General features: G+C 39.3%; 5 protein-coding genes across 14 annotated transcripts; 1 reads left to right on the top strand and 4 right to left on the bottom strand.

Annotated features, from left to right (window-relative positions):
- Positions 1 to 18819: 18819 nt before the first annotated feature.
- CCDC150 (coiled-coil domain containing 150) lies at positions 18820 to 30988 on the top strand. The gene is given in 12 exon segments (XM_032189954.1): positions 18820 to 18852; positions 19004 to 19087; positions 22288 to 22457; positions 22848 to 22941; positions 23591 to 23760; positions 24453 to 24522; positions 25156 to 25338; positions 25884 to 25952; positions 26040 to 26201; positions 26526 to 26609; positions 27616 to 27735; positions 30956 to 30988. Coding segments are annotated over 12 exon segments (1272 nt in total).
- A 1791-nt stretch (positions 30989 to 32779) lies between these two features.
- GTF3C3 (general transcription factor IIIC subunit 3) lies at positions 32780 to 52656 on the bottom strand. 2 transcript variants are annotated; one of them, XM_032190305.1, is made up of 19 exons: positions 52554 to 52656; positions 52002 to 52104; positions 49409 to 49602; positions 48875 to 48998; positions 48189 to 48380; positions 47545 to 47710; positions 46304 to 46451; positions 44470 to 44542; positions 43341 to 43433; positions 42421 to 42524; positions 41697 to 41868; positions 41040 to 41242; positions 40329 to 40430; positions 39479 to 39614; positions 38616 to 38853; positions 38091 to 38281; positions 36982 to 37106; positions 34361 to 34513; positions 32780 to 33452 (listed from the first exon to the last, which is right to left on the bottom strand). In XM_032190305.1, exons 1-19 carry the CDS (start codon positions 52650 to 52652, stop codon positions 33330 to 33332), a joined length of 2739 nt encoding a protein of 912 aa, XP_032046196.1. In that variant the 5' UTR covers positions 52653 to 52656; the 3' UTR covers positions 32780 to 33329. The 2 variants fall into 2 exon arrangements, with proteins under 2 accessions (XP_032046196.1, XP_032046197.1); XM_032190306.1 differs by having other exon boundaries at positions 43341 to 43430.
- A 434-nt stretch (positions 52657 to 53090) lies between these two features.
- On the bottom strand, positions 53091 to 59381 carry C6H2orf66 (chromosome 6 C2orf66 homolog). 4 transcript variants are annotated; one of them, XM_032189594.1, is made up of 5 exons: positions 58990 to 59381; positions 58613 to 58717; positions 55336 to 55480; positions 54271 to 54472; positions 53091 to 53208 (listed from the first exon to the last, which is right to left on the bottom strand). In XM_032189594.1, the coding sequence occupies exons 3-4, from the start codon at positions 55456 to 55458 to the stop codon at positions 54290 to 54292; spliced, it is 306 nt and encodes a 101-aa protein (XP_032045485.1). In that variant the 5' UTR covers positions 55459 to 55480; positions 58613 to 58717; positions 58990 to 59381; the 3' UTR covers positions 53091 to 53208; positions 54271 to 54289. The 4 variants fall into 4 exon arrangements, with proteins under 4 accessions (XP_032045485.1, XP_032045484.1, XP_032045486.1 ...); XM_032189593.1 differs by lacking the exon at positions 53091 to 53208 and having other exon boundaries at positions 54053 to 54472; XM_032189595.1 differs by lacking the exons at positions 53091 to 53208; positions 58990 to 59381 and having other exon boundaries at positions 54053 to 54472; positions 58613 to 58770.
- Positions 59382 to 65395: 6014 nt separating this feature from the next.
- On the bottom strand, positions 65396 to 99035 carry PGAP1 (post-GPI attachment to proteins inositol deacylase 1). The gene is made up of 27 exons (XM_032190298.1): positions 98949 to 99035; positions 95308 to 95461; positions 91437 to 91612; positions 90781 to 90952; positions 89495 to 89655; positions 87942 to 87994; positions 87706 to 87772; positions 86214 to 86319; positions 84504 to 84559; positions 84346 to 84429; positions 82518 to 82567; positions 81037 to 81088; positions 80753 to 80830; positions 80000 to 80075; positions 79605 to 79678; positions 79477 to 79528; positions 78576 to 78639; positions 77508 to 77616; positions 77073 to 77111; positions 75913 to 76006; positions 75103 to 75193; positions 74702 to 74899; positions 72679 to 72814; positions 71455 to 71505; positions 69963 to 70186; positions 69501 to 69605; positions 65396 to 68659 (listed from the first exon to the last, which is right to left on the bottom strand). Exons 1-27 carry the CDS (start codon positions 98979 to 98981, stop codon positions 68521 to 68523), a joined length of 2694 nt encoding a protein of 897 aa, XP_032046189.1. The 5' UTR covers positions 98982 to 99035; the 3' UTR covers positions 65396 to 68520.
- A 1155-nt stretch (positions 99036 to 100190) lies between these two features.
- ANKRD44 (ankyrin repeat domain 44) lies at positions 100191 to 242582 on the bottom strand. 6 transcript variants are annotated; one of them, XM_032190296.1, is made up of 28 exons: positions 242504 to 242580; positions 176410 to 176493; positions 168910 to 168988; positions 161027 to 161097; positions 157852 to 158052; positions 156552 to 156639; positions 155971 to 156113; positions 154363 to 154575; positions 153190 to 153268; positions 149448 to 149562; positions 145810 to 145892; positions 144374 to 144491; positions 141935 to 142003; positions 139278 to 139418; positions 136207 to 136287; positions 135067 to 135178; positions 122445 to 122516; positions 119593 to 119794; positions 115008 to 115086; positions 113871 to 113988; positions 113115 to 113331; positions 112266 to 112353; positions 111038 to 111121; positions 109638 to 109783; positions 108716 to 108798; positions 107596 to 107678; positions 106464 to 106555; positions 100191 to 102750 (listed from the first exon to the last, which is right to left on the bottom strand). In XM_032190296.1, the coding sequence occupies exons 1-28, from the start codon at positions 242537 to 242539 to the stop codon at positions 102692 to 102694; spliced, it is 3036 nt and encodes a 1011-aa protein (XP_032046187.1). In that variant the 5' UTR covers positions 242540 to 242580; the 3' UTR covers positions 100191 to 102691. The 6 variants fall into 6 exon arrangements, with proteins under 6 accessions (XP_032046187.1, XP_032046188.1, XP_032046183.1 ...); XM_032190297.1 differs by having other exon boundaries at positions 144374 to 144437; positions 242504 to 242579; XM_032190292.1 differs by having other exon boundaries at positions 102682 to 104221; positions 136207 to 136290; positions 242504 to 242582.
- Positions 242583 to 245294: the final 2712 nt, after the last annotated feature.

Genomic DNA, 245294 nt, shown 5'->3' with positions numbered 1-245294 from the left:
TGTACAGGTTAGTAGCGATTTGGGTGTTGTCAAATACATCTCTCTCTTTGGTGGTAGCTTCACTTGGTACGGATAACATAGTGCCTATTTTACTTCCTGAAACAAGATCAAAGGGGGAAAAAAGAATGTGTGATGCCAAGAATTTCATAACATTTATAGTTATTTGTGCTTTGTTTTTGGTTATCGTGACATTTTTATAATGAGGAGATGAGAAACTGAGAAGATGAAAGCCATTAGCTAATGAATTATTCTCAGTGGATTTGCAGGCTGTAAAAGCCCTTTGACGGTGTGACACAAGTGCAGGCTGTCTTTAAGTTAAGACTTCTCATCTGTCAAATGAAAAAAACCTGCATAAATCAGACACTGGATTTTCATGTTTCTCTCCCTCAAAAAGGATTTTGAGAATGTCCTTGCGCCTGTGCTTGAAAAAAAAAAAAAATAAATAAATCTTATTTCCACTGAGCAAAAGTGTTAATTTATATGAACCTATAAAATCCCCTCAACTTCCCCATACATAAAAGGCAGCAATCACAACAGTAGTAAAACACAAGGTATTTGTAGAAATTCAGCACTACTACTTTTCAGAAACTACAAAGCTGTCAATTTCTCTGCTTATATTTCTGCTAAATGTGTATTTCATGCTACACATACAGTTCTTTATGAACAGTTCCCATGTCTTTGGTATGGTTTGGGATTATTTTCAATTTTCCTAGACATGGCTGTTACTGAATGGAGTTGAGTGCACAGTAGAATAAAAAGCCACTTCATAAAGAAATTGCTATTTCTCTTGTCTCCATGGATGCTCATACATCTACAGGCGCTGTGCTGCTAAGGAAGAGGCTAACTTTTCAGAGCCATGTGCTGAGGAAATGAGTAGTTAACCTTCAATAGACTCAAAGATGGAGACAAACAGCCTGCTTTTCTGTAGCAAACATTTTTTCCCCTCTTTCTGACTCTAGGGCTCTTTTTTCCCTTGCCTGGACCCACATCCTCTCCTTTGCTGAGCATACAATACAAAATAAAACAGTGAGAGAAATATGAAATCAACTTTGCCGAAGTGGGGATTCCTACTGTGTCCCCTAAGGCTCTAAAAATGTTCTGTATCAGAGACCTGAAGTGTGCAATGCATGGGAGGACATTTCTGGGCTGAGGAATACCTGTTTAAAGTTACAAAGTGTCTTAGACAGAGCTTTTACTGGATGAAAGTTACAAACATTCTTCTACTCTCCTGTCAAAATAGCAGAAACTGTACTAGAAGATTAAAACTTTCAAAGAATGTTTGTGCTACTTGTTCTTGGAAATGATTTCACTGGAGAAAAAACAAGTTTCAGTCATCCCACAAAATGGTTTAGTAAGAAAACTGCAAAACTATGAATTCTAAAAATCTTTTACCATGAAAAATAAATTGGACATCCAAAACTTCCAGTTACTGCCCTTGCAGTTATGCCTACGACAAGAACCTACAACACACTGGCATAAGAATGCATCCTCTACAAAAGGGATTTTCAGCTGCTCTAACTTTGGACACTGGTGACTTAGTGTTAAAACGGCAAGAAATGCAGTTCTATGTTATATGAAATTTCTCACTTTCCCAGCAATTCAGTTATCTGAAAGACAACAGGCCAAGCTGAATACCCAAAATAAGAGTTTCTTTGTCATGACGATTTAAAAGCCAAACAAAAATGCTAAGAAGATCTACTGGAAGACCATTCACATGGGATGGAAATGCGATGTTTCACAGGACTTCTGGACAGATTACTGTGCAGCAGGTGGAAATATTAATTGAAAGAATCACCCTAGGTGCCAAAATCTGCAGGACACGTTCTCTGGGCTGTCCTGCCTCCTTTGTGCTGCACAAAAGGCTTAATGAGAGTGAAAACCATCTGCAGCCCCCAGCTGGGGATTTTTGTGCCGTAAAGGAGTCCCTAAGTGATTCCCTGCAACCTGCACAGCGAGGCAAGGCACGCCTGGGCTTCGCTGCCCCTTGGGCCCTCGGGAGCTGCCACCATCTGGTATTGCCTAATGCCAGGGCAGGCATGCATCCAGCCAGGGAGCCAAGGGGCTTCACAGAAGCTCCGCACCCTTTTAGTGTGCAGAGAAGAAACTCAGCACACTGGGCCACCTAGTTAGAGAGCTGATCTGCAGACCCTCATCAGGTAAAACTCTCAGAGACATACCTCTGAGCACCTATCTACACTGGCCTGCTGCCACTGGTCATACAGGAACGTTAGTTAGCACATGAAGCAAATGAAAACATGGCCAAGTTTGGCTTTAGAAAAAAATTAAACCGCCAGTGGGAAGTTGTATATTAATTACAAATACTAAAGCACTCATCTCCTACCAATAACATTTTATGAAATTATGGAAATAGTTCTTAGGTACAGAAATTAAATCTGCTGCAGTTCCTAATGCTTCCAGATAGTTGCTGAAATGTGCATAAAGATCACCGAATTGTGGTTAAAATTACGATGATAAAAGCAATTGTCAGCTTCTGTTGGTACTTGCAGAGATTTAATTTTAGAACTGTACCCTTAGGCAAGTAATATGGAATTAGATCCATACACACTGCATCCAAAGTCATACTGAAATGTCACTTGTAAAACACACCTTCACAATCTTGCTATCTGATGATCTGATGTATAAATGTGCCTGTCAAATCTGCAGAGAAAGCCATCAGTACTTGTAGGCTGTGGTGAGGTGGTATGGATACACCATCAATAGATCGTGCTTTTGTAAAAATCAGGAAGCTTCTACAACTGAAGAAAATGAACACGTTGTTCTTTTGGAATATTCCTGCTGAAGCAAGTGGAAGGAGTCTGTGGGGAAACAGTCTGACATCATGCTGAGAGGACGAATGGTGTGAAGATTGTGATGATACGGAGACATTAGCAAGGCTGAAAAGTGGATCACAGATCTGTATCAGAGCCCTAGAGAATTTGAAGATTCATGCTGACAGTAGTGGGACAATTCCTGATTTTCCACAGTGAAGGGAGAGGAAAAAGGCTGGAGCAGGTGGCACAGAACTGCCACATCACTGATACCATTAGGAATCACATCTCAGAAAATTAACCTGGTGCCCCTCTTCACGTTAGTTTATACCTCTCTGGACAGTAACAATGGTTATTTGAATTACACATTTGGCCAATAATTTGACTAAAATCCTCAAACGATCTCTTTTAGGAGTTTTACTCCTCTCCACAACAGCAACAAGTACCATGCAGATGCATTTAGTAAGCAAATAAATCAGGTATTAAGTGGGCAAGCTATACTAGCAATGAGTTTTCTTTAAATGATTTAGAGAAAGCAGGCTTTTCTTTGGCAACTAGGCAGCAGGTTACCCTAGTGACATTAATTCCTTTTGCATCCTACGCAGTCTCGAATGTGAAATTAGCAGAGCTGGAAAATGCCCCTGCAGCCGGGGCAGAAATAACGCACTTCTTACTGGAAGTGGAAGCTTCTCATCAGGAGACACTTGTGCTTCACTGCTCTTTGTCAAGCAGGGTAATGTGAATATACATTTCACTAACAGGCACGATCAGCAACAGAAACTCAGCAGATCACAGAGTGAGACAGAGCTGTCAAACACTTAAGCCACATCTATTCTGCACAGAATGTACAAACATTAATGCCAGAAAAATAAAGCCACTCTGAAAGCCCGAAGAATCAACAAAGAAGCTTTTTGCCCATGCCTAATCCAGCTAAGCCTTCTTAAAGTGCCATTGAAAACAGATACTTGAAATGACTTCCATCTAAAATAGCATTTTTTCCCCATTGTAGCCTCTTCCATTTAAGAAAGACTATAAGTTTACATTTAAGAATCCAGTTGTCCAAAACACAAATAGTGAGACTATTTCCACCAAGAATTTAATTCAGAATTGTGAAAATTACCAGAGCTTCCCTTTCCCCAATTCTTATGCCAGTTTGAGAGAGAGAGATTTCTTCAATGACTGCATAATGTATGAATAGTGGTAAACTTAAAGAAACCAGTGTTTAATCAGTACTCTGTCTAGAATTGTCATCATAACCACATCCAGCACCACTACAAAGATAACTGCAAAACCCTAACAAGCCCTAACACTCTAACAGCACAATCTCACTCCCTCTTGAGGCTCATGGCCAAAGGAAGGGCTTGTATTTTTTTTTTTTTAACCTTGTTGTTACTGCGAGATACTATACAACTTCCAGTTTAATATTTGGCATTTTTTCCTTGGCATCACTGGGAAAGACAGCAGTGACAAGGCATTAGAGCACAGCAATGGCAACATATGTTCCAGCAGAATATAAATCTAGCGTATTCTATTTTTTCAGTATACTGGAAGCTATCTGACCACCTCGAAATGTTGCAACCCATCGATTCCTAACATAAATTCGTTTAACAATAGTTCACTGTGCAGCTCTACTGTGTAAACTAACACTTTTGTTCAGAAATCAGAAGTCTGCAAAACAACCACAGGAATAGAGACATGTAGGTGTACCACTTTCTCACTATCTCTACATAAAATATTATACAAATAACTTCTTATAACACATTCCTCTGCTTTATAATAGAAAGTTTTACAAAACAAAAGAAATTATTACTCTGATTTCCAACAGTTGTCATATATATTATTAAAAAAAAATAGGTAAACAAAAAATGAGACTTTTAAGACGTGTAGATTCTGAACTCCTCCATCTGGTGATGTTGTGGGGCAGTGACCAACAGGGACCTCAGCTATGCAACACGTAAAAAGAAGTGCTCCAAACTGAAGCCACAATGAGGCGTACAACATAGCACAAAGTGCCTATGCATTAAGAACACACTTAACTCTGAAATCAAACATAACTGCTTAGCTGAAGGGAGACAAATTTAAACATGCACTGTGACTTACGGCAATTGCCGACATTGCAGCATACCTGGGAAAAACAATCCCACTGCAGTAAAAACCTCTTGGGGGAACAGAGTGATGACATGGATAGGAAATAATAGCATAATAAATAATAAATAATAGCAGCAAGGAACACTGACAGGAAGCAACAATATTAGAAATCCTCACACTAACGAAGAACAGCAAACAAATATTTGCAGAGTAAATAAAAATACAGTAGAGTGTAGGAAATAAGACCCAAATAAGAACTGCAGAGTGATCAACAGAACACCTAACTGCTGAGCCTTACCCCTGAATCCCCATCTGCCTGTGGTACCTGTAGAAAAGAAGAGGGGTGGTGTGTACTTCTTGATATGCAGCGCAGCAGTTTTTGCTTCTGTCATCTGCGCAACGATTTACGCTGGCAACTTGTGCTGGGGCCCTGCAGGTACTTTGGAAGAGAAGAGCCAAGAAGGAGTTCTCTTGAGACAAACATTTAAATATCAAAGTTAAGGAAAAAAATACTTAGAACATAAAACCACTCCAGAGTGTCTGCACAAACTGTGCAAAAATTGCAGCATGTGAATAATGGAGAAAATAAATCTCTGCAATTATTTATATATAAATATTCTGAAACACAAATGACAGCACTGCAAGGATATCTGGAGCACAGTTTGAACAGATCAAAGTCACTTTTATACTGGCATATTTGGATCACGAATACTTGTCAAGCTTCAGCCGAGCTCGCATCACTGTATTAGGCACCCATTTAAATCCCACGTAAAATTTGGGCTGGTATGGAATCTCAGAGCAGGAATCCAAACTACCGCCTGGCAAATATTCCAGGAGCACTGAAACCTCACAAAAGTTATTCTCTCACTGACAAATGTGATTTGTTTTTATAAGCAACACTATTAAGCTGAGGTAGGCAACATACTGTTCTGCATTTCTGGTTGGCCTTGCTACTTTGCTTCCCAGGAAAACTAAAATGCCTTAAATCTCTCTTGTTCTGCTGTAAAATTCATGGGACATGTCATTCTTGCCACATTAACACCCCTCTGTTGTCTTTTTTTGGTGTTTTTTTTTTGGTTGAACACAAGACTTAGCTTTGTGTTTTATTACAGCAGTTGTTTTAAAGGCAACTTTTGAGAAATTAAATGCTACCTCTCATTTTCTGGAAACTCTGAATGCGTTGGAGAGCTCCTAACTAGAGATTTTTAAAGCAAGATTGCATACAGCCCTATCATGAAGAATAATCCTGCCGTGGAAGAATCCAGCCTACATGTACAAAACTGTGTGTCTTATTTCATGGGCTCCATTCCTGCACACCAAGATGCTGTTACTTGGCCATAGTTATTGCAGATTTCTGAGCACATGAGTCTGGCCGTGCAAGTGATCTGGTTACTGCACGACCAACTGCTGCAAGGGGAGTGTTTGTGGCTGGGCTTTATCAGTAAGTAGGAAAAAGACTCTAAATCATATCCTGATCAGATGTGAATAGCAAACTTAATTCTAAGTCAGTGCATCTTAATTAAGGTTGAGCAAAATTCATTTCCTACTGGAAAAGCTGATCGCATCAGGAAAGAAGAGGATAAATATTACTAGTTGAGCCTTGATAGCTAACTCACGGTACTTTACCACACCATTATCAAATGTGTCTGCATAATGTGCAATAACAACATTACTGCAGAAAACATCATCTCCACATAATAATCCTATGAATAATAAATGCTATTTAGGCATCAAATTACTGCTTTCACATCACGTAATAATATTACTTCCACAAAGGCAGGTAGGCCCTCATATGACATTAAATAGAGAACAAAGTGGAAATTCTGAAAAGTGTATGTAAAAGTATATATTCCAGGTAATACAACCACTTAAAAATCTTTGTGATTCCAGCTTGGCATATTTTGGAGAATATCATTAGCAAATATTTGTGAAACCTCTTAATTTGCCTAAAATTACACAGGATTTGGAGAAGCTTGCTGAAGCTAGTACTTATTTTAAGTATTAAGTCCATTTGTTTCTGAGAAGTGCTAGGTTGAGACACAAACAAAAAGTGGCAGGAAAAAAAATATTGTTTCTCCCACGGTAAGCACACTAATGTAAGGCTTAAAAATGAAGCAGAAGCACATTTTTGCTTATACCTTTGAACTGTACCATCTGGTTGAGGCTCAATTAAGATTCATCAGTCCCTGATTGGAATGCATTCAGGACTCGCTATTTTGAACCAGAAAACTAGACAGCCAGAACATGTGATTTTGTGGATTACTAAAATATAGAATACAATTTCAAATCCCTGAATCAAATGAGGATATTTTCATATTTTCTTGGGTACGCATTTCTAAGTTTTAGAATGAAAATACACCAGTGCTATAAAAGCCACAGAAGGCCGTTTCACGTTACAGCCTTAGCCCAGTTAACCTCTCACCAGCATCAGAAAGATGAGGCCTTAATCCCTCCCAAATCTCCTCAAGCAGTCCCATCACTTACTCTGCATCTGCTTTGGCAATTGCCTAATTGCACAGCAAAGGCTGTTTGAATCACCAGAGAACTAGACCAGGAAAAGCGCACGTTTTCTTGCTGAGTTAGCACATTATATGGGATCCCTGTGCAATTCCATAGGCACAGGAGCTGATGTGACTGCCCATCTGATCATCCCGCTGGGGAGAGACAGCAAGGGAGAAGGGAAGGAGACACCTTCTGTTTGGAAGCACAGTGCTGTTACTCTGACTTGCAATCTAAAAATAACTGTTTTCTGCTCCCTTTGTGTCTGCTTTTAGCTCTATGCTTTGTAGGTTTATGTACATCACACCCAAGTGCTGCCGTAAATTCAAAAACAACAGGCAAGTGCATGAATTCAGTGCTCGGAGTGCAATAAGAAGTAATACCTTCAGGACAAATCGAGCGGGAGTTTTATCCAAGCAAATACTGGAGAAGAAATCCACATCTGGAATACAAAAAGTTGTGACTGCATAGGAGAAGAGGGAACTTTCATTCAAGATTGTGTATTTCCATTGTTTGACACTGGCCCCAAACTCAGATACAGTATTAGACTGAAGTAGGTCATGACTTTTTTTCTTCAGATAGAAATGTCACAAGAAAGTTGTTTACAATGAAAATCCTGAAACAGGATTAGGCAATAGTGAAGCCAGAGTTTCCCAATAATGTGAAATTGTAAAAGCTTCTTTTAAATTTGATTTAATACCCCGTGGTCAAATTCTGCTTTTATAGACAGATGGTAGGTTTTTTTTTTTTCTTTGTTTGTTTATTATAAATGCACTTGAGCACATCTATTCAGTTCGCTGAAAAAAAAAAAAAAAAAAAAAAAAAAAGAAAACATAATTTGCAATATTTTAATCCATAAAGCTTAATTCCTTTGCAGTCGTCATCTCAATGTAGCAACAGATTTCACTGTTGCTATTGTTACAAAGGGATTAGACTTTCTCCATTGATTTTGAATACTGGAAAAAATACTGTAACTGCAGGGTTTGATCAGGAGGTTGTTGGAAGGGTTTTGTTTATTCCTTTTTCCATTTCACAGGTTTCACCTTGTCATTGCAATTCATATTTTCATGTTAGACTACAGCTTCTTCTACTCCAATAAATCTATCAGACATTTCTGTTGTGCTGCTTCTCCATACGTTGAGTTTAGTGAACCTTACGGAACAGTAAATAATTTCTAACATAGCAAGTGTAACATGGGAATGAGGAGCAATACTTTAAGCCAACTTGAACTGTAAATTTGTAGCAGCGCTATACCAAAAAGTACATTTACAGCATTTAGGTGTTCACATAGTTTACAGAGCAATACTGGGGCATTGCAAACAATGGCCATTTCTCTTCCATCACCTCTCTCAATGTGCATTACACTCGGATAAGGGAAGATGCTATTTAAGGTTATTTAAGGTTATCATTTGACACACATCGTATAGCTCAGTAAAGAAGCTCCAATTCCTTCAACAAAAATACAGCTGTTCTACACCTGGTAAGATGCTGTCACAGGCTGCTAGACACCTTCTTAGCTAGCTGTATATCAAGGGACATGATTCAGTGATTTATTCACTGGAGTTATTCACAAAACAGCACCTTAGCTAGCATCCACAAATTCTGGTGTCGGACTCTAAAGCAGCACACACTGATATGAAATATTTGACGTTACACAAGCATCTGGCCACCAAGCCCTACTTTTCTGTTCTGCAGCACAACGATACATTCTTGCTATGGAATATTTCCCCTTCCAATGTTCAGAACTTTTCTACTTTTTTCAAATTTACTGGGAGGGATGGGAAGGAATATAGTGAGGTCATTTAGTCTACTGCTTCCAAACCTTTTTTAAAATCCAGAGTCCAGATACTACTTCAGGAGAAATAAAAATAAAAATAAAAAGTCTATGGAAAATGTATTATTTTTCGGTGGGAAAATAAGTGAAAAATAATTAGCATTCAGGCAAAACAAGGTCTTATATATTGAGATGTTACCATACATACTATTTCATTTTAAATATTCATTAGAAATATAATAATTCCTGACATTGCCCATCAAAAGTCAACAACACATAGCTGCATACTCACAAAAATATACTTGCATGAGGTTTTATTTTGCTTTTTGTAACTGCAATTATTTACAGATGATGAGGCCAGAATCACCTCCTGTTTAGGATACGAGCAGGGTCTGGTACCCTAATATTTAATTATCATTTACTAATAGATGCCTAGTCCATTCTTCTGCCCTAAAGTAGAATGAATTACAACTAAGCCATTTCTAGGAGATTTTATGTACTACATCAGAGCAAGTGACTACAATACTGTCTCTGACCACAAGTTCTACAAGGAATAGTGATTACCTTCAAATTGCACTGTGAGATTACAGCATTGTACACAGTTTTAGTGTACATAGCTATGAATTCCGATTGCAAAATATAACGGACGAAAAATCTGTCCTATCAAACAGCAAATGCTACTGACTTCAGTAAAAACCAAGATGTCATTCAGCTTATATTTGGCATGAATCAGTAACTTTGCCCATACAGGTATGAATCTGTGCTCATTGCATCCTGCAGCCTATTGCTTACTGAAAGATATTCCAGCTCTGTGCTACTTCTTGAATGTCCGACACTGCCCTGTTGACTGCAATTGTGCATTCTTCCCATAATCACACAAATCTAATTCCAAAGTGTCCCATGCACATAAAAAGAGGGTACAACTCCCAGATTGCCAGCATACCTACCTTTTATTATTATAAATATAATTTGACAACTTTTTTTTTTTTTTTTTTCAGTGAACAATAACTAAGTGAAATGGGAGTATCAATTTGCAAAGACTAGAATTTCTATGCCACTTCATGAATTACTAGAAACTGATTTAAGGCAGGGAATCCCAAACTTGAGCATAAAATTAACTGCAAGGAAGGCTTGCTTTCTGCTTTTCAGTTTGGCAAAATATTATTTAAATCTTCCTGCTATAAATCAACTCATTTAACAGCAGTGTTCTGCTTTCACCTGTACAAAAAGAAAGTCAGCACAGGGGTTTGTAGTACCACAGATTTTTCCATAAATATTCAGTGGGTTCAATTATAAGTCAGTATCTGAAAAAATTGTACAAGAGCTTTGGCTGGGGCAAGCACAACGCTGTACCCTCAACAACCACCTGCAGAAAGCAACTCCTACATATACAAAAATGGTAATTTCTCATTCCTTCATAAGACATTTTCTTATCCTTTCCAAGCACTAAAAATCTACTCATTCTAGTAATAAGAATGGAAGATGGATACAATTGCTGGGACCACATTCACAAAGAGCTCCCCTCTTCTTACCTCATGAATTCCACTCAAAACAAAACAAAAACCAAAGCAGTAGTACTTGAAGTACAGCATTGCAGAAAGGAAACACAAACGAAAGCAAAAGGCCTGTGTGAGAGCTGCCTACAGTAAAGATGGAGTTTTGCACAAATAACAGTGCATGCATTTTCCCAGCTGAGTGGTACCAAATGCAGCAATAGCCACTTAAAAAATCTCCAGTGCTAGACTATTTCTTTGTGTTCAGAATATCAGGAGAAGCACATCAATTCGATGGTGTGAGCAGGCTGTCCAAGGTCAATTTTAGAAGAAAAAAATCAGTGTTCTCTTTAAATAGTGTATATTCATCTATACCTTTTCTGAGCACTTACAAGGATGCTGGTTGCAGTTGGACAGAGAATTACAAATATAAAATCCATCAGCCATTAAGGAAACAAGGTTTAAAGGGAGAAATAGTATTTTATAAGCCAGTATACAGGGCAATTGCATTTTAACTTAATTAAATACCGCACCATCAGAAGTACAAAAAAACCTGCATTGTTTGTAAATGCACTTGAGCCTTTTAAACGAGACCAGCACTTTTTCATAAGTACATCAACAAAAATGACAGCCACTAGGGAAAAATCAATCAATTAATATTAGAATAAAGCTTAAATAAATTAATTAACATCGGGAGATTCATGATATTAAACAGTGATATATTTTGCTGAACATGTTAACTTTTTAGTATCAATTAAACTATGCTACTCTAGATAACTAAAAGCATTAACTGCATTAATAACTGCTACTGGTGCAAATTGTTTTAAGAGATAATAACCAGTCTCTGGTGTGTACAGGACTACAATAATTTTTAAGCAGATAAATGACACTTTTCCTCCCGTTGATGAATAAATTCTGTTCACAGTGGACACAAGAATTTTGAAGTAAAAGAAGGCAAACTGCGTTCTCCATTTGTGCGTGCATTTGGTTTACAGTATGTGTCAGTCTACAGCTCCCAGGATCTGGGCCACACTCTGTAAAGCTATGCAGCAGTCCCTGGCTATTTGCAGAAAAATAGCACAGCACTTCAAAGAGAGCATGGCACAAAGCCCCTTCCCAAAACATATGCTGACTTTTGATTATTTCAGAAAGAAAACATTCCCTGTAAGGACTGCACAAACAATTCCCAAACTCAAAAATCAAATGTTAAAATACAAAGTGTCCCTCCTAGAAAACACAACGTTTCCTTCGTTTTCTATGCATCCCTGTTATCTTATTGTCCAATGGATTTCTCCTGTGTTGTTGTTTACATGTTCTCCAGGGGAAGTCATTTTTCCAGTAAGAAACTGAAAACAACGTGCAGGTGATACCAGTCGTGTACCTCTGTCACATCAGCGCATTATCCTTAGAGACTCTTGCACTTCTCAAGTAAGCCAGCAGATCACCCAAACTGATGTGTCACTGGTATTAAGACAAGAGGCAGAGGCAAACCCTCACACAGAGTTTAACTGTATTTCATAAAAAACACATAAGTAGGATTTAAAGCTTTCAACTTCTGAATTTAAAAATAAGAAAAAAATATATTACTAAGAGCACTGTTATTGAGTTAACAATTGAAACTGATGATAATACAGATCATGCTTTGAGGTTTTCATCCACATAGCCAGAGGCCCCTTCCTTTCCCAAACATATGGAAAGTCATAACATGGAAAACAAACATTAAAAAACATTATAAATATTTTTGTTTTCATATGATGTTTTCCTTACATTTAGAAAAATCAACATTTACAGTGCCAAAAGCATGAGAAGAGACAGAATGATATCAAGAACAGATTTTTGTTTCATTTTCATAAATTTATGTAATTGTTTCACATTTTTTGAGTTACACAGATGTAAACAAGGAATGTTACTGTTCATAGGAGTGCTACTGACAATCTGTTTAAAATGGTTTCAAACACCTAGCTGAATTCACTGTACTGTGCTTACATGCAATATTGTTTCTCAGCAGGAGTGTAAGTCCCTGTTCTGTAAGCGTACCAAGTGTTCTGGTATGATTTTATTCGATTTCAGTGGAAGACATGCAAAGACTGGCAATTCAAATAATGAAAAACATTTCTGTCATTGCAGGACTATCATGTTTGAGTGTTTTAGGTGTCATTTGGATTTATCATATGCCTTTAAACCTATTGAAATTTATGCATTAATTTGTCATGTACAAGGCCACTGATTTCACTTGATTTCAGTATTTTAGTTTAGTGTCTGAAAATGGGGCATTTGTCTCAGAAAGGTGAAAATGCAAGAATATCTAATGCCACATTAGGATTTTACATGCTAAATCCATGAAGATATTGGGCTGGACTGATAAGCTGATATAAAGTAATTAAAACAGAAGCTGATTCTGTGCTCCCTTAGCTCAGTGGAACAGGAATGAGATCAAAATGTTATCACTGTTTCTCGTCCTCCTAATTTCTTAATACTGTACACAGAAGTTAAAAAAAAAAAAATTACATCACTGTACTTTGGCTAATAACTACTTGCTGAAGTAAATCTGAGTGCCATAAAAACATTACTTATTTAAAGTGATGGGATTTTTCACTTACTCCTAGAGGAGGAGATGTCAGCCCAAATTTTGCAGACTTCTCAGAGAGCAGTTGGGCAGCAAACTGACACATTTTCCAGATATTGATTGTCCCTTGGTCGAGTGCACTGTAGCCTGTTTCCCGATTTCCAAAAGTGAGAGTTCAGATTTGAAATCAATATACCACTTAAATTGTCATCTTACTGAATTCTCATTCAAGTGAATGAATAGAATTCAGATAAAATACCAATTATTTTAGAAGTGTTCCACACTTCTCACATACACATTTGCAGACAAGAAATACTAATATTCAGTATTGCAATACTCACTAAGACAAAGTTTGAGAATAATACTATTTGCTCCATCTGTAAAAGCAGTGGGGAAAAGGCTGACAAATAGTTTTGCTTTTTATCCTTTTTAGAAAATATTACAAACTTTCATAAGCAGATCATTGTACATGGTGTATCTAGCGTGTTTGTTTTTCAAATACTGATTGCATAAGCCATTGAAAGGAAAACCAAAAGAGAAGAAATATTGAAGTAATGTAATATATACTGATAACCTCAATTCTCACTAAGTTTTGCAGACTTAACAGCACAGAAGACTTTCAAGGATGGATCAGGAAACACTGCTTTCAACGTATTTATGTTGAGAGCCTTCTTAGTGTGCAAGGGATGATAATTTAAAAATAAATGTTTGCTTAAGATTTAAATTAAAATGTGATGGACTGCACTAGGACGGGCCAGGCAAACTCTGGATTTACTATCTCATTAATGATAAAACATGCTAGACAAGATGAAGAGACATGAATGGTTCTGAAGAGTTTCCTTCATTCAACTAACACTTTATACAGCTTGCAGCTTACAATGAAAAGGGTAGACTAAAAGAAGAGGACAAATTAATCAAAACAACACTAGTAGAAAGCAAACTCACAGCAATGATAGGAATAGACCACAGAGCTGAGGTTCTTACTCCTACAAAGCATCCTCCTTCACAGTATGCTAACCTGGATGCACAAACAGATCTGATTTAGCAGATTCGATTTATCCCACCTTCCAATTCAAGCTTGCAAGTTCCACCTACTGCTGCAGCATTTTCGCACACAACCCAAGGAATCCAAAAGAGAGGTCTTTGTGATTACAAGTATTACAGAAGTGCTGGCAGCTCAGGACTCCACCTTGAACAAAGACTTCAGTTCTACTGCAAAGCAGAATTCAAGAAAAAATGACGAAAATATGGTGGGGGAAGTATGTAACATGCTGGAATAAAACTCTGTTGATTAATGACAGTTGTAGCATGCAATTATCTTTAACTATATGGTAAATCAAAGTCGGAATTAAAATAAGTTATCAATTATCAGAATAGTAAAAAGGCTAAAACTAAAAGAAATGACATTTCAGGAAAGTAAAACATAACAGCACCTTTAAGCAGTGAACTCTGTTAGAATATGGAAAAACTCCCTATGGAAAACCCTATTCCCTGAAAAATGGGAAATAAGACTGAAAAGCCGATTGGAGCCATCAACAAGCTACAGCCATAAAAACTGCTAAAATAATGAAAATGTTCTATACATTATCAGATACTTATTTTTTTTTTGTATAATTTGCAAAAAAAAATCCTAATTATGTGTATAAATTAAAGTATTATTGAGATATGTGATCTGTTGTATGTCACACAAAGCACTGGTGTTTTGGTAAGAAACAAAGTACACCTGTGTTATTAACCACACATTAAAAAGACATGCTTACATCCCACTTCAGCTTGCAACTTTGTGCAGCACTGATAATTCCACCAGGCATATACGTAGGTGGCAAACTATGGAGGAGATGATACTGATTTGGAGAAAAAAGTAGGAGGTCTGTCATCATCATGGTGCCTGCCCCAAATCTTATTGCCATATAAACACTATTAAAAATAAAAGAAAACGGCATTTTGGGTTTATTTTTGAAGGCTACCATGAAACTGTCAGGGAGGATATTTGCAGCTGAAAAGGACACAAAATTGTTTAATTTCAGCACTCAACATTCACTTCTTTGATCACAGTGTTCTTTTTAAAAGTTTTCTGTGGAAAACACGATACAAACGGTTTGATGTATACTTCTTACTCCTACTTTTTTATGTGAAGTTACTCTTATTGAACTATACAGCCACTTCTGAAAGTAAAATAACGAATGTGAAGAAGCTCAGATCAATCAGTTCTTTTAGTACAAACAAATTAAGAATACCTTTTGATCTGTTTGTTGCAAAATTTATACAGTACCTTCAGAATTAACTACCTTTCTGTCAAATATTGTTACCTTACCTCAGCTCAGAAAGCATCTCTGAAATATAGTTTCAATCTGACCTACATAACAGTTGCTCTTTTATGTTCTCACTTCATATACACAGTATTCTACCGCATAAAGCCAGGCATTGCCATTGTATCAATGTGCTCCAATTAATGAACAGCTCAAGGACAACATCAATAGTTGCCTGAATACTATACAATAAAAACAACATTATTTTTAATATTCAATGCTATTTATGCATCTCTACTTTGGGTGAGAAACTTAAGAGTGACTTAATTAATCATTTTTAATCCCCCTTTTCCCTGGTGATCTTTAAATTCCCTCACATCCCACACTTCTTCACAATTCTCCTGGCAACATCCCCCAGGAAAAGTCTTCCCAGTGTGGATTCTCAAGCGGAGCAATGACAGCTTTACATCAGCTGAGAATCTCTTTTTTACACACACATTAGTGATCAAATGTAGTGCAGACCCATCTTCAGTGTCATCCTTTTTGCTCAGAAAAGCTGCAACTCTTCCTCCAAAAGAAAACAGCGCTGCCAAAAGATCTTGACATCAAAACAATTATATCCATCAACAGAATGCAAAATTTTCATAGAATCATTGAATGGTTTGGGTTGGAAGGGACTTCAAAGATAGTCTAATTACACACACACACACCATGGGCAGGGACACCTTCCAGTAGACGAGGTGCTGTCAGTATTAATGGACATCCACCAGCTGCAGTAGCACAAATCATAAAATGTGTAGCCACAGTTTAAGATGTTCTGACACTGCTGCTCTTTGCTGCCATCTACAGATAGACTTCAATTTTAAAAAATAAAATTGAATCTACTTTTAATTTCCAATAAAATCTCAACGTACTCTACAAGCCAGTTCACACGGGTGTGCTTTACCTCAACATATTTAAAGCTTCAGACAAAGACGAGCCCCAGTGAGAGGTCCTTGACAGGATGCTGCCCCTCGGCGTCCTGCAGCCGGTACATCTGTGCTGGCAGGCGGGTGCGCTTCGGCCCTGTTAAACACACAGGCTTCAAGCCCCTCGGAAGCCAGCTGGGCTGCCAAAACTGAAAGGAAAGTTTGACATCTCTAGTATGGAAATCTTAAATACTTTGACTCAAGTCCTCAGAGTATCTAATGCTTAATGTTTACAGCATTGTTTTAGTGTGTTTCAGGCAGCATGTTTCCCGTTTCACTGCTGTATGTTCTAACCACAAGGCTATGAAGTCAGGCCTGCTCCCGGCCTTAAAACGCAACTCGGCGGTGTGAGGGGCCAGGGGCAGCGTGAGGGGCCGCTGCGTGGGGAGCGGGAACACGGGAACTACAACTCCCGGTGGGACCCGCGCCTCTCAACAACGGGCATTGCAGCTGAAGTAACGGAGACTTAGTTCTTCCGTCTTCACAACTAAGGTAAAGGTTGATTCCAATTCCACCAAAAACACTTCAACTTTTAGATCTGTGTTTTAATCAGGGACCTGTTGTTATCTGTCAGTGCAGGGAAGCTTGTAAAGTCACATACTGAAGTTAAAGAAAAGTATCAAAGAACAATGCGTATTTTAGAAATCTTATATATTAGCGGCATATTCAAGAACTAAACTAAAACATTAAATCAAAATGTCACCATTTTAAATTACCAAACAGATAGCAAAATCTGTCCTGATATTCTTTTCAATCTTTAGATTCCAAAAACTGTATCACTCCCAGCTTGATGAAGAAGCAAAGGTAAGTTGTAAAAAAGCACTGCCGAGGAAAATAGCTAAATAGAAATGAGAATGGGAAGAACTTGAGGCCTTCCCAATGTACCACGCTTTAGAGGCATAATTATTCTGCGGACAAATGCAGCTGAGGCTACTAACAGCAGAATGTCTGATTTTATTAATTATTTTATCAGTTAAGGGTACATATTTATTGAAAGATTAACTCACTTACATGTATTCTGTTGAAATAGCAAAAAAATGACGAGTGCTTTCCCTGGACAACTAGAACTGACCACAAAACACAGTTGTGACAGCACAAGTATTGCATAGAAAAGAGAGAAATACTACTATTGGTACTACAGAAAGATCAGGACCTTGGTCAGCTGGGTACTAAATGGGGGAAGAGGTATGCTTACTGCCTCTGCATGGACCACGTGTGCTGCCAGTTGTCTCTGAAAGAGTAAGTTTCAGTGAAGATAAAGTAAAAGGTCAGCTCAGATGTGAAGTGTTGCAGGGCTGGGAATGGACTCCTTGTGTTGGGAATTATACCGCTTCTAGTAGGAAGACCTTTTTTAAGTTCAGAAGCATCGAGATTAATTATAGCAGAGGCAAAAAAAATGAGCTCAGAAGGATATGAAGTTACCCCCAACTTTAAAAGCAAAGTTAGAGCAGGTACTGTTCTGATTATTATTTTAAGATACATGTTGGCAAGAGACTTGCACTACAGGAGCCATGTCAGGTCCTTAGAAGTGTGCACAGTCATGTGTCAGTAACTTAAAGGAAATAGGGATGAGACAAAAACTTGATATGTTTGAAGTGCCTTGACATGACGTTATTTTTTATTTTTTATTATTATTTTATTTTTATTTTTTAATGTATGTTCTGTTTTAATTGCCCTTCAGAATACCCAGCTGCCTTCTAGCAAACAACACAAAGAGAACCGGCAACACTTAGTGCCCTCCGGTAACACGAGCTAATGAACAACTTCTAGTGAAGGAAATTGAGTCAGTAGATGACTGTTCACGGTTTCCCAAGCTGAAGGCTGGAAAGTCCAATACTTAATTGACTTGGCTTTTTTTGAAAGTGTCCTCTTCAAGAGACAGGATGTGAACAACTGCTTCTCTGTCAAGTAGGACATTGATATTCCTTTGCACCTTTAGAATCTGCATGATTATGTTTCTGTTTGTGTCTGTCAGAAAATGAAGATCTTTAAAAGCAGGTACAAAAAATTATTTTGAAGTTATTTTCTTGAAGGCTGCTTTAGGACCCTCCTAACTAAAATTCTTATTTACATACCAGCTTTGCTTTCAGAAAGATGATTTGTTGCTATTGTAGTGGCAAATGTGACATATTCTCCTATTTCCTACTAATTCTGTATTTTGACTTACAACGCCTCCTCTCTGGAGCATGAAGAGGGAATGAGGACAGGACAGCTCGGCAGATATTTTTGAACTTCAGAGTTGATTTGTGACCTTCTGATCAACGGTACGGAAGATGTGCAGTATTTACTTGAATCTAGGCTTTAGATAACAATGATGTAATATTTCTTTTGACAGATAAGGACAATAGGAAATGAAATAACACAAGGAAAGAACAAATTGGAAGTAGAAAAAAAAAAAAAAGAACAAGCGGCTAATGGAATATTTGGCTGCATGGGCATATGAGCAGGTAAGATGTGTAAGGGGTGAAAAATATCTACCTGAAGCAACAGGGAAAAGTTAAAATATTCAGGGAGAGACAGGACATTGAACACCCTTTTTTGTTGTTTTTTTACATTATTTTTCCTACAGAATGGTAATTTCTGCTCTTTTTTCCTCAGTATGCCCAGCAACAGGTACAACAGGTCTTGGCAGAGCTGACTGACAGCAGGAATAAACTGTCCTGTGACAAAGGAGAACTTCAGGTACCTGTCAGTGTCCTAATTGTCAGTTCACAGGGGAAACTCCATTTTATTTTATGTTTATGTATGACTGCTTAACCTGAGCTCTTCACTACTTAATTTGGAGGGAAGCTTTTATTTGTCTTTCTATGTTCTTGACTCTACACAAACACTTTATTTTGAGAATGGTGTAGAAAAAAGCATCTTTGATCTGGCTCATATCACTTACTGCCTTTGGGTGATAGATCAAGGCAAGATGATGTTGATGTAGCATCTCTAGGATTTGTGAAATATAAGTTGCTTAATGTACAAAAACAGTTGAATAGCTAAGAACCACAGGGAGGCATTAAAAAAAAATACAAGTAGAAAATTGGTTGAAAGATTAGAAACGTAGAACATTTTACGAAATATAGGAATTAATATGGAGGGAGGCAAACTGTGGTGATAAGCAAAAATAAGAAGTGTACATAAGCTTTCTTAAATATTATTTAGCTGGACAGTAAATGAGGTGCTGGAGGTAAAGCTTTTACTTCAGTGTGACCTATGTCAGAATTTGGGGCAGCAGTGCAGAAATTCCTGAGGTTCTTTTAAAAACAGCACAGAATATGTAGTGGTTATTAGAGAAAGCTACATTTATGCAATAGCCCTAGGTCTCATGGTAGTGATAGAAGAAAGTGATCCAAAACATACTTAAATTAGAACAAGGTGATTCATTCTAATCTGGAAGTAATTCTATGGAAAGATAAGTTAAAAGTGTTTCACTTGCTGCTCTTGCTACTATGGGACTTAAGAAAAATAAAACATTTGCTCTGGGCAAAGAAGAATTGCTATATCACTCCGCTTTTGTGTTGCGGTCAAGCTAATGCTTTTCCCTTTCTTCACTAAAAAGAAGCTGAGCTATTTTGTCACACTTCTTTTCTTAAAACTGGAGTGCAGAAGCTGGAGGAATAACTGTAATGTCTCTCAAGATACACGTTGAAACAATAGCGAGCTTTGCAAGTGCATTGTGGCTACAGAGACCAAATACACTAAGGAAAAACAACTTTGAGAACTTCTTACTCCTCAGAATTAGGGTCAGACTAACTAATACTAACATAGCCGTTAGAAATCAGATTCAACACACCTTTTCCTGGAGAACAGAGAACACATTTAATGTTAACCCTAGCATCCTAGTCTCCAGGTGAAAACAGAACTTTTTCATTAAAATATGAGAACTGTGGAAGCTCAGCTAAACTTCATGCATGAAAATCACAAAATTTGCAAGTTTATAATGTGTTTTCAGGCTAGAAAACACACAGGTTACAAGACGGTAACGATAGTCTTCTCGATTTATCATTTGTTCCAGTTAGAGAACAAATAGTGGCAGATAATACTTGTCTAGCGATGTTGCTGTGAGGAAGGTAGTTCCTCTGCTTCAGTCTGTTCACTCAGTCATAATAGACAGAAGCACAAAGAGTTGTGTTATCTTGGACAGTGAAACCAAGCTTGTACATATAAGACGGTGAAATGGAGTCTGCTGTCAGGAGCTTGCTCGGTAAATGAGAAGCAATAGGAGTCTGTAAAGAACAGTTACTATTATAGGTTCATTCTTCCTTGTGAACAGACATCTTGAGACAGTTATTTGAATTTATAGGTTAGAATAGTGATCAAAATATCATTTGTTGTTGGGAAAAAAATACATATGTTGTTGGAAAAACAAGGAAGGTGAAAGTGACGAACTGTTGATCGTATCCATAATCTACATGCCATACTCTAGAAATTACACAGAAGATATAACCACGTTTAGGACGTTTGCCTGGAAAACAGGAGGTCTAATTTTTGCTGTTTCCAGAAAGCAAAATGAATCAAATATTTATCTTCTACTTCAATTCTCCATCATCAGAAAATCAAAGGGAATTGGATATTATGTTAATAGTTGCAATCTATAACCCGAACACTTTCAGATTTTGGAAGAGTTCTGCTGCTTTTCAGTTACAGAGAACTAGCTGTAGAAAGCTCCCATAGCAGGTACAGCCCAGGCGGGCACTTGGAGCCAGGAGGCTGCCATGGCACTGCAGAGCTACAACGGCCGGTGACACCACAGTCAGGGAAGCACAGCCTTCTGGTGCAGTTCTATCAGCACTGTGTCTCGCTGCTGGCAAGAGGGAAATTGTGCAGGTTTGGATAATAAGCTATGGAAAGTATCACAGACGAGAGCTTCAACTGTTTAGTGTGCCTTAAGACATCCTACATGTGACAAAGTCTTCTCAAATTAACGTAAACTTGGGAATAAAATCATAGTATCTATTTGTTAAAGTAAATAGGTGGTTTAGAGAGTATTTCGTTAATTTCTCACTTTTTCTTGTGCTCTCATCTACATAGCCAATGAGAGCTGATGGATTTTGTGGTGGAAATGGCACCAAAAAGAAAAAAATCCCCAGCAAGTTCTTGGCAGTAGAAATCTTCCGACCATAATGCTAGGTCAGCTGCAGGCTCAAAAGAAGAAGTTATGGAATCCAATTTACGTGCTTGTACTCTCCCCTCTACTTCACACCAAGTTCATTTTGAATGATACAAACATTCAAGACATTCTGCTTCTGAATGTGGGGATAGTCCTATGGTCAGCCTGAAAATTCTGTTAAATGCTGTAAAGAACATGGGAGAAAAACTGGAGGATAAAATAAATGTTCTCTCACCAAGATTCTTGAAAACTTTATCGTCTACTGGGCTTAACAAAGGAAACTTTAATGTGGTGAGTGATAACCCTGACATCCAATTTATAAAGACAGTTAATTTCAATTAACTAGTTGATGGCAATGAAGAAATGGCTGAAAATTAACATGTGTTTTTTGTTTGAAAACAATGTAGGTGAAAACTTAGGCTAAACAAATTAGGAATTAACAACTGATTTTGTTGAGAAACCTAGCTTTGTGCCTTTGTGGCGTTTCCTAGGTGCCCAGAGTTCAGAAGTATTGGAACTGTCAATAAAAAAAATAATAATAATACAAAACCAACCCACTCATCTCCTACAAAAAAAAAAAAAAAAAAAAAAAAAAAAAAAAAAAACCAACAGTAACACACAGTTTGGACTTAAAACAGGGGTAGAACAAAGTTCATGTACTTGGAGAGAACACTTTCCATGATCAAGACCATTGCATACTCTTAGCACTAGTTAGTTATTAAAGAATCAAACTAATAAATGGTGATTTTCCTGTTAATTTGCCTGATGATTTCTTGTACTGCAGATGGCAAACTTGCAGCATCAGCTGGAGGCAGCAAAGGACAGTAACAGGAAGGTGATAATGATGCTGGAGCACGTGTTAGCTTCTCATAGCAAGATGCAGGCAGTTCTGGATGCAGTACAAACAGAGTTGGGACACAAGGACACTGAAATCAGCAACTGCAGAAAAGACAAGTGAATGAAGCTGATTCTGTTTCTCTGGTCTATCAGCAGTGTGGTGAAGACAGATTCAGTGGAAGATTGGCACCTTTCCCATGCTCTGGCTAATAAGGAAAAGTTAGCCTGAACAATTCCTATAGCCTTTCCTGCCAAACTGAAGCATACTTACTATAATGAGCAAAATACACTGAATGTTTGTGGCTATAGCTGCAAGAACTGCACTTGTAAAGATTTGGCTTGTCAGGTATCACACATCTTGTGAAAAGAATGTTAAAAAAAATAACTTCAGTGACAGGCAAAACTTACTATGGGTAAGCTAGAGCTCCAAACTTGAAGATAGTTACCACATCAGAGGAGATGTGCACAAGTTGACTTATACGTTATTTATCTGATTTCCATTTTCAGGAGCCAGAGTCAGCAGAAAATACAGATGTTAGAAACAGAATTGGAACATCACAAAGCCAAACTGGTTGCCATGGGAAGGCAGCACGGCAGCCAGGTAGAGAACATGTTTTTCAATGGTAACAACCAACATTGCATTTTTGGGGTCAAGACAGTTATCTCTCCTTTTTTGGTGAGGACATCATGGTGTGATACATTCACATGAACAGAGGCAAAAAAAAGCCCATCAGCCTTTGGCTGTGGAACAGGAAAATCATTATCCAAGTGCTGAAGGTGGCAAGCAACTCCTTGAAAAGAAAAATTCCTTAGCACAGGTGAAGGTTTTATAGTTCGCAGCTGCATACAGAAAATGGACAGAGATTTCTGAAATATACATGAAGCCTTTTATTTTTTCTTATTTGAAAGAAGAGGGAGCAGAAGGAATGGAAGTCCAGGAAGTTGCTTTCTTCCCCTCTCTCCTCCATAATACTTAGCTTAAAAATAATTACCTCACAACCCAAACACAAACCAAAGAACATTTTTTCCAGGGGAGTCATGGTTACATGACAAGTTCTGATTTTCTGACTAAGCTAGTAAGTGATTGGCTTCATAAGTATTCCCATCTAGGTGTCTGACATTTGTAATGAGACAGCTGGTAAACAGACTTACTTCCTGTAACCTGATACTGACTGGGAATGGAAGCAAATATTTCTGTGTAAACTTTTTAGTTTGGGTAAATATAAGTCTGATCTGTTGTTACTGCACAGTTGGAACCACTTTCTAAGGCACTAGAAGTTGCTAGAATGGACAAAAAGACACTTGCTCTTCGTTTGGAAGAAGTTCAGCAGGCCAATAACGTCCTGCAGAGCAAACTGATCCGCACTCAGTATGACCTGAAAAGTAAAGAAGCTGAGCATCAACAGCTGATGGGCTGCAGGTAAGACCAGATCCCAGATACTATACCTGAGGAAAAACATTACTTTTTACTAACAGAGCTTTTTACGGTGCTTATCTGTCAGCATTGAGTGTACGCTGAGCCAGCAGTATGATAGCCTCACACAGAGCTACAGAAATGGGCGCTTCCACCCATTCCTGTAATGACTCTAGAACCTGTTCTGCTGTACTGCTTGCTCAGGGTCATTATGGTATTTCTAAAAGCACCTCTTCCATTAAGATAGCAGATATTACTTCTACTTTAAAGCGGCCTGTAGTAGGTAGAGCAAAGAGACCAAAGGATAGCTGTTAAAATCCTCTAATCCAAACTTAACACCAGTAAGTACAACCTCAAAACAAGTAAGTGTTGGTGCAGTCTGAATATCCTTGTTATCCTTGTCTAAACAGGCTTAGCCATCTAATTTCCTGGAGTCGAAGTTGGTGGTTTTTTTTTTTTTGTTTTGTTTTTGTTTTGTTTTGTTTTTTTTTTAAAAAGTCTTGTACAGCTATTTTAAACCTCCTTGGAAACAAATGGAATATTTAAATATGTAAATCCACTCCAAACTTTAAACAAGCGTTGCAAAGCATATAGCTAAAAAACGTTTAGTGGAATTCTCTATCCTATTCACATATTTAAAAAGTAAAACATTACTAAATGTACGTGTGAGTAACTGAATTTACCTCTTCACTTTAAAGGGAGCAGTTAATTGAAAAAATCAAGATTGAGGAAAAGATGCACATAGAAAACAGAGATTTTGGAGAAGCAGTTCCATGCTGAACAAGAGGTTTCTAGGAAGGCTGCCCATCAAGAGTCTACTGAGGTGAAAAGGGATATAGTTAAAAGATTTCAGTGAGTGGCTTCCATAGAAAGAGGCCTTACAATGTCCAATTTTCACCAGAACAAAAGCAGCTCATAACAAATATCTCCTTTTCCATTCATGATGGAGTTATCCATCACCTGTTCACAATAAATTTTGGCATGTAGTAGACAGACATCTTGGTGGCCACGCACAGCAATGTCCATACTGTCTAATTTCTTCCATGTCCCACTGAATACCCTGCAACACCATATACCTTATTGAACATGATGTCAACATTTATATCAGTCATTCCAATGGCTTCAAAAGGATATTCTGAGGTTGTATAGAAATCACCAAGGATATGCTATAGGATGGATGCTTCCTTGTTTTTTGTGGACCAGCTCATAATACTCAGCATAACCTTAGTATTAACTCAGACCCCAGCATGCATTTTTGTTCCTTTGTTACAATGGTATTAAAACCACTGTGTGCTGTTGCTTTTTTCAGATATAGCCAATCAATTTGATGCTCTGCTTGTTGTTGTAGAGAATTAACTAGTTTTTACTGTTAACGTGAACTCACTTCTTCCTGTCCCCTAGCTAAAGAAGGCTCTTCAAGGATCATCCTCCATATTTGTTGCAGTTTCCCATGCTAACAGGGACCTGCGGCAGAAAGTGCTAGAGCTGGAAAAGACTTCATCCAGTTACAGGGAAAAGCTAAAAAGCCAAAGAGCTCAAGTCAAATGTTGCTTGGTCACTAAAGCTAACGCAGGGAGAATAAAGGTATGTACATGTTTTTCAATGGACACAGGTAATCTAGTTGAGAACTCCTTTTTCTCCTACTGAATAGGACTGCTGTTGTCCCTTTTTAGTGGGGTGAGACAGAAAATAAGACTAACTCTGCCCCAAAATTCTGACCAGATCAATAGCATAAAATTGCTATTATGCATAGAAATTACATAACCTTTCTAGTCATATCCCTCCCTGCTCCCTGTATCCAGTATGCTGCCATGGAGCCCTTTTGTGTCCCCCCACCATAGTTTTTTTTATAGTAGCATTTACATACTTTATCATTTTGTAGATGGTCTATTTAATGATTGACCAAACCAAAGATTGCTTTGTCTAGTGATTGGTCCCTTCCCATTCTTTGTAGGGCGTAAAACTTATGGTTTGACTAGTACCTGTTCCCAAGTGAGAATCTAAGCTCCTCAGCAACTTTGTCACCTGCTTGTTCCCATCTCCACAAGGGGCATGAGTCATCTTGACTTCAGTAATAGTAACATCCTGAGAAATTCCTGACGTTTTGTTTCTCTTTCGACAACTTCCAGGAGATTGAAACTGAACTGAGAGAAATAGAAGCAATAAAGGAGGAATATCAGAAGAAGAATTATGAACAGGTGAGCTTTCCTGACCAGTTCCCAGTCTGAGAGAGAGACCGATCTGACAAAATTATTGGAATGTAATTCTTGTGTTGTTGTCTTCAGTCACAGCACATCTAACAATTTGTGTCAGAGTTGAAGAGTTTGCGTAGTGAGATGCAAATATTGTTGGAAAACCAACAAAAAGTGCAAGTGCAGAACAGGCAGCTGGAGACCCAGCTAGAAGTGGAGAGAAGGCGAGTGCATCAGTTGGAAAACGAGCGTCAGGTAAAGTGGTAGCAGCACGCATATATGGTGAGACAGCTGTGGAAATATTTTTATGTAAAGCCTCTGGGGACATAGAAGAAGTGGTAGAAAGACTCTGAATCCCAGTTCAGAGATGTTCCTGTAAATCTCAGTGTATTTGCTCCAGTCTAGAAAGACCAAGTAACAACATAAATTCACTACATAGCTGACTTTAGAGAGATTCTTTTTAAAAAACAAATCTCTTAAGTTATTTACAGCAAAAATTGGAGAATCCTTCTACTATAGTGCAGATTTTTATTTGCACCATGAAAAAATTCCTAGAAAAACTTTACTTTTTCTACCTAGATACTAGAAAAAACAACCCAACATCTGAAGAAATGTAAAGAGGAAATAGAAAAACTGAAACAAGCCAGTATGGTGTCAGAACAGGCAAGACCAGTTAGCATTAGAATTATAATTCACTGGAAGTAATAAGTTGGTGTTTCAGTATTTGCATCAAGTAAAACTTCAAATCTCAAATATAGGTCTCTGGTGAAGAAGGAGGTACGTTCCTGACCTTGTCAACTCCAAAGGAACTAAGTGGTGTTTGTCTTATTTTTTATTTTTTACTTTTAAGATTACAGTTTCATCTCTTATGTGAGTAATTTAGTTTAGCAGAGCTTGGAAGAAGAGCTTCCCTCAGCCTTTTTTTTTTTTTTTTTTTAAAATTGGGCTCGGGGTATATCTGTCCTAATCAAATAAAGAAAAGTGGTGTGGCCAAGTAAATTGTGCCCTGAGCTGCTCTTGCATCACTTTGTACGTGACATCATTCCAAACCACATTCACCACCATCCCCTGAAAAGTCATTTGTCCATGCATTACCTTATCCTTGTACTACTTCACAGCAGCAGCCAAATTATTGTAACTTGTGTTAATAACTATAGTAGTTTGAGGTGGAAAATCTAGGGTTTTAGATGCTTTATAGGGTACTAACCAGTATAAATTAAAATTAAAAAGGAATAGAGGTGCCCCAGCTTGAGGTCTTACCAATTCAAATACTGTTCTGAGACTAGAAAGAGAACTTGATAGCAGGATAATGTTTCCACAGCACTTGTTAGTTCTCTTCACAGATATTTCTCAGGAGTTTGTGGTACTCAGCCTCCATTTTTTCCTCCCTCTTTCCCCAATGTCTCTGTATTTTACACTGTGTTGAAAACTGTACTGACTTCATTACTCTCCTAAAAGCGGAGCAGTTTTGTAGCAAGGACGTCTCTATCACACCCACTTCACCTCAATGAAAGAAAGCATTACGGTCAGCTCCCACCCCTAGGTACAGAAGAGAGATTTGAGCAAACATTTGTATGCCTTGCTGCCCTTCCTCACACAGCTCAAGAACTGGAACACAGCCTGCATTAACTGTTCTCTCTGCAGTTCTAATTACCACTGCCTTCCCTAGGTGACAAATAACCTGAAAGAAGCTCAGCACTGGTTCAAATCAGAGTTTGACAGCCTGCAGCTAGATTGTCTGAAAAATGACCAGCTGGTGAACTTTGAAGACAGCAGCTCCAAGGAGATAGTAAAGAATGCAAGCATGTTCTTTTCAGAGAGCAAAGAAAATAGGCTCAGGGAAGTATCTGATAGCTCATATTGGTCAGAACTTCAGTTGCCTAAACTTTTTATTGGCCCTTACACATGGATGGAAGGCAGACCCTTCCTCCTATTCTAGAATAGTTTGTTTCCTCCTCTTTTGCCAAAGTCAGCATCAAATATGCAAAACCATTACGTATGCAATTACATAAGCTTCAAGGTACTACTTCCATACTTTGAGAAGTTATATTGTACATGCTTCATATTTTGTTGCTGCTCATAAACTAAATACTTGTCTGAAAGTTAACAGCTAGCATATATTTTTTCCAGCATTCACTTGTTTCAGTGGTTCTCCTTCCCCTCCTCCAAATCCTTGCAGAAACCCTTTTGAAAGCTGTGCTTACCTTGGTTGTGTAGATTCATCAGCCTTCTCCATAACTGGCAGTTCTTAGATACTTTTACTGGCTTTGCCGAGGCTTACGTATTAATCTTTAACCTCTTCATTAATAATCATAAAGACTCCCCAAACAGTCATCAGCATCATAAAATATTGCATTTTCCCCAGCAGAAAAAGCAACCAGAGCTTCCCCCTTACACCTTCCCAGAGAGCAGGATGAGCACCCAACACCTCCAGCTCAGCAGCAGGAAGGCCTACGTGAGCTGGGCAGGAAATGAGCTCATTTCACTGGGTGATTCCCAGCCCAGGGAGAGCATCACCTGCCACCAGGAGACTCCTTGACAGCACCCAGGTACTAGAAGAATCAGCAACCTTACTTATCCAAGATAGTTTTGTATCACTGAGAAGGTACTGCAAATAAAACATGCTCCTAGGACACCCGTGTATAGGTGACCTAGGAATTCTTGTTTAAATTGTAAATTCTGGTTTGTTACCTCCTACCTTTCACCTACATTACAGGGATTGTTCTGTGTGTGTGTGTCTGTGTGTGTGCATGAGAGACGAGTTACCATGCTTGTCCTTTTGACTCAGGTGCTTTGCATCATGAGGCTGACCATAACAAAACCACTATTTATAGCAAAGCAATTATTCTGTATGTATCATTACTGTAAACTGTGTGCTGCTGATCTGCTACATCTTTGCTTTCATCGCTTTTATCAGCTTTACAATAAGGCCTGGCAGGTGCTTGCAAAACATCTTGCACTGGCTTGCAGAGCAATCTGGTGAATTGCTGAAAACAGTGTCATGCAGCTGTGGCTAGGTGATGACGTGGCCAGGACAGGGAAGAACTGGCAGGACTGGCTTCTGCTAATGACAGATGATGTCTGGGTCATGAGAGAACATAAGCCTTGGGCTATTTTAGGTGCATATACGGAATTCATTAGGTGTGTGATGTTATACCTTCTTAAGAATTCGTGGAATTTGTTTAACCCATCTTAATATGGAATAACAAACTTGGGAAAGAGTATCTGAAGCAGATAGATGACTTACATTGTAGTAAGTTGAAGATGATTATAACATGTTCAGTTTTTGTGCTTGGTTGACCAAGGATCAGTTCAGCTCTACCTTGGCTTATTCTTCTGTGTGGACCTGCCAATACAATGTAGCTTCAGTACAGGTGTTGTTGCACTCTGATCTGCTGCAACAGAACTGATTGCCAGCTTCTCTGCAATCAGTGGTATTATTTATCTCTAGGGAACCTATACATGTTATTTGCAATACTTGTTTAGTGTAGAGGGAAGACTTGAATGCAGATGGAGCCTGAGAGTAGCCCACGGACACGGCAGGATTAGGTCATCCTGCTTCTACAAAGATTTGGTCCTAAACTTTGACTCTACATGATAGTAGTCTGGACTAAGTCTGAGAGACCTGACCTCAGAGACCTCCTTGAAGCAAACAGATGTTCCAAGGAACAAGGGGTGGCTGAGAACACTGTTAAAACCAGTCTACATCTTTCATTTACCTGATCTTCATTAAATTGTGCTGCTGAAAAGAAGGCCTATCCAGCACGGGTTTAGCTTCGTCCTAGTCAAATAATTCCTTCAGAGATCAACCAGCATGTATGCTGCACCTGCTCCTTAGACCTGCTTAGATGGTTTAGCAAAATCTATGCGTCTCCACCTCCACAGTGCCCTCGGGCAAACAGCAATCAAAACTGTAATCTAGTTTTGCCTGGTGTTAACTCAAACTGTAATGACAGTTGAAAAAGTCTTCTGGAAGAGCACTTACACTTTAACACTCTTGTGTTTTAATGAATGAATTGTATTTGAATGCATTTTTATTGACTGATTAAGAAGGTTGCCTGATGAGGGACAAACGATTGTGACTCTGATGATTGTGACTTTGCCCTGTGCAAGAGGATGAAGCATGCTGCAACTGGCATGATGGCAGGACAATAAAGCTGACCACTCCCAGGTTTCCTCTGCAGGAGTTTTTACCAAGGTACCATATACCTCAAGGGTATGGTTCTTCTCACCTTCCTTGTTCCAGAATCCCCTGCATCCTTTAGGGCAATGCATATACAGTTACTTTGTATATCGAAATGCCAAGTCTGATTATATGCCTGTGGACATTAAACATGGTATTTATGTTTGTGTAGTAATGTTTTATTCAAGATTCAACACATCCTCCTGCTTCTTTTAAATTTGTTCAGCATTTATGGTGGAAAGCATTAAGATACAGTGTAATTGTAATGTATTACTGTATCACAGTCCCTCTTGCCTTTAGCACTAGCTTAAGGCTAGATTATATCTGCTTTAGCAAGTAACACAGCTCTGTGCCTTGAATGAAGAATGAAATATCTGGTCCAGATGTCCAGGACGAGTTTTGGGTTGAGTTTTACTTCAGATTTAGCACCACATTACAGAACTACAGGAGCAACAATTAAGAGAGAACTCCAGGGTGTTCATCCCTGACCTCACAGTAAGAAAACTTGGAGTTATCTTTGTGCTAAGGCAACCATAACCATGATACAAACAGTAATCATAGTGATTAAAACCAGGACTTTTTCTTGGAACAATATAAATTAGAAGCCTGTATCCCTTTGAAAGGCACAAAACAAGATATTTCTTTCCAAAAGCTTTGGAGACAACTACTGTATAAAACCCATTCAAACACCAAAAGTACATGATACATGAGATCTTGTAATTCTTTTCTTTAAACACAGTACTTGCTAAACAGTCGGATAGTGATCTAGATAAACATACGTATTTTCTGTACACATCTCATGTTCTGCATTTTGGTGTTTCCCTAGGCAAGACAATTAACATGGGCTATGCCTGTTTAAACTTATTTTCATTGGGGAGTTCACATTTATATGGTGTCTGTTTTGTCTCCCTTTGTGTGAAGTCCAGTCTTCTCTCATGTCTGTCACTGTTGCACAACAGCAATGTAACATATTTCTTAAATGGTGTAAAATCTAATTGTGTGAAATCCAAATTAAAGACTGCCTATCTTATAGCCATTAATGCAAGTTGGACATAGCAAAACAATATTTAAGTCCTTTCTTCATTTATAGTTTTTCTCCACAAACATTCCAGAAAGCTTTAGATAACTTACTTGTGACTTCCTCAAGACAAGCAGCATCTCTTCCTTCCAGACACTCAGAATTGTTTAGTGCAGCCGCTCTGAACACTGTTTGCTAGCAATGTGAATTTTCCGGTCCATATTGACTGGGTTTATTTAAATGCAACTTTCTGTTATTTAGTGCTTAAAGACAATTTAGAAAAAAGTTTAAAAAGCATCCTGAGTGTATTTTTCCTTTTTTTTTTTCCCCACAAATGTTAAAAAACATACCTCCTAGATTTACAAAACTAATTCAGAGTTCTAGCAGCAGTTATGGTCAAAAATAAAGTAATTTGTAGTAATACCCTAACACCGGTCAATTTCTAGGGCAATTCTTAAAAAATAAATTACAACAAAAACAACCTGTCAAGGCTATTTTATAAAATACACAAACAAGAGGATTCTGAGTATTTTATACAGTTTTGTAAACAGAGTAATGCAAAGGGAACCTGAATGCTGGACCTCTCTGGCTTCTGTTTTCTAAGCATTAGTTCAATGCTGAGGACTGTACTTGCTAGAACATGAGAAGCCTTTTTCATGTGAAGGGACAGAAGTCATTCACTGCAAGAAGAAAAAAAATCCAAGGGGTAAGATGTGCAGAGCCCAATAAACAATAGGGAAAACTTCAATGGAGAATTTTTGCCCCAAGGTGATGCAGCAATACTATGCTTGTACATAAGTCATAAGTCAGCTCTAGTTCACGCAGCAAACGATTTGCTATCATGCCACAAAAAGTGATGAGGTATCACAAAGAATAAGAAATGAAACAGAGGTAACAGAGTCACTCTCCTCCTGCCCTTTATGGTACTCCATACTGACGTATAAATTAAATAATTATTTTAGTTATTTCTGCAAATTTAGCATGAGTATTTATTATTATATTATTTAGTATTAGGGCAGTGTTGCCTAGTACTATTTCCTAATAAACATGCTGTGCTTTTCTGAATCAGTGGGACTTTGTTGGTGTTTGTCTCTTGCCTTTGTATCCTCAGTAGGGCCCAGCACTTATCTACTGAAGAGGACATGCACTATGTTATTATTAAATGTTTGAGCTGAGACAAAATTGTCTTGACTTTACTGCTATTCTAGATAATTCCACAACAGTCATTCCTTAAGCATTGATTGCAATTGTGCAAAATGATTACAATACACAAATACACATAAAAGTGGGCTGAAAGCAAACAGCAGTAGTTAGCTGTGATACTATAAGAAACAAGTGCTCAGAAGGCAACAGCATGGCTTGTTTTCTATTCACCATACTTTTTCAGCCCTATTTTGCTGTAGTACAGGAACCTTCCTACGTATACATATAGCTATATTATCTTTATTACTCTCCTGCTGGGCTGGAAGCAGCCTGCTTCAACTACTGTATGCTACTGTTCAACTTTCAGAACTACTTAAAAATCTAGAACATTTGTAATATGTTTTCAACAAGCTGTATGATTATTTTTTTTTTGGCTATAAGCTATTCAGTAGCATACATTTTTTACTGAGAATGAGTAAACAAACATCATTAACTTCAGAATTTTTATTAACAAATTCAAAAGAAGGACAACCGTCACATGGATTTTAACAAAACAGAAATCAATCTCCTTGAAATAGAACAGCTGCTAGGAATATGAACTCCTAGAAAATACTGAACATTTAAAAGAGCTTGAAATACTGAGTTCTCTAAGGATTTGTATGAACCTATTTCCTTCTTTTGTATTAGAGTACAACCTCACTTGTAACTAGCTGTAATATTGCACATTGTTTTTCCTAAAGATAACACTGGGCTTCAGTTCTCTCTGTTTGATTCTGTACACGAAACTGAATATCAGATTACATAGTAGTTCAGAGAAGACACACTCAAGTATGTCAGCATCGTACCTGGAACAGACTGTTCCCATCTATACATAATACAGTTCAAAAGTCAGCAGTAGAAAAAGTCTCCAACTTATATACAGCACAAGCCACATCTTTGCCCACCTACAGCAAAAGCTGTATATAAAACCAGTTTCCCCAGCACTGTATAATGCAAGAATTAATACAAAGACTACCACTTCTACCTGCCACAAACTTCATCATACAACTGCGTAAGTATACAACATCTTCTGAGCCATTCTGATATTTCCACTGCTCTGATAAATAAGTGACAAGTTAAAGGCAGTATCTCTTCTCAAGTCTGTCTGGTCAGTTTCTATTCCCTGTAAAAATAATAACAATAATAAATATAATATAATTAATAATTAAGTTACCTATATGCAAAGATAAGTATAAAATTGAAACTTGAGTAGCAGAGTGTAATCAAATCACATACTCGTAGTTTGCATACGCTTTCAGTTGTACAGAAGCAATAGTATTTCTTGTGCCCTCCCTCTTTGAGTTTCTGCCTGTTAATCGCCAAAGAGTTACGTAATTACATATTCAAAACATTAGCTGTAAATTTGATAGACAATTCATAAACCAGAAAAGTTCTACTGAACTTGTCTTTGTATGTAAAGTATTTGTTTCTATAATCAGAATACAAATACTGCCTATGTCTTTTACATGGTTGAAATATTGCTGCTTTGAACACCTGGTGTTCACTAACACTAATGTTTCTTACTTTACCAACCCTTCCCCTTTTCTAAATAAACTTGTTATTCTTCTACCCACGCATGTCAAAGCTAGGCATAAATTTTCTCTTATACTAAACTTGTAAATGTATTAGGATGATCTAATTCAGATCAGTTGCAGAGCAAACCCATGGCATTCTTAATCTGCTGGTTCATATCACTCCATCATGCTGGTTTATAAAACAAAAAACTTCCAGTTATAAAATACTGCATGCAATATATATTAAGTTCAGCTATTTATTCAGATCAAGTTTGGCAACCTTTTTTGCTGCAACTTCAAGCCTATTAGGAAATCCCTCAGAATACTTAAGTCTTTGAAATTCACACATGCAGAAGTGTGTATCAGGTTACAATCAGACCTGGGTTTCCAGTGACAGGGAATTACAATATAAATTGTTCTCAACTACAGAGATCTTACGTACTTAATTAAACTATGGCTGAGAAATTAACATTGACCTGACTCTACCCGCTACATAGAACTTACAAAGATACACTACCTCCAAGGTGGGAGGAGGAAGTTCAAGTACTTTTTGGTAATAGTGGATTGCCAGGTGCAGTAATCCCAGCTGGTGAAGACTACGGCCAAGGTTGTAGAAAGATTCTTGACAGGGTCCACGTAGATCCAAATATCGGAAAAGGAAGGAAAACCCCTGTACACATACCATGCACGTTGTGAATGTTCCCATTAAGAAGACAGACAAAATATACTAGAGAAAAGACATTTAAATGTGGGTATTTGAACTTCTGATCCATGCTTTCCCAACATTCCCCCAGAAATCACATTTGATTGTTGAGACTGTGTAAAATGTACTGTCAGTCTCAGTACCACTGCTGGCAACAGGTGTGTATATATATGCATAGATTTATATATTACGAATTGATCTCACAGTTATTTAGTATAGTGTTCTATAGCACTAACTTGCTAAATAGATATGCAATATATGCACACATACACAAACATAAAAGACCAGTTAATGTTCAGAAGAGCTAGCTGTCTTAAAAAACATGCAGCTAAAGGACAGGCTAGAGCAAGATCTTAAAAAAAATATGCATTAAAAGGTCACCCTCCTCCATCAGTTATTTTTTTGTTGTTCTTTGTGATTATTTTTTTAAACACAATAAACCTTCACTCCCTGTCCTCTCTTTGCCTTGGATAACAGAAAGAAATGGTTACACTCTACTTTTTGCTGAACTCCGTGAAGTTCTGGAATGTGAGTGTATTCTTGGTCTTGAGCTCTATGTATTTACTTCAATACCAATTACCAGGGCAATTACCAGCAGGTCATTTTATAAAGTGGCTAAGAATAAACATCACTGAATAAAGGCATGAAAAAATTCATATATCCTAAGCAGAAGGCAAGAGTTCATGTCACTTGAAGCCAGCAGATGTTTTACTGCTATGTCCCCAGCAGAATTTGAAAGGGTGCTCATACCCAGCAATGCCACTGCTATGCCTTAACAAAACAAAGTGCTCTGTAAGTGTTAAACTTTCTTGCTTTTAGTTTAGAATTAAAATATATAATGATGTATGTAAACTATGTGACCAGCAGAATCCGAAGTATAATCTCCTTGCCAACCCTAGCCTGAATACCTGCTCCTCCTGTGGATCAGACACACAAGCAGGATCCCACAGGGACTTCGTGCCTACTGGGGTGCTGATGGTCCAGAAGACACAAAAGAGGGTGATGCATAAAGTGACAGACTGGTGGAACAAACTGGTCTTGCTAATATGCTGACATGCTGTAATGCCAGAGAAGTCATTTGTTTCTCGTCTGAAGAATGTCACTGCCTACCAGCTTCAAGTATTGTTCATTGCTCAACGTTTGTATGATGCTATACAAACAAATGGCTGCCTCCCATATGGAACAAAAGGGAAAAATAAAGGCAAATACAGTATTATTTTATATTAAAATGCAGTGCTTTACTTTGCACTGAATAAGTCCTGAGGGAAACTTAGGGAGGATAGGTAGAAGAGAGGAATTCAAAAGGCAAAAAAAATGGAGCACACAACTATTTCATCCTCTCCTGTGCAGCAATTTACATTTCATTTTACTATCACTTCGGAATATGATGATTCCATTGCAAAGAGGCCTTTCTTACCAGGGACCACGTTGGTAATGAAAGAAGATAGCTTCTTCAGCTAATTCCTCATTTCTAATGAGGAATTAGTTCAGACATTAGCAGCTAGCAATTGTAATTTACGTCACCAGCAGGTCATTATGGCTGAACTATTAACTACAACAGGAGCAAGAGAGAATGCAAAAAAACAGTGTCATGAAAGTAAATAGAGTAAAGAGAGAAAAGCAGGGAACTGTATCACTGGAGGGTAACATAAATAGGACGTTGTTCAATTACATTAGAAAAGGAGAATGTAGCAGCCCAGGTAAGAAAGGCAAGTCATTTACAGATAGAAGTGTGTAAATATATTAAAATTAGGCCCAAATCTGCAAGCCTAAAATGCCTTAAGTTGGATATTAACGTAACTGGTCTCCTTTTAGAGTGGCAAAGGACCTACAGCTTTTGTCAAAATCCAATTAAAAGCTACAGTGTTGCAGCAATTTTACAAGTCATGAGTGCTCAAGATCCTCATCATACACTGCTGACTCTGAGCTCAGTAGCCACAGTAATTAAAAGGAATTCAAGTTAATGAAAAATACTGGTGGAGAGCACAGGAAATTGATTTCAAGATTCTGTTTGGGAATAATCAGCCTATGTTTTGTAACAATCTGACAGATGAAAGAAAAACCAAGAAAGCTGAAAAACTGAGGGTAGCCTAGACTGGAGCTCATGAAATCTTTATGTTAAGAGCTATACAGAATTGTCCAAAAGGGGAAAGAGAAAAAGACAACAGGAAAAAATAAACAAACAAACAAACAACACCTTCTAAGTCTGGAAAGTTTTTTTAAACTACGCAGTTTATGAAAGTATGAGAAGATGAGATTCAGATGGGTGTAACTTTAGCTCAAAAGCATACTCACCTGTATTTACGTTTCACTACTTCCCTCTTTTGAGATGAGTTACTAGTTATGAGAAGTTATTTAAACACAATATGTTGTTGCCATCATTGTCTGTAAGATACAAAGCCAGGAAACACTATAGGTAAAAATTACTAACGTACCTGTACTAGAAGAGCATGCCTTTTCAACACGTATTTCTGAGAAGCCATGTGGATGAAAGTTAATCCAATACAGAGGCTGTACAAAGGTTCATCGGGCTTTGCACGAAAGGCTTGCACATACTGTCCTAAAAGCAAATAGCTAAATCAGGATGTTTGTTGCAAAAAACATTCCTTGAGAGTTTAAGGATGAATAAGTAAATCTTCAAATTAGAAGTGCAAACTAAGAAAAGAAACAGTTTAATATACCTACTTAAAAATACACAGAAACCAAATACAGGAATTTATATACCGGATGTGTGGAGAATTACTGCTGTGTTCAACAGTTAGGTTTTTAAAGTTCAGTTTTGTTATTTTGATTAAACCGTCACTGTTTATACCAGCTAGTTCTAGCTATACCCTGGCTAGAATAATTATGCCCAAGTACATCAAATATTAGCACCTTACCGACTAAAAAACAAACAAACAAACAAACAAACAAAAAATTATTTAAAAGCATGCAAAGATAAATGAAGTAGTAAAAGATTACTGTCCCTTGCACAGTGTGGCCCTTGGTTCATGACTAAGGCTTTCATGAATTACAGTGAAAACAAGTAATTATTACTACTGGACAGCTATGGAACATGCATATGTAGATTTTATTTTAACAAAACCAATCATTAATTCATGAGGGAGACTGCATATTAACTACTTCTCATTTCTTCACAGTATAACTTCTTTTTGAGACAAAACAGGCGCATGCTCTATCTCCAACACATCTCAAGTGTGACATTTGGAGGGCTCATCTTAAAACAGTAGGTTTAGTTCCATGGCCTACTTAGTATGTCCAAACAACTTTATTTGCTGTTTAAGTTGGTCTGATTCTGTCTTTTTTGTTATTACCATAAGCCTTCAGTTACCTTTGCAAGTGGATTACTATTGCAACGTGTGCTAGACTTACCAGCTTAAGTTTTATTAGCCAAACTATTTAGTAATGCTTTGATTTGTGTACAAAATAATCAAACCATCAGGTTAACGCTATGAAGCCATGCATAATTTTCTGATGTATGAAGAAAGTCTGTAAAAGAAACACTGAACTGTATTTGTTAAAATTAGGACGGTGATGACATTACCAAGAGCATGCTTGAAACTGCCAGAGACAAATGCATTATGCCCGTTCAGGACGCACAATGCATGATTATCAGGATTTTTCAGCATTAAGCGGAGACAAAAGCGATGGTGACGGACGTCCTGAGATTGCATGGTAACTTGATTGAAGATGTTCCACAGCTGAGGTTTATTGACATTTTCCATTACCATTATTCTATAGAATGAAACCCATACAAGAAATTAGTAAATGTTATAAAGTAAATACTATATCTGCAATAAAAACAGCCTAAGGGAATCAACACCAGATCAATGACTGAGGGAAAGTTGACGATGAAAGACACAACGAAGGGTTTTGGCCAAATCAAACTACCTACTGGATTATTTTGGAATCTAAGGCTATCAGAAAGCTCCTTTTGTTTCAACAGGCTTATAGGTTTTAAGGAAGGCTGGAAAGCATTAGTCTGCCTCCTTCAGAAATCCAGCAGTATGACTACATCCTCAGTGGAAAGAATTAGAGACCAGACTGTTCAGCTTTGTCAATTCCCCACCTGATATAGTTGTATGCTTTTCTGAAGTTCTTGTCCAGAATTGCAGCAGAGAGCCCAAAGTATTCCAGCTCCTTGCGCTTTTGTCTATCATCATAAAATGAATAATACTCCAAAGAAGAATCTACTAGGAGCTCTGCCTCCTTGTACCGGGAGAGGTCACACAAGGAATATATAGCCTTCAGGAGGAGGTTCCACCAGTCATCCTTTGTCAGAACACTCGTGAGAACAGCAAAAATTGCTAAAAATATTAAAGTCAGTAAGTCCAGAAAATTGAGATACTCTTTTTTTAAGCAAACAAACAAACATGCATATAACAAACTGATCTTTTAGGCAAAATAAAGATATTTACTTTTTTTCCCCCATTTAAGTGCAATTCCTTTAAAAAAAAAAAGGGGGGGGGGGAAACAATCAAAACTTGTGAACAAATGACAAAAAATACATGCAGTTAAAGCTGTAAACATACCACAGGAATGCATTAAAGTTACCCCTCTTCATCTACCAAACAGTGCTTAAGAATGTGTAGTCTGGCTCAACCAAGTTCAAAAATCACACCAATTTTAAAACATGTATTTCTAATATTTTCTAGAGTTACAAGTATTATAGTTGGGCTGAAGGGAATGTTGGACCATACAAACTCTAGAGGTCCTTCTCAACCTAAATTGTTAAGTAATTTTATTATTTTTTTCTGAATGGGGATTGGTCCCTGATGTTACATTGTCTTCTTTTTTGCTGCTTTCCTTGGCCTACAAATAAAACAACGTTAACATTAACTGCATGGATTTAACATGCAAAATAGTAACTTTCATTTCATTTTTCAGAACAAAGGGGTTCATCTTCTTGATTTATTTTTAATAAAACGTTACCTTTCGCATCGCAATTTGCTGCCTCCTGGTCATCATTGTCAGAAATTTTATCCCTTGACACCTTAATAAGATAGAGGTGTCTCTCTCCAGATTTGGAACTAGATATCAAACACACCTGAGCTCTGCTCATTGCTACCTAGAAACAAATTTAAGGGCAGCATTTCAGATTACATTAACACATCCTACGTCAAAACCAGTTTCATTGCCAATTCATCTCGCTCACACTGTGTGCCGAAACAACCTACAGCTTAGAAGCACCACAACACAGTAAGCTAATGAGAGAGAACATGTCAGCTATTCAGACAGTGCAATAAAATAGTAATTACTCTAATGAAATGGATGAAATCAAGGCCTAAATATTCCCTTCCCTCACTTCCAAGTTAAAGAAAAATAAATAAATAAATAACACAAAACTACCACCACCGCTGTATTTGCTAGCTAAATAAATTCTTCTTTGCTCACTAAGTAACAAGAAAAGACAGATTAAGTAATTCAAAAGGAAGTTATTGAAATACAAACTAGTATCCGCGTGAAAGTAAATCTAAAGAAAGCATTATGTTGACTGCTAAATAGGTAAAAAGCAGCTTTAGCTTTTAGTATGTTCCACATATATTCAGAAACAGAGAGCTATTATGAGCTATACTCACAAACGATACTCTGTTCTGCACACAACAGGTAGCAAACAACAGTATTATGGGTCCCTAGAATTAACAGGCTCCCTGCAAGACTTTTATCTAACAAAACTATGAAAACATTTGCATAGTTTTCTTCCTGGGTTTGTTTGTCCCTTGTCTTAACCCAACTCATGGCTGACAAGTTTGTTAAAGCGAAACTGCATAAACTGGCTTACCTTCAACAGCATCGCCAGCATCGTAAGTAAAGTGTCTATGTAACCGTACATTTTGCCTTGGGAATACAACAACGTTGAACGATGGAGGAGCAGCTTTAATTCCTAGACGTTATTGAACATTATTATTCAACCACCCACAGAGAGAAGGAGTTTATAAAAACAATTTTGACTCAAAAAAGAACTAATAGGTTGTAAAAGCTTCTACCAGAGCTGTAATCCTAGCCACCACACATAAAAACTCTTTCAACTGCCCTGCAGTGAATACTGTTTCAAATTCCTAAATTTCAGAGAGACTGAGCATCTCTCTTACTCATGGTGATAATGCTGCTGGAGAATGGATATACATTTAGACCTTTGCTAAGACAGCACTTACAATCAGTAGAGGCCAAACCACCTATCTAGTCTGTATGTAGCATCTGTTAATCAACTTGATAGAAAGTCATTGGTGTCAAGACTGGTTCTCGGTGGCCAAAAGGTTGTATGCAACATAAATTAATCAGGTGGGGCATTATAGTGACAAAATGGTCAAGGAGAAAGAGCCATGAGGACTCATCCCTGATATCCTATAATGAATCATTCACTCTGCTGCAAAAGCTCACCATCCTATAGATAAGTATCAATCCCTGGCCCTATCTAGTTGGTGTCTTTGACCACTACCATAGTTCAGCAAATAACACATCGTAAACTGGAAGTACAGAGCACCTTACTCACCTGCTGAGCAGCATTAGCATCCTGAGCCAGTGTATCTGGATCATACATGGGTTCCAGAGCCTCCAGAGCTTTTTCAGGCCGACCCAGTTGCTGCTGAAGTGTTGAAAGTGAGATTCGTGCATCCAGATGCAATGGCGCAAGATCAACAACTTTGGCATAGCTCTCTGCAGCACGCTCCATGTGTCCCAAAGCCTTCAAGCATTCTAGATAGAGCATAAACACCACCACACACTTAAATGGCAGAAAAAGAAGATTCGTTGCAAGCAAAATAGTTAACATACTTTTCAGATGCTTTTCCAGTTAAAACCGCTCAAAATATGAATTATTAAAGTGAAAATATTCAGAAATACACACTGATGCATCTATAGTTTAACTTACAGCATCATCAGTTGATACAGGATTGAATGGAGAACAGATGCTGTTCACTTAGATGAAAATAAAGTATTTTTAGGTGAAGGAAATTTCAGTCTGTAAGAAGAACAAGAAAACCCTCCATGATAGGGCTCTCATAGTAAACTTCAATTATAGTTTTGCAAATACTAATTATTGTTCAACACGTGCATCTGAATTTCAGTGATCTTAAAGTTCTCTGGAAATGCTCAGCACTGTCCTATCACCTCTCAGAACCACACGTTCAGCAGCCCTGCTTCTTCTCACCTGCATGCCGAAGCCAGACAACAGCCAAGTTGTATCGTTCAGAACAGACAAGGGCACTCAGGAGAGGCAGCGCTGAGTTGTATTCGCCAACATCCAGAAATGCCTCTGCAACGTCCAAATACAAGTCACCCATTTCTTCTGGATTTTGTTCTACCAGAGTGGTCAAGAGTGGCTTTAAAAACAACAACAAATAGTAAAAACACAAATAAACAGCAACACCACCACTTTAAGATCTGTTTTTTGGAAGCTCACCTTTTTATGCTGTGATTTTTATTCTACTTACATTCTGAACTACACTGCCTTTTTCTAATGTTAGTTTAAAAGTGAAAAATAAAGATAAGAATTTCACAAATGCTGAATAAGCCCTATTTGTCTGTTCTAGACATTTCATATCTTACCCATCCATACCTTTCATAAGAACGGTCTTAGAATTTGGTAGGGCTTTAAAACAAAGTAAAGATATGTTCCTTAGTGTTCAAGAACTTTGCAATGTCTGTCACAGCACATAGGCAGTAATTTACTGTGCCTTAGTAACACTTCCAACTGAATGCAAAACGACAAAAAGAGCATTTCTGTTATTAGATGTTTGCTAGGTGTCTGTCTTGAGGTAGGAGGAAAGCAAAAAATCTCCACAGCCCTCTCGATTACCTCAGTCATATGAAGACAGCAAAAATCACCTACTTTGTTAATTTGACTTTGGATTTCTGAGTTGATTTCTACTTACATTGAGTGGCTCTAGGATGTTCAGGTGCACCAAACACACCATCAGCTTGACTGTGATATCTATGGGAACCCCCTCAGGTATGCAGCAGCTAACCTTCTCCACAGCTGTGAGAAGACAACAAATTTCTTTCTGAACCCGTATGTTTTAACAAGTATCTCCCATAGCCCCACATCCCCTCCAGGCTATGTTGAGCTACGATCAAGAAAGTATATTCTCAATGACTACCAAATGTTGGTGTACGCCTGCCCTCTTCCCTTCTTTTGTATCTTCCCTGATGGTTGGAACAACTGCTTTCTACTGACTGTGATCCTTATTATTTCATCTGAAATATCACGTGCTATCAGTTTGCATCAACTTCAACAGCAAGATCCTGTAGGATGTGTTTGGAGCCTTCCCCCTCTGTCTTAAGATGTATTTGTTATGTAAAGCTTTCCTTTAACAATGTAGGCACCTCTACTCTCTTCTTCTTGCTTTCTCAAGGAAATATCCTGTATTAAGTGGTAAGCCCTGTATGACCATTACAACCTAAGAAAACAGTGATTCCCAACTTAAGGCTTCCCTATGACTTTCTACATCCACATCCAATTACTGCATATTACTGCATGCAGTTTAATTCATCATTCTCTGAACATCTTAATGCCCAGCATGAGAGCAGCTATTCACCTGCTGCTATATTCATATAAAATAAAAAAATTCATTTTCAAAATGGGTAAGCCCTGGGAGAATGCTTTGACTTTGGTGGCTGGTTGGGTTAAAAGTAAATATTGAGTAAAGACAACAATACACAAGGAACCTTTTCTAGACAACCCTATTTTCCTACTGTTCGAAATCTTCCATGATTTTGCTATGACTGCAACCTGATTCCTGAGAATATGATCAGTTCACAGAATTGTACTAGATTCAACAACTGAATTACTTACCTGCAGTGCTCGATTCAGCAACTGGATGACTTTGGCCGTCAGTCACTGCCTCCTCCTGGCTTTCTTGAGTTTCTACCACTGATGCTGTATCTTCTTAAACAGAAACAGTTTACCCTAAGTAGCACTGGCTAAGCCAAAAGTTACTTAATTTTGAATCCACATTTGACTGGTAGCTTACTCTTTTTTAAAACTGAAAAGCGTACATTGTTTTGAAGGACAGCAGAGCAAGAAGCAATCAAAAAAAAAAGTTTTAAAGCAACAGGTGGTGGGGAACCAAGACCTTCTGTAGTTTAGCAGCTTTGTCTTAAGAAATGATATACTTAGATAACTTGCCAATACTGTGTTTTAATTCCCAGACTCATTACAGTTGTGCTCCTTGTAAGTTATCTGTTCCTATCAGGACAGCTGTTCTGAGCACCATGTTCTCTGATCATCTATATTTTCATCTACTCCATTGAAGTAAAAAGCCAACAGAAGTATCTTAAACCTGCATTAGGTTTGGCCTGTACTGCTGAAACAACTGACCAGCTGAATAGAACAGACTGCCTGCGTAAGAGTTGGCATGCTGTGATCATTCTAAAGCCCAAACAAAAATATGTTCAGACTTGAGCAATGGCTTTCATAAAGCTGATTTCTCAAAGACCATCTATTTTATTCAAGTCACAATTACAGGCTAATATCCCTAGGTATTGGTACAAACCACAACATTTAAATGTTTAACAACAGAAGTAGGATTTAAGAAGAATAGTTTCAGGTCAAAGGTTGATATTCTTAAGTATAGATGCCACTAGGTTTATCTGATTTTTTTCCGGAAGCTATTTAGCTAGCAGGAATAACTGGCCTGATGTGAACACTCAAAAGAATGTTTAGAACTTTAAGAGGCCTCCAATTGCCTGGAGAGCAGTCCTTGTCTCTAATGAGTCACTGGGGCTAATTGGACATCAGAGTAACTCCTTATAGAACTCCAAGGTCATGGTATGTAACTCATTAAAAACATGGAAGAGTTTGAAAAGAGAAAAGCCTGTCATCATGCATCAAAAACACTCTCAGGAACTGAAAAGGTAACGGAAAGAAAAATGTCACATTAGATGAACGGAAGGGTCATACTAACCGCTAGTTAACTACTTACCTTTTTTCTCCTCAGTAGGACACTTTTCAGACACTTTTTTTTCCAATACAATTCCTGCAAAATCAGTAATAACCTAAAACATAAAAGTAACTCATATCATTCTAAAGATTTAAAAGATATACGGAGTAACCAGTCTACATGACAGTTGCTTTAGACATCACAAAAGTTTTCTGAAGAAAAGTGGTATTCATTTCACTTGGGGTTAGGTCACTAGTACCGAGTTTCATCATTTGATGTCTTTTTTTCCACTCTTTTTGGACTACTTAGATGATCTAATCAGCATCTCTTTAGCAAATAAAAGTTACTTTCATCCTAGTTTGCTTTTTTGATAATAATAATAATAATAATAATAATAATAATAATAATAATAAAAAAACTTTTAACTTCTTTTATACCTTTCAAAAGATAGAAAAAGAAAGCAAAGCACCAGGTAAGTAGCTAAGCTCCCCACAGATCTTTCCAAAGTGCTCCAACGCTTGCTCAGCCTAACACACTGCAAGGAAACTGCAAAGGCTGTCTCATTTAATAAAAAAAAAAATAAAATAACACTCATATCTACATACAGAGTTGCTTTATAGCAACCCTGGTCATACATCATGACCTCAATAAAACTAGCACAACAGAACAACTAATTAAAAAAACTAAAATCAAAAACAGACTGGCCAAGACGTTCGCTTGCCCATAAGGAGGTATGAGAGGGGAAATGCACAAGTGTTAAGGATTGTTGCTCTAAGACCCAATGTGATTTGGTATTTTTGTTCACGAATTGTAAAATAAAATATTTAAGTCACTACTGTTGCCAAAACCAGAGCGATAAATAAACACAGAGTACATAGCCCTCAGGAGAACAAACATGACTGTATTAAGGTAATTACTTTTAAAAGGTCCAGTTAACCAGCTAAAATACATACTCAGCTACCTGTGAGCAAGAAGCATCACAGGAACAGACCTGGGAGAATAATCAAGAAGAAACATGGCACAGTTCTACAACTGAGCACTGTATTAATAAATCTGGTACTCAAATACTGTGTACACAGAATTGACTGATTTTTAAACTAGAAAGAGGTATAGAGAGAAGAGTCAGTGGAATTGCTTGCAGGCTAGTAATACTTTATACTGTCAGAGAGAGATCTAAATAAAATCTTAGGTAGGAAAGAAAAAAAAAGAGGCAATCAAATACGAAACTTTACAAGGAGAAAGTCCCAATTATTAGTGGTTCTTCACTCTACTTGGTTAAGTATAATAATGGCCAGATACTTAAGATGTTCCTCTGAAAGCCAGGTCAAATCAAGTAGGAAACATGCCTCAGAAGCGAGAGTGAATAACCACTAGAACAAATATGCGACCTTTGCCAATTCTTGATATCTTAGAGTGAAGTTCTAGGGTCCTTCTGGAATTCGTGCTTAATGTTTAAAGCAAAAATTATTAGTACACAGGTACGCCAGATAGAGCACAAGGGTCTGAATTTGAAGCATCAGACCATTCAGTGCCACTATTTTAACCTTCACCTTCAAGAATTCCTTTTGCTGGTAGTACAACAGATACCCAAATCAGGTTGCAGGTCTCTTTTGGCTACTAAGGTTATGGCAATTGTAGAGAAGGAGAGAAGGGACCCCAAAATGTTAAACCTAGAACATCCCCCTTCTGTTGCTTGCCCCCTTCTGTTAACTTCAATGTTGATTACTACAGAACTAATGGGAAGCAATCAGTATCTGATCACCTCTACCACTATAGAAATATGACCATATTTAAGCACTACAGGAATACAAACTACGCATTCTGACTGGCATAGGGTTGATGAATACAATACACAAATGCATTTAATTTTCCATACCGCCAGTGCTTTGTCATACTGTTTGGAGGAAATATATAATTCAGCTGCTATATTAACATCTTCCATAGAGACAAGACTCTGGTGTTTAGTAAAGGCTTCTTCTATTATCTCGATAGCAGAGGTGACATCATTGGCTTCATAATAACTCCTATAAAATGCAGATATGAGACATTAAGCATTTCAGATAACTGATAATATATACTTTGATCACTAGCAAGAGGCATTTCATATTTCTTTGCCTTTATATTTTCTTTGTCTTTTTGAAAATAATTAGGGAGAGTAAATTACAAAAGATGCTGAGAAAGAAGGTAGTTTTTCTTTCCTTATAACTTTTGGCAATTTTAATGCATTTCAAATAATTACCAATAATCCCCTATATATTCAAACAATCCCATATATGTTGGGATGTTACAGGAATTTTCATTCAGTATTCCTTGCCTAAAACCAGGTTATCAATGATGTGTTGCATTAACCTAGTTTTACAAAGAACTCCAATAATCATATTGTTACAATACACTTCTTGCATTTTTGGTGCATTTCACAACCAAAAAAATCAAAAGACTTAACTGTCTTTGAAACAGTCCAATGACAGGTTTCTACAGGTTATGCATGAGAAAGCAGAGGTATAAAGCAATTAAACAACTTACTGAAAACTAAGATTAGAGAGCTACACACTTGAACCCAAAGCCTCCTCTGTCTCAGGAAAACTTCTGTGACCTGATCTGCTCTCATCAGCAGAACAGCAGAAGGCGCAGAGATGATGACCAGATGATGGTAGAGGGGATGAAATTTACTCCAGAAACAACTCAAACTATATATAAACTACACTGCGTTGAAGACTGCATTTCAGATTTAATACCTTTTTTCACTCAGACTTGCTGGCAAGGAGATTCCAGGTCTCTAGCGATATTGTACAGATACAATTGTATACAAGTGCAGTATATTTTTGTGTGCTGTAGGTATGTTTCCAGTAACTAGTATTTGCATTTTATTCTCATACTCTAAGAGAGCCTTTCTGTGATGATGCAATGATCATGCACAGGATAATTCCCACATTTCAGTATTTGGAATCATCACAGCACATGTGATGCATGGGTGCATGCTTGTATGTGGTCATTCCCAGAAAAATCACCTGCATGATTTCAGCTACACAACCAGCTTGAATCACCCAAAGAATTTTTAATAACAGCTTTTGAGAAACTCTGGGAAACGAAATCACACTATTTTTAAGTCCAACTTACTTTGCCATGTCTCTAGCCAACTGCATAAAACGCTCTCCATCAGAGGGAGACAGGAGATTCAAAATACGCCTATAGCCATCCATAGCATTCTTATGTTCCCCCAGCTGTTCATACAGGCTTGATCTCTCCCATAGGTAACGCACGTTGGTTGGGTCATACTTCAGAGCTGCAACAAGAAAAAGCATATTAGTACCCAAGTTTAGAAACGGGCAGTAACAAATTTCATATTCATCTACTTGATTACTCTACTGCCAAAGCCCTGGGAAACACCAGCAATTTTTAAGTTGACAACAGATAACAGAAAAAGCTGTATCAATAAACATCCTGAGAAAAGCAAAGCACGCAGGTACATGCTACCAGAAATAAATTCAGCTAGGACTCTCTTTTTCTTCTCCAAAACCATTAGGGTAACATCCCTCGCCTACTGACAGAATATTAAGGGACACATCATTACATGCACGAGCTTTTTGTAAGAAAGGACATCCTATGATAAAGATTCGTGAATCTTTTACCAAAGTCTGGACAGAAGTACCAGAATCTTAGCAAACTGAAGAAACTAAATTGGAAAGCAGGAGAAAACAACACAACGATTGCCATTAGCACCTAACATTTACTTTAAAATATTAAAATCGCTGCTACATTACCTTTTGTGTAGCAAAAAACAGCCTGTTTAATATTATCCTGTTCTAGTGACATTTCTGCCAGTCTAACCCATTCCTCAGTGTCACTAGGATTTAAGTGAGCTGCAATCAGTTCAAACTGTAATGATTTCTCCATATCGCCCTGGTCTTCATAGATCATGGCAAGAGTGGAAAAGGGCTCATGAGCAAGAGGAGCTACAAAAAGAAAGAGAACAATTAAGAACTATTGTTTTAAAACCTACTTGAAATCAAGAAACTTGTCTTTCTTCAAACAGATACCAGAATTAAATGAAACATCAACATTATTGTTTCAATTCAGAAAAAAAAATGCAGATAAGCTTCCAATTCCTGTTTTATAAATCATTAAACAGCCTGACTAAACCTAACAGCAACGATTTACAGCATTTTTTCCACTCTAGAAGTTACGCCAATAGCTGTTTACACTTTGGTTGTCGTTTTACAAAGACAGAAGTAATCTGTGGAAAGCTGCAAAATTAGGGTAACAGTTTCTTCTCTAAAGCAAAATAACAACATAAATGCACTGCAGATTCTTAATTTCATGCTAATTACACAATGACATTCCTTGTACCGAGTATTTTCATCATCAGTGAAGCCACACTGAATTTCCTAATGCACAAGACCATTTCACCCCACTCTTAAAGCCAGAATTTTTTAGCATTCTAAAATACCTTGTCGAATAATTTCCATGCACATCAGAATAGCCTCCTCACGTTCTCCTCGTGCGAACCTGATATTGGCCTCTCCCATCAGACCTCTCAAGGCACGAGGAAGTTTGCTGCGAGGTCTTCTCTCCTAAATAGAAAAAGGGATATTGATATTTTTATCAATGATGCAGCTGTGCCCTAATACAGAAGACACCAATCACACTTGCACTTTACACAACCTAATAACGAATCATTTAAGTGCTAGCAATATCAAAATGACCGACCAAAATACTTGCTAATTTTCATAACTGACAGAATAATTCTGATATCTAAAATAAATAAAATCCAGACACTGGAAAAATTTACTTCATTATTTTTGAAAGTTTCCAAACAGTACTCTTCTAAAAAACAAAGACAGGATGCCAAGGCAAGCAGAAGTCTCCTACACAGAATTATTATTACAGGCAAGTCTCTCAGCATGTAGCTAAAATCATGCAAACTGGCCTTTACTACATTTTGCAAGATACAAAGAAGTTACACAAAAGTTTAAATACTTGCCTTCATCATTTTCTTGGTCTCTCGATTTAGGACCATCTCCAACACAAAAACATCTCCAGCTGTGGGCTGCTCAGGAGTTTCTTCTTCCTCTTCTTCTTCCTCTTCCTCTTCATCATCGTCCTCCTCTTCATTTTCCCCAATCATGGATGCAAAGACTCGATGAACAGATTTACTGACACCATCTGCAGTTTCTCCTGGTTGAGAAAGAAGCAGAAAAGGCTTATAACAATCAAAAGCACACACTGCTTTATTAGGACAAGTACAGAGAAAACAGAATTCTTCATAATTAGTAGCCCACTTTAAAGAGCTATTCTGTAAGAAAAAGACCTACAGAAATGCAGAAGAGCTTCTAACAACCTCCTTGGTTTTCAAACACTGGGTTATTCATCACCAATGCCTGGTATTCCCAGTCTCTAACATTTTTTGGATATTTGATATGAACAAACATAGGGATGAACACACAGAACGAAGCAATAGTTTATTCAACATTTTTCTCGATCCATACAAGAGGAGCATATTAAGTAATTTTCAAGCACTGAACAGGTCAGATGGAATAAAGCTTCTCAGTTGAAGAGGCTGAGTAGACAATTACACTAAACAATAATGCAGCAGACAATTTTTAGAAATAATTTAAAATAAGATCTTCTATCCACTCTATCCATGACAATGAGTACCTTTTCACTTGTATAAATGCAAAATCCACATTATTAACTTATCTCCAGAAAAAGAAATAACAAAATTCTTTAACATAAATAAACATATGATGCTATATGTCCAAAATAAATATGCTTAAAGCATATAATTTTACACACATTCACTTTTTTTAAAATTAAAACCTTTAATTACAATCTTAACCCAGGGTACAATCTTAACCCAGGGTTATAACTGCCCACAAGTTTATTTCAGTGCAAAAAGAGACTAAAAGCAATCATTTTTGCTTCATTTCTCTTCATCTGCTAGCCATCAAAATACATAGTGCTGGAAGATTTGAGTTGGAGGACTGGACATCTAAAGATTTGATAGAGACATACAGAAAAAAGTTGTGACTGAAAAATAAACCTACTACACCTTGCCTATGGACAAGAGTAACTTTGGCTACTACAGCTGGGTTTATACATTTGAAAATCTTCAGAACATATTTGGTTATTTTTATTCTGACTAAAAAAGATTAATGTAATTTCTCTTTTATTTCACTTTCTTTGGTTGTAGATAACAGAACACCAGCTCTGAACATCAGTGTATCAAAAATGATTTTAACAATGAACTTTTCTATCATTTTACTTCTGAAATCTACTAACAACTCTTTAAATAGTGATAAATATTATCAATGCATCCTTGATTCTACAGACTTCGTGAGACTTCTGTGTTCTCCATAATAAGAGAAAAATTAGCGCTATATTATTGGGATATATTTTCTCTTTGATAAAGACTATGTATATGAAAAAATCATGGACAGAATACAGAGCAGAATACCACAGCTTGGAAATACTTCAGAGGCATCAGTAAAAGGCATCACCAAGGCATATGTAAGGTGAGACAATTTAATCCTATTTTGATATTTAAAAGAAAAGGAAAAAGGAAAAAAAAAAAAAGAGGAAGAATTGAGAATTTGCAGTGAAAGTAACAAAAGGAGTCCAAGAACCAACACAAAGAGATCAGAAGTCACACTTTGCTGTCTCACAGTATTGGCAATGCCACAAGATACGCCCTGGCCAGTGCGGGGAGTACATATTCACCTCCTAAAGTCCTGGTGTCTGAAACAGACTGCAGTGCTATAAGGCCCAGGCTCAAATCCAGAACCTGAAGCACGGGATCACCAAGCAGTCATACAAACTAAACAAAGTGCTACTCCTGCTACTTCCTGCAAGTCCTTTCATTATGGAGGAATACCAAAGAAATTAAGGTTATTTCATTAAGGGATCTAAGGAGACATTACCATCACAGTAACCTCACACAGAAAGCCATCCAAGGAATCCATCGCCAGGAATATCTGGCAGAAAAATAAGGGAAGAAATAGACCCAGGCCCTCTAATCAGTACAGGAGATAACTGAGCAGGAAGGGAAAAAAATAAAAAATAAAACATAAAAGCAAACAAACCCTCTTTTTAGCTACTTTATTTTACTTTTTGGATGACAGTGCAAGTAGGCAACACTCTCATACAGTAAAATCAAATATTCTGAAACACTCAAGTCTCAGCCAAGAAGGCTAGCAAAGAGATAACCACAGAAAACCAAAACAAAACACAGCGAGAAGACTTTCTGAGGTGCATTAAAAACTTAAAATGTATTTGTAAGTTTAGATAAAGAAAATAATAGGGACCAGATGGTTAGCAAACCAGGAGGGGAACAAACGGAGGTATTCCCAGAAAAAAATGACCGCTTGGTCATATCCAGTCCTTTAAAAACACTTAAAGTTAAAGCCTAGAAATGAATGGGAACATCCTACAGAGACATACACTGTAACAACGTGCTTCAGTACCCACAGGTCTGAAAGAGCTGACAGATATTCATAGAAAGCCAGCTATTAAAGAGCAAATGGATTCAACCACCTTTAAAATATATTTTTCACGGAAATGATCATGTTGACATTTACCCTCTGTTTCATCCTGACTGTGGGATTTCCCGGATGCCTTTCTGGATGAAGATGGAGCATCGATGTCTTCACTGTTTTCCTCAGCAGACGCATTTTCACCGTCCTATGCGCACCAACAATATTATTTATCAGCTCCGCAGTGCGACTCATCCCCGATTCCCCCTAACCTTTACAATTAGCATTTAGACTACGGGATTCCAGCTTTTGCCCTGCAAGGGGACACAGGTGTGGTACGCGCTGTATTTTTAAACGAATAAACCCGGCACCGTTTGCTTGAAGATATTTCTATTCTCATCTGGGCGGTGACCACTGACTACTGCCAGGAGAGCCTGTTACTAGCTGAGCGTTACGCTGAGGGAACACGAGGCGGGCAACTGTACAAGGAAGCCATAAACGCGTGCGGACACAGGAGGAAAGCTCCAAACCCAGGCGAGGAGAGGAGAGGAGAGGAGGAGAGCAGAGCAGAGCAGAGCAGGGCAGGGCAGGGCAGGGCAGGGCAGGGCAGGGCAGAGCCGCCTCCCTCACGGCTCGGCTCCCCCCCCCACCCCCCACCTTCTCGCGGCTCTTGCGCTCCTCCCGGCGCCGCTCGAACTCCTCGAAGGAGATCTTCCCCTCCAGGTAATCGATCAGCTCCGGGCTGAAGCCCGACATGGCGGCGGGGCCGGCCGGGGGAGCGAGTTGCAGGAGGGACGCGGGTGCCGCCGCTGCGGCGCCCGGCCCGCCCCGCGCCCTCGCGTACGAGTTCCGCGCAGCGTCCCCCCCGCGGCAGGTCCCAAATCCCCGCTTCTGCACCCCAAAAAGCGGACAGGGGGCGCCCTGCGCCCTTCTCACTCCAGGAGGGGGCTTCGGCTGTGGAGCCCGGCCCCCTCCCAGCACCGCGGCGGGGCGGCAGCACCCCAGGGGTACCCCGGCCAGGGGCTCCCCACATCTCCAAAGGGGCAGAACCGGGCTACCCCCCGCGAACACAGACACGGGGCAGCAGGGAGAAGCCCCCCTTTGCACTCCCCATTTATTCACGTTTTAACACAAGGCTGTGAGCCCAGCAGCACGCGTTTGTCAACAGACACCGAAGAGCCAGCTAGAGGGAGAAGGCAGCTTGCACGGGGAGAACCGTGACACAGAGAGGTTCCTGGCGTGTCGTGTAACAGGTAAAGCAGGAGTGGCTTGCTGTGAGTTACCACTTGGCGTGAAGTTGAGAAGTTAACACCTGAAAGAGAGGGGAAAAAAGGGCATTAGACAAAGCCCTTCTGATCCATTTCCAAATTGACATGCGTAGTACTCCTTGTGGGGAGCTTTTTTTTTTTTTTTTTTTTGCTTATTTCTTTACTGACAAACACTTGGCAAAAAAATAATTTAGTATTAAAATCTAAGTGCAGCCTTCACTGTTATTCACGCTAAGGATAGTGGAGCTGTGCTTATGATTACAAAAATACATGTTATGCAACCCTAAAAATCCTTAGCTGAACATTGATCACAAGTGAATCTCTTTAAAGTATTGGGCACATCACCTAAATGCTTAGATTCAAATCGTATTGAAATTTTCACCTATTTTTAAAATGGGAGTAAAGAGTTGTTCACCTTTCCTCAGAAATGGCACTATTCAATGACTTTCAAAATGAGCTATAAAATGATTTATGTGTTACAGTGTGTACTAATACATATATAAGATAGCTGAGAAATACCTGCTATAATGTGAGGCTGTATTTATTCATAATGCAACCTTGGCCCCTGTCAATTTTATTTCACATTTACAGAAAGGTATGAATGAGTTCACAATCATTTTATTCAACCTCCAATTGTAGTAGTAGAAATACGGAAAACAACAGAAGTGGACAAAGATGTAAACAATGTATGCTTTGATAGTGCAGTATTGTACATGTAAATTCATTTTCTTAATATCCATGCATCACATGAAATAAATAGTCTACAATTTTATTAATAGTTTAAGTTACTTAAATAAAATCTGCCTTCTCTATTACTTGTACATTTGTAGCATTCCTCTCCCCATGAAAAAAAAAAAAAAAAAGCATGGTCTATATAGATCTGCACAAGTACCACGTGTTATTTTACAGAAGTAGTAAACACCTCATAAATCTCTACCTCAAACAATTTCCAAAGAACTTCAGGCATGAGTTAAGGTGTCACATTTTTCATTTCTTCTGAAGAACAAGTTGTTTTTATACTTTAGACAAAAGTGAGAATCACTTGAATTCAAGTCTTTCACTGGTTTACATGTAACAACATTAGAGGAAAAGGCATCCTCTTTTACCTTGGTTCAGCACCATCTTTTAGCCTTTGAAATGATTTGGAAAAGAATTTTTCCTTTCTTCATAATCTGCAAATGCAGAAGCAATAGGATCTGAGTAGAACATGACAGGCCTCGGTCCTTCATTGTTCATAGTGAAAGTAGCTGGGAATTTTCTGAGATCAAGACCCCTGCCCGAAAAATAAGCCTGGAGTGTTCTGAAAAACTGAACATATTTCATATGTGAAAACAAAGCACGCCCAACAGACATTAATTATTCATACTGAAACACAGTAGATTAAACATTTCCTCCTATAATGGATGAAATGCTCTATTTTGATCATAAACTGATGCAATAGAGTTCAGACTCATTCAATCTGCCCATGGCTGATAGCATTTAAGGACCACCAGCATTTTACTGGTGATCCACGCTCCCAATTGAACCACAGAAGATGCAAATGTTAATCCTTTTAAAACAGACACAGCAAAACCCTTGCTGAGGGCAAATAGTGCAGTTCTGTTAAACATTTCTCTAAAGACATGTTCTCCAAGAGTTAGCAGCAGTGGACAATAGATTTGAATTGGCCCCTTAGATTGCTTACAAGTAGAAATATTTAATCAATGCTTCTTTAAACAGTGGGGAAAACTGTAGGAAACTCTCCCCCCCCCCCCCCCCCCCCCCCCAAATTACTTATAAGATCTTGCAAGTGGTTAACTTTCAGATCTTTTGCTACAAACAACATGCCAGATGGAAACTTACCTGCACATCTAGAAGATGAAACATGTAATCAGCAGACTACAAATTTGAAAGAAACATAATAATCATTCCTGTTCTGGACCATAAAATGAGCATCCATATGATCAAAACATTTTTAAAAGTAAACCTGCTGGATGAAGATCACACTAAGAATGTCTCTTCAGTTAAGGGGTACATCTAGACTGAATAATGCTTATCCAGTTGTTGTTATTGGCTATACGAAGTGCATAGTTACTAAACCATCTCACCTGTATATTAGTAGACAAAAAATCTTGTGATAGAAAACACAAACACACAAAACTTAGACTATCCTTCTTGCAGTATTTCCTTACCAGATCTCTGTTTCTAGGGTTACCTAGAGGTTTCCATTTTTCTTCTGGTTGGAAAGGAGCACCCTTTGTCAATCCTCTTACAGCCAATACTGTATATAGACCCAGGAGCACCACTTTCCACATGTTGAAAAGATGAACAGACTACCTGTTAGAAGGACAAAGAACCAGGCTCCTTAAGTCCTACAGAACTGTCACTGCTAACAAGTTAAGCTAACAATCCAAAGGAGCGCTGCAAATTATCCATGACAAGGAAAATCTGCCTACTACAGATCACATCTGTGTGCTATCAGCTTTTTTGGTTCTACACTGAAGTACTAAGAAGAACAAATTATTCTAAAGAAGTGTTTCCCTTAACAAAGCTTTTCTAGACACCAAGTTCCTTCCTTATGAAAGAGACCAGTTTGGCGCTTAACACAAGAAACTGACATTTGTAAATTTACATTTTTTATTACATTACAGCCATTTTCATTGGCTGATTAGTTAAAGTATCCAGTTTTTGTATGCTTCCAAGGATAATGCAAAACTATGGCTTAAGATCACATTGCTCTTTTTTTTTTTTTTTTTAATTTCATGAAATGAAAGTGCACTACATATATTAATAAGTGCAATGACAACACAGTCTAGTATAATACACTAGAGACTTGTTTCAAAACTTGATTCAAGAAAAAAAAAAAAAAAATCAGATTCTACCTTTCACTCTCTTTAAAATAAAGCTTACCAGTGAATTTGGCTCTGGCTTGCCCCTTCTTGGTTCTTCTGCTTGTAATCTGTGAACGAACTGATCTCTGTACTTATATTTCTAGTGGACTGTAGGTGGGTGTCAATGACGTTAGCAGTTCAAAAATACAGTAATGATTCCATTTCCATCCATGACATAAAGACCCTTGAGAATTTCATCCTTAATACTCTTAAGACCTGTTGCTATTGAACAGTGCAGTGCAAATTCCTCCTCCCTAAGCTGCATTACAGAAAATTGGTGGTAAGCATATAATAAGTTTAATACAACTCCCAGCAGAGATAGCAGAGCTCTATCAAAATATTACTTTTAATTAAAAATTATTAACCACATCTACCAAACAGTGACTAACAGATAATTACAGCTGGTAGAATGGTTTTCAAGCAAGATGAGATATGGATCTTTTTCTTTATGCTGGAGAAAGAGAGAAAAGTAATGTCTGTTTCTAAAACCATAACATTTTAATGAAAGTGTTGCTTTCCTTCTCTGATCTTATTGACAGTCGATATGCTCCTGTCATACTACAAACTAAGACAAAGAGTGCAAGAAGGACTATGCTAATTTACCTTGGCTTTATTTTGTAGTGTCCTTCATCTCAAAACTGCTCAATATTTTTTGCTTGCACATTCACTACACTCTTGTCTCTACTATTTAGGTGATTTTTGATTAGCATCGCATAAAACGCATCTCTAAAGAGACATTTTAAAACTAATTTTTGATAAATCTTTATCTTAACCCTAATGATGACTGTGTTTTTCTGGAGTAGAAGGCTTTACATCTTTCTTGGGTTTCAATACTGAAAACTAAAACAAAAGCCTAACAATGCTCTTCCATGCAGACAAAATTGTGGACATCTTAACATCATTACTGATAGAGTAACCAAAATTCTATCAGTATTGATGTCATCACTGCAGTAAGTGTTGGCTTATTGACAGCTTGACAAGCTGACAGCTTACTGGCAGCTTGACACCCAGAAGTTGACTTATCCAACTTGTATATTATTCTATATGGTTGAAATAAAAAACATTATTGAAAAAAATTGCTTAAGAACAGAAAGATCAGCAGCTTGCTTAATTTTCCAATATCAAAGCACCCTTAATTCTGAAATTCCTGTAAAATTAGGGCAAAGTATAATATATTACTTTGTTTGAAAAAGCAAACATAAAAAAACACCTTTGGTTGTCATATCTGTTTTAGGAATAATTTCTAGCATAGCAGAGTCTATGTATGTAGCCATGGTCACATCACGATTGTCTGCATCTCGATTACCAGTCTATAAAATGAGGATTTCCCTGTTTTGGAATAATGCCTATAGGTAGGCTTCATCCTTCTTACTAGAGATCTGCATCATATGTAGCTCAGAATTTACACTTACAACCCACAGCAATTTCATAATTTCCTCATCACTTTGTGTAGGAGACACAATAAGCTGCTGCTACAGCTGTTTAAACCAAGCTGCTGTTACTGTTGGTGGGTTTTGTTAGTTTTTTGAATGATATGGTATTTTACTGTATATTTAGGGGTGCCAAATCAAATACCTGTAGTCTTCTGCAGAGCCAAGGTAAAACATCTAATGGAAATTACAGAAGGTTTCAAAAACGAAGTAGCCTCATTTTCCAATCCACCTGCCTCTAAAATCAATTCTAAAGAAACTTACAAACAAGGTACCTCTCCATTTCTGAAGGAACTATATTTATGTCATTTAAAAAAAATAGAAAAAAAGATAAACAGAAAAAATTCATCATCAGACACAAGGAGAATTAGCCCTTTCATTTAATTATGAAGGGAAACTGTAGTCCTGGATTTCCTTAGGGTGATAGACTTGTCACTTTAAGATGGTTTAAGGAACAGTTTAAACTATGCATGGAAGTACCCTTATTTATTTCCAAAACATTGTCCTATGTTACTAAGCAGCCAGTTTACAGCTACCACCTTAAGATATTTAAATTTACCTTAAAATATTTAAGGCAAATACCTCTAATGGCTTATATTCAACAAAACTTAAAATATTTTGGGTGGGTTTTGTTTTCTTTCTCTCCCCTAGATGGGAACATGGACAGAGAATCATTCACTCAACTTGCTTCTGTTGAGGAAGATTTCTTAATCTTCAACATGACTTCTGAGATTTCCTATCAGACTTTGGTTTCTTTTGCCAGAGACACCAGGCTCTGTAGCCAGAAACATGGTTTGGAATTTTATTTCTGGCACTGACTAAATAAATGTAAACAGAAGAGATATTGAAACAGCTGTTGGTAAAAGTTTACCTTAGTGATGCTAACTTGCATATGAGAATCTTTGGTCTTGATTCCTCCTCCAGTCAATATATAATCAATTAGTTAATGCACATTTATGCTGTGTACATACACAATCAGTATCTTTAAAGCCAAGAGCTGGTTTATTTCCTTTTAAGACAGGAGACACATAGCTATCTGAAAATTCACCTATATTTAATCACAAGCAGGACATTTTCTGCTTGCACTCTGATGGTACTCACTGTTGAGGTCAACAGGTCTCTGATCAGCTTGGTTTTCATTTACTTACCTTCACATAAGCACAGGTGTATACACGGCTTTGCTTTCCTCCACTCCCCCTTTGTAAATGCATGTCCAGTGCCACGTCTTCATTAGTCAGAGCACAAGAGCACTTCTGGTGGCAGGCCGTCAGCACACAGCAGTGATAAAGAAAGCAGGAATGATTCAGTTCTGTTGCCTAAATAACAGGTTTTCTAACCTGAATCCCATCCCATCCCACCAAATTGATCTTACACCTATTTAGCTTAGACCTGTTTCTTCTCTACAACACTTAATACTACTTGGTTATCCACATTATTTTATTCACTAATCATTTATCAAGTCTGAATATCTTGTGCAGCTAACGTATTGTTTTAGCAAAACAGTGTTTTGATCCCAGTTATTCACCTTGTAGGTATTTCTCCATTGCCTTCATTATAAATATTATCATCTTCCCCCTGGGACTTCCTGTTCCAGTTCTGTCTGACATCTTTACTTTATACCATGATCACTGCAGTAGCAAACACATTTCCCACCAGTGCTGGAGTGAAGTCTGAGCAGGCTTCTACAACTTGGTGTCTGAGTCAGAGCAGGCATAAAACAGATTGGTCAGAGCCATTGGTTCAAACCTTTCCAAACCTCTGTGATGGCAAGGTGACCACATTTCCTCACAGTTCTTCTTTTCCTTCCTAGAGGTGTCCAAAAGTCATTTGTTAGCTTCTGTATAAGTTACCTTCTAAATTAACCAGAAGTTCCTCTAAAGGTAATGACCAGAAGGAAAAAAAAATCTTGATTTACAGTTTGGGCTTACACTTCAGATTTAACTTTAAAAAATTATAATAATAATGAGAAAAAAAAAAGAGCAGGCAGGTTTATTTCAGCCACCCTTTCATTTTTCCCCTCTATTCTATCATTTGATTTATTCAGAAAAAAATATGGGGGGGGATATGCAGTATATTTAGATAATAAAACATAGCAAGGTCTTTTGTAAATTTGAAACAAGCATTGTTGCTGTTGGACTATTACAGGTATCCCCTAAGAGAATTCAGACATTTTGGTTGACTGATGAATCATGTGGGCAAGCAAGAGATCCAATTAGTATATGTTTTCCTGTAAGTGGTCTTTAAAAAAAAAATCTCTACAAAGTTGTGTTTTTCTTTTTAAGGTAAAAGAATTTAAGCTAATTGTCAGAGAGAAAAGTCTGTTTAGACTTACTGTTCATTTTAATGTATTTTATGCCAAAACTTTTTTTTTTTTTTTTTTTAAAAAAAAAGATAATTTAATTACAGTTCTTTCCTTCAAAGTCAAATATAAGTAGTATACATTGATACTAAAGTACTATTAGTATAGTTAGACTGATTGAACAAAATTGTATCCTCCTTTGAGGACAGTAGCTAGTTTAACAAATGCTTTCAAGCCAGATGTCCAAATTCTGCATTTTAAATGTGGCCAAATTTAAGCACTAGGTTTTTCTCATCAGACTGCCTACATAGAGACACAGCTTTAGTAATTCAAATCTTCTGAAAGAAGCTATACCAATGACATAGGCAATGTGACACAGTAATATTCATATACTTTTAAAATTCCACGGAAGCTGAAGATGTTCATTGCATTGCTTCTTCAGTTTCATGCAAGTTACTTCAAAATAAAAATTCTTTAAAATCCTGTTCTGGAATTAGAAGCAAAATCAAAACTATTAGGTTATTTACAGAACAAATTTTATGCATCTGATGCTATATATAAAAAGCATTATTCAATAAACCTTTTTCCACTGTTTTACATTTCCCATTCATGATAGCAAGACACATATAAAGGCCTAAGATGCATGATATTGAGGCATGATATTGAGACAGGCTTCGTTAAGCATCTTTACTGTATGCTACGTAATATGTGAAAAAAGTGTCTGTTATGTAAAGTAATGCTCCAACCACAATGCTTTTGTTCATTGTTTTTATTCTCTGCTTAGAATCCCAAGTATTACAAGTTGGAAGGAAAAGCACCAAACTGCTCCACATCAGTACCTGAGCAAAGACTAAAGGCAAATATTCACCACAACACTCATTAGCGTGTCTGTGCAATGAAAGTACAGGTAACATTCACAAACCTCTACAGAGTATGATTCTTAAGTGGCACTTTCTGTGAATTACAACTGTTTATACTAATGCAACCATGTTAGAACACCGTACAAAAATATACAGAAGTGTTTATCTAACAGAACATATGCTATACAGTGTACTTTAAGTCATGTACACTTTAGTAAAAAAAAAAAAAAAAAAAAAAAAAAGACAAAAAAGACATGTTTTGTACACACTACAGACAGGGAAACCATCAAACAAAACATTAAAGTACCAGCACAGCTCCCATTCAAGTTGTCTTCAACTTCAACAACAACAAAAAAGGAATGGTATCTAAAAAGCAGTTTTGAACAACTGAGATTTCAACTTTCAGTAATTTAAACATTAGCCGAAGATACGTATTCTCCAACGTATTCTCAGCATCTCAAGACAAATACTTGCTGAAGCTTATTACATTGTGAGAACTGTAGAGAACCAAGAATTCAGTTATAACTGTTTTAAAAAGCACAATAATTTATTATAGCATTATTCAACCACTTATTGATAAGAATCTGCCAACATCTCCAGAAACCTTTAGCAGTTAGAGTTAGCTCCACCTAAAACACCAGGTTTACACTAGTTATATAAGAACTCTAAATAGAGGAAGAGTTAAAAGTGAGGTTGTTCGTTAACCAATAGATTTCTCCAAAAGCTATGTATGTGTCTTTCAGTGATATAAAGCCCTCCTAGCAAAAAGAAATAGACAACTGCAATACCCATCAGCTAAATAGGGTGTTTTACCCAATATTATGCTGTCTTTTGCTTTGGATTACTAGGCCTGCACAATTTTTCTAGATTCACCATCGTAAATAAAGTCTTAAAAGTAGTTCTGCCCTCTCCATGATTTTCATACTAGTATTCCTGTAGCCAGGATGTCAACAATGACTAGGGTTATTGAAATATCATCAGCACAGAACAAAGAAGATCAAGTTAGGCAATTGGATCAAGAGTTTTAAAAGTCCTAAACTCACATACGGAAGGAAGTAGCAAAGAAGACACAAAAATTGCATGGTTTCTGTTGTTCCACACTAAAATCAGGATTACAACAGCCAGATTCAGATGTCCACAAAAGAAAGTTAGTAACTTCTACTTGTATTGCTGCAAACAGTGATTGTGATCACCTGACATGAAGTCATTGTGTGTGCATTTTGAAATATCCACAGTCCAATGACAGTCTTTGAGATACAGCATCTCTAATCAAGAATCAGTCTTTCTTAGTACTACTGAAAAACAATAGACTCAGAATTTGGGGGGCTTTGTTCAAAACAATTCTACAGAGAGAACAAAGAAAAAAACAGAGGTTGAGAAGTGGCTTTCCTAAGGTCTTCATATTAAAAATATATACTATATATTTATATTTATACATCTGTATCTACTACATCAAAGCAGGATTTTAGGATCTTGAATATTTCTGTTTCTGAGAAGAACAGAATGCAGACACCTATTTTTGTTTTTCAATCTTTTCAGGCTTTTATATATGAATATTCTCCCTAAAACTTGAAATCATGTACTCAAACTGCTGGAGCTTAAAAGCAAACAACCCCCACACTACACCCAAACAACTTTTTCCTCTCACACTGGTGTAGATACTGATATTCAATGTCTTAAATACTTTGCTTGAGCTACAGTTTTGAAGAAACTAAACAAAAAATTAGAATACTTAGACATACAGAAGACAAGCCACATCTGAGACTATTTTTTCTTCCCTATTTTCCTTTTTGTCATAATAGGCATATTTGAGAAGTAAGTCACTAAAGCTTTCTGACTTCAAGTGATGATTCCAAACCACAAGTACTTCACATAATCTCTGCAAATGCAGTAAAAAGGGAGGAGGGGTCAAAAAATATTCTCCCCAAATCAAGTTTCAGTATGATCCACACAAATATTTTTGGTTGTTTTCAAAAATGAAAAATAAGGCTACAGAAGTCTACAGGCTAACGTGTATTAATTTGCTGCTTTAAGGCACAGGGTTTGTTTGTTTGTTTTGCTTTAGAAAGCTACAAGTTTCGAGTCACAGTGAGAAATTTCACATTTCAATTTTGATCTGGCACTCTAATTATACATGTCATGTCTACTTTTGTAGACTTCTGTAAAATATTTCAGTTGTTATGTACTGAAGTCTCTAATACTGTGTTCACACTCAGAGCGACACAAATGGAAAATACGGAAGCCTGAGATGATCCCAGAATAGTGCATTTAGCATTTAAAAAAGCTAAACATCAAAACACTTGCATGCTTGACATATGCCTCGAAAGCATTTATGCAGTTGGAGGAAAAATAAGTCTTTGCTGGTATTTCAACAAACACGCACAACTTAATAAAACAACAGGACAGACGCTCTGTATCTTCACTATGTCATTTGCAGTGCCTTCTGTTACTGTGAAGCCTAAGTTTTGTGCTACAGCAGAAGGATACTGCACACCAAGCATAGCCGTGTGTGGAAGCAAGAACTGGAATGATGTGCTGCAAAATAACAGGTCTGTGTGCCATTCCTGGATTTTATAGACACAAGATTAGCTCTGATACTATACGCTTCCTACAGAATTCAGACCAAAACCCATCATTAACTGCAGAGAGTATATGTTTACAAGATTTATTCATGAATATATGAGTTGCAAAAACTGCAACTTGCATGTAAGAATACAGAATGAGACCCTAAATATTAAACCAAATTAAGGTCAAAATATCACAAGTGTGACTGGTTTCCGTACTCAACACAGTAAGCACATATTTGAGACAGTTATATGCTGAGATACCTGAAGAATTAAAGTGGTGGGCAGATTTACTTCAGTAAAAGCTATAGAATTTTCTCCCTAAATTCTTATATTTATTTTAAAAAGCAGTAATGGTTAGTAACAAGATGAAATGTATACATTTTAGTCTTTTAGATAAAGATAACTGACCTGATTAGAAGTTTTGAATACATTCTTCCGTAAATATGAAAATGCATCAAAATACAGGTTTTTCATATAAGCTTTTTAAACACTTAAGGGATTGTACTATGAATACTAGCTGGAAGTTCTAGATCTAAGAAAAGGTAGGAAAAGTATTTTACTTTAACATAAATACTTTCTTTTTTCTTCAATTGTCATTCCATGGCAAACATTTCCAGAGGTATATAAGAGCAGCACACAGCTTTAGGGACAGAAGTATGTTTCTGCTAAAGGAATGGCGATGAAAGTTTTAAAACAATTCACAAGACAGTGCTAAGTGCTTATAAAAGCCAGTTTGATTATCTTCCAAAAAAAGAGATGTAAAAAGTCAAACCTGAAAACTAAGTGACTAACATTCACAATGAGATATAAAAGAAACAGTAAGAATTCAGTCTGTTCTACAGCTAACAATTTTGTAGTGGCTTAGTGACTTAAAACAGCAGCACAGTTAATGAACAGACACCGTAACCACCTCCAAAAATATTTTCAGTAGCTCTAAGTATTGACAGCCTTTAAACAGCTGCTCTATTTCTGCAGTATAAACAAGACTTTTGTCTTGTCTTCTGTACCATTACTGACATTCAGTACTCTAGGTTCTTGTCCTTTGTTTGTTGCTTTTTTTTTTTTTTTTAATTCCCCTTCTGATAGCTCATAAAAACACACGAGACACGTAAATCTTACTTTGAATGCATCCTGAGATACAAACCAGAAAATGTTTGTTTTACGTTTTTGTATGTTTAATGTTTTTGTATGTTTATCACAGTGCTCATTACTGGATTGAACTAAACTTTATCAGCTTGATCAAAAAGGCTTCTTAAGTGTTTAAATTTATGCACGGGCACATAATTAACTTTATTTTTTAACTTTAATTTTCTGTTCTGTCAAGCACAGAAATAGATATATCAGATTTCAGGAAAAAAAGCCAGGTGACAAGTTTATAAACTTGTTACTGGAAAACAGATGGAGAATTCAACTTCGTATCAAATACCAACCAACACAATCCTTTTTGCTTGTTTTAAGTATCAATGCATTGTTTTGTTTACTTGCTAAAGCATAACTCTTTAAAGGTAGCCCATTAGGGTGACTTTCAACATAGTTGAAAAACTCACTCACAGGCAGTCTCCATTCCCTCTGCAATATGTTACAATTACACTGTTCAGGTTTGTTTGTTTTTGTGTATGTGTGTGTTGTTTTTTTTTTAAATCTTTGCAAATGAATACTTAGCAATAAATTGCTATATGTATCGTCGCACTCAAAAGATATCAGAGCAGGACTCCAAGTTTTACAAATAAAATTAAATGGAATTCCAGTTACTAAACAAAAAAGAACTATCAGACATTTCATATGATGCAAAAATATGACATACTGCAACTACCGTTTAAATGAAACTGAAAATATCACCTTTGGTAATTCCAGTTAAGTGGTAACACTTTTTCTATACCATACAAATATAGACCTTTTATGATCTAATAGCTACAGGTGTAGCTACTATTATTGCAGTCACAAGACAGTGAAGAAAATCCACGTTTGATTACATCAACCAAAAAAGATTAGACTTCATGAGGAATTCAAGTTATGGGGATCTCACTAAAAGATTCTCATTAAGTCTCTCCCCTACCCCCACCCCAAAAAAAAAAAAAAAAAAAAAAAAAAAGACTTTGCTATACAATTAGTGACATTTGGTAGCCTAGGTTCATCTCCTGTGGTGGTGGTGGTGTTTTTTGTTGTTTTTCTGTGTGTTTGTAGCTGTTGTGTTGTTTTTTTTTTTTGTTGTTTTGTTTTAACTCCTGCTCTGATAGCTTATAAAAACATACAAGCCACAAAAATTTTTCTTTTGAATGCATCCTGAGGTACAAGCCAAAAATTGCTTGTTTTACACACCATAATCTCCATCTCAACATGCTGAACATCCACATGGATAAAGTACAGTGGTTTTGTGAAATTAATACCTCAATTTCTGAAAAGGAACAGAACAACAAATTTGGAGTCTGCATGTCAGCAGGAATCTTCCCTTACAGAGCAGAGTTCTAATCTATCACAGACCAGTTTGTGCCTTCTCCCATAGTCTAGATAAAGTTTGAAGAATAAACAGAAATTTTGATTTAAATGTATTAAGAGACATTCCAATATGTTTTCCAAAAATTGTTTTATAACCACAGCCTCCTCAGATAAAGGGTATTTCGGTAATACCTACACTTCCTCGTGCAGTCAATTAAAAATCCTTTCAGTGGGTTAGTCTACATTTCTGCTCAGATTGTAAAGGTGGATGTGGCAGAACTAGAAATTTGCAGAACAGAAGCCTTCTCTCCGAAAGGAAGATCATAGTATTTACCTTAAAAACAATTTTAGATGTTTATAAAATCTTTTCATCCATCCTCTCTTAGAATGGGATGAATTGTCCTCTGAACTTGTCCTAGTACCTTCAATGACTATACATGGAATCTAACTGTGATTAGAAACCTAATCTCTTGAACAGCTAGTTAGACAGTCCACAATCACTGCAAAATCCAGATGCACATCTCTGAGAGCACAGTTTTTATCAAGCAAGTGACAGACAAAGAACACAAAATCCAAACTAGCAGTAAGACTTCCCCTACTTCCCCCTCTGAAGATAAGTAGCCTCTGGAAAAAGGAGCATTAACAGAGAAGTGATAAAGTCTGGAATCTCAGACTAAGGATTACATTTTTCTTTTCCTGCCTCCACCTTGAAAATCACTACCCAAAATTCTGTAACTCATTTCATGAGGAGTCTTAAAAACATCAACAAAATTCACAGCTTAAAAAATACCATTAAATGAAAAATTTGGTGCTATTCTATGCTGCTGTAATTCAGTATGTTTCTCTGTTGGATTTTGTAAGCTATCAAAGTTGCTACATGCTGAGACTGTTTCCTCTCCTTATTCTATTATTTTATTCCACCAACAGCTCCAAAAAAGGAGCTTGTGCATGAAGATCTGATTAAGATGGAAAACTAAAATCAGAAGTCAAATACAGTAAATACAGTAGTAAGCCAAACTGATCACGAAGATCAAGGAAATGATCTTCCACTGAAATCCATCTTGCACATTTCACAGACAGCCTTTTACCAGCCCCAGTGCAGTCCTGTCATTGTCTTTCACCCACAGCCACTTGAAAGTACAAAAACTACTCTATTCTTCTATGTCTGAAGAGTAATTTTTAGGTTAAATCAAGCTACAAGTATATACCAACAAATTATCCTTTATACATATACTGTAGCATATATTTGGTTAGATAGTATCAGGATATAATATATTGAGTTAACTTTTCTGATTTACAAACACTATGCATAATCTAACCTTTTGATTAAAATGTTAAGACTGGAAGACCAGCACAGCAATTACTGACACCAGTGACAGTGGTTTGATTAGCTACTAATAACCTTTTCAGTTAAAGCAGTTTTAATGACTTTATAAGGTGACAAAACAAGTTCATTGTGGAAAGTCTGTGTGAATTAGTAAGTCTTTCCAGCCGGCTCAAATGAACTGACCCTAAGAACAAGCTAGAAGTAACTGAGGCACTTTAGGCAAGAATAACAAGATACAATAAAATCAATGTGTCAGGATGTACGGCTATATTAAGAATACACTCAATTGACAGTAGGTAGCAGATTTCCTGGTATTATCCATATAAAGTAATTAAGCTGGTATAATATTTCCATATGAAGATGACAGATATCTCAGATAGTGGAGACAGCTGACACAGAAGCAAGTGCTCATCTCTACACTTAATCAATACCCCATTTTAACCTAATGGTTAGTGTGATTTCTTCTGTAGGCAAAACACGTACCCAGGAGATGGAATTTCTTACACACAGCTATTTTAGGCGTTGTTATAAATGGCAGTCACTGTAGCATCTAGGCACAAAGATAATACTTTACGCAGAGCTAATAATTATGGTCAGTATTCGCCACTATTACCAAGAGTCCACATGAGGAAGTTAGCACAGCATGGCAAGGCACGAATTTACGTTGTTGTAACTTAACTATTCCATATTAATTTACTGTATGGACATTTACTAGAACATGACTGATTCTCCATTTATGATAGGATTAAAAAAATGCCTTGCCTACCTGTAAACAGTGCAATATAGCAACTGTGTTGTAAACTCACACCATACCTCACTGTTTGCTAGCTTCTACGTATGGACAAAAAATTGGCAATGTTTTAAAACAACATTAGAGCAAATTGTTTATGAATCTGCTGACATCCTTCCTGAATAGAAAGCTACACAGAGTATTGTTGTTTTTTCACTCTCACAAAAAGTAAAATGTGTAAGACTTTCAATAATCTCACAAATGTTCAACAGCGACTGAACAAATACTTTGATAGAAATAGCAGTTCTATAAAAGCAGTACATTCCAGTTTGTCTAGACACAACTGTGACAGCTTTTAAATTAGCATAAAATGATTAAAACTATACTTGGCTGTGTAGTTTTTGTGATAGTCACAGTGTGCTTGAAATTTATTCAGTTTTAACCAGCATACTTTAGACCTGCAAGATACGCAAGTTTAGAACATATGCATTGCACAGCATACTGAGTAAAAAAAAGTCTGTTTAAACAAAGAAGTATAGTGAAATATCAAAGTGTCTGCAAGGCAAACAGTATTGATGTTATACTAATAAGATTTATGTGCTTACACACACACACATTGTTAATTCACTTAATTTTCACAGTCAGGAAATAAACACCATGAGAAGCTTTCTAAGCAACACAAACAGAACTATAAACTTTTTATAAAGTATTCATGGTTCTGTCATCTTTCCCAAATAATCCAAATTACCATGTTAATCAAGGCATTTCTTTGTTGAGATTTACCCCCTTTCCAGAATTACTTCTAGGCTGCAATATTCTTCTTATGTATAACCAATGTTACACAAGACAACATAGTACATGTAGAAGAAGAGAAAAAGTTACAAAGTGGGGTACTTTGTATAAATGCATTCGTCCAAAAGCCAACATTGCAACAGACAAAGGGAGTGGAACTTTGGCTGCAATCTTCAAGAGTTTACTGTAAGAATATAAAGAAAAAATTGGTATTTTTGTAGTCACACATGCAGAAGGAGGAAAAAAAAAAAAGCATATTAGCATATTTAATTTTCTTCTGAAAATTAGAATTCAAAGATTTGCTCTTTTTAAACAGAATATCTAAGTTCAGTGGAAAATAGTGATTTATAAGCAAGAGAAATTATGCCAGAAGACTATTAAAATGTCAATTAACATTATCCTTATATTAATTTAAAAATAAATCAACTGTAACGCAAAGGTGTAATGTTTTAAATTATTCGAGTTACCAGGTACTGGTCAAGAGAATAAACTACATTATTTATTAGCAGTAATCTTTCATAGGACACTGACTAACTTTTATGTCTGAGGAAGAAATTCTCTATCTGTCAGCAAAAACAAGTGCTCAAAACTTCTTAACTCAGCAGAAACCACATTACAGGCATATTTTTCAAGTGTGCCCATAAGGGAGCGTTATAAGAACATATCTACAGTGGTTTCAGATCCACTTTTCCTTGTAACTTCCAGATAAAAATTTTTAAGATGTATTAGGATTCTGTAACATTTAAAAACATTAAATGAGTTGTGAATGAAAAATTCCTAAAAGGAGTCTTTGTACAACTAATTGGTTAGATAGTAATATTTCATTTAAGTCTATATGGTAAACACTGCTGTTTTCCTTCGCTTACCTGAACTACAAGTCATTCGTATACATTTTACATTTTATCTAGTCCTTAAGATTTAACTATATGAGTTTATGAATTTCTGTGTAGGCTGAGCAATTACATATATGTGCAGCACAAATTCAGAAAGAAGCGGTAAAACAACTGAGAACTGGGCTACAGTACCTTGATTTCACTTCAGAAGTAGTTGAATTCATGAGAATTTCTAAAATGCATACAAGGATAATAGCTGTAGATCTACAAGGATCGGGATCAAGCCTAACATTGTACCTGCCAAAAAAAGTGAGTTAGTTTTAAGAGCACGTTACTTTTAAACTAGGCTACCAAATAAAATCCAAGGTGGGAGCAATGACGTGCTAATAACAACATACATGTCATGTATATGTCATCATAAACTGAATATAAATCACTTCTGTTTCATTACTTCCTTCAACATACCATTTGGTATTACCTCTTAACATCTACTTATATTGTTCTTTCCATGCAATCTAGCTTTAGTTACAGTTGTAGTTATCTGAAGTCTTTCATGCTATAAGGTAGGTAGAAAAATTAAGCATTTGCAATTGTGACTATCTTCCAAGGTTCAGATTCTTTTCCTCCACCCTTACTGGCAATTTAAGAAATTACCTGAGATTTTTAAACCAGTAAACTAAAGATGGCAGGTTCAGCAGCACAATCCATGTGAATAAATAGAGAATTGTAAGATGGATCTTAAGACTGTTAACAGTTTCAGCAATTGTCGTACTATTGGAGAGAGATTGTGTTGGTTCTGAAGTTAAGTCTATCAAACTTCGGCTTTTGACCGTGTGTCTACTTGAGTTCTGTGAAGTTTCTTTTGAGCAGTCTGAATCCTGAAGATAAAAGACAGTAGTCATAAGAACACGTGCTGGCTTCTAAGAACCCTAAGAAGGGAGCAGGAGGGAAAAATTGTCCCTACAGTCGCATATGAACTCTGATTCAGGAAGAAAATTTGCAATTTATCCCTCAAAAAAGCCATCAAAAGCAGAGTTCAATAGTTCAATTTTAAGGCACCTAGATTTAACCAGCAATTTCTCTTACACTAATAGTTTGTGTGTCTTTGGGAAAAAAAAAAAAAAAAAAAAAAAAAGAATGGATGATGGAGATACCCTGACACCACTGCAGTGAGAAAAATATGGAGTTCCTGGAAGGAGGAAGAACAGAATAAAAGAAATAATAATACATGTGGGTGAAAATCACATATAATCATTCATGGAAGAAATATACAGAAGGTAATGTAACTGGGAGTAAAACATTAACTGTAGGAATGAATAACAAAGATAAATGAGTTGGCAGATGATAACTTCCAATGACAGAAAAAAATACAAATGAAACAAGGAAAGATGATACGAATATGAAAGAAGAGAGATGGGTTAAATTTAAAATTAAACATAAATAACACCCCAAAGTCCCAAAGAAAATTATCAACAACGTGTTCTGACTGACTACTTTTTAAACCGTATTTTATGAAAGAAGAATGAGTAGTCATTATATGAATGTATCCACGCACTTACACTTCAGATTCTATATGTTAAAGTAACTGAAAAAAAGAAACAAAATTCACATTGCATGAAACCCAGCAACATTTTGCTTCTTCACTCCTTTTCAAATAGTTCCCAATTTACTGGAATCTCAATCCATATCCATCTAATGAGTAATATTTGTCACCTCCTGATTAAAACAAACAAAGAAAGAAAGAACTCGGAACTCCACAAGCTACCTATCTGGAATAGAGAGTATACGTTATTATAAACATAATTTATATCTAGAAAAAAGGTTTTTTTCTTTAGATAAGGCAGGTACCAAAACTCAGACAAAAAACTGTCATTCTGCTATATCTTTAGAGACTAAATATTTCTCCTAAAATGTTTTCAGTCAAGTTTGCACTGCAGTGATCTTCAGCAGTGAATGCAGTGACCATATAGGATACTTGTGTCCTGGCTTTTCTTTGACATCATGCATACAGTAAGTAAACTCCACAGCTACCTGGTCATCATGACACAACTCAATACTGTAATGGCAAGACGATAATTTATAATGAATGGGGCTTGCCAAATGATTTTTGGTCACTTAATTTTGAGGAGAAACAGGAAATACTCACCCCATTTAGCATGTTTTTTTCTGCTCCTACATTCACATGTAGTTTTATTACCTGTAAGACAGACCATTTGGCTTTTTAACAAATGTTGCTTCACACGATAGCTACAGTATACAAGAATCTCAGGCTAATTATTTTTTGTCCCTTTGTATAGATAGATAATTCTAGGGTCCCAATGGAGCTGTGATTCTAGAACTCCCTCTTCCTTCTGATCAGCAACATCCAAAGTGCTCTCTTAAGGAAGGGTTTCCAAGCACAGAGGGAGAAGTTGAGCTGGTCTGCTTCCACTGTGATAGAAAAGGAATACCAGCGGAAAATGTGCATATTCCTTACTTCCTCTTCCTCCTGATAACTCAGTTTTACTTCCCTTCTGTAAAAACACACATCAGGCCACAAAGGAGAAGTCCCATATCAGAAATTTACTGCAGAAGTGGAAGCAGGGTCAGCATGGAAATGTCCTTCACAGGGTAACTTTATGTCACAGGGATTTGAAAGAGAGCCCTGTTCTTCAGGCTGTGCTTTCTTCTGCTACATACCTTCTTCAGACCACCTGCAGGCTGCTCCACTTTGTACCCTTAACTCCCAGATGCATGCTCCCAAAGGCTTCCCTAGTAACTAAGTACAGTAGCTGTTTTAGCAGCTATATAACCATGGGGTGAATCAGATATCTAACTTAGATGAGTTAGATGCTCTGATGCAAAAAAGACCATGGAAACTGAATAGCAGAGACTAAATATGGAGCCTTGATCCCTTGGCCAGTGCCACAAATTAGCCATACAATAAAGACTGTCCTAATTCTACAATTTGTCCATTTTCCTTCCTTCTACTTCATAAGGATTTGTGAAGTCTTTAAAATAAAAAGTATTCTACAGAACATTCAAGGATCTTCTTTCACTGCAGCATCTGTTCAAGGGAGCCATTAGTCTTTGATTTTATAACATGACATTAGTAAGAAAAAATTTAAACTATACGAATTATTGTAGCAGGCATATAGGACCATACATTCCTTTGAAAAAAGTACAATCAAAACAACAAAATAATTCTAAACAGTGTGAGATTGAAAGTCTGAAGAGTTCAAAAAAGACCTATTTCAAGTATGCGAATAACCACATTTCCTTAAAGTATGAAAAATGGTAACCTCTATTTTTGCTTTTAACACTGGGTTAATTCAAAGCAGATGAAATGTTGACATTATGTACATATCTGGAATGCTTAGCTTTTCAGTACCTTAAACAAGTATTGAAGATAGATAATGAATACAGCCAGTGCACCACAAGTGGTCCAGCTAACCAAAGCAAGAGACCCCATCACACAGAGTCTTCTGTATGTAAACAACTTGTTATCTTTCTGAAGCACGGTAGGTCTTAAAAAGCAAACAAACAAAAAAGCCCTAATGTTATACTTGGTAGTTTTCACGTTATTACCAGATATCAAAGAATAATTGTTTCATGAATGACACATGAATAATACATTCCTCCTGAATATTGATTAAACACCAGAAAAATAAAGTTCAACAAATTTTAATATATACAGTAACTGCTACATAAGCTACTTTGCAAATAACTTTATCAAACTAACAAAACCATCTCACACCTTCCTGTATGTCTGTAACCAATACATTGTTAGTTATTATTAGTCTCTAACTAAGACATTATTTTTACTTCATTTGGGGAACATAACAGATACATTGGTGAACATTAAGCATTAGGTTATCCTAACTCCAGATATGCAGTCACTAAGCTCTTTTGTGGAGCCCAAGAGAACTAGAACCGTATTCTTACTACTGCATAGTTGTACCATCAGAGTGATTCCTACTACAAACATTACTACACTGCAGTGATAGCACAGCAGCATACAACAGTAAGTCTGCAAGACTCGTTTTGTGACATTCTTCCCAAACAAGGGTTTCTGCTTACTCACAGTTTCAGAGAGACAGAAAATTTTATTTTAAGTCTCTGGATTCCAGCTGAAATGACTAAGAGACAAGTATGAATCTGAAATGACAAAGATGAGCTGAGAAGAAATGAAAACCAAGGGAAGAAGGTGGTAAGGAAATGCAATGGAAAGGTGAAAAAGTCTGTAACCTCTCAGAATTTCACTGAACATTCCAATGTTAAGACAGTGAAAATGGGAAGAAGCATTATTTGGAAAATTTAAAAAACCTTCACAACAAATTTTGAAAATAACCACAAGAAGGGTACTTGGTAGGAACACGGAACTCCACAGGCAGCTAGTGACAAGTTCTTTGCTGCTGGCTATATCAGATCTTTTCAGAAGACTGAGCAAAACCCAACTGAATCCCATATACTTTAGAGAGATTTATATGTTTTTATTTTTTCTTCAAGAAATTCAGGACTGGATCAGAACCTGCGTAAGGTAATAACTGTGTGAAGTATTAAAATTCATTGCAAAGAACGATCTGACTTACAGGCAAATAACACAAAATCTAATTTTCCTGCCTCTGCTCAATACATTCTCAAGGGCTAAATTGAGCTAAAAATCTTAAATTTAGTAAGAGTAATTTCAAAACTTAGAAGCTGCTCACTTCATCGCTTATAACTAAATGTCTTCACATTCACTATTATTGATGAATAAGATGGCTGAGAAAAAATAGCTCACACCACGTGTATTATTTGATAGAATAAGACCAGAAGTACTAGTGATAAAGAAAAAGTTCATTTAGTAGGTATTTTCTAAGCAAAGAGCATCCCAACTAACTTTCTGGACAGACCAAATTAGTTTTCTATTGGCTGAAATCTAGGTGAGGACTTTATCAGTGTGAGAACAGTGAAATCATCAAATTAGCTAAGTATATCATCCAATTTCTAATTTTCTCTTTCAAAAACTTTATTTTCCATTCCCCCCTTTTCTTAACCCCCCTTTCCTATTTCAGCACTCATCTGTACATACAAAAACATTCCAGCATTCTTAGACATCATCTGTAAAATTCATCAGCTGCTGAGAAGGAAATAGTTCAGCTGTGTTCTTTCCTCCAACAAGCATTCCTCAAAAAGTAAAACTGAAAACTTTTATTGCAGCTGATGAAGGAAAGAAAGCCATTTAAGTTCCCTTTTGGAGATGTTAAACAAGGAATATAATGCTATTCTGATATTTCATTAATATTTAACACTGACAAACCCAGATATCTAAAATCAAGTATGAACTGTACTGCAGAATTTCATTTACCCAACAAAAATGAATGTTACAGTCATCAAAAAAAGCATAATTATAGAGCATAATGTTGTTTTACCTAATCAGAATCAACCATAATGTAGAGAAGACTCTCAGAGATGCAGAGAAAAATACTGCACTCCAGTAGGCAATGCCTGCCCCCAAAAGAAACAGAATCAGGGAAACGAGGGGGAACCATACGTCCTGACTACTCAGTACAGCAGCATCCACCTCTGGCAGCGAGAGTGAATCCCATATCTCTCTAAACCAGTTAAACCTGCCAAAAACATGAAAGCGGTGTTACTTATGACTTTGACTTGCCATTACGGTAAGACATATATCAACTACACCCTTTCAAAAAAAAAATGTCAGGTGTTCACAACAAAATCAGAGTAATAATCCTCCCACCAAACCAAGTTTCAGAATTTTGAAACTTCTGTTTTACAAACCACTTTAAATAAATAAATTATGCAAACTTACCCCTTCAGAAACACAACAATGCTTATAATAGGTTCTACTTTGTAGGGTTTAGCTGTTCTAATTAGTTCAAGGGAAAATTCTGAACACTGGCCTAGAATCAAGAACAGAAAGTATCTATAACTATTATTTTGTCATGAACTTTAACAAAGATTATCCACAACAAAAAGTAAATTCAGACAATTTTTTGAAAGTTCACTTTAAAACAAGATACCACGTCTTATGACAACACTAAGTCAGCACACAGTCATGGTTGGACTTGATAATCTTGAGGGTCTTTTTCAGCCTAAATTAACCCGGTAATTCTATGATCCTCAAAGGCCTTATTCAGTGGACCATTCACATTCAGGTAATTTGACACAAGAACTTCTAGAGCAATTACAGAGTTTGCTACAAGTACAAACCTGAATTTAAATGAAAATGCTATTTGTCTTAAGTCACGTATAACAGTCAAATCTCATCTTTATGCAAGATCGAGGTGTTCTGTGCATAATAACAGTATGTTTTAAACTTTCACAAGTGTTTTTAAGTATTTTCTATTAATATTAAAATACCATGCAACACACCAACCACAAGGAAGAGACTACAGGGTAAAAAAGAAGGAAATATTCTGCCAGCATACAGCCTTGGAGAACTACTAACAAATAAAAACTGAAGCTGAGGAGCCTAGATCTGGAAAATTCACTCAAGTTCAATGATACTTAGCTTAAAAAAAAAAAAAAAAATATCACACCAACTAGCTAGCCTTTCAACAGTAAATTGGATAAGTAATTTCTTTAAAAACACTGGAAAAATATTTTTCTAGAAATCTACCTGTTGATATCAGTGTGCTCAGTTGTCCTCCATAGGTAAGGAGGATATTAGAAACAACATAGACAGGAAGAGCACCAGCATGGAACCTTATTATCTGAAAGACAAGGTTATAAGAATAACTTGCAAACATATACAAAAGATTATCACAAAACCAGCATGATAATGTGACTAGAAAATCTTTCCTAGAAGATGAAAATACTTTCTCATTTTCATGGATGAGTATCTGATAACCAGTATGAGCAATTAATATTACATACGGAAAATATTTGGATATCTCATAAATGGCAACTCAAGTGTGTTCTGATAAATGAAAGCTTTTTTTTTTTCAGTCAAGACAGAAGTGAAAAGAATACAATAGCATGTTAATGGTGTTTCAGTAAAATATATAAACAAACCCTAAAAGCAAAAGGCCACATTTGAAGCAAAACTTATACATAGTTAGGTACCCTTTTGGCACAGATTTTTCAGACTTAATTTCTTGTATATTTCACTTGGCTTCCACTGTGCCAAGTCATGAGTTGATATCCACCTCTATACAGATATTACACAATCTCTTTTCAAATGGTAACAAGATGAGAAATCCTTGATAGAAATGCACATATTCAAATAAAGGAACTTGCCAGTAATATTCCAGCACTATATATCCATGCTTGGGAATTACATTACTTTTTAGAATCAGAAAATTGCAGATGGCTAGTCTATTTTTATACCATTGTAGAAAAGTATTCTTCATTGATAAAGAAAGAAAAAATATTTAAAATGGACATATAGATTTTTTTTTATTTTTTTCCCCCTGAAAAACTTGCAGTTGATGCCAAATGTTCTTTTAAAGTTTTAACAGTATTGACTCACCAGGCAAGAAAGTGAAAATGACCTACAGCGTCATACCTCTATAGATACTGGGCTAACTGCAAAGCCAAATGCTCAACATTTACACCAGCTCTTTAAAGCTAGAATGCTTTTCTATTCTGAAAATGGATGCCTGGCAAGGCATGGGATGGGGTGCCTTACCAAGTAACAAGGTTTTAACCAGTCATTGAATAATGCTTCTCTTGGCATCAAGAAGGGATTTGATATGCCATAGTAAGGGGTGGCAGGAAGGAATAACTTGTATAGGGACTGATATAAAAAACAAAATCTAGTATTAGAAGATTTCTTACTTGCCCAAGAATTTGTAAAAACGATGTCTTCAGAATTACCTGCATAAAAATTAAGATTTTATTGAATGCTATTTTACACAATAGCAAGCAAATACAAAATACTCTCAAGAAGCCAATTTAAAACACAGCAATCCTGTAATTAAAATGCACAACAGCTTACATCCAACTACTTTTCTTAAAAACATATACTTTAAAGTATTGCTTAAATGTAAGTCCAACTTCCACTTGTTCTCTAAACTTTTAAAAACACTTGTAACGTGCTATATTTATGAAAAGGCCAAACAGCTCAATTTCAGATTTGCTTAGTATTTATTTTGCTACATGATTTCAAAGATTGAATTAAGCAAAAAAAAAAAAAAAATATATATATATATATATATATACACACACACACAGCAATGCAAACTAAGTATAAAATAAATGTTTGTTACTCACTTCATACTGACAGTCTGAGGAAGAGTAAATGTTTAATACTGGAACCCTGCTGTCATTTCCAGGCTGAGCAACATGCAGTTTTGCAGAAATCTCACTAGAAGATGGAACTCTGAAAGAGCAACTTAATTGGTAATTGTTTTCCTCATAATCAAAAAAAAAAAAAAAAAAAAAAAAAAAGGTGATCTACATGCTTTAGTCTTCAGCAAGTATGCATAAACCATAACTAATACATCAAGTATCACCCACAAGCTGTGAGCCAAATAGTATAATGAACTTTTTTTATTCTATCACAAAGAATTATAGATTGGGTTGGGTTGAAAGGGACCTTCATATCATCTAGTTGCGACCCCCAACATGCACAGGGACACCTTGCACTAAGCCAGCTTGCTCAAAGCCCCATTCAGCCATCCAAGAGCTACTTAACATTCTGAATCCACTGTACTCTAGACTATCTCAGGGGCATTTGAAGTAATGAAAACAGACAAGTTTAACATTAGCATATGCACTCCCTCTTAAAACACATAAATATGCTCTGTGAAGAGAATGGATATGATGGATTCTGAAGAATAAAATTCAGCCTCCTGCAAGCATTAAGTTGTTGGAGTAGAAAATACAGGAAAAAAACTAAAGTTCAATCAGGTTGTTCAACTCTGAGTCACGAATGACACACATTTCAAGGCACAGCATTTGCTTTTGTCAAGCAGCTTAGGGCTGCTGTGCGATCAAGACCCTGGATCACAGGAAGAAACCAGTACCCCAGGCAAGCTCTATTTCCCAGTCATGAGGGGATCAAAGATTATGCTGAGAATTTCAGACCAAGAAATCTTATTTCCATTTCCAAAATATTTGCAAGAACTATCAAACAAGCAACTAGTAGATCTATTAGTAGATATACTTATTTAAAAGAAAAAACAAAACAACTTTGTCAATGAGGACAGAAAGGTAAATGAAGGAAAGATGCAAAAGAGACTGGATAATTTGTTTCATATCAGAAATATACCCACAACAGCATGCAAACTCTCTTCAAGAACATATCAAGAAATAAATTATAACTGTTAAAGTCCTTACTTAGCTACAGTTACTGAGTCTTCATGTGACCAGGGTATATGAAGTCTGTAAACACTAGTTTTTTCTGAAAAGGAAGATAATTAAAAATACAAAATTCATTAAGAACAAGACATGGCAACTGTCTGCAAAAAATAAATGAAGCAAATTCAATAGTCTCACTATATATCGGCAAAACATATGCTATGTGCCATTTCTTCAAAACCACACGTGTACATACTGCTTACTGTCTATAACATTTGACCTGCTATAATTTCACCATAAGACACTTAAAAACACAAACAAAACAAAAGGTGGCCTAGAGATCATTGTACAGAAGCACTGTGCTTGCAGTTACATTGCAATTAAGATTTCAGTGCAGTTAACACTGAACAAAAATGACTTTTAACACATGCTGTTACAGACCAAGACAGAAAGACACCAACATTAAAGGCAGTACAGTTACGAGAAAATTTCGGGTTTTCAATTGCAAGTTGTTACCTCAAGCTAGTAAATCTCTCTTTTTTTTTTTTTTCTTGAAACCAAGCCCTTTAGCATCCTCTTCTGTTTGAGTTCATGCAGCTCAACACTCAGATTTGAGTGCCAAAATTAGCAAATAAAAATCCTAGTCAAACATACTATTCTTGAGAAACACTTCCAATGTAATGCAGAATCCTGTGTAAAATTCAACCTTCCTTTCTGAGAAGCAATAAAACAAGCATATGAGACTAGTTCCTCATTTTCTTTGAGCTTCTTAAAGTAGAAAATGAGAAATATTAGCACAGACATTTGAACAGATTATAATAATACTGTATAAACCCCACTGCCTGAAAGGACTTCTTGTTCCACAAGTTTTAGTCTTGAGAATTTTCAAGGAGGTTTAAAACAAGGTTATAAATATATACTTTAGAACACGCATATTTACCATTGGGTGACTGGCAGTGGCTCTCTATATATATTCTGAAAGCTTGATATACCTAAAACATATAAAAAAAATTACTTAGACTCCAAATAGTTGTTACATTAGCTTAAAAAATTAAGTAATATTCTTACTTGGTTAAAGTGCTGGAGCTGAACATTGTAAAGTAAGCCAGTGGAATTTAATAGAATTTTGCTTGAAGAAAGGCCTGCAAAGGATGCGTTATTTTAAAATATTATATAAAATGATCTGAGAACTCAGTACATCTTCAGATTTGATTTTTTTTTTCCCCAGGAGATTTATATCCACTATATCTGTTAGTCAGAAAAAAAAAAAAAAAAAAATCACATTTCTTATTTGTTACTAGCAAGAGTAGTGTTAACTTTAGTAAAAACAACCCCACCTCCAAAAAAAAAAAACCAAACCTGAACATTGGAAGTTTTAAGCACATTTATTATCTTAGGTGTTAGTTAATATTAGTTTCCCTTTTTTTATTTCCCCCCCCCCAATATTAATGTGATGTACTTACCAAAGGAAAAAAGATTCGTTACAGGAAGCTGTACTGTTCTGGAATCCTCTTTGAAGAATTCACAGTCCAAAGCAAACTGCAATTCAGAATATTAAGTACAGATCTAAACTGAACACAAGACTGTAGCCAAGCCCTATTCACAGGCACCAGCAGAATACAGGACACAAATACTGAACTGTCACTTCTGCCCCCTCCACCCTGACTGTCAGGGACTGGCAGTTAGTTTATTCTTGTAAACAGCAGTAGAAATCTGGGTACCTTACGCATAACTTGTAGGTTACTCATGTTTGCAGCCATTTGCCTTCAAAAGCCTGAGAATGACTAGAATCCAGTTCACATCCCTCCACCTGAGGTGCATCTCAGTGTTCCTGTTGTTGCTGTTTTTTTGTTTGTTTGTTTTGGTCAGGGGTGGGGTGGGGTGGGAGGTGTGATGTTGCAAAGGAGCATGATTTGTCCAAATTCTGGATACAGTTTTCTAAGCAGCAAGAAGCTCTGTTTTGTCCCCTGAAGATTAATTATGAAGAGCAAAGAGACGTATGCAGCAAATACGAGTTCCACCATCTCTAATATATATTTAGTTCACTTGAAAATTACTTTCCATCCCATTCCAAGTCTATCATTTGTTCTCTCTTTTTAAACCGAGAGTTTGACAATTTGTCTAAGTAACTTAGCACATAACCCTTTAACTTCCATCATAGCATCTGAAAGCTATGAACACTCTGAACAAGCAATGTCCATGTTTCATCTTTTTACCTTATTGCCAACCGTGGGTGGTACAAGAATGACAATGTGGGACAAAGAAGGATAATCCTGAAGTTTCAGTATTACAACCTTAAAAAAAATAGAAAAAAAAAAAAAAAAGAGGAAAAGCCATTAACAAAACACACCCCTTAGCTTGCCAGTTCCCAGATGTCCACCTCTTGTACCCCTTCCTCTGCAATACAATTGCATGTTCCATGTTGCAAACAGAACAGATCCTTCTCCCACGACACAACCCCACCAAGCAACTCTCCCTGCTATGAGGTAGGTACACTTACCTTGATGGTCGGAAGTAACTCAGCTCTCCAGGATAAATCAGTAGCTTCCAGACTGTAAAAATACATGCACATTAAAAGGACAAACATTTCATTATCCAGGCACTAGATTATGACAGTGGACCAGCTTTTATCCCTCTCTACCTAAACATGCATAATTATGAATTGCGAACAAGTTTGGGTCTACTGCAGTCAGCTACTACAGTCATTTAGCAAATTATAATAATTTCAGATACTGCAAATCTTGTTTTTGCATAAAGAAATTAAATGAAGCTCTAATTTTGTAATACACAACAATCATCAGTTACTAGACACACATCTTCCAAAAGAATTAAAACTCTTAATGAGCCAAGGCAGCACTGGCATTGAATTAACACACAGTTTTATTAACATCTGTTAAATATCAAATGTGTCCATTGTTCCTATGGGCACATGCAAAACATACCACATAAAACAAGAATTGCAGACCTTGCAGCAGCTCAAAACTGGTGTATTAATTTTCAAATTGAACAGCAAGACATTCATTCACTTACTATAAAATATGATTTTTACAATACCAGGATACATTTTGTTCTCTAAATAGTGTTATAGGACCTCAGGATAATAGTGTTTTTGCTATGGATTTTATTAGGCTAAGTTTTAGCTAGCAGTCCTGCACTAGACTAACCTCCATTTGATGCCAATCAAAGGTTACAAAGAACAGTAACAGCCAGCTGCTCCTTGGATCAGGAAAGAATAATTGTAACATCTGACTGGATGCAAGACACTGTGGCTATATGCCTCAGCACAGATCCCCAAAAAATAAACACTACACTAGCTCAAATCCACCCGGGAATTTTCCCTAATCTAAAGGGTAGACTGAATTTATGTTGAGCTGACTCTGAGGAGGTAAATTAAGCCAGTGTTAAAAACAATTACTTTTCATCTTTTTAGTAATGATTGTAATGACCTGATTCAAATAATCACTTGATCACCCACACTTCTAAATATTCTCATATGGTAACAGCAATTCTGGAATGCAAAAAAAAATAATAAAAAGATGCTTCAATTCACTTTCTGAGGGCTTCAAGTAATGTTTTATGTCTTTGTCAAAGGATTCTAAAATGATGCTACAAACCATACAATTTAGGGTTCCAATGCAGAATGCAGTGTCCAAAAGAGAGCAAAAGGAGCAATTTTTTTTTTATTTTTATTTTTTTTTTTTACTGATATGAAGGTCAAAAATACAGCTTAAATTAAAAAAAAAAATCACAAAATTTATTCTGCATTCATATGATAGCAATTTTGGTCAGTATATTTTTTCCTGTTTATTGATGATACAGAAAGCATGAATTATGCACAGCAGGAATAAGAATTCTATTTTTTCTTCCCAACCCGTTCCTAAGAAAGATATTTTATATGCTTGAAAACTCAAATACAGTCATACAAGATCTACTTAAATAAATAATAATAAAAAAAAAAAAACAGGAACTATGTATACTCACCATGTTGAAGAATTGCTGTCCATGCAGCCATAAATCCAGCTACTTGTGTCCTGTAACGTTAATACCATAAAAAGTACATTACTGATGTGCGAATTTATAAATACATTACTATTAATTCTTTACAGCAAACAATGCATGAGTTGATACTGATAATCTCCAAAATTTCTACATGCTAACAGTTTCAGTTCACTAAATATGAGCAATTGTTCTAGAATACTTTAATAGCAGAGCCTGGTGCAAATAACTTCCTAATGAGAGGCACAGATTTTCATCTTCATCTCATTTTCCATTATGTCTGCAGCCACTATCGCTATAATAACCAAACTCTCTTAAGAATATTATTTGCTGAAGTGTAAAAGCAAGGATGATGACAAGAACAGTCTCTCTCAAATTCCTTCTGTAGTTTATAATGAAACTATTAACTTTTTCTTTTTTTTTTTTTAAACGTTTCACTGCAAAATCAAACTTCCGTGTTAATGGAATTTGACATTATATCCTCCATTAAAGAGTCTGATATCATAATCTTGCAATTAGAATTACAAGGAAAGATAAAACACAAACATTAAAGGTGTGGTGCTTTTTTTTCCAGAATCATTTTAAATACGTTTGTCATCTTTTCTATATATGAATTGGCACGTTTTTCTAAAAAAGAAATACAAGGTTTGGCAAGCAAACTTTCATTATTTCTCTTCAAAAAAGAGAAGTATCTGCCTTAACACGATATAAAGTTCAATTTTATTCAAGTTTATTCTTTTCCATCTAAAATTAATGTCTCAAGCTCCTATCCTGAGTAGTCAAGAAATACTTCAGATTTTGACTGTCCTACTGGGTTCCCCTTAACTCTCACTACTAGAGAATATAAGTATTCTGTACCTCCTCCTCCTCAAACAGTACCAGTCCTGTCATTAATACATAATGAAGGCAAAAATTGCCCCATTCAAGGGCAACTAAGTTCACAACAAATTTAAAAATTTTGAAGCTGCTTCTAGGAAACACAGGATATATTCTTTTTTTCCCCGCAATGGTAGTCTGAACCTCTCCTTTTGAGGTAAGAGGGATACATACAATCATATAAGAAAGCATCTCAGAATGAATCGCAGAATGGTTTGGGTGGGAAGGGAACTTAAAGATCATCTAGTTCCAACCCCCCTGCCATGGGCAGGGACATCTTCCACTACTCATTTAATACTGAGAAGTATATTTATCCATTTCCAGTTTGCCAAGAGACTACATTTCTTCCTTTCAAAAAGTATTTTAAAAACGATTTCAAAAACATTTTAGCTGTGGAACTAAAAATACAGGGCATACTATCACCTCTCTTCACAACAAAGGAGACAGCTGAGAAGGTGCTGTTTTCTCAGCTGGCTCCCATTCACGTCCACTGCTTAGCTGAAGATCTCTGTAGACTTTCTGGCTGACTTAAATTTTATTATGGCAAAGCAAACCTATAAGCAGTGTTTCTGAATTCTAAGTACAGCTAAACCCTGGCAGCACTGAAAATAACTTCTTCATTCAATGCCATCAGTACAGCTGCACTAAATTAAATGAGAAAGCAATCTGTGGCTAACTGTGAGAGAGCCGAAAATAAAACATTCACATTTCAGAAATTCAGGTGACATTGAAGGTTTCAGACCTTGAACACTAAGCACAACATGCTTCAACAAGAAGTACATCTGACACAACGTATTAGGATGTGAATGTAAGTGGATGTCATTAATTTCTACTACATGTATTATTCATTAAATTTTCTTAAAATCACAACATATCCAAAATTAAAACCAAACAAGTTTATAAACAAACTCGAGACATGAAAGAAGTATTTTCTCACCAACATACTGTTTTCACAGTAAACATGACTGTATGATTTTCTGTGGCTTGCAAGAGGAAACACGAAATATTTTCCATCTGAATCCTTCAAAGGGAAAAAAATGTTCATTACTAAAAAAAATAAACATAATACACACAATAGAGAAAAACATCACTTACGTTGTAAACAGAGTAAGTCCATTTTGAGGTTTTGACTTCAATCCACATGAAATCTCCTAAAAAACAAACATGTTTTTATATGTGACACTGGAGGAAATAATCTACAAAATCTCATACTTTCTTATTGCCTATATGTTATCTCTTATATGTAAATGTCTCAAAACCTTACAAACTTTAGTCAATACACAAGCTTGCTGCTGCTTAGAATGACATGCAACAGTCATTATCAGTAACACAGGAAGTAGCAAAACACTGGGATTCAATTACTACATATTAATTACAAAAAGAGAAAGCCTATGGATTTTAGAACAAAGCTCTCAAGGAAACAAAAAAAAAAAAAAGAAACTTAACAACACAAGATGTAATTACAGGGCGGCATTAAATCTAATGAAATATTAGAAACATCCCCAGTCTTTGTTTCTCTCGGCCTTTTAAGAAAACTAATACAGAAACTTGTGTAAAAGCAAGTCAAGTGATGAGCTGAGTGCCACATACAAGAAAACAGTAGGAGTTTAAAGATATGTCTGGAGAAAGAAAATAAGACAGAATAATGAACAGATTGGATATGTAAATACTGCAAATTATTATGCAAGGTTAATATTTTTCTTTTGTGTAACTAGAATAAACTAAATTTCTCTCATGAATTTTTAAGTGTCAAGAGTGTGCGAGAAATAGCAAGATGCAAACACTTTGCACTTCCAAGAATAGTCTGATCTTTCACTAGGTAGATGAAGATAACAATAAATCCCCCCCTTAACATTCTTTTTAGAGGGAACAAACACCGTTCACTTAGCCTCCCTCTCCCTGTGTCTTACACCCCAGAAGCTAAACATTTCGGTGGTCCTCTACTGGGTTCATTCTAGCATGTCAATGCCTAAATGTCCCCTTATACTAGGGTGGCCAAAACTGGACACCAAAGTTAAAGCTATCTTAAAAGTTCTGCAATAGTTTACGTTACGAAAATTTCTGAAATAAAATGGTTTTCCTCAGTTCAGTCCACTCAGCAGAACTACCAATACAGCTGTGCCTTATGAAACATCTGTTTAGTTCCCAAGAATCCTTGTGCTCAAGATTTGTTACCTTTTATCTATGCATTCTTTGCAGTGACAAGGAAACAATTAGTAGGTGGTCCAATTTACCCTGTCACATCACTAAATTGATGAAGCAGCCCTGAATATTCAGGATTTCCTTACATAGCACAAAACTAACATAGTGGCTCTACAATACCCAGAATCACAGAATCTTTAAGGTTGGAAAAGACACACAAGATCATGCGGTGCAACTTTTCCTTAAACACCCGCAGGGACAGTGACTCCACCACCTCCCTGGGCAACCCTTTCCAATGCCTAATCACTCAACCTTAACCCTCTAGCAAAAATGGGATGCAAGTGTAGACTAGACAGCATTTTTGGCGTTCAGCTATCCCTAATTTCTGAGATTGTCTACTGGACACCTTGGTGTAAATACGATTCTTACTTGTGCCTCAGAATCAAAGGCATATAAAAACGACATAGCCATTTTTGCTCCTACCCCTTTTAAACTATTAAGTGCTGAAACCACATGGAAGTCAATAGTGTAGGTCTAAAAAGCCACATATTGTTTCAGCAATGTCAGAAGGACAAATTTTATTTCAGAAGCTTGCTAGTAAGAAGATCAACTCTTAAACAAGGAGTATCTCTGAATCTTGTTCAAAAGAAAACTGCTACACACCTGTAAGTTCTGTAAAAGCTTCAGGATTTTCCTCAAATATCTTTCCAGGGTGTCTCACAAAGTGGTGATTCAGTACAGACATTCTCTTCTTGGGATCCTCAGTTATCTTAACAAAACAAACAAAACAGATGGTCAATTTTTATTTTACCAACAAAACAGATTGCCAATTTTTATTTTACCAATTTGTATGATTTACAATCATGACATGATCAGTAGAAATGCAGTTTTGGGAATGAGAGGAAATAAATTATTAGAAGACATGATACACTGTTTCTATTCTAAATACAATAATCTGAATAAATAAAGTACCATTAATAGTCAATCACAGCAAAACAGAGAAAGTCAACATTTGCTATTATGCATAAATAAAACTTTTGGGAGTTTTGTATCCTCATCTATTCTTAACAAAAGGAAATTATATTCTACATATATATTTTTAAAAAATACATATTTTATATAGACACCCACACATTCTTCCCAAAACAACATACTCATAGCAGAGTTTAAAAATATTTATATGTACTTGTCTTTATTCATCAATCTAGCATATTGCACCTATCTTAATATTTCAAGAAAACAAATAGCTGTAAGAGTACACTGAGCTTTGCTTTCATTTTTTCCTTCTTCTCTCCTCTTCAGCTTTTCAACATTGTGGACAATACAACTGATTTCTGCAAAGTGTTACCCTCCAGTGCACTGTCAGTCAACTTCAGAAAAACTGTACCTCCTTTTTGTCCCTATAAATTCCATATTAAAGTGAGCATGCCTTAAGAAACCAGTGCAGCGTGGCACTACAGAAACTGAAAAAGAACACCTGTAAGCCTTCCTCTTCTATGTCTGTGACTCTGCTCTTGCATATTTCTAACCTCTGGACCTTGATCCCAATTCAAGTGTACTGCTGCCAAACATTTCAGAAGGATATTTATTTAGAAAAGCAATAAATGATGGTAACCAGAGGTAAACAAATCAGCTTTTTCCCTGCCCTTATATTGCATTTACAGTCTATTTTTGTGTTATTCACAAAAGAACACTGTAAATACTTGCTGGCCCCTATGACGACACTACATGGGGAAATTTAAGAAGTATTATGTCTGAGATAAACCATCATAGTTTTTCACCCTTTGTATACTATTTATGCAAGGTGAATCCAACACACACTAAGAGATTCCATTCAAAGCTACACAGCTAGAAAAAAATAGCATGGTGCAAGGTCAACTAAACCTAATGCATCATGTAATAATAATACAATCCACAAACCAACTATAAAGCACCAAGCAATAATAACATTATTAATAAATAATAAAAATTGGCTTAACTTCTAATTATTTCTGACATGTCAAATAACACAAAGCCATGAGACTTTTTCAGTGACCAATACCAAAAAGGCAATAATTTTCTCAGTGTGACTCAGAAAAATCAAAAGTGAGCTTGTCCTGATTAAGCATTCTGTGAGGGAAGAAGAAATTATACACAGTGGGTCATATATACAAACCTGCCTTGTGTTTTCATCTATGAGATCAAAAAAAGCTCTAATGGTAGCCAGGATCAATTCTTTGCACCTAGAAGACAGAATAAGTAAAATTAAATCTAGAACGGAAATATCCAGGGGAATAAAAGTGGCAGGAAGAGACCATATTATGCTGAAATTACATTATTGTATAATGTAAGAACAATAGAAAACAAAAGGAATGTTTGGTCAGCCAATTAACCTTTGTTCAAATAGCTTACCACACTATTGAGAGATGGTCTGTTGAGGCCCAAGCTCTAGGCACAGCCGAGCTCTGTTTGGAGAAGAAAAACAACTAAGATATTTTTTTTAGCGTTCAGCATTTAAAAATTCTAAGTTGCGTCCCGTCCACCTCCCCCGTCCCCCCAATTTAAATCTGCTTTGGTAATTAGTAATAGAGTTTCATGGACAGGGGTATAATAGAATGGCTTCTTCAGTCAAAAACATTATTTGCTGCAGCAAAGACAAGGACTTGTAAAATGACTACAGAAGTATGTGTGTTAGATAGATCAGATAGCAGTGTCTAATAGTCAAAGAGCAAATAATGGTATAGAAGAAACTTACTAAGAAGTTCTTCAAAGACTGCTTCTCTTACTAATCTTATTAATTTAATAAGTGATCCTGGCACATAAGAATAGAAGCATGCCAGTGAAGGCAGTTGCTGAAAAATCAAGAACACCCTCAACAGAAAGAAGCATGAAAGAACTAGACAGTCCAAAGTTATTCATTTGTACATGTACTGCATTTACAGACTGCCACCAAAAATCTCCCTTCCATAAACAGAGCTCATTACCTTATCATACAACCTGATTCAAGTAAAGTATAAACAATTAATGAGCTACAGCCATGAAGAAAAAATAAAGAAATAAACATCATCCTACAGTATGACTTGGTAGATCCAGATGACAAGGTTATAAAAAAAATTATACCACTCTACACTGGATCTCATGCAAAATCTTGGTCACCAACAGTCATGAGAAATTAAAGTGCAGCAGATGCAGAGAAGGGTTGCTAGGACAAAGGGATTGCAGAGTTAATCTTCTCAGCCTAGCAGAATCAGAGTGGAGACTATTTATAGACGGCCTTCTGTACAATGGACAGGGAGATAAACACCAAGGGAATGAAAACTGTTTCAGATAACATTTCAAGCTGATGTCAGAAAAAAACTGTTCAAAAGCTGGCTTACACAATAAATGGAAGTCAGAAACTACAAATTTTCTGTCAAGCCCTACTGAGGAGTATTTGCCAGTTTCTTCCATGCAGAGAACAGTTACATGGCAGAAAACATGGAATAACAAACCTAACTAGTTCTATGATGCTGCTTGATTAATTTTGGGAGGAAACAGATGCCTGCACAAGCAGAAGACAAATAAAACCTGATTTCTGCAACAGAAAAGGTGCAAGAAGGTGGTGAAAAGCAATAGTACCAAGCAGTACTTGGGATGATTCAAATCCACCCCAACGCGTACTCTTTCAATGGACACTCATTTCTGCTACATCAAATATTTATGGTGTTATATATACATATATATATATATATATTCATTATCTTCATTTATTTTCATATTCTTTTTATATTTTATTTATATTATTTCATAATTTATATTTATATTTCATATTTATATATTATTTTCATATTTAGTTACACTATGCTATGCATATAAACTACAATCAGACATTGATACACATATTACAGACAGCTATCTAGCAAACCTCCATGCAAAACAAAAACAACAACAAAAATACATTTTTTGTTTGTTTGTTTGTTTTTTACCACAACAGATAAGGCACTGTCTTGTTGACTCAATCTTGGTAGAAAAGCCAGTCCTGAACGAACTTGGTAATCTCTGAATCCTCCCGCCACAGAAAGGGTAGTTAAATTTCTTAACTCTTGGGCGTTTAGAATCCAATGATTGCTTACAGCTGTATAAAAATCTATAAAATACATTAAAATCAATCAATTTCCCATAAATCTATTTTATATATTTAAAAAAAGCTACAGAATGATTCAACTAAAAGTTTCTGTAAGTCCTCTTAGAGGCATTCAAGCTCTGATTACCACTTTTGATTCATATAAGGAACAAAAATTATTGTTTTAATGCCAAGGAGGTAGTAGTTGGGAGAGACAGATACACTCACACTTCCTTTATTAGCTGAGCACTTATTTTCCTTAGGTAGCAAATCACCGTTCTATTTTAAGGATGGCAATAATCCAGAAACAGTCAGTCAGCAAGAAAGAAGCATTGTATTAATTTTTCTTCCTACAACTGATTGCAATGCAAACACAGTAAATCAAATTTAGCAACTAGAGATAATCCCTTCCTCTTGGGTGCCACAGAGAATAAAGAAAATAAATGTCTATTCTTTTCCTTCATCAATTCCTTCTATATCTACATTGAACAGCAAAGTAGCCACAAAGCACATACATGTATTTCATCAGCGTAATTTAGTCACATCAATCTTTCCAATAAGTTAACAGTGCATACATACTGATTATACTTTCCTTTTCATTTTAGTTAAGTAAGCAGAAAATACTTTGCATCTTCTATACATATAAATATATTATGTAAAATATATATTATACCTATATTCAATAGGTATATTCAATACACAATAGGTATATTCAATAACACACTTTGGGAGTAACAAACATTAACAACTGCAACAAAAGTAACTCCATTTAGGCAATTCATTTGACAAAGAAAGCCATTACAGAGTTCAAGTTTTACAGAAAAAGAAAGAAAAAAAAATGTCACTCTCTGGAGAGCTTATGAAATTTGTTCCATACTCTGCAGTCTATTGCACTTAGAAATTATTTGGACTTCTGCCCCTTCACAGAAGCATAGGCCCACATAGTCAACTTTACAATGACATTTCACTTGAAGTAGTACAGTGCGCAGAGATAATCACTACGGTAATAAAGGAATAGATTAATTACAGTAAACAGAACATTCTGCACACACGAACTGCTTCAAGCCTCAGCAATTTGCAAGAATCTCACCAGCTAATGCATGAGGGAATCAGTAAAGAAATAGAATGTAGTTGGGTTAGTTTACTTACCAGTAATATATTTATCCAAAGGCATTACAGGTGCAACATGAGGTGTAGCTTGTGTAATGAGCAGATTTATAAGTTCAGGCTTAAAATTCTTCAGGGTAAGCAATGCTCTTGCAACAAGACCACCCATGGAATGGCCTACTATTGCAACACTGCTTGGTGCAAATTCTCGATCCTTAAGGAAAGAGCAAAGGATAATTAGTTCAATTTCAAATCTGGTTCTGACATGGGCCTCCTCTGATTAGCAGCTGTTCATTTTTCCCCACAGATCAATTTGTATCCCTTCAAGTATAATATTTACTAGCATCAACATAGGCTAACAGAAAACTTTTCTAGGAAAACAGGATGGAAGGTGATGCTATATTATTATTTTAATAAGCTAGAGAAAGTTTAAAGCTGTACTACAAAAAAAGCATGCGTTGCGCAAGGAAGTGTTTGTTTATAAACAATAAAGAACCTAATCAGGGCTCCAAGATTGTCACAAACATTACAAATCTATTAAAGAGCAGCAGTTCTCTCTTGAGAGCCATGATCAATTACCTACACACAGTACAAAGTCTCCCTCCCTTATTCATTGTTCTTCAGTTATCCGTCAAAAAAGCTGACCAGATTTCCATTCCAAAACACAAGTACATGATCTAGCATACATCAGTACTTACCCTGTACAACTTAAGAATTACTTTTATGCATTCATGCACAAATTTGGTCTGTCGTTGGAGAGTACCACCATACAGTGCAACCAACTCCTCATTGAAGTTGACGGTGAAGAAATTAAAATGATACTTGAAGTCAAGATCTTCTGCTTTTCTAAGTGCAATAGATCCAAGAGAACGCACTAGGAAAAATCACAAATTAAGCAGGGACTATTAGACTGTCCTAGCATCATCATTAGTAGACAAACACAAATACATAACCTCTCAAGAAACAAATGCTATTTTAAATTCATTATTCATGTCATTTATAAAAGGTTAAAAAAAAAAAAAAAAAGATGGAAGGCAAATTTTTTCTAAACTGCAATCCCACTTGTTTTACAAAATCAGGTTTGAATATATAAATAATGACAACAAAAATATCAGCCAGCCACTGACAGTATTGAATTGCAAAATGAGAAATGTAACAATTTTCCTGTTTTTATAAGAATCCTTCTGACAGAAAGAAGTATGAGTAAATACATCCTAATAAAAGTTTACAGAAGCATGTGGAAAAGATGTCGGAGGAGATAAAAGAAAAGGTTGGAGTGAGGTACAGAGAACTAAGTATTATGGCATGGCAGCCGACTTCATGGACACAATGTCTAAACCAAACTGATAAAAGATAACAGCTTATGCTCCTTCACCTGAGCATTGCTATTCTCATCTCGTTCGCACCTTCTCATCACCACCAGGACAAGAATGCAAAATCCTCATTCTTGCCTTCAACTGGAGAGGCAATGCTATTGCTGCGGTTTTCTAAAATTCCTTTGAAGACTACCAATCTAGAACAACATTCCCAAATACCACCCCAAGATGGACAGAGGAGAAGGAAACCAAAGCCCAAAGAACACTTCCACCAGAAGTCCTGAGGGAGAAAATGTCCTGTTTATGAGGCCTTGCTTCTGACCTGTGCTCATCTAACCCTGGCTGCTATCTAATACAGCCTTCTGAGTGCAGCATTGCTGCTGAGGGGACACAGCAGGAGAGGAACAGCACCAGCTGCAAAGAGCATGGCGGAGGAAGAAGGAAAGAAAAGAGTCCCCCAAACAAGTATACACTTCTACAAATAAACTAATGATCTGCCCAAGTCTGGAATTTAGAAGCAGGATTTATCTTAGAGTAGAACAGCTTCAGAGGTCTGCAGCTTGCAGAATTCTCCTCTGAAAACTTCACTGGAGAGGTGAACAAAACCAACTAAACTTCAGCAAAGCTTATCATGTTAGAAAATAACATTTCTGAAATATTTTATACATTCAGCCACCTAAACAAATATTATCAGAAAGATGCAAATTATAAGTAGAATTTGTAGTCAATCCTTTCACCAATTCTATCTAAAATTGATAAGTAATAAGAACACCTTCAAAATGGTATGAAAAGACCTAAAAAGTATTTAAAAGATCAAGTATCCTGTCACAACTTTATACTTTGAAATTCATGGTAGAAGGAATACAAATATTGCCAATGATCACAAGGCAAGTTGGTAAGAGGTTCCTGATTAGAACTCAGGAACCCTCAATTCTCCCAATTCCAGGTTTGTTCCCACTAATTAAACCAGACGATCTTCTTTTGCGCAAAGTCTGAATTTTGTAAATTTTACAAATTTCACTTCAGTGCCCGTGAAAGATAATGGATTCACATCCTTCAAAAGTGTCGGTAACAAATCAAAATAAGCCCAGGAAACACAGCAGCGATGCTTGCTTTCATTTTTCAACCATGAACATATTTTAAACAAGCGTGCAAAGAACAACAGCAGCAAGAACTGTTCATCTAGGTATCAGACCTAAAATATATTATTCCACAATAAATTCTAAATGAAATGTGAATTTTCATAATAAACCATATTAAAAATATTATGAGCCATAGAATAAATCAGTTTTGCCTTAATCAAACAAAGATTTTGGAAAATGAATGTGACTTACTGCCAGTCTCCCTAAATCAATTTACCAAAACAAGGAATAAATATTTAAAGGCACTCATCTAAAGTAGCAGAATATTTGCAGCATGTAGTACTCCTTCTACTCAACTAGGTTTTTCTTTATATATTTCATTTTGATTCCTAACATACACTGAAAGTACCATTCTATTTTCTGTATAATGATGCACTGCCCTGATTTTAGAGACAGCATTATGATATTGTATAAACTCACTTTAGGATAGAATAAATCTTGTGGTTAAAAATTAATGAGAACAAAATAGATGACATCTTGTTATCGGTCGACCTTCTGTTATGTTGAAGCATCTTGTTAACTGAAGCATCCCGTTATCTGTCGACCCTCAGTCAGGCTGACTTGCGACAACTTGAGTCAACCTTCTGTTATGCCTTGTTAACTGAAACATCCTGTTAAGGAAACATCCTGCCGACCCTCAGTTAGGCTTGAGCCAACTCAGCATTTCTGCAGCTTGGAAAACAACTGATTCATCCAACCTGGCATTTTTTAAGCAAAAGGTGAAAAGTACATCACGAGACCACTCCCAAAGACCACTGCCCACGTCCCGAAGACCCCAGACCACAATTCTTGGAAGGCTTTGTGCAAGCGCAAGGACTGATAAGCTAATTAGCATACAAAGCGAGAGTAGGCGGGTTTAGGTAATGAATATGTATAGACGTTAATAGAATATTCATTGTTTTGCTGTATAAATATGAGATAGTTTGTCACTTCGAACATGCACGGTAGGTGGAGAGATCCCCTGTGCATCCAGCGCTGCAATAAAGAATATACCACTTCAGGAAATTTCGGCTTTGATCTTTGAATCAATTATCTCACAGAAGATTTCCAGTACTTTAGAGACGATTATGGAAATCCATACGGTACCTCCCATAATCGTTATGTTCATCATGTTCTTTGGATACTACTGTCTCTGCAAAGCTATGTGAGTTTTCTGACAGCATGAGTTTGCAAAATATTCTACTTTTTCATAAGCTAAGCAAGTACGTTGTCTGAGAAAATAACCTTGTAAAGGTTTTCTGAAATTAGATAATTTAATCACCAAGTCTGGTGCAAATATAAGGAAAAAATACCATGGTAAAACAGCAAGTTTTAGACTGAAGTGTTTTTCCCCATACATACACACAAGTTTTGCTAATGTCTGAAGGGTGTTACTAACTGTTTCAAAGTACATTTCAGAAAACAAAAATAACAGTAACAAGCCCAGCTTGGAAGGAATTCTGGATACCTGAATGAACACTTCACATGTACTTCACAGTACTTCACACGCAAATTATTAAGCTTGGTATTTACATTGAAAAATACAGAATGCTTTAAAAACTACTCCTTCTTTTCATCTGGAGCCTAGAAGTGTAACAGGGAGTAACACAGAAAACCAAGGGGGAATATGATACTAAGGAAAAACTACCACTACATAAAGAATTAGGAAATATCGAAGCTACAAGTTAAACCGTAAGATGATGCTTATTTCTATAGTATGTACCTAATACAACTTCTGATAACAGATGGCAGCTGGTTTAGCTTCTTCTGATCAAATTCAGGTATTGCTTTACTTGGCACAGCTGCTCTGAACACTGTTCAAATCAAAAGCAAATACGTTTTTAATTGGAAACACATAGCAACGGTGCAGTGCTGCCACAGTACAGCATAAATTGTACTGTTTCTGCCCTTCAGAAGATAACGCCTCACTCCAGAAATACATTATAGCTCAACTGCTTAACTGATTTCAAATACAAATCAAGTCTTTTGCCTTCTTGAAAGTGACCACGGACTGATAAGGATTAACTGCACCATTGCTGATATCATTTCAAACAGAAAAAAGTCTTGCCGTTAACTAATGCATAACAGTGAGAACTCTTTGCAAAATACCTATGAATTAGGTAAATGCTTACCTTGTTTGTAACTGCCAGCATTCCCAGGAAGAAAGAGAACTGGAATTCCTGTCAATACTAGATTTTTGTTTTCTTCAGCATAATTCCCCTCCCCGTAGAGATAGAGCTCGTACGCTGGATATCGCCTGGCTGTTTTCTTCGGTAATTTTATTTTCTGTTGCAAAAGAAAACATGGCACAGAATCAAAATACTGTCCTCTAGCACCCAAGAACTCAAACGATTTTTGAAATGCAAACAGGCTACTACAAAGAAGGCAGCTCAGATCTATTGAACAAGGTGAAGAGACTCTATCCTTACTAAAAGGCTGAACTGATGCAGTTTGGAACGTCAGGATGCTCTCATTTGAATCTATTACGCATGGAAAACATAGCACATTGTTCTTGAACATGAAGAGCCTAGTTTTCCAGTGCCTAGAAAAATAAATAACATTCGTTTCTGAATGTGGATTTAAGCTTAAAGAAACCAAATATAACGTCTATACTGTTGCAAACAAGAAAATACAGTGGCTATCCAGCCATTTAAATATTTTGGTTTCTGTTTTATGTAGTGTTTTCAAGGACAGTCTGAAGAACACAGGAGGAAAAACTTCAATGGGTTTTGCTCTAAAAAGTTCAAGAAACATAAAATGTTGAGTACTTATTTTAAGTAGGCATTACTGCCCATGAGTGGCTGCAGCTCCTTGAAACAGTTATGAACTTGAACCAGCTTTAAACAAACTGGGAATGACTGCAATTGTGTATATGTTAAAGTTGCACATCCTTAAAGTAACATACTACAGAAAAATTAAAAAAAAAGAAAAAAATAAAAAGGAAGTCACTTCTCCCAGGACATGCGATTTGAGGCCAGAAACCAGGACACCTGAGTGATACTAATTATACACTAGTTATAGCATTTGGTTATGTACCATGATAATTCACAGATAAATGAAGTAATGAACAAACTGTATTAAAATGCCTTTTTTTTTTTTTTTTTTTTTTAATCTTAAGGTAACATTTTATCTTACATCACAGCAAAGTGAAAATTAAACCCAGTTTTGCATCAGGAAACTTCTCTGAAGTCTCTCTCAGGTGCTTTGCTTAAGTAGAACTAAGTAGAAGCATCTCTATTCCAGTTGGTTCTCCCACCTCTCACTACAGTAAAGACGATTTAGCTCTAATTCCCACCACACACACACATACTCATCCCTTCCCCTTTTCATCTGTCTGTCCCTCCTTGACTACAGACTATTTCCTTTCCCTTAGTCTTCAACTTGTTTGCAACCTGTCCTTAGTGTCTTTGATATGTATACATACACATATATAGAATAAAAGATTGGTGTATATATAACAACTTCTTATATACATAAGAAGTTATGTATATGTATATGTTATGTATATGTATACAAGCAAACAGTTATAATTCCTTCACTTTGAGCAAAAACGTTAAGCTTTGTTCAGGGCTTACCATTTTCTAATCTTTCTTACAATTTCCTTTCCATCACCTCACCTCATCAGCTGCGCTAACCTCACTGTCCCGTTCTTATTCCTTTCTATTGCTCCTTTTTCAAAGGTGTTCAAATGTCAGGGGACACACACACGAAATCTATTTAATTACAGTCAGTTTTCATTAGTAAATTAAGCATACTGCCTGATTAATCAAATAAAAAGTATTAAACTATTATTCCACAATATCATTCTGGTTCACCGTCTTTTCAAAATCTTTTACAGACAATAAAAATCAATGAGCTGCCCTTTTTTTTTTTTTTTTTTTTTTTTTTCCTGTCTGCAAAGTATGGTACTCCTATACTACAACAAAATGGTAACACAGATCTCCCAAGGGAAACAGAAGTCCCTGTTCCGTGACAGAGGTTTTAAATTTTGATTTCCCAAGACCCTGGTTACATAATTGGCTGTAATGAGCTATAGCAAGTTTTTACACTGTCAACATAGGCTTCAGTTTTCACTGTGCTTCTACGAAAATTAGGCTTGTGTGAAAAAGCCCTTATTAATAACTTCTGAACCTTGTAACAAGTTTAGCCAGAACAAGAATTGGCAACGTTCAAATCAAATACTGTAATTCTGCAACTCAAGGAAAAAAAAAAAAGTTAACTACAAAATAAATAAATAAATAAAATAAATCAGTTCCAATTCCTTTCTTGGTATTAGCTCAACTGTGAGCTATACCACACTGGTAGACACACCAAAAAACAGACTCCAGGAAATCAACCTTTTTATGTTTCCCTGCTCAAAGAACTATTTGTTTCGTAATGCAATACACAGTCTGGCAGGGAGAACAGGTCCCATTCATCTGAAATCCCTACCTTGTCCGTTCACACCAACACCAGCATTATAAATACATTAAACATGAAAGAGCCAACCTCTTTGGCAAAAAAAAAAAGGTAGTTGGAAAGTACAATGCTTTAACAAGCTCAAACATGGACATATTTTTCCCCCAAAGCACTGTTCTGCACACAGTAAAAGTGACTGTTTAGGGATTAGGAGTTTGGAGAGACAGCGCAGCGAGACACAACTTGCATCCCTGCTGCGTGGAAGCCCTGCCCTTAGCCCTGTCCCTGTGCCCGTCCTGAAGCAGAGCATCTCTTACAGCACAGAACTCAGAACTGAAGCACTGGCACGGTGAGTAAACACCAAAGTTGTGCTGGCAAATGACAATGTCAAGGAACCTCCAATAACATCAAACAGGTTATGCCGGTAATGTTCAGTTGGTTGGCTTTGAACTGAAACTGAAGTAGGTTTCGACTACATGGAGAGCTTAAAATTTGCGGCGTACTGTGTTAGTATTTATAGTTTTTTACTCTACATTTAGAGTAAGTCTACATCTGCTCTACAGCACTGACAGAACAACCCCTGCAGCTATCCCAAGGCTCCCTTTTGCACACTAGCGTGCGCAGAACTGGCTGTGTTGAGACAATCACGTGCAGTTAACGGATCCTAAAATTAACTCGCTGTTTCATTATGAATTTAGGAACCAAGTTTTTGCTGCAAGATCTTCCTTACTATGCAGGCCCAGCTTGAAACCTACATGAGAACAGCAGATTATGATGCAGACTATTTCATTACATTTTTTCCAAAAGAGACGATGCTAAACGGCCGTTTAAGAACTGACAGAACATGCTTTGTGATGCTTTTAACAGCAACGAAATCCTGCAGTAAGAACTATGTTAAAAAAATTGTTTTTAAACAAGCGAACGCGGTCATAGCAGCAACGCTGCCTCAGTTCACGCGTTGGCATCCCCACAGCGTAACGCAACATGTACCACAACGCGCTGTCTGGAGAGCAATTCCCCCAGCAGCTGTCTCCCTCAAACCGACTCAGGATTTCCAGGGAGGTTTTTCAGCAGGTCTCGAAGAGATTTTGTCAGCAAAACGGGGAGCTGCGGGCAGCTCTGGGCGGGCGCCCACCGCCTGGGGAAGAAGGCTCGCAGCGGGACACCAGCCACCGCCTCCCTCAGCAGGTCGGGCGCCTGAGGAGCCGCGGCGGCCCCGCCTCGCCCGTCGCGCCCCGCAGCGCTTCCTCCCCTCACGGCTCCCGGCGAGGCCGCCGCCCCTCCGCCCACCGGCGGCGCTGGGTGCCGCCGGGCTCCCTCCCACCTGTTGCGGCGGCCCCGCCGCGCCCCTGCGGGCTGCCTCCCCCCGGCTCACCAGGTACTCGGGGTACTCGAACATGTAGGTCATGCTGCAGCGGTTCTCCTCGTAGAGGAAGAGCACGTCGCGCACCCCCAGCAGCGCCAGCGCCGCCAGCGCCCCGTAGAAGAGCGGCGCCGCCGCGGGCAGCCGCCCGCTCGCCCGCCCCATCGCGCTGAGGTGCGGAGCGGCCTCGCCCCGCGGCCGCGGGCACGGGCACGGCGGGGAGGGACCGGGCGGGGAGGGACGGGGCGGGCGCCACAACCTGGCCGCCAACGGCAGCGGGAGAGGTGCGGCCGCCATGTTGGGGAGGTTGGCGCGCCGCCTGCCCGCCATGTTGAGGAGGGCAGAGACGCGCCCGCCGGCCGCCCGCCCGCCATGACGGGGAGGGCAGGGCGCGCTGAGGGGGCTCCTCGCACAGCACCTGAGGGAGGGAGGGAGTAAAAATACGCCTTCAGCACCTTCGCTGGGCTCGGTACTGCAACGTTCTCCCGTCATTTAAAATAAATAAAATTTACTCGGTTTTCCAACAGTATTTGTACCATTTTTATTTGTAAAAATAACCATCTGAATGCATCTCAATAGTAGTTTAGGTTAGGGTTTTTCATTACATGAACACAGCATTCAGTAGTTGAAAAAAAGTTACTAGACTGTGCTTGAGAAGATTCAGGCTGAATTCCAAGTCATTCACCGAAGTAAGTCTTTTTCCTCATTTTATACGTGACATTTACCAAGTCTTTAAACTTCAATTTACAAAAGAAAACACCACCGACAAAACCCCACTGAAACCATCAAACAATATTTCATGTTGTTTATTACAAATGGTATGCAAAATATAACACTGGCACCAGATTCGTATCACCATGGTTTGTAAAGATATATTGCACATGCTAAAGCATAAAATATAAGACAAAACCTACAAAACGTAAGATATTGGCTTTAATATGTAGATCACTGCATAAGAAACGCATAAAATTACATTTTATACACACACTCAGATTGTCACTAGTTTAAAACGCCCTTTCCTATAACACTGATCTAAGGTTTACTTTTTGTGTAATAAGAAAGCATTTTCAGCACTGCAAAAGTTATACGTTATTCCTATAGAAATTTAGCATATTAATTTTCATTTCAATACAGGTAGAACATATGAAAAGAAGAAACACTTTATACATTCAAAGAAGAGTTGAAATGAAAATTTACTGGTAATATATTGCTTTTATAACACTCAAATTAAAAAAAAAAAAAAAGAGAGACAACTTTCACAAAACATTTCCATAATACACAAATATAAAAAGGCACTCTAATATTTCTTACATGACTAAGAATAAAAATCACAATTTTTTTTTAAAGTCATCCTCAAGATACATAACCAGGTTTCTCAACAGTACAATGGATAAACAATTCATTTCATGTGTTTGTTCTAATTTAATAATCTGGCAGTTGTTTACTGCATAAAAGTACCAAACACATTATGGTGCCCTTTTAGTAGCAATGAACAGAAATCCCCTGAGCTATTTCACAGCAATTTCAGGCAGTCCGGAGGTTTTTACTCAGTATTTATGAGAATGGGACCCAATCCTGCTATGGATTCCACCTGCAACTGTGGTTAAAATACAGGATGAAAACTACCCTGCTAATAAAACTGGGCAGACTGCTGCCCCTCACAAAATACCCACTGTTTGGTGCAAATACAGAAGTAGTCCATGTACTGTAAATTGCAGGATCCAGGGTTAAGTGCAACAATTCTGTATGATTAAATCTACCCTTGTAAAAAGTCCACAAAAAGGCATGGTGATTATTTACATGAGTAAGATTATTCCCATACTTAAATACCTGTCCTAAATAACAAATTTATTTCTACAAGTGACAAATTATATTACAAGTTAATGTACTAGCATACAGGAAAAGGGATTGTGGTGAGATCTGGGGACAGGCTGATACTGAGTACTTCCAAATGTCTTGCTTGTGACGGTTTTCCTAAGAACACCATACTCAAACCATGGCTTTCCAAATGCCCATAAGATGCTAACAAATCGTATTTTTCTAGGATTTCTGGAATACTGCAAACTTACATCATTGCTAGTTTATAGAGAAGTTTAATCCGTAAAGTTTAAGTTTGATTCCCAGAAGGAGCAAAGTTATTTGATAATCACCTACGCTTCTATAACGTTGTATGCATCATAAAAGGCAGCAGTTGTACTACACAGTTACCAGAGTTACAGGGTATTGCAAATTTACAAAATATTTTCAGTAACTCTGTACGGTACCAAGTAAAACACTGATTTGTATAAAATGGCTGCTTGAAATAATACAATATTCTCCTTGTAAAGATCACTTGTTTTCTCCTAATGAAACAACTTCATGTAGGATAGCGTAACTTTATTTCAGGGTTAGACACATTTAATCTCTAGTTTAAATAAAATTAAAATGCTGTTCCTGCTGTTAGAGCAGGTGGCAGCTATTTCTCATTTGTTTGTTTGTTTTAAATGCTGTCATTCTACACAGAAACAAACAAACAAACTAAAACTTGGGATTTCCATTTATTTCTAAACACATGACTGAAAACTAACAACTGGTCTCTCCTCTTATTTTCAGTGCTTACAATAAGGTGGTTATTGCTATTCTGCAGGTTTTACATGAAAAACTTCGAGAAAAGTCAATCATAAAAAAGTTTCCTGTGCTACTTCTGAGGAGAAAACCAGGGTTTCAGGTGCTCTGTCAGTTCTGCTGCTGAAAAGATAGGATTGAGGAAAAACATACCTTTACCTTCATAGACACTATCCCTTAGGAAGTTCGTTGCAAATTTTGGAAATTTGTTAATGTTCAAGGAAACAATGTGTAATTTTAGCAGGGCAAAATAAACAATGCGTGCTTTTTCCAGTTGAAGAACTGGAAATCTGCTGCTGATTATTATTATTTTTAAACAATTCAGTGGAACATGGCTAAAAACTACAACTAAAATAGAAATCCTTATTTTTATTTACCCTGACGAAAGCATGCACTCAGGAAGAAGCTCTTCTCATTCTCCCAGCACGGATTTAGGCCTGCAGATATCCTGAGTGTGAATCACTGGAACTTGTAACACCTTAACTCCATGCTACATTACCTTTTCTATAACTTTACTGTAGTTGTACAGTGTTCTCTCACCTGTCTAGCAAGGTGTCGGATCCCTTTCTTACACTTTCAAATGATGATGAAAGGTGTTTGCTCTCTGCTTTTTACCAGTATAGCCTGTGGACTTCCATCTTTACATTCCACAGATTAAGATGGGCACACTTCTGAAGTGCATCAGTCCTTCCTTTCTCCACTCAGGCCATCAGTCTTGCCTAGATTCACATTTTATTTTGCATTACACAAAATAATATGCACAACTACTAACAAGGAGAAAAAGCCATAGTTATTTTTCCTGGGTATTTGTTTCATTTCAAATAAATATAAACACATTTACATTAAAAGCATATGAACATTTTCCTTAGTCTGGAAAAAAACAAACTGTGGTCAACACATAATTAGTTACAAATGTCAACTTGAAACCTGCATCATAAAATGTAAAATTCACTCAAGACTACTCATTACCTCAAAAGTTTATAGTTTTATGCTTTAGAAAACTACTTCATTATGTCACTCACATTTGAAGAAAAAAAATAAAAGTAATAACGTCTTCCATTTAATCACTGAAGCATTTTGGTCCTCTTGGTACGGCTGGTTAGTTCATGATAGGCTTTTGTTTGTTTTGTTTTGTTTTTGCTTATAAAGTCTCATTCTTCCTTTTGTACTTCTGTTGCAGATGAGGGTCGGGGTCCGTTTGACCTAGAAACTTTGGCAGAAGGAGTAAACATATTCACAAGCTGACATTGCTTTCAAAGCTGGTGACAATAGGCTCTTTTAGCATGCATCTCCGATCCCATGCATGGTGCATGGTACATTTTTGTTTTCTTGTGTTTGGTATTTCAACTTTTGGTGTTATGCTTTCATTGTTTTACCTCTACTCTGTTAATCCAAACACTGGCAGAATTATGTTAAAAAACGATATCGTTTACAGCAAAAATTGGTTATTTAAGCATAGAAAATATTTTTTTAAATCTATTTAAGTTGGCATGTCATCATAAATGTTTACATACACCTTTGTCTACACCTGATTTCTTTTTCTGATACTAGATTCATGGTTAACGGCTCAGGTGACAGAAACTTCTAATGACCCTAATTCTGTAGTGCAAATAAACTGTACACGCTTGTGCTGAATTGGGAAAAAAAAGCGGGGGGGGCGGGGGAGGGTGGCGGAAGGGGAAGGGGGGGGGCAAGTGATTTTAATTTTTCACAAGTGGTTCCACTAATGTCAGTGGGGAAACATGGTGAGACAAGTAGAATTTGGCCTTAAGAGTTTATAACTACATTTTTCTAATTGCATGCTGCAACTAATAACTGTAAAAAGTGCTTTCTGTACGTTTAAGTGCTTAATACGTGCAGAATGTAATTTTTTCTTCCTGTAGAGAAGTAATACAGGCAATTTTAGGATTTACAACTTGACCTTTGGTTTGTGTAAAAGAAGTTATCTAATTATCAGAGCCCCTGGAATTAGTAAACAGACAAACAGAGGAAAGGAGCAATGCTTGAAATCTATGAAGGCTACATTGAAAATATGTTTGTGTACTAACGTTACAGCTAAAATATGTAAGTACTTTTTACAAACAGTTCCCTGTTTATTTGTGCTGTCAAAAAGGAAAAAGGCATTTTCTCTTTTTTACTTAAAATAAGAGGTAGAGACTTTCCACAGGGGCACTTAGGGCCTAAGGAAAACATGAGGAAGCTGAAAAGCTGCAGAACATTAATGAGAATAATATTCCAGTAAGTTCCCCTTTGTTATTTAAAGGCTTAATTCTCATCAACACTACATATCTTTCAATACCTACTTGTCAAGAGTAATAGTTAAGAATATAGCAGTGGGATCTGAGCTGTTTAAAAAGACCAAAACAACAAGCTGAAAGGAACCAATAAGGAAAGAAAAAGTTTTGAATACCAAAGTCAAAATGTTTCAGAATCAGAATCATTTTCATTGTACCCATCCTCTGTTCCTATGTTATTACTCAAGGGCTTATTACAAGAGTTAATGCTACCCATACTGGAGCCATCGCAGAGATGTGTCCTGCCCAAACTGTCTTTTTTAAAACAAGCGAAGTTGAAAGCCGTCATTGAACTGGAAGGAGAAAAAGGCATCATGGTAGCCAAAATGAGTGCCAGGCAGTCAGCCACGTCTTTGTTAGGAGCGCAAGCCAGGGCTGGCGTATGACCTGGGCACAAATGCAGACAAGGCAATGGTTAGTACTACGGGTACTGAGAATGGCACTGAGCATTCCTCATATACATCTCTAGGCGACTTCGTAAGCAGGAGATGTATGTTCAGTTACAATCATGCCAGGCAACAGGGGGGTGTTACTTATTTTAAATTAGACATGCTGGGAAAATACACACTTTATGGAGCATTTAAATCACTGTGACCACAACAAGCACTATTTTTGTTTTAAATCAGGCAGCAAACAGACTTCACAATATGAATAAAAGCACTTGCTAAACACAGTTCTACAGCACAAGCAATATGATGAATACAGAACATAGGGTGTACAGCAACAGGGACAGAAACTGGCTTCAGTTTCTGTACATATGAACAAGTCTCATTCTGAGAACAACGACTTTCATGAGCACATAAAAGATATTAGTTTTAACATATTTTGGAGTAGTAAGCAAAATTTCCGAGACTGATTGGTTGAGCATATACTCAACTCAGAAAGCAGTTCATTTAGGAATGAAATTGCCAGAGAAAAGAATTAGACCGGCGCATGTGGTGCATGTATAGCAAGTGTGACTATGTGGATGTTCAGTTAGCCAAAATTTGCATTATGTCAGAGGAATAATAACTGTATTCAGAAAGCATGGCATAGGTTTTAAATATAAAGTCATATTATAATATGGATGTCTGTAAAACAAAGAACTGGGGAGCTATCAGAAATTTGTCTTCACAGCAGTGAGAGACAAAACGTGGCTCCTGTTCAAGGACTGCCACAAAGTAGCTTCTCATGTAAACAAATCTTTGAAATGAGTATGCTAATAACACTTGCTATCTATCAGTTTTGCAGGCTGCTGTGCAGTACTGTGAAGGTGCATTGTGCTCTGCACTTTCCAAGAACTCCTCCTTTATGCTAAGAGCATACTAATTCTTTTGCAGATGGCTAAATCTTAAATGCTGCAGCAAAAGTAATCTCAGGCTTTACTTCTATCTTACTGCCTCAAATAAGCTTGAAACACCTGCAGTATGGAGAGTTTGCAGTATGGAGATTATGCAGAGTTTGGTGGACAAATGTGAGTAGTTTTATAGCAAACTACCGATACTTAAGGACCAATTGCAGTGAATGGATCCCCTAAATAGAATTCCTTCTTCTTCTGAGTTCCAACTTAAAGTATTCTTTAGAATTGTACTTATTGTACTTAAATTTCTCTCCTTTAAACTGTGTGCACAGTTGCTCCTATAGCAATTAAACATGTATCAAATTTGAACTTAATTTTCCACTCCTGACATACATGTAAATTAGCTAGATCTGCATGTACAATTTTAACAACCAAAACAAAATAGTGGTTAGAAGCTAATCTGGTTCATTTTTCTGTCCTCTATCTCTAAATTGAGATTAGGGCCAGATGACTTCAGTGGGACTCATTCATGCAAGCTTACCTAATAGCAATTGGTTAATAATAAATACTCACCACTCAGTTCTTTGCATCCATAGATATCAAATCTCTTGTAATGATGGCTAAGTTTTATTATTGTTACTTTACAGATATGGGGAGACGGAGGTACCAAATTATTATATTAATGCCACAAAGTCATTATTGTAAGAGAAACCTGCTTATTTCAGGAAGACATTTTTGAAAATATTAATTATAGAAGCACAGCTCCCTGTGGGCTTTATAATGTTTAGGGAAGGATTTCACTGAGATCTGAAACAAAATTATCACATTTATTAACTAATCATATATTTTATGAGGTAATATATCAGTAATTTACTTGCATCTTGGGTTAGGTCAGACAATTGGAAAGCACAAGTTTTGATCTCAGAATGAACTAGGACACAATCAAACATATGGTGATGGTTTTCTTCCTACCCATTAAAACATGCGCTGATTGAATGCATAATCCTTAATTCTTCTGCAAGGCGTCAGAATTATCCGGTGCCACTTGCATGTTTAGGAAATTCAAGTTACCACTGCACTCAAGCATTAAAAAAGACTAGCTGTTGACAGTACATGCAAAATGAACAGTAAAAGGGACCACTGTGATGTTCAGAATACATTTCTATATTAAAAAAAAAAAAAGAAGAAGAGCGTCCTTTTTAATATAGATACTCACACAGCTCATTGTCTGTTCTTGGAAGAATATAAGCATCAATGATGTCTACCAGCTTTTAAGTCTATTGCGTCAGTCTGTTGTAAAATTACCTCCTAGGTACTACTGAAGTTTACCAAAGTTTGTTATTTACTTACCATTTTCATCTACTGCTAGGACACATGCCCCTTTGGCTAGCAACTCTTCAACCACCATCTTCAAGCCATTACGTGCAGCAATATGGAGAGGTCTACAAAACAAAACATCAAAATTAAAGTTTAGTTTAAAATAACTCCTTCTAAAAAAAGTTAGGCAGTACTTAAAGCATATCCAGCATCAGAATTTTTCCTTCTGAGGAACATAACAATTAAAATCTAGACATTAAATTACATTACAAGCTTTAAAATAATTCTGGTGTACCATATCTATAAAAGATGTGGAAAATAAATATATGCAATTACCTTTATACGTGCAAAGATTGATTAACACTTGCCAATCTCAAGGATTTCTTTAAAAACCTGTCAGTTTTCCACTGTTTGCAGCACACAATGTAAAAGGAAAATGTATCTAAGACTGAAGAAACGTCTTTGTTCTATCCTTAATTCTGGCTACTACAGGCTGTTCAAAATCATTGTATCTTTTTTTTTTCTCTTGAATACTCCATTGATAATTTCTGTTCCTGCAGTTTTGCCCCCTTCCTAGTACACCACCCTCCTGTTTACTAATGGAACAGGAGAAACAATTTCACACTGAAGAGGGGAAAAAGGGCTTAGGTGGAATGGATTCATCTGCAAGCTCTAGATCTACAGCCTGAACCTGTGGTTCAATCTTTTGCAGCTGGAGTAAGAATATCAATGGTTACAATCCTGCGGATAATGAGCGCTATGGAAGGGAGTTGTACATAAACTTTGAGCTCCAAAAACTTTAAAATTAAATGTAGTACCTTAATCTAAATAAATTATTTATATTTAAAGTAAAGCTTGAAAAGGTAGGAAATGCCGGTATACATTCACATGATTGAAAGACATTTTGATATAGTCTTCAAATAAATGACCTCATATTATTTTTCCAACAAACCACACATAGAATTAGCATCAAAGAAGTCAAAATTAAAAGTGAAAATGCAATATAAATCTATTGTTTTCAAGGGCAAGCGCTTCAAAAAAAAAAAAAACAACTCAGAAATGTAACTTCCTTTTTCTGTGAAAAAATCCAAGATGTGAACTTGATGAGCTAAATCAGAATCTCTGGGTAAATCAACTGAATTTGAGAAGATCAGGTTATACTTACGTCTGCAATGCATTATTTTTTGCATTAATAAGGCTCTGTTCTTGTATCTTGTCAAGTATTAACAAGGCACATTTTTCATGACCCTGTAGTTGAAAACAAAAAACTGTATTAATTTGCTAAGGAATATAAAACTGAGGCAAAAGAAATGTTACATATAAAAGCAAAATGTAAAAAATCAATTTAAAATATGGAATATGCTACTCGGTTTCTAAGGAACTGTCATGAGTGAATTGTAAAAACCTTAAAACACCATTTACAAACTGTCAATACTAGAATGCTTTAGCACATTTACAAGTTTAGACATTCACCTGTGTTTCAGCCCTCCATTCATATATGAATTCACCTTCTCAGCTTTCAGGGAAGACTGACATTTCTTTTGAGAGTGCATTCAACTGATGACTTACAAGGACTACACAATAACAGAGAATGAGAGGGCTTAATCTTAAAAACTAATACTGTATTTCCTAGGTCTTTAAATGCCTTCTGTATTATTAATAAACTACTACAAAAGCCCTTCAACATCAGAGATATGTGAAAATGAAACTTTGGAAATAATACAGATCAGAGCCTTATTTCTCATACTGTTTCAACAAAGTGAGTCTACAGCCCTGTCAGGTGAACAGCTGCCTGAAGGACCTTGAGAATTCAGTGAGGCTCTTGTGTCTACGGAAACTGGAGTTTCTATCTGGAATCCTATCTGGGAACAGGAGTAAAAGAAAAGTCCCAGAAGAGGGAATCCCATGGACTTTTTATTTTTTTTTATTTTTTTTTATTTTTCAAAAACAGGCAACAACAATTGGAATTAATGGGGAAAAAAGTTGGGAAACCCACCACCACCAATCTAATCAATACCCCTGTTTTTACTGCTATAGAGTGCAAGATAAAATTTTGTGTTCCTTCCACATAATTTGGAGAATAATAAATATTATTTCAGCTGTCATCCTTATTTCTCAATTTACTAAACCTTGAAATAGACATGAAAAAAAACTTGGTACACTGTTCTCACTACATGTCTGACCATCACATCTCTGTTGCAGAAATATTTGTTGGAGCTTTAACAAACACAAACATACACACAGACAGTGAAGATTATAGAAGCACACAGTTATCTTCAACTTACTTTACTGCTAGCCAAGTGCAAAGATGTATTCAAGTCCTTATCTTTTAATGTCAGGTCTGCGTTAGCAATGTTCACCAAGAAGTCTGAAGTTTAGTAGAAATCAATGGACAAATCCGACGGGCAGACAAATATGTAAAAACAGAGGGGAAAAAAAAATCTATTTCAATATGTGTGCATATATGCTAACCAATTAAGCCTTGATGCAACGTAAACTTTACAAGCATGAAGTGAAAATAATGAGAACAGACTAATCTTGTATAGTTAATCAGCAGCCAAACAGAGAGCTAATACCTCATTCATTTTGCCTCAAACTGTTGAACATACATTAATCTATGTATCAACTTCTCCATTTGCAGTTTAGCAAATTCTGCCTAAATCACCTCCTGAGAACAACTCTGATTCCTGCTCTGAGAGGACTAAGTGGATATAATGAATTCAGGGTGCAGTCTGTGCTGTCAAAACTAAAGAAAAGAGAGTTTTGTTAAGTCAATATATCTGTAATCTGTATGTCTGTATCATGTAGTCTAGCCTGGAACAAAACAACTGTGGATAGCTGCCATTTCAAGAGTAGTATTTCCTATAATGTAACACAAAAAGAGGTTAGCCTTAAAACTTTTTTACACATGCAGTTTTACTGCCCCATAAAAACAGGAAGTAATAGAGAAAATAAATACTATTCCCATCATGCTCTTTACAATGCATTCTTTGGAGGAAATAAGACTCATGTTTGTTATTCCAAGGAGTCACACAGACTGCTAAGAAACAATGACTGAGAAGGAAACAAAAATTAAAGATGTAAAGATAGCTTCTTACAGGCATGCACAAAATTTATTTGTCTTCCTTTGTTTTCCCAGGAAAACATGATCACTTATTTGGGATCAGCAACTGCAGTTGCACTCAAAAGTGGCAAGGATTTACTCACCTACAGCACCTACGTGACCGTTTTGAGCTGCCATCATGAGAGGTGTTTTCCCTGCATGATCCGCAGCATTCACTTGGGCGCTGTGACTCAGGAGGAGCTGGAGGCATTCCACATGATCCGCAAAGGCTGCTGCGTGAAGGGGCGTTCTGTGGGGAAAATTAACACGACCACAGCTGTTGCTGAATAATTACAATATTCCTATTTACTTGCCTTCTCAAGAACCTGAAAGCACAAGATGATTTGGATGTTTTTTCCATGAAAGTTAAAAGTTATCACAAGAGGAAAGTCATAGTAGCAACATCCAAAATTAATCAAACAATATTTACAGTCTCTGTCCTGGTGCAACATAAACTTTAAAAAAAGAGCATCAGAGGGTGGATATGGTGTTGTGTAGAATCTTGTACTAGCAGCATATTTATTTTAATGGAATCTATTCTGTAAAATGGAAAGCAGTACAATGCTTGTTCATGTGATTTTTATTTTTCTTAAACAAACTTGAAATGGGAAAACTATGAGAAAAGAACAGATTCATTACTTAAATAAACTGAAGTATTTCAAGCAATACTCAAAGATACTACATCAACTGGCTATAACAACAGCATTACTATGAAAGGCAGAAAGAATTCTGTTCACTTTGAAAATTACCGGTTTCCACAAGACTGAAAGACACTAGAAGTTGTCCTGTCTCGCTGTGGCCTTTTGGGTCTGAAGTACAACTAACTGAGATGAAGGACAGTTGGTATGTAACCCATGTTGTATGTAATTGTGTTACTTCAGTTTTTGCTTATTATTAAGGATGAGGTGCTCTCACCCTTACAGGAGTAAGTAATCACAATTACTGAAGGTTTTGTATTTGTTTTAATTAAGAGAAACAATGAGTATTATATTTTTAGAATTTTAGCAATCTTAAGTACGTATATACATGCAGTGAGATTATCAATGTGACCGAAGATTTGACTGAATGAATATCTCTTGCTGTACCAGTATGAATTACTTTGCTGTACAGAAGTTTTCAATCATTTGCTCTGAGAATGCTAACATAACTTTTATTGAAATACTTTCCTATTTGTACACAGTATCACACCATTTAGCAAATAAATGTGTTTATATGTTTAACAGAAAGAAAACAGATTCAGAGAAACAGCCTGAATCAGTACGTTTTTTAAACAAACAAAACACTACTTTTTTTTGACAGCCAAATTGAATACTTTATAGTATTCTTACTTCAAAGTCAGCCACCACTTAAGTTTGTTGCAGTGTAAGCTGCTATCTGACAGAGTCAGCATGACAAGTTTTGGCTCAGCTACATATGATAGAGATTAGTTACAGAGGTTCAGACAGAATTATGAAAAACATGAGATGGATTCACAATGATGAAAGGCACTTTAAGAAGCTATTACCTTCCTTTGTCATCCTTGCAATTGACAATGTTGGCATCAATGGCTCCAATAAGCAGTGATGCACAGTTTTCATGATCATTGATTCTGCCAAAAGACAAGACATTTTTTAAAAAGGTAAAAAGATTGCATCTGCTACTATGTATTTCAGCACCTAAAGCACAGCTGATCCTGCAATTCACTATGCACAAGGTTAACTGAAAGTACAATACCAACCTAGGATTAAAACTTTAATACCTTAAAATCCTTTAATCTAAGTGTCAAACACTGGAAAGTACTCGGTCATACACACTTACAAAGAGAAAGCTAATGTTTAAGGTATCAAAATGTTTAAGGTATCAAAACTCAGATCTTCCAGCTCACACTTCTAATACTTTTCCTTCATGGAGGTACTCTTCCTGGTAATTTGTCTTATGCCATTATGAACAGTGTTTAGTAACAGTATTAGCCATATATTATATCTCTAATATAGCTAGAAGACCATGTTGTCTTAGCAACAGTTCTTTTATTTTAAAGTTGCACGCATTTTTAACATTTTTATGTTAACATTTTTAACATCTAAGCAGAGTAAAAAAATGTCTTTATAAATATTCTTATTTCTCTAATATATTGTTTTTGATAATTACAAGGTTTGATATATAATAAATTACTTCTCTACTTTCCAATGACATCAAGTGTAGAAAGAAAGCCTACAGAATAGTAACTCCTATCATTAATTCTGGAATACATCAATTCTTCCAATAGAAGACAGAATTCATAATTCTGCCATTCTGATTGTTGGTAAGAATGAGAAAGGTTTGCATTTGTTTTTACAGTGCTTAATTCCTTACTCTTCTGATGGTTTATATGTTCTGATAAGCATGTTAGGTTGTACGTATCAAAGTAATCTTGCATTTTTTGTAAAAATACATTTGCAATTATGTAATGAAAAGTTATGACTTTTGCCATATTAAAATCCTTCTTGTATGAAAATGCACTGCTTTATTTGAATAAAGAATGTGTCTAAGATACGTGCATGGAAGAAGATTAGAAACTCATAATAGCCACCAACTTTTTGTTGTTCATAAGGAATAAGAGAACTTAAGATAAGCACAGTTCTATGACCAGCTTTAAAATTATTTGCTTGTGCAAATAATCTCAAATAAAAATTGTTTTCTTCTCATGCTGCTACTTTTTCCAGATATGTCCTAAAGCAACATATCTGCATTTGTTACTGGACATTTCTACTTACACGGCACAGTGCAACGGAGAGAAGCTATTACCATGGAATTTGCGGAAAAGTTTTTGTTCCAATAGTACCTCTATGCAGTTTTCATGACCTATAAGAAATCAGACAGTTTGCAGTGTTACACAAAGCAAGTAATTCACTCATTGAATACTAGGTTTATAAGGATTATAATTTAACACTTTAGATTTAAGATTGAACACATTGTGTACACAAACTTTTATGTGATAAAATAATAGACAAAAATTGTTTTACTTTATATATATACGCATATATATATATATCAGCAACATAGTAGATCCAGGCTGATATTAACCCTTCTCAAAATAAAAGGAAAGGAAAAATAGTCTCCTTTTTAAGTGATATTACATACATGGCCTCACACATCTCCAAAGATGGTCTTGAACGACGGTACTAGGAGGTTTTATCCTTTTATTAAGCAAGAAACATAATCAGTTCAGGCCATCCATCTAATCATGTCACTTCTTGCTTTAATAAATAAGAAGGTGACACCTCAGAGAAGCATTTCTGGCCCCATATTAATCAATGCAAATTTCATCATTTACTTCAGGAAATCCAGAATTTCACCCTGGCCTTCTGTGATGGGAGCAAATGAATGTGATGACTGAGATATTTCTCTATAAGTTGCAAAGCCATTGAGAGCTATTGCTGGAATTTCCCTGGATTTTGAACTGAAGTGTAAACACAGAAAATGCAAACTACAGACAATACGCAAGAGGGGAAATAATTTGACTCTTCATTTTAAGTTTCTCAAAGGGTTAAACTTTGTCACCATGCTTTCCTAAAACTGAGGCCGCATTTGAATTTGGTAAAAATCCACAGGGACAAACTTACCATTGTAACAAGCCCAGTGCAGCGGTGTATAACCTTGATTATCTTTTAAACTGCAGTCTTCTTCTGAAAGTGCTACCTGCAGTAATTCACTCAGCCAAGTGGCATGACCCCGAGCTGCTGCAAAATGCAGAGGTGTTCTGCCTCTGGCATCTTTACATAAAATAGATACGTCTTTCTCTAACAGCATCTGAACACACTCTTCATGCCCAGTCATAATCTGATGACAAAGAAATGAGTAAAGAGGTTGATGTAAACATAGACTCATGCCCAGGAAACATGTGCTATGATTGATGCCTGTGAACATGAAACAGCCTGAATGGGATTCAGATGACAGAGATGAAAGCTCCTTCGATCCCATGGGTCAAAGCCCAGTACTTACATACTCAATATTCATGAACCCAATACTTAAGGCTTACTTACTTACAACATCCTCCCCAAGAAAAAGGATAGCAACTGCTGGGAAGTTCTTTTAAATAAATTATTTTCAAAATTCATAAAGTACTTATAACAATAATGATTGCTATAGTAGAGTGTCTAGAGCCAAGAGAAAAATCAATCCAATCAATACTTTGTCTAATTAAATGGAATGTGAAATAAAGTCAAAAGCAGAGCAGATTTGTCCTGATTTTTACCTCATTGACTGTTTTTAGTCATGTTTTCACTCACTAACTATATCCCCTACATATTCAATATCCCTGTATTTATAAATGAATTGTATTCACAGTAAAACAAATAATTAGAATAAAACTAAGTCACCCCTCGATGTAAAGCTGTGCATCCCACGAGATCAGCTGCATCTACAGATGCTTCTTTTTCAAGTAATAAGGAAACAGCATCAATGTGCCCATATGCCACTGCAAGCATTAGGGGGGTTCTAGAAGAAAAACAAACAAAACAGTCACAGCTATAAAATGACATGCTACTTGGCATTGCTAACTTACTGGACTAGGGAAGTCAGGAAGCCCTGCATTTCTCTCCATTCCTACTCAGAAATTTATTCCTTTCACTGTACTCTTCTATATAATATCCAGGTGAAAATATTTTGTATGAAATTATTCTTAAAATATTATCAGCCAACTAGTATGATTCATTTGCAAGCAGTTTACAAAGCATCATTCGGGACAATCTGTTCTCTTAACAACCTACAATTATTGTCACCTCCAGCAACACGTGAACTTTAGAGTACCCAACTGTTGTGAATGAATGCCCAATAGTTACCAAGATGACAACAACTCAAAGCATTTGTTTTGAAAATGCTGCACAATTGTTTAAAGTGGAGTCATGAACATGAGGAAACTCTATTAAAGCCAACATTTGGACTAACATATCTTTTTTTTTTTTTTTTTCCTGAAAGCAATCTGTTCTTCTATTCTTAGATAAGACTAATACCATTCAAAGTTGTATGTATAGCCAGATATCTTCCAGGTACCCCATATATTTTTTTTAAGCATTCATGCTTTCAGCTTCTAAAGCATACTTTATACTGCCTCTATAGCTACCATTTAATAAGACATAAAACTTCTGTAGAAACATCTCAGATTTAGGGCTCACCTCAAATTATCAGTCTCACTTCGCCAGCTTAGTATACCAAGTAAGCCCTGAAATATCAGCATTTTAGAAAGTAAAAGTCTATAGAAACATCTCAGAAGCTCATTAGTTTATGTTGAATCTGGCTTTAAGCATCTATGAAGAATTGTTTGAAGTATGAAGCAGGGGCTAAGATTAATGAATAATCTTTTCCACATGGCTTAGAATGTGTACTTTATAGTTTCTGCCAAATTCTAAAAGTAGTACAGGAAGTACAGTATTGCAAATAAATGCTTTTTCTGTATGAAATCTGAGATGTTATTTGAATCACAGAACTGAAAGAAAACCATCACAAAGAAAACTTACTGTCCTTTGGCGTCTGTCACATCAGGGTTGTCTGCAACTTCTAGCAACAACCGTAAACAGGGTGTATGACCATTAATAACTATGAAGAAAAAAAAAGTGTGTTAAGTTAAAATAGGCTTAATTTCAGATACTTTTCCATTGTAATATTCATGGATAAGAAATTTCTTGATAAACAATTAAAATACTTCGCAGTATAATAAATTCGTATTCCTAAAATTTTCAATTTGCTTCTGACAATGAAATATGAGCTCTTTTTTCCCTGACTTCAGTAAAACAAGGATTATTTTTCTTTCATTCAAAAATCCCAAATGAGTAAAACAGAAATTGTGATTTTCACTACTGAAAAGATCTTTGCTAAACAGGTCAGCATTTCAAAATCCCTCAGAGCAAGCAGGCAGACAAGGTTTTCTATGATCACTGTTGGAATGCATTAAGCAGTACAGCAGCAAAGCTTGTTAATATTACATGGGCTGTACAAGCAAATTCTTCAGTGCTGTTATGAAAAAAGAAACATCTGCAAAGAAAGACCAATATTACACATTTTGTATTCCAGGAAGCACCACGTTACTTTGACATTTTGCACTCCAGTGACCTCCAGGCTGACTCAGCTGTGCTGAGCCCCACAGCAGGCAGTGGGGAAGCCACGAGGAGAGCGCCATCACAGCCTCTACAACGCAGCCAGCAGGTACTGCATCTCCGCTTCTTCCCTCAGACTCAAACTACTCAGGAAATGCTTGTTCCTACTCAAGCCCATCAGTCATGTCCTCCCAGTCCCCTGGGCATTGACCAAGATCTCTCTAGTCTCCAAGTCAATCCTGGCAGCTCCACACCAGCCTTGTTTGCTGCTGAGAGCTGAACTTTGGCATTGGGCATGCTCAAGGTGACTGAGTCCAGGTTGAAGTACACAAAGTCACCACTACTGCTGACATTCTTTAACTGAAAGACTGTTTTGTCTCAATCTGCTTACTTGTCCCCCTCAAAACCTTGACTGGGATCTTCCTTAGTTAAGAGAGCTGTGATGAGACATTCTTCAATTCAGTCAGTGCAGAGGTGACAGCACACCATCATCTTAGCTCCTTACACAGCTATGCAGATGCCCAAACAGAGACAAAAATTCTTTCGGGGTTATTCCAGTTTTTCCTAGTTTAACATTAGAAGCCATGTGTACTTCTCAAAAACAGGGTTTGCTCTTTAAAATGTAACCCACTGCTGTTGGAAAAGTACTCTATTTTGCAGGGCCAGATGCTGGAAACCAATCTGTGTGTCAGCTGGCTTAAAGGCTTCACTCACAGGAGGAACAGAAATTTCGTACTTAAAAAAATAAATAAAAAACAAATCCCTATACTCAGTAGATAGAGATTGTGTTTTTATTACAGCAAGTCATGCATTCACACTGCCCACACCCTGTGGGCTGAGGCAGAAACCTCGGGCACCACCTGTGTCACATCATCCTGGCAGAGAAATGGGTGCACATCATCACGTTTAAATCACTCATCCAAGAATAATCTCAGTTGCTCTACCCAGAAAAAATAAAAGATGCTTTTAGTTATTTGCCACTAAATAATGACATATATATAACACGTAAACACTTCTGCAGGGCTGATGAGTCAATGACTTGTGGGGAAAAAAGAAAAAAAAAATAGTTCTTTCTGCCAGCAGAAGGAAGAGAAATCCTAGCTTGTTCACACTGATGTCTGAAGAGGATTCTGGTAAATCAGTTTTAGAATAGATGCTCCCAGAAAGTATTCAGAGCGGACCCAGTGATTGCTAAACATTACAGACCCTGCAGGGAATATGAGCTTTGCCAACAGAGCTACAATGCTACCCTAGGAAAACATTTCCAATGGATTCCCCAAGCCAGACAGAGGAAAGATTGGTGGTAATAAAATTATATAGGGAACATACAATTTAGGCTAAGGAAACTCTCTATGTTATGAGGTAAAGAAAGCCTGTTCCCTGAGGGGAACAGACAAAATAAATAAATAAATAAATAAATAAATAAATAAGAATACTTCGTTAGGTGAATTATTTCGCTACTAAAGTTACAAATCCCTTTACTGAACAGAGCTCTGCAGAATCCTGTAATCCAATCCACCAGTTCAAGTCTCCTTAACTGCTCTGCTCAGCAATTCTGCTTGTGCAATCAGAAGGAATGAAGGCACACACGTTTAAGGGGATGGGCACACATGCCTTCTTGTTTGTTCCACTGCACAGTAAACGCATGCAAGTATTCACTTTTATGCATTCAAATGCATCCTGTCACTCAAAGGATTAATTCAGCAAGAATTCTGTTAGATTTCTCAAAATATGCCAGATTTCCTCTTACGCTTGCATTGCAAATATAAAATGTTGAATAGTGCAGTGGAACCATGCAGGGTTTCCAATAGGTGGCATCATTCTTTGCTAAAACACCCCTAAACAAAATGTTACGAAACAGCATAACAAAAATCATCAGACTTCAAGTAGCTTTTTGTAATAGCTGGAGATGGAAGCTTTACTACTTCAGGATTTCCACAGAATTCTGCACAGCTGTTGAGTGCAAGGTCGTAAACAGTATCTGATTAGATATTTACCCAAAATTTTCATTATTTTGCATTCTTACTTTGCATTCAAAAGCCTCCAAATTCATGACAGTGATAAACGTTATTTTCTAAGACTTCAAATACTCATTTTTTCTGTGTAGTATTTTCCTTTCTGCTTAGGGTACATGTTCTCCATTTCTTTATTATTGCTATGGGTAGGGTTTTCCTGCTTCTTGCCTTTTCTCTCTCTCTCTCTCTCTCTTTTTTTTTTTTACATATAAATTTAGCTTATTTGTTTTACTGAAGATTTAAAGAAAATTCTGCTCGAATCCCTGAAATTTTTATTATTTTTTTTAATTTTGTGAAACAACAACAACAAAGTCACAGACTAGAGAAGTCTACAATTGATCTTCCTGCTGGTTCTACATGGAAGGCACTCACACTTCAGTGATGAGGGCAATTTAAAAAATGAACTAAAATAGAAATAAAAACACAATCTGAATTTGTATGAAGGTAAGAAATGTGTCTACTTAAAATAATCCTTCTATTCAACAAACCTACTCAACTCTATTTAACAAATCTGGTCAACAAATCCATATTTTGAGTGGGAGCTGCTAACAAGAATATGGCTTTGTAAGCATTTAGCTTTTTCAGTAATGCAGAATACTCGAAGTTCAGCTGGGACAAGAAATCTATGCAACTATAACCAAGATTTTAAATAAATGCAAAATCATTGCTAGCAGCGATGACATGCCAGACAAAGTCACAGCTTGTTCATGAAATCCCCAGCTAGGTTTGAAGTGGCTATAGAAAAGTTCTTGACCAACTCAACTGCACTTCTGTGGCAGCACTGATCTTGACTTAAATTAATTAAACCAACAGTTTTAATAGGGTGGGATCATCTGGATTTAATATTTTGTGGTTTCATTGCAAACAAATGAACTCCCCCCCCCCGAATTCTGGTCTCAAACTTCTGATTTGTGCACTGTGGCACAACATTTCTATATTATTACTTTATTGTGGGTAGCAATGCACTTGGTTTTATGCAAAGTCTATGGTGGCAGAAGACATTTTTTAGTATGCTATGAAGACTTATTGCAGAAATCTCTTCAATACTGCAGGCAAAATCAATATAGGTCAATTTGACTTTATGCTTCCAGGCTGCACAAACGTGATCACAGAAAGAGATGGTATATATATGTGCATGCATTTTATTCTAAGCAAGATGAAAAAATACACAGAAAGACAATTAACATTGTTAACTAAAAAAAAAAAAAAAAGTCCAATAAATTATTAATTTTACTTCCCACTAGAGGTCACTACTATGTTGTACAGAGTTCCTCAACAGTCAGAGGAGCAATATTCCCTTTGGTGCTGCTGTGTATTTAACCAACAGGTACATATTAAATAATAACCTTTAAATAAATGGCAAATTCTACATTTTCAGTTTCCAGTTAATTATGCAATGTGTAGTACTCAACACATGGTGAATGGAGCAACTCCTAGCAACAGCAAATTCACAAGCTGGTTTAGGAGAATAACATCTGAAAGAGGGTGAATTTCTGCAGAGCTGCCACTGCGAAAGGCTGAAGGTTTTGAAAACACAACAATTTAGTTGCCACCAGAAGCCTACCTGTATTTTCAACCTTTCTTCCTTAGGAGAAGCAGTAAAACAATCATTATCTCTTCCCCTGCTTTTTTTTGGCTGAAGAACCATTAAGGGAAGATGTTGTAGAGGAAACATCATACATCATAAAGAGTAGGTGGTAATAGAGAGGTATGGAAAAGCAGAGGTAAGTAGGTAAGGACTGAGCAGTAGTGGTATAGAAAAATATGGTATTCTGTGAAGGAGGACTGATCCATGGGGACAGAGGAGAAAAAACAAGGAAAAGACAGATGAAGAGTTAACTGCTGGGCCTCGGCAAACAAGAAGCAGTCCTCAATATACGTCAAAATCTCATTCTTCTTAGAAGAAATATGCATTGGAAATCGTAGGTGAGTAAAGTTAACAACATATGTGCTACAGGGTTCGTACCACAAGCGTAGCATAAGTCCACACTCACCTGAAGCGTGCAGTGGGGTCCTTTTGGTGACGTTGTCTTTTACAGTGACCGAAGCACCCTGGCTGATGAGAGCTTCCACGCACTCTGCATGCCCTTTAAATGCAGCCAGGTCCAAAGCAGTGCGTCCCTTCTCATCCTTGATATCCAGATCTACCAGGGACTGGAGGAGTACCTCCAAGGCTTGGTGATGACCATTATAGGCCTAGAAATACGAAATGAGTCATGTAAAGAACACAACTCTCGCCTCTCAAAGACTTTCACATAAAACACGAATAAGATATGCCATTGTTGGTCTCCCAAACACAGTAGAAATGATAGTTTTCTTGACTCCTTATGACTCTTCAGCTTGAAAGGGCTTTTCCAAATTACATTGTGGATGATACAAGTAGCTACGACACTCAAAAGTTCCTGGTTTTCATGGAGCGAAATTATGCTTATTGATTTGCTCTGACCTTCTAATACAACCCAAGGTGAGGAATAATTCAATAATTCATCAATTCAGTACAGACTAAATTTCATTTAACCTTGTAGGGACTGCTCTCCTCTACTGGCTGTTAGACTCACACAGAAGATCCTTTTTATTTACACATGAACACAGAACTAGTGTTACTAGAGTTGAAGCACTTCATGACAACAGAAGAGAAATACTAACACAAAATTAACAACCAGCCACCAAACTTCCAGGTTAAGTAGTGGTGGTAGTAGCTTGCTTCTAGTGACCATTCTCTAAAGTTTAAAAGAACAGAACAGAGTAGGAACCAAACAGTGGTTTCCCTGTTAGACCAAGAAAGCTACTTCATAAAAGTAAAAAGGCAAAGGCAGAAAAAGCAGAGGAAGTTGAGGGCACAGAGAACTCATATCCCAGAAAACACCCTGATGCAGTTGTTAGATTTTCTTCTCTATTACAGTTTTACTTAGAAAACAACCAGCTATAACCTGAACTTTGACACAATATGAGTGCCTATCTTGAAGGTGCCAAGCAGACAGTAAACCCCCATCATCTCCTTGAAAGGATAAAGTTGATTTCTTTGTTTGTTTCTTTTTGGTTTGCCTGACAGTCACTTACTTAGCCATGACCCTAACCAGGCACTATAGCCTCAGAGAATGGCAGATCAGTATTTCATTAGCTGCTAGTTCACCCCTTTGTTTCTAATTCTTAACTATTTCTATTCTATTGTCAAATATCTGGAAGCAGAGGCCATGGCCACTGCTCCATATCAGCTGTTTAACAGGTCTCTGTGTTTTGGTGTAAGTTCACAGCTTTCTGGACCACTGGGTAGAGACATTCAGAGACACTGATATATTTGTGGAAGGATAGCCACAGGCACCCCAATAAATGAGAGGCCTTGAAACAAATGTCAAAGATACTTCTGGATACCTGCAGTTAAAGTGTGAGAAATTGTAATGTTTTATGTAAGCTTTTCTTTTTTCTTTTTTTTTTTTTAATTTATTGTGTTTTTGGGGCATCTTGGGTAAATGGACTACTGTTAAACAGCAACCAATACAACAGGGAGAGACACTGGCAGTTTCCCTGCAAGGATTCTTTCCAAGAAAGACTGGAGAGGAAATGAGCTTGCTGTCTGGCCAGCTGCAGATCAAGTCCTTTCCCTGCACAGGAATTTGTGTTGATGACAGTACAGGTTGTAACCCCTATTTTATCTTGGGACAATCTTCTTCCCAAAGTAGTCAAATTGCAGAGGAAAAGAACTGAGGGTGAGAATTGCTCAGTGGCAAACTTGGTCCTTTTAACCAAGCTGTTCCAGCTCTAGTTCCCTAAGATTATGTGTGGATAATTCAAATGCCAGGTTGGAGCTGTTATGACTGACTGGGAAACAGAGATATGATCACTATAGAACTAAAATTTGATCCTGTTTTCTACACAGCAGCTTCATGGTGAGGTTGGATATTCAGTGAAGTGCCAGTTTGTGTAAGACATGTGAGGACAGGCTGAGAGAGGTGGGACTGTTCAGCTTCAAAAAGAAAAGGTTCAGAAAGGTTCAAAAAGACAGAAACAAATTCTTCTCAGTGGTGCCCAGTGACAGGACAACAGGCAATGGGCACAAATTTAAACACTGAAAATACCATTTAAATGCAAGAAAAAACGTTTTTGTCAAAGGGATGGTCAAGCACTGAAACAGATTGCCAGCAGAAGCCATGAACTGTTTGTGCTTGGAGATTTTCAAAACATAATGGGGCACAGCCCTTGAGAAAACCACCTCTAACTGAACCTGCTCTGATCACGGAGTAGATGATTTCCAGAGGTCCCAGCTGACCTACACTATTCTGTGATTCTGTGCAAGAAGACTCTGGGAAGAGGGCTGATGAATCTTGAATCTCAGGCTCTTGGGAAAAGGAAGCTATTGAGATCTCTGAGCCACAGGTGCTGGATCCCCTTTTGTCAGCACAGTGACTACTGCATACTCCCAGGGCACTTCTGGGGTTTAAGCATGTGTTATCACACCTGGCTGTGCACCAGTTTTTACACTCTGCATCTCTCCAAGAGATTATCAAGAGCAACCCATTCCATTGTCAAAGCCATGGGCTCAAGCTCCAGTTTCAAATTTATGAACTAGTTATAAAGAGAAGTTGTGACTTGCCATTTAATTTCTTTACAGTTTGTTTCTTCTTCTACAGTCTACCTGAGTATTACAGTCAATAAAAGCAAAGAGCTTCAACTGCCAGAAACTTAATTAACAATTCCAGCCCAGAACCTGATTTTGTTACATGTAGACCTACACATCTCTTTACAGCTGTTTCAATATCAAGTCTATGATTAAACCTGCTTCAAAGACAGAGGTTAAGGAGTTATTCTAGGAGATGATCATCAAACATGTTACACGTCTCATACTTACAGCTAAATGCAAAGGACTTTTCGTAGCTGCAGAATCTGATTCCTCAAACATATTGTTGGTTTTTTCCAGAAGCTGAAAATGGAGGGAAAAAAAGTCTTAAAACATCTTTGCAAAACTTAGGATAAGGTCTTATGAACTATAAATCAGTAGACAAAGAAACTTGTTTTTCCACAGATGTCTACATTGAATATTGAAGGACAGTGAGAAATAAATACCTCACAGCATTTCCTTTATGTATTCTCAAGTCTGTTTTCCCTGTGGGATCAAGTTATAAAACTAATTTGAAAGCTTGTCATGAACATCCTCATCCTGATTAATGAGTTTCCCTGAAATCATAGAGACTGCTTGCGTGAGAACTGAACAGGCAAAAGGAAGAATTTGTGGAGTAGAGCCCTGTGGTGGTGGTACCGTGCTGGGCAGCTGAACACCACAACCGCTCTCACTCCCCCCTCCCTAGATGAGGAGGAGGAGAAGTAAAGTAAAGAACAACTCACGGGTTGAGATAAGGATAATTTAATTAAAGGGAAAAATTAGTTTAATAATGATCTTTCCTCAATAAACAATTTAACTAAAGGAAAAGGGAAACGGGAGGGGGAAAGGGAAAGAAACAAAACAAGTAAAGGCTGTGTGGAAGTGCAGAGGAAAGAAATTCCTCTCTACTTCCCACAAATGAGCGATGCCTGACCACGTCCTTGCAGCAGGGCCTCAACACACGTAGCCGGTGTTCGGGAGGAGGCCCAACGTTTTCACGAGAGCCCCCCCTTCCCCTCTTCTTCCTTTTCCCACCTTTTATTGCTGAGTGTGACACCACATGGTACGGAACATCCCTTTGGTTGGTTTAGGTCAGCTGCCCTGGGGATGTTTCTCTTCCCACTTTCTTGCCCACCCCCTAGGAGGGTTGGAGAGAGTCCCGATGCTGTGCCAGCACTGCTCAGCAGCAGACACAACACTGGGGTGATCCCACTGCTGTTCTGGCTCCAAGTGCAGAGCACAGCACTGTGTGGGCTGCTGCAGGGAACGTTAACATCCCAGCCAGACCCAGTACAGTAAGTCAATTTGCACTGGAAAAAGGGATGTTGCATGAATACACAGGTAATGCACATGCAAGCCATTTCTGATAGATGGTGGTCTGGATAATTCTGACATATATTATATGGGAACAATTATAACTGTGCTGCTAGTCATTTCACAGTCATTTTTTATAATTTATCAAAGTAGAACCTGCTTCTACAATCGCAGACTTCCAAAACGCAACACATTTGAACACCTTGAACTCCTAAAATGGTTAACATCTAATAAAATGCAACATGTTTTTACGATTCTCTTCATGGAAAGGGATCCCAAAGCATCTTAAGGCTTACAAATAGAACACTTCTGCCCAATCATAAGGAGGAACTATGGATTTACTCTGACCAACACCGCATGCCACAACAGCATACGGACCCTGGCAACTTACCTAGCTGAGGTTGCAAAGCAAACGATACACAATATTGACAAAATATTGGGAATTCAACACCTTTTAGTAGCACTGCTGGTGTGCAAGACATTTTACTTGATAAGTACTCAAACAGCTAGTCTCCAAAATCCTTTGTAACTGAAAATTAATGTTTAAAAAAAAAAATAAAAAAAAATAAAAAAAAAAAGTAGCCAGAAACTGTAAAAAGCAAAGAAAAGCATGACAGGTAACTAGAAGTGACTTGTAATGTTTCCAAGGTTACAAGTCAGGTTTTCACAGTGTTTTTTATAATAGGGTAAACAATTAACTAAAAGCCTGAAAAGGGAACTGGGAGTTTTGGTGCCAATCTGGACTATTCTACAGTATGCCAACATGGAAAACTCTGAAGAGACCAATGAAAGCCTACAGTTGGCACAGAAATTATCAACCCCACACTGCAAGATGATTGTATGTAATGAATTCATATATACCTAAACTTTTGGTGTAACAAGTCAGTCCTTACCAGACCTAAATCAAAAATAAATTGATCCAAAGTATCACAAATCTCACATTAAACAAGGACATTAATCAGCATCGGGGAGGGGGGTTGGGAAGGAGGGGAGGGAAGGTGGAGGGACAAAATGGAAATTTAAGCAGTAATTTTGTTTATTTGTATATTTTGAGCCTAGTGTCAGGAGTAGGAAAGAAAAGTGTGTTAATGCAAATACTGCTCATAAGCAACTGGGTGCATTTTTTAACAGGTAATACTAATTTTAACACAATTTTACAGCTAAGGAAGAAAAAAAAAAAAAAGAGTCCCACACCATTTTTGCAGTAGATTTGGGGCAAGGTTAGGGAAACACATTTGGTATTTTGGTATTTTCACATGGAACCACATCCAGTTTAAAACGCTGTTCTTCTCTCATATTTTAGATGGACATGGGATGAAGCAGTAACTCTGAACACATGGTCATGAATTCTCAGTTATCACAAACATGCGCTAAAGAGGTAGTAATTTTAAGTCTTACAAGATTTTTCTCCAGTAGGTAAACAAACTTTAAAAAAATCCAACCAAACCCAAGCACTAAGCCTGTTTCCCTGTCGGTTCCATACTGGCCTTTATTCTGAGTCTGTAAGGTCACCACAGAAGACTAATTTAATCACTTGTAATTACATTGATCATCATCTGTTGAAATTCCAAGATCAAAAACTTAATAATTCTCTCTCTGGAACAAGACAGATAACTGCCTTTCGAGTAAATGAAAAAAGGAAAAAGAAAAAAAAAAAAGAAAATTGACAAAATTAAGGCTGTAGAGGAACAAATTGCAGGATTGGAGAGCCCCTCACAAAAGGCATATCGATGGCTTAGAGTTAAAGCAGCTTAGACTGATGCAGACTAAGCTTAATGAGCTTATTACTCACAAGGCTGAGTGTCTCCATCATAAAGTCAAGCACAAACAGGAGCTTGATAGCAAACTTCGTAGCTCCCACATACACAGCCTGACAGAGTGAGAAAAGATCACAGAATCATCTAGGTTGGAAGAGACCTCCAAGATCACCTAGTCCAACCTCTGACCTAACACTAACAAGTCCTCCACTAAACCATATCCCTAAGCTCTACATCTAAACGTCTTTTAAAGACCTCCAGGGATGGTGACTCCACCACTTCCCTGGGCAGCCTATTATAAGGGAGAGCAAACACATGATTATTATGGACACATAACTAATAATTTTCAAGATGTCTTGTCAGGCACAGCTCACAATTAAAACTAAGTCATCTGATGGATACACATCACATCACATGCAGGTTACCTGGCAAATCCTCCAGCTTCACCAGTGTTTCCAAGAACACGTTCACAATAAATTTCCTATACTTGTTATAAGAGCACATAAAGTGATCCTTACAGCTCATAATGCTTCCAACTTAGGGCACGCTTGTAAGAAACTACCCACAGTTACACCTGTTATTAAAGAAAGTGAATTTAACACTCAAAACCATTTTCACTGATGGTCCTGGCATTTTAAATCCCCAGACCCTGCAGAACAACTCCAATGAGCCTGCTGCCGTGCAATACCTGCCTGCTGCAAGTTGGCCGATGCACTTCTCTCAAGACCGACAAGTACGGGTGCTTTACTATCAGGTCATTGTTGTGGCTGACTGGAGAAAGTCCAGCACATCTCATGTCTCATTTCTTGTGCCATTGAGATTATGCCTTTCAGCTGATTACATTTCTACGTCTTAATTGTCTGTAGATTTTAAGCAGATGTCAGCACTGGCAGAATTGTTCAGATGCTGCAATCCGAAGTGGTGGGCACTGTCCTCTCTGGTTAGGTTCTAACTTTTTAAAAGGTAAGGATACCCTTACTCTTTTTTTGCCCTTTGGAAATTCCCAGTACTACCCCGGCACTTCCCATAACAGCACTATTTAATGCTGCATGTAATTATATTGGGAAGTCTTCTTCACATTCAGGAACTTGATGCTTTGGGAGTAAGATGCAGGCAAAGCAAGATAAAACATGTCAATTACTCAGTTCTATTGTTACAAGCTAAGAGCACTACAAGACTGCTATTATCAACTGTCTTCTCTCCCCCAGCTCCATGTGAAGATTAATGACATTTAGTTCTCACAAATTTATTTTATTTGTACAGTAAGGACATTTACAGACATAAGAGGATTTACTGCTTGATTTTACTTTGTGGTTATAATACAGGATTATAGGGGAGAATATGGTATAGGGTTTTTTGCTTCCTTTATTTTTATTTTATTTTTTTTTTTACTTAAACTTGCCAGTTACTGACGCAGGATAGTTTACATAATTGTCCTTATAGACTATAATATATTCTGAAGTTTATCTCCGTTTGGAAAAAATAGCTTCATGGAACACCTCTGTAATTTCGAATTGGAATTAGACAGAAAAGGAGATAATACTTTCATCATGCATAAAAAGTTTAAGCTACATTTTTAAAAGGAAGATGTCAGAAACTACTTCAAACTGTAATGATGGGTGCTATTTTAAACCCTAAAAAGAAAGAGAATGTGATTCTGCACAAAGCACCATGCACCTTTACCTCCAGGCACAACTATCTATGTGCACCACTGGTAGTTATGTCAAAGGTTTGATCTGACCATCACTGACATTAAAGTGACTTTGCACAGAGGGTTTTACCATTTTAGTATGGCTACTTCTACATTCCAGCACATATAACTCCAGCACTGCTAACTAACTTCTTCAGAGCACCATATTTAGGTGCTACTGATATTAACCGTAAAATGGCAAAACATCAATTAGTAACAGCTTTTAATGTCACTTCCCAAACTGAATAAAAATATATTCTCTAGGATGTCATTTTGAATCTTATCTTTCCTGATCAATTGCAATAGATAAGTGTCTGTACCCAGGGAAAACAGCAGCAGCTTCTTTTGAATGAAGATTTTTTTCCAGCAAGTACCAAGCTCAAGATCAAAGACTGTCATCAATTGTTTCCAATTAAATAGAAAACAGTATTAAAATTAACCTCTATACCATTTTATACCGGGGAAGCACATTTTTAAATCTCAGATTTTTTTTGATTGTTTAATTCAAAGGTGAAATGGTACAACCATATCCTCATGGGAGACAAGCAACTCTAAAAGCTCTCTCCATATTTGTAAAGATAAATGGTCCAATTATTTTAACTTGATCAGATTAAAGCCAATATATTTCTTTAACATAGCCTGATACGTTTTTCCAGAAATCAGACATTAAAAATCTGACCAACCAGTGTTTACATCAATTTTGCTCATGTGCACAGATTATGGGTGAAGTTAACATAAGTACATAGAAGTTTGGCAAGTGTTTAACTAGACTGAGTCTGAAGAAATTTATTAGTCATTGCATGCCCCTTTTTCAGCACAACGCTTACATAACCAGTACCTTACCAGAACAATCACCACCACGCAGACAGAACTTACCTGGCATTTAGGGAAACAAAGTTCAAGCCTTGAAGTATATTTAAACCACAAAATTAAAGCAGACCTCCAGAGCCTAATCTTTCATTGCAGCTCTTCCACTTAATACTAAATCACCTCATATTAAGTCATGTGAGTGCTGTGTCAATGCCATACAGTAGATTCTCACCCAGCAAATATTTGTATGAAGCAGGACAGCTCCAAGCAAGAGTGAGAGATGCTATCCAGTACCAGCCAACACGTCGCTTACCGAGATGTAGAAATTCAAATTCTTTGTTAATCAGAGCAGAGATCTGAGCCTTCATCTTCCACACTTGAATCACGTATGTCGTGTTTTTTTCTGAACAGAAATTGATTTTACCTCAGAGGTTCTATAAAACCTCATAGTTTGGTTTAGGACCCCCTTCCCCAGTGAAAGTTTTGCAAAATTATATACATTTCTGTAAAATGTATAAGGAAAGCTTTTGTTCAGACAAGTTATTTCTTAAAAAAAAATATAAAAAAGTCCTCTGTAGCTGAAAAATTTGAGCTTTGGTTAAATGTATTAGCAGTCAATTTTGAAAACGTGCTTTTCAAATGTATGTTTTGCTATTTTCTTCTCATTTATGTCTCTATTGTGAAATACACACAAGTATGTTTTAAAGTCAGACTCACATAAAGATGTTTACTTCAAGTTCCTTCTTTAAATCACTTTGAAAGTGGTCACACAGTTCCAGAAAACAGACAACGTTGGTTCCATTTCACATTACCAAAAGCAAAGCTACTTTAACATCCAGAAAAGTGTCATGCCACTCAGTACGTGCACTTGACTCATAGCTACTAAGACTGTGGAAAAGCAACAGACTTCTAGCAAAGCTTGAGCCTGTAAGCAACAACAGTGAGGTAATCTACTTAAACCAAAGCAGCATACATGCAGTTGCTTGAAGTATGTGGCATGCCAGTTAGGAATAGTGATTCTTTCTTCTTCAGGCTTTATAAGAGTGAATACAAGCACTTGCAAAATAGTAAGAAGTTTAAATAAAAACCAAATATACAACATGCAATTGTTTTTCAATTACTCACTATATCCAATGGAGTTTTGCTTCCAATCTGATTAAAAACGTCAATTAGAACAGTTAAAGACATACTCAACTATGATGGCAGTCTGCAAGTGTTTGTGGGGTCTGTTTGCTTGTTTTCCTCTTTCTTTGGAATAAATTGCGTTGCAAGCATTGCACAAACAGAATACTTAACCAGGACCTGATCCTATATGCACCCATCTCTACTCTGTCCACTTATGGTTGAAACGCTCCTGAAGCCACGAGACAACTGCCGCTGTGAATAGCTACCAGTTGCATTACTTCATATGGGAAAAAGGGAAAGAGGAAAATATTCAACAGGAATGTTTACAACCAATCTATTCAATTGACAAAACAGAGATCCAAAATACACACTGTGGGAGCCTTTGCCTAATGAAGTGAGTTTGCTTTTAAGCCTACAGATACCAATAAACGAGTGCCAGTTTCTTCTTGAAAGTCTGCTCATGCAGGCAAACATCTTCTACTGAATAAAAGAGACTGATTACACTCCCAAAACCCCAGCACACACAGCTCTTCCTGAGCTACAGTCTAATGCAATGCCATATGCCCTTTTCATTGGATTCAGTAAATCAGAAAGAGTCACATTCTGCACACGTTTACATGTAAACACCACACACACATACACACTCACAGACAGGTACTTGAGGAACAGCACAAGTCCACAACTCCTTTCCAAACTGAAGGGAAACTGTCCCCTGCAGTTCTGCAATGGCCTTGTTACTCTCTGTCAGAAGACAGCAGATGTTAGTGCTTTGCTTCTCCCCGCCAGGAAAAAAAATAAAAACAACAACAACAACAACAAAATGACCAAATCTGTCAGAGACAGAAAAGCCCTCAGACATGCTAGGCAATACTCTTTTCCTACAAGCCAAAGTGCCAGCAGGGTGCCGAAGCAAATGGTGAATTCCTGTACTCCCACAGAGTTCACAAGCAGCATTAGCATCCTTGAATCCCTTTTTAGGATCAAAATTATATAGTTTTGAAAAAAAAAAAAAAAAAAGCCAATAAGCTAACATATATCAGCATACCTAGCATATATTTACTCCTATTGATAGTTTAATTTGTGGGTACATCTTGAAAAAATACTGAAATCAAATCTTAAGTAACTAAATCAATCTACCATGATCTGGGGATTCTAGGACTAAGAGAGAAATTCGAAGGTTTGTTAAGGTTATTTTCAAAGGATTATGTTCTTAAGTTCTTTTCTTCTTTTGCATTCTGCTTTTAGATCCACTAGAGTTAATGATTTCGAGCTTCCTCTGCTCAGAAAAAAAACATAAGGATGGGTGTTTACAGCCAATGAGTTTGATAGAAAGGGTCTCTGGTTCTGGCGCACTGAGAGCTGCATGCACAACCACCAAGCCTCAAATGCCAGCGGCTCCAGTCAGCTCCAACTGGTGCTTGATAAAGGCTCATTCCTTAAAGGAGTATCCAAATATGTGTATGGTTTTCAGAATTCTGCACCTGTGGAGTCTATTTATTTAGATAATTGTTCTGTGTATTTTTGGAGTTTTATTGGTGCTTTCTTTATGAAAATAAGCATCTGAATTCCTAACTGTAGCAACTAACTTGAGAAAAAAAAATAAAACTTCTGTGCTGCACATGAAATAACAGCTCAGATATTCAGAGCTGACACACACGAAAAGCCATCACAGAGTTCGTTATGCAGTCATTCACCACACGAAATCACTGCTGCTTTCAGACAAAATGCTGCCCTTTCAGAAGGATGGAGCCAAGGAGACTGTGAGATATTCACAAAGGAGAAAATCCAGAACATAGCCCCTAAATGAATAGATTCAGGCCATGAAGTGGCCCAGGGGCTGCAGCTGCACAAGTGTCTGAGCCAGATCCTCATGTGGCAAAAGGCTATTTAATGCCTATCCCAACCACACTTGTGATTCACTCACCACTCATTACCAGCGTCCTGCTCTCAGATGGATAAATGAACAAATTCTTGTTGATAAGAGATGCATGTGGTCAGTAGTAGCTACATGAAATACCTAAGGGGTCTGAGATTTCTACTTCACAGGTTAAGGAGCAAGCATTTGAAGGCACAGATTGCTTTTTTTCCCCACTGGTAACAGCTGATCTAATAAAAGTTTGCTCTTCAAACTTCACAGCATAGTTGTGAGGGCCTGATACCAAGAAATCTTCCTGGTGCACGCAGATCTTCAGGTTACCTGCTTCAGTAAGACACACAGACCGAGATTTCCCTTTCAGACATGATTTTCCATTAAACCATGCTCTCCTCCCATTCTCAAGTGAATTAGCCCCTGTGGCAATTCAATTTCTGTTAGGCAAAAAGTGAATTTCATTTGCTAATGTAGCTTTGCTAAAAAGAAGAGCAGATTAAAAGAAAAATAACCATCAATTCTTACAGTCAGAGAAGAGATTTCACTACAGAAGAAAGACACTTAATTCTGTTTGCCCTGACATAGCACAGGAATATATTTTTTACCAGCGCAAAGTGCCTGACTGGCCCTCCAGACTGCAGTTTAATGTGAAATTACAATTTAAATTTCACTCTTTCCACACCAACAGGGATTTTGTGATAAGAGATTGTTTCAGTGAAACATACACTCCCCCCCCAAACTACTGCAGTCTGGTGATGTGATCAACTCTAACTCTAACATACCAACTAGCAACCTTGACCAATATCCCTGACTACCGAGCACCCAAGAAGTCAGTCCCAATGTAAAGAAACATGAGGTTATATTTTAGAAGCACGAAAGCAGATGAGAGAGACTGAGTTTTACTTGCTCACAAGCACACATGCCCAGCACTCAGCCTTTAGGAATGGCTTGTTACAGATGGAGAAAGAATTCAAGAATCTACTTCCATTCTTCTCTTTTTAGCAACATCAGGTCATTCATTGCAGAGCATCTGCCCCACTAACATCCCAGACAATCCAAAGCTCCTCAAGAAAACCACTTCTGGCACCAGACTCTGTGGTTGAACACACAAACACAAACCTTTTCCAAAGGATATGGCCTTTTCACTCTTGATCCTTATTTCTCCTAACACCTCTGCTCTCCCCACAAAGAAATTTACCTAAATTCCTCCCAAAATATCGGTATCACAGAAACCACAATTTTCTGTAGGTAAACCAGAATTTCCCAAACTGTACTCAAAGGTGTAAATATTTTGTCATGCTAGGAAGTTATGGTGCTTAAAGCACAGATCAGACTCTTAGCTAAGGAAACTCCACTAGAGACTTCTTCAGATATTTTTTTTATGTGATCATTTATTTAAGTTAATTTAGGTACCTGTTATAAAAACCAGAAGGTCAGGAGAAAGAAAAAAATTAGTCTTACCAGCTCTTTGATACATTTGACATGTCCTAGAACACTGAAAAATTCATTAACATTTTGCTGTAGTTCAATATCGTGCATATACAGAAGTACTAGGTACCATTACTCATAAAAATCAAACTCAGTGTTGCATCCACTTTGCCTTAGTTTTGATCAGAATTAAAGCTCCATATTTTAAATGCTCTTCTTCCTGTAACAGTTTTATGCCCACAAAGAACCCTCTTGTGGAACAAGGTAAGATAATTCTTAGATATTTTTGACTACAAGTTGCCAATCATAAATTAAAAAACATTTATCCAAGTGATAAAACAGTAAAATAAGTTCATTTGACAGTGAAAAACATGTTTTTATTTCAGTAATCCTGCATGAAAAATCTCTTCTTCAGGGTAGAAGAGATTGGAAATATTTCAAAAGGCTATTCCATATGACAGAGTTCCTGTGATACAGATTAGTGGTTCAAAGTTAGCACTTGGACACCAATTTATCTGTTACTGAATCTGTGAAGTCAAAACAAAAAATCTGCCGATCTATAGACATATTTACACTGGAATTAGTGTTGCTGGGCTACCACTGTTCCTTGAGCAAGAACATCTGAAAATATGCTCAAAGCAAAATTACCTTTTGAGGCTGGTCCCAGCTTTTTTGCCATTGTGGATAAAAGCAATGAGGGGAAGAAAAAAAATCAATGTAAATGCGATGCCTGTATCAATTAGTTAGTCACTGTTACCAAATATAAATAAATACTAAACCTGGGACTTGGTAACTCCCTAGATCTAAGGGACAAATGCTCATTGCACAAAACCAGAGTCAGCTACTCGGACAGTGGGTGCAAAGATGAGTCTTGGTCCTGCTGCTGATCAAACACAAATACTTTTTGATACATCTAGCTCTTGTATTCCAGAGAGACAATGAGCTGCCTATCAAACCCTAAATACCAATGGCAAAATCATAATCCCGATGGACCCCATGGTCCTCAGGTATACAAGCTAGTACACAAAGTGGTCCTTTGCAGACAAAAAGCTAAAATCCCTAGCAATGTTCTTTCACACAGAAACACAAAACAGCTGTATGGCTCTAGCTCTGTAAATGATGCTTTCATTTTTAATACTGCAGCTATAGTCTCAACTATGGGAGGATTAACATGGAAAAACACTGAATTTCTCTGTCCAAATACAGAGCACTTGCTGCATTGCTGCCTCTCACCCACAGTTTGCACATCACCCTTCAAAATTAAAGAAAAACCCAACACCTCTGATACATCCTGCACTCCTAGTTCTTCCTTTTGTCTAGCATGCCTAAGTAACACTGGAACTTGATAGCAGGTTATTGCCTATAACAGACACGTTGTGAGAAAACATGCCCAGGAGCAAGCATAAGAAAAGAGAGGAGACCTTGCTCTGTGCCTGCTCTGCACCCAGCAGCACACAGGGACTATGATCTGAAGGCTGAAAGACGCTGTTAGAGAGAGCTCTGCTCACACAAGTCATGCAAGAATCTGGTGATAAGACACGGGTAAGGCTGTGATACACATTGCTGTGGGCATACAAGCATAGGCTTGCACACTGCACAGAGAAGACTATATATACGCCCTTCAAATGCCAGGAGCATTTGCTTTTGTTCCAAATCCACAGCAGGCACAGCAGAGTATTGCTCCATCCCCACGGGCAGAATCACGTAAGAGGAGATGGCTCTAAACAAGGAAAGGCCAAATGGCTGCCACAAGTGAAAAAGCAGCAGTGATACCCTAAGCGCCCTAAATATATTTGTGCACACAGGTGGGAGCTAAAAAGGCTTAGCACAACACCTGCAATTGTGACCCAGGGCTGCCCTGGTGTAACTGCAGGTCAGCCGTTCCTTGCTCTGGTGACCCTGGGGTAGGACAGCTGCAGGATTTCCCCAAGGGTGGCAGAAACTGACAGCACTGATGCACGTGGTATGAAAGCAGCATGTGTCGTACAATAGTCCTTCTCAATAATTAAGTACTTTGGCTCTTTAACAAAGAACGAACCAAGCAACATAAAACAATAAACAGCACACAGTGGTCTTACTAAGGCCTGGATCTCTATATGATTTTCTAATTATAGTGTTGTGGGGTTTTTTTGTTTTTGTTTTTTTTTTTTTAAAAAGCAATTAGAGTTGGATCTCCCTGTATATCAGACAGTTCAGTTAAGATCCATTTTCATGACACTTCTATTTATTTATTTATTTACAGCCATCGAACTCCTATAAGTCCACACAATAAATCTCCCAAATTTTTGGCTTCTTATGAGATGCAATTTCTGACTGATGCAACAACAATGAAAATACAACAACTAAAAAGCAGACACATGGCATACAAGGTTGATGATGGTTACTTTAACAATGCTGCTATTATTTCTTTACAGGTTAAAAGGCATTGCAGGTATGAAGCTAACAAAAGCTATTTACTCTCTCAGTCTGCAAGTCTGATAATGTGGCAGCTACAGAGGACACACAGCATCATGCAGTGGGAACTATCCCATATTAATGGCACATACACCAGGAACATTTTGACCACAGTTAAAAGTAATTTGAGCTCCACTCAAAGACAACATTTAAGCACCAGCTTGTTGAACAAGGACTGGATTATCAAGATGATCATGTTTTTAAGATGCACCTGGTTGCATATATTTGAGTTTATTGCACCTTCCTGAGTTTATTGCAGGTTTTCACAGCATTGTAAATATCTAAGAAACTCAAATTGTAACCTTTGGGGCTGTTCACAATACTAGCATATAGAACCCCCACACACACATGTATATATATATATATATATATATATATGTATGTATCAGCAGATAGAGATCTCTGAACTGTGTGAGCACTCACCAGTTCCAAACACTGCCGGTGCCCATATGCAGCAGCGTAATGCACAGTGTTGTACCCCTCTTTGTCTTGGATGGATGGATTGGCATCATTCTGTAGAAGGAACTCCAGACACCTGTGAACAATTCATGAGTTTAACTCACTCTGTTTAACAGACTTAGCCCTCACTACAACTAGGAGTGGCACTGCAGACAGGCAGTCAGGCAGTTAATTCTGTGTTTTGAACCGCACCTCAAATCATTTGCAGGTTGCCTTCCTCTTCACCACATTCACCAGTTTTTTAACCAGAAAATCCCCACTCATCTTTGAGTGGGGATTTAAAACAATCATAAAAACAATTCATTAAAAACCATCTTAAACCCAACCTTTGCTGCTATTCTAGGTTCCAAATTGGTCTTCTATTACAAAGCCTGAAAGTCACAATCCTGTACCATAATGTAAACAACTAAGTTGGAAGAGCTAGAACTGCTGCTATTTTATGCAAAATCTCACAGACCACAGCATTGGCCTGCAGCTATACACTATGGCAAGCTGAAAAATCGGACTTTACTGAATTACTTTCCTGGTATGTATGTATATTAATGTATTTTCCTCTTTGTTAGCATTTTTAAATTGTGTTTTTCAAAGGATCCTGTACATTCTTCATAGCTCTTAACATTCTTTCTTATTCCATCAAGATATTATCATTTTGTTGCTATTACTTTCTTGTAATTCGTATTGAATATATGGCTGCCATATGAAAAAGGGTATTTTTAAAACAAAAAATAATAATCAATATGCAGCTAGGTGAAAATGTTAATCCAAGCAAATAAATTGAAGAAGCCATTGATTGACTTCTCTTTGCAACATACACTCTCAGTGCAAAGCATTAAAATAAGGCAATGCATGGTGCTAAAAAGTTATTAAATTACTGAAACAGTGCATTTTCAATTAAAAAAGAGCAACAAGCACAGAAGCAGAAATATTAGGGAATATGCACACAGAGGAAAGCATAGAGCTTTTTTCTTTAGGTTAGCCCTCATTAAAGCCAAGCATTTTGTTTAGCAGAGCAATGAAAGAGCAAAAGCAGAGTGTAAACTGCAGTGCAAAGCAGTGGCTTTCTCCAGAAGCAAAGTTTAACTTCTTTATTGACACCAAACTTACAACGCAGCTTCTTTTTCCTTCATCTCACTGGCTCTTTCAAGTTCTTCAGCATTTTCATGGGAGTTACCTAAAATATTCTTTCTTCTTAGCATAAACAACAGAAAAATGCAGCTTATTTTCAAAATATGAATGATTTTGATGCAGTCTGCCACCCATCCCCCATCTCCTCTGCAAGGAGTTGACCTTCTCCAGCCAACAGTAAAAAATAAATAAATAAATAAATAAATAAGTTTATGTAAATTTAATGAGCATGCTACATGGGTCTGCAGCAAGCAATGGAGACAACTACAACATGGCAGTTTATCATCCTGCCAATCAATGCAAAAAAAAAAAAAAAAAAAAGAAAAAGAAAGAAAATTCTGGTTTCTATCAGAAACAGTTTGCTCATTACTGTCCAGAATCCTTCCATATCTCCTACAGCAATGTTGTGTGTTCTGTTCTGTTGCCATTGCAGAGAGGAATTCAGGATTACTACAGCTTGCTGCTTCCTACAATGACTTGCTAGTAACATCAAAGATTCAGAGCCCTTTAGGTACTAATACTGAAGTAGTCTATCTTGAATATGCTTTAGCTGCATTGCTGACTCTCCTCACTTTCTGTGAAATATCTTGGCAACACCATGAGATGTTGCCTCAGATTCTCAAATGCCTGGTCAGATTCTTTAGATGCTTCTAAGAGCTCAGCATGTCTTCACACTCCTTCACACCAGGATCATTTGTGGCATCTCTGCTGCCCGGTCAAATGGATGAAGATTGTGATTCGTGACCTTACAGTCAGATTGTGATTATGAATTTGCTTGGCCACCAAGACCAACACATGCTTCCAAACTTCAGTGAACAGGGCAGATCAGTACCTTGAAAGGCCTGTAAGGAGGACTGTTTGCTAACTTCAATCCCTATGTAACACACATGTTCCAAATTGGATTCTGCACAACGCAAAACAGTACATTCTCTCCTTATCATGCTATTTTCCATTCCTATTATTGAGATTTTATATTCTTCCTGTGGGTGCCAACAGTAATGGATTGTTCCACAAATGCAGGGTCTGTCTGATGGGCACTGACTCAAGAAAACTTATTTATCAATTAAAAAAAACCTCCTCTGAATGTTAACACTGTAAGCTCATGGATAGTCCTCGTGTGTTATGTTGAATAAAGACAGTTGGTCAAAGCTCAGAAAAGCCCTAGGAGACACCTGTGTACTGACCAGTATTTCAAACATCTCATATAACAAATGAAAGCCCTGTATGCATCTGCTTTCTGTCACTAAAAATCAGTGAGATCCTGATATAGGATTCCCTGGACGGAATAAGCCATGATCTGGAAAAAACAAGACATAATCAGAAACTTGAATAATCTGTTTAAGGAAAATGCTTTTGTGATTTCCACTGCAGGAGTAATTTTTTGAAGTCCATGAGTAAAAAGAGTTACCAGAATAGCTGAAACCGTACAACTACCTTGCTGCACCAAGACTTCTATCTGCTCATTAACTGCCCATGCCCAAAGTTAAATGATGTTGAATATTCTTTGGTCTAACACTGTCTGACTTAAGGAGATCTTTGTCATTTAGAAGAAAAAAAACCCTGTCCTATAAAATGATGGACTGCAAACAACATTTCGTCTATGTAACAAGACTTCCACAACATCTCAAACTGGAAAATTTAATAAGACAACATCACCACATCAGAATCAATTTATGTTTGGATTATGAGGGCAAATAAAGGTCACATATTCTGGCCAATGTTCAGATTGTGGTTAAATTACGTTTTTATTTTATTTTTTCTGTTACCAATAGAAGTAGCTACATCCTTAAGTTAACCAAGAGCTTGTTTACATGCAGGAGCATCACCTATAAAAAGTCAGAATCTGAAAAACATACACTGAATTGCAATTCTCAACGTCCTGAGTAAGACCTCACCCTGGCAAGACAGATTTAGAAACAATTGGTGCTGAAAGCTTTCATGTAAGACTACTCTGCTTGTAATGCCAAGAACGGTCCTTTGAAGAGCCTGCTGCCTTCTTCCCAGCACTGTTCAGGTTTCAGGTTGATAGGGAAGACATTTTCAATATCAGTATTGTCATGGCAAATGAAGCAAATGACAAGGAAGCTATTGATGCTCCTATATGGTATCCAAACCTCTACCACAAGGTTAAGGAGAAGTCTGAAGTGGCTCTGAGGTGGTATTCTATTGTGAATGTACCACACTTTTTTTTTTCCCCTTTAACTCAGACCTCTGCATATTAGCAACCAAAAAATTGTTCCTTAGTGTCTGAAGGAAAGAGGTAGATAAGCATGGGATAATCTAAAATAAATACAGGTCACCAACAATTTTAAGAGAGCGCTAACAGGATAATTGGCCTTGTTTTATACGGTATATTATTGGGAAGAGATTATGAGAACATACAGCTAACTGGGAATCAGAAACTGCATTCAGTAACCATAGGATTTTTAAGTTTTGCAGCTGTTTTCCCCCTTCCAAACTTTTCTCAAAAGAACAGCTTCGCATTCTGCCAAAGGATGTTCCCCAGGCCTCTCTCCTCTTAGTCTCTAAAGAGCAGCCTATTTGGAGAGGGTGAATGTTTTTAGCAACTCTGACAGTGGAGAGACTGACGGGTAGGATCTATCCCATCTTTGCCAAGAAGTCTGTCAGAATGGCCAGATGTATGTCACTGCAGTATATCTGGGAAAACCTCTCCTACTGCTGCCCCTTCTCCCACCCCTTCTGATGGTCTTGCAAAGCAGATATGGAAAACTCTCTGAGCTTCCTTTAGTGAGGAAACTACACAGAGGAAAACAGAAGACAGACTGTTTGTAGAATAGTTCATTAGGACAGAGAGGCTGCAAAACTGTGTGTTACATGAAAGGTAAACTGTAGAGCTGAGATTCCGCATCATCTACGGATCTGGCATACAGTCAGAGCAATTCCATGTGAAGTTACGCATATATCTGAGAGAAATTCCTTTGCTAACAAAATCCTTTTTTTGGTTCAAATGGCTTAGCATCACAAAGAGAGCAGAAGGACGCTGATTTGGCAAAACACTTTAAATAAAGAATACAAACAGGTTCTCTTACTTTCGGTCCATGTCAGAAGCAGCAGCATAGTGCAAAGGGGTGCGCCCCCAGTCATCTGTTTCGTTAATATTGGCTCCGGTTGTCACCAGTGTCTCAATACAGTGGAAATGACAATTTGCAGCTGCATAGTGCAAAGGTGTCCTGAAACACAAGTGACAATTTGTTACCTCATATTCCAGCATGCACTGCCAGGGATAACAATAAATCTTAACTGCTGTATTCCTACAGATTTCCAGCAAGTCAATACCAGCACCTTATGTTCCTCTGATGAAATGCAAAGTTATGCAAATTGAACAAATTACTGTGTTATTAGGAAGTTTTGGTGCTCCTACCAAGCCTAGTGGCAAAGAGATCCAAAATCTGCATCTTGCAAACAACCTATTCCCAGTGAGATCTGCTGCTGCTGCTCTGCATACACCACTATGTGCCTCCAGCTGGGAGGCAGAGAAGAGGAGGACATCCCTTGCAGCATCTTATTTAGTAGGGATGACTGCCCATGAGAAGAGAAATATATATAAGTATACATAAGTATATATAAGTATATTTATATATATATATATATCTCTCACATATGTAAAACACAGCTATAGTTCTCACCACTTTATAACTCCAAAGTAAATCCCTCTCCCAATATCCCCAAAAAAGAAAACAAAACCTATGGTCTGGAGACACACAGTGTGTTTCTCCTGTCTCAAAAATATTCCCACATGGGAGCAGACTAAGATTTTTCAATCTCAAAGTACTTAAAGTAGACTTTTTAGGAAAAAACAATTGGAAATGAATCTGCCACACACTTTACAACAGGCAGGGCTGTACCAACTGAACAGAGCAACTGACCCAGGCTTTATTATCACCTCCCTTACAGCTGCCTTCTTTTTTTTTTTTCTGTTTATATAATAATAAACATATGAACTCTCTTTTAAGGCTGACTTTGCACAGCATTACTATGCTTTTATATTTTTTATTATGCACAGACAATGCTTTAAAAGCTTCTTTGTCCATCAGACGGAATTCAGTTTGGTTTCTCTGCAGTCTGATAATCCACCTGCTATGCAGCACTGCTCAACATGACTGGGGACATGTGTCTCAGTAGTTAAACACGCCTCTGCCAAGGCTCAGCTCCAGTTGTTCACTTTGACTAGCTTCAGCTGCTCAGAATTACCCCATGGAGGCAACCCCGTTCCAGACAATGAAACTACAGTCTGTACACAGCTCCAAAATCATCTTGGCATAGGCAGGCTGAGCAGCACCAGAGGTGGACTGCGACACAGACAGAGATGTGGGGGGATCCCATCACACTGACAAATTCCAAAGCCCAAGAAAAGATTCATTGTGCAGGAAAATTCAGCATGCCACATGCTCAGCACACCCACTTCAAAGCCTGAATGTCATTCAGAGAGAGCTCACATTGTCAGAACAACTTCCAGCAGGGCTGAAACTCACAAAGGCTCCCTCTGCTACAAAAAATCTAACTGACTAATTTAAATTCATTTGTCCCCTAAAATCATCTACTTTCAATTTGGTGGAAGTTGTTTAAAAAAACAAAACAAAACAGAACAGAAGCAGAGTATAGTTCATTTTTGAACCTGGCTCCTATAAATGGGACAGAAGAATATCTTAATTTTATTTATTTTTATTTTTTTTTTACATATCTGACACTTCTACTGGGTATATATTGAAAGGATCTGAATAATAATGACTGCTGTCTCTCTACCAGGAAGTACCATGCTGGAACCTTTCGGCTGTAATTCATTTATGTTAGTATAATGACAAGGCCTGAAAAACAGGTACCCCAGCAGTATTTACAGAGAATTTCTGCGGTGTCTTAAGTTCAAACACAGTTACTGTCATCAAACAGTTAACTTGAATTCACCTTCCTCTCTGATCTAAACAACTGCAAATGCATGCATATCTATCATGATTTACAGCTTCAAAGAAGCAGGAAACCCAGGTTCAGTGCTTAGGCACCTCACTGCCACAGCTGAGGGTGGATGATAATGTACCCATTACAGGGCTGTATGGCCACTGCAGTGCTGTATAAATATGTAATGGCACAATCTGCTATCACACAAAACACAATGTACCAAACCAAATGGTGCTATTAGGTTGGCTACAGCTCTTCCCCTGCTCTAATGCCACCCCTATGTTTTAGGGAACCTGCTTTGGAAAACATCTGCCTTGTCGAAAAATCACATGACAAAATGCTTGAGAGATTCTGCAGCAATCAAGGAGTGAAATCTCTGCATCCATTCCTGGCATAGCAACACTCATAGCAACACTTCATATGGAAGGGAAAAAAATTTAGGAAGCATGTCAAATAGCAGCAATCCTTCCCATCATAACAAGGGCGCTGTCTTGGGCACATCAGCACAAGAATTCAGGCAATAAGAAAAGCAATAAGGGAAAAAAATAATACACCTGTGATATTTTTAAAACATAAAACTTGAGAGGGTGGGATGGCTTTTATGTATATAATGAAGTCTGCACCTGTATGGCATATAACTGTAGCAGCAGTTCTGTAGGGAAAGCCAAACTCCTACTTTATTTTACTGTCATTTTTCCTGGAACACACAATTTCCAGATGGAGGTGGTCTTTCTTCCTTGACTGCTAGATTCTTCTTTTATTTTTTTTTAAATTAACCTCATAATTTACTTACCTCCCACATTTGTCCTTCTTATTAAAATCTGCTCCACTGCTTTGCAAGAGTTTTATACATTCAACATTACTGAAAAGAGAAGTAAAAAATAATAATAAAGCATAAACAAAGCAGAAGCTTACATCTTGATTGCCTCCCCACCCCCAAACGGGAAAAAGTTACTCTACTATCGTACTATTTGCATTGCAATATCAGGGTACAGCCAACTACAACCTGAAATTCAATCACAGCAAACAGAAAGTGACTGTTTAAAAGTCAATTTCCTTTGTTTCTAGAAAACCTCAGACTTCTCTTCTGCAGAAGAAAAATAGATATTTTTTTCCAAAGAAAAAGCAGTAAATATGATCTGAATTCAGTGTGTTTGTAGATTTTCAAAGGGAGTTGTACTCTAATGCTTCCCACACTGAAATGCTATTTTATGAGAGAGCTTTTAAAGTTGTTGATTGCTTATAAAATGTCAGTCTAATAATGAAGAGGTGACATTTAACAAAATCCACCCCCTTCTAGAAAAGCATTCAACAGTAAGCACTGTGCTAAAATCTTGCCTACTTTAGTGAGATTCAATTACAAGAGTTACTTTTAGGTTCATTTTCATATAATTTGTTGACGATAGATTTAAGCACGTCTTTAAGTGCATTGCTGAATAAGAGGCATAAGTATTTAAAATGATTGTCATATTTAAATTGAATTTATATAAGTGGATGAGTTGGGCTCCATTGTGTGTTTTTTTTTGTTTGTTTGTTTTTTACCTGTTCAAATAATTCAATACAGCTTCTTCATGTCATTTAAAGCCAGGTGATTTTTAATAGAAAACATAGCAGCTAAATTTTGATACATTTTGTAATTTAGGAGAATAAATGTACGACCCCAAGCCAGAAAGTGACGTAAAGAAGCATAGCACTTTCCAAGACTTCTTTATCATTAACAGGGGCAATAAATCATTTCTGTTCACAACCAGATGAGCAGACCTTTGAAGTATGTTGTTTTCTACATACCCATACAACTCCCATTAGTGTAATGGGAGAAACAGGCATGTGTCAGGGGCAAAAAAAAAAAATATGCTTTTTGCATAGCTCCAGCTCCAGGGAAAAAATGGCGGGATGCGGTATGTTGGCATATGTTCAGCCCTACTCTAAACTGCTAACTTCAAAACACTCACCACAACATACTAAAAATAAAAATACTTGTTAGTGATGACAACTGTAGTAAACCACTGGAAAAATATGACTATTTTCATAAACTACTTTTGCTTCTTATGAAGCCTCTCTTTCGTTCTCTTTTGGACTTCCAGGTTGTTTTTATTATTCTTTTGGAGTGCAGCCTTATTGAAGAGGTAGCATCTGAAGCGTACTATAATAATTTCAATCCAAGCAACAATCATACGTCCCCTATTAATAACAGGAGGCAAGTATCAACAAGAAAAATACTGTAAGAATTATAAAAACGGCATTCAGATCAATTTCATTAGGTGTCTGTAATTATGGGAATTTTGTGATATATCTATTTTGATCCACCAAGAAGAAAAGCAACTTCCTGAAAGATCACCCAGTATTCACCATGGATGACCATTTCTGCTTGCTAAAATCATAGAGAATGCAGACTGGGTTCTAGCCAAGGCTCCATTTCAGCTGTTTTCTGAGCCATAGTCCTCCAAAGAAGAGTCAAAACTCAATGCTTGCCAAATGTTTTATCCTTTTGCTAGGTTAACTTCACAGAGCTCCACTGACAATTATTTGGAAGCATTTAAACTAACTGGATGCTACATTTACAACATAAATTGAGGTATTTCAGTTTTAATTTGTTTTCATGTCATGCTCCCAGCACTCATCAGGAATACATCATTCTGAAAGACTTTGGCTTTCTGATTTGGTGATTTTTGTGTTGTTGTTTTAGGAACTTCTGAACTTGTACCTGAAAATTGGAAGGGAGAGCTGCATTTGGACTCCAGGGTTGCTGCCTCAAGGACACTGTTGTGTTTTGAGGCAAGAATACAGTCCAGCGGAGGAGGCTGGGAATAACTGCCCTGCCAGTAGCATCCCAGGAGCCACAGCTCCTTCTCCTTCTTCTGCTTTGCTTTAGGAACTGACACTTTTCTGCTCACTACTGGCCCTCAGCAACTCTTATGGCAATAAACCGATCTGGGTGAGTACACAGCACTCCAACCCAAAGCTCAAGCAGTCTTCACAGGGGCACAAAAAGGAAGGTTTACCCTACATCTGAAACTTGTGCTTCAGTCACAACCCAGCTGTCTGTTTTAGAGGAGTCCTTTCAGACCACCTCCTTTGCTTTGCAAGCAATGCGTGCATGAGAGCAGTGGCAAAATACAACCTCAAGTGACCAGAATTTGACATCTGTGGATTGCACAGACAAACTGGCTTGCACCAAATCTGCGATGAAAGCACAAAATAACTTGTAACAGCTACAGTCACAACTACTCACCCTCCTGCAGCGGCAGCGTGGAGGCATGTTCTTCCAAAACTATCAGGGGTGTCTATTTCAAAGCCTGCAGACAGCACGTGCTCATTACTAAACAAGGACACTATGCTATACTTTTGTCCTAGTTAAACCACAAGAAACATTGCAGAGACAGAAAAATCAGTTAGTTAGAAAAAACAGAACGCAAGCAACTACAGTCAGAAAGAGGTTGTCACGGAAACAGTGAGCCGCTGCTCCATTTTGGCAGCTCTATAAAAAGAGCTGTGAAGTCAACAAGAATTTAGTTCTGCATCCAGCTCTGCACCACATCCCTATTTAAAACCACATGACAGGCATTCAGGAGTTAGATACTTATTGAGATAACTATGACAGCAGGACATGGAGACGGAAAACATGAAGAGATGAGAAAAGCTACAGAGTCAGCCTGAGCATGAAATAGGGTAATTTCTATTGTGTGTGGGTTTAGGTTTAGTTTTTTGAAAGAGGCTTCCAGGAGCATGCAGGGATTGTCATGAAGATGCAGAAGGCCAAACTACAAACCTGTCAGTGGTCACCCAGAGCTTTCTTTCCCTTCCTGATCTGATGGTCAAGACCAACAGATACCTAGGTTTACGGTAATGTGGTAGAGAATTATCATTTTTCACACTTTTTTATACTTTAGGTGATTCAAGCTTATGGAAAAAAGTAGCTATAGGAGATTTTGTGTGTTGAGTAATGAAACACTTTTCTAGGAAAAAGAAATGATCCTTGTTAGTTTTTTTGTGTGTTTCTTGGTTGGTTTTTGTTTCTTTCTTTTTTTTTTTAATTGGGTTTTTGTTTGTTTCTTTGTTTGTTTTTTAAACTCACAAAAACTCTTGCCTAGAAAAAAAATATTTAGGATTTTGCTTATTACTGCCTCTTTTGAAAAGGTTGTGTCAGCAGACTCCTGCTGCTTTTGCTTTGGGCTCTGGTAAGGATGCTGGGACTGCTCTCTATAAACTACACCTTCACTAATTTCCCCTCCTGCATGTGCAGAACTTTGGCCAGCCTTTGGCCAAATTCAGAAACATACTTTAGCTGTAACTAAGATACAGAAACAAATACCTGTGCAAGTGTGGGCTTAATAAGGAGATAATTTTGTCTATTACTTCTTTGAGGAGAGGGGAAAAAATGGTGTCTTGCATGCCTATAATTTGGAAAAGCATCCTAAATTTTCTCCCTCTTCCAAGTGAATTAATATAAACTCTCTTTGCCTACCAGGAGAAAAGGGCTTTGGGCATGAACAATACAGGATGCAAGGAATTACCAGCATGCTGTTAGGAAAGCCATACACCACACTAGACAGCAGCACAGGAAGTATTTCATTTGAACAATTCACAACAATGGGTATAAAGGGGCTGTAAGCAGTACAGACGCACACTACTGAGCTCCACAGATGCCGCTTGCCTTGGTTTACTTACCCGATGACAACAATTTCCTGCAGCAGTCTGAGTGAGCATTCAGGGCTGCTAGGTGTAGAGGGAACATGTTGTGGATCCCACACCTGAAAGGCACAACAGCCTCATTAGATGAGGTCATGTAACAATACAGGTGGCGTACAAACACAGCACATGAAAAGGTCCTTCCATGAAGGCAGCATGTTTGATCCTTTTTAAGGAAAATTCTTCCTGCCTTGATAATTTTATCTGTATTTCCTTACCATCCTTTTCAGGAGTTAAAAATATTCTGATACAGAAAAATCTTGGCATTATGCTTTGAACAGAATGTGGTAGGAAGGTTTCTAAAAACGGGAGATGAAAGCTAAGGTAAAGGAGAAAGCAAGGGAGGAGACACTGCTAAGAATCAATCTCCCAGCATGGGATGCACGTATTTCTGCATCAGCTAAACATACCACAGTGGCCATTCTGAGGGGTAAAAGTAAACACCAAAAGCTTTTTAGTATTATTTCTGAAATCCATTTTTACTGCAGTAAACGTCCCTTAGATAACTCTTGCTTGGGTTTTCAAAGCCTCCCATTCTTCCCTCTCCCCTGGGGATAGTATAACCAATGATTCTTTTTCACATTTTCCTTTAGGGTGCCATGACACTTAGGGTTTTCCTCCCACATTCTAATAACTAATCATCTAATCCTGTTTGCTCCAGCTACTGTCATCACATGCTCTTTCACTCCCCCCCCCCAATACATAACCCTCCTTTTCAACTACACTATAAACTCCTCTGAGCAGACATACTGGGTTACAAAAACAAAACAAAAAAAGTAGACACCTATCTTTATGCTAAATCTGTATCAGGCAACCACATAGTTCTTAAACAAGCCGAACACTCAGCAGCTTTTATTAACATCAGCAAATCGTCCCAGTTCAGACCCTAACCATGCCACATGCTTTAGAAGACTTCTGGGTTTGGATATCTTGGCTTCTGTCATTGAGCACTGATTTGCGATTACCATCTTGTTATTCTAGAAATACCATTAAGCAGTCCTCCAAGTGCATATAAACACAGAGCCCGTGTAACCAACTATCTCAACAAGATTATTATCTCCTGACTGCTCCAGCCAATATGTTTTTGAAAAATGACAAACTCTTGAACAACAGCAGATGGATTCTTCTCTGTAAAACAACTGACAGATGAATGAGAGTGATCACCTCATGGAAGAGGATTCTAGATCCAGAACAAAGGCAAAGGAACTTTTTTTTTCCTGCAAGATTCACCATAAATCATAATTGTTTATCATGCTTTAGACAAATAAGTGTTTGGATATTTATAAGCATATCTTATTCTCTTCAAAATTTTATACATGTGCATTTAACAAATTTGGGGTTGCATTAAACAACCTCATTCCTTCCAGAATCCACAGGCCCATCCTTCCTCTTTCTTCACATTACATTTGTCTTCCTTGCTGCTTCACTACATTAAAGAGTGACCTGAGGTGCTGCACAAATATTCTTTTGCCAGCACCATTTTCTACATGATGGATTAAATCTCTTAAAAGACGATCTGTCAGTCTGTTCTTTAAAAGAAAGCAGCACAAGCTTCATCAAGCTGCTGCATCTGTATAAGCAGGTTGCATTGTTTTAGCTGTGGACTCATTTATTTAAGCAAACATTGGATATTCCATATTGACATTGCTTCTACACCCATTTCCCTCCATCTCCTCCTCCATCTAGCTATCTCAAGCAATATTTTTCTTCTTTTAGGTCCAGATTTCCACCCAGCACATGTTTTGGCTAGTTTCCATCAAAATACACTCTGCACATCTGCTAGCCAGTCACACTTCTACAACACTGTTCACACGGGTTCCTCCCATCACTTACACACTCTCTCCTTAAAATGCAGTTGCCTCAAAGACTGACTGAGCTGTTTGCAGTTGTTGCTAACACGTTGAATTCTCTCTTTCAAAACCAGTTTGGGGAGCTCAGCCAGAGCTATTCACACGCAATACATATAAAAGCCCATTTCCAGTGTTTCAACGCTCCTCACTCCTCTCGTTGAGCACAACAGCATCACTTGGGTCTGCCTGGTATCTCTGGTTATTGAACTTCACTTATTTCTGGTGCTGGTAGATGTAATTTATTTGATCAATATTCAAGTCACCCAAGTGCAAAATAGAAATTTCTAACTGGATGACCTTGAGTCCAAGAGGGGCTATCCCGTAGCACCTCATTTTACCCTGAAGCTTCAAAAAAAGAGGCAGACTGAGACATACTGTACTGTCAAAAGAGCTAGCAAAAATGCGCATCTATTTAGACACCAAGATCTTCACATTGGCTATGTTAACAGAATCCAGTAACATTAGCTGAAGCCTGTGGAAATTCATTACCCATGACAACTGAAGATCTGTTCCACCTTCTGCGATTGCATGGTGACAGTCATATTTGATATATGAACGTAGGCAAAAGTGTCACTTCCTTTAACATGCTCAAGCAAGCAAACAGAAAGAGCTGCAAGTATTTTCAAAACTAAAACCAGCACAATTACATCTGCAATCAGATTTTTCTAAGAAGGTAAGTCAAGAGGAGTCATTCATTTCTACAGTGCATTCTAGGTGGAAGACTCTTAAATTTTATTTTGGAGATGTGCAGCTAATAGCTGAAAACATATTTATGCAATCAGAATCTGCTAAAAACACACAGTATAGGTATCTCTTATGGCATGATATTACTCTGTTTTTAAACCCCTTTGTTTACCTTCAGGTTTGCTGTTTTCTTTTTGATGGACTACAAGAACCTGAACATAAATTATGAATACTCAACTCTTAAAAATCAAGCACCTCCCAATGTTTGGGACTATAATAACTGTCTGTTGTGGGTGCAGTCTTGACACAAGTACAAGAGAGAAAAAAAAAAAAAGAAGAAAAAAAGAAGAGAGAAAGGAAAAAAAATAGCTGAACTGAAGCAGAAAACACTAACAACATTTAGAAATTTGTGTCCAATTTCAAGTCATTACCCCTCTATTCAAAAAAGCCCCAAGAATCAAATAAAATCAGTTCTATTATTTCAGCCATCTGGCTATCAGAAACCACGCAAAATCAAGGCAAGCTCTACAGTTATACTGAGATCAGGCTTAGTAACATCTGCTTTGCAATACTGCAATTCTATTGATTATCCTATGGCATATCAAAAGTTATGAAATAACAGAATAGTCATGGTGTAGGCTAAATTAGATTAACTTAAATTCTAGGGAATATGCTTACAGTTCCCTTTGGAAAAAAATCTCAAGTGCCTTCAATGATGTTTCCTATACAAACTCTTTGCTACATTCCTGCTGGAATACCTGTGATCAAGATACACTTTATACACTTTATACATACATACTTCATGTACGTTTTATGTCCATGTGCCACATCAGAGCTTCAGGAAAAAGCAGTACTGGCACTACCTGAAACCACATAACTGTGCACAATAAGAGCTTAGCAGGGCTTCCTTCCCTTCCACCTGCACCACCATTCATACTTCAGTCCCTTGTCACCCATTGAAGTGTAGTACAAATACGTTTATCCATTTTAGCCTCCATACTTCAGGAACTCAGGAGTAACTGTGGTTCCTGGCACTGGACTTAACACTCAACCTTTGGAAGCAGCTCCATCTCAGCCACCTACTTGGCAGTATCAGCTCCACTGGTTATGAGGGTGTTAATCAAAAGCTCATGTCCATATCTTGCAGCCACGTGCAGAGGAGTGTTACCGTCCTTATCAACACAGTCGATTTCCCCTCCTGCAAAAGACATTTTCATACAGTTTAACACCAAAAGATTAAGTGTGGACTAGAGACCACAAACGATATTTCTCCCTAGTGAATGAAGCATAACCAGGCGACTGAACTTCATAGACCAAGAACTGGCACATGTGGCCCAGGCAGCCACTGGCACTGCACATGGTCTGCCTGAAGTGCTTTCACCTCCCTAACTTCAGTGGCGGGGAACAGACAGGTGCATGGGATGACATACAATGGGCAAAGAACATGATTCAGACTTGCTGCTCACCTAAAGGTACAAACGCATGCCTCCTATTAAAGTAAAAGAATAAACTGCTGAAATTGCATCATGATTTGTTAACACATTGCCACTGAACCTTACCTATAAGGCGTCAATGTTAAACAGATCATTTAAAAAGACCAAAAGGAACACATTGCAAACTACAATTGTTTTGTGTGCCTTTTCCGTGTCTTACAACAAAAATAGACTGCTCTGTGTTTAACAGGGGCTGAGAGCAGCTGACAGGGAACAGCACAATCACCTTTTCCTTGGTACATCTGCTCAGCTCTACCTAGCAGAACATCAGCCCCCATCCTGAGGTGGAGGCTGCATTTGTCCTGTTGTGTTTAAGAACTCATGGATTTCTCCATGGGATACAAAAGGGTAAGAAGGGACTTCAGGAGGTCTAGTCAGCAGTTCAGGTTATTCTTTGTGATCTTGCTGACCAACATCTGCCTAACCAACCTGTGAGACCTCAGTAGACTGACACTCCACAGAACTCCACACAACCTGTTTCAACATTTTCTTGCCCTATATTTAATCATCAGAAATTACTACAACACAGGGCTTAAACAGCACATTTCCTGTTGCAGTTTAAGCCTGTCATCTCGTGTTTTATCTCTTCTCTACTGCAGCTTTTGGCCCATGCAAAGATTCCTATCAAGTCCTTGTTTTCCTTTTTGGACCAAGCAACCCTCATTTTTTCAGTCTCTCCTTGCAGATCAGGTTTGCTGCACTCCAACCATTCTCATCCTTCCTCCAGTTTTCTACAGCTGGCCCACATCCTTCTGGAAGGAAAATGTCAAAAGCCAAAAACCGTACTACAGCTGATGCCTACCAATTCTGAGCTGAGCAAAGGATTAATCACTTTATGCCTTCTGGCTGTGCTATATACCTATATACTCCTGTATGTTGCACACTTTTTGTTGTTGGTGGTGGTGGTTTTTTTTATACTCTCTCTCTCTTTTTTTTTTTTTTTTTTTTTAAGCTGGCAACACCAAGACATTGTTGACTTGACTTGTGTTCAGCTTCTGATCCGCTATAAACCCCAGATCAGTTCTTGAGGAAATGCCACTCACCTGGCTGCTGCCATTCTGTATTTGTGTAACTGATACTGTATAGAGTATCTATACATCTAGTATCTGTATAGAGTATATACTGAGATAGCCTGTATGTGCTATCTCTCCTTTGCTTCACTTGCATTATAACTTCTTCCTCCAGCTGTACAGGATCATTTTCAATTCTCACTCCACCTTCTGCCAAACTAAAAGTCTCTCCCAACTTCATGCTTTCTCCAAACACTAAAAGCACATTTTCTATTCCACCATTCAAGCTGATAATGAAAATACCAAATAGTACTAGACACTGGAGAGAAACTCAAAATTCTCTTCATTACACTTTACATTTATTATTAATGTCTTAGTTTTTCAACCAGTTACACACCCACACAGTAATATTTTCATCTAGACTATACTCCACTTGTTTGCTGTGATAATACTTCAGGAAAGTATTTAAAAGTCTTGCTAAAATGAGGATACGGTAATATTTACTGCATTTCCACCACACACAGGAGATAACAGGCCATAGAAAAAAAAGAAAAAAAGTCCTACTAAAGAACTATACAAAATTTTCTAATTTTAAATAAAGTTCAGTGAAATGCCATAACAGATTCCTTCCCTGGGGTGGAGTCTCCATCCATAGAGGGAGGTCTCCATGATCATTACCTGCCCACAGAAAAGTCAGAGGACTGTGCTATATTCACAAAGCCCATTGCCCTCCTGTAGAAGAGAACTATGTTTCAGCATACTTCACTCTTGTGGAAGCTATAGCAGATATTGCCTACGCCCTCCTTAAGTACTCAAAAAGTCTGTTTATTCATTCCTTTCAGAATTTTTGGCTGACATATATAAAGTTTTCCAGCTTCCCTTTTTGCCCATTTTTAAGGATGGGTATCATGCTTGCAATTTTATAATTTTAAGGTAAGCCAACTTCCTCCAAAACTCCTCAGAAACAGCAGCCAGAAATTGAGATGTTTTTACCCAGTTCACTAAGTACTATAGGATAAAGTTGCATTTGTTTAAATCATTGACATTTCTCTCTTCCACAATATCCCATGGCAACAAGGCATAGATTCACTCGCAATCAGACATGTGTACAAAACTAAAATTAGAGGGGCGACGAACAAAGGAAGAAAATCAAAAACAAAGTAACTTGAAGAAGAGTAGAGCGGCTGAAGGACAGATGAAGAACTGCCAATCTTTTCACACACAGATCCAACACAAAGCAAACAACCATTAAGTCAGAGAGCATCTTTCACTAAACAACACTAAACTGCATTTTCTTTCAGCTTGCCCAAACTCATTTTTTTATTACTATTTTATTTATCCAGGAATAGATATGGCAGGAAGTTGTATGACAACCTGAAGGAAGCATGACCTACTGAAGGCTTCTGTTTAAAACACAGTCTTCTGTACACGTAAGCACCCTTGCATTTACAGCCTAACTTTTCAGACTTCTTAAACATCTCACACAGAGTATCTCTATCAAGGGATACAGCAGTTAGATTAGGTTCCAAGTTTGGAATTGTAGTGAAGAGAAGAGAGAACAGAGAAGAGAGAAGAAACAGAAAACCCAGACTGTCCTGTCTAGTATAACAGCCAAAGCTAGGAAGCATAAGTAAACAATCAGTACTAGCCACCTCTGTCAGTCAGAAACAGGTCTCTGCCAGATCTCCAACAATAATATGTTATATGCTTGGACAAAAGAGATACTTAATGAATTTGACAGGTAATCCAGAATCCTGAAATCTGTTCCTGGCTATGCTAGAAAAGACAGGGTGGCGCTGGTCCACCCTCCAGAATATTTATTCATCGCTTAGTGAATAAATAAGTGTTCACACAGTGAAGACAGGAGCAAGATACAGAACTAAAGGAGGTGAGGGAAGTACAGCTGCTGAGTGATAGGACAGAGAAAATGGTGTGAACTCTATGAACACCACAGCTCCCAGGGGAGGACAGTTAGAAACTTTTATTTTTCTTATTCTTTAAAGCATTTTGGAAAGTTTGTTATGCCTTTCTGTCATCAGATAGAATGCTACAACTTTGAACTCTTGTTTTCAGGTTAAGAATCACAACAGATCAGCTGGACTACTGTCAGCTGGAGGAACACGGGATTTTGTTAAGAAGCAAAATCTTCACTTGTTATGACACTGTGGAATGAGAGATGTCGATACAGCTCCAAGTCAGAATTTGACGGAGAGTTGAACACCTCTCAGAACAGTCCTTTGGCATTCTGGGTCAGAACTGAAAACTGCAACCTCTAAAATGCCTACACTTTTGGAGAGGTATTGAACAGGCACCAAAACTCACCATTCTGAATGAGGGTCTGTGACCGCGTGAACCTCCCATGGACAGCTGTCATGTGCAGCGGGCTCTTCCCATCTTTACTCTAACAGACAAAATGTAAAAACAACCATTCAGCATGTAAAGTAGGGGTAACAACTTGAAGTTTCTCAGCTCAACATCATACAGCTTTTCTTCAGATAAAACCTCCACTGACTTCTGAAGACTATAGGACTGAATCTGTATGTGATGAAAAAGTATAAGCATATAAGTAAAACAGTTCTGCAGCAATAAGCAGAAATGGGCTGAGGTACAATTAGAAAACAGGGAAGACACATGCAAGGAAAGGTACAATGAGTTGAGATAAATGTTTTGGAATCTAGAGAAAACAAAATGAGCTTGGGAAAGCTGAGGAGCTGAGAAAATAACAGGGGAAGGTACCTGCGTCACTACTCACATTTATTGGCATAGGAGTTTCGCATTTATTGCTGAGCACAATTCCTAATTTCATTTCAATAATTCTGAGTTTAAATAGTGCACTGACTGTCCGCTCATCTCAAGGGACCTGACAGAGGTGTTAAATGCTAGAAGACCAGTTTTACAGATGAGAAACTAGAATATACACAGTTTAAAGTAGCCATAGTCTTATAGGAACTCAGAGATTTTAGTTTTCTAGCAAGTCCCTTTGAGGTTCACCAAGATGTATCACTTGCTCTTTTATCAAGAGAATTCAGATAACCTAAGCAGAATCATGCTTTTTAAACTCAGGCCTCTAAAATATGTAACAAATATTCTCAAGGTCTTACTTCCCCGGGAAAGTCAAAAGAAACTTGTTAGAAACAGGTTTAATGAAACCCATATTGCAGGTGGAGGGAAAGCACCAGAAAGGAATAGTTCCTGGACATACCACCATTGCCTCTGTCAACAGTTTCACAGAGCTTCAGGGACTAAATTCTAGTAGTGGTTTATGAGGAGTGGCTGGCCCAGAGTTTAAGGCTGCCATTACATTTATCAAGGCACTGAGAGCTCCTCTGCTGGAAGTTAACCTCATTCAAACAGCTTAATGATCAGCATTCTAAGCATCACTCTACTTCTATCAAGGATTTAAAGCCTTGCTGTACTTGTTACTACAGTTCACAGCCTCCTAACGTAAGGAAAACAGGATAAAGCAAAATCAAAGAGCTGAAATGCAAGTTTTACCTGAATGTTAACATCTGCCCCATTATTCACTAGCAGTTCAAGACACAGTGCTCCATGAGTGGAGGCAGCAGCAAAATGCAAGGGAGTGAATCCGTTATTATTAGGCTGATTTACATTAGCACCATAGTCAATCAGCTCATTAACAACAGAATCCTGACCATTGTAACAGGCAATGTGAAGTGCAGTATTTCCATAAATGTTCATTTCATCAATCTACGACAAAAAGACACAGAAATACAGACATCAGCTTATTGTTTTACATAACGCATCACACTCTGCAAATGGAAATAGCTGGAGGCTTAAACTACCATCGGGCATATTTCTCACCAACAAATTTCATTGATAAAAATACGCTCCCAGAGAGCTTAATTTAAAATGCTTTACCTTCACTATCATTAATGTCTTATCCTACTGGCAATTTCTAAAAGCCAGCCTGAAGCTTAAAGCTGATAGCAGGACTATGTAATGATGATGATGATAAAAGTCCTAATGACTGGAAAGCTTTTATATGTAAGTGAGAAAGTAGGATAAAGAAAAAGCTCAGAAACTTAAAAAAAAAAATACACAAAAACACCTTCTATTGAGTTTTTGTGAGTAGAATCAGGTTTAAGATCTCTTTCCAGAGATTCCTTTTGGGAAGGGAGTGAAAGTGTCATAGTGAAGGGAAGGAGAAATTGCACAGCCATTTACACTTCAATAAGAAACTGCTTTCAGCAGCTCAGTATTACGAAGATGTAATTAAGATTACATTACTTCTTGATGACTGGCTTGGAATTCAAGCACTGTTCTGTAAAATATGGCAAGACAGGTTGCACAAAAGACTCATGGATGCTGTGAATACCCTTCCACAAAATACAGGCATCTCAAAGCTCATATCTCCAGTGACAAAAAATATGGAAGTTGAAGGTAATTATTTGCATGGTATTGCTGATAACAGAAACACCTATTCCCCTTCAACTTCACAGTCAACAGCCTGTAAAAACAGAGTTCTGACACCTTTTTGGTAGGTCAAGTCAGCTGGCTATAAAGCTGATAAATGCAATGTCTTTATTTGTTATCTTTAATCAACCAGCACAGACTCTTCTGGTCATTTCACTGTTGCTTTAGACCACTGAGTTGGCAATATTAGACTAAGAGAAGTCTGTGCCCTGAAATAAAGACCTTTTCTGGAATGAAAGTGATCTTTTTCCTTCCCTCCATCAGCTAGACAGGAAATGCATATCCTAAACTTACACAGCCTAAACTGCTGTTTTGGAAAGTACTCCATGTATGTGTTGTGAACAACTTCATCATATCAAAGGGAATGCCAAGCCAAGGGAGACTTAATTACTCCATCTTTCTCTACAGGAACAACATATACTTCCTGATTATTTTTTTTTTTCCTTCAGCAAGGTAGCCTGGAGTTTACTGTCCATACCACACGTTTTATCTTCCAGAATGTTTTCTGGTTCCTACACCAATAAACTATACATAGCACCAGGTGCTTTTCATGGTCCAAAAAACAGGAACAATTTTCTTTAGAAATTTTGCTGATGCAGCAGCATCTATAAGAAAGAGGAAAAGGGTATCTCCAAATATGGAAGTCATAAGGAGCACATTACCACATACCTCTACCCCCAGGTTAAGGAGGTGTTTCACAACATTAATCTGCCCATTGGATGCAGCTGCATGAAGTGGGGTGTAACCCTTCTTGTCTTTACAAGTCACCTCTGCACCATGATTAATCAGTAAGGCAACAACTTCCAGGTGACCTTCAAAAAAATGAAAAAGAGTTTTAACAGGTATACCAGCCTCACTATCCACAAATTACTTCTTTTTTGCCAATGCACTGGCCCTTTCACTGATGTTTCACACTGTTCCCAGAGTTTTACAAAGAAAAAAAAAAAAAAAAAACACTTCCATAATATTCTTAATTATAGCTCCAGACCTGGTCAAGAAATGCATGCAACCCACATTCCCCTTCGTCAGATGGGTCAAAGTTCACTTTACTGAATTAGTTTTCCAGTCATTAAAAGAACAAAAACCACAACTAAGTGAGCACTGTGTATTTAAATCAGTCAACCCACTCTCTGAACAGGGTGAATACATCTCCCACCTTCCACAGACAGGTCTGTGTCTTGTCCATTGTAAAACACGCTGACAGTTTGTCAACAGGAAATTAGAACAAGAAACAACAACCTGAGCCTTACCCATATACGCTGCCCAGTGAAGAGCTCTTCTGTCCTTTTTATCGAAAGCATTGATGTTTGCCCCCTTGGCTAACAGCAAGTTCACCATCTAGTAGTAATGAGAGCAAGTAAACAAACCCTGTGGATCAGACACTCAATAGCTTATAACAAAGCATTCTAGTGATAAAGTTGGGATCATAAAATCAAGCTGTTTTGTATGAGATACTGAAATTCTAGGCAGTATGGCTAAGAAGTGAAAAGCTTTTTTCCCTATTATCAATCATCCAATGTTTAGAAATAAAAAAAAATCAGGTTAAAAAAAAAAAAAAAGAAAACCGAATGTCATTCAACTAGTTTCTTCTCCAGCAAAACATTCTGAAATCATAAATTACAGAGCTGCATACTTGCTTTTCTCTTGTACAGTGCTTTTCCATCAGTACAGAGATCATCTAATAACAGCATAATTTCGATTATAATTTCTGATATACTCTACTCAAAATATCAGGAACTTTATATTATGACTGTTAGATTCAAGCATTACTATCTTTTTCCATTAATAGTTGGAAAAAGGCCAAAGCAGTAGTTTAAAGGCCAAACACTATCATTATTTTACAGGAACTACTTTTCCCTTTCCTTCTTTTAATTACAGTGTCAACTGATCAACTTTTGTTGACGGATTTCTACTGTTCCAGTTGAAGACATTTTATTCTAGATGAACTTCAGGTGCGGAAAGAATCCTTCCACACAGATTTAAAGACTATCAAAACCATTTATGAAGAGTCATTATTTACAAAACTATGTGTTTTTTGTATAGAAACTGTAATAATAAATAGAAGGAGGGTTTACTTGCATAAGGTAAGGAGAAGCAGCACGGATGATCTCAAAAAAAAAAAAAAAAAAAAAGCACATTTTCTAGAAGACTAATTAGAAAATCAGACTGGATCCACACAGCTGAACTTTTCTTCAGTATGAAATGAATCTAGCAGTTTTTCCTTCTTTCCATTCTTCTCTTATTTTCTCAAGCAGTTAAGCACAAAATAGCCCAGGACACACTTGAATTGCCAGGGCTGGTGGCACAGCCAGCTCCTCAAGTTTGCATGCACAGTTCACTTGCATGCCAGCTCTGCAGACATGCTTTCCTGCCACTCTTACTTCTGTAGATAGGTAACTTGGCACACAGTTTGGGAAGCAGCTGAATGACAGCAATCACAGGTGTCAGGGATATGAGACTCAGTCCAGACCCAGCCATAGTGGACAAACATTTGAAAGAGGAAAAAATGAATAAGTAATCAAAGATCAATTTTGCTATTAACCAACTCACCTCAATGTGGCCATTCAGAGCTGCATGGTGCAATGCTGTCCGCCCACCTCGGTCGGAGACGTTGACGCTGCTCAGCATGGGAATGATGACTTCTGCGCACTTCACTGCCTTGTTTGCAGCAGCCACGTGCAACGGGGTCTGCCAGTTCTTGTCCCGAGCATTGACATCGGCTGAGTGCTTAATCAGTACTTGCACTGCTTCCTGCAACGGGAGCACTTAAGAGCTATAAACAAGCAGTTTGAATAAATACAGAGCACATATTCTTGACAGCTCAGGGCTGTTATGTATGCATTTTACTTACGCATCCCAGGCATGGCCAGGAGGAGGGAAAGAGAACAACATTCACCTAAACGACCTCTCAGGTTACTGAAACGGTACGGCTCATTCAAATGTCAGACTGTGCATCACCTTTGCTGTCATGCAGAGCAGTGTGCTTGCAATCAAAATTCCCAAATTAGATTTTATGATATACAAAGCTGCCTATGCAGACAGCCCAACTTGTTTGGTTGATTAACCTTCAATACCTCAGTTGTCCTAACTGTGCTATTGTACCTTAAGAAATGAATGGACTTATCTGAGCACCCTCTCACACGTTATTTACAAAATGAAGAGCATGTCATTTTGGACAATGAAATCACAGCAAATTGCTCTACATTTTATTTATAAACAGGAAAAATGAAAAAAATATATATGTCTAAAAACAAAATTTTAGCTTTGCAAAAACATGAGAATCACAGGCAAGGGTTGACACTGGTGTGTGTCCCCGGTTGCCATTAGCATTCCTTCCCTCCCCAAGGGCTGAGCACAGGCCAAGGGTCTTCACTGCAACATCCATTCTGTCAGCCTGAGACCAAACAACATCTTTTAAGGTTAATTTTGTTGGTTAAAAGTGAATATTTCCCAGTGAGAAAACGTATTCTTCTCTCTTGAGGGCCTGTCTCACTTGAGAATTTACCATCAGCTCTTTTCTGCTCCCACTCATGGAACTTCCATTAAGCAAGCCAGATTTAAAAAGTCTCTCTCTAAATTACATTGCTTCTTCTCTTCTTTTTTTTCCCCCCACAAACCAACAAAATACAAAGGAACCTCAGGGACACAATAGCATTCAAGTAGCCTCGCCTGCTAATTACAGCTCACAGCTGGGCAGTGGCAGAGCTGTAGCCCTACATACTACCTTATTCTTTTTCCATAAACTGAAAAGTTTTCTGGTAAGTCCAGCCAACATTTTATTAATAAATAACAAATACATCATGTGTACATTTAAAAAGCACTTTTGTATCTAGAAAGGCCGCAGAGAGTGCCTGCAGTCTGTATCAACAATACATCCCATTACTAGGAGTTTTAGTTTTTTGTTCTCAATTGTTCTCAATCAATTTCTACGTTTTCTACAGCCACTCCATGAACTGTCACCTAACAGATTTGTTCAGTTAGCTCAGTTTGCATCTCTTCAAACACCAAGAATTGTTCACGTCACAACAGGATTTTCTTTTTTTAAGCTACAGGCCCACTATTTTCAAAGTCATTTAAATATAATTCACTGGGGATATATCCAGCTGTGAAATGAAGTCATCAGGAAAAATCATGCAATTTGACTATTAATGAAGGAAGGAAAAAGTTAAGGGAGAATTTTTAAAACTAACCAATAAGGACTGAAAATCAAAGCTAATAATAGTTACATATTTATTTTTTTTTTTAAGTGTGTATGCATTTTTGCTTACATCTGCAGATCTGCTGCTCTATCAGACTAACAAAGAGAGTATTAAAATCTTTATGGGGAAATTTAAATTTTATTGGTTTTGAGAGCATGAGCTAGACCTTTTTCTTAGCATAATTTCTATACGTGCATCCAGTCCGCAGCTATAGCGTAAGCCTCTGTTTTCAGTCTTTACAGCTAACCCATGTTATCGGAGTGAAATCTCTTAACTCTTTCACACCACACACCTTTCCCTGCTGCCTCACTGGGGTACCAGAACTGCCAGCACAAGAGAAGAGCTTCTCATCTTAAACCTGGCTGTCAGCAGCCAAAGAGTAAAAGACAAACCCATAAGAAGACGTGCATTTTCAGTTAGAACTGTGATTAAAAATAAAAATCATGTACTCTGACACATCCAAAAAAAGGAACCGAATACTGCAATTCCCGAATCAGAAAGAGTGTAGTTGTTTTTTAAGGCTGAAGTCTGACCTTTGTTTTCCAACATGGCTTTTTGTATTTTGTCTCATTACAGCATTCATATCCTATCAGATATTCCTTTCAGCGGGTTTCGGTAGCTGCCAGCAGCTGGGAAGCTCAGCCAGTAGCCAAACAATGCCTGAGTTGAGAAGCGAGCCCAGGATTCCTGCCTCCAGGCTTGGCAGGCACTGGGACTGTTACAGAGGTGATTCAAGTCCATCAGTCTCTGGAAAACAGCCACCCTCTGTCTCTCCTACATCCCCTCCCCTTGCCCCCAGCAGCCAAATCAGCCTGCAGTTGGGCTTGCTGTTAACGAGGTATTAAGAGGACAGAAGTATAGAAGAAGGTCCCAAGTGGACAGCCAAAATAGTGGTACAGTTGAAAACACAGTCATGCCTGAGCTGCATTCCAGTTAGTTACTGTTGCTGCTTCTTGAAATAGCAATGGAGAAAGCACAACGTGATGCCAGAAGATTTCTAGCTGTCAAGTACAAAAATATGGGCATACCTCCTTTATGCATGAATCGAGTGAATTAACAGAAAAGCTAACGGATGCCTTGAAATGCAATTAACCAAAATGAACTGTGCAGTAATACATGTAGGATCACACAAACACACATCCACTCCCCTCCTGGCACATACATGTACACAGCATGAACACATCCGTATGGGTTTATTCCTCCTTATTTTACCACTTGATGATGATGACCCTGAAGACCACAGTGACTCCACTCCACTTCAGCCAGGGTCACTCAGTCCAGCTGATGGTTGCTCAGGACAACTTGCTACAGTAACGTAAAGCATCCCACAGGGGGAAAATCAAAGGCTCAAAAGCAACTATAATTAACTGGTAAAAGCTGGACTCTGCCTGCAATGCTGAAGGCCCTCCACACAACAAATGTTCTCCCCGTTTGTCACTGTGCTGCCTACTGTGGCTTTCAATTATTTGCTTTTTTTCCAAAACGAGAGTTTATGTGCAAAAGCAGAGTACTCAAATCTTACTCACTTCACTCCGTGAAGCAACTGCTCGGTGGAGAGGAGTCAGCCACATGTTGTCCTTGGCATTAACGCGAGCGCCTGCAAGTAAACAAGCAGAGGTTACATCCATGCCTTGGGTGCGACACAAAGAGCATTGCCCAACTGGTTTCCTAGTAACAGCAGCCGAAGCGGATTTACGGCTCTCCGCGTGGCTCTGCTGACTCTTCTGGCACTTCGTTACCCTTAGAAATGCAGTTCCATCTCCTGGGCGGACAGGCACAGGCGCACAATTCAGAAAGAAGGGAACTTATCGAATCTCAGTATTAGCAGGAGCAGCCTCGTCCAGCAGAAGCAGGATTTGTAGTAGGGACTTATGTATGTACGCATGTACTTGTGCGCCTATGGGTGTGTATTTATAGGATTAACAGATACAGGATGTCTGTTAAAATGCTGCTTCCCTGTTGAGCAGATCTTGATGTGACCAAGAAAACACGATGGGGAAGCGTGCCAGCTGCAGGGGAAACAAGTGCCTCCCTCCCCACCTCTGCACCTGCAGGTGCTCCTCAGCAGGCACCAGAAGGGAGATGAAGGGCACTCCCCATTTGCCTCATCCACTGTTCAGTGCTAATGGGCACTCTGGCAAAAGACAGCTGCGCAAGAGGATGGTTTCAGGGTAGCTTGCCAGAATAATGCATAAAGGAAGAACATTTAACAACTACTGCAGTGTTGGGTGACTACAAAAAAGAAATGGACCCTGTACATTTCTGTAATGAGACAGATTTGTTTGAAAGAAATATTAAACTATCCACTGAAGTGATACCCCAAAACAGGACATCTAGTGGAAGGAGCTGGAGAAACTCTTGAATTTTAAAAGGGCTTAACCTGAAAACATTGTACCTCTTAGGCCTACAGCCAGCAGTGCTAGTTTGAGAAGCCTGGCACATGAAAAAAAAATTTAAAGAAGCACAAACATTATGGACGTAGCCTGGACATGCCTTTGAACTTTATGAACAAAGGGATTCTTAAGCTCCATTGTGCACCACAACTTAAGTGCATATAAAATCTTTTAATTAATAAATCACACTCTGGATCAGAAGCTCTTTCTGAAAGCTGTTTCTCAGGAATATTAAGGTACTCACCTCTGAATCACCGTGGTTATTGGGAATTGTGCTAGATAATCAGAGAAGAAACAAGTTCTTTCAGATTACCACAAGCTGGGATATCATTTTTTGGGTCCAAGAAAAAGAAAGCCACTTTCATAGCTATTGCAACAATCAGAGGCAACACCTCACCTCAGAACTTTGTACCCAGTGGCATAACCTGCCCTCTAGAGAAGCACCCCGTAGTACAGACGGCAATAGTTTCAATGTGTTTTCTACTTAATCTATATATAAAGCAAGGAAGTTGCTACCTCCTTTTACCTACTTGAGAAGGCCATTATGATTGAAATATATTGGTACTCACTCTGAGGCTAAGCTACCTGAGACGCCTCCAGATTTGCATAAGGCAACCGCCCCCTCCACCCAGGATGACTCCAAGGTACCTTATGTTACACTGATGTGATCCTATAGGGATTTTAGGGATACAAAATGCCTGGATGAATTCCTAATGATTGCCACTAAATGCCTCTTTTTTACATTTACAAATTTATTTTGCATTTGTCTTGCCTTTTTTTTTTTTAATCCTTGTTTTCTTAACTAAGTTTTCTTTAGTTTTCTTTTGGCTTATTTCTGGACATTCACCAAATCCCACAAGCACGTGGTAGGAAATCAGAAAGGCTTATGCACAGAGTAGCAAAGTGTGACCAAAGTCACGTCATTCCTCAGTATTCACCAACTCCAGGAGCATAAGAGAATACAAAGATGATTAGAAAACCTAGGGAAGTGTCTCCTTCAGAAGTTATTCATGCCTTTCACTGATCCACTCACCCTTCAAGAAGCTGAAGAAGGTAGCTGCCAAGAACAGAGCTAAGGAAAACAACAAAAGCAAAACACTACCAGTATAAATAAAATAATCCACAGCGTGTTATCAGCCTTTTCTTCTTCAGCAGTTTTCTGTATTCCCTTACCTCTTTGTGGTTTGGGGCTCTTTATATGACAAAGTAAAATTGCTCTTACATACCTAATTCAACGTGACAGCTGAATAAATTTGTGATTTATGTTTTTAAAGAGCTGCACAATTCAGCTGCTGCCTATTACAGAAGCCACTGTTCCCTGTGTACCAAGGCACACATTTTCTGAAGAGATGCTTCAAAATATTTCCCTCTTTACTGCCTATTTGCTTCACCAACATTCAGCTTTTAGTTTTCCAGCGGCATCTTGCAGGCAACAGCTGAAGGATGATCAAAGAGCTTCACCAGCACCAAGGCACACCTTCGGGGCCTGAAAATACCTGCCATTTTAAAGGAGAGAACAGGAGGCACCCACCAGGGAGCAATGCTCACATTTTCAAAGGTGTCCTCTACACTTCACAGACTTGAATGCCCTGCAACACCCTGGGGGACAGCTCTTTGAAAGCCCTGAGCAACACAGAAACCCAACTCTGAAAACTCAGGGCTTGGATTGTTAACGTACCTAAAATCACCTGTGTCCAAGAATCAAAACCTTAAATTTTCAAGTCTATCCCATAACACTTCCTCAGTGTCACCCAGAAATTCTTTACCCTGGATCATGCACTTTAACATGTTTCAATGCACTCCTACAGCAGCCTAAAATGTTAGGATAATTAATACCCTTTTATACACGTGAGAGGCCTACAGCTGGTAACACTGAAACCAGTGAGTATGGTGGCCTTCACAGTACCAGTCCTCCTTGGGAAGACAAGCTCCTTTAAAGTTTTCCCTTAACACCTTCCAAGTAGCCACAGACCTCACAAAATCCCCTCTTAAAACATTGCCCAGATAAGAAACTTTTCCCAGCCCTAGCCCCAGACCTCTGCCCGTAGGGCCTGGGCCTGACAGGAAGGCCTGGCTGCTGGAGTCGTTCTGTGAAGCTGAAGTAGATGTGCTAACGCACAACATCACAGATAAAATCAACAGAGAGGAAACTTTCTGTAATCCACTCTTCTTTAATATGGCTGTGCTGTAATCTTCGAGATCTTTCACTCTCAAATTTTTCTGCCAAAAGAGGAAATAAATCTGAAATTGCCCCTGTTCTTTTGAGATCAGAAATAAACAACCTGATGTTGGCTTTCAGGAAGGAAGTTAACATCTCTTTATCCTTGCTGTTATAATTCTCCATACAGCACATTTGCCAAACCCACAGGTCTCCAATAAATCTAGATTCTGCTGTCTAAATCTTTGAAATTAGGAAGGATCAACAGATAAAGAAGACTGTTCCCTATCCTATTAGAAACATCAATAATGTGCACCTTTCCAGCCCCTGCTATGAAACACAGCAACAGGCACATGAAAATAAAAGGAATGACCCACCACCACATGCAGAGAGATATACAATATAAGCCAAAAATCAACACACACACACACAAATATATGTAACAGAGTAGATGAAATTGGGACTCAAAACAGTAGAGCTAGATGTCAGCAAGTGAACCTAAAAGCCGGGGAACACCTATGTGACAGAAACAGGAGGTTTGACAAGATCTCCTCAGAGCTAAGTCGAAGTCACTTGGAATCTGCCATTCCAACTCTCTCACTCTTTAGCCTGCCATAAAAGAAAAAGCCCTGAATGCAAGTTCAAATCAGGCAGTGCCTTCCCCCTGCTGCCTATGTACTAAGGATGGCCCAGAACCTGCCACGTGTGTGACAGTCTCGCTTCCAAATCTGCATGCCAGGGCTTACCAGGAACCTTTCCAAAGCATGCTGGGGTTTGTCCTTCTCCTCATCTACCATGCAATTTATAGGAGATGGCTGTCAACATTGCATGCACATCCCTAGTGCATAAACATCTTGCCAAGAAGCTCAGAGCCTCTTGACAAAGTGAGGCATGATAACATTGCCCAGATCACAAGTTCGTGTGGGAGGGGGGGAACAAGTGGTAGGGAACTGAGCTCAAACATTATGCCCTCAGCACCAGCTCAAAGCCCAAGAGGGGGAGAGGTACAGGCACGCATGATAATGGAGCTTGGATTTATCCGAACAGTTCTGACACATCCGTGAATGTGTCATCATAAGGAGCTTCATGTACGTGAGGCAGTTACTCTGCTCCTTCTCCTTCTTGACAGGGAGGAAGTGAAAGATCTCAAAGCTCCATGTAGCCAGCTTTCATATAGCCTAGAAAAACCTCACAGCACATGTCTCCAGTTTGAACCACATGGCTATGGATCAGACCTTTGAGCTGATGTAAACCCACCTAACCCTGACATTTAATGGGCTGGGATGATTTATACTAGTTGAGGGACCTGGCACTGCGTCTTCTGTATCAATTCCAAACAGATTCCATTTCAGTGGCTAGAAAGCCATTTCTGGTATGAGTCCAAACACCTGGGTAGAAGCTTTATTCATTAGACACCACATTTATTTGCGCTGCCACTGGTTCATGGGCCACAAATCTTAGATGTGCATGTTTCATTTAATTTCTCTCCTGAGCCCTATACAAAATGCAATGGGTTGCTAGCTCTCTCAGCTTCTACTCAGGCTGCGAATATTATTGTTTGAGCCTTACAGCAAGCATTTTTGTGCTTCCCCTCCATGAAAACACCTTCTTATTTTTTGTCCAACAACAAAGCTTTTCTTCTTATGTAACTTAATTTTATGAACAGATTAATCTTTTATGAAACACTGTTTTCCAAATGAAGAGGTGAAACAAAGGGGAGATGCTGCTGTTCTCTTCGGAGCCTAGTTCACTGCCAGATTCCAGTAACAACAAGGTGTTTATAATAATTCACAAACCTGCTCCTCCAAACCTCCAAACCTTCTCTTGGATGCAAGTACTGCTGTGTACCACGAGTAATGATAGTTCAGATATTACAGGACAATCAGTAAGTAGAACATACAACACAAGATTAATTTTGACTCATGCTGAGTTAGTTGGGAATGACCCCCACACAGTTCCTTCAGATTGAACTCCAGCGCTGCCCCACTGACGCAAAATAGAATTATTAAAAGCCCACATTATGAGTTTTTCTCCATTCACTTAATCATAAAAAGGCAAGATATATCACCTACATTTGTGTTGTGACCAGAGAAACCCTACAGCCTGTGTATAACATTTTGGCAGAGAGGTGCTGGAACAAAGTGGCTAAAAGAACATGATGAAGTCCCTTTTCCTCATTAGGAACACAATGGAAAACAAGATGCAGAATGTACCCTGCCTTCATCAGGATGTTGTGTAATGCTATTGGGATTCAAAGGAGAAATGGGCAGAACTGCTTCGCTTTTCTCTTTAGGTGGCTATTATTGCCTGTGCTGCTACTTGAAAAACTTGAAAAAAAGGCAGGCAGCAATGGAATACCAGTATGTTACAAACAACATACACTGCAAGAACACACACACAGATTAAGTTTATTAACTCTTATCTCCTAGTGAATAAAAATCTGTTTGCATCGAACACGTTGAAAAAACATCCAAGCACAACCCATCAGCAGAAGAATGTTCATCTAAATCATTTTGCTGCCGTCAGGGTTAGAGCGGAAGGATCTGATGCACGATGTCAAACTATACTCATTAAACAATTAGAACACTTGAAACAGTCCAAAAAACGTTCAGAGAAAACACACAGGTATAGTAAACCGAATTCTCCTTTTTTTTTTTTCTGCCTTCTCCTTTTGAAGTTAGGCTGGTAATCCAGAAGAACATATTTGTACTGTCTGCATGCACCCATTAGAATATCTGTTCCTCCATCATTCTCCTTTAAGCACCATTGCATTTTTCACCAAGGAGACAAGAAGGTCTATACAAAAGAAAAGCAATACAGGCAGAGAGAGGAGGTAAGGTGAGCAGCAAAGCTGAAGACCAGGAAGCAGCAGAACCTGCAGATGGAGTGGGACTGCGGGCACAAGGCACTGCCACGTATACAGCTGCATTGTCTATGATGTTACTGCCGAGAAAAAAAGTTTGGTCTTTTCAGTCTTAGGCCCTTGGACATACACACAGCTAGTGTTAATCTACTATATGTACCATGAGCACTTTAGAGAAAAGACTGAATCAGTAGTGCAACCCATGCTAGACACCAGAGCACCTAGGAAAGTCAAAGGCTTTGAATACCTCAACCACGGGAAAAGCTTCAGTTGGCATTTTTACCCTGCTGGACAACAGAAAATGTAGGGTACAAATCTGCAGAAAGCTTGTTTTCTTCAAGTTCATGGATAACAGAACTATTTGTTCTGGGCTACAAACCTCATTTTACAAGCTATATCAACTAACCTTCAGAAATCCCTTCCACCCAGAGTTACTCTCGGATTCAAGGAAATTAGGTGGTATCTAAAAATCACAGGATTGGTATTTCTTAAATAACTTTCTAAAAAGAATATGCAAGTCATTTGAAGAGGCAGTCTAATAATTTGTAAAACCACAAATTACAGCATCACACAGCAAGAATCATACAGTAAGGTTGCTTGCAAGGAGTTAGACATGTGTACCATAAGGTTCTTTTCAATCCAACACCCTTAAACCAACATAAACTTTATCCTTACAGTTCCCCAGTTTAGGAAAGCATTGCCTTTGAAATATGCAAGCAAGTTTACCATGAATTAAGGGTACTTCTTGAGAGAAATCAAGAGAAATCTCCTTTATATTTTGTTTTGACTTGTGTGTGTGTGTGCATGCGCACGTGTGTGTCACTGAAAGTGTTTGGAAATATTTATGATTATTTTTCACAGTGCTCCTGGAAAGGTAGGTTAGCATTACATTCCTATAACAAGCTGGAAAAAAAAAAATCTAGAGCAAATTAAATTAGCAGTGTCAGCATGAGATTAAAATAGGGGTATTCTTGACTTTTAGTGCACTGTTAAGATTGTATTTCAGTCTTTATGCCACACACACACACACAAAATAAGAAAATAAATAAAAAAGAGGTATTTTGAGCACCTATAGCCAAACATCTATCAGACTCCACACACAGAGATATGAATAGATTACTTTTGTTCATGATTTGTCATTCCAAAACATTAGATGACAACATACAAGCCGAGTTTTTTGGCAATACCCTAACAAGGGGATGCTTTTTAAGGGAGGACCTAAGCAGTTAGAGATAACGTTTAATATACTTTGGTTTTGAGCAAAGCATCTTAAGAGAATATACAAATACAAAATATCCTGTGCATATATATATTATATATATACACAAATGTATACACACACACATACCTGTCTCTCCTAAGAACATATTGTTGCTTAGAGAAGCTTCTTTTTGACAAGTTTCTCTTTTCTTCAGGGACTACACACAAAATATTCATGCCTTTCAAAAACCTACCCATTAGTATCAATCTGTTGGAAAAGATAACTGTTCTCTCACTGATTTCCAAGTTGTTGTGTAGATACATCCTGCTGCAAAGTTTCTGTTCTCCAAATCAACTTCCTGACTTTTAGAAGCATGTTTCTAATGTAAATACCACTTACTATTTATTCAAACTCATTCAGAACTTTCTACTATTATTCTATAATCATTTTTGCCTAACAAAAATTCTTGACTTGTGCTCCAGGACTTGAGCCCACATTTCAAACACGTACTTCAGCATGTTTCTGAATACACAAATATTATCAGTTTGAATGCTTTCAGAGTTTTTAAAAACTAATTGCTTTGTTTGTTAATTTCACTTAGTTGCTACACCTTTTATAGTTGTACCACCACATTAAAATACATTTTGTAAGTTTGTAAACAACTGCAACCATCTCTATGGCACTCAGCAAGATGTACTACACAAAGCTCACTCCCACATGCTTTATTGGCTATTTCTTGTCGCATTAAAATTAGCTAATTTACCCAGTAACGACAGTAAGGGAGGCTAACTTACCCGACAAAATGAGAAGCTCAATGATGTCTGCATCCCCAAGGAACGATGCAACATGAAGAGGAGTTCGCTTCTCAGCATCCTGCAAAACCACAGATGGTCCAGTTAGAAAACATGGCTGATAATTGCAAGCATTAGTATTAAGCATTACTATTAATGAGTAATGCTTTTTTTTTTTTTTTTCCCAGTATTTCCATTTATCATTAGAAATACAGTCTCAACTAGCGAAAGAACAAAATTCAAGGTCTTGCTAACACACTTTCTCCCAATAATCCTCACCTTTCTTATCACTGGGTTCCACCACACCTTGCAAAGAAATATTTAGTCTGATATCCTTCCTACAGGTAGATAAAATCAAATCAAATCTAAATCAAATCTCTATCACATCACAGTGCTCCTCCTGCAAAGCCAGAACACATCTGTAGATGAGGAAAAACATAACCCTTGTGTCTCTTTTGGAAAGATTTGCCGCTAAAAATTGCAGTAACATATTTCAGAAAGGTTACTGCACACCTAGTCTGGTTGGTTAGAACAGCCCAAAATGGATTTGTACACATAGATCAACCTTTAAACACAAGTAAAGAAAAGATTAACAACCAGGTCTGCATCCTTAAACCTCTAAGAACTATACCTTATCATGCATACAATTTCCGAAACACAGATATTTCTTATTTGATTTCTGTCATTTTCAGGGTTAGGGAGTCACATTTTCAAGATTGACTTTCCTAATTTCACATGATATAAATACAGTGTTTATTAAAAAAATTTAAAAAATACTGATTTATTCAGATGACTCCAGAACATAGGGCTTTAAAAAAATAAAATAAAAATAAAAATAAAATAAACATGACAATATAGGAAACAAATCACAAGCATGGCTAATACCATGCATCACACTATAGCCATGTTTTTTAACCACCAATACATAAAGTTCTAAGAGACTTACCAATCAAACTTATTAAATTACAACCTACCATAATTTGATACTGTAAACCGGTAACAAATTCAACAACTGTGAGTGATACCAGCAGAAAAATCCTACTGGTATTTACGCTTTCTCCCTGAAACATCTCTCTGAGCCTGTCAAGTAAAATATCTCTTTTAACATGCCCAAGAGGTCATCAGCTGCAAGCTAGTTTGGACCATCTTCAAAGTATGCTATAAATGTGAACAAATCAGTGTGGCAGAGTCATTTGTCATGTGAATGCTGAAAATTGTTTTCCATCAAGTGCAGGGCACAGAGCCATTGTTGTTTATTACTATGTTTGCTTCTTGTATTTGTATGTTTGGTGTCTTGTTTTGTTGTTTTGTTTTCAAATACACATGATGTACACAGTCCTCAAATTCTGTTGCAGTACATTTTGATCTTACATGTTAGGCATGCACATGACATGCTGCAGACCAATTACGTGGATGCCCTGGTTGTCACAGGTCAGGGAAAAGATCTCTCTCAGAACTTCACCTCCCCATGTGGCAGGTAAATTAAAACAATATGAAGCAACTCTCCCTTTTCTCTTTCACAATCAGAAGCAGTGGATGCTCTACAGGACCAAACTCCCAAAAGAGCTCCACATCCAATGAGTGACCTCCCAGAAACTGAAATAACAAATTGGATTTTCTTGTATGTCCACATTATGACAACAAGAACTACAGCCTCACCTTGACCAATCTGGCTGCGCACTGCTTGCTCGCTGACCTCTGCTGTGCTGCGATTCACCAAGGACTAGCTCTTAAGGACTGCGTGAGTACACACTGAGATAACTTTAATAAACTCTCATAAATACTGCTTCTTATCACCTATCCTAAGGCTATCCACTACACAAAACATGCTAAAACTAACCAAACACTTGTACAAGTATAGAATTGGTTTTATTTATTTTTAGCTTGTTCATTTTAACGCACAGATCTCTCATAGCACAGTGTAGCGTTTGTAATAGCTATTGTACCTGTCAGTGAAAAAATTTACAGCAGCTTCTTGCAACCCAGCCAGGGTTTGCAACAGAGCTGAACAGCTTGAAGTTGAATGTTAGCAGCACAAAACCAACAATTTTCTATATCAAAAAAGCTAGGCTATGCAGTGCTTTATTGATAATATTGATAATATTGATAATAATTTTATACTAAATTGTAAATCTAACAGATATTTGATAATCCAGAGAGGAAAGGACGTGAAACAGAAATGCTTTCATGTAGCATTGTAAACTTAGGGGGATACTAATGGGACTGAAAGACCTGCAAAAAAACAACAAAAGAACGAATTTTTCCACTACCAAAGCAGTATCTACCTGTAAATAATCTCAGCTTTCACTTTTTAAAATCAATGCAAAATTATGTCAAAGAAAATGAGAATCAAGTCTTCAGAGAAAGAGAGGTTTTCATCATGCAACTGCATTTAAGCTTAATTTCTCCAAGTTTTAGGCATAAAGCTAAAATTTCTCCGATTATCAGAGCCAGGCACAAAGCAGAATTCATCCTCATGTGAACTATCAGAAGACAAAAAAAAAAAAAAAAAAAAGAAACAATGCATGGTGTGGAAAAATGAGCAACAAACATGAGGGCCCCCCAGGCAGCGTTTTCTGGACTTTAGCAGGGAGAAGTGCCAACACGACGCCTGCAGCTGAGCCTTGAGCAACTCAGCAGAGGAAAACTCTTGAGTTCCTGTTTATGTTCTGCACAAGGCTGAAAGAAACACAGAGGAACCAGGGCACCTGCCTGCCCGTCAAACCACGCTCCTGGCATCCTCCTGAGAGCCACCAACCACTTCAGCACGGTCTAAAGAGCTCACCGGTGCTGCATCTGCTCCAGGCGCTATGGGATGTCCAACCACAGCTGCCATTCTGACGTGACAGCAGTAAAAGGAGCACCAGAAATAAGTAGCTAATACTGATGTAAAGACTGACGGTTACAAACAGAGAAGGGAATAAAAAGGAAGTTTGATGTTTCAGCGAGGGGTCTGCCGGTACCCCCCAAAGCTGACAATCCATCATAAGGCAAGGAAAGGGGTGAGGGGGAAAGAATAAAATGGTTACAAATAGCACTAAGACAAACAATCAGACCTGCTTCAAGTGCAGTTCTTAAGGAACAAAAGGTCCGTAAGAGACAGCAGATAAGCTAAACAATAGCTAAAATAAATTATTCTAAGTTGAGATACATACTCTCTTCCCAAAACTGTATTAGGGGCTTCACTAGTTCACAGAGAAGATGATGCTGCATGATAACGTTAGCTGTACTTCTTTATTTTTTAAACTACAAAGAAAGGAAATTAAGAATTTAACAAATAGGCAATCAAGGACAGAAGGCCTCAACAAGAAAAGCACTCAACACATGCTTCAACTGTTGAAGCAATCACAGTGACACTGATAAGGCTCAACATTAGGCAACCCCTTAAGTGCTTTATTGGATCAGAGCCCCAGCACACATGAAGATTAGCAGAACAGTGGCTCACATCAATCATACCAGCATACACAAAACATTCGGGCACATTAAGAAACAGGCCAAGTTTGTCCTCAGCACAGCCTGTATCTCAAAGCAGGTAATGGATCAAAATCCAGCAGAGTCTTCTTTGCAATTCTAATGTTATTTTGTAAAATACCACGAATTCTAGCTATATTTTTTTAAAGAAGAGTATTTATTGTAAATAAAAATCATGCTGATTCTCTTGCATCACAAATGCCAATACAGATTCAGTATTCAATGTCCTTAAATTCCTGAAAGTTGTTCAAAATTTCCTGCTGTAGAAAACAAGAAAATTCTCCAGTGTTTCCCACTTAATTTAAGAGCTTGTACTGAACTGTCACACCGTGTCAACGCAGAGGCTTTCCGAAGTTCTGGAATACATTCACTCCTTCAGAAGGCTTTCTAACATGGCAGAAGCACTTCCAGAAGAAGATCACTTACTTCCAAAATAGCTTTATCTCCTGGGAGACTCCACAGTGCCAAAAGAAAATCAGCATTCCTTGGTCGTGAGCAGAGATGAGCATCTGGTTCCCAAGATGACTGAAATACCACATGGCTTTCTCCCTTTGTCCCAAGTCAAGCATGTCACTCCAAACCAACCGACAAGCTGTTTTCCACATCAGCTATCCAAAGCACGCGAGGCCTTTCAGGCTCAGAATCTGAAACGTGTGCACACTTGCACCCTCAAGCACTCTCACCATCCCAAAAAGCATGCTTAGCAAAATTGCAAAAGTAGGATGAGAAAAAGAAGTAATAAACTGCAGCCATCCAGACCTCTTCGTAAGGGCCTCTTTCTTGCCTTCCTTATCAGTAACAAAGCTCCCTCTAAATGCGTGCCCCTGTAGCCTCTGCTGGTGCCCCCTGCAGCCCTGCTCTGCAGCTGGAAGCGGGCAGGCGATGCCAAGCACCTTTACACCTCGACATGGCTCCAGCCTGGCCCAGCACCAGTCACTTCAGCCCGCCTGCATCTGCTGGCTCTGCAGCTCTGATGAATGAAAACGAGCCAAATTCAGCTAACCCGTTACATCCTCCTAACCTATCTCGTTTTGACCCAAGCGGGTGAGGGAGCATTTGTCTGAGAAGCTCTTGACATGGACAAACAGCTTCTCCAGCTGGCAGGGCAGCGAGCATGGAGCAAGCCCAGGAGGCGGTACCAGCACCCATGCCCATGACCAGAAACAAGCAATTAAACAAAGGGAAAGTGGACGTGGCCTGCAACAGCCTCAGCGTGGGGGCAGGGAGGTATTATTTACTTTCCCAGAAATGTGAATGCAACAGGAATCATTCTGGGGAAACCAAAATTGTGCATAAACTTTGTTTGTTAGGGTTTTATCCCAGAAGAAAAACAGGCTTAGGTGATAAAGAGGAAAAACAGAGAGAAAGAAGCGTCTGGTTTGGCTTGCAAACATCTCATCAGTTATGGGTAAAAACATGGGAAAGATTTTTTGCCTTTTTTGTTTGACTTTGTTTTTGAGGGGAAATTGATAGATTGAGATGAAAATTAACATCTTACAGAAAGGGAAAAGTTTAGTAGGAAATCAGAACTCTGCACATGAAGGGTGCTGCACAGCTACAGGCACTATCAATCTTACCAGTAGACACAGAATAATCCCTAGATGAACTCAAGGCTCTGCATCGTTCCCTCCTCCTCCTCCCACAGTGAAAAAAAAGCACCCCCCAAAATTCTCCCTGGTATTTCCCTGGAGCCAGGGGGTCACTGCCAGCCAAGCTTAAGGCTGCCCACGCGGTGCTCTGCACAAGTAGCATCACGCTCCCCCAGGCAGAGCAGGGAACCAGGAAGGTCAAAGCGACTGCTGCAGTGGCAGAATGAACTGGAAACAGCTTCTGAGCCAAACCGTTGCGACTTGCACTTTGTGGCAAGACAGAAGTCACAATTATAGCAGCATCCAGAAAGCAGCCGTTTTCATAAACATACACTTCCGGACTTGGAAAGATTTGATTTATTTGGCCAGACAAAAAAAAAGGGTAATCTTCTAAAAAAAAAAAAAAAAAAAAAAAAAAAAAAAAAAGGGTAATCTTCTAAACCCCCGATTTGCTCTAAAGTCTTTCCTCTGAGGTTAATTGTCTCTTAGGACAGATGTGCACATCTCACCAACGTTCAACAGTTTCTCCATGGCCTTTTACTTCTGCCTGCCTCATACCTCTCTCACCGTAGATTCCAAAATACCATCTATAAAACTTCAGAAATCCTCAAAGCTTGCTGCAAAAAAAGGAGGTTATTTTATTTCCCTCTCCTACTTGCATTCGAACTATTTCAATACCAACACGGCTAACCAAAACGATCAGCAAGAACTAATCACTGCCAAACAGTGTCAGAGTTTCCTCTCACATGAACACCCAAGCACTAGAGAAACACTAACATGGAAGTAATTAAAAACACCCTGAAAATAGAAATGTAAGCACGCAGTGCAAATTGCCAGCTGACAGCACAGGAGGAAGGAACAAGCTATCATTTGATCTTTCTTTAATGACAGTTCCAGCATTTCACACTTTTCTGCAAACGCTATTAAAAACCCAATCTTCAGAATCTGTGTTGCCCAGTATTTTCCTAATTACTCCAAAGAACGGTTTGCTTTTTTGCTTCTGACAAAATAGCTGTTCAGCCAAAGCATTCTTGGGTGGACTTTTATTAACTTAAACGTGATTCTGAGCAAAACTGTTCAAGTTCAGTTATTTTTTCTGTTACGTACTATGCTACTCAGCTATAAAATACATATTCCTCATTTAACATTGCACCCTGACAGATGAGAGCATCTCCCAGGCAACGATCACTAGCACACTTGCAGCCAAAGGATAGAAAAACGTTTAAGAAGCCTACAATAGCCCTGTACAGGAAATGCTATTTTGAAAACCTAACACAAAACGCAGAGGAAAAAGTAGGACTGTCATGTTCATCTAGATTTTTTTTTATACTTCTATTTTATATTATTTGTAAGACCATCAGGGAAAAGAAATACAGGGGAAAATCAAGGTAGGTGATGCTTTAAGCAAGCAGTTCTGAGAAGTTATTTCAAGAAAACAACCAGGAAATGAATCACAGGGAACAGGTAATGTCAAGGTCTTCTTTCTCTGAACAGATTCCCCGTGAAAACCAGCAGCAAATCATTCCTTCCACTTGACAGAGACCTGAGTGGGCTCACTTCTGTACCCTTCCACATCTCTGAACCAGATGTCTGGACACCACTGCCTGCACAAGCTGCAGTGCGAAGGCTACACGAGGCTAAACTGCTGGAATTAGCTATGAATAAACCAACAGCTTTATGGCAGAGAAAGACCTGAAGAAAAGGAAGGTTGATTCGAAACACCAGGAAGCACCTGGAAACCACCATTCTGGTTCTGCTTGATATTCTCACCACTTCCAAAAGCTGCAGTCAAGACTAACAGGGTTCATTTCTAACAGTACAGATTTAAGCTAAAATCAAACAAAAAACAAAAAACAAAAAGGAAAAAGAAAAAAAAATCTGCAAAAAGACCAAGTTCAAGCGGAGAGTTTTTTCACTGTTAAAACAATTAGCTACTACATGTTTGCAGCTGCTTACCATCATTCTGTCTAGAACAAGCCAATTTGAAGAATGACAATTCCTCTGTGGGCAAATCATGGCCAAAATGCTTACTCTCACTGCAGAGACCTATAGTGAAACTTTATTTCAAGCACAGTCAGATGCTGAATAAAAGCTCCTGTTCTGTAAAGGCTCTTCAAAAAAGGAAACTCTACAGAGAGTAAAAATATGCAGCTTTCAGCTGTTCTCATTCATTTTCTCAGTACACAAGAAAACAGTGTCCCTGAGTAACCTGCACATTTGGAATAATTACCATATATTTAGAAAATTTAAAATCACCTGCTGGAGATAATTATATTTCAGACTAATAATTAGGATTACATTCAAGCCCTGAATCTCCATCTTCCAAATATTTTCTATTCTGTTATGTGTTAATTGCTAAGGACATGATTAATATTATCATTGCAGGAGTTCATAGGCCTGGCGCTTGCATGTCCCAGGCACAAACATATGCCAAGCTACATACCAAGGCGTTGACATCCTCGGTCTTGTAGATCAACATCCGAATCTCTTCTGGATCACCACTGAAAATCGCTTGGACCAGTGGAGGCTGGTAAAACAAAGGAGAAGAAACAGTATTACCAGTTTGTTTGTTTTCTGTTTGAAAGGAGAATATATTATTTCTCCTAATACTTACTAAAGCTGCCCACAGACACTGTGAGCATGACCCCCGTAACACGCCAACAAGAGCATCTCATCAGGAGGAGCTATCAGCTTGCTTGAGGATAATCCGAAATCACGAGTATGTGCACACACGCTCATTATATGTGCAAACAAACAGGGACCCCCATCAGAATAGCAACTTTTGTCAACAACACACAATTAGCCCAGATGTTCTCTCTGGCATGTACAAGAAAAACTAATTACATCAGATATTGCTGCGTGCTTGCTGTTGGCACAGATTAATGGTCATGCAATACACATTTAGAAACAGAACATTATCCAGATAATGAATTTCTAGGCAATTACTAAACATCTTGTGTCTTTTTACAGAATAAATATGCAATGAGCACAGTTAATTTTAACCACCCAAGAAGTGAAATAATTATCGCATTGTTTCAAGTGTGTTATTATGCTATTATGGATCGGAATGCATAAATAAATAAGCAGGCGTACAGGGCTTAGGACGTGCCACGCTCACTCCACTCCTTCAGCAGCATCAGTGCCATCAGAGGGAGGGAGCGCGGTGCACAGAGCTGGCAGCTCTGTCCTTGCCTGGCTTTGCACCGGGCCCCCAGCAGCAAGTATCCGAGATACTAACCAAACTGTCAGAGCACAATCTACTCCATTTAAAACCAAACCAAACATGCTGGAGACTCAGAAAAATAAAGGGACAAATTGCAAAGATGCTTGTCCCCTGAAGATGTCAGAAACAGGATGTGGCCCTGGCTCCAGCTGCCCCTCCTGAAGGCAGTGTCCTACCCGGGGCAGCTGCTGCCAGCCTGGGGGCTCGCTGCGCGCCTCCAGGTTGCCTCCTGCAACCAGCAAAGACGTTTGTGATGCCATGAAACCACCAGAACTTAAAATAACCCTGCAAAATGGAAGCATGCATGGCTACTTGAGCACATAAGACCACAGCAGCTCTCCAGACTCTGCAAGATGTAACTGTCTTGTGAACAGGTTATCTCAAAATTCAGAAACAAGCTGGAAAAGAAAAACACCATTATTTGCAATCTTTCCACTGCAATATTCATCATACTCAAACCTGGAAAATCTATTTCTAAGTTAATGTTGTCTACTTTAAAGCATATTAATCCTTTATGTCCTTGAGAAAGATTCGCATTGGAATTTTACTCTTGCCACTCCTCCAACACAAAAAGGACTAAAGCAGCATCTTTTACCACAGCTGCCTGATGTGTTTCATCACAGTGTGGTCTTATGTATTGCAGCAGATGCTTAAAAAAGGAAAAAAAATTGCATTTCATTTGAACCATTTGCCATGCTTCCTTCCCAGCCCGTGCCAGCTCAGCCACAGAACATTTCCCACAGGGGGATGCAGAAACCAAAGCTCCGAGTCTGCTCCATCCTCCCTCATCTGCCAAACTCAAACACGTCAGAACTGAACTAAGAGTGAGATATTGCCATTCCTGCTTGTGTTTGTACCAAAAGAAATTGTTTCAAGTGATTTCTGGTCTTACGCCCACTGGCATGCCAATAGAAATTAGTATTTCCTAGATTTACTGTAAACCTTGCACTAGCTGCTAGGAAGAACCAATGAATAAGAACTGTCACAGCAAAACAATTCCCTTTCATGTGCATTTATTGTAATATTTAAATAACAAAATAATCAGGAAAGCAGAGAACTCCTCAGCTGCAAGCCAAAGGGCCGCACAGCCCGGTGGTCAAGCACCAGCCACCCCTGGCACCTTGGACCAGCCGCTGCCACCACTCGCAGGGGCAGCCCACAGCCTGGACCCGACACCAGCAGAACACCCAGCCAACCTACAGTCTGTGGCATTGTCAGAAGCGATCAAATACTGTCGCAGGTATTGTTTTTCTTTCAATCAGGGAAGCTAAAATGCTGTGTATTGCTCTATTAAAAAAAAAAAAAAAAGTCTAAAGCAAGGCAGTTTGACCCATTTTTGGCCAAAAACGTGAATCAGACTCTCGGTTTTACAGGAAAGGCTTGAATTAGCATCAGCGACTTGACACAGAAGGCAGACTGCGCATAACGCCGCATTCTGTGGACCTGTGATACATAAGACCCCCACCTAAATTTTCATCCAACACACTGCATTCAGCTTGCTGTATCAAGCCCCAGTATTCAGTCTACCTCTGAAGCAGGCTGTAAGTCTCACATTGCTGACACACACGAGCTAGCTGCCATGCACCCGTCCACAAAGACCTTAGTCCTTCAGCCTTTTCTCCATGAGCAGCTCTTTCTGCAAGCTACTCACAACAGAATCTATCACTGCTAATTGCAAAAGAGAGATCAGGGCCTGGGATGGGAAAGAAGAGAGAACACCAGCAGAGGTTAATATTCATCTTGAGTCACTGCTGAGCGGCTTTCTCAAATTGGCCATCTTTCCACTTTACTAGTTCATGAGTTTGCTTCACCTTTAAAGGCACTAGTATTGAAGCGAGAAACACTTCACTGTTAAGGAATTTTTCCTAGCAATTGCATTAAGACCTGCCGGCATGTGTGAGATGCTCAGTCACCTATAATGACCTGTTTAGGAAAAATATGTCAGAAGAAAATTGCAGCACTGTTGCTACAATTAGGGGTGAGAGCCAAGAATGTGCATCTGCTAATCAGCACAGGGGGAAAGGTGCTGTTCTGCTCAGCAGCTGCCAGCAAACGCCGGAGCCTGTGCAGTTACACACGTGTTGGTGACGGATACCCAGCGACCTGAACGGATCATTTATTGATCTGCTATGGTAGCCATGCCTATGCACTAATGACTTCATGACTTTTTTTTACTTATTTATTTATTGCTGAAGGGCAGGTGACAAAGCTTTCTAGTCATCAGAGCATGGTATATTTGTGCAAATAGTATCTAAAGCCTGTGACAGCGTAATTAGTGAGCTATTTCATTAGCATAAATATCTTGCTTCAATATCCTTCAAGTTCAGAAGTTGGTAAATACTCAGAGTGAGGAGAAAACAAAAAGCAAGCATAGCACAGCTTATGTGTAACTATTACTAGAAATAAAGAGAGGTACGGACGCTGGAATGACGAACAACTGTTTCATCAGCTCAGTTCTCCAGAGTGTTCAAATTCCTAAAGAGAGTTTCAGCTGGGAGCCTTCGCATTTTTTTCTGAAAATACACACCAGCAGCTACCAAAAAAACTTGCCATGTTACTTTTCATTATCCTCCATAGATCCAACAGACAGCACAAAGGAAAGCAGAGGCTATCACCACGCTGCATTCCTGGGGCTCCAAGCCCCAGATCAGAAGCAGCATTTGAGTGGACTGTCTCAACTATCATTTTAATTACCACCAGAAGTGGCTGCTGAAGCACTCAGCAGAACAGTTAGCACTTGGTCAAGTACCTGTGACATATATTAAATATTTTATCCTGATTCTACGTATCCCGTCTCACTAACAAGGACTTCTTGTTTTAGACAACCTTTCATTCTGACAGGAGCTGGTGGCAGATAGGTGAAGGATGATCGATTTCCACACCTGTTTGATACTATTCTTTGGTCTTGTGAGTGAAAAGTGAAAATATTGATCATTTACTTGTTCCAACTGCATTACAGCATCTTACTGGACTAAACGCATCAATGTGTCCATGAAACCATTTATCTTCAGCTGGCAAGACCACATAGCAAGACAAAGCAACCGATTTTGTCAGGGTTCTGCCTAACACCTCCCTTGTTCCCCGCATGTACTCCCATTACTCAAGATTACAAAGCTGTCTGCAGTGTCACATTATGCACATCTATTTCCTTCCCCTGGTCACAGTACAGAGCCCATGCCTCTTCCGAATTCGCATTTACAACTTTCTCCTGTGCATACAGCATGGAAATGTCCGAAATGCTGCTTTAACTTCTAAGTCCTACAAACGGGAAGCTGTAAACTGGATTTCTCTAAATTCTTGGAGTACATTCCCCTGTCACTTAGTATGTACACAATTTATGGAGAATCCATTCTGTGTACAGAAATTACCCAACACCCGTCATTTTTAATAGACCCTATAGCCTGTTTCACTTGCATGACTAGTCAGCCTGCTAGCACATTTTGGGGACTAATCACTAGGTAAAACCAAAGAAAAGTTCACTTTGAATTTGTTATGATTTTAAAGACAGTATTTTTGTTACTGGAATTTCTATATACAGTGCCTTCTGACATGAAAGTCCTTTCACTGAGCTGGTATTTGGAGAATAAAGCGATTGGATGATTGCTAAGGGGTGTTTCAGAGCAATTACAGGTTTTTCCTGAGCAACTCCAAAGAAGTATTTGTCCAAGGTATGGGAAGACTGGTGGAGAGGATCAAATCTGTAAATATGGTATATTGGTAATCTGAGAGCACTGTGACAAACTGACAACATTGTTCCATGATCAAATAGACTCACCCAGGAGATTTATACTTACCAGATCAATAAATACCCTGGACACTGCAATATTTCAAATATGTCTGGGAAAATAATTCAATTAATTTACTTTTATGTTTTCAAGTGTATTTGTTCTGGTTTTGGAACTCAGATTATTCGTCAACTATTTGTCAGGGTTGCGCATAATCCACAAAGTATATGCCTATACATTGCTGCTTAGCTCACTTTGCTCCCCTGTGCTCATGCACCAACAAAGTGAGGTGACACAAAACAGAAGTATTCAACAAAACATAAATTAACAGTCTGAAAAGTAAGAGAAACACAAGGTAGGTGAAATGTCCAAGCTTCAAAAGGCCTTTGCATTGCTTTTAAACTATTTTTTAAAGTATGCAAAAGAGCTGGGCTCTGGTGTTTTCCCCAGAGCAGCTGTTTGATAGCTGGCTGCCACACTGTACTGTAAGCTGCTCAGAGAAACATGCTGACATTTATGTTTCTTTGTAAAAAGCGTCAGCTTTTCTCTTGGTAGATCTCCAGTAATTTCTCTCCATGTCACTACAGCATCCTCTTTTTACTTAGCGTCTCCAAAAGCTCAGGCTGTGCTCACCCTTCAGAACGCAGAGAGGTCTGGGATGTTTACTGGGACAGGGCACCACTGGAAACGTGCTTAGGGAGTGGTGGGGAGCCCGGCACTGTTCAATTTGCTGCTATGCAGAGGGTAGGAAAAATATATACAGAAACCGTAACGAGAGCACGTTCAGTGTCAAGAGCAACTTCATACCTAAACTTTAGAGAAGGATGAGGTGGGGGGGAAGACAACACAGCATCTCCTCGCCATGGATGTGGATTCCCCTCCACATTCCCCTGTGGAGGGGAATCCAGGGAAAGCTGCTGGCAGTGGCCCTGAATCTCTCTCTCAGAGAAAGTTTGTCTTTGCTGATTGTAGGAAGAGACGAGCAGGACTCATCCTCCCCTTCCCCCAGGGGAGGCGGCTTTTCAGGAGACACCACGTGTCAGTGGAATAATTTGGTAGCTGGGCAAGCAAAGGAAGAGAAAGCAAGAAGGGTGACTGGTGCCTGAGGGTCCGTCCCTTCGATCTGTTGATGCAAATGGTGAATGGCAACTTCATCAAAACGTGAAGAAATGCTCAGTGACCAAATGCTGCAATACTACAGCACGCACCTGCAGCCACCAGTGTGGTCTAAGCCAGAAGGAAGGGCACGGAGGATTAATGCTACCAGCAGAGGATGTCTGCAAAGGCACTCAGTGTGTTACAAACAATGCTGGGTTTGTTTCCAGGGCCTTCTCCCCCTTCCTGATGATCAGTTAAATGCTCCGTAATGCCTAAGTGGTACTGGATTTTAAGTAATTGTTCACAAACGTCTGAATAATTCACATTATGCTGGCATAGTCTGTAGGCAGTTCCTACTGGGGCATGAGCTCAGCCTTTCCCATAGCAGCCTCATGAACAGAGACTTGACTATTTCCAGAAATACTTATCAATAGTTAGAATACAGGGATTTATAAATGATCATCAGGTACTGTCATTGCTGGTGGCTTTTCCAAAAACAGAGTTTAATCACTGGTGCGCGTTTTTAAAGGGATGACAATTAACCACAAGCTATCAGACAGAAATAGAGCAGCTCCAGCTTGGCTGCTTGCACAGGCCGTGAAGCCACCGGTCTTCTGGGAGCACTCCCATCCCTCGTGTAGAATCTGATCAGGTTTAGAGGCTTGAAATACAGGCCTAAGAAAACATGAGAAAACACCATTATGCATCTTGAGAACAGAAAAAAAAACAGGTTTTAGCTTTATCCGCACAAGTGTTTTTTCTAAAACTACAAGTTCTCTCTCATTACAGCTATTGTATATCATTAAGGGAAGGGCCGAAGAAAAAAGGCGGATGAAGGAGTTGCAGCAAAGATGCTTGAAACCAGACTATCAGGTGACAAGCTGAAACACACCCTCCACTAAGGCGTTTGCTTCTCAAAACGGCAACCCGAAGTGCTTGGAGCACAGCCCCATCCTGCACCACCCCACGTGCTGCATGGGGCCAGGATCTGGCACTGCGGCTGTGCTCCCACAGCTTTTGGTGCTCTGCCGCCGGCCAGCCAGACCCAGGCACTCTCCTGCGCACCCCCCGCAAACAGCTCGGCGTCTCCAGCCAGCCAGAGATGATGACAGATCTGATTCTATAATTAAACATGACCTCAATTAATCATTTAGTAAGTGACGTGCAAAGCAGAGGAAACTTCAGTTTGCTTTCCCATGAGCGTGCTGCCTGTGAAGCAGCACAAACAAAACCCTTCACATCCCTGCCTCCTTGCAATCCCTGCACCCTTCATTCTGGTCCCCTCTTTGCCTGGCCCTCTCCTCTCCTCTAAGCACCCTCTCCAAGCCATTTAAACCTTTGCCTCTCTACTTGCCCCATGTCTGTGCCACTAGAGCAGAGGAGCTGGAGATTTTCAGATGATGCACACTTGAACGCCTTTCAATGCAAACACATGCTGTCCAGAAAGCACTTCAAACAAGCAAGAAGGAAAGAAACCACAAGCAAAATGGGGAAAAACACTATCACATATTGAGACACCTGAAACTGCAATACATTTATTTAGCCAAGCTTTCACAATACTGAAAAAGGAAAGGAGTCAAGACTAATTCTGCGTGTGTACTGCAGCATCGAGCCCAGTATTTCTGTTCACAGTCCTCGATATGCCAGTCCGGACAGTGCAAAACAAGCCTCTCTGCAGATCTATTTCTGGCGCCTAGCTTGGCTCTAGATCTTGGCTGCCGCCCATTTTTCATTACGAAGCCTATCAGCTGCCCCCAGAATTGCTTATGTTTCCAGGTGAAATAGAGGTTACATCCTGCCGTTCCAGGAATCCTGAAATTCTTCTGCATGCAGAATATGCTGCAAGTGTCCGATGTTTTGTTAAACTTATCAGTTAAGACACCAAAATAACTCACGGCATGTTAAATTTAGATCGCTTCTAAAAAGGAAAAGAGCTAAGCCACTTTAATTCAGCTCACTTAATGGCCTTTCTTCCATTCTCATTACTGGAGATTGTCCACTGGTCTCAATTTGAATTCGTTTGTTTTTTCTCTATTTTTGGTGGGGTTTTTTTTGTTTGTTTGTTTTTAAGTGCCTGCAGATCATATCAGAAAATTAGTTAATAAATGCTGTCTTGAAGTTACATTAATCAAGTGGAGACAAAGACTCAGCATGCTGCAGACTAGTGAAAATAAGAAAACATTTTTTAAAAGAGACAAAAATAAATATAGCAGCTTAACATTCGTTCCATTCACCAGCATTCATTTGTTACCCATTTTAGCAGAGAAAAGTCTGATGCAGACAGCTTAATAAGACTTGTTGGAATATTTACAAAGATCGGGGATAATCGATCTAATGGTATACTAGATTTTTCTTGTCCTCTTGAATTTATTTCTTCAAAGCCCTGGGGATGATTCTGCCTTGATAAAAATTGCCTATTGGATAACATCATGTCTAACATACGTGTCAATGATGACTATTCTCCCCCCCCCCCTTTTTTTTCTATAATCCATTTATCATCTAGGAAGGAGCAGGGAAGAAGCGCCAATGTCCCTGAAGAAGCCGGTAACCACCTGGCTCTCACTACTCATCTCCAATCCCACCCCAGCCACCCACCCACATGCACAGGCAGTGGGGACCCCCCCAAGACACCCTCCCAGCCAAGCTCTCAGTCAGTACATGCCAGCTTTAGCCGGGCATGAAGCGCCGTGCCACGTTACACCACCAAGCCTGAGTGCCCCACGGGGAGCCCAGCAGCTTTCAGAAGAGCCCCTGCTTTCTCCCAGCCAGAAGCATGGCTGGGGGCAGCCCAGGAGGCAAGGTTAGGAAAGTGGAGAGAAAGAAAACCACCTGCCACAGGACCGAGCTGTGGCAACCCCAGTGACGGATCTGCTGCTTGCTGGAGACTGAAAAATGAAGCAGTGAGGGGAGAAGCTCACTTGCAAAACATCAGCCCTACTGAGTGCTTCATTTCCTGCTGCGATTCAAATATGTTTCAAGCACATCAGGATCATTTCCTTTTTTTTTTTTTTTCTTTTGACCAATTGCACAGGTTCTGAATGCTAGAAGATTAAGAAAATAAAATAAAACCAATTCTGAGCGCAGGGGGAAATCCTCTGGAGAACAACCAGATTCATGCTGGCTGCAACCACCCTCCTGAACTGATACATCTCCTCTGGAGACCGCTGACATCTTGCCTTTGCCCTACTGTATCAGTAGCAACAGCAACCAAAAAAATAACAAGAGGAGAGAAACGGAAATGTTGCAAGCTTATCTCCTTTCAGCTTATTAGTTGTGAAACCACGACGTACCCCCTCCTCCCCGCCGAGGTGAGCGCGAGCAGGGGCCTCCCCACCACGGGCCCTGCTGGCCGCGCCACTTCATGGCCTCTCGTGGCCTGCGTGCGGCCTACAGGCACCCATCCTGCTGTACCTAACTGCTCGGCCTGACACACTCATCATCCGCTCAAATATAAACCCTTTCATTTTTACTAAATTAATCCTGACATAGAGCACTGGAAAGTGACATCTGAGCCTGTAAGATCTTCCTCGAAAAGATTAGGACTTCCGCTGGTTAGCGGAGTCTGTTTTATATTAACGTACACACGAAGAAGAGAAATATGAAACAGAAAAAGCCTTAATAAATTTGCAGATATTTCTAAACTACAAGTGCCTGCAAGTACATTGGAGGCAGGATCAGAATTTACAACCATCTCAAGAAATCACACAAACAACTGGGCCGGAGGGAGGAGAGGAAACTATTCCCTGTGGAAGAGAGCACAGCCTGCCTCTTAGCAGTAAACCCACAGCAGTTACACGGCAGTTCGGTGTAACACAGAACTTGAAACTGCAGCTTGCGAACTGAATGCAAGTGAACAAGATTATGAAAGAGGAAGAGACCTTAAAATAGGGATGCAGCTTGCAAAACCCCAAAAAGGCCTTCCGCACAGCTCAGTACTGCTCTTAGGCTTCAACTAGAGTGAGACGCTTGGTTTGGGGAAACCTTTTCAGGGAACTTCAGGACCAAAATAGAGCTCTAAAACATGACTTACAAGGACAATCCAAGCAAACTGGAGACATTCAGCAGACACAGAACAAAATTTAAAGGGAATATGAGAACTTATTAAAAGCAATCTGAAGAAAATTTAAGGGATCGTGGGATATTTTTAAAGGGATAATTTAACGCAATATGTAGCCAGTTGATACTACAATAATCACCTGTTATCCACACCCAAGACACACAAAGAGGTTTCATCCCGCTCCATTCAAGTCAATGCAAATCAGGACTTTGGTTATCAACTCAGAGTTATTATGGGTGAACCGCAGAAGACCATTTCAAAAATAGATCTAACCCAATGGTGACTGAAAGTCAAAAGGCCCCTTTTTAGCAGGCTTCAGTAGGCAAGAGACTGAATATATGAAAGCAAGAGAGACCAAATGAAGTTCACACCACGCTGATATAAATGCAAAACTTAATGTAAATATGATAAGCTACAGTGGGACTGCAGTTCCAATAAAAAGCAAGGAACTCACACTATTTAGCATTTCAGCTGGATATTACACCATAAAAGGGACAGTTATTTAAATGGTATGGCACATGGTACTACAGACATTTCTGCCAAAATGAATAAAAATACATATATCTCAAAAAGTTCAAGGGGAGGCGAGTGTCTTTAGGGAGAAGCACACAAACGCGTGGCATGATTCCAGCAGAACTTCAGACCCCGTTTGGTTCACATGTCAGTAGGTAATTACAGCTATGGTTTTCTTCCCATGAGTTCACATGCTGAGTTTCTGTTCAGGGCGGATGTATTTTGCAGGCATGATCTCACATGTGCCTGAATCTCATCTTCCTCTTGGCACTGCATTGATGTGCAACGCTTCCAGGGCCCCACTCCCACCAGTGTCAAAGCCCAGCCCCAGACAACAGCAAATCTCTGGGGTCAGAAGGGTGACAAAGGAGGGACAGGACATTTTAGGGACTTGAGCAAAGTCCAAAACATCTGACTTGCCAGGTTTCGCCATTACATCACAGGCTGATCTTGCTCAGGTTCAAACTTCCTCTTGCTCTGGACATCGCGCACAAACCCTCCTGCAACACACCTCTCCCTGAGGCATCTGTGTGACAACCCATCTGCTCTTTTGCCCAGCACAAACGCACTCCTGAAACAACCCAAAAGTCTCTCAGCTAACTTCTGCCTATGCAGCAGGTGTCAAATATACTTTAAAGAAATTAAACATGAATGTTTATGTTTCCTGATTTCTCTTGGAGGGTCAGTGCTTGTGAAGAAGACTGCAGTCAGTTGTTATCATTTTCACAAAATAATACAATCCTCTGTGGCTTTTCATCTCCTGCATTTGCCTTCTGCACAGTCAGCACAAAGTTCAAATTTAAAATGTTTAAGTACTGAGGCCAATGACAGTGTTATTTCCATTAATAGCAGAGTAACTATGTGTGAACACACAAATCAGTCCATTACAACATTTCAGTTCTTCCTTTGCATTAGGAGTGCTACAGTTGGCATGGAACTCCACTCAACAACCAAAGCAGATGTTTTACCTCTATTTTGAATCTGGAATGGATTAGCTTTATTCAGCATATCCTGATAATATCCTTGTACTCGTGATCAACCAAAAGACTGAAGCTGACAGGAAAAAGAATTAAAAATAAAATCCAGCATTGCTTATGAATGCACCCTCAGGTAGTCAGAACAAAGACGTGAAATTGAAATTTTAAAAGGTTTTAAAATTGGCTCCAGTTCAGAAACCAGTTCAGGATCTGCCAAGCAGGGATCTTCTGATGGTGAGAAATCTAGCAGCTCCAAAATGACACAAATTAAACTGAAAGTTGAGCTTGAGAGCTGCGCAGAGCACCTATACTCTTTCTTTCAACAAGTCACCAAACTCTGTCTCACAAGTTATGCCTTTGCCTGCATACCCTCTGGAAATGCTGCAAGATATCTCTGAGACTACTGCCACACTTTGGAGAATCGATATGAACCTCCCTCCCTCCTGCACTATCCAGTGCATTAAATACCTCTCCATATCTGAGAAAAAATACTCTTGGACAAGATGCATCAGCCAGAAGCCCAACTGTACGCGTTCTCCTCTGCTGAGGAAACAGGACACAAATTTTGCTCCTTCAGCCTTCTTCTCAGAGGAAGCATCCAGCCACGGCCACAGCTCCTTGCTGAAACACATCAAGCAAAGGCAAGAGGGAAAGGGCACAGAGCACTTTGAATTCTCTATGAAACGAAGTGCTCAGGAGAACCAGAAAGAAGAAAACAAGCAAACAAAAAATGGAAAACCAATAGTCTTTACAAAACCCTTTTCAAACCTCAAATGCAGGTGACATTTGTAATCCTAAACCCATTTTTTATTTTGCTAGAGAGGCCGCAGCTTATTAAAGCTGAGAGAGAGTTTATTCAGACTTGTGTAACTTAACACTTCAGCCACTCACTTCTTTTTTGTGAACTATTTCACTTCAAAAGCGCAAAACTTGCTGTTCCACCTTGCTCCATCGTGAATCTCAAGTCTGATGCCAAAGGGAATGCTTACAGAAGGGAATAATTTAAGTTTTGGGGAAAGGAATAACTTTTTTTTTTTTTTTTTTAACAGTGATGTTTTATAGAGGAAAGGGGGGACAAATTCATATCCTGACTCTCAAAAGACAACAAATCTCTGTTTCTGCTCCACTTCTTTTGTCAACATTCCAGTATTAGTCTCATCAAAATTATCCCAGTACATATGGGAGTTGATGGCAAAAACTTCCAAACTACACCAAGAGACTGGGACCAAAGCTCAATGCTTTTAAAATCCCTACCCTCTACATACAAAGTTATATGATCTTTTGGAGAGATGGGAAAGGTTTCAGGGTGGTGGGAAAGGCTGTGCCATCTTACTAACTACATTCATCTTTACTGTAAGGAATTAAAAATAAAAAACAATTTTATGAAAAAATTTTAAAAAGCAAACACAAAAAGGAAGCAGCCTGTTCACAGGAGTCTGCCAGACCACTTTTGCTGAGTTTTGCACAGGGAAGTACAGGACTCTTCTGCTTGCAGCTACTTCATGTAGGCTCCAGATTCCCTTCTCCTCTGGGGTATGATGGGTTTGAAGAGAGTTTCTCTACACTATCTGCAAAGTCTCATCAACCAACTGAAACTACACTGGAAATGGGACTTGCCCAAGGGGAATTCAATCCCACTGCACTCAGTTAAAATGATGGCTGGCTGAGACAGAGAGCTTTAAGCCACAGGAATACAGTGATGTTAGCAAAAGAACGAAAAGAACAAAAAAAAAAAAAAAAGAAAGAAAGAAAAGTGTGGTATCCTCTGTCTCACCGAGATGGAGGAGGGCAGCGTTATATTGCCTGTGCTGCTGTTTTCACGCAGCTTTAACACAGACAGAATCTCAAAGCAGTAACTACAGGGAGGGGATGGAAAAAGCAGCAAAGTGTTCCTGGCGGGGAGAAGCCCCCAGCACCCTGCCCTTTGCTGATCTCCTACCTGGGACTTGCCAACTCTGCGGCCTGCAGCTCGCATCCAACGGGACTGAACCCAGCACCACACTGGTCCTGAGGCTCCAGGCCACAGCTGGAGGAGGCCATCCTGCCACATGTTCTGAGGAAGGCAAGCTGGGTTTTTGGTGGTCTCCTTTATGGCCTAATTCTGACCTCTAGCTCCCAAGCTGGACATCCTGTAAAATGTAGGTCAAATCCATACAACCATGAGCAGCACAGTGAAATACAGGAAACCTGCCAAAGCAGCATGCCGACCATGGAGGAGAGACTGCATATTTCTGATGAATTCTAACTCAAGTTCCTGTTCCCCAAAGCTGTTTGGGTCCTAGAGGCATTTTAAGTGTTTCTTATTTGAGTTTTATTTCTCTCTCTCCAGAGAAGAAAAAAAAAGGACAAAAAAATCCCCTCCGCATCACATGAAATATTTTAACAGATTTCCACAAACCAAGAACAAGACATGCCTAATGCAGACAGCCTTATGAAGACGCTACAGTGTCGCCGTGCTAAGTTTCTACTCTCCCTGACAGAGCTGTCACTAGCTGACTTGCTGCTCTGACACAGTTTCTGAGAAAAGCCTCAGGAAATACTTTAGGCAGGTTTCTGTGAAGAAAGAAAAAAAAAAAAAAAAACAAAAAACAAATCACATTTCTAAACAGCTGCACCCAACTCTGCCAGCCCAGTCCGTTTCAGATAACAGAAGTACCGCATAGCACAGCTTGCCCTGGTAGGAGGTAACACCCGATAGCGTGCCAGTCCTTTTGCAGTTTTTCACTGGAGGGCTGTGTGACTCCGGCTTTCATTCAGCTTAATGTATTGAAAGAGCAAAACTTGGCTGCAGCAAGCTCTGAGTTTGCCCAGCAATGCTTTACAGATCAGGGGGCAGTCAGTCACAGCTGGATGTCACTGTCAGCCTCCAGCCACGCTGGACGCAGGCTGCATTTATGCAGTTACGCTCCATCCCAAGCCAGCACAGTCTCTGCTGTGCAAATCCTACATTGTTCCATCCACACGACCAGTTAAGCCCTTCTTACTGTCCAAGTTCAGCTCCTTTCCCTTTCCCACTTCGCAGCTGATGTCCAACCCATCCTTCCTACAAAGTTTCTGAGGGTTACACCAGCAGGGGAGAAGCAGAGGCCTGGGGAGCTGTGATTTTGCAGGGAAGAATCATGATTGCTAACAAAAAAAAGAAGACAAATATTGGGGAGCAAAGAGTTAAAAATGCTGTGCCCTCCCTCATCTGCTCCAAACATGGGAGTGAAGATGAAGCCCCCAGTTACCCAGAAATACCAGCTTGCTCATCGCTCTCTGCAGCTTCCCTCCTGGCTACACTGGCAGTGACAGGGACTCACCTCTGCATGGCAATGTCAACTGAAAAAAGATTCGTCCTTTGTATCTGATACCTCAGAATTGTCGAGAAATAAGAGATGGTCTAACTGCGCACTAAAACAAGTTAATTTTTTTAAATGGCATATGAAGAATATGAAGAAACTGTCACATACCTCAGCTTAAAAAAAGTTACTTGACAATATGCAGTTCTGAAGTGAAAGCAGTTTGCCTATTGTGAGTGCAATTCACAAGCCTTGACTGGAAACTTAGAAAGAACATAATGAAATGGAGATTAAGAAGTGTATATATTAAAGATCACATCACTTGATAGCAAAGGCAAACTTTTACAGTTGTACAGGATCGCTTTGTGAAAACTAGCAGTGGTACCAAGCACAATTACTTCAGTTCAGACCACTGTATAATGCACGAGCCCAAAACCAAACAAACGCAGAACTAAAATGGCTGAGAATTCTAAAAGGTCAAGAATTACATCCTGAATTAGTCCTCAAGTAATGCCTGAGCCCCATGAAGTAGACGTCTTTACACATCTATGCCCAGAAGTTTATCTCAGAGCCTCTAATTTATACTGCTTTTAAAAGAAGGTGATAAGAAATGTTATTTTCACAGTCGGAAAACCACTTCTCACATTCATTTCTCCTTATCATTTTTCTCAAACATTGCTGTTCAAACACTGTTACACATGCAAGGTGTAATTAAGATGCTCTAGATAAACAGGCTAACAACAAGTCTGTTTGCACCATGGGAGAGAAAAAAAAAAAAAAAAAAAAAAAAGCAACAGTGTCAAAAATGACCCAAGACTGGTTTCATTCGTCCAGTTACAGAGCTGGTGGCTGGCCCTAGTGCCTAGGTCTGAATACCTGCTGTATAAATAGTCCAAGGGGCTCACAGCCACCACACTTCGCACTTGGAGACAATCATATTTTTCCACCCAGCAATCTCAAAGCACTTTCTAAGGGTGGATCCCAGCTTCCCAGGCTAAGAAATCAGCACAGAGCAACACCACAGAAAGTTGTTTTAGGACCGATTCTCCTTTCAAGTGTTTTCACATCTTGTGCTTTCAACATTTGCAAAGCACTTAAAATACTTCTCTAGTGGTTCTTGTTGAGTGACAGCATTATTAAATTTCTGAGTAAACTGGCATTTATGGAAGAATTGCTGATAAGTTCTGCAAACGAACTCCCAGGCATCAGAGCAAATGGAATTACAAGAAGCTAGAAACAAACGGTTTGTGCTTTCCTCTTTACTCTCAGTTCCACCCAAAAAAGGAATTTATGTAAACAGAGAACGGGGCAATCACAAGTCCGCATGGCATCACTGCTTTGGGATTAACATCTGCATAGCCACCACTGATTCCAAAACACAAATTTCAAAATCCTGTTAGTGCTTCCTCTCTGCCATGACTGTTCAGCCTCACTCCCAGCTGTTATATGAAAAATACACAGCTAGTTGTTAATTAGCCCCACGGAAAGGAACTGGGTTAGTAATTGTTCAGTTTCTAGCAAACTGCTGTCCTGTGTCACACCAAACATCCAGCCAACATCCCCAGTCTCACAGAAGGCAGAATAATTAATGCACCACTAGGGGAAAAAATCATCTTCCCCACCCCTTCCACCCATGGGACCAATCCAGAAACCAAACCTGGGCACAGAGGCCTGCAATCCCAACACCACGCACACCTCACAGGGTCTGCTGTAGTTAGAGAAGAGGAGCAGCAATTCATGCAAAGCGCAAGGCAGAAGGCAAGAGAGATGCATTTATTTTAGTTTCCCCAGATGTTTAATGCCCAGTTGCTCTCCACAGGTGCAGAGCAGTGTGCCGGGCGGGAGCAGCAGCAATGAAGCACCAGGTTCTGCTCAGCAGGGCCTTGATAGCTGTGCCCGGTCAGGTCACTTCCTCGGACATCGGGATAATGTCCCTTTGCAGGAAAAGAAGGGTTAATTAACCTCTTTGAAGAACCATAATTAATGCAACACGGAAGTCGGTTCTGTAAGTAAGACCTCAAGAAATTATTGGTTGCTGTAGTTGATACATGCAGTTTGCTTTGCAGATCTAGTTGAACAAAGCATTGAAATATAATCCTGGATAAATTTTACAATGCTTCCTCCCTCCCATCCCCCGTGTAAATTTAATTTCATTTATCAGTTCAGCCTCAAGTCAGGAGTTCAATATTTAGTTCCTATATTTAATTATATTTTCTTTTCATCTCGACCTTTTCCAGCTATATGTTTAATCAGGGTGTTCACTGTAATATAAAAATTACTAGAGTGAAAAGAATGAAGTAATAATATTCTCATCCTTACACATAACGTTGTTAAGTTGAATTCCAGAAAGTTGACTGAAAGGGCCAATGATGCCACTGAATGAAGAAGCCACTAATAAGCCCTTGAGGAGAAAGTGAGCTAAGGAGTGGTCAAAATTCACAGCCAGAATACAAAACCGTAAGTTCTTTTAGAGACTAGCAGAGACCCGCTCTTCAATAAGATGCAATGAAAGCAAAATAAAAGTTTCTAAGTTGAATGTTTCCCGATTTCACCCACGAGGGCGAGCAGTCCATGTCCCTGTGGTACCAGAGCCTTCACCCGGTCCATCACTCCAGCAGCAGGTCAGCCACTGCAAGTCCTGGCTTGGTTACTCCAGTAACAACCCATGTGTCCTGACAGATTCCTCAGCACCCAAACCCTTCTCTTTCACGAGAGCAGGAGGAAGGGCTCATGTTCGCTTCTGACATCTGCATGCTGTGCAAGGGCTCAGTGTTGATGCTACTGTCATCGTTGTTATCCATCTTTCACTTGGTCTGTGCCCACAATGAATCACTTCTTCTGTGAATCTGCAGGAGTATCCCCAGTAAGACTTGCCATGGACAAAACATTTCAGTTACGGTTCAGTTTCCACTAGGAAACAGGCAGACTTACTCCAGAACCTGCTGCATAAAGGGTTATGCATTTCCTTTCCAGAGTACTTCTTCCTGGCTCTGGCTCCACGTTATACACATTCTCTCCCCCAGTTGTATATAATTTGCAGTCCCTGTTTCCCAAACCTCTTTTTCTTTGCTGTAGTCTCCAGTGAGGCCATTTTTTCCTGCAGAAATTATTCATCTTTAATGGGTTAGTGTCCTTGCTTACTGTGAGCAGACTGAACTTCTAACTGCCCTTTTTTCCGAATCATGCAAAGACATGCTGTTCATCAAACCCTATCTCCAGAGGAAGTCTCCCTCTAAATTAGGCAGGAGGTAGCTGGCTTGTTTCATACAGCATGAATTACTGCTGTTTTTCAATATTTTTTTTTTAATTCACTGTCAAATAATCTTTTGACATTTAAACTTGATACAGCCACATAAATTGTCTGAAAATATGTAACGTTTACCGGATTTTTTAGACAAGCCTCCTTTTTAGGAAACCCTGCAAAGTTTTTCTCATCCGTCAACATCCTCCCATCCAGGGAGTGCACTGAGCACTGTCCAAATTTGGGAAACTTCAGGTGACAGTCACACACACTACTGTGGCTGCTCTGGATGTCAAGTCACCTTAATTTCCATTAATTAAAAAAAAAAAAAAAAAAAAAGGCTAAAACCTCCAACTTAGGCACTGCCTATTCACTGCCTCTGCTCTGGAGATCTGAACCACCACTGGGTATTTGTATTTTGTTTTCCAGTTCAAAAAACACACTTTGTCCTGAGGCTCTGGCAAGCCTGGTCTGGGAATGAGCTGTGACAGCCTCCGGTGTCTCCAGGCACCTGCCCTGCACCCCTCTCTAGGAGAGGGGCCAGGAAAAGGCACATGCCACATCTGCTGTCACTGACCTTGGGACAAAAAAACACCAGAAAAATGTTCAGGATGACTACAACAGCACTGAAAACATTCAGCAGAGGGGGAGGAATTCCCCGCACTGTAAGCGAGTCTGCCAGAGCTTGTCCATCAGAGTCCTGATACAGGGCAAAAAATAAATAAATTTAGAAAATTCTTTCTTGCAAGGATTGGAGCCAGTTAAAATTAGTGTTTGGGAACAACTGGAGAGCACAGAGTGCTTGCCGAGCCCACGTTGCAGTGCTGCTAATGCTTTGAAAATCAGTACAAAGATGAAGTGATTCGACTTTGCATTCAGAGCTTAGCTTCACAGAAGTGGAAACACACTTCTGCCAGGAAACTGAAATATGTTCAAGGACTGGGGTCCAAGAGAAAGCAGGTTTAAGACCTCTACTTTCATAACAAACGCTCCTTTGATTGCTCTAAAAAATAAATAATTGCCATATATGGATGCAAATGATACACAGATTTCTTGTAAAGATTTCCTCAAGTACCCTGAGGAGAGAAAGCCTGCAGGATGATTGTTAATCTAGCCCAGAGCTGCCTGCGTTTTGGGACAACATTGCTCTTCCTGTGATTATCCTATTTTGTTCAACATCAGCAACTCCCTCTATTTTCTTGAGGGAGAACCAAAAAGGTTCAAGGATAAAGGCTGGGGGAAGAGAGGAACAAATAAAAGAAAAAACAAGCAGCCTGTAAGACCACATAGCAGCAGTACCTGCAAGTGACATGATGATGTGCTTCATCTCAGGGAAGTAAAAGCCCCAAATCCACTAAGCTTCAGCTTCAACAGGCTTTGCAGCTTAAGCCCAAAGGGGAAAACACCTAGCACGCATATTGCATGGAAGGCAGAGCCAAGTCAGAGACAAACCTGAGTATCAGCTGATGTTTCCTCCTCCATGTAGACATGGATTCTGGACAAAATCAACCACCTAAAATGAATTTTCCTATTCATTTTCACAAAGGAACTGGGAAGGTACAAGGGACACGTAACAGGACACTGAGCTTTTTCCTTCCAAAACAGCAGCTTGCATGCAGCCTGTATCAATGACAGACAAGCCTGTCACATCACACTTACCCGCTGATCTGGATCAGCGTCCATACCACTAAATAGAAAGTCACTTCATAGAAAATTCAGCCCAAGACAAAGCTTAATTCCTTAGAAAAGCATAATGTGGTCAATGAAAAACAGCAAAAGTGCTGTTTCTGCTTGCCTGTGACTAATGCAAATCACGTCCCTTGACTAGAAGCAAGTACCTTATGCTTAGGGGATGTTATATCCCAAGACCAGGCATGGTTCCCAAAGAATCCATCCCATTTTCAAGAAATCACAATTATGCCATGTATTAGTGCAATTCTTTTAGGTGGTAAGATCATTTAATCAGATTGTTCCAATATGAAACACGTAAGGCAGCGAGAACAGAGTCATAGAACAAGATGATTTTTTCCTACAGAAAAGACGGTTCTTATTTACTCAGAGTAATGCTCTGCTGAACATTAAAACTCTGTAAGATGCTTAAGACAATAATCTCTTATATATGTATGTACCAGCCACCTGAGGGAGAAGGAAGATGACATTCCACTTTTAGTTTTGCTGAGGTGTCTGCCTAACAAAAACCTCCTAGCAGAGACTGGGTTTTCAAATTTTCTTTGTTATTTGTGGGGTTTTATTTTTTATTTTAGCCTATGCAGTTCACTGAACAAACTAAAATACAGGAGCACTAAATCTAGTGTGATTTGGTACAACCAGTACAACTCTGTCTACACTAGGAAGACAAAAAAAAAAAAAAAAAAAAAAAAAGGAACAAAATCCATGTCCCTTGGGCTGGCACTGACATGTTAACAAATGCTGACAGTATAAGCAGGACGTTATGGAAATATAATTCAGATGTCGATATGTATATGTGGATGCATGTATTGCCTATGTTTGTCCCAAAGAAATGGTCTTGGCCCAGCTGGGCTTATCTATTGGAAAAACCTTCACTTTTATCTCTCCAGGAACATAGCATTTCTCCTCAACAACTCATGATTTAGTAGCCCAGACCAGTGATTTACTACTGGGCTGAGATCAACTCTCCTACTTGCCAGGTCCTCAGGTCTTTCATGTTTTATTTCAGTGCTTTTCAGGGCCGCAGGTGAATCCCTTGGGATTACTGAGCTAGAAAGGCTGTGCCTAGCAATGCCACTGATACCCTGATGCCCTTGGGTCTCATCCTGGTAACCCACGTCTGAGGGCAGCTCAGATAGCCAAAATTTCTCCCAGACTTGCCAAGGACTGCATCAGGTACAGAAGTTTCTCTGCAAACTAGATTTGTGAATACCCATGCCAAGCAAGCTGCCTGGTGTGAGCCAGGAGCAGGCCCTGTCCCCACAGCAGGGCGACAAGAAGCACAGACTGGCAGCAATGGCTGTGAGGAACAGCATGAGAAAGCCAGCACCAACAGAGCCGCCTGACTCACACCATTCACCTCGGCCAGCACAGTCCTGACAAAAATATCACAGGACTGAAAAGAACGAGCAATCCTCAGTCACCTTGCAGACTGCTGGGAGCACGGGACAGGGTGATGCTAATTACTTGATTTCAAGAGCCCGTCAGAGTAACAGACGGGAGGGAGAAGGAGAGAGAGGGAGAGTCATGAAAGCTTAATAATTATTATTTTTAAATAGAGGCATATCTCTAGGGTTGCTGGGGCACTGCTGGCCTGTGAAGCCCTGGCCCACCGACGACGCTGCAAGGGGAAACTGGCCTGCGGCCCGCACCGTCGGAGACTGCCAGTCATCACAGAGCGACGCTGGCACAGCTCCTGGAGCAATAGATCGAGGAGGAAAATTAACTCAGGTTTAATAAACACTGTAGGGTAAACACAATTTCAGATAGGTACCAGCCAGAAATACTTAGCTTTTTTCTTAAAGGCATAGTCAACATCTAGGCAACAGTATCCGCATCTTAAAACAGCAGCAGTCTCGCACACCTTTTCCTTATTATCTCTAAAAGAAAGATCCCAAGAGGTTGGTTCCCCCCAGTTTCAAGCACATGATCACAACATCTCAGCTGACACCAGAATGAAACAAGAACAGGTAACAGCATATTACCAAAGGCAGGTGGTATCTGTTACAACCCAGCTGACAAGAGCATCCCTTGCATCGGATAACCTTTCAGTCAAGGCACAAAGCCTAACTCGGGCAAGCATGTTTCTAAAGTCAGGACCAAAACAGAAACCTACAGAGAGAGTCTGGAAGACAACAGGCCTTGACTTCACAAGTTACAAGGATTAACACATCTCCAAGTTGCACCGATGAAGAACACTTTCTGTTGGTTTTATATGGTTGGTGCCTACATATTTTGGCATTGCGAAATACCTGCAAAGTCTCTTGGACAGTTAAAAAATAATAATGAAAATAATAAATGTAATGTGAAGGGAAAAGCATGAGGGCACACAGGGCACTTAACTCTCATGCATTCTTCAGAGAACAGGAGACAATCTCTTCCAAATACATAGCAAAAAATGCAGCATTTGAAGAAACAGTAGGGTAAACCTCAGCCGACAAGAACGACATTTCTATGCTTCGCAAATCTGTTATAAGGAAGCTACTCTGGCTCTTAAACTACACCTCAAAATCATCAGCAATGTCATTGTATTTCAACACAGTCAGGATTCTTCTGTTTGTGTGGGTGTCCCTTGCAGAAGACAGCAACACAAATGCCTTGATTTTGACACTTCGTCAATAGCAAATTCCTGCTGTCAATTACACTTGCTGTGACAAACAATTCTTGCTGTGCCAGCCCAAAGTTTCTCCCTAACATGTTGTCGGCAAGTTAAAAAAAACTGCATCTATCAGCTCAGAACAGGGCTTCCTCCAGTGCAGTAAGAGGAAGTGCAAGATATATCTTGGAGGTTTTTGCCAACAGGTATCAGAGAAAGCAGCTGAAAACACAAGATGAATGAACACAACCATATCAAAAAGCAGAAAGTAGTACTAAGTAAGCAACAACCCATCCACTTTGCTCCACAATCATATCTTGGGTTAGTACAAGGTCTGGCAATCCGTGCTTAGGAGGGGAGGTGCAGTGCAAGAGGCTGCCATCCAAGTCAGTCCCATTTAAAGCAAGACTAAACTCTGAAGGCAAGGAGGAAATAAATCATCTGAGTAACTGTGAGTTACAGCTAAATGCCAGCACATTTCATGGGGTAAGACAGCCAAAGTATATACAACTGTAAAAGAGGATGAATGCTCCATGAGATGGAACAACAAGAGATAAAGGAGGCTCCAGGAAATTCTGGTCTTGCTTCCAAAATGTCACACAGTAAGGCTGAGGCAAAATGGAGCCAGCACTTCTTCATAGCCACGGAAGCAGGCAGTACAGCAAAGTCATGAGATAACGAAAACTCATGTCAGATAGGAATCATATAAACAGCAAAGAGTCTAATTATATAGCCTGTACTGACAAAAATCAGACCTACACGGTTGATTTACCTAAAGCTAGTGAGTGAATGAGTAAATGACTGAGAGGGAAAAGAAAAAAAGAACAAGCCGTGTGTCCCCCTGCAGCAGTGGAATTAATACAGAAATACAGGAGTCCCCTGTGGGGAGTTTCATTTGCCTCATCAGCTTTGGCCATCCAGACATCTCACTTCTAGACCACAAACTGAATCCAGGCTGCTACCTTTCTCAGAGCAAGAAGATCTGTTTCCCATGTTGACAGGGACACAAAAATACGACCAGGCATAAGCAAGCAACAACACTTATTTTGAAAAGAAATGTGACAGAACGTCAAAGATTGATCAGATCAATAACGGAAACCTATTAACCCATATGGCAACTCCTACACTTCTGTTATTTGGCACAGCTTATCAGCAATACGATAATGGCTTTCTGCCATGAAGCAGCATCACTGTCTTTTCATGATAGGAAAAAGCTGACATCAAGGAGACCTTGCTGGGTGGCCCATGAGCAAGACATGGCTGAGGTGAAGATGTCCTCTGTGAGCACCTCAGCTCGGCAGCCATTTTACATTCCCACCTAGCGCACAGACCAACGCTTCTCTGCCCTCAAACCTCTACTGTCACGCATACTTTACAAAACCCACATTCATTTTTTTCTTCCCACATCTTCCTGAAAGAAAAACCTGACCCTGTATTGGTTGAGGCAGGCAGTTATTATTATCTACAGGAAAAACAAAAGATACTCATCTCAGACACAGCATAAACAACGGATGGGGAGAAGGGAAGCGGAGACCATGCTGCAGTACTGCCATGCATTAGAGCACTTCTGAACACCAAAAGTCCTGGTGTTTACCCCACTTGAGAGTTAGGGAAAGCAAGAGGCCAGGACAGGGCACATCGCAGGGGTACTGGCAGAACTAAAGGCTGAGCTCACCATCAGGTGGACCTGCAGGTAGCAGTTTACTTCACACCAACACTTCCACCGTGTGGAGATCTGCACTTGAACGAATCAGTTTTCTTCACATGAAAAGAGGGAAAGGAAAAATGTTTGCTATTCAGCAATTTCAGCTGCACCATGCTTGTGTGATTGCAGCCACAAGGGACAGAGAGACACAGCCCAGCCTGGATGCAAGTTAATCGCTTCCTCCAAGGGGCCGTGTGTGTGTGTGTTTTCCCCTTTTTAAGTTTGAGGGTGGATTTTCAGGCAATGTTATTTTCATATATGCTGCATAAAAGAAAGCAAGTCCACTTGCTGGAGGACACAAGAATGACGAGGTCTTATGGGAGAAGCTCCTGGTCTATTTTGTATCTGAGTAGAGCTGGCACAATAACAGTCTAATTCATGCTGAGGGCTCCGTGGGTGATATAAAAAACATTCAATATTTAATTGCCTTTTAAAAAAAAAAAAAAAAAAAAGTGCTATTTTCTCTACAAAATAATATGAACAAACAAGCAACAATTCAAGTTCATACTGACTTTTGTGCAGGAACAACTCGCTAGGATATTATTCTGAAAGAAAAACAAAGTCATTGAGACAGACCCTTGCTAGCTGTTTCAGTTACTTCCACTTAAATGAACTAAAAAAGAAATAAAAGTTCTTGTTGAAATACAAGATAACTTCCTGATATTTTCGAGGTGATAGAAGAGGGAGCAGTTGGAAATCTGTTGTAAAACAGTAAGAAAGCACAGGGAGGAGCAATATGTTACTGTCAGGTAAGAATTCAAGCAACAAGTCTCCAGGGGAATACGGGTCTCCAGAAGTTCAATTGCTCAGTAAACGTCAGCTGCATGACGAAAGCGTTCGAGATAAACAAAACATGCCAATGTTCACAGTCAAGTTCAGGAGTGACTCCACCACTTCGTTATGCTTGAAAACAGCAGCAGGAAAGATGCACTCATTTCTACATGTTTCACCACCACTTCTTACCTGACAGCACAGAATCCCTTTTCATAGGAATCAGTTTCAAACCTGGGACAAAATTAGATGTGCTACAGCAGCAAGGAGTTTCTTCCTAAGACCTTAACATTGCTTCCTGCCAGCACAGCTTGGCTGGCATAAAAGGAAGGATATGCAAAATAGTGGCATTTACTGCAGTTATTTGTTTGCCTGAAAATACTGGCTTCTTCAAAACATCTTGGGTGAAGGAGGGAGGTGACAAATCATCACATCGGGGGGGTGGTAAAGAGAGGATAGGAATTTCCATTACAAGCTACATGTTAGGTAATGCCACCTCCCAAAAAAAAAAAAACAAAAAAAAAAAACAGTGCTGGTGATGCTATAAGTGATGCTATAATAGTACATGAGAAAAGAAAGATCATGATTTTTGTATCATATTACAAAAGCAACGCTTGCATTGCTCTTGGGCAGTTGAAATCCTAAACATGCATAGACACTATCAACTTTGAAGAAGTTAAGTCCTAAAGCCCTAACAACTGGTCCTTATATTTCAGCCCAGCCTGAGCAGAAGTTTGGATCAGAGCTTTCTTCTAATGTTGGAACAGTTGTTAGCAAATATTTTCACAAATCATAAGCACTTACTTCCCATCACAACCACAGAAATGGACCAGGAAAAGGTATAAAGGAGTTTTCCAAATAATTTTTTGCAAGGGTAGATGCCCTATTAAAAAAACACACAGCTCTAAGGAGGCTTTGATTAAACACTTTATTTGACTCAGGACTTAGCCCACCATAAAATACTTAAGGATGAGAGACACTGTCCTGTTCATCAAGAAACTACAATTAGAAAAGAGTCATGCAATTTATTTTACAGTAGCCAACAGCTGCTGTATGAATCTCTGCCCTACTTCAGGCAGCTATTATCGTTTTGCCAGATAAAGCATTTTTTTTTTAAAGAAGTTAACACTCACTATTTTGGAAATACAATTTTGAGGATACAGATTATGTTACTGATAAAGTAGTTTATCCCTGAAAACTTGTTAAACCAATTTTTTTAATGCATTGAGCCCTACCACTGCACCACTTTCTCACAAATCTTTGCTCTGTTTTCCTTTAGAAACTGCAACAATACGAGAATTTCAAGCTCCATCTCACTTTCAGTTTACACACGTGAGGAGCAAAAGAGCTGCTGTTACGTTTCAAATTTTTAACTGAGTAATGCCAGGGCAAATTTCAGCTTGGTAGACAGTAAGTAGGGAGTACAAAATAAATGCTTGCAAAATCCCTCTGCACAGTTAGCATACCAAAGAAATGTCTCTCTCTCTCAAAAAAAAAAAAAAAAAAAAAAAAAAGTAAATTAAGCTACACTTAACTTGATTGTATGTGCCAAAAAAAATGTGTATTTCCTCCACCAAAGACATTAGGCATACCTGATAAACAGCAAGCAATGGCAAGTAGCCAAAAAACTCATCATAAAGAGCAAGAGTGTTTTCCACTCCTGAAAAACAACAGTGAAATGAGTTGGACTATGGGAACCCCCTGGGAAGAGATTTTTACAGAAGTACATTCATGGATTTCTATGTTCACAATTTCAAACATGTACATATGAAAAGGTTAATTCTGGCTCTTCTGTTTTTGTTTTTCTTTGAAGGTCATGATGAAGGCAAAAATAAAGCCCTCTTTGATACTATCACAGCCTACATGGAGATGCTACTCAACAGTATGAAGCCGTCTGGAGAAAGGCTAACTTTTTTAAGGAAATACCAAAGCTACGAACTTGTCTTCTGTGAACTCTTCACATAACAGATCTGTGTTTCACATTTTTCAAGACAAAATCTTAAGACCAAAAGAACTCATTACTCTTAAAAGCCTGTAAGTGCTTGAATTCCTGTGTTAAATAATAAGCATTAATCACTTTCCCAAGTCTAAGCTAGAAAAACATATTTTTAAATAATACATCTTGGTAGCCTTTGCAGATAAATGTTCTTGGGTTGGTACTTGGGTCTTTCCCCTTTCCCCAACACACTTACAAGCTTTACATCCCCGCAGCAATTTCAAACGAAACGTTTAAACCAGCTTTGTACTTGCTTTGTAATGTGTTCTAGCAAAACGGACAAGTCACAATCTAATAACAAATAACGTGTCAAGGTATAACCATGCTCATTAAAATTGTTCATGAAGCTTAAACTTCTCCATAACGAAACCTCACGCTTGTACTGGGTCTGGCTGGGATGTTAACGTTCCCTGCAGCAGCCCACACAGTGCTGTGCTCTGCACTTGGAGCCAGAACAGCAGTGGGATCACCCCAGTGTTGTGTCTGCTGCTGAGCAGTGCTGGCACAGCATCGGGACTCTCTCCAACCCTCCTAGGGGGTGGGCAAGAAAGTGGGAAGAGAAACATCCCCAGGGCAGCTGACCTAAACCAACCAAAGGGATGTTCCGTACCATGTGGTGTCACACTCAGCAATAAAAGGTGGGAAAAGGAAAAAGAGGGGAGGGGGGGGCTCTCGTGAAAACGTTGGGCCTCCTCCCGAACACCGGCTATGTGTGTTGAGGCCCTGCTGCAAGGACGTGGTCAGGCATCGCTCATTTGTGGGAAGTAGAGAGGAATTTCTTTCCTCTGTACTTCCACATAGCCTTTACTTGTTTTGTTTCTTTCCCTTTCCCCCTCCCTTTTCCCTTTTATCCCTTTAAATTGTTTAATTAATAATATTCCTTCCTTAATAATTATTTTTTTCCTTTAATTAAATTATCCTTATCTCAACCCGTGAGTTGTTCTTTCCTTTACTTGTTCCCCTCCTCTTCCAAGGAGCGGGAGTGAGAGCGGTTGTGGTGTTCAGCTGCCTGGTACCACCACCACAACACTATGGAAAGCTTCCACCAGTTTCTGTTCTGAACACTGTCCACACACCACCTAACACACTTGCTCCATCCCTTCTACGCAGAAGGAACCTGAGGACCCGAAGGACAATTGCATGTCACCAAGAGGACTATGAAGAGCTGAACTATGAGACTGTTTTCCACTGTGTGGCAGTGGCCAAAAATACTTCTGCACTTCACCAAGACATCACCATGAGAAGAGACAGCATGTGATTCCCCTGCAAGTAAGGGACTGTTACCTACCATATTAGATGTTTTGAATTAGGCACTGCAAACATACTGCTGGCCTGTTTTTTAACCCACCTCCTCCCCCTTCATTCAGCTGAACACCATCACTGAACACCTCCAGCACGAGGAGCAGCGCCAGGACACAAGCAGCGCCAGGCTGGCAGGACTGCTGAGGTCCCACCACGTCGGGATCCCAAGCTGGAGGTCTGTGTTTCAGTTACCCATACTCCAAAAACACAGGAGAGCAAAGCTGAGACCAGAAAACATTCACAACCAGCCTGCTGGCACAAAGTCTGGGGCTCAGGGTTTCTTTCCTGGCTTGCTGAAACCAGCACGTCCCTACAGCCCTCCTCCTTCACCTCACCAGTCCGCAGGCAGCTTCATTCGGCCCATCACCAGGAACGGGGCTTCATTCAGCACCTTAAAATCTGCTCACTCAGACTGCTCCCTGAGGCTCTGGCAATGTTTTTAGCTAATAAGCACTTGCCTGCTAAGCTGAGGACAGAATTATTTATAAAATGAATTATGTATCTAATACCTGGCCAGTTGAGCTGGTTTTCATTAACGTACGGAAGGGAGGCTGGGTAACAGCTTCGTGTTTTTGCTGCAGCCAGCTCCGGCCTCCAGCTGCCATCAGAGCGTGAGAGGGGCCATGGAGCATCCACACCACGCCCTAGAGACAGCATGGCACTGCCACCGAGGCACTGAAGATGAGGAGGTTTTACCTGATAAAAGAATAACGCCATTGCCGCTGTAACAGCTGCTTACATAGCTTTGTGTTTTTTTCCCCACTCACCAGGGCTTTAAATAGCAGTAAGAATCATGCCTGATGCAGAGGGGGGAAAAGAGGAAAGAAAGGGATGGAGAGAGGTGAGAGCTCAGGTTTTGTTTGCAGCAAGAAACCTCATTTGTGGTGGAAAAAAAATAGAGGAGCTACTTGAACTGCTATGTGCATTCAATTCAGCACAGCAGACAAGGAGTCCTAACAATTCACCAGGCAATGCGAGTCCATAAATTACGTGTATGCCTTGGAGCGAGTGCTGAGCTTCTGACGCAGACAGAAAACATCCTTGAGTCTCAAGTTAAGGGCCTGAATTTTCCAGAGGTAAAGGGAAGTAAACGTGCATATCAAAGTCAACTTTTCTTCTGGAAGCCAGGCCTGTTCCCTTTTGTAAGTAAAAAAGGATCAATATAATTAATAATATGAATAAATGCTCACATAAGTCCTGCAGTAATAGCTCACAACAACAATGATGACATTAATGGAGTTGTCTGGCATTCAGACAGGAACGGGCAGGACTTGGTTGTCATTTTCTTGTATTTAAGCCAAATAGCTGTAAGGGTGGCGTAGGAGGGCAGCATCTAAACCTAAAACACGTAAGTAAAATGGTATCAAAGTAGTAATTAACAACAAAGTAGCCTCAAGAATGATAATATCAGGCAATCATCACTAAGATTTAACTGCATAATTTTGAGCTGTTTTATTATGTTTGGGTGTTTTATTTCAGCTTTGGACAACTATTTTGAAGGCATTTGAAACTACCCAAGGCTCCAGGATGTTGCTTAGGGTTCATTGTCAAATTCATTCATATAGGAAAGAAATTATTTTGTACCCATCTGTCAGCAACAATGGTAACCTTTAATAACCACAGTTAGACAATGAGAAAAAAATAAAATAACCCTCTCCAAACTGGACATGGCTTCTGAGGGAGCAATGGTTAAAACACCAGAGCACGTAGCATCCGTACAAATGCCATGTTCTACCTACTGCCTCCAACACAACTTCTGTGTCTGCTGTGCAGGTCTCAGCTCACCACAGCCAGATCCTCTGCCCACATGGAGCCAATTATGAGTTTAGTCACCAAGAAAATACGCCAAGCACCATTTACCCTGTAACTTTCTGCTGGGGTGGACGATTCATCTTCTCTTTCAACTTGGACGGAGGCAGTTTTGAAAATTGCCAGTAATTACTGGGATCTTTCCACTGTGCTTCCTTAGGTCAAGGAATTTGTTTTATCTCGGAGACAAAACTTTGTAAGCAACCTGTAATATTTTACACACACATGTATATACTATACACGTACAGATGTATATATCATATATGCTGCAATAATATTTTGGAAAAGATTTACAGAGCTGGATTTCAGGCCTCAACTCAAGTCAAACAATTGGGGCATATGAAAAAACCTCCACCTGCATTCTTCTGAGACTTCAACTGCATTGGAAAAACGAAAGCTCCAGTCAACTTTCCCTAATAAATACCTTGTTCTAAAATAAAATCATATACATGCTTTTCTGTGTACACATAGTACAGACATACAAAAGGCACCCAAAGGAACAGCTAGATTTTGCTATATCATAACATCCAGTAGAGGATTTAGGGATCCCATCACTGGCTGCGACTATTGTATCACAACAGAGGAAGGGTAGTATAGGACAGCATATATAGTATAGTAGACAGAGTTCAAGGGGAAAATGTTTATTAGAGTTTCACTGCATCACTGGCTCAACGCACCACAACCAGAATAGAAAAAACAGTGAGGGCTACTTCAGGGAGTGCTGGTGCTGCTGTCCCATCAGCAGAGAGGAGCAGCTCTGCCAGCATTTAAGGTGCCCAGGCTTCCTCCTTGGCCTCCAGCAGCCAGGTTGGCACCAGAGCTCTTGCTGCTTAAAGGGCAAGAGGCACAGATGGGTCCTTTGGGATGCCTCCTGTAAAAGCAGACTCAATTTCTACACACCTTTTATGTAGTGAAAGCTCTTGCCCAGCAGTCCTGCAGACACCCAGCACCAGGATCTCCTAGGCTGATGCAGGGAAGTCCCAACATTTGCAAAATCCACTGCCTCTCCACACGTTTCCCACAAAGGTTTTCACTTCTTAGAACAGGACCTGAGGCACTGCAGAAGCCAGGCACCATGGAAGGCCACCAAAACACAGCTTCTGCTAGCCTACCTCCCCAGGAGCTCAAAGGGCCCTTTTTGGGATTATTATTAAAACAAGCATGGGAGCATAACTAATGCTCTTAAATATATATATATATATATATATATATATATATATCCTGTGCCATTTAAACCTAGGGCGACTGGTAAAGGCCAGATCACTACATCAGGAAAATTACTGAAGAGGCAGCACTTTTAACACCTATGCACCTGTCAAACTCCCAGGACAGGTCAAGGCTCGTCTGTGCATGTACAGAGTTAAGAGGTTGGGATGACTATGTACGAACACAGGACAGAAAGGGGAACGGTGCTGTTTTGCCTTTCATATCTTTAATAACCATGTCAGCATTGCTCATTCTGAAAAGAAGCAACAGCAATGTAAAACACCTGGTTTGGCCAGATGCCTGCTCTGCAGGGCACTTGACCCCGGGACTTCCTGAGCTCCCTGTTGCACCGGATCCCCAGCAGCAGCCTGGATGAACAGAGTCCAGCCAAACAGCACTGACATGTGGCAGCAGGGTTACAAACAACTTCCTCTGCTGAGACATCTCCTGCTGTAATTACAGCTGGGGAGAGCAGCATGGGCAGGAGGGCCACACTTCGTCCTGCAGCACGGCCTGGGGCACTCCAGCACTTTGCTCGCCACCAGCTACCCCTCTGCACCCACTGCTTGCACCAGATCAGCCCCACTCCTCTGCCTTTCCCCTTAAGTAATGCATGAAGCCTCTTTAGCACAAGGTTGAGCAAAGAGGAAAAAAAAATGCAGAAGTGCAGCAAAACATTGGTGTACCTACAGACTTCTTGCTCACCCTTCAAAACGCAAACTAGCAGAGCTTCCAGCCGTGACAGCCAGGCCGCTTACCAACAGCGAGCACCAAAGGAGCAGTGTCAAACCAAATAAACCAGGCAACTTCAATGCCAGCAGCAGGCCCTGGCCATGCTTCTGGTCAGCAGGCCTCCACCTCTCATCACGACTCGACGCCTCTTCGGCCACGTCACCCCACCCATACGTGCCGGACCCTGCTTGGGACAGCGCCCGGCTCCCGAGCTGAAAACAAGGAGCTTGTACTAGCTGCACTTGGTTTTGGCCCAGAAGGACTTTCTGCTATGCTTGGAACATGAGCAAACGCGTGCCAACTGGGCTGTCTTCTCGCTGGTGCACAGGCGCAGCCCTTCCCCAACTCCACCAGTGACACCTGCACAACACTCGAGGCTTGCAGCAGCACTGTCAGAGCGCAACGCGAAGGCACTGGGCTTCACAGACAGCAGAGAAAAAAAATCTGTTTCTTCCCCACTTGTAATGGCTGATGGAAAACAAGCCAAGCTTCCAGGAAAAATTAAAATACACTTGTACCTACAACTTAGCTGAATTTTATCTTTTAAAGAGCCACTGGATGGGATTCTTTTTTCCCCCTCATTTACTTTATCTCTGTGTCTCCTGGAAATGCACCCACAAGCATGCTTCACTATAAATAATAATCAGGCAGCATTACTGTTATTTAATGAGCCCTAATGAAGCCAGATAAGAGACTTCCACGGATAGTATCTCCCTCGCTTATGCAGAGTTCACCAGGCAATTCCTAGTCACAGTCAGTAACTTTCATTGTTCCCCACACTGAAGAAAAAGCAGCATTTGCCAAATTTATTTGGGGGGAAGGAGACGGAAGCAGCTTTAATTACATAAATTAAGTTAAACTGTAGCATGGAACAGATTGACCTCCCAGACCTTCAATTACATATAACTAACCCTGCCAAGTTTAGATCTGGATCCCTTCCAGTTTTTCTTGTGAAAATTGTGATTTTCTCCCATGTTATTACAACCCCTTTTCTTAATATAGTGATATAATCAGAGCTCTGCGCTTGTGCACAAGTGTAGTCTACTCTGTTCAAGCAAGTTCTTTGGATATAATTGAGGCTTGAAGGGTGGGTGCAGCTAATTTGTTTTGATAACGTTTCCTGTTTATAACAATCCTACATTTTGCTGCATAAGGGAATGAGATCATCTTTAAGGCATGGAAGAGGGGAAGTAGGATGTTTACAGCATCCGATTTATTTTACCTGAGCTTACAGACCCCGTCACTTTGCAAACCTTCAATAACCAAACCGAACTCAGGTTGCACATGGAAAACACTGATTCAGTCTTCAGGCCACCTATTGCTGAGCTGCCTCTGCCTGGAGGGAAGTTATCACCCATTTGTCAAACCCCATATCATAAGCATCCTCTGAACAAGGAAAAAGAGAGAGCTGAGAAGCTTCATGAGGGAAAACACATGGTCTGAACACATTTGAAACTCTTGCCATAGACTTCAGTGGCTGACTTCCATTCTCCATCCAGAAGACAAAGGACAGATGCTACCTGGCAATCTGAGTCACACCATCAGGATTTCCTTAGACAGAAGACGAGATCTGATAACGCTTAAGAAGAGCAAAGAGATAAGGACACAGCAAAAGAGCTTAGCACTTGAATTCAGGACATTAATTAATTTTCCTGAATTGGTATTTTCCAGACAAAAAGCCTGAACTCATGCAGCTTGATTTGAGAATCCAATCTGACAGATGGAAGAGGAAAACAGAGGAAACAGTAAAAATGGTTTTCAATTCAACTAGAACGATAATGGAAAAAAGCAGAATATAGCTCACTTACCAACTGCACGTCAAATTCAGGCCACTGCCTCTACTGCCACGCATTAGCCCGCACCATATTATTCAGTCCTTTCATTATTAATAATGCACAGCGAAAGAAGTGACAGCACTAATCTCCATCTGACTAACATACTTTAAAACATGAGATAGGGGAAGTGCATCTCAGTGTGAGCTCGCTGCAGCAGCAATCAGCATTTTAACAAATGTGGCTACGCTGCTTCACCTTTGGGATGGGACATCCTGGTTGCTGTGCGTGTGGTTTGCTCACCTTTATAAAGAAAGCTACTAAAATTTATCCAAAAAAAAGAGGGAAGGAAGAATGGAAGGACTCCTGACCAACACATTCCACCAAGTCAGATGCTCACCTTCGCCAGGATGTAAAGAATGCTAAAAAAAAATCTTCCCATTGCAACCGTTTAGGGAAGAAACAAAGAGGTCATACCAACATGCACAGAAACAACAAGATATAGTGAGACAGATCAGATAAGAGTTGATTTAAGATGCTGTATTATTGTCTTCCAACTCAGAAATTCAATATAACCTTCAAAAGAAGGCAAGCTTAAGCTTCTGTACATACTTGATATGTGAGAACTTGCTCACCGTGTTGTTCTCTGTAGATTTCCAGCCTCTGTTTCTGTTCTATTTTCTGTTGTACTCGTTCTGGTGTCACTCCAGCTGCATTTTGACATATGGTTTATTGTCATATTAAACCATGCACGTTGAAAACAACTTCAAAAGCTTTCCATTCCCAGCAACAGTGTTACACTTTTGTACCTCCCAGACTGGACCTGTTTGGAAAAATGTTACCCCCAGCGTAGCAGGATTTCAGGGAGGTACACATGCTGCTCACAAGACTCTTTAGTTCTTAAAGCATTAACTCAGTTACTCATATTGACATGCTGTATTTTAATTTTGCACGTAGTACTACTAAAGGTGAAATTATTCTTGGTCAATAAATACACAAACCCACTGAGGACCTTCTGCCTCCAGTATCTTTCAAAACGACCTTGCTGACACTCTCTGAATATACAGCTCATCATTTATGTAATGCAGAGGTAAATCAACACGAATTTTCACTGCTCCTGCTGAATCCTGAGCTTCTCTTTCTCCAATACAAGGTATCAGCATCACACAGCAAACGCTCCCCACACGTGCACTCACATTGACATCACCTGAATATCATGAGATTAAAACACAGTTAATTGCATGTTTAAGCCCTGATAGTTTGTTTTCTTTTAAAAAGCAATCTGCTTTTATTTTAAAAGGTGACTATATCCTCAGTAAGCAAGCACAGGAGGTGTGTCCGCTAGCTTAAGGGAAGAAAACAAAATAGTTGCACTTCTCCAAAGGCTTTGAGAGTTTTCAGTAGAGTTGTAACCCCAAGCAAGTGATGAGTTACAGAGATGGGCCTAAAACACCACTGATCCAAACACCAAAAGCTTTGGGATGTTCCAAAATGTCCCCCAAGTCCATTACTGCCAGAGGGCTGGGAAGATGTGCCCACACGGTGTTCCCTTGTATCTGCTGACCCTGCGACTCATTTTCACCATCAGCTTCTCATGGGTGGCAGTTTCCAAGCCAAACCTCAGCTCCCAGCCATGCTCCCATACAGCAGCTTCACGCCTGCTGCTGTCACAAAAAGGGAAGCAGAGACCTGCCGATGTGACCTGCAAAAGGGGCCACACACCTCCAGCATACTGTATTACCAAAGTTTGTCACAGCAAATGAGGTAAGGCTAGTACACCAGGAACAGCCACGCAGATCTGATTTCGTGGACCAATGGTTCTTGGACACTAGAAATGATGGCAGAAAAAATAATATGCACATAAAATTGTCTGTCACAATGCAGAATACAGCTATCATGAAATTTTGCTGCTGTTAACTGCAGCAAATTGATATGCATTTCACATGTAATAGAAGACAACAGAGATTCATTTAAATTTGCAGTTAATATCACGAGCAATGAGACGTCCAGAAATTACATTTTCGCTAGCTAAAAATTCAGTAAAAACTGTTTAGTGTATAAACTAATACAGTCAACAAATAACTATTCGGCATCACGTTCTTCCCTTTCTTACAATGTTAAGACACAAATAAATTCATCCTCAAATAATCAGAGCAGGTTCGTGAAGTTACAAACCTGATAGGGAGGAAAAGAGGTATCTCAACTTGGTCTCATTAACAACAAACTAAACTACAGCTTATCATCATACACAAAAAGGAACAACCCCCAGCACCTAACCAGGTGCACAGACGAGGAAGGGCAGAATGTGTCAGTTCTGCTCCTGTCTTCTTTAACCTCAGGAATGACTGGCATTTATTTGTGACCACTGGCAAATATACCGATACCAGAATTAAATTATTCACAGGGGTTAAAAAGTAACAGCTCCAGATGGTTACACACATGGCTAGGTGCAAAAAGGCAACCCCTTTACAGTTGAAAACACCATAAAAGCTGTTAGGACAGGAAGCAAGTAATACCAAACCAAGGAACTACAAAAATAATTACTCAAATTAACAATGCTGCCGTCCCAGAAAACAATTAGAAGAGAAATAACACCACCACCATTAAACTTGTGTTTCACACAACATTTACCAAAATAACACCCCTTCCCCGTGTCTGTCCGAGTGCTCCATCATCCAATGCATCGCATCCCCAGGGGGATAATAAATGCACCCAAATTCATCACCTTAATGTAAGACATGTCATAGGGAATTTCTAAGCCATCTGATACACCCCCTCCATTTTCCATTCCATTCCCTCCAGCAACAAGGTAGCTCCTGAGTGGCAATAATATTTATTATTGCTATTGACTGCTGAGGTAAACCCAGAAAGCCGCATTTGGGGGGAAAAATGCTAGAAAGGTTTTGCACTGGGTATTCTGTGAAAGGCTATTTGCAAGAACTAAGCAATGTTCAAAGAAACTAGTTAACGACTGCAGAAGAGAGATATCATGTGCCAATTCATGTGATGGGTTCATGTGCCAGTGCTGGTTTGGGTTGGTTTTCAAGATTTGGAGAAGCACCTGTGGGGCACGGCCCGAGAGGACAGGCTGCTGGCAAGGGACCACGCTGCTCCGAGAGGCACGCTTCGGCACATTTTCTTTGCTGGCTGTTGGGTTCACGACCAGGCTGATGCTTTCCATACAAGTGCCCAAAGGTTGCAAGAGATACTGCACCAGCTAAAACGCTGCCTGTCTTTTCACAAAGTTTTCAGGGGAAAACCAATCAAATCTTAACAGTACTGCATACAACATGCAGTGATTTAAAGCAGAGGGAAGACACGTGCCAGAAATAAATCAGATGGGACTCAAAAAGGTGAAATTACATGTCTGTAAGGCATCTTGCTAGGGCAGTCTAAGTATGGAGGAGAGAAATCAGCGGGTCACTGGGTGTGACACTGTGATGCATCACCACATCCGTGCTCCACCGAGCCTTAAAAAAGAAGTGGCTAGAGACCGTAGTCATTTATATAAAAAATGCAAAAAGGAAGACTTTGTAAGCATAGGTTAGAGCAGACTTTCCTTATATTGGTACAAGAAACTTTACTTTACTTTACTTCCCTGGTGGTGCCAGGGCATCATTCCGTTCTGGGCGCCCCTTTGGCAGCCAGCGGTTTGGCCGGCAGCACAAACCTGGATGGTTTTGGGCAGCCTCTTTTAGGAAGCCCCCGTATTTAACGCACTGTTCACAGAAAGTCCCACCGTGACATAAGAAAAACCACTTGCCTATCTTCAGCTTTCCAAAAGTATTTTGATGTACAGTCCACACACAGTCCCACAAGAAATGTGTAGAACAAAGAATGAATTCAAAAATAATTTCTTAGTGATGTAAATACTATATAAGCACATTTGTCTTAAATTCATTTTTTTAAATATTATTGTCCCTTTTTTTTTTTCATTACAGCGTTCAGGGGTTGTTTTTTCATTTCCATGTGCACTCTGCACCTGCGTATTGAACACATTCCTGAACATTCAACAATGCATCTTACCTTTAAGGTCAGGATGTGGTTTTATTGCTGTTTTGAAGCTGTTTTTTCCTTTTAATCTACTTTTTTAGGGTGTGCGGAAGCTACATGGAGACACATACCAAAAGAAATTCTTTTTCTGTCGAGCCGTTCCCCGTGGTCGCAGCAGCTCATCCACAGCCCACCTGCACTGGGCTCCTCTCTTTGCACAAACCCTGCAAGGCAGCAGACGTGCTGACAGAGCAACGCAAGCAGTATCACAGCTGGCAGAACGAGCAGCACACAATAATTTCAAAAGACAAGAAGAAAGCAGAACAAAATTTCCAAAAGAACGAACAGATGAAACTAATTATCAGGCAATTTCAGAGACAGACTTTGGGTGGCTTCAGAGGAGGCGTGGCAGAGTTCAGGAAGGGAAAACCAGAGGCAGCCAAGGGGGCTCAGCTATTCTGGGAGAATCCAGGGAGCGTGATGCCACGCGGGATCGAGAGACAGAATTTAATAACTGCTTGGAGCCAGGCTGAGGTAGGAAAGAGGGCACGACGTTTTTGTGAAAGATGCAAGCTTTGGAAGCAGACACACCATAGCTCTGCATGGTGCACGCTGGGCAGCACAGCAGCGCATCACTTCTGCTCTCCGCTTTGGGCCCTGAGAGGTTGCCCTGGGTTGGGACAAGCAACTGCAGCGTCTGTGTTCAGAAACAACTGGAATAAACCAGAGATCAGCCAGCCCAGGTGTTTTCAGCAACACACCCATAATGCTGCCAAAGTAAGGTTTACAACGTGGCTTCAGAGCATGGACTTCAAAGGAAGAACCAGCACCAGCCACGGAGACCACCTGCCTTATGACAAAGGCTTTGCCTACCACAAAACAGCCTGCCTCAGGTCCTAAAGGTATGCAGAAACTACATTCCCTGCCGTTACTCTTGCAAAATCATCATCTACTTTGTCCACTTGCTTTTAAGATGGGATTAAAGTTACCTTCAAGCAATTAGAGTGTGTGTTCTGTAATCGTGAGAAACAGTTAAATGTGCTCACACCTCTGCTGTATCGAGTTTATCTGCTCTCACCTCTCTTCAATCACTATTCCTTTCTGCTGGAATTTATTATAAAAGTAAAGAGATGCCAAATATAACAAACTTTTAAAATCTATACAAGTAGCAGAAACTCTGGTGTGTCCTGTTGCAGCCAGAAGAAAAAACTATTCAAATTTCCAAGTATTTAAAAAATATTAAAAAGATGTTAACCCATGCATCTAGAAGCAAAGAAATCCTTCTTCAAGCAGGAATTGTGTCACCCTCCTAACATTAAAATTTGCACTCACTCATCCCTCTGCTTCATCAATACAGCCAAAATGTTCTCGATAGACAGCTTTTCTAGCTGTTAAAAATAATGTTAATAATCAGAAAACATCAGGTTATCTCTCCCCCTTCCATTCATTCATCTGTCTTTGTAACATGCTGGAAATATCTGTACTGGCATGCAAGAAAGGAACTGTAGGGTACCATGTAAGGATTAAAAATGCTTCTGAATAGAGGAGTCAGTATCTTAAAGCCACTGCTACCTTGTGACGCTGGGTAGATTCAGACACTGTTACATTCCTTACGTATCTACCAGGATCCTGCTAGAGCGTATTTATTTTCTCCTCAGTTTTACAGCTTTCATTAAACCAAACAAAGGATTTTTGCCCCATTGCATGCCGAAACTGGAATTGCTTGCCTTGGCAACCAAATCCTGTAATTTCTACTCATGCCAAAAGCATCTTCATATATCACTAACTTTGCCACAGCTACGTCAGAGCTTGAGCAGAAAGCTGTGTTGCTGGTAGAGAGCAGAACACGCTCTGAGGGTCTGCAAAGAAAACAGTCACGGAAAGCAACTGGTGAAGAGAAAGAGGATCCTTGCATCAGTTTCCTGTATTAAAAAGGGCAGGAAAATCACCCAGGTGCCAGCCTCTCACCACACTTGTATGAGGAACAAGCCAGGCACTTACTGTTCCTCATTTTTCCCCTTGAGGTTAGCAGAAGTCCAGGCCCTTCACAGCGTTGTTACCGCTGTTGTAAATGCAACGTTAAGTTTCAAACAAGAGCACCCAAGGTCCCATCTCCCTGCACAGAGCAGAAAATCAGCAGCAGAGACTTCACTTCTCAGAAATCCTTACTTCCACCGTCCCAGAAACAACCATGAACAAGAAATGTTATAACTTCCCAACATGACGCTCTTGACTCCTCCTCCACTTTCAGAAAGGCTAGATGCCACCGAATGCAGGGAATGTCAAACATCGCTGAAATTTGGGGGACCAGGATGCAGCCCCCCGTACTTAGGGCTTTAAAACTCCAGTCACCTATAGCAAATGATATTGTCGTTTCAAAATCTGAAATAATGCCAGTCTTCCTGTCGCTCTGAACCTTTGCAAGAAAAAAAAATAAAAATAAAGATACGGGTCCTTCATTATGATGAACATTTGCTTCCATGCTTTTTTTGCGGTTCTGTTGTTTTTGTTTTTATTTTTATTTTAATTACCTTAGCATCCTTTAGATGCTTATAAACCTGCTGTTCAACAATTTGCTTTGTATACTTCACAATGTTGGCATCAAATTGACTAACTCTGTGGCTCCTCACTTCCCCCTTACAAAAAGGCATAAAGTTTGTCTGTCTCCAGTCCTGTATTTTCCCCATCGTTCACAGACAAAAAATAATCTTTTCTAAAATTTCACACTTCTACGGCTATTTTTTCAATTTTTCTGACTGCATGCATCCTTTTGCACACCTTCCACATCATGTAGCAGACCCATGATATCATTTGCCATCGTTTTCAAGGCGGGCAGGAGAGGCAGTGGGAAGCGGGACTATCAGCCTGCAGCCGCCAGGGACACGCTGGGGTTAATGGCAGGAGGTGCCAGCTGAGTGCTGGTTCCCAAATTTGGAAGAAATAACAAAAAAAAGTTTCTTTCCCCATCATTTACGAAGCATTGCCTCGCTCTGTACCAAGCACAGAAACCGTATAGTTGAGGCAGGGGAGCTGGCGTTTGGGGAGTGGAGCTTGGCTGAATCATCCTGAGGTCCTGCGAGATCTCCCCTCTCCTCCCCTTCCCCGCTCCCAGAGCCCACAATTAGCTCACCATCAGAGTGTCAAGGACGTCCCGTTACACTTGATAAATGAGGGTGAGCATGGGGAAAACATTTGTCTCGGTAGATGGCGGAGGCAGGTAAAACTCTTGCTTTGCCACTCAAAGCAAGCAATCCTCACATAAAACCTCAGAAAGCAGACAAAATCTCTGAAGTCTCCCAAGCCCTAAAATGTTTTTAATAAAACATTTATTGTAAAAGCAGGCATTAATAGGCAGTACATGCTCAGCCACAGCAAGGCAGAAAGCAGCATCGGGTAATCCCCAATTTTAGCCAATAACAAACCATGAGGGAACCCACAGGGAGAGGAGAGGAGAGGAGATGCTGCTCCTTCAGCATCAGCTCTGAGGGAAAGCCTGTGGGAACACGCTGGGTCTCAGACAAACCAAACATCTTCAGCCTGTAGCACTCCAGAGGAGCAGACAGCTCTGTGCAGTGCTTCCTGTGTAAGCAACACAGTTAATTAACTCTGTGTTGATTAATGGGGCGCTCTCACATCAAGAATTTATTGAGTCTGTTATTATATACAAGGTCATAATTGCCAAACAGCCGCAGCTAAATACCATTCCTTGCCGTCTACTCCTTAAGCATCATAATGCAAAATTAATTGGTACTTGTTTGCTAATGAATATGAAATATTTTAAGTCATGCACCATAAAACTTACCACTGGTATGTTCCTTTCTAAACACCCATGAATGAACTAAACTGCTTTAATACCTTGGGAAGAGCCTCCTCTCCGCGTGGGATGGGTAGTTCACTGCTCTTCGTAGCAGGGCCTTTCTGCGCTCAGACGTTTACCAAAAGAGCTGTTCTAGAATAATTAATTAGCCAGTAGTAATTCCACTTCCACAATGCATTAAGACTAACTGGCAAAAGATGCTTTAATGCAAGGCTATGAGGAGCACCCACACCAAAATATCTACCCAGAACAGTTATTTTGGGGCAGCTGTTTCAGTGGATTTCCAAGCTCAGCTGAGATCAGCTCACAGCAACTGATCTAACTTGGCCTGGGGGTAGAAGGGAAGATCAGAAAGACACTTGAACCCCTTTGTCCCTTGTGGGATCCTTACCTCCAGGGTTAGCCTCTGTGCACAGAAAGGGCTTGCAGCATAACAAAGCAAATCCCCAGGGTGAAAGAAAAACATCCCAACTCTGGGATATGCTCCCCTAGTCCTAAGGGCAGGAGAAACCAGAAACAGCGTCCTGACCCTGGCTCTGCCACGCATGTAGGGTGGGGAAAGCAGAGGGGCACCCACACCACAGCTGCAAGGGGCTGCAAGGCTGGGGATACAGCCCCAGCCGAGGAAAGCCCTTCTGTTTACCTACCTGCAGAAATAACATTTCCTCTAGTTGTATTTCTAAAGTCTTGGTAATGCAAACCTTTCTTCAACCACATCTGTTTCAGAAAGATGGGGTATGAGCTACACAAACAAGGTCTGACTGGTTTTTTTAATTAGTTTAAGGTGGACCCAACAAAAACATGGCTTTTGTTGTGTTTTTTTTTCACTCGTCATGCTATGAACCACAGGGATCAGCACAGCTCCAAGGGGAGCACAGCACGTGAGAACGAACGCAGGAAGGCTCAAGCAACCAGGCTTTCCTCTAAGCCAACTGCTTGTCCTTTTGCAGAGAGGACTGCTTGATCAGTGAAACCAAAAAAATCTGGACTGTTTTCTCTACTGTTTGAAAGCAAACAAACTACACCAAAAGAGGGAGAGTCAGGAACCAAAGAATCACTTCTCAAATGCAGTGCTATTCCTGGGACTGCACCCACACAGCGTTAGCACGGGTATTTACACAGTGCTTATTTTTGATGCTTCAATATCCCAGCGAGCAGCAGTGCAATTCAGCCTAGCAGACCGGACAGCTCAATAAGCTCACAAGGCCAGGCAACACATGAAGTGGTTTTGTCACTTCTGTGGGTCAAAGCCTCGGAGCACCCTTTGTGCAGGCAGCTGTGAAGAGGCATTTGGCAAAAGCCTGCTCCATGCTAGAGCTCTATGGAGACAGAAAATACAGAAGCAAAGGTTAAGGCACCGAATTATGCCTGCTTGTCCACTTGGTTTAAATTTTTGTCCCTATGGAATCAACTGAGGGATTCTTCAGACAGCTGTCTGCAAGCCTACAGGTCTTCAAAGACCCTTTTTCTAAAGTGCTGGAGACCACACGTCTGCATGGAGTCACTCGTAAGGAGTCACAGAAGGGTTTTCAGACAGTCGTCTGCAGAGCTCCTCAGCTGGCACTGCGGGAACCCGAAGTGCTGAAGATCATGTGCCTCTGCTCGATTTGCTGTCATTTTTCTCTCCATTTCCAGGCAGCTCCCCGGTAAACCACACGCCTGCCTCAGAGGGCACAATATAGTCATGAGAACCCATTAAAGATGCACAAACATTACCAGGAACTAGAACCAGAAGATCATAAATGGGATCCCCGATTAACAGAAAGCCTGTGCACAGGCCTGTTGGAAGAGGGCAGCAGCAAGGCACGCTGCAAGCAGCTACCCCAGCTAACAGTCCTCTGTGGAGGAGGAGGACAAATCTGTTCAGCCCAATTTGCTCCATTTCAGAGAAGAAATATTACTCCTCTGGGTAGCAGGGGTGAGGCACAAATTCACCGGTCTTCACAAAAACGCTTCTAAAAGCGTCTTCTGCTTAGAAGCTAGATTGTATGTATGTAAATATTGACAAATAATAAGCATGACTTAGTAAGGAAACTGCCTGGTTTCACCCTGACATGAAGTGGACCTTGTGTGAATGCACCCAGGAACGCCACCCCATCCACTTACAGCAAGTTTGCCTTGCTTGAGTTTGGGAGGCTACCTCCATTTCTCTAAACCCACCCAGCTTTACGTGCATGCTGTGGCCAAGCGTCACACAGCCCGGGATTATTAGGACATTCAGTCTACAGAAGTGGCGCTAACGCACAACAGGCTGATCTCATTTTTACCATTTGTACGGCCAGCTACAATGCTAAGCCTGTGACACGGGATTAGCAACCCGAGGCAGCCACCCACTGCAAGCAGCCAGAATAAACCTTAACCTAACCCACCAGGTGACCCAGAAACCATTCCCTAACAGAGCACTTTCTCTTAAGCAGCACCAGTGCCTGTTTCACACATTACAGAACCAGTATCTAAACAAAATGTTCACTAGCAGTGTGCTATGAAACCGCGTGTCACCGTTCATTTCTCATCTTGCAACATCCTAAGACTGGCAGCAGCCCACGCAGTATAAACAGCACTCACACAGCGAGCAGGGCGGAAGGGCACCGCTGTGATTCAGCCACGGAAAGAAGTAAATCAGGATTTGGTTCTTGCTCTGTCACCTGCTGTGCTCTCAGACTGGACTTGCTCGCGGAGTCTCTCGGCACCCAGCTCCCGTGCTGCAAATCAGGATGAGGGCCACCTCCTCCCAGCAGCGCTCTCCGTCCCACCCAGGTACGTCACCCCTCTCCTCCACGCCTCCCTCGGGGTCATGGCTGCAGCCCCCCTGTTCCCCACCACCACTCCAAAGCCCTCTTGGCAGGGCAGCTTCGCACCACCTCCCACCTGCCTTCAGCCAAGGGCACAGCGAGCCACAGGCTCCATCCACAGAAAGCAGCACCAGAAGCAAGGCCACAACCCCTAACAGAGGAGGGGATTACACACATCCCTAAAGGATCAGGGCTTGTTTACATTAAAATAAAGACATTTCCTCATGCTGGGCTTGATTCCCACCAAGAGGGAGGCAGCTGGACCGCTCACCTAAGCACACTCCTCTCAGGCAGGAGGGATGCTCGCGGGCTCCGGCACACTGCACTCCCGTGGCTGGTGGAGCTTTTTGGAAACTTTCCTGGAGTCAATGACTAAATAAGTCCCTCTCTTGATTTTAAATTGGAGATAAATGCTGCGTGTCACATTGGCAAGCGCATTAAAGCAGCTGGAAGCACAAAGACAATATGGAGTATTTCAGGCCTTTGTTCTCTCATTTTTTACCCATGGCATGTTAAGCAACTAAAGAACACACTGAGCAAACCAGTGCTTTACGGGCAATAGCACAGGCTTCCAGCCTCTAAATCCCACCTTTTGCTACTGGCACGAGCGCACGCAGTTAGGAAGGGGAGAATGAAAACACAGGTGAAAAGGACACGTTGCCCATCTATTATAAGTACAGGGAAAATGAACTTTATACACAGAAGGACAGCAACACGGGTGCTGCTACCAGCGTGTTGCTGTAAGAGCAAAGCAGCTCCCCCACGCTCCTGCAAAGGCAGTCGGGAGTCAACGCAGCCAAAGGCAGAACTTGGTCTGAAGAAGAGCTGTCAGAAGGCAACCTGCAGCCCCTTCACCTCAGGCAGGCAAGGAGCCCGTCGCATCAGAACGATGTTACGATGAAATGGGCCAGGTTCTCCATCTGAGTGGTATTGCCTGCATTATTAATGAAGAAACATATACAAAAGCTGACTGACATTCAGAGAAGTTTCCTTTCCCAGAGGATTCTGTAATACTTACGTGTCTACCAGAGCAACTGCTCTTTAGTTTATACCTTGTCCAAACAAGAAAAGATAACTCATGAGGTTAGCAATACTTGATTTCTACCTTTTAACTATTTAATTTCTTCAAGTTACAAGCTCTCTCCTGCTGCCAATACTTTGTTTATACAGACATCAGACACAGGTATGCAATTCAGGAGGCACCACAGGATTATTTTGCTCTAAGTCTTTGCATGGACAAAAGATCAAGCAACAAGTCTCTAAAATTGTAACGCCTGCAACACAGGGGGAGGGACAAAAAAAACCCGTCATATGTTGAGATCACAAAATATGCCAGAACAGAAACGGCAATGTTTAAACACCAAATTATTCATTGCTAGTGCTAGTGATCATTTGCAGATGTTGCGTCATTAAAGATATCAAGATGTGGCCTTGGAGCAATCCTACATGTACATCATTCAACAGTAAAAGTTTTTTTTTTCTTGAGAAATCAACTTCTTCATTAAAAAAAAAAAAAAAAAACTAAAGCTTTGGCTCAGCAAACAGATCCAATCAGATATATCTGTCAAGACCGTGCAGAAGTCAGCCACTATGGTTTTACTTACTTCCTCATAAAGATGCAGTAGCATGCAGCTGCAGGGAGGAAGCAGGAGCTTTGCAAGGGCATTCTCCCCAAGCACTCCTTTAAAATTCGAAAGCAAGCTATTACAAATAATTCAAGCACAAAAATGCACGTCCGTACATAAAAACAACTCATAACACGAAGTACAAACATCAACCGGACAAGCTTACGTTAGGCAAGGAGATTTAACATCGCGAGGCAAAAACACATTAAACACCCTCCAGTTTTGGCTGTACATCTGCAGCCTGGGACAACTTTTTCTTCCCCCACAAAGCAACACATATGCAAATGTCTGTCATCAAAAAGCACGCACTTTTTCAGAATGTCACAATTACCTAGCCACAACTAAATGCTGTAATTTGTTGACCAACTCCTTGCAAACTTCAATAATGACCTCAAACCCTCAGATAAAACTGCAAAATAATTTCCCTTCTTTTAAATGTAATTTTGTAATGCTTTGATTCCCACCCATCACCAGGCTGAAGGGCTCCAGGATCATGCTGCTACATGCTCCTAGTGCAGCAATTAAACCAAGGCTGAAGCCACAGCCAGCAGCTGTGGGAACTATTTAGTCCAGGCTTTGCAGCTAACAAAAAAGTGACTTAAGTCAGCTATGTACTCTTGAAAAAAAAAATAATTAAAAAATTGAAACACCTGAAAATGCAATTTTTCTAGCTCTTAAAGCATCTAAACTAAAAGGTTAAAATATGGAGGTATGACAAAAAGCATGTTCTGCTAGTAAGTTTAGCTCACCCATATGTTTTGCAACATACATGTACAGAAGCAGCAGTATGTGAAGCAGTGGCTTCAAGTGAAAGAATAAAAATCCAATTATATGGTCAATGTTGTCAAAACCTACTTTTAAATGCTGGCCTAATACAGGCCTATACCTATAATACCTGGCTCCTGTAGGCACCTGATGACACTAGAACCAGTATTAGTATCAGAGAAAACAAACAAACAAAAAAAAAGTTATAGTCAACAGTGATTAAAAAGGGATAAAAAGGCTAAAAAAACACAATATGCTGACTTACTGTGTACAATATCTGCCCAAGCCTGCAGACAGCCTAAACAGCAGCTTTTAAAGACCAAAGGGCTGGTCTTTCAAAGGAACAGCCCAAGATGTGCTGTTCTCAACAACCCTCCCCACATCTCGGGCCTCTGGCCACTCCAGCAACCAACAGGCAGGCCCCGGGGTCCGCAGGCTCCCAAAAACCCCACATGCAGCTACATGGCCATTTTCTTTGCTGTCTGCCTCTGGTTTGCCCCAAAGACCAGGCTGGAGGCCCTACCCAGTGCCAGCAGTTGGCTCCAGCATGGGCACCAAGATCCTCGGCCCAGCCTCGAGCCAGGATCACGATCAGCAGCACCTCAGGCACACCGCAGGCGAGGACAGGCTCTGCTGGGCACCATCCACAGCTCGGGCACAACTAACATTTTCCTGGGGCGGTCACATATGCACACACCCTCAAAGCAGCCTAGGCATCTTGGTGTAAGCATCACAAAATCCTCACAGCATCACCACACTTCTGGAGGGTTTCTCCTCTACAGAAAAATATACAAATAGACGTGAGCACAGTGCATGACTCCAGGATCCTCCTGATAAAAATTTACCTCAAAACAAGCTACAAAGCCATCTGAAAATGATACTTCATAAGCCATGACCAAAAAAAGCAAGCAGCTTCCTTTCCTGCTCTGCACCTTCCTCTCTTTGGGGACTCAAAGTCTCTTTCCCCCCGTCTGAAGAGGGCCAGACACAAAACCTGTCAGAGCTCCGCGGCCACCTGGGAGGCAGCAGCACCCACCCTGCCCACGCCGCTAAGCAAGGGCAGGAATTTTCCAGAGTTTTTTTTATTTTAAAACACACACATTTGGAAATGTAATCAGCTTTGTTAGGAGATTATTTGTTACTGTTGTACTCATTTTGCTTTTGAGTGTGTTCGGATCAAATCCAGCCTCTGCCCAGGCGATTTTTATGATTTCTGACATCTGTTTAAAATCATTTTAAACATCTGCTTAATGCTGTTTCTCTGTGACCATAATAAAAAGGATCCTGATGGTCAGTGAGAACTGTCAAAGACAGGAAAGCGTTTGGGAAAGGGAGAGAAATGGTCCTTTCAGTTCCAGTCACACCGCATTGCCCTCAGCAGCCAAGGACAACAGGCAAAATACCTGGAGACAGGATGAGGTTTTGCAGCTAATAGCAGCCTCAGTGCACACACCATTTAGCTGGGCTTCATTACCCTCACACATGCTTGTAAGGGTAACCTAAAAATTATCGTTGTTTCCTGCACATGGGGCCTGAGCTGGTGAAACTAAAGTGACAGGAAATTTGGCCCCCCCCAGGTGCACTGGGTCAAGGCCTGTCTCAAATCTACAGCGAGTGTCTCTCCGAACTCAGGCATAAAAGCACCAAGCGCTGCATCTCTTAAAAGTAGCTACACCGACTTGATCTTTATGTAACTTCTGATTTTTGTTCACAGAAAAGATACCCGGTGCTTTCCAAGGACAGAACGACGCATTTCCCACGTGAACATGGGTGGCCACAAGCAGCACCCAGGCAGGGCAGAGCTTGCATCAGCCTCCAACAGCCCCCAGGACAGACAGACAGGGGCTGCTCCACGCACCGCTGCCCCAACACGGGTGAGCCGGGCAGAGCACTGGCATCCCAAATCGGACGTAACTACCTCAGATTAAAAGCACATTCAGCAGGACTTCAGCTAATAGGCTTTCTCTTGAGAAGTCTGCACGTGGCAAACGCAGAAATGATTCTCAAGAAACTAAGCTACTTGATGCAAACGTGAGCAATTAAGAACAAGCTGTGTGAGAAGTGCAAGCAGGGAGACCTGTGGTGGGAAACACCCCGGCCACGGCTGCTCAGGGGCAGATCCAGGCAACAACAGCTGCTTGAAAACCAGCCACAAAATTCAGAAAAACAAGTGATACCCTCAGACAGTTTTGGTAAAGGGAAAGGAGACTTGCAAGGAGGAGGAAATGGCAATGCAAAACACAGTCACGAACAAAGAGCAAAAGAAAGAAGCTTTCCTCAGCCAGCCCCTGAGGGAGCACGGGAAGGTTTTTTCACGCCCCATCATCTTGTCCACAGAGCCAGGCTCGAGATGTGTCAGTGAAGCTTCCGCCTGAAAGTCTCTGGCCACCCATTTGTTGAAACACTCATCTTCTGCTCATTATGAACTCCAGCTTACGCACAAAGGCTTTTATCACATATAGCTGCATCCGCACATATTATAAAACACAGATGTTTATCAGAATGAAAAAGGTGCAACCAATAAACCGAGTAGGGAGCAACACAGAAATAACTTAGACCTGAATATTATATATATATATATGCACATATATATATATATATATATTTAGTCCTTAAAGCAATTCACATGCTTGCTGTAATCAGCATTCACTATAGAGATGGCGAGGAGAAAAAAAAATAAAAAAAAACAACAGATAAAAGTTTTATGATTTAGAATAAGTTTCACAGTATTTTTATATGAGGATGGGAGTATTTAGAACTGTTACAACTGCACAGACACATCAATATAAAGATTAAAATGCTAACAATTATGACTTGTTTTAGGTTGTTTCACCTTAACATTCAGAAATTACTACTGGGGGGGTTACTGAAGAGAGTCCTGGGGGAAGTTCATGCAGAAATGAATAATGGTAGAAATGCACTTCCTGTGGTTAAAAGACTTACGGGCTTCTCATGGCACAACTGATGAGCTAGCAATTGCAATCACTTGGAAACGAATTCAAGTAACCTACATGCACCGTATGAAAAATACTAAAGTCTGAAACTGAGCTCTCCTGCCTAAGGACAGAATGCAGCCCAACAGACAGAGACACTAATCTCTTTGGAGGTTTAAGCATAGCAATACCTTGACACCTCTCAGCAGTACCAGAAAAAAAGCAATAATGGAAGCCTGCCTTTCTTCAAAGCCTGTGATTAGTTTCTCTTCTGTTTGGAGGCTCTGTGTGCTGTTAGATGCCATTGGTAAGAGAAAGCAAGAATGAAGACAAGGAGTAAACAAGTTTCTTGGAGAAACATGCTTAAACACTCGATGTGGGATTCTCCAGTCTTCTCCTACACAAGTCTCTCCTCCCTGTGAGAGAACACCATGGAGCCAGAAGCAAGCATGTGCTACAGAAATCACAACCAGAGGCAGAGAGAAACTCTTGGTTTCAGAGTCAGCTTCCCCTGAGCATCGCAAACAAGACCTGAACAGGCTGCACACTGAGCACACAAAACACCAGCCTGCATTCGCAGCAGTCCAGGTCGCAACCATGGCAGCTATGCCTTGTCCAGTGTCCTACACACCGCAATCCTCATTGCAGGAGACAGCACAGACTGCTGTGGTCTCTTGCATTTAAGCAAAAGGAAGCCGTTTCCTGAATCGCTGCAAGTTATCGCTGCCACAATTGACTTGATACTCAAGAGCAGGAAGAAAGACAGAAGGAGCCTGTTCCTGTAGCCTCAGCAAGTCTGAGCGCGGGCAGGGGTTGTCACAGGAGCACAGAACTTGCCAAGCATGCCGTTCTTCGTCCCAGCTTCACCTCTGGTTCACCTGTGTCTATCTTTAAGCACGTGGGACAGCTGCTACCACGTGTCTTTTGGTGAGAGGGGCACCAGCCTGAGGACAATGCTCTCCAAACCTGAGGTAGATAAGAAGTCCAGCTTGGCCTCACCCACACAGTGCAACCGCTGTGGGCTGTGCGGCACTGACACTTCGGTTACAGCTGCGCGAACTGCCATGGGCTGTGTGCCTACAGCTCTGAACACGCAGGAACAGACACACACGAACCCGTGGGCCCAGCTTTAGAGGAAGTGCTGCAGCCAGCTTTGAGCACGTCCTCCCACTCCTCCAGTCCCTCAGAAGTAAAAGAAGATCTGGTGAAGAAACTGAGGAAAAAAAATTGCAAGAGATCCAGTAGGAAGAGCACGGACAGACCAGTCTATCCCCTGGTAAACAATAGCGAACAGGTACCTGCAAAGAAAATCTGGCAGCCTGTCATGTCACATCGCCTCTCAGGGCACAGCCTGACCGGGAACCACCACCAGCAACCACCAAGACACCGAGCATCCCCAGGGCAGGCGTGCTGCAGGGGCGCTACAGCAGCTCCAAGAAGCCTCATCCCTCGTCTTCAAGGGTGGCCAGAAGAGAAGAGGAGGGCAAACACCAGGCTGACAGCTTGCTGTTGCTTTTTGTGGCAATACGGATTTCATCAAGACGTGATCCACTTGGCTTAAATCTGTTCTGACTTCTGCTGCTGCAGCAAAATCCTCACCACAAGATTTTTAGCTAAAGGTTAAAAATTCTAACGGCAGTGAAATCAAGGACTTTGTTAAACGCAAGAAGCACTGAAACGGCACAATTTCAGCCTGCCATAACATACGTACTTTTAACATTCATGCTCACAGCTTGGATTATCAACAGGGAGATCCTGAAAGGAGCAGCCTGATCCTTTTTTTTTTCATTCCAAGCCTCTTCCCAGCGCCCTAGGAAGGGGTTTCACGGAGGCTTTTCTTAGGAGGCAGGCTGCGAGAGAGGCTGGCGATGCGGGCGCAGGGGGTGCGGGAGCTCGGCCGCCCGCGGGACCCCCGTGCTGCGGGGCGCGCTGCAACAAGCCCGGCTCGGAGCACGCCGCCAGGGCTGAGCTCCGGCACCGAGCTGCCGCCTCTCCCTGCCGCGGGGCCGGCCGAGCCCAGCCGCGCCGGGGGCCCCCCGCCCCACCCCCGCAAGGCCGCGGTGCCCCGGGGCCCGCTCCCTTTCCCCGCGCCCACCTGGTCGGCGAGCTTGAGCACGGCCATCCTCCTCCTCCTCCTCCGCCGCCGCCGCCGCGCACATGCAGCTCCCGCGCCCGGCGCCGCTGTCGCTGCGGCGGCTCCGCTCCGCGCCGCGCCGAGGCGGGGCGGGGGCAGGGGCGCGGGGGCCGCCTCGCCCGGCCCGGCCCGGCCCGGCCCAGGAAGCGGGGAGGGGCGGCCGGGACGCCTCAGCGCGGCCCGGGCCCGGCCGCCACCGCCGCCTGCCGCCCGCTGCCTTTGTTCCCGCTGCCCACGGGCTGCCGGCGCCGGGCACCTGCGGCCCGAGGAAGGGGGGAGCCGGGAGCCGGGCCCCGGGCCCCTCGGAGCCCCCGCGAGCCCCGTGGAACAGGAGGGGAGAGATAAATAAATAAATAAATAAATGGGCGTCCTCCAAATTTCCTGTCACAACCGCGGGTGCCCTGAGCTGCTGGGGGGCTCCAGCACCGGAGCCGAGCAGCACGCCCGAAGGGGGGATGTGCTTGCCTGCCCCGCTGAGGGGACGGGGTGAAGTCCGCATCATTTACCTGTGTGCACGGGTCTACACGCGGCAACAGGACTTAGAAACGCTCCAAAGGTGGTAACAGGGCGATCAGATTTTTCTGAGGACACGTAAATGAAAAGGATCCAAGATCCCCTTTCCCTCCTCTGTCTGGCACACAGAGGCCAAGCTCGGGTTTACTGCATTTTCCCCACACATCAGATTGTGCAGAAATGCCCCCCTACCCCGGGACATAAGCAAACAAAAAAAAAACATAAATCACTGTTACATTGTTTTGTTTGTTTGTTTTTTACCTTTGATTACAGAATGGGGCAACTTAAAGCAACTTAAAAACAAGAATTGTCTTTTATGGAAGAAAATATAACCGAAGAAGGAAACATGTTAGCTTCAGGCTTCTGAGACATCATTATAGATGGGGATTAAAAATAACAAATCATAACATATTTCAACTCCATCTATCTTTAAAAACTCCATTTTAACGGCAAGACTATGCTAATATAAATCAGTCCTTTAAAGGAGAAAAAGCAGCAAGAGACTCCCTTAGCTGTTAGGTTTGTCTGAGCTCAGGCCGCTTTTCTTTTTGATGTTTGCACCCCTTATGGGTGCAGTGCTATGGTTATTACCATGACAGCAAAGGCGTCCAAGATTTCTCTCAAAGCACAACATCCTCCTCTCCTGTTCACTAAATATCATACCATCATATTACAGGCTTATGACTTACCATGCCGCATCAACTCTCTTTTTTTTTCAGCTATTTTTTTTCCTCAACTGTTTCTTAGCCCTGGCCAGTACCTATCAGTAATTTCACAGCATATTTTCATGTGAAACAATGCAGAGTGATCAACTGTATTTCCTGGGCTGAAGATGTGCACAAAACATTACCATCCAGGGCTAATTATCCAAGTAATGGCCACATCTGCAACTCTCAAGCCTGTAGCACATTATGTTGACTTTCCATACAGAGCCAGCAGTAAGTGTTGTCAAGATAGGCCTTAATGAAAATATGTTTGGTATTGCCAGATTGTGATCTTGGATTAAAACTGTATTTGGAAAGGAAAAAAGCACACTGGGCCTCTGACAGGGAAGCCAAAAGAAACCTTCTGAGGATAGCTGGTGCGTTTCTTCCCCAGTTGCTTGTGCTTAGTCCTAAGAGGATTCTGTGAATCCAGTCAAACTCTTCTGTGAAAGACAAACACAGCACTCATTACACACCCCTATTTTAGAGAGTAAAATGGGAATATCAAGCTTTGAACTTTATGCTCAGGCAATTTCTGCGCAAAAACAAGGAACAAATTTGCCCAGAATACTTTGCAGTTGCCCAAACTGAGACTTTTTGCTTTGCTGGCCACAACACAGCAGGGCTGTGTAGGATACTGGCCTGCTATAAAAGGCTTCTGCCTTCCTTGCCCCCAGATCCCTCTCCACCCTTCCTTTTTTTTCAATAGTAAAAGGTAAATTCCTCCAGTTCCATCTGACACTGGATGAACACCATTTGCTCTTAGCAGCCACACATGCACAGCAAGCTGTTTCCTCATTCAGGATTTTGTCAGGAAAGCACGCAGCTTTCCCATACCACTTGGGCTCAGTGAAGTTCCTAGGAAAGTTCAGGTTTTAACATCCAACCTGACCAGAATTTAAGCATCGTCATAAACAATCCATCCTTTGTTATCTCACATGACAATTTCATGTGGTATAATAGTACAAATCTTGGTCGGAGCACTAACAACTTGGGAGGCTCGATATCAGTTCTCTTTCACACCACTATGTTCCTGCATGGTCCTGGGTGGGCAACCCCGTCTTGCAGTGTGCAGTTTATGGAAGAAGTCTCCCACTTTGACACTGCTCAAGGAAGAACTGCAGGTAAAGGCCACTGGCTGCTGCTCTGAGCATAACCCTGCCATCATGGACTCAGCTTTAGTCTTCCCATGCAGAATCAGGAAAACAGTGCCTGGGAGCTGCACCAGAAGAAAGGGAAACAGCCTCCTCGAAATAAATCTGTCTGCACTGTACTTAAATGCTGTGGAGAACTGGAATGTGAGTAGGAAGTGGGTGAACAGACTGAGCGCAGGAGAGAGGGCAGGACCTCTCCCTGCACCACCGTTCCTCCTGCAGGAATACAAATGCGTCTGCAAATTATCTACCAGATTCCCACATGCACTTCTACATCGCAGACAGGCAGATCTCCCCATTAGTCTGATGCTTCCGCAGTCTGACAGGATGTGGTCACTCTAAGGCAGCCAAAAGTCTGCACCACCACCCTCCTCCCTGCTCCTGCCCTGCCTGCACAGCTCAGCAGCAGAAGCAGCAGCTCTGCTGTTTTGTTCTCCAAGAGTCAAGCCTGCTGCTGTATTGAAGCAGGATGATTGCTCACAGATGGAGGGTGCGATCACTCCTGGATGCATGTTTGGCGCCTATCTCATGAAGAAAGCTAAAGGAAATACACTCAACATAGCCCTTAGCAGCATTTATTGGCTACTGTTGAGCATGGATGAAAGATAGGACTGATAGCAGAGGAGATTTATCACTAACCCTTTCTGATGATGACGTCAGGTATCTAGCACTTCTCTCATCTCTACCTGGTGGCTGTCCTCTAGCAGCAGCACATACACATCCTACTGTGCTTTCTTCCTCTTCTACTGTAGGAGTCAGGCTAGATAGATGTACAAGCATCATTATAAGATTGCAGGAGTAGACACAAGCAAAAACGTAGAGCAAAAACAAGTGGCCACAGCAGGTGGGCAAGTGAAACACCAGAGATGGTAGCTAAATATTGCTGTCACCATCTCCCCCTCCTGCACTGCTACATCTTGAGGGGATGATTGTGGAGGGCCAGCAGTCACCTCAGGAGGTGCTCCAAGCTGCCTGTCATTGCCTTCTCCATCTTTTCCCTTTTGCTTTAGTACAAATTATTTTCACAGACAAAGTTTATTTTATTCCCCCTCCAAACCCAGGAGAAATTCTTTTTCTCATCATTTTTCCTCCCAGATCTACTTGTTCAGTATTTACACAGGAAAAAAAATAAAAATCACACAAAATGAAGCAATGCACAGATAAGGGGAGAGGAGACCTTAGCAGCACCTCCTCTTATCCAGACACAGGCCTCCTCCCATTTCAAATACTTCTTAATTACGCATTTGCAGCCAGGTAGTTAATGCACAGAGACGATTAACCATATAAGACAATCGGAAACTATGAATTGAAGCTGAATTTATAACTATTGCAGCCTTCTGCCATGTTACCAAAAAGGAAAAATCACCCCCCATATGTTGAGGTATCCATACCGTTTGTCTTAGCAAGTACCTCTCATGCAGATATATCCATGCAACTACTACTAGGTATGGAAAACAGGTGAAAAATTAAGGCAGATAGGCAGCTCCTTTCTGGTTACATTTGTCTAGAAATGCATCTCTTGGAAAAAAAAAAAAAAAAAAAAAAAGGATTTCACCACAAGTGGAAACATTAGGTTGACCCCAGATCTCAAAGTGATCTGGTAGTGGTCAACGCAAACACATACCTATCTATCATCCCTGAAAAGCTGAAACTTTTGTTGCAGTTTCTATCTGTCACACATCCTGCTGCTTCTTCTAGAAACCAGTTAAATCAGCAGAAAGACTCATTGATTTACAAGGGCTTTGGACATAGTTTCACAGGATGCAGCAAGGACATGACAAAGCGGGGGAAAAAAGGGCTTTGCTTCTTGCTACCTTGTATTTCATATGCAAGAGAGATCTGGCTTATTTTTATTTGATCTAGAGGTTTAAACTCTGCTGTCCTTCTGTCCTGTGAAACACCAAGTTCTTTGATTCTGCTTGAAGTCTGCCATCAGAAAAGGGGGAGGGAAAAAAAAAAAAAAACAAACACCATTGGACACTTCGCCATGCTGAACTGCAGGTCTGGACTCTTTACCAAAACAGGCACTACATACCATCTGGTGATAAGGTATTGGAGTAAAAGGGAAGAAAGATGAGGGGGAAAAAATAAGTTAGCAAGAGGGAAGTTCAGTATTTAAATATTTTCTTCTCCTCAGCCTACTCAATCAATGGGTGTCTGGAAGATCTTAAATCTCATGTGTCATTAATCTTCTAGGGGAAACATGAAGAGAAGAATTAAAAAGTGTTAAGTAGTACTGTTAGGGCTTCTTTGTGCATAAAGTAACAGTGTTTGAGTTTAAAATGTTCAAATCTTCTTCCCTCTCAAATGAGGACGACAATCTCTGGACCTGAGGAGCAGTATCTTCCAGTATTTGTGGTCTGAAGTGACTCATCAGCTTTGAAGTTTTTCTTTTCTTTTTTTCTTTTTTTTTTTTTTTAAATCTAAATCCTTATTTTTCTGACTCACTTTAAAGTATGCCTGACCTTTCAAGAACTCAGCACAAATGGTCGCCATGGGGCAGGATTCCTGTCCCACTGAAACATCCTGTGTACCCCTTTCGGCGCAGCATCAGGTAGTTGTAGGAGTGGTGTTTACCTAATGAGTCATCCTAATTGGAAGGAGATCATTGTTAGCTAAATATACACTCCCAGTCAATTTAAAACACAACACCAATCTCCCTTTGCATACTCATTTCACTTAAGTAACCTGTATCAATTAGTTATTTGTAATCTCTAGTCTTTGAAGTCTTTTTTACTTCCATCCTCAAGATCCAATTCATTGAAGCATTGGATTAACACAACACAGTATTGCATAAATACTTTTAATCTCAGTTGCCTCAGAACATCATTATCTTAATGTAGTAAGATTTCATGCATTTGATCTTTTTGCCTCTCAGTACTTGCTTAATCTTCACTTCTGTCTAGTGCCAGGTACAGCCACTGGGGCACCACCAATGGACACATTCCAGCAGTGTTGAAATCTACTGACTAAGAATTAATTTTGGAAAGAAACAACCAGGTCAGTTGTCTAAGGTCCAAAGTCATTGTATTGAAAGCAGGGAATACTGCAGGAGCTCAGATAGGTGGGAATCCACAAACCATCCTCAGTGTGCAGACAGGAAGATAAGGATTATGCTTGGGCCTCTGCCAGGGCCTGAGGAGTCCAACACCAGATCTAACATCCAGGCAGAATTTGGGACTGTTCTACTACCAAAACCCTTCTCCAAAACTCAATGATATTCTTCACTGTGCCCAAAAGCTAGCACCACATTTTATTTTTCAGGTCCCACAAAGCAAGAAATCCTCTCCCTGGGGATGCATTTAGCTAGAAGGGGTGTGGAAGCATACAGCAACTAACAAGAAGTTGCCACCAAGGAGGAAATACCACTGTGATAGTTTTGTCTTTAATGTCAGGGTTTAGCTCATAATCCAAAGGGAGGGTTTTTTCCCTTCCGTCAGAGAAGTTATGTGGCCAAGAGCTCTGTGAGGAGAATGATGTGACAGGAGGTGTCAGTAACGTTATTTTCAGAGGAAGGCTGAAGTCTGGATGAAGTTCTGATCTGCAGGATGAAAATTAATAGAAACATATCAGCCTACCAGATTGTTGTCTGTGCTGCTTTATGGTTAAATTATTAACATGCTATGTGGTACCACATGTCTCCTTACAGAAAGGCAACACTACACTGGAAACATGCTGAATGAAGGCCTGTGAAATAAACCAATTAAAACGTCTGAATGCACTGAAATACAGATCAGAACAAAACTGGTACGGGGGAACAAAAGGTATGTGTGTTGTGGTACAGGCTTACCTCAAGCTAGTTAGATAGTCATAGGCCATGCTAAAACTGACCAACGTTCAAGTTCTTCCTGCAAGATAAATCAGAAACAGCTATTATACACCCTTTTGCTGTAGCAATACTTGGAAACAGCAGACAGCCAGTGCTTGAGGTCACAGGCCATAGCCTAGAAGTTAGTCTGCAAACTGGAAGAAGCTGACTGGGCTCAGTACCATGTGTTTCACATGTGAGAGGCAAAAATCCATAGGAATAGCCAGAAGAGCACTGAAAACAAGCAGAAACACCAGACTCCTCGGGGCACTGGATCAACAGAAGGGTCAGACTTGGAAAGAGTTTGTTCTGCATTCAGATACAAAACCATCTACACTCTCCTGCAAATGTAAAATGAGATGGTGTCACAGATGACTCAGAGGAGGATTTCTTCTATCAAAACATAATTCTTTGATATCCAGATTCCATCCTGCCACTCAGACAATAAAAGAAAACAGCATCTTGCTTCTAACACTGCTAGCCTGGTACATCTTGTATCTCAATACTGGGCCAACTGTACTAGCCACAACACAGGCTGAAGAGGACAAAGTTCCTACCCAAAGAGCACAGACCTTTGGAACATGAGGAATGACAGAAATCCAGCAGCACAGTTACCTTTGTTTTACTAAATTTTGCTTCACACACTTCATAACTGCTTGAGAAATTTGTGTTTACCAACAGCACTTGTTCTGGAGCAAATGTGTTGATGGTTCTTCAGGTTATACCTTGTGAGATGTTTTATTCTTCATTCTTTCTACCTCCTTGCTAAAAATTGGGATTTTTTTACAGTGGTTTATAATGTAAGCCTGAGGGAAGAAAAATCCATTTTTCTTCCTGTGCTTCAGTTAAAGAAGGAAATAAGTAACATGAGCCATGAAAGGACTTTGATCCAGAACTAGGGAATGTAAATGCTTTACAGATGCCAAATAAGGATGTTTCCAAAGAAAAAAAAAAAAACAAAGCATTCTCTACCCCAACCCCTTTTCATTTCCAAACAAGGTAATGGAAGGAGAATTTTGTAAGATTTTGATACAAATTCAATTTCTGCAAGAAGTTGCTCTGTTTTCAATAATTATGTACATTCATCAGAATAAACAATTGATTGTTTTGACAGGGGCTTATTGTGCTCTGGGAGGAAATTATTTTTTTTTTTAAGCTCAGGAGTGTCTCTTAAAGCTATATAGAGAATGGAGAGAAATAGGATGGAATCAAGAATCCCTCTTTAATTGCAATCACGTTGGTGAAAGTGTTCTTCCTGATGGTCACACCGCCTGCACAACGCATCCTAGCAAAGGCCGCAGCACATACTGACACTAGTGAAGCCCAGACAGAGTGTCACAAATGGGAAGATCCTGTGGGTGACTGGTTTTATTTATACTGGCTTTTTGGATAGCACATGACCCTGCTCTGTCCTACAAGAACAGCATCAAGATCAGTTCATCTCCGATGTTCTTTAGGAAAACTCAGCCTTTGTGGATAAGAACTGCCGAGAGTCTTCAATAAACAAATGAAAAAGATACAAGAGACCGAAATATAAAGTGTTTCTAACTAAACCTGACTTCCCCTTCTAAGAACTGAGGAACCTGCCCTCTATTTCTGTGAGTTGGAACAAGGTACCTGTAAGGAAATCAGGACCCCAGCGCTAAGTAACTGCTGCAGTTCAGTCACATCCCTTTTAAATGGATTTGTCTTTCACTGCAGACTCCTTTCAGAGCTCCTACGATGTGCCTATTAGCTATACAGTTAAAAAAAGCTAAGTATCTTTTAAGGATGCAGAGCAAAACAGTTCTTTTGAGCACGCACACTTTGCACAATATTTTGACACCACAAAGAGTGGAATAAATAACACAAGGCACACGTGTCTGATTTCAAGATAAAAATCTACGGATTTAGCCCATGCAGATGAGCCCTGCATTTGCATGGCACCTCAAGGACATCTGTAAGATTCTGCATGAGTGAAGATGTCTCCCCAGATTGTCTTGCAAGATCAGAAGATCGGGTCAATGGCTGTGTTCCAGATTATGTCTGGAGATGTTAATAGTGACATTATCACAGATACAGCTACAAGAACAAAGCAGGTCAGAAACACCGGGGCTTCTAAGCTGATGGTACAGCTGCCTTGCTCCTATCTAATTCCCTAAATCCTAGAGCACGGTGAGAATTGAAAACACACCATTCTGGTATAAAAACAGCACCACGAAGCAGCCAGTGTTCAGATATGGGAGCTGAATGATGCGGTTCAGAAATGTCAAGCCTTTATCTTTGGGAAATTGCAAGGTGAAAACCCAGTGACCTACCCAAAGAAAACTGCGTGAATGTATGACAATATACTTTTGTTGTTCTCTTTTACTCCACATTAAAAACCAATTTTGTGCTTATGAACTAGCACTATGATTTAACCATTATTAATAGTCTACATCTTAGACAAGTGGCTAATACAATAAATAACATCACAAACCTCACCACTATCACGCAGCACTTCTTGGCAGGTTTTGCAGTTCCTTTAGTACAGGAAATATGTTTCAGTACAGTATTTCAGCGATGCTGTGACTCTGTTGACTACAGAGGAAACTGTAATTTTCCAAATGGCTTGTTACGGATTCAGACTGACTTGCCTGGAAGGAGGGAGGAGGACGCAGTCAGAGAGGCTGGGAAAGCTATGCCCGTATTACTAGAATGCTCCCCACTAAGCAGCAACATCTTGAACCAGTGTGCCAAGTAGGACAGACTGGTTTTAATCACAGTAGTCTGCAGTTCAGTGTGAGGCTCCTTACCTAAGTCTTCCATGTCACACTACAGATTTGCTAACAGCTTAAGGTAGCTGACAGCAAGCTGCACTGGCCCGGATCAGGACAGATGGCCCACGTTCACTCCAGCAACTTGGTTTAGCTGATATGAAAAACTAAGAAGTTTATCCTTATCCTAGCACTGAGACATGGACAAGCCCCGGAAAGGGAAGGAGAACCATGTCCCAAAAGATGGCCGAAGCCACATTCTGCCATACCAAACGTCACCACCTGGGCTTTCGGATGTCTGCCTGTGAAACCTACTAACCTGCCTTGCAGTCATTTCCCCTGGATGCAAATAAATGTTTAAATTTTCAACAGCTACTAAACTGAAATATTCTCTAGACTATATAATATTATATAATATAATATTATTATAAATAATAGGGAGAATAAAACAGAACAATCAGCCTCGCTATCACAGGAAGAAAGAAGATGAGGGGATTGCAAACATGAAAAATAAGAGACAAATGTATAAAATAAGATTTTTGAGGGGTGGACAACTATGTTACACATCACTACATCATTACGAAGGAAGTAGAGCTGGCAAGAGACAAGCTGTCACGAGCAGCATTCTTCCATCTCTAACACCTAGAGAGTAACCCACATACGGAAGTGCAATAGCTCCCAAGTCTGTACTGCAGGCCTGTCCCTGATGGCTAAAACACCCCAGAGCTACCTCAACACAGTTCCACAGAAAGAAACTGTAACTGGGATCAAGAGAAAAGGCAAACCACACTCAAGAGTACGTATACATTTTTATTTGCCCATGCGCAATTAAAGGGAAGCATATGAATATTGGGAAGTTGTTCTCCAACCTCCAGACAATGATTCAGAGAACGATCTTTATATATAAACCATGTGATACTTATGCAATTACTAATTGCAGCTTCCTACAAATAGTGAGTGAATTATAGGCATACAGCATTCAGTAATTAAACATTTTTGTTCCTGTATACTTTGCAGGAACTTTCCATTAAAATCTTACACAGAAAACAACAAAATCAGACCAGACAAAGGATGGTGATGAATAGCAGGGAAGCAACGTAGCCAAAGATGGACTTACTCATTAAGCTTAGCAGGCAAAAAAAAAATCGTTAGCATCTTCAATAGAATACTGCATTAGAGTCAAAAACAGCATCGCAAAAGTCAGGTAGAGTTTATTGTGTGAACTTTGATCAGCTGCTGTCCTGGGCCTATCATACCACACGTACTGGTGGTAGCAAATTTCCAACAACTTCCCAAAGCACAGACAAGAACAATGTTTTTGGAAATATGCTACCTAATTAAAATAGACTAGGCTTTGAATCAAACACTCAGAGAAAGAAAAAGCACACTTTGCCTTAACGCCACCATGTTGCAGAACATGTTTAATAATGTGTTAGTTTGCACAGAGCAAAAAAGGGCACATCCGCAAGCACCTCTAGCCTTAATTTAGCTGCTAAGCAGGAGGTCCAGTTTCTGGGAGGAGAATGCTGCAAGAGCAGCTCCTCTGCGACCACCTGAAAGCGCTTCAAGTCACAGCATATGAACAACTGCTACAGAAAAATATGCGACAGCAGGGCCTGCACTGCAGACAGCTGGACAAGTAGCTTGACACCCCAGGGCCAACACACTCCTCAAGCATCATCTGGGCAGAGCCTGTGACGTAGCCAGCCACTGCAGGAGGCAACAGCTGCAGTATAGAGCTCTGCAGAACCTTAAATGGCAGTTTCAACTGCTCTGCTGTGTTGGTAAGAAAATGACCTTAATAGCTGGTCACTGGAAGGTTATGTTCACCATTCTGAAGAGAACAAGAGTAAGCTGATTTGTACAGCAGGTTTTCCCCAGTTAAGCTTTAAGTGAAAATTGTACCTGAAAAAATGGTAATCATGTTAATTGATAGTGTCATTTTCTTTACAGTTGCCTTAAACTAAGTTTAAGTTATCATAGTTGCATTTTTTACAATTTACAATATCATAACAAACAGGAAAACTTATGAAACAATTACGTACTCAAAGTTGCTTGTATTTGTAATTGTCAGAATCTTATTTTTTTTTAAGATACTGACACAAGACTGGTAGTCTCATGCAGCAGCAGTATTATCACTGCCACATTTAACAGTAATACAGACACACAGCTGAACGCCTACTACATACTGCAGGGAGCCAAACAGTTTTGCCTTTTCTCATTGGATATTATGTACCTCCCATTCTTGTCAAAATTAACTAGAACCTAGTGTTACAGAAATCTCTGCCTACGTTTCTGCAGGGTTACAACAAACCTGTTGACCACTGTTTTTTTCTGTGAAAATACAAGATACATGTACAGACACATCTGCAAGCCAACGTGCAGAATAATTAAACATATTTGTATAAAGTTAACTTATTTTTATTAAATGAGGAAATATCCTTTTTTGAAGGTCACTTCTTTGGTCTTAAAAATTCAAACACAAGCCACCTGGTTTTCATTTCCTGGCCTATTCCTTATGCCTCAGCTGCATACTGTGCTAAAAACAAAGACTCCATTCTTTAATTGTGAATATCAGGCGCCTTTAACCTTCATTCTGCTGCTAGTGCCTTGGAATGTGAAAAAGCTAATATACAATATCCTCTTTTATTAGCTAAAATAATAAATGGCCAGTTCTATTCCTTTTATCAGCTGGGCTCACGATCCCCAGATCCCTGGAGACTTAAGAGAAAAAACATCTGATTTTCAAAGCAAAATCACTGTATTTGAACACTGGTCTGTTCTACTGTTTTGGATGGCAGGCAGGGATTAAAGGTCACTGTTTTTAAGGTTACCTAAGAAGAGGCTGGAAATAAGTCACCTCAGACCCTTGTCACCCTTAGGCAGTTAACAGCCATCACATCTGGTCTCGATCAAAAGCCAGTAATGAACTACAGCTAGAGTATTCAAAGGCTTGTAGCACATATGGTTTTTAAAACACACAAAAAAAGAAAACTTGGTACATAACGTTAGGACCAGTGAAAGATGGCATTCTTCAGTAAGAAATGCAAGTACTCAGAGGAAATGGAGAGGAACTTGTACAGCTCACTGACTCAAAATTCACTAGACAGCTCAGTGCACAAGATGATTGCTAGTAAAGCAAAGAAATATTTATCCATCAATGGAAAGAATACACTTAAATATTAAGGTGACCAAACCACCTCCTACTTTTGAAAGGAACAGGAGATTCAGAGTGAATGAACAAACTGATATAGACCCTGTAGAAGATATTTAAAAAAAAAATCCTATCAAGAAAGCAAGCTTTCAGAAAACCTGAAACGCTGATGATCTCTATCAATATTAGACACATAGCTGACTTGGGAGACCCATCAGATACAGTCTCAGGATGAGCAGATCAAGTGTCATTAATTTATTTACTCTCTCATTCATTCACAGTTTGTAAAACTTTTGCTGCTGTGTTGCTTGCAAATTAGAATAACTTATTCCTAACTTCACAAAGCTCAGTCTGGTGCTTGAGTTAGGAGTGTCAGCATAACTGGAAGAGGCACTCCTCGCACCCAAGGGTACGCTGGATCTCTTAGTCAGGTCCCTGGGACATCTTAACAAGACTTGCATTAGCCCACACTTGTTTCAAGGAGTACAACTAGCTGGCAAGCGTGGGGAAGACTCCAGTTTAAACCACATGGGCCAGAGGAAAGTCAGCAGCAAAAATCTTTCAGCAACTGCTGGTGAGACTCAAGGCTTGAAGTATCATACTGATGTACAGATTTACACTTCAGATCAGTGTGCCATATTTACCTCTTCCCTTTTTAATCAAATGGCAAAGACTGAGTTTCCACAGTTGGTTCAGAGAACCAACATTAGCATTAAATAGCAGCCAATCACTCACACATTGTCACTTCCCACATTTAACAAAGAACCACAAATTTGAAAACTGTTCCCCATTCTGCCTCAGTCTATCAGCAGAGGGTATTCATTATAGCAGCTTAAATAAAGAGAAAACGTTGCTTTGCCTGGAGAAAAGTGGGTAAGAGAATAATCAGTGTGATGCAACATGGCTTGAAATTTGATTTCACAACAGTCATTGCACCAAAAGGTTTATGAAAATGGCCTTTAAGAGACACATTTGTGAAAAGTAGCCAGGGAAAAAAAAAGAAAAAACAACAAAAACAATTTGTGCCATGTAATCTGTACGAGCTCACGGATGTAAAAATAGATTAAGGGAACGGTTTGCTTTGGTTTATCTGTTAAGCTAGTACATCACCGTTATAACAGACATTTCTAATGTTTCCTAACAGTTAAGACTATTCTGTTGATTACAATCACACCAAGCACTAAACTTTAATATGTTAGAGGCTACTTCATAATGAGCCATTTTTAAGAGAGCAGAATTCCCTTAATTTATAAGGACAAACCAGTAGAAGTCTGTTTTGCTAATTTTTAAGGATTTTCACATGTAATTTTACTTCAAAAAATGTCACGTTTACTTTTTGCTGCAGAGATCTTTGGAGTTCTGCCAAAAAAAAAAAATCTTACGCTGGGCTTTATATTTCTGTTCTTCTGAAAAAAAAAACCCTTACCTCTCCTTAAGCTATTATCAGGGTCTCCGAGAAAAGGTGCATTAAAATCTACCTTGTCTGTAATAACTGCCAATGTATTTTGGGATTACTTGCAAACATTTGTTTACTAACCTAAAATCCTCAGTTTGGCCTTGAGCAGGAATCTAGACTTGAGGTTCTGCTGTGCTTCAGAGTAAGTTTTCCAGCATTCCCTCTGGAGAGAATACTCTAAACAGCATCACAGAAAAATCAGCATTTCTGTAGCATTCTGATAGCCTTTCTCCTCATCTTGCCAAGAACAACTTGAAATCTTGCTCTACCTGGAAAAGCAAGCTCTGTCTGACTTCTACAGTGCCTCTGCTGTGGGATAAAGAAATTCAGCATAAAAAGACACTGAACAGGCTCCGTCTCCACTTCACTTGGCAAAAAAGCTCACGTTACTCAGGCTGGGCAAGTTAGATCGGCAACAACTTGCCAGCAGAGATATACAGACAGGCACGCTGTACTCTACTTCCCGGTATTTTCCCTATCCATTTTCTTTGGCATCTGTATTTTTTGAGACTCTCTTGTACTTAGCATGCTCCAGCCTGAGAAGCAGAAGCAAAATCAGAATTTTTCAGCAGCAACTGGTTACTCATATACCCAGGAACTGCCACAGTTGCAAGTACAATTGGAGACCAAGAAAACCTCACTACAATGCCCTCACTGCCACTGCAACTACTCCACCATGACATGCAGGGAAGAAAAGTCTGATACAGACACAGTGGGAGGTGTAGAACAGATGCAATGGGAAAATCAGGTGTAAGCACAGCAGGTACAACTGAATCAGAACGCTAGGAGTGAAGTCTGTGTGAAATTTTATCAAGAGAAGCAGAGGTATAGAAGCAAGAGAATTTAAGTACAAGCAAATGTAAAATGCAAGAAACATTACATCCTTATCTTTTGCTCCTTGCACAAAGTAGCTTAGACAAAACACACGATGAAGCCTCTCCTGATCTTTAAGATTACCACACCTTATTGATAACTGCTACCGTTGGCAAATTTTGGCCTTATCAGCTCAGGCTGTAAAGGGACGTTATTTCAGTGCAGAAGTTTAGACTGTAAGGAAATATAGTTATATACAAACTGCATCCTTTTGCACTAAAGTACAAATAAACAAGTTGGGTACAACCAAGAACTACATTACGTGTTTCAAATACTCTAAACTAAGAAAAACCCAAGGCAGTACGGCTTATGCTATGCTCTCTTAATTCACTGTCCCTTTACAAACACATCGTTGTAATTGATCTTAAAAAATACAAAGAGCACATACCTTTTTTTCTACGGGTCCCTCCACACTATTCAGCATACTGGATGAACTTGTTCAGACGAATCAAGGCTGTCACCAGTAAGGCTTTTGTCCATTAGTGTTTATTTTGCACTTCACTGAGAAAGTTAGGAAGCAACAAGTAAATCCGGAAGTTTGTGCGGGGTGAGCTGGGAAGGAACACTTGGTTCCCTCTTTATAAAGAAATCTAAATAAGGAATATGAGACACTATGGACATGCAGATTTCAAGCCTCTACCCGTACTTCCCAAACATCACACAGTAATTCTGCAGCAATGTAAACTTTGCAGTTGCCAAGCTGTGGCAAGTCTCTCATTTCTGCAAAACAGCAGAAGTACATCTTCTGTTCACTTAGCCTAATGTAGTTTCCTATATTAATGGCAGAATTAATTATTAATTACATTAATCTAAACAGCAGTGATCTGATCTTTCCATTCATTTGAACACTCTGCCCGTTGCTGTTCAGAACTGGAAATCTGCAGATGAGCACCAGCCACAATCTCAGAGTAAATTTTCCCATTCATTATTTTTGCTGATTTTAATTTGTACTGGAAAAGTAGGTCTGTCCAGAAATGGATGGATGTCATGCAAATATATCTAACTCAAGTTAAGTATCTAAATCTAATGAAAGGTGTTTAAGTCTCAGTACCAGTACCTTTAACCTACTGCTATACAAAGAGAACACGATACCCTAGTCAATATTGTGGCGAAAATTCCTTATTTCATCAAATACTCGGGTGGAGAGGGGGTGTCTTAAGACTTTCAGATAATCAAAGTTAAACTATTTAAGAAATTCACAGAAGATTCATAACAAGACATTTTTTTTCCAGGGATTGGAAAAGCACCCTTAAAAGAGGAATGCTAACTTTACCCTCAGAAGGATGGCTTCTGGTTGAGTTGTGCTCATGTTCATTGATTCAGTTCTTTCACAATGTTAAAGTTAGGATATTTTTACCCTGATGGCCACAATCATATTGAAGTCACATTTTAACAGCCTACCAATCATAAGATATCAATCATTTGCACTTGCACTGTTATCTAATGTCTACAATTGTACTAGTACAAATGAACATGTATTTACTGCAAGCTGAAATCCACATATGTTTAGGTTTTAAAAGTATTAAAACGTAGCAGCATTAAAATAAAAACAGCATTAATCATTCTGCCAGACTTATTTTATGAGGGAATACTCAAAAACAGAAGGCTGGGCATTTTTTATTTTTTTTTTTTTGATGATATCTCCAATTACTTCATTTCCTTCCCCAAAATCTGTTGCCATTGGACAAGACAACCATGCAGATCAGTACTATTAAGTACTGATCCCTTAATCTGCCTAAGCCAAATCAAATTTGGTATGGTTGCTAAAGAACATAGGTAAAGTTTTGTAGGAGCTGCTCCTAGAAAGTCATTACCACAACAATATGTAACCCAGAGATTATGTTTTGAGGCAAAGACTGATGCAGGACTACTGATGATGCTGCATGCAAAGAATTGCACCTGAATGTTGCTATTTCAAACTAGGTTTCATATCAGATGCTAGGGATACAAAAAAAAGAAAATTGTGTACAGCTGTTTCAGCAAGCATATTTCCTTCCTTTTTTCCTCTTTCACAGGAAGATGAAAAGAACAGTTTGCATCTTCCTCAAATATATTTATGAAAAGGCTTTTGAGAGTCACATGAAGAGCCTGCAAGATAAAAAAAGCTTTAGTTACTCCCCTCCCTCCTACTAGAAAACTTCTACTATTTGACTCTTTTTAAAACTGCTTTGCTGATAACACAACTAGAAGTCACGAGTCACAATTATATCCTGCCTGTATCAGAGCTCTATTTTGGCTAGCCTCTCAAAAAACAGTGTTTTCCTCCCTCCACCGGCACTTACCCTGTCCTATCCTGCCGAACTACTGAGGTGAAGATGACAGGCAATCTATAAAACAAACATTATTCAGACAGCAGCACTAGGAAGACTGGAATGTACGTGTTACTCTCTCCCAGGGAACAGTTCAACTATAAAGTCTTGAAGTTCCCACTGTTTCCACCTAATATTTTTTAGAATAAAACGTACTTCTAGAGAAAAGAAAAAAAGCATGTTTTTCAGTTCTTAACAAATCAGTACCTTAATCAACAAGGCTCCAAGCTATGGTTGCACCATCCCAACCCCCTAACAGAAACTCAGGCCTTGAGAGATAGCATGGAGTTTTCTTATATGCTGAATAGGTAAAGAACCTCATATTTATGTAAAACAGCAAAGTCAGCTAACAACATACCACTGAAGTAGGTGAGAAAGACATTCATCACCTAACTTGAATAAGGGGCAAGCAAAACAATATGCCTGACATACCTTTTGTTTTCTTATAATAAACATGTGGATACTGTACAACACTACCAGCCTGATTTAAACTTGTGCTTTCTTTGGCATAGTGTCAAATGCCAGGTTGCCCTTTACATTTTCTTTCTCTTGAGTACATGCACAGGAGAATAAGAAAAGAACAAATGAAGAAATAAAATACTTTCCTTATCTCAAACTGACAACATCAGCATTCACTATGCCACACACTTAAAAACACCTCATCTCAGGTGCTGGGGATGTGACTTCCCTAAATCTGTATAGGAATTATAGCACAGCCTATAAATTCTACTTGGCATTTTATACATGTACAGCTGTACATGCCTGGAGACATGCTAAATGCGATCAACATACCTAAGTCATAGCAGTAAGTCACAGCAATTACCAATAAACTGCTTTCTGAAAATGGTGATAAACTACTCAACCCTACAA

The sequence above is a fragment of the Aythya fuligula genome, chromosome 6 (assembly GCF_009819795.1).
Source record: "Aythya fuligula isolate bAytFul2 chromosome 6, bAytFul2.pri, whole genome shotgun sequence".
Classification (NCBI taxonomy): domain Eukaryota; kingdom Metazoa; phylum Chordata; class Aves; order Anseriformes; family Anatidae; genus Aythya; species Aythya fuligula.
The sequence above is the reverse complement of the archived record's forward strand: the minus strand, read 5'-3'. Positions and strand labels throughout refer to the sequence as shown.

What these genes read in the sequence shown, in the direction of transcription:
- PGAP1 (XM_032190298.1), bottom strand. Translation starts at nt 98,981, where the DNA reads ATGACCTACATGTTCGAGTACCCCGAGTACCTG. An exon ending in CACCCACGGTTGGCAATAAG is followed by an intron (nt 80,076 to 80,752) that starts GTAAAAAGATGA and finishes TCTGAATTGCAG; the next exon opens with TTTGCTTTGGACTGTGAATT. An exon ending in CCTCAGACTGTCAGTATGAA is followed by an intron (nt 77,112 to 77,507) that starts GTGAGTAACAAA and finishes ATTTTTATGCAG; the next exon opens with GTAATTCTGAAGACATCGTT.
- GTF3C3 (XM_032190305.1), bottom strand. Translation starts at nt 52,652, where the DNA reads ATGTCGGGCTTCAGCCCGGAGCTGATCGATTACCTGGAGGGGAAGATC. An exon ending in TTGGCTAGAGACATGGCAAA is followed by an intron (nt 46,452 to 47,544) that starts GTAAGTTGGACT and finishes TGCATTTTATAG; the next exon opens with GAGTTATTATGAAGCCAATG. An exon ending in GGCATGCTCTTCTAGTACAG is followed by an intron (nt 34,514 to 36,981) that starts GTACGTTAGTAA and finishes GTATGTGTACAG; the next exon opens with GGGTTTTCCTTCCTTTTCCG.
- C6H2orf66 (XM_032189594.1), bottom strand. Translation starts at nt 55,458, where the DNA reads ATGTGGAAAGTGGTGCTCCTGGGTCTATATACAGTATTGGCTGTAAGA. An exon ending in ACCCTAGAAACAGAGATCTG is followed by an intron (nt 54,473 to 55,335) that starts GTAAGGAAATAC and finishes AAATATGTTCAG; the next exon opens with TTTTTCAGAACACTCCAGGC.
- ANKRD44 (XM_032190292.1), bottom strand. Translation starts at nt 242,539, where the DNA reads ATGCTGAATAGTGTGGAGGGACCCGTAGAAAAAAAG. An exon ending in CCGAGGATGTCAACGCCTTG is followed by an intron (nt 168,989 to 176,409) that starts GTATGTAGCTTG and finishes GTGGTTTTGCAG; the next exon opens with GATGCTGAGAAGCGAACTCC. An exon ending in GTGACAGACGCCAAAGGACA is followed by an intron (nt 113,989 to 115,007) that starts GTAAGTTTTCTT and finishes TTTTTCTTCTAG; the next exon opens with AACCCCCCTAATGCTTGCAG.